The sequence below is a fragment of the Schistocerca nitens genome, chromosome 8, assembly GCF_023898315.1.
Source record: "Schistocerca nitens isolate TAMUIC-IGC-003100 chromosome 8, iqSchNite1.1, whole genome shotgun sequence".
Classification (NCBI taxonomy): Eukaryota; Metazoa; Arthropoda; class Insecta; order Orthoptera; family Acrididae; genus Schistocerca; species Schistocerca nitens.
Genome location: NC_064621.1, coordinates 8,228,729 through 8,517,086, shown reverse-complemented (window position 1 = coordinate 8,517,086; position 288,358 = coordinate 8,228,729).

The following is a 288,358-nucleotide window of genomic DNA, read 5'->3' as shown; positions in this document are numbered from 1 at the left end:
GTCGTTCTCCTGTGAGTCTAGATTTTCGAATCCGACGCAAAACTGACAGTTAATTGTAAAGTTCAAAGCCTCTTAATGACGATGGAACACACAAATTGCGTCGCGATTCAATACATCGTCCTCCGGCCGACCTGTCTCCAAGGGTCTATTGCTGCCTCGGGCACCTTATGGTCGATCTCCTGTGAGTCTAGATTTTCGAATCCGACGCAAAACTGACAGTTAATTGTAACGTTCAGAGCCTGTTAATGACGATGGAACACACAAATCCCGTCGCGATTCAATACATCGTCCTCCGGCCGACCTGTCTCCAAGGGTCTATTGCTGCCTCGGGCACCTTATGGTCGATCTCCTGTGTGTCTAGATTTTCGAATCCGACGCAAAACTGACAGTTAATTGTAACGTTCAGAGCCTGTTAATGACGATGGAACACACAAATCGCGTCGCGATTCAATACATCGTCCTCCGGCCGACCTGTCTCCAAGGGTCTATTGCTGCCTCGGGCACCTTATGGTCGATCTCCTGTGAGTCTAGATTTTCGAATCCGACGCAAAACTGACAGTTAATTGTAACGTTCAGAGCCTGTTAAGGACGATGGAACACACAAATTGCGTCGCGATTCAATACATCGTCCTCCGGCCGACCTGTCTCCAAGGGTCAATTGCTGCCTCGGGCACCTTATGGTCGATCTCCTGTGACTCTAGATTTTCGAATCCGACGCAAAACTGACAGTTAATTGTAACGTTCAGAGCCTGTTAATGACGATGGGACACACAAATTGCGTCGCGATTCAATACATCGTCCTCCAGCCGACTTGTCTCCAAGGGTCTAGTGCTGCCTCGGACACCTTATGGTCGTTCTCCTGTGAGTCTAGATTTTCGAATCCGACGCAAAACTGACAGTTAATTGTAACGTTCAGAGCCTCTTAATGACAATGGAACACACAAATCGCGTCGCGATTCAATACATCGTCCTCCGGCCGACCTGTCTCCAAGGGTCTATTGCTGCCTCGTGCACCTTATGGTCGATCTCCTGTGAGTCTAGATTTTCGAATCCGACGCAAAACTGACAGTTAATTGTAACGTTTAGAGCCTGTAAATGACGATGGAACACACAAATCCCGTCGCGATTCAATACATTGTCCTCCGGCCGACCTGTCTCCAAGGGTCTATTGCTGCCTCGGGCACCTTATGGTCGATCTCCTGTGAGTCTAGATTTTCGAACCCGACGCAAAACTGACAGTTAATTGTAACCTTCAGAGCCTGTTAAAGACGATGGAACACACAAATCGCGTCGCGATTCAATACATCGTCCTCCGGCCGGCCTGTCTCCAAGGGTCTATTGCTGCCTCGGGCACCTTATGGTCGATCTCCTGTGACTAGATTTTCGAATCCGACGCAAAACTGACGGTTAATTGTAAGGTTCAGCGCCTGTTAATGACGATGGAACACACAAATTGCGTCGCGATTCAATACATCGTCCTCCGGCCGACCTGTCTCCAAGGGTCTATTGCTCCCTCGGGCACCTTATGGTCGTTCTCCTGTGAGTCTAGATTTTCGAATCCGACGCAAAACTGACAGTTAATTGTAAGGTTCAGAGCCTCTTAATGACAATGGAACACACAAATTGCGTCGCGATTCAATACATCGTCCTCCGGCCGACCTGTCTCCAAGGGTCTATTACTGCCTCGGGCACCTTATGGTCGATCTCCAGTGAGTCTAGATTTTCGAATCCGACGCAAAACTGACAGTTAATTGTAACGTTCAGAGCCTGTTAATGACGATGGAACACACAAATCGCGTCGCGATTCAACACATCGTCCTCCAGCCCACTTGTCTCCACGGGTCTATAGCTGCCTCGGGCACCTTATGGTCGTTCTCCTGTGAGTCTAGATTTTCGAATCCGACGCAAAACTGACAGTTAATTGTAAAGTTCAGAGCCTCTTAATGACGATGGAATACACAAATTGCGTCGCGATTCAATACATCGTCCTCCGGCCGACCTGTCTCCAAGGGTCTATTGCTGCCTCGGGCACCTTATGGTCGATCTCCTGTGAGTCTAGATTTTCGAATCCGACGCAAAACTGACAGTTAATTGTAACGTTCAGAGCCTGTTAATGACGATGGAACACACAAATCCCGTCGCGATTCAATACATCGTCCTCCGGCCGACCTGTCTCCAAGGGTCTATTGCTGCCTCGGGCACCTTATGGTCGATCTCCTGTGTGTCTAGATTTTCGAATCCGACGCAAAACTGACAGTTAATTGTAACGTTCAGAGCCTGTTAATGACGATGGAACACACAAATCGCGTCGCGATTCAATACATCGTCCTCCGGCCGACCTGTCTCCAAGGGTCTATTGCTGCCTCGGGCACCTTATGGTCGATCTCCTGTGAGTCTAGATTTTCGAATCCGACGCAAAACTGACAGTTAATTGTAAGGTTCAGAGCCTGTTAATGACGATGGAACACACAAATTGCGTCGCGATTCAATACATCGTCCTCCGGCCGACCTGTCTCCAAGGGTCAATTGCTGCCTCGGGCACCTTATGGTCGATCTCCTGTGACTCTAGATTTTCGAATCCGACGCAAAACTGACAGTTAATTGTAACGTTCAGAGCCTGTTAATGACGATGGAACACACAAATCGCGTCGCGATTCAATACATCGTCCTCCGGCCGACCTGTCTCCAAGGGTCTATTGCTGCCTCGGCCACCTTATGGTCGTTCTCCTGTGAGTCTAGATTTTCGAATCCGACGCAAAACTGACAGTTAATTGTAACATTCAGAGCCTGTTAATGACGATGGGACACACAAATTGCGTCGCGATTCAATACATCGTCCTCCAGCCGACTTGTCTCCAAGGGTCTAGTGCTGCCTCGGACACCTTATGGTCGATATCCTGTGAGTCTAGATTTTCGAACCCGACGCAAAACTGACAGTTAATTGTAACCATCAGAGCCTGTTAAAGACGATGGAACACACAAATCGCGTCGCGATTCAATACATCGTCCTCCGGCCGGCCTGTCTCCAAGGGTCTATTGCTGCCTCGGGCACCTTATGGTCGATCTCCTGTGACTAGATTTTCGAATCCGACGCAAAACTGACGGTTAATTGTAAGGTTCAGAGCCTGTTAATGACGATGGAACACACAAATTGCGTCGCGATTCAATACATCGTCCTCCGGCCGACCTGTCTCCAAGGGTCTATTACTGCCTCGGGCACCTTATGGTCGATCTCCTGTGAGTCTAGATTTTCGAATCCGACGCAAAACTGACAGTTAATTGTAAAGTTCAGAGCCTCTTAATGACGATGGAACACACAAATTGCGTCGCGATTCAATACATCGTCCTCCGGCCGACCTGTCTCCAAGGGTCTATTGCTGCCTCGGGCACCTTATGGTCGATCTCCTGTGAGTCTAGATTTTCGAATCCGACGCAAAACCGACAGTTAATTGTAACGTTCAGAGCCTGTTAATGACGATGGAACACACAAATCCCGTCGCGATTCAATACATCGTCCTCCGGCCGACCTGTCTCCAAGGGTCTATTGCTGCCTCGGGCACCTTATGGTCGATCTCCTGTGTGTCTAGATTTTCGAATCCGACGCAAAACTGACAGTTAATTGTAACGTTCAGAGCCTGTTAATGACGATGGAACTCACAAATCGCGTCGCGATTCAATACATCGCCCTCCGGCCGACCTGTCTCCAAGGGTCTATTGCTGCCTCGGGCACCTTATGGTCGATCTCCTGTGACTAGAGTTTCGAATCCGACGCAAAACTGACGGTTAATTGTAACGTTCAGAGCCTGTTAATGACGATGGAACACACAAATCGCGTCGCGATTCAACACATCGTCCTCCAGCCCACTTGTCTCCACGGGTCTATAGCTGCCTCGGGCACCTTATGGTCGTTCTCCTGTGAGTCTAGATTTTCGAATCCGACGCAAAACTGACAGTTAATTGTAAAGTTCAGAGCCTCTTAATGACGATGGAACACACAAATTGCGTCGCGATTCAATACATCGTCCTCCGGCCGACCTGTCTCCAAGGGTCTATTGCTGCCTCGGGCACCTTATGGTCGATCTCCTGTGAGTCTAGATTTTCGAATCCGACGCAAAACTGACAGTTAATTGTAACGTTCAGAGCCTGTTAATGACGATGGAACACACAAATCCCGTCGCGATTCAATACATCGTCCTCCGGCCGACCTGTCTCCAAGGGTCTATTGCTGCCTCGGGCACCTTATGGTCGATCTCCTGTGTGTCTAGATTTTCGAATCCGACGCAAAACTGACAGTTAATTGTAACGTTCAGAGCCTGTTAATGACGATGGAACACACAAATCGCGTCGCGATTCAATACATCGTCCTCCGGCCGACCTGTCTCCAAGGGTCTATTGCTGCCTCGGGCACCTTATGGTCGATCTCCTGTGAGTCTAGATTTTCGAATCCGACGCAATACTGACAGTTAATTGTAAGGTTCAGAGCCTGTTAATGACGATGGAACACACAAATTGCGTCGCGATTCAATACATCGTCCTCCGGCCGACCTGTCTCCAAGGGTCAATTGCTGCCTCGGGCACCTTATGGTCGATCTCCTGTGACTCTAGATTTTCGAATCCGACGCAAAACTGACAGTTAATTGTAACGTTCAGAGCCTGTTAATGACGATGGGACACACAAATTGCGTCGCGATTCAATACATCGTCCTCCAGCCGACTTGTCTCCAAGGGTCTAGTGCTGCCTCGGACACCTTATGGTCGTTCTCCTGTGTGTCTAGATTTTCGAATCCGACGCAAAACTGACAGTTAATTGTAACGTTCAGATCCTCTTAATGACAATGGAACACACAAATCGCGTCGCGATTCAATACATCGTCCTCCGGCCGACCTGTCTCCAAGGGTCTATTGCTGCCTCGTGCACCTTATGGTCGATCTCCTGTGAGTCTAGATTTTCGAATCCGACGCAAAACTGACAGTTAATTGTAACGTTTAGAGCCTGTAAATGACGATGGAACACACAAATCCCGTCGCGATTCAATACATTGTCCTCCGGCCGACCTGTCTCCAAGGGTCTATTGCTGCCTCGGGCACCTTATGGTCGATCTCCTGTGAGTCTAGATTTTCAAACCCGACGCAAAACTGACAGTTAATTGTAACGTTCAGAGCCTGTTAATGACGATGGGACACACAAATTGCGTCGCGATTCAATACATCGTCCTCCAGCCGACTTGTCTCCAAGGGTCTAGTGCTGCCTCGGACACCTTATGGTCGTTCTCCTGTGAGTCTAGATTTTCGAATCCGACGCAAAACTGACAGTTAATTGTAACGTTCAGAGCCTCTTAATGACAATGGAACACACAAATCGCGTCGCGATTCAATACATCGTCCTCCGGCCGACCTGTCTCCAAGGGTCTATTGCTGCCTCGTGCACCTTATGGTCGATCTCCTGTGAGTCTAGATTTTCGAATCCGACGCAAAACTGACAGTTAATTGTAACGTTTAGAGCCTGTAAATGACGATGGAACACACAAATCCCGTCGCGATTCAATACATTGTCCTCCGGCCGACCTGTCTCCAAGGGTCTATTGCTGCCTCGGGCACCTTATGGTCGATCTCCTGTGAGTCTAGATTTTCGAACCCGACGCAAAACTGACAGTTAATTGTAACCTTCAGAGCCTGTTAAAGACGATGGAACACACAAATCGCGTCGCGATTCAATACATCGTCCTCCGGCCGGCCTGTCTCCAAGGGTCTATTGCTGCCTCGGGCACCTTATGGTCGTTCTCCTGTGAGTCTAGATTTTCGAATCCGACGCAAAACTGACAGTTAATTGTAAGGTTCAGAGCCTCTTAATGACAATGGAACACACAAATTGCGTCGCGATTCAATACATCGTCCTCCGGCCGACCTGTCTCCAAGGGTCTATTACCGCCTCGGGCACCTTATGGTCGATCTCCTGTGAGTCTAGATTTTCGAATCCGACGCAAAACTGACAGTTAATTGTAACGTTCAGAGCCTGTTAATGACGATGGAACACACAAATCGCGTCGCGATTCAACACATCGTCCTCCAGCCCACTTGTCTCCACGGGTCTAGTGCTGCCTCGGGCACCTTATGGTCGATCTCCTGTGAGTCTAGATTTTCGAATCCGACGCAAAACTGACAGGTAATTGTTACGTTCAGAGCCTGTTAATGACGATGGAACACACAAATTGCGTCGCGATTCAATACATCGTCCTCCGGCCGACCTGTCTCCAAGGGTCTATTGCTGCCTCGGGCACCTTATGGTCGTTCTCCTGTGAGTCTAGATTTTCGAATCCGACGCAAAACTGACAGTTGATTGTAACGTTCAGAGCCTGTTAATGACGATGGAACACACAAATCGCATCGCGATTCAATACATCGTCCTCCAGCCGACTTGTCTCCAAGGGTCTAGTGCTGCCTCGGCACCTTATGGTCGTTCCTCTGTGAGTCTAGATTTTCGAATCCGACGCAAAACTGACAGTTAATTGTAAGGTTCAGAGCCCCTTAATGACAATGGAACACACAAATTGCGTCGCGATTCAATACATCGTCTACCGGCCGACCTGTCTCCAAGGGTCTATTGCTGCCTCGGGCACCTTATGGTCGATCTCCTGTGAGTCTAGATTTTCGAATCCGACGCAAAACTGACAGTTAATTGTAACGTTCAGAGGCTGTTAATGACGATGGAACACACAAATCGCGTCGCGATTCAATACATCGTCCTCCAGCCGATTTGTCTCCAAGGGTCAATTGATTCCTCGGGCACCTTATGGTCGATCTCCTGTGAGTCTAGATTAACGAATCCGACGCAAAACTGACAGTTAATTGTAACGTTCAGAGCCTGTTAATGACGATGGAACACACAAATCCCGTCGCGATTCAATACATCGTCCTCCGGCCGACCTGTCTCCAAGGGTCTATTGCTGCCTCGGGCACCTTATGGTCGATCTCCTGTGAGTTTAGATTTTCGAATCCGACGCAAAACAGACAGTTAATTGTAACGTTCAGAGCCTGTTAATGACGATGGAACACACAAATTGCATCGCGATTCAATACATCGTCGTCCAGCCGATTTGTCACCAAGGGTCTAGTGCTGCCTCGGGCTCCTTATGGTCGATCTCCTGTGAGTCTAGATTTTCGAATCCGACGCAAAACTGACAGGTAATTGTTACGTTCAGAGCCTCTTAATGACAATGGAACACACAAATCGCGTCGCGATTCAATACATCGTCCTCCGGCCGACCTGTCTCCAAGGGTCTATATCTGCCTCGGGCACCTTATGGTCGATCTCCTGTGAGTCTAGATTTTCGAATCCGACGCAAAACTGACAGTTAATTGTAACGTTCAGAGCCTGTTAATGACGATGGAACACACAAACTGCGTCGCGATTCAATACATCGTCCTCCAGCCGACTTGTCTCCAAGGGTCTAGTGCTGCCTCGGACACCTTATGGTCGTTCTCCTGTGAGTCTAGATTTTCGAATCCGACGCAAAACTGACAGGTAATTGTTACGTTCAGAGCCTGTTAATGACGATGGAACACACAAATCCCGTCGCGATTCAATACATCGTCCTCCGGCCGACCTGTCTCCAAGGGTCTATTGCTGCCTCGGGCACCTTATGGTCGATCTCCTGTGAGTTTAGATTTTCGAATCCGACGCAAAACTGACAGTTAATTGTAACGTTCAGAGCCTGTTAATGTCGATGGAACACACAAATCGCGTCGCGATTCAATACATCGTCCTCCAGCCGACTTGTCTCCAAGGGTCTAGTGCTTCCTCGGGCACCTTATGGTCGTTCTTCTGTGAGTCTAGATTTTCGAATCCGACCTAAAACTGACAGTTAATTGTAACGTTCAGAGCCTGTTAATGACGATGGAACACACAAATTGCGTCGCGATTCAATACATCGTCGTCCAGCCGATTTGTCTCCAAGGGTCTAGTGCTGCCTCGGGCACCTTATGGTCGATCTCCTGTGAGTCTAGATTTTCGAATCCGACGCAAAACTGACAGGTAATTGTTACGTTCAGAGCCTCTTAATGACAATGGAACACACAAATCGCGTCGCGTTCAATACATCGTCCTCCGGCCGACCTGTCTCCAAGGGTCTATTTCTGCCTCGGGCACCTTATGGTCGATCTCCTGTGAGTCTAGATTTTCGAATCCGACGCAAAACTGACAGTTAATTGTAACGTTCAGAGCCTGTTAATGACGATGGAACACACAAACTGCGTCGCGATTCAATACATCGTCCTCCAGCCGACTTGTCTCCAAGGGTCTAGTGCTGCCTCGGACACCTTATGGTCGTTCTCCTGTGAGTATAGATTTTCGAATCCGACGCAAAACTGACAGTTAATTGTAAGGTTCAGAGCCTCTTAATGACAATGGAACACACAAATCGCGTCGCGATTCAATACATCGTCCTCCGGCCGACCTGCCTCCAAGGGTCTATTGCTGCCTCGGGCACCTTATGGTCGATCTCCTGTGAGTCTAGATTTTCGAATCCGACGCAAAACTGACAGTTAATTGTAACGTTCAGAGCCTGTTAATGACGATGGAACACACAAATCCCGTCGCGATTCAATACATCGTCCTCCGGCCGACCTGTCTCCAAGGGTCTATTGCTGCCTCGGGCACCTTATGGTCGATCTCCTGTGAGTCTAGATTTTCGAATCCGACGCAAAACTGACAGTTAATTGTAACGTTCAGAGCCTCTTAATGACAATGGAACACACAAATCGCGTCGCGATTCAATACATCGTCCTCCGGCCGACCTGTCTCCAAGGGTCTATTGCTGCCTCGTGCACCTAATGGTCAATCGCCTGTGAGTCTAGATTTTCGAATCCGACGCAAAACTGACAGTTAATTGTAACGTTTAGAGCCTGTAAATGACGATGGAACACACAAATCCCGTCGCGATTCAATACATTGTCCTCCGGCCGACCTGTCTCCAAGGGTCTATTGCTGCCTCGGGCACCTTATGGTCGATATCCTGTGAGTCTAGATTTTCGAACCCGACGCAAAACTGACAGTTAATTGTAACCATCAGAGCCTGTTAAAGACGATGGAACACACAAATCGCGTCGCGATTCAATACATCGTCCTCCAGCCGACCTGTCTCCAAGGGTCTATTGCTGCTTCGGGCACCTTATGGTCGACCTCCTGTGAGTCTAGATTTTCGAATCCGACGCCAAACTGACAGTTAATTGTAACGTTCAGAGCCTGTTAATGACGATGGAACACACAAATCCCGTCGCGATTCAATACATCGTCCTCCGGCCGACCTGTCTCCAAGGGTCTATTGCTGCCTCGGGCACCTTATGGTCGATCTCCTGTGAGTCTAGATTTTCGAATCCGACGCAAAACTGACAGTTAATTGTAACGTTCAGAGCCTGTTAATGACGATGGAACACACAAATCGCGTCGCGATTCAATACATCGTCCTCCGGCCGACCTGTCTCCAAGGGTCTATTGCTGCCTCGGGCACCTTATGGTCGATCTCCTGTGAGTCTAGATTTTCGAATCCGACGCAAAACTTACAGTTAATTGTAACGTTCAGAGCCTGTTAATGACGATGGAACACACAAATCGCGTCGCGATTCAATACATTGTCCTCCGGCCGACCTGTCTCCAAGGGTCTATTGCTGCCTCGGGCACCTTATGGTCGATCTCCTGTGAGTCTAGATTTTCGAATCCGACGCAAAACTGACAGTTAATTGTAAGGTTCAGAGCCTGTTAATGACGATGGAACACACTAATTGCGTCGCGATTCAATACATCGTCCTCCGGCCGACCTGTCTCCAAGGGTCTATTGCTGCCTCGGGCACCTTATGGTCGTTTTCCTGTGAGTCTAGATTTTCGAATCCGACGCAAAACTGACAGTTAATTGTAACGTTCAGAGCCTGTTAATGACGATGGAACACACAAATTGCGTCGCGATTCAATACATCGTCCTCCGGCCGACCTGTCTCCAAGGGTCTATTGCTGCCTCGGGCACCTTATTTTCGTTCTCCTGTGAGTCTAGATTTTCGAATCCGACGCAAAACTGACAGTTGATTGTAACGTTCAGAGCCTGTTAATGACGATGGAACACACAAATCGCGTCGCGATTCAATACATCGTCCTCCAGCCGACTTGTCTCCAAGGGTCTAGTGCTGCCTCGGGCACCTTATGGTCGTTCCTCTGTGAGTCTAGATTTTCGAATCCGACGCAAAACTGACAGTTAATTGTAACGTTCAGAGCCTGTTAATGACGATGGAACACACAAATTGCGTCGCGATTCAATACATCGTCGTCCAGCCGATTTGTCTCCAAGGGTCTAGTGCTGCCTCGGGCACCTTATGGTCGATCTCCTGTGAGTCTAGATTTTCGAATCCGACGCAAAACTGACAGTTAATTGTAACGTTCAGAGCCTGTTAATGACGATGGAACACACAAATCCCGTCGCGATTCAATACATCGTCCTCCGGCCGACCTGTCTCCAAGGGTCTATTGCTGCCTCGGGCACCTTATGGTCGATCTCCTGTGAGCCTAGATTTTCGAAACCGACGCAAAACTGACAGTTAATTGTAAGGTTCAGAGCCTGTTCATATCGATGGAACACACAAATTGCGTCGCGATTCAATACATCGTCCTCCGGCCGACCTGTCTCCAAGGGTCTATTGCTCCCTCGGGCACCTTATGGTCGTTCTCCTGTGAGTCGAGATTTTCGAATCCGACGCAAAACTGACAGTTAATTGTAACGTTCAGAGCCTGTTAATGACGATGGGACACACAAATCCCGTCGCGATTCAATACATTGTCCTCCGGCCGACCTGTCTCCAAGGGTCTATTGCTGCCTCGGGCACCTTATGGTCGATCTCCTGTGGGTCTAGATTTTCGAATTCGACGCAAAACTGACGGTTAATTGTAACGTTCAGAGCCTGTTAATGACGATGGAACACACAAATCGCGTCGCGATTCAATACATCGTCCTCCAGCCGACTTGTCTCCAAGGGTCTAGTGCTGCCTCGGGCACCTTATTGGTCGTTCCTCTGTGAGTCTAGATTTTCGAATCCGACGCAAAACTGACAGTTAATTGTAAGGTTCAGAGCCCCTTAATGACAATGGAACACACAAATTGCGTCGCGATTCAATACATCGTCTTCCGGCCGACCTGTCTCCAAGGGTCTATTGCTGCCTCGGGCACCTTATGGTCGTTTTCCTGTGAGTCTAGATTTTCGAATCCGACGCAAAACTGACAGTTAATTGTAACGTTTAGAGCCTGTAAATGACGATGGAACACACAAATCCCGTCGCGATTCAATACATTGTCCTCCGGCCGACCTGTCTCCAAGGGTCTATTGCTGCCTCGGGCACCTTATGGTCGATCTCCTGTGAGTCTAGATTTTCGAACCCGACGCAAACTGACAGTTAATTGTAACGTTCAGAGCCTGTTAATGACGATGGAACACACAAATCGCGTCGCGATTCAATACATCGTCCTCCGGCCGGCCTGTCTCCAAGGGTCTATTGCTGCCTCGGGCACCTTATGGTCGATCTCCTGTGAGTCTAGATTTTCGAATCCGACGCAAAACTGACGGTAAATTGTAAGGTTCAGAGCCTGTTCAAGACGATGGAACACACAAATTGCGTCGCGGTTCAATACATCGTCCTCCGGCCGACCTGTCTCCAAGGGTCTATTGCTCCCTCGGGCACCTTATGGTCGTTCTCCTGTGAGTCTAGATTTTCGAATCCGACGCAAAACTGACAGTTAATTGTAAGGTTCAGAGCCTCTTAATGACAATGGAACACACAAATTGCGTCGCGATTCAATACATCGTCCTCCGGCCGACCTGTCTCCAAGGGTCTATTACTGCCTCGGGCACCTTATGGTCGATCTCCTGTGAGTCTAGATTTTCGAATCCGACGCAAAACTGACAGTTAATTGTAACGTTCAGAGCCTGTTAATGACGATGGAACACACAAATCGCGTCGCGATTCAACACATCGTCCTCCAGCCCACTTGTCTCCATGGGTCTATAGCTGCCTCGGGCACCTTATGGTCGTTCTCCTGTGAGTCTAGATTTTCGAATCCGACGCAAAACTGACAGTTAATTGTAAAGTTCAAAGCCTCTTAATGACGATGGTACACACAAATTGCGTCGCGATTCAATACATCGTCCTCCGGCCGACCTGTCTCCAAGGGTCTATTGCTGCCTCGGGCACCTTATGGTCGATCTCCTGTGAGTCTAGATTTTCGAATCCGACGCAAAACTGACAGTTAATTGTAACGTTCAGAGCCTGTTAATGACGATGGAACACACAAATCCCGTCGCGATTCAATACATCGTCCTCCGGCCGACCTGTCTCCAAGGGTCTATTGCTGCCTCGGGCACCTTATGGTCGATCTCCTGTGTGTCTAGATTTTCGAATCCGACGCAAAACTGACAGTTAATTGTAACGTTCAGAGCCTGTTAATGACGATGGAACACACAAATCGCGTCGCGATTCAATACATCGTCCTCCGGCCGACCTGTCTCCAAGGGTCTATTGCTGCCTCGGGCACCTTATGGTCGATCTCCTGTGAGTCTAGATTTTCGAATCCGACGCAAAACTGACAGTTAATTGTAACGTTCAGAGCCTGTTAAGGACGATGGAACACACAAATTGCGTCGCGATTCAATACATCGTCCTCCGGCCGACCTGTCTCCAAGGGTCAATTGCTGCCTCGGGCACCTTATGGTCGATCTCCTGTGAGTCTAGATTTTCGAATCCGACGCAAAACTGACAGTTAATTGTAAGGTTCAGAGCCTGTTAATGACGATGGAACACACTAATTGCGTCGCGATTCAATACATCGTCCTCCGGCCGACCTGTCTCCAAGGGTCTATTGCTGCCTCGGGCACCTTATGGTCGTTTTCCTGTGAGTCTAGATTTTCGAATCCGACGCAAAACTGACAGTTAATTGTAACGTTCAGAGCCTGTTAATGACGATGGAACACACAAATTGCGTCGCGATTCAATACATCGTCCTCCGGCCGACCTGTCTCCAAGGGTCTATTGCTGCCTCGGGCACCTTATTTTCGTTCTCCTGTGAGTCTAGATTTTCGAATCCGACGCAAAACTGACAGTTGATTGTAACGTTCAGAGCCTGTTAATGACGATGGAACACACAAATCGCGTCGCGATTCAATACATCGTCCTCCAGCCGACTTGTCTCCAAGGGTCTAGTGCTGCCTCGGGCACCTTATGGTCGTTCCTCTGTGAGTCTAGATTTTCGAATCCGACGCAAAACTGACAGTTAATTGTAACGTTCAGAGCCTGTTAATGACGATGGAACACACAAATTGCGTCGCGATTCAATACATCGTCGTCCAGCCGATTTGTCTCCAAGGGTCTAGTGCTGCCTCGGGCACCTTATGGTCGATCTCCTGTGAGTCTAGATTTTCGAATCCGACGCAAAACTGACAGTTAATTGTAACGTTCAGAGCCTGTTAATGACGATGGAACACACAAATCCCGTCGCGATTCAATACATCGTCCTCCGGCCGACCTGTCTCCAAGGGTCTATTGCTGCCTCGGGCACCTTATGGTCGATCTCCTGTGAGCCTAGATTTTCGAAACCGACGCAAAACTGACAGTTAATTGTAAGGTTCAGAGCCTGTTCATATCGATGGAACACACAAATTGCGTCGCGATTCAATACATCGTCCTCCGGCCGACCTGTCTCCAAGGGTCTATTGCTCCCTCGGGCACCTTATGGTCGTTCTCCTGTGAGTCGAGATTTTCGAATCCGACGCAAAACTGACAGTTAATTGTAACGTTCAGAGCCTGTTAATGACGATGGGACACACAAATCCCGTCGCGATTCAATACATTGTCCTCCGGCCGACCTGTCTCCAAGGGTCTATTGCTGCCTCGGGCACCTTATGGTCGATCTCCTGTGGGTCTAGATTTTCGAATTCGACGCAAAACTGACGGTTAATTGTAACGTTCAGAGCCTGTTAATGACGATGGAACACACAAATCGCGTCGCGATTCAATACATCGTCCTCCAGCCGACTTGTCTCCAAGGGTCTAGTGCTGCCTCGGGCACCTTATTGGTCGTTCCTCTGTGAGTCTAGATTTTCGAATCCGACGCAAAACTGACAGTTAATTGTAAGGTTCAGAGCCCCTTAATGACAATGGAACACACAAATTGCGTCGCGATTCAATACATCGTCTTCCGGCCGACCTGTCTCCAAGGGTCTATTGCTGCCTCGGGCACCTTATGGTCGTTTTCCTGTGAGTCTAGATTTTCGAATCCGACGCAAAACTGACAGTTAATTGTAACGTTTAGAGCCTGTAAATGACGATGGAACACACAAATCCCGTCGCGATTCAATACATTGTCCTCCGGCCGACCTGTCTCCAAGGGTCTATTGCTGCCTCGGGCACCTTATGGTCGATCTCCTGTGAGTCTAGATTTTCGAACCCGACGCAAACTGACAGTTAATTGTAACGTTCAGAGCCTGTTAATGACGATGGAACACACAAATCGCGTCGCGATTCAATACATCGTCCTCCGGCCGGCCTGTCTCCAAGGGTCTATTGCTGCCTCGGGCACCTTATGGTCGATCTCCTGTGAGTCTAGATTTTCGAATCCGACGCAAAACTGACGGTAAATTGTAAGGTTCAGAGCCTGTTCAAGACGATGGAACACACAAATTGCGTCGCGGTTCAATACATCGTCCTCCGGCCGACCTGTCTCCAAGGGTCTATTGCTCCCTCGGGCACCTTATGGTCGTTCTCCTGTGAGTCTAGATTTTCGAATCCGACGCAAAACTGACAGTTAATTGTAAGGTTCAGAGCCTCTTAATGACAATGGAACACACAAATTGCGTCGCGATTCAATACATCGTCCTCCGGCCGACCTGTCTCCAAGGGTCTATTACTGCCTCGGGCACCTTATGGTCGATCTCCTGTGAGTCTAGATTTTCGAATCCGACGCAAAACTGACAGTTAATTGTAACGTTCAGAGCCTGTTAATGACGATGGAACACACAAATCGCGTCGCGATTCAACACATCGTCCTCCAGCCCACTTGTCTCCATGGGTCTATAGCTGCCTCGGGCACCTTATGGTCGTTCTCCTGTGAGTCTAGATTTTCGAATCCGACGCAAAACTGACAGTTAATTGTAAAGTTCAAAGCCTCTTAATGACGATGGTACACACAAATTGCGTCGCGATTCAATACATCGTCCTCCGGCCGACCTGTCTCCAAGGGTCTATTGCTGCCTCGGGCACCTTATGGTCGATCTCCTGTGAGTCTAGATTTTCGAATCCGACGCAAAACTGACAGTTAATTGTAACGTTCAGAGCCTGTTAATGACGATGGAACACACAAATCCCGTCGCGATTCAATACATCGTCCTCCGGCCGACCTGTCTCCAAGGGTCTATTGCTGCCTCGGGCACCTTATGGTCGATCTCCTGTGTGTCTAGATTTTCGAATCCGACGCAAAACTGACAGTTAATTGTAACGTTCAGAGCCTGTTAATGACGATGGAACACACAAATCGCGTCGCGATTCAATACATCGTCCTCCGGCCGACCTGTCTCCAAGGGTCTATTGCTGCCTCGGGCACCTTATGGTCGATCTCCTGTGAGTCTAGATTTTCGAATCCGACGCAAAACTGACAGTTAATTGTAACGTTCAGAGCCTGTTAAGGACGATGGAACACACAAATTGCGTCGCGATTCAATACATCGTCCTCCGGCCGACCTGTCTCCAAGGGTCAATTGCTGCCTCGGGCACCTTATGGTCGATCTCCTGTGACTCTAGATTTTCGAATCCGACGCAAAACTGACAGTTAATTGTAACGTTCAGAGCCTGTTAATGACGATGGGACACACAAATTGCGTCGCGATTCAATACATCGTCCTCCAGCCGACTTGTCTCCAAGGGTCTAGTGCTGCCTCGGACACCTTATGGTCGTTCTCCTGTGAGTCTAGATTTTCGAATCCGACGCAAAACTGACAGTTAATTGTAACGTTCAGAGCCTCTTAATGACAATGGAACACACAAATCGCGTCGCGATTCAATACATCGTCCTCCGGCCGACCTGTCTCCAAGGGTCTATTGCTGCCTCGTCGATCTCCTGTGAGTCTAGATTTTCGAATCCGACGCAAAACTGACAGTTAATTGTAACGTTTAGAGCCTGTAAATGACGATGGAACACACAAATCCCGTCGCGATTCAATACATTGTCCTCCGGCCGACCTGTCTCCAAGGGTCTATTGCTGCCTCGGGCACCTTATGGTCGATCTCCTGTGAGTCTAGATTTTCGAACCCGACGCAAAACTGACAGTTAATTGTAACCTTCAGAGCCTGTTAAAGACGATGGAACACACAAATCGCGTCGCGATTCAATACATCGTCCTCCGGCCGGCCTGTCTCCAAGGGTCTATTGCTGCCTCGGGCACCTTATGGTCGATCTCCTGTGACTAGATTTTCGAATCCGACGCAAAACTGACGGTTAATTGTAAGGTTCAGCGCCTGTTAATGACGATGGAACACACAAATTGCGTCGCGATTCAATACATCGTCCTCCGGCCGACCTGTCTCCAAGGGTCTATTGCTCCCTCGGGCACCTTATGGTCGTTCTCCTGTGAGTCTAGATTTTCGAATCCGACGCAAAACTGACAGTTAATTGTAAGGTTCAGAGCCTCTTAATGACAATGGAACACACAAATTGCGTCGCGATTCAATCCATCGTCCTCCGGCCGACCTGTCTCCAAGGGTCTATTACTGCCTCGGGCACCTTATGGTCGATCTCCAGTGAGTCTAGATTTTCGAATCCGACGCAAAACTGACAGTTAATTGTAACGTTCAGAGCCTGTTAATGACGATGGAACACACAAATCGCGTCGCGATTCAACACATCGTCCTCCAGCCCACTTGTCTCCACGGGTCTATAGCTGCCTCGGGCACCTTATGGTCGTTCTCCTGTGAGTCTAGATTTTCGAATCCGACGCAAAACTGACAGTTAATTGTAACGTTCAGAGCCTGTTAATGACGATGGAACACACAAATCCCGTCGCGATTCAATACATCGTCCTCCGGCCGACCTGTCTCCAAGGGTCTATTGCTGCCTCGGGCACCTTATGGTCGATCTCCTGTGAGCCTAGATTTTCGAAACCGACGCAAAACTGACAGTTAATTGTAAGGTTCAGAGCCTGTTCATGACGATGGAACACACAAATTGCGTCGCGATTCAATACATCGTCCTCCGGCCGACCTGTCTCCAAGGGTCTATTGCTCCCTCGGGCACCTTATGGTCGTTCTCCTGTGAGTCGAGATTTTCGAATCCGACGCAAAACTGACAGTTAATTGTAACGTTCAGAGCCTGTTAATGACGATGGGACACACAAATCCCGTCGCGATTCAATACATTGTCCTCCGGCCGACCTGTCTCCAAGGGTCTATTGCTGCCTCGGGCACCTTATGGTCGATCTCCTGTGGGTCTAGATTTTCGAATTCGACGCAAAACTGACGGTTAATTGTAACGTTCAGAGCCTGTTAATGACGATGGAACACACAAATCGCGTCGCGATTCAATACATCGTCCTCCAGCCGACTTGTCTCCAAGGGTCTAGTGCTGCCTCGGGCACCTTATTGGTCGTTCCTCTGTGAGTCTAGATTTTCGAATCCGACGCAAAACTGACAGTTAATTGTAAGGTTCAGAGCCCCTTAATGACAATGGAACACACAAATTGCGTCGCGATTCAATACATCGTCTTCCGGCCGACCTGTCTCCAAGGGTCTATTGCTGCCTCGGGCACCTTATGGTCGTTTTCCTGTGAGTCTAGATTTTCGAATCCGACGCAAAACTGACAGTTAATTGTAACGTTTAGAGCCTGTAAATGACGATGGAACACACAAATCCCGTCGCGATTCAATACATTGTCCTCCGGCCGACCTGTCTCCAAGGGTCTATTGCTGCCTCGGGCACCTTATGGTCGATCTCCTGTGAGTCTAGATTTTCGAACCCGACGCAAACTGACAGTTAATTGTAACGTTCAGAGCCTGTTAATGACGATGGAACACACAAATCGCGTCGCGATTCAATACATCGTCCTCCGGCCGGCCTGTCTCCAAGGGTCTATTGCTGCCTCGGGCACCTTATGGTCGATCTCCTGTGAGTCTAGATTTTCGAATCCGACGCAAAACTGACGGTAAATTGTAAGGTTCAGAGCCTGTTCAAGACGATGGAACACACAAATTGCGTCGCGGTTCAATACATCGTCCTCCGGCCGACCTGTCTCCAAGGGTCTATTGCTCCCTCGGGCACCTTATGGTCGTTCTCCTGTGAGTCTAGATTTTCGAATCCGACGCAAAACTGACAGTTAATTGTAAGGTTCAGAGCCTCTTAATGACAATGGAACACACAAATTGCGTCGCGATTCAATACATCGTCCTCCGGCCGACCTGTCTCCAAGGGTCTATTACTGCCTCGGGCACCTTATGGTCGATCTCCTGTGAGTCTAGATTTTCGAATCCGACGCAAAACTGACAGTTAATTGTAACGTTCAGAGCCTGTTAATGACGATGGAACACACAAATCGCGTCGCGATTCAACACATCGTCCTCCAGCCCACTTGTCTCCATGGGTCTATAGCTGCCTCGGGCACCTTATGGTCGTTCTCCTGTGAGTCTAGATTTTCGAATCCGACGCAAAACTGACAGTTAATTGTAAAGTTCAAAGCCTCTTAATGACGATGGTACACACAAATTGCGTCGCGATTCAATACATCGTCCTCCGGCCGACCTGTCTCCAAGGGTCTATTGCTGCCTCGGGCACCTTATGGTCGATCTCCTGTGAGTCTAGATTTTCGAATCCGACGCAAAACTGACAGTTAATTGTAACGTTCAGAGCCTGTTAATGACGATGGAACACACAAATCCCGTCGCGATTCAATACATCGTCCTCCGGCCGACCTGTCTCCAAGGGTCTATTGCTGCCTCGGGCACCTTATGGTCGATCTCCTGTGTGTCTAGATTTTCGAATCCGACGCAAAACTGACAGTTAATTGTAACGTTCAGAGCCTGTTAATGACGATGGAACACACAAATCGCGTCGCGATTCAATACATCGTCCTCCGGCCGACCTGTCTCCAAGGGTCTATTGCTGCCTCGGGCACCTTATGGTCGATCTCCTGTGAGTCTAGATTTTCGAATCCGACGCAAAACTGACAGTTAATTGTAACGTTCAGAGCCTGTTAAGGACGATGGAACACACAAATTGCGTCGCGATTCAATACATCGTCCTCCGGCCGACCTGTCTCCAAGGGTCAATTGCTGCCTCGGGCACCTTATGGTCGATCTCCTGTGACTCTAGATTTTCGAATCCGACGCAAAACTGACAGTTAATTGTAACGTTCAGAGCCTGTTAATGACGATGGGACACACAAATTGCGTCGCGATTCAATACATCGTCCTCCAGCCGACTTGTCTCCAAGGGTCTAGTGCTGCCTCGGACACCTTATGGTCGTTCTCCTGTGAGTCTAGATTTTCGAATCCGACGCAAAACTGACAGTTAATTGTAACGTTCAGAGCCTCTTAATGACAATGGAACACACAAATCGCGTCGCGATTCAATACATCGTCCTCCGGCCGACCTGTCTCCAAGGGTCTATTGCTGCCTCGTGCACCTTATGGTCGATCTCCTGTGAGTCTAGATTTTCGAATCCGACGCAAAACTGACAGTTAATTGTAACGTTTAGAGCCTGTAAATGACGATGGAACACACAAATCCCGTCGCGATTCAATACATTGTCCTCCGGCCGACCTGTCTCCAAGGGTCTATTGCTGCCTCGGGCACCTTATGGTCGATCTCCTGTGAGTCTAGATTTTCGAACCCGACGCAAAACTGACAGTTAATTGTAACCTTCAGAGCCTGTTAAAGACGATGGAACACACAAATCGCGTCGCGATTCAATACATCGTCCTCCGGCCGGCCTGTCTCCAAGGGTCTATTGCTGCCTCGGGCACCTTATGGTCGATCTCCTGTGACTAGATTTTCGAATCCGACGCAAAACTGACGGTTAATTGTAAGGTTCAGCGCCTGTTAATGACGATGGAACACACAAATTGCGTCGCGATTCAATACATCGTCCTCCGGCCGACCTGTCTCCAAGGGTCTATTGCTCCCTCGGGCACCTTATGGTCGTTCTCCTGTGAGTCTAGATTTTCGAATCCGACGCAAAACTGACAGTTAATTGTAAGGTTCAGAGCCTCTTAATGACAATGGAACACACAAATTGCGTCGCGATTCAATCCATCGTCCTCCGGCCGACCTGTCTCCAAGGGTCTATTACTGCCTCGGGCACCTTATGGTCGATCTCCAGTGAGTCTAGATTTTCGAATCCGACGCAAAACTGACAGTTAATTGTAACGTTCAGAGCCTGTTAATGACGATGGAACACACAAATCGCGTCGCGATTCAACACATCGTCCTCCAGCCCACTTGTCTCCACGGGTCTATAGCTGCCTCGGGCACCTTATGGTCGTTCTCCTGTGAGTCTAGATTTTCGAATCCGACGCAAAACTGACAGTTAATTGTAAAGTTCAGAGCCTCTTAATGACGATGGAATACACAAATTGCGTCGCGATTCAATACATCGTCCTCCGGCCGACCTGTCTCCAAGGGTCTATTGCTGCCTCGGGCACCTTATGGTCGATCTCCTGTGAGTCTAGATTTTCGAATCCGACGCAAAACTGACAGTTAATTGTAACGTTCAGAGCCTGTTAATGACGATGGAACACACAAATCCCGTCGCGATTCAATACATCGTCCTCCGGCCGACCTGTCTCCAAGGGTCTATTGCTGCCTCGGGCACCTTATGGTCGATCTCCTGTGTGTCTAGATTTTCGAATCCGACGCAAAACTGACAGTTAATTGTAACGTTCAGAGCCTGTTAATGACGATGGAACACACAAATCGCGTCGCGATTCAATACATCGTCCTCCGGCCGACCTGTCTCCAAGGGTCAATTGCTGCCTCGGGCACCTTATGGTCGATCTCCTGTGAGTCTAGATTTTCGAATCCGACGCAAAACTGACAGTTAATTGTAACGTTCAGAGCCTGTTAATGACGATGGAACACACAAATTGCGTCGCGATTCAATACATCGTCCTCCGGCCGACCTGTCTCCAAGGGTCAATTGCTGCCTCGGGCACCTTATGGTCGATCTCCTGTGACTCTAGATTTTCGAATCCGACGCAAAACTGACAGTTAATTGTAACGTTCAGAGCCTGTTAATGACGATGGAACACACAAATCGCGTCGCGATTCAATACATCGTCCTCCGGCCGACCTGTCTCCAAGGGTCTATTGCTGCCTCGGCCACCTTATGGTCGTTCTCCTGTGAGTCTAGATTTTCGAATCCGACGCAAAACTGACAGTTAATTGTAACATTCAGAGCCTGTTAATGACGATGGGACACACAAATTGCGTCGCGATTCAATACATCGTCCTCCAGCCGACTTGTCTCCAAGGGTCTAGTGCTGCCTCGGACACCTTATGGTCGATATCCTGTGAGTCTAGATTTTCGAACCCGACGCAAAACTGACAGTTAATTGTAACCATCAGAGCCTGTTAAAGACGATGGAACACACAAATCGCGTCGCGATTCAATACATCGTCCTCCGGCCGGCCTGTCTCCAAGGGTCTATTGCTGCCTCGGGCACCTTATGGTCGATCTCCTGTGACTAGATTTTCGAATCCGACGCAAAACTGACGGTTAATTGTAAGGTTCAGAGCCTGTTAATGACGATGGAACACACAAATTGCGTCGCGATTCAATACATCGTCCTCCGGCCGACCTGTCTCCAAGGGTCTATTGCTGCCTCGGGCACCTTATGGTCGTTCTCCTGTGAGTCTAGATTTTCGAATCCGACGCAAAACTGACAGTTAATTGTAAGGTTCAGAGCCTCTTAATGACAATGGAACACACAAATTGCGTCGCGATTCAATACATCGTCCTCCGGCCGACCTGTCTCCAAGGGTCTATTACTGCCTCGGGCACCTTATGGTCGATCTCCTGTGAGTCTAGATTTTCGAATCCGACGCAAAACTGACAGTTAATTGTAAAGTTCAGAGCCTCTTAATGACGATGGAACACACAAATTGCGTCGCGATTCAATACATCGTCCTCCGGCCGACCTGTCTCCAAGGGTCTATTGCTGCCTCGGGCACCTTATGGTCGATCTCCTGTGAGTCTAGATTTTCGAATCCGACGCAAAACCGACAGTTAATTGTAACGTTCAGAGCCTGTTAATGACGATGGAACACACAAATCCCGTCGCGATTCAATACATCGTCCTCCGGCCGACCTGTCTCCAAGGGTCTATTGCTGCCTCGGGCACCTTATGGTCGATCTCCTGTGTGTCTAGATTTTCGAATCCGACGCAAAACTGACAGTTAATTGTAACGTTCAGAGCCTGTTAATGACGATGGAACTCACAAATCGCGTCGCGATTCAATACATCGCCCTCCGGCCGACCTGTCTCCAAGGGTCTATTGCTGCCTCGGGCACCTTATGGTCGATCTCCTGTGACTAGAGTTTCGAATCCGACGCAAAACTGACGGTTAATTGTAACGTTCAGAGCCTGTTAATGACGATGGAACACACAAATCGCGTCGCGATTCAACACATCGTCCTCCAGCCCACTTGTCTCCACGGGTCTATAGCTGCCTCGGGCACCTTATGGTCGTTCTCCTGTGAGTCTAGATTTTCGAATCCGACGCAAAACTGACAGTTAATTGTAAAGTTCAGAGCCTCTTAATGACGATGGAACACACAAATTGCGTCGCGATTCAATACATCGTCCTCCGGCCGACCTGTCTCCAAGGGTCTATTGCTGCCTCGGGCACCTTATGGTCGATCTCCTGTGAGTCTAGATTTTCGAATCCGACGCAAAACTGACAGTTAATTGTAACGTTCAGAGCCTGTTAATGACGATGGAACACACAAATCCCGTCGCGATTCAATACATCGTCCTCCGGCCGACCTGTCTCCAAGGGTCTATTGCTGCCTCGGGCACCTTATGGTCGATCTCCTGTGTGTCTAGATTTTCGAATCCGACGCAAAACTGACAGTTAATTGTAACGTTCAGAGCCTGTTAATGACGATGGAACACACAAATCGCGTCGCGATTCAATACATCGTCCTCCGGCCGACCTGTCTCCAAGGGTCTATTGCTGCCTCGGGCACCTTATGGTCGATCTCCTGTGAGTCTAGATTTTCGAATCCGACGCAATACTGACAGTTAATTGTAAGGTTCAGAGCCTGTTAATGACGATGGAACACACAAATTGCGTCGCGATTCAATACATCGTCCTCCGGCCGACCTGTCTCCAAGGGTCAATTGCTGCCTCGGGCACCTTATGGTCGATCTCCTGTGACTCTAGATTTTCGAATCCGACGCAAAACTGACAGTTAATTGTAACGTTCAGAGCCTGTTAAAGACGATGGGACACACAAATTGCGTCGCGATTCAATACATCGTCCTCCAGCCGACTTGTCTCCAAGGGTCTAGTGCTGCCTCGGACACCTTATGGTCGTTCTCCTGTGTGTCTAGATTTTCGAATCCGACGCAAAACTGACAGTTAATTGTAACGTTCAGAGCCTCTTAATGACAATGGAACACACAAATCGCGTCGCGATTCAATACATCGTCCTCCGGCCGACCTGTCTCCAAGGGTCTATTGCTGCCTCGTGCACCTTATGGTCGATCTCCTGTGAGTCTAGATTTTCGAATCCGACGCAAAACTGACAGTTAATTGTAACGTTTAGAGCCTGTAAATGACGATGGAACACACAAATCCCGTCGCGATTCAATACATTGTCCTCCGGCCGACCTGTCTCCAAGGGTCTATTGCTGCCTCGGGCACCTTATGGTCGATCTCCTGTGAGTCTAGATTTTCAAACCCGACGCAAAACTGACAGTTAATTGTAACGTTCAGAGCCTGTTAATGACGATGGGACACACAAATTGCGTCGCGATTCAATACATCGTCCTCCAGCCGACTTGTCTCCAAGGGTCTAGTGCTGCCTCGGACACCTTATGGTCGTTCTCCTGTGAGTCTAGATTTTCGAATCCGACGCAAAACTGACAGTTAATTGTAACGTTCAGAGCCTCTTAATGACAATGGAACACACAAATCGCGTCGCGATTCAATACATCGTCCTCCGGCCGACCTGTCTCCAAGGGTCTATTGCTGCCTCGTGCACCTTATGGTCGATCTCCTGTGAGTCTAGATTTTCGAATCCGACGCAAAACTGACAGTTAATTGTAACGTTTAGAGCCTGTAAATGACGATGGAACACACAAATCCCGTCGCGATTCAATACATTGTCCTCCGGCCGACCTGTCTCCAAGGGTCTATTGCTGCCTCGGGCACCTTATGGTCGATCTCCTGTGAGTCTAGATTTTCGAACCCGACGCAAAACTGACAGTTAATTGTAACCTTCAGAGCCTGTTAAAGACGATGGAACACACAAATCGCGTCGCGATTCAATACATCGTCCTCCGGCCGGCCTGTCTCCAAGGGTCTATTGCTGCCTCGGGCACCTTATGGTCGTTCTCCTGTGAGTCTAGATTTTCGAATCCGACGCAAAACTGACAGTTAATTGTAAGGTTCAGAGCCTCTTAATGACAATGGAACACACAAATTGCGTCGCGATTCAATACATCGTCCTCCGGCCGACCTGTCTCCAAGGGTCTATTACCGCCTCGGGCACCTTATGGTCGATCTCCTGTGAGTCTAGATTTTCGAATCCGACGCAAAACTGACAGTTAATTGTAACGTTCAGAGCCTGTTAATGACGATGGAACACACAAATCGCGTCGCGATTCAACACATCGTCCTCCAGCCCACTTGTCTCCACGGGTCTAGTGCTGCCTCGGGCACCTTATGGTCGATCTCCTGTGAGTCTAGATTTTCGAATCCGACGCAAAACTGACAGGTAATTGTTACGTTCAGAGCCTGTTAATGACGATGGAACACACAAATTGCGTCGCGATTCAATACATCGTCCTCCGGCCGACCTGTCTCCAAGGGTCTATTGCTGCCTCGGGCACCTTATGGTCGTTCTCCTGTGAGTCTAGATTTTCGAATCCGACGCAAAACTGACAGTTGATTGTAACGTTCAGAGCCTGTTAATGACGATGGAACACACAAATCGCATCGCGATTCAATACATCGTCCTCCAGCCGACTTGTCTCCAAGGGTCTAGTGCTGCCTCGGCACCTTATGGTCGTTCCTCTGTGAGTCTAGATTTTCGAATCCGACGCAAAACTGACAGTTAATTGTAAGGTTCAGAGCCCCTTAATGACAATGGAACACACAAATTGCGTCGCGATTCAATACATCGTCTACCGGCCGACCTGTCTCCAAGGGTCTATTGCTGCCTCGGGCACCTTATGGTCGATCTCCTGTGAGTCTAGATTTTCGAATCCGACGCAAAACTGACAGTTAATTGTAACGTTCAGAGGCTGTTAATGACGATGGAACACACAAATCGCGTCGCGATTCAATACATCGTCCTCCAGCCGATTTGTCTCCAAGGGTCAATTGATTCCTCGGGCACCTTATGGTCGATCTCCTGTGAGTCTAGATTAACGAATCCGACGCAAAACTGACAGTTAATTGTAACGTTCAGAGCCTGTTAATGACGATGGAACACACAAATCCCGTCGCGATTCAATACATCGTCCTCCGGCCGACCTGTCTCCAAGGGTCTATTGCTGCCTCGGGCACCTTATGGTCGATCTCCTGTGAGTTTAGATTTTCGAATCCGACGCAAAACAGACAGTTAATTGTAACGTTCAGAGCCTGTTAATGACGATGGAACACACAAATTGCGTCGCGATTCAATACATCGTCGTCCAGCCGATTTGTCACCAAGGGTCTAGTGCTGCCTCGGGCTCCTTATGGTCGATCTCCTGTGAGTCTAGATTTTCGAATCCGACGCAAAACTGACAGGTAATTGTTACGTTCAGAGCCTCTTAATGACAATGGAACACACAAATCGCGTCGCGATTCAATACATCGTCCTCCGGCCGACCTGTCTCCAAGGGTCTATATCTGCCTCGGGCACCTTATGGTCGATCTCCTGTGAGTCTAGATTTTCGAATCCGACGCAAAACTGACAGTTAATTGTAACGTTCAGAGCCTGTTAATGACGATGGAACACACAAACTGCGTCGCGATTCAATACATCGTCCTCCAGCCGACTTGTCTCCAAGGGTCTAGTGCTGCCTCGGACACCTTATGGTCGTTCTCCTGTGAGTCTAGATTTTCGAATCCGACGCAAAACTGACAGTTAATTGTAAGGTTCAGAGCCTCTTAATGACAATGGAACACACAAATCGCGTCGCGATTCAATACATCGTCCTCCGGCCGACCTGCCTCCAAGGGTCTATTGCTGCCTCGGGCACCTTATGGTCGATCTCCTGTGAGTCTAGATTTTCGAATCCGACGCAAAACTGACAGTTAATTGTAACGTTCAGAGCCTGTTAATGACGATGGAACACACAAATCCCGTCGCGATTCAATACATCGTCCTCCGGCCGACCTGTCTCCAAGGGTCTATTGCTGCCTCGGGCACCTTATGGTCGATCTCCTGTGAGTCTAGATTTTCGAATCCGACGCAAAACTGACAGTTAATTGTAAGGTTCAGAGCCTGTTAATGATGATGGAACACACTAATTGCGTCCCGATTCAATACATTGTCCTCCGGCCGACCTGTCTCCAAGGGTCTATTGCTGCCTCGGGCACCTTATGGTCGATCTCCTGTGAGTTTAGATTTTCGAATCCGACGCAAAACAGACAGTTAATTGTAACGTTCAGAGCCTGTTAATGACGATGGAACACACAAATTGCGTCGCGATTCAATACATCGTCGTCCAGCCGATTTGTCTCCAAGGGTCTAGTGCTGCCTCGGGCACCTTATGGCCGATCTCCTGTGAGTCTAGATTTTCGAATCCGACGCAAAACTGACAGGTAATCGTTACGTTCAGAGCCTCTTAATGACAATGGAACACACAAATCGCGTCGCGATTCAATACATCGTCCTCCGGCCGACCTGTCTCCAAGGGTCTATTTCTGCCTCGGGCACCTTATGGTCGATGTCCTGTGAGTCTAGATTTTCGAATCCGACGCAAAACTGACAGTTAATTGTAACGTTCAGAGCCTGTTAATGACGATGGAACACACAAACTGCGTCGCGATTCAATACATCGTCCTCCAGCCGACTTGTCTCCAAGGGTCTAGTGCTGCCTCGGACACCTTATGGTCGTTCTCCTGTGAGTCTAGATTTTCGAATCCGACGCAAAACTGACAGTTAATTGTAAGGTTCAGAGCCTCTTAATGACAATGGAACACACAAATCGCGTCGCGATTCAATACATCGTCCTCCGGCCGACCTGCCTCCAAGGGTCTATTGCTGCCTCGGGCACCTTATGGTCGATCTCCTGTGAGTCTAGATTTTCGAATCCGACGCAAAACTGACAGTTAATTGTAACGTTCAGAGCCTGTTAATGACGATGGAACACACAAATCCCGTCGCGATTCAATACATCGTCCTCCGGCCGACCTGTCTCCAAGGGTCTATTGCTGCCTTATGGTCGATCTCCTGTGAGTCTAGATTTTCGAATCCGACGCAAAACTGACAGTTAATTGTAACGTTCAGAGCCTGTTAATGACGATGGAACACACTAATTGCGTCGCGATTCAATACATTGTCCTCCGGCCGACCTGTCTCCAAGGGTCTATTGCTGCCTCGGGCACCTTATGGTCGATCTCCTGTGAGTCTAGATTTTCGAATCCGACGCAAAACTGACAGTTAATTGTAAGGTTCAGAGCCTGTTAATGACGATGGAACACACTAATTGCGTCGCGATTCAATACATCGTCCTCCGGCCGACCTGTCTCCAAGGGTCTATTGCTGCCTCTGGCACCTTATGGTCGTTTTCCTGTGAGTCTAGATTTTCGAATCCGACGCAAAACTGACAGTTAATTGTAACGTTCAGAGGCTGTTAATGACGATGGAACACACAAATCGCGTCGCGATTCAATACATCGTCCTCCAGCCGATTTGTCTCCAAGGGTCTAGTGCTGCCTCGGGCACCTTATGGTCGATCTCCTGTGAGTCTAGATTTTCGAATCCGACGCAAAACTGACAGTTAATTGTAAGGTTCAGAGCCTCTTAATGACAATGGAACACACAAATCGCGTCGCGATTGAATACATCGTCCTCCGGCCGTCCTGTCTCCAAGGGTCTATTGCTGCCTCGGGCACCTTATGGTCGATCTCCTGTGAATCTAGATTATCGAATCCGACGCAAAACTGACAGTTAATTGTAACGTTCAGAGCCTGTTAATGACGATGGAACACACAAATCCCGTCGCGATTCAATACATCGTCCTCGGGCCGACCTGTCTCCAAGGGTCTATTGCTGCCTCGGGCACCTTATGGTCGATCTCCTGTGAGTTTAGATTTTCGAATCCGACGCAAAACAGACAGTTAATTGTAACGTTCAGAGCCTGTTAATGACGATGGAACACACAAATTGCGTCGCGATTCAATACATCGTCGTCCAGCCGATTTGTCTCCAAGGGTCTATTGCTGCCTCTGGCACCTTATGGTCGTTTTCCTGTGAGTCTAGATTTTCGAATCCGACGCAAAACTGACAGTTAATTGTAACGTTCAGAGGCTGTTAATGACGATGGAACACACAAATCGCGTCGCGATTCAATACATCGTCCTCCAGCCGATTTGTCTCCAAGGGTCTAGTGCTGCCTCGGGCACCTTATGGTCGATCTCCTGTGAGTCTAGATTTTCGAATCCGACGCAAAACTGACAGTTAATTGTAAGGTTCAGAGCCTCCTAATGACAATGGAACACACAAATCGCGTCGCGATTCAATATATCGTCCTCCGGCCGACCTGTCTCCAAAGGTCTATTGCTGCCTCGGGCACCTTATGGTCGATCTCCTGTGAGTCTAGATTATCGAATCCGACGCAAAACTGACAGTTAATTGTAACGTTCAGAAACTGTTAATGACGATGGAACACACAAATCCCGTCGCGATTCAATACATCGTCCTCCGGCCGACCTGTCTCCAAGGGTTTATTGCTGCCTCGGGCACCTTATGGTCGATCTCCTGTGAGTTTAGATTTTCGAATCCGACGCAAAACAGACAGTTAATTGTAACGTTCAGAGCCTGTTAATGACGATGGAACACACAAATTGCGTCGCGATTCAATACATCGTCGTCCAGCCGATTTGTCTCCAAGGGTCTAGTGCTGCCTCGGGCACCTTATGGTCGATCTCCTGTGAGTCTAGATTTTCGAATTCGACGCAAAACTGACAGGTAATTGTTACGTTCAGAGCCTGTTAATGACGATGGAACACACAAATCCCGTCGCGATTCAATACATCGTCCTCCGGCCGACCTGTCTCCAAGGGTCTATTGCTGCCTCGGGCACCTTATGGTCGATCTCCTGTGAGTTTAGATTTTCGAATCCGACGCAAAACTGACAGTTAATTGTAACGTTCAGAGCCTGTTAATGTCGATGGAACACACAAATCGCGTCGCGATTCAATACATCGTCCTCCAGCCGACTTGTCTCCAAGGGTCTAGTGCTTCCTCGGGCACCTTATGGTCGTTCTTCTGTGAGTCTAGATTTTCGAATCCGACCTAAAACTGACAGTTAATTGTAACGTTCAGAGCCTGTTAATGACGATGGAACACACAAATTGCGTCGCGATTCAATACATCGTCGTCCAGGCGATTTGTCTCCAAGGGTCTAGTGCTGCCTCGGGCACCTTATGGTCGATCTCCTGTGAGTCTAGATTTTCGAATCCGACGCAAAACTGACAGGTAATTGTTACGTTCAGAGCCTCTTAATGACAATGGAACACACAAATCGCGTCGCGATTCAATACATCGTCCTCCGGCCGACCTGTCTCCAAGGGTCTATTTCTGCCTCGGGCACCTTATGGTCGATCTCCTGTGAGTCTAGATTTTCGAATCCGACGCAAAACTGACAGTTAATTGTAACGTTCAGAGCCTGTTAATGACGATGGAACACACAAACTGCGTCGCGATTCAATACATCGTCCTCCAGCCGACTTGTCTCCAAGGGTCTAGTGCTGCCTCGGACACCTTATGGTCGTTCTCCTGTGAGTCTAGATTTTCGAATCCGACGCAAAACTGACAGTTAATTGTAAGGTTCAGAGCCTCTTAATGACAATGGAACACACAAATCGCGTCGCGATTCAATACATCGTCCTCCGGCCGACCTGCCTCCAAGGGTCTATTGCTGCCTCGGGCACCTTATGGTCGATCTCCTGTGAGTCTAGATTTTCGAATCCGACGCAAAACTGACAGTTAATTGTAACGTTCAGAGCCTGTTAATGACGATGGAACACACAAATCGCGTCGCGATTCAACACATCGTCCTCCAGCCCACTTGTCTCCACGGGTCTATAGCTGCCTCGGGCACCTTATGGTCGTTCTCCTGTGAGTCTAGATTTTCGAATCAGACGCAAAACTGACAGTTAATTGTAAAGTTCAGAGCCTCTTAATGACGATGGAATACACAAATTGCGTCGCGATTCAATACATCGTCCTCCGGCCGACCTGTCTCCAAGGGTCTATTGCTGCCTCGGGCACCTTATGGTCGATCTCCTGTGAGTCTAGATTTTCGAATCCGACGCAAAACTGACAGTTAATTGTAACGTTCAGAGCCTGTTAATGACGATGGAACACACAAATCCCGTCGCGATTCAATACATCGTCCTCCGGCCGACCTGTCTCCAAGGGTCTATTGCTGCCTCGGGCACCTTATGGTCGATCTCCTGTGTGTCTAGATTTTCGAATCCGACGCAAAACTGACAGTTAATTGTAACGTTCAGAGCCTGTTAATGACGATGGAACACACAAATCGCGTCGCGATTCAATACATCGTCCTCCGGCCGACCTGTCTCCAAGGGTCAATTGCTGCCTCGGGCACCTTATGGTCGATCTCCTGTGAGTCTAGATTTTCGAATCCGACGCAAAACTGACAGTTAATTGTAAGGTTCAGAGCCTGTTAATGACGATGGAACACACAAATTGCGTCGCGATTCAATACATCGTCCTCCGGCCGACCTGTCTCCAAGGGTCAATTGCTGCCTCGGGCACCTTATGGTCGATCTCCTGTGACTCTAGATTTTCGAATCCGACGCAAAACTGACAGTTAATTGTAACGTTCAGAGCCTGTTAATGACGATGGAACACACAAATCGCGTCGCGATTCAATACATCGTCCTCCGGCCGACCTGTCTCCAAGGGTCTATTGCTGCCTCGGCCACCTTATGGTCGTTCTCCTGTGAGTCTAGATTTTCGAATCCGACGCAAAACTGACAGTTAATTGTAACATTCAGAGCCTGTTAATGACGATGGGACACACAAATTGCGTCGCGATTCAATACATCGTCCTCCAGCCGACTTGTCTCCAAGGGTCTAGTGCTGCCTCGGACACCTTATGGTCGATATCCTGTGAGTCTAGATTTTCGAACCCGACGCAAAACTGACAGTTAATTGTAACCATCAGAGCCTGTTAAAGACGATGGAACACACAAATCGCGTCGCGATTCAATACATCGTCCTCCGGCCGGCCTGTCTCCAAGGGTCTATTGCTGCCTCGGGCACCTTATGGTCGATCTCCTGTGACTAGATTTTCGAATCCGACGCAAAACTGACGGTTAATTGTAAGGTTCAGAGCCTGTTAATGACGATGGAACACACAAATCCCGTCGCGATTCAATACATCGTCCTCCGGCCGACCTGTCTCCAAGGGTCTATTGCTGCCTCGGGCACCTTATGGTCGTTCTCCTGTGAGTCTAGATTTTCGAATCCGACGCAAAACTGACAGTTAATTGTAAGGTTCAGAGCCTCTTAATGACAATGGAACACACAAATTGCGTCGCGATTCAATACATCGTCCTCCGGCCGACCTGTCTCCAAGGGTCTATTACTGCCTCGGGCACCTTATGGTCGATCTCCTGTGAGTCTAGATTTTCGAATCCGACGCAAAACTGACAGTTAATTGTAAAGTTCAGAGCCTCTTAATGACGATGGAACACACAAATTGCGTCGCGATTCAATACATCGTCCTCCGGCCGACCTGTCTCCAAGGGTCTATTGCTGCCTCGGGCACCTTATGGTCGATCTCCTGTGAGTCTAGATTTTCGAATCCGACGCAAAACTGACAGTTAATTGTAACGTTCAGAGCCTGTTAATGACGATGGAACACACAAATCCCGTCGCGATTCAATACATCGTCCTCCGGCCGACCTGTCTCCAAGGGTCTATTGCTGCCTCGGGCACCTTATGGTCGATCTCCTGTGTGTCTAGATTTTCGAATCCGACGCAAAACTGACAGTTAATTGTAACGTTCAGAGCCTGTTAATGACGATGGAACACACAAATCGCGTCGCGATTCAATACATCGTCCTCCGGCCGACCTGTCTCCAAGGGTCTATTGCTGCCTCGGGCACCTTATGGTCGATCTCCTGTGAGTCTAGATTTTCGAATCCGACGCAATACTGACAGTTAATTGTAAGGTTCAGAGCCTGTTAATGACGATGGAACACACAAATTGCGTCGCGATTCAATACATCGTCCTCCGGCCGACCTGTCTCCAAGGGTCAATTGCTGCCTCGGGCACCTTATGGTCGATCTCCTGTGACTCTAGATTTTCGAATCCGACGCAAAACTGACAGTTAATTGTAACGTTCAGAGCCTGTTAATGACGATGGGACACACAAATTGCGTCGCGATTCAATACATCGTCCTCCAGCCGACTTGTCTCCAAGGGTCTAGTGCTGCCTCGGACACCTTATGGTCGTTCTCCTGTGTGTCTAGATTTTCGAATCCGACGCAAAACTGACAGTTAATTGTAACGTTCAGAGCCTCTTAATGACAATGGAACACACAAATCGCGTCGCGATTCAATACATCGTCCTCCGGCCGACCTGTCTCCAAGGGTCTATTGCTGCCTCGTGCACCTTATGGTCGATCTCCTGTGAGTCTAGATTTTCGAATCCGACGCAAAACTGACAGTTAATTGTAACGTTTAGAGCCTGTAAATGACGATGGAACACACAAATCCCGTCGCGATTCAATACATTGTCCTCCGGCCGACCTGTCTCCAAGGGTCTATTGCTGCCTCGGGCACCTTATGGTCGATCTCCTGTGAGTCTAGATTTTCAAACCCGACGCAAAACTGACAGTTAATTGTAACGTTCAGAGCCTGTTAATGACGATGGGACACACAAATTGCGTCGCGATTCAATACATCGTCCTCCAGCCGACTTGTCTCCAAGGGTCTAGTGCTGCCTCGGACACCTTATGGTCGTTCTCCTGTGAGTCTAGATTTTCGAATCCGACGCAAAACTGACAGTTAATTGTAACGTTCAGAGCCTCTTAATGACAATGGAACACACAAATCGCGTCGCGATTCAATACATCGTCCTCCGGCCGACCTGTCTCCAAGGGTCTATTGCTGCCTCGTGCACCTTATGGTCGATCTCCTGTGAGTCTAGATTTTCGAATCCGACGCAAAACTGACAGTTAATTGTAACGTTTAGAGCCTGTAAATGACGATGGAACACACAAATCCCGTCGCGATTCAATACATTGTCCTCCGGCCGACCTGTCTCCAAGGGTCTATTGCTGCCTCGGGCACCTTATGGTCGATCTCCTGTGAGTCTAGATTTTCGAACCCGACGCAAAACTGACAGTTAATTGTAACCTTCAGAGCCTGTTAAAGACGATGGAACACACAAATCGCGTCGCGATTCAATACATCGTCCTCCGGCCGGCCTGTCTCCAAGGGTCTATTGCTGCCTCGGGCACCTTATGGTCGTTCTCCTGTGAGTCTAGATTTTCGAATCCGACGCAAAACTGACAGTTAATTGTAAGGTTCAGAGCCTCTTAATGACAATGGAACACACAAATTGCGTCGCGATTCAATACATCGTCCTCCGGCCGACCTGTCTCCAAGGGTCTATTACCGCCTCGGGCACCTTATGGTCGATCTCCTGTGAGTCTAGATTTTCGAATCCGACGCAAAACTGACAGTTAATTGTAACGTTCAGAGCCTGTTAATGACGATGGAACACACAAATCGCGTCGCGATTCAACACATCGTCCTCCAGCCCACTTGTCTCCACGGGTCTAGTGCTGCCTCGGGCACCTTATGGTCGATCTCCTGTGAGTCTAGATTTTCGAATCCGACGCAAAACTGACAGGTAATTGTTACGTTCAGAGCCAGTTAATGACGATGGAACACACAAATTGCGTCGCGATTCAATACATCGTCCTCCGGCCGACCTGTCTCCAAGGGTCTATTGCTGCCTCGGGCACCTTATGGTCGTTCTCCTGTGAGTCTAGATTTTCGAATCCGACGCAAAACTGACAGTTGATTGTAACGTTCAGAGCCTGTTAATGACGATGGAACACACAAATCGCATCGCGATTCAATACATCGTCCTCCAGCCGACTTGTCTCCAAGGGTCTAGTGCTGCCTCGGCACCTTATGGTCGTTCCTCTGTGAGTCTAGATTTTCGAATCCGACGCAAAACTGACAGTTAATTGTAAGGTTCAGAGCCCCTTAATGACAATGGAACACACAAATTGCGTCGCGATTCAATACATCGTCTACCGGCCGACCTGTCTCCAAGGGTCTATTGCTGCCTCGGGCACCTTATGGTCGATCTCCTGTGAGTCTAGATTTTCGAATCCGACGCAAAACTGACAGTTAATTGTAACGTTCAGAGGCTGTTAATGACGATGGAACACACAAATCGCGTCGCGATTCAATACATCGTCCTCCAGCCGATTTGTCTCCAAGGGTCAATTGATTCCTCGGGCACCTTATGGTCGATCTCCTGTGAGTCTAGATTAACGAATCCGACGCAAAACTGACAGTTAATTGTAACGTTCAGAGCCTGTTAATGACGATGGAACACACAAATCCCGTCGCGATTCAATACATCGTCCTCCGGCCGACCTGTCTCCAAGGGTCTATTGCTGCCTCGGGCACCTTATGGTCGATCTCCTGTGAGTTTAGATTTTCGAATCCGACGCAAAACAGACAGTTAATTGTAACGTTCAGAGCCTGTTAATGACGATGGAACACACAAATTGCGTCGCGATTCAATACATCGTCGTCCAGCCGATTTGTCACCAAGGGTCTAGTGCTGCCTCGGGCTCCTTATGGTCGATCTCCTGTGAGTCTAGATTTTCGAATCCGACGCAAAACTGACAGGTAATTGTTACGTTCAGAGCCTCTTAATGACAATGGAACACACAAATCGCGTCGCGATTCAATACATCGTCCTCCGGCCGACCTGTCTCCAAGGGTCTATATCTGCCTCGGGCACCTTATGGTCGATCTCCTGTGAGTCTAGATTTTCGAATCCGACGCAAAACTGACAGTTAATTGTAACGTTCAGAGCCTGTTAATGACGATGGAACACACAAACTGCGTCGCGATTCAATACATCGTCCTCCAGCCGACTTGTCTCCAAGGGTCTAGTGCTGCCTCGGACACCTTATGGTCGTTCTCCTGTGAGTCTAGATTTTCGAATCCGACGCAAAACTGACAGTTAATTGTAAGGTTCAGAGCCTCTTAATGACAATGGAACACACAAATCGCGTCGCGATTCAATACATCGTCCTCCGGCCGACCTGCCTCCAAGGGTCTATTGCTGCCTCGGGCACCTTATGGTCGATCTCCTGTGAGTCTAGATTTTCGAATCCGACGCAAAACTGACAGTTAATTGTAACGTTCAGAGCCTGTTAATGACGATGGAACACACAAATCCCGTCGCGATTCAATACATCGTCCTCCGGCCGACCTGTCTCCAAGGGTCTATTGCTGCCTCGGGCACCTTATGGTCGATCTCCTGTGAGTCTAGATTTTCGAATCCGACGCAAAACTGACAGTTAATTGTAAGGTTCAGAGCCTGTTAATGATGATGGAACACACTAATTGCGTCCCGATTCAATACATTGTCCTCCGGCCGACCTGTCTCCAAGGGTCTATTGCTGCCTCGGGCACCTTATGGTCGATCTCCTGTGAGTTTAGATTTTCGAATCCGACGCAAAACAGACAGTTAATTGTAACGTTCAGAGCCTGTTAATGACGATGGAACACACAAATTGCGTCGCGATTCAATACATCGTCGTCCAGCCGATTTGTCTCCAAGGGTCTAGTGCTGCCTCGGGCACCTTATGGCCGATCTCCTGTGAGTCTAGATTTTCGAATCCGACGCAAAACTGACAGGTAATCGTTACGTTCAGAGCCTCTTAATGACAATGGAACACACAAATCGCGTCGCGATTCAATACATCGTCCTCCGGCCGACCTGTCTCCAAGGGTCTATTTCTGCCTCGGGCACCTTATGGTCGATGTCCTGTGAGTCTAGATTTTCGAATCCGACGCAAAACTGACAGTTAATTGTAACGTTCAGAGCCTGTTAATGACGATGGAACACACAAACTGCGTCGCGATTCAATACATCGTCCTCCAGCCGACTTGTCTCCAAGGGTCTAGTGCTGCCTCGGACACCTTATGGTCGTTCTCCTGTGAGTCTAGATTTTCGAATCCGACGCAAAACTGACAGTTAATTGTAAGGTTCAGAGCCTCTTAATGACAATGGAACACACAAATCGCGTCGCGATTCAATACATCGTCCTCCGGCCGACCTGCCTCCAAGGGTCTATTGCTGCCTCGGGCACCTTATGGTCGATCTCCTGTGAGTCTAGATTTTCGAATCCGACGCAAAACTGACAGTTAATTGTAACGTTCAGAGCCTGTTAATGACGATGGAACACACAAATCCCGTCGCGATTCAATACATCGTCCTCCGGCCGACCTGTCTCCAAGGGTCTATTGCTGCCTTATGGTCGATCTCCTGTGAGTCTAGATTTTCGAATCCGACGCAAAACTGACAGTTAATTGTAACGTTCAGAGCCTGTTAATGACGATGGAACACACTAATTGCGTCGCGATTCAATACATTGTCCTCCGGCCGACCTGTCTCCAAGGGTCTATTGCTGCCTCGGGCACCTTATGGTCGATCTCCTGTGAGTCTAGATTTTCGAATCCGACGCAAAACTGACAGTTAATTGTAAGGTTCAGAGCCTGTTAATGACGATGGAACACACTAATTGCGTCGCGATTCAATACATCGTCCTCCGGCCGACCTGTCTCCAAGGGTCTATTGCTGCCTCTGGCACCTTATGGTCGTTTTCCTGTGAGTCTAGATTTTCGAATCCGACGCAAAACTGACAGTTAATTGTAACGTTCAGAGGCTGTTAATGACGATGGAACACACAAATCGCGTCGCGATTCAATACATCGTCCTCCAGCCGATTTGTCTCCAAGGGTCTAGTGCTGCCTCGGGCACCTTATGGTCGATCTCCTGTGAGTCTAGATTTTCGAATCCGACGCAAAACTGACAGTTAATTGTAAGGTTCAGAGCCTCTTAATGACAATGGAACACACAAATCGCGTCGCGATTGAATACATCGTCCTCCGGCCGTCCTGTCTCCAAGGGTCTATTGCTGCCTCGGGCACCTTATGGTCGATCTCCTGTGAATCTAGATTATCGAATCCGACGCAAAACTGACAGTTAATTGTAACGTTCAGAGCCTGTTAATGACGATGGAACACACAAATCCCGTCGCGATTCAATACATCGTCCTCGGGCCGACCTGTCTCCAAGGGTCTATTGCTGCCTCGGGCACCTTATGGTCGATCTCCTGTGAGTTTAGATTTTCGAATCCGACGCAAAACAGACAGTTAATTGTAACGTTCAGAGCCTGTTAATGACGATGGAACACACAAATTGCGTCGCGATTCAATACATCGTCGTCCAGCCGATTTGTCTCCAAGGGTCTATTGCTGCCTCTGGCACCTTATGGTCGTTTTCCTGTGAGTCTAGATTTTCGAATCCGACGCAAAACTGACAGTTAATTGTAACGTTCAGAGGCTGTTAATGACGATGGAACACACAAATCGCGTCGCGATTCAATACATCGTCCTCCAGCCGATTTGTCTCCAAGGGTCTAGTGCTGCCTCGGGCACCTTATGGTCGATCTCCTGTGAGTCTAGATTTTCGAATCCGACGCAAAACTGACAGTTAATTGTAAGGTTCAGAGCCTCCTAATGACAATGGAACACACAAATCGCGTCGCGATTCAATATATCGTCCTCCGGCCGACCTGTCTCCAAAGGTCTATTGCTGCCTCGGGCACCTTATGGTCGATCTCCTGTGAGTCTAGATTATCGAATCCGACGCAAAACTGACAGTTAATTGTAACGTTCAGAAACTGTTAATGACGATGGAACACACAAATCCCGTCGCGATTCAATACATCGTCCTCCGGCCGACCTGTCTCCAAGGGTTTATTGCTGCCTCGGGCACCTTATGGTCGATCTCCTGTGAGTTTAGATTTTCGAATCCGACGCAAAACAGACAGTTAATTGTAACGTTCAGAGCCTGTTAATGACGATGGAACACACTAATTGCGTCGCGATTCAATACATCGTCGTCCAGCCGATTTGTCTCCAAGGGTCTAGTGCTGCCTCGGGCACCTTATGGTCGATCTCCTGTGAGTCTAGATTTTCGAATCCGACGCAAAACTGACAGGTAATTGTTACGTTCAGAGCCTGTTAATGACGATGGAACACACAAATCCCGTCGCGATTCAATACATCGTCCTCCGGCCGACCTGTCTCCAAGGGTCTATTGCTGCCTCGGGCACCTTATGGTCGATCTCCTGTGAGTTTAGATTTTCGAATCCGACGCAAAACTGACAGTTAATTGTAACGTTCAGAGCCTGTTAATGTCGATGGAACACACAAATCGCGTCGCGATTCAATACATCGTCCTCCAGCCGACTTGTCTCCAAGGGTCTAGTGCTTCCTCGGGCACCTTATGGTCGTTCTTCTGTGAGTCTAGATTTTCGAATCCGACCTAAAACTGACAGTTAATTGTAACGTTCAGAGCCTGTTAATGACGATGGAACACACAAATTGCGTCGCGATTCAATACATCGTCGTCCAGGCGATTTGTCTCCAAGGGTCTAGTGCTGCCTCGGGCACCTTATGGTCGATCTCCTGTGAGTCTAGATTTTCGAATCCGACGCAAAACTGACAGGTAATTGTTACGTTCAGAGCCTCTTAATGACAATGGAACACACAAATCGCGTCGCGATTCAATACATCGTCCTCCGGCCGACCTGTCTCCAAGGGTCTATTTCTGCCTCGGGCACCTTATGGTCGATCTCCTGTGAGTCTAGATTTTCGAATCCGACGCAAAACTGACAGTTAATTGTAACGTTCAGAGCCTGTTAATGACGATGGAACACACAAACTGCGTCGCGATTCAATACATCGTCCTCCAGCCGACTTGTCTCCAAGGGTCTAGTGCTGCCTCGGACACCTTATGGTCGTTCTCCTGTGAGTCTAGATTTTCGAATCCGACGCAAAACTGACAGTTAATTGTAAGGTTCAGAGCCTCTTAATGACAATGGAACACACAAATCGCGTCGCGATTCAATACATCGTCCTCCGGCCGACCTGCCTCCAAGGGTCTATTGCTGCCTCGGGCACCTTATGGTCGATCTCCTGTGAGTCTAGATTTTCGAATCCGACGCAAAACTGACAGTTAATTGTAACGTTCAGAGCCTGTTAATGACGATGGAACACACAAATCCCGTCGCGATTCAATACATCGTCCTCCGGCCGACCTGTCTCCAAGGGTCTATTGCTGCCTCGGGCACCTTATGGTCGATCTCCTGTGAGTCTAGATTTTCGAATCCGACGCAAAACTGACAGTTAATTGTAAGGTTCAGAGCCTCTTAATGACGATGGAACACACTAATTGCGTCGCGATTCAATACATTGTCCTCCGGCCGACCTGTCTCCAAGGGTCTATTGCTGCCTCGGGCACCTTATGGTCGATCTCCTGTGAGTTTAGATTTTCGAATCCGACGCAAAACAGACAGTTAATTGTAACGTTCAGAGCCTGTTAATGACGATGGAACACACAAATTGCGTCGCGATTCAATACATCGTCGTCCAGCCGATTTGTCTCCAAGGGTCTAGTGCTGCCTCGGGCACCTTATGGTCGATCTCCTGTGAGTCTAGATTTTCGAATCCGACGCAAAACTGACAGGTAATTGTTACGTTCAGAGCCTCTTAATGACAATGGAACACACAAATCGCGTCGCGATTCAATACATCGTCCTCCGGCCGACCTGTCTCCAAGGGTCTATTTCTGCCTCGGGCACCTTATGGTCGATCTCCTGTGAGTCTAGATTTTCGAATCCGACGCAAAACTGACAGTTAATTGTAACGTTCAGAGCCTGTTAATGACGATGGAACACACAAACTGCGTCGCGATTCAATACATCGTCCTCCAGCCGACTTGTCTCCAAGGGTCTAGTGCTGCCTCGGACACCTTATGGTCGTTCTCCTGTGAGTCTAGATTTTCGAATCCGACGCAAAACTGACAGTTAATTGTAAGGTTCATAGCCTCTTAATGACAATGGAACACACAAATCGCGTCGCGATTCAATACATCGTCCTCCGGCCGACCTGCCTCCAAGGGTCTATTGCTGCCTCGGGCACCTTATGGTCGATCTCCTGTGAGTCTAGATTTTCGAATCCGACGCAAAACTGACAGTTAATTGTAACGTTCAGAGCCTGTTAATAACGATGGAACACACAAATCCCGTCGCGATTCAATACATCGTCTTCCGGCCGACCTGTCTCCAAGGGTCTATTGCTGCCTCGGGCACCTTATGGTCGATCTCCTGTGAGTTTAGATTTTCGAATCCGACGCAAAACAGACAGTTAATTGTAACGTTCAGAGCCTGTTAATGACGATGGAACACACAAATTGCGTCGCGATTCAATACATCGTCGTCCAGCCGATTTGTCTCCAAAGGTCTATTGCTGCCTCTGGCACCTTATGGTCGTTTTCCTGTGAGTCTAGATTTTCGAATCCGACGCAAAACTGACAGTTAATTGTAACGTTCAGAGGCTGTTAATGACGATGGAACACACAAATCGCGTCGCGATTCAATACATCGTCCTCCAGCCGATTTGTCTCCAAGGGTCTAGTGCTGCCTCGGGCACCTTATGGTCGATCTCCTGTGAGTCTAGATTTTCGAATCCGACGCAAAACTGACAGTTAATTGTAAGGTTCAGAGCCTCTTAATGACAATGGAACACACAAATCGCGTCGCGATTCAATATATCGTCCTCCGGCCGACCTGTCTCCAAGGGTCTATTGCTGCCTCGGGCACCTTATGGTCGATCTCCTTTGAGTCTAGATTATCGAATCCGACGCATAACTGACAGTTAATTGTAACGTTCAGAAACTGTTAATGACGATGGAACACACAGATCCCGTCGCGATTCAATACATCGTCCTCCGGCCGACCTGTCTCCAAGGGTCTATTGCTGCCTCGGGCACCTTATGGTCGATCTCCTGTGAGTTTAGATTTTCGAATCCGACGCAAAACAGACAGTTAATTGTAACGTTCAGAGCCTGTTAATGACGATGGAACACACAAATTGCGTCGCGATTCAATACATCGTCGTCCAGCCGATTTGTCTCCAAGGGTCTAGTGCTGCCTCGGGCACCTTATGGTCGATCTCCTGTGAGTCTAGATTTTCGAATCCGACGCAAAACTGACAGGTAATTGTTACGTTCAGAGCCTCTTAATGACAATGGAACACACAAATCGCGTCGCGATTCAATACATCGTCCTCCGGCCGACCTGTCTCCAAGGGTCTATTTCTGCCTCGGGCACCTTATGGTCGATCTCCTGTGAGTCTAGATTTTCGAATCCGACGCAAAACTGACAGTTAATTGTAACGTTCAGAGCCTGTTAATGACGATGGAACACACAAACTGCGTCGCGATTCAATACATCGTCCTCCAGCCGACTTGTCTCCAAGGGTCTAGTGCTGCCTCGGACACCTTATGGTCGTTCTCCTGTGAGTCTAGATTTTCGAATCCGACGCAAAACTGACAGTTAATTGTAAGGTTCAGAGCCTCTTAATGACAATGGAACACACAAATCGCGTCGCGATTCAATACATCGTCCTCCGGCCGACCTGCCTCCAAGGGTCTATTGCTGCCTCGGGCACCTTATGGTCGATCTCCTGTGAGTCTAGATTTTCGAATCCGACGCAAAACTGACAGTTAATTGTAACGTTCAGAGCCTGTTAATGACGATGGAACACACAAATCCCGTCGCGATTCAATACATCGTCGTCCAGCCGATTTGTCTCCAAGGGTCTAGTGCTGCCTCGGGCACCTTATGGTCGATCTCCTGTGAGTCTAGATTTTCGAATCCGACGCAAAAGTGACAGGTAATTGTTACGTTCAGAGCCTCTTAATGACAATGGAACACACAAATCGCGTCGCGATTCAATACATCGTCCTCCGGCCGACCTGTCTCCAAGGGTCTATTTCTGCCTCGGGCACCTTATGGTCGATCTCCTGTGAGTCTAGATTTTCGAATCCGACGCAAAACTGACAGTTAATTGTAACGTTCAGAGCCTGTTAATGACGATGGAACACACAAACTGCGTCGCGATTCAATACATCGTCCTCCAGCCGACTTGTCTCCAAGGGTCTAGTGCTGCCTCGGACACCTTATGGTCGTTCTCCTGTGAGTCTAGATTTTCGAATCCGACGCAAAACTGACAGTTAATTGTAAGGTTCAGAGCCTCTTAATGACAATGGAACACACAAATCGCGTCGCGATTCAATACATCGTCCTCCGGCCGACCTGCCTCCAAGGGTCTATTGCTGCCTCGGGCACCTTATGGTCGATCTCCTGTGAGTCTAGATTTTCGAATCCGACGCAAAACTGACAGTTAATTGTAACGTTCAGAGCCTGTTAATGACGATGGAACACACAAATCCCGTCGCGATTCAATACATCGTCCTCCGGCCGACCTGTCTCCAAGGGTCTATTGCTGCCTCGGGCACCTTATGGTCGATCTCCTGTGAGTCTAGATTTTCGAATCCGACGCAAAACTGACAGTTAATTGTAAGGTTCAGAGCCTGTTAATGACGATGGAACACACTAATTGCGTCGCGATTCAATACATTGTCCTCCGGCCGACCTGTCTCCAAGGGTCTATTGCTGCCTCGGGCACCTTATGGTCGATCTCCTGTGAGTTTAGATTTTCGAATCCGACGCAAAACAGACAGTTAATTGTAACGTTCAGAGCCTGTTAATGACGATGGAACACACAAATTGCGTCGCGATTCAATACATCGTCGTCCAGCCGATTTGTCTCCAAGGGTCTAGTGCTGCCTCGGGCACCTTATGGTCGATCTCCTGTGAGTCTAGATTTTCGAATCCGACGCAAAACTGACAGGTAATTGTTACGTTCAGAGCCTCTTAATGACAATGGAACACACAAATCGCGTCGCGATTCAATACATCGTCCTCCGGCCGACCTGTCTCCAAGGGGCTATTTCTGCCTCGGGCACCTTATGGTCGATCTCCTGTGAGTCTAGATTTTCGAATCCGACGCAAAACTGACAGTTAATTGTAACGTTCAGAGCCTGTTAATGACGATGGAACACACAAACTGCGTCGCGATTCAATACATCGTCCTCCAGCCGACTTGTCTCCAAGGGTCTAGTGCTGCCTCGGACACCTTATGGTCGTTCTCCTGTGAGTCTAGATTTTCGAATCCGACGCAAAACTGACAGTTAATTGTAAGGTTCAGAGCCTCTTAATGACAATGGAACACACAAATCGCGTCGCGATTCAATACAAGGTCCTCCGGCCGACCTGCCTCCAAGGGTCTATTGCTGCCTCGGGCACCTTATGGTCGATCTCCTGTGAGTCTAGATTTTCGAATCCGACGCAAAACTGACAGTTAATTGTAAGGTTCAGAGCCTCTTAATGACAATGGAACACACAAATCGCGTCGCGATTCAATATATCGTCCTCCGGCCGACCTGTCTCCAAGGGTCTATTGCTGCCTCGGGCACCTTATGGTCGTTCTCCTGTGAGTCTAGATTATCGAATCCGACGCAAAACTGACAGTTAATTGTAACGTTCAGAAACTGTTAATGACGATGGAACACACAAATCCCGTCGCGATTCAATACATCGTCCTCCGGCCGACCTGTCTCCAAGGGTCTATTGCTGCCTCGGGCACCTTATGGTCGATCTCCTGTGAGTTTAGATTTTCGAATCCGACGCAAAACAGACAGTTAATTGTAACGTTCAGAGCCTGTTAATGACGATGGAACACATTAATTGCGTCGCGATTCAATACATCGTCGTCCAGCCGATTTGTCTCCAAGGGTCTAGTGCTGCCTCGGGCACCTTATGGTCGATCTCCTGTGAGTCTAGATTTTCGAATCCGACGCAAAACTGACAGGTAATTGTTACGTTCAGAGCCTGTTAATGACGATGGAACACACAAATCCCGTCGCGATTCAATACATCGTCCTCCGGCCGACCTGTCTCCAAGGGTCTATTGCTGCCTCGGGCACCTTATGGTCGATCTCCTGTGAGTTTAGATTTTCGAATCCGACGCAAAACTGACAGTTAATTGTAACGTTCAGAGCCTGTTAATGACGATGGAACACACAAATCGCGTCGCGATTCAATACATCGTCCTCCAGCCGACTTGTCTCCAAGGGTCTAGTGCTGCCTCGGGCACCTTATGGTCGTTCTTCTGTGAGTCTAGATTTTCGAATCCGACCTAAAACTGACAGTTAATTGTAACGTTCAGAGCCTGTTAATGACGATGGAACACACAAATTGCGTCGCGATTCAATACATCGTCGTCCAGCCGATTTGTCTCCAAGGGTCTAGTGCTGCCTCGGGCACCTTATGGTCGATCTCCTGTGAGTCTAGATTTTCGAATCCGACGCAAAACTGACAGGTAATTGTTACGTTCAGAGCCTCTTAATGACAATGGAACACACAAATCGCGTCGCGATTCAATACATCGTCCTCCGGCCGACCTGTCTCCAAGGGTCTATTTCTGCCTCGGGCACCTTATGGTCGATCTCCTGTGAGTCTAGATTTTCGAATCCGACGCAAAACTGACAGTTAATTGTAACGTTCAGAGCCTGTTAATGACGATGGAACACACTAATTGCGTCGCGATTCAATACATTGTCCTCCGGCCGACCTGTCTCCAAGGGTCTATTGCTGCCTCGGGCACCTTATGGTCGATCTCCTGTGAGTTTAGATTTTCGAATCCGACGCAAAACAGACAGTTAATTGTAACGTTCAGAGCCTGTTAATGACGATGGAACACACAAATTGCGTCGCGATTCAATACATCGTCGTCCAGCCGATTTGTCTCCAAGGGTCTAGTGCTGCCTCGGGCACCTTATGGTCGATCTCCTGTGAGTCTAGATTTTCGAATCCGACGCAAAACTGACAGGTAATTGTTACGTTCAGAGCCTCTTAATGACAATGGAACACACAAATCGCGTCGCGATTCAATACATCGTCCTCCGGCCGACCTGTCTCCAAGGGTCTATTTCTGCCTCGGGCACCTTATGGTCGATCTCCTGTGAGTCTAGATTTTCGAATCCGACGCAAAACTGACAGTTAATTGTAACGTTCAGAGCCTGTTAATGACGATGAAACACACAAACTGCGTCGCGATTCAATACATCGTCCTCCAGCCGACTTGTCTCCAAGGGTCTAGTGCTGCCTCGGACACCTTATGGTCGTTCTCCTGTGAGTCTAGATTTTCGAATCCGACGCAAAACTGACAGTTAATTGTAAGGTTCAGAGCCTCTTAATGACAATGGAACACACAAATCGCGTCGCGATTCAATACATCGTCCTCCGGCCGACCTGCCTCCAAGGGTCTATTGCTGCCTCGGGCACCTTATGGTCGATCTCCTGTGAGTCTAGATTTTCGAATCCGACGCAAAACTGACAGTTAATTGTAACGTTCAGAGCCTGTTAATGACGATGGAACACACAAATCCCGTCGCGATTCAATACATCGTCCTCCGGCCGACCTGTCTCCAAGGGTCTATTGCTGCCTCGGGCACCTTATGGTCGATCTCCTGTGAGTCTAGATTTTCGAATCCGACGCAAAACTGACAGTTAATTGTAAGGTTCAGAGCCTGTTAATGACGATGGAACACACAAATCCCTTCGCGATTCAATACATTGTCCTCCGGCCGACCTGTCTCCAAGGGTCTATTGCTCCCTCGGGCACCTTATGGTCGATCTCCTGTGAGTCTAGATTTTCGAATCCGACGCAAAACTGACAGTTAATTGTAAGGTTCAGAGCCTGTTAATGACGATGGAACACACTAATTGCGTCGCGATTCAATACATCGTCCTCCGGCCGACCTGTCTCCAAGGGTCTATTGCTGCCTCTGGCACCTTATGGTCGTTTTCCTGTGAGTCTAGGTTTTCGAATCCGACGCAAAACTGACAGTTAATTGTAACGTTCAGAGGCTGTTAATGACGATGGAACACACAAATCGCGTCGCGATTCAATACATCGTCCTCCAGCCGATTTGTCTCCAAGGGTCTAGTGCTGCCTCGGGCACCTTATGGTCGATCTCCTGTGAGTCTAGATTTTCGAATCCGACGCAAAACTGACAGTTAATTGTAAGGTTCATAATCTCTTAATGACAATGGAACACACAAATCGCGTCGCGATTGAATACATCGTCCTCCGGCCGTTCTGTCTCCAAGGGTCTATTGCTGCCTCGGGCACCTTATGGTCGATCTCCTGTGAGTCTAGATTATCGAATCCGACGCAAAACTGACAGTTAATTGTAACGTTCAGAGCCTGTTAATGACGATGGAACACACAAATCCCGTCGCGATTCAATACATCGTCCTCCGGCCGACCTGTCTCCAAGGGTCTATTGCTGCCTCGGGCACCTTATGGTCGATCTCCTGTGAGTTTAGATTTTCGAATCCGACGCAAAACAGACAGTTAATTGTAACGTTCAGAGCCTGTTAATGACGATGGAACACACAAATTGCGTCGCGATTCAATACATCGTCGTCCAGCCGATTTGTCTCCAAGGGTCTATTGCTGCCTCTGGCACCTTATGGTCGTTTTCCTGTGAGTCTAGATTTTCGAATCCGACGCAAAACTGACAGGTAATTGTTACGTTCAGAGCCTGTTAATGACGATGGAACACACAAATCCCGTCGCGATTCAATACATCGTCCTCCGGCCGACCTGTCTCCAAGGGTCTATTGCTGCCTCGGGCACCTTATGGTCGATCTCCTGTGAGTTTAGATTTTCGAATCCGACGCAAAACTGACAGTTAATTGTAACGTTCAGAGCCTGTTAATGACGATGGAACACACAAATCGCGTCGCGATTCAATACATCGTCCTCCAGCCGACTTGTCTCCAAGGGTCTAGTGCTGCCTCGGGCACCTTATGGTCGTTCTTCTGTGAGTCTAGATTTTCGAATCCGACCTAAAACTGACAGTTAATTGTAACGTTCGGAGCCTGTTAATGACGATGGAACACACAAATTGCGTCGCGATTCAATACATCGTCCTCCGGCCGACCTGTCTCCAAGGGTCTATTGCTGCCTCGGGCACCTTATGGTCGATCTCCTGTGAGTCTAGATTTTCGAATCCGACGCAAAACTGACAGTTAATTGTAACGTTCAGAGCCTGTTAATGACGATGGAACACACAAACTGCGTCGCGATTCAATACATCGTCCTCCAGCCGACTTGTCTCCAAGGGTCTAGTGCTGCCTCGGACACCTTATGGTCGTTCTCCTGTGAGTCTAGATTTTCGAATCCGACGCAAAACTGACAGTTAATTGTAAGGTTCAGAGCCTCTTAATGACAATGGAACACACAAATCGCGTCGCGATTCAATACATCGTCCTCCGGCCGACCTGCCTCCAAGGGTCTATTGCTGCCTCGGGCACCTTATGGTCGATCTCCTGTGAGTCTAGATTTTCGAATCGGACGCAAAACTGACAGTTAATTGTAACGTTCAGAGCCTGTTAACGACGATGGAACACGCAAATCCCGTCGCGATTCAATACATCGTCCTCCGGCCGACCTGTCTCCAAGGGTCTATTGCTGCCTCGGGCACCTTATGGTCGATCTCCTGTGAGTCTAGATTTTCGAATCCGACGCAAAACTGACAGTTAATTGTAACGTTCAGAGCCTGTTAATGACGATGGAACACACAAATCGCGTCGCGATTCAATACATCGTCCTCCGGCCGACCTGTCTCCAAGGGTCTATTGCTGCCTCGGGCACCTTATGGTCGATCTCCTGTGAGTCTAGATTTTCGAATCCGACGCAAAACTATCAGTTAATTCTAAGGTTCAGAGCCTGTTCATGACGATGGAACACACAAATTGCGTCGCGATTCAATACATCGTCCTCCGGCCGACCTGTCTCCAAGGGTCTATTGCTCCCTCGGGCACCTTATGGTCGTTCTCCTGTGAGTCTAGATTTTCGAATCCGACGCAAAACTGACAGTTAATTGTAAGGTTCAGAGCCTCTTAATGACAATGGAACACACAAATCGCGTCGCGATTCAATACATCGTCCTCCGGCCGACCTGCCTCCAAGGGTCTATTGCTGCCTCGGGCACCTTATGGTCGATCTCCTGTGAGTCTAGATTTTCGAATCGGACGCAAAACTGACAGTTAATTGTAACGTTCAGAGCCTGTTAACGACGATGGAACACGCAAATCCCGTCGCGATTCAATACATCGTCCTCCGGCCGACCTGTCTCCAAGGGTCTATTGCTGCCTCGGGCACCTTATGGTCGATCTCCTGTGAGTCTAGATTTTCGAATCCGACGCAAAACTGACAGTTAATTGTAACGTTCAGAGCCTGTTAATGACGATGGAACACACAAATCGCGTCGCGATTCAATACATCGTCCTCCGGCCGACCTGTCTCCAAGGGTCTATTGCTGCCTCGGGCACCTTATGGTCGATCTCCTGTGAGTCTAGATTTTCGAATCCGACGCAAAACTGACAGTTAATTCTAAGGTTCAGAGCCTGTTCATGACGATGGAACACACAAATTGCGTCGCGATTCAATACATCGTCCTCCGGCCGACCTGTCTCCAAGGGTCTATTGCTCCCTCGGGCACCTTATGGTCGTTCTCCTGTGAGTCTAGATTTTCGAATCCGACGCAAAACTGACAGTTAATTGTAACGTTCAGAGCCTGTTAATGACGATGGAACACACAAATTGCGTCGCGATTCAATACATCGTCCTCCGGCCGACCTGTCTCCAAGGGTCTATTGCTGCCTCGGGCACCTTATGGTCGTTCTCCTGTGAGTCTAGATTATCGAATCCGACGCAAAACTGACAGTTGATTGTAACGTTCAGAGCTTGTTAATGACGATGGAACACACAAATCGCGTCGCGATTCAATACATCGTCCTCCAGCCGACCTGTCTCCAAGGGTCTATTGCTGCTTCGGGCACCTTATGGTCGACCTCCTGTGAGTCTAGATTTTCGAATCCGACGCCAAACTGACAGTTAATTGTAACGTTCAGAGCCTGTTAATGACGATGGAACACACAAATTGCGTCGCGATTCAATACATCGTCGTCCAGGCGATTTGTCTCCAAGGGTCTAGTGCTGCCTCGGGCACCTTATGGTCGATCTCCTGTGAGTCTAGATTTTCGAATCCGACGCAAAACTGACAGTTAATTGTAAGGTTCAGAGCCTGTTAATGACGATGGAACACACAAATCCCTTCGCGATTCAATACATTGTCCTCCGGCCGACCTGTCTCCAAGGGTCTATTGCTCCCTCGGGCACCTTATGGTCGATCTCCTGTGAGTCTAGATTTTCGAATCCGACGCAAAACTGACAGTTAATTGTAAGGTTCAGAGCCTGTTAATGACGATGGAACACACTAATTGCGTCGCGATTCAATACATCGTCCTCCGGCCGACCTGTCTCCAAGGGTCTATTGCTGCCTGTGGCACCTTATGGTCGTTTTCCTGTGAGTCTAGGTTTTCGAATCCGACGCAAAACTGACAGTTAATTGTAACGTTCAGAGGCTGTTAATGACGATGGAACACACAAATCGCGTCGCGATTCAATACATCGTCCTCCAGCCGATTTGTCTCCAAGGGTCTAGTGCTGCCTCGGGCACCTTATGGTCGATCTCCTGTGAGTCTAGATTTTCGAATCCGACGCAAAACTGACAGTTAATTGTAAGGTTCAGAATCTCTTAATGACAATGGAACACACAAATCGCGTCGCGATTGAATACATCGTCCTCCGGCCGTTCTGTCTCCAAGGGTCTATTGCTGCCTCGGGCACCTTATGGTCGATCTCCTGTGAGTCTAGATTATCGAATCCGACGCAAAACTGACAGTTAATTGTAACGTTCAGAGCCTGTTAATGACGATGGAACACACAAATCCCGTCGCGATTCAATACATCGTCCTCCGGCCGACCTGTCTCCAAGGGTCTATTGCTGCCTCGGGCACCTTATGGTCGATCTCCTGTGAGTTTAGATTTTCGAATCCGACGCAAAACAGACAGTTAATTGTAACGTTCAGAGCCTGTTAATGACGATGGAACACACAAATTGCGTCGCGATTCAATACATCGTCGTCCAGCCGATTTGTCTCCAAGGGTCTATTGCTGCCTCTGGCACCTTATGGTCGTTTTCCTGTGAGTCTAGATTTTCGAATCCGACGCAAAACTGACAGGTAATTGTTACGTTCAGAGCCTGTTAATGACGATGGAACACACAAATCCCGTCGCGATTCAATACATCGTCCTCCGGCCGACCTGTCTCCAAGGGTCTATTGCTGCCTCGGGCACCTTATGGTCGATCTCCTGTGAGTTTAGATTTTCGAATCCGACGCAAAACTGACAGTTAATTGTAACGTTCAGAGCCTGTTAATGACGATGGAACACACAAATCGCGTCGCGATTCAATACATCGTCCTCCAGCCGACTTGTCTCCAAGGGTCTAGTGCTGCCTCGGGCACCTTATGGTCGTTCTTCTGTGAGTCTAGATTTTCGAATCCGACCTAAAACTGACAGTTAATTGTAACGTTCGGAGCCTGTTAATGACGATGGAACACACAAATTGCGTCGCGATTCAATACATCGTCCTCCGGCCGACCTGTCTCCAAGGGTCTATTGCTGCCTCGGGCACCTTATGGTCGATCTCCTGTGAGTCTAGATTTTCGAATCCGACGCAAAACTGACAGTTAATTGTAACGTTCAGAGCCTGTTAATGACGATGGAACACACAAACTGCGTCGCGATTCAATACATCGTCCTCCAGCCGACTTGTCTCCAAGGGTCTAGTGCTGCCTCGGACACCTTATGGTCGTTCTCCTGTGAGTCTAGATTTTCGAATCCGACGCAAAACTGACAGTTAATTGTAAGGTTCAGAGCCTCTTAATGACAATGGAACACACAAATCGCGTCGCGATTCAATACATCGTCCTCCGGCCGACCTGCCTCCAAGGGTCTATTGCTGCCTCGGGCACCTTATGGTCGATCTCCTGTGAGTCTAGATTTTCGAATCGGACGCAAAACTGACAGTTAATTGTAACGTTCAGAGCCTGTTAACGACGATGGAACACGCAAATCCCGTCGCGATTCAATACATCGTCCTCCGGCCGACCTGTCTCCAAGGGTCTATTGCTGCCTCGGGCACCTTATGGTCGATCTCCTGTGAGTCTAGATTTTCGAATCCGACGCAAAACTGACAGTTAATTGTAACGTTCAGAGCCTGTTAATGACGATGGAACACACAAATCGCGTCGCGATTCAATACATCGTCCTCCGGCCGACCTGTCTCCAAGGGTCTATTGCTGCCTCGGGCACCTTATGGTCGATCTCCTGTGAGTCTAGATTTTCGAATCCGACGCAAAACTGACAGTTAATTCTAAGGTTCAGAGCCTGTTCATGACGATGGAACACACAAATTGCGTCGCGATTCAATACATCGTCCTCCGGCCGACTTGTCTCCAAGGGTCTATTGCTCCCTCGGGCACCTTATGGTCGTTCTCCTGTGAGTCTAGATTTTCGAATCCGACGCAAAACTGACAGTTAATTGTAACGTTCAGAGCCTGTTAATGACGATGGAACACACAAATTGCGTCGCGATTCAATACATCGTCCTCCGGCCGACCTGTCTCCAAGGGTCTATTGCTGCCTCGGGCACCTTATGGTCGTTCTCCTGTGAGTCTAGATTTTCGAATCCGACGCAAAACTGACAGTTGATTGTAACGTTCAGAGCTTGTTAATGACGATGGAACACACAAATCGCGTCGCGATTCAATACATCGTCCTCCAGCCGACCTGTCTCCAAGGGTCTATTGCTGCTTCGGGCACCTTATGGTCGACCTCCTGTGAGTCTAGATTTTCGAATCCGACGCCAAACTGACAGTTAATTGTAACGTTCAGAGCCTGTTAATGACGATGGAACACACAAATTGCGTCGCGATTCAATACATCGTCCTCCGGCCGACCTGTCTCCAAGGGTCTATTGCTGCCTCGGGCACCTTATGGTCGATCTCCTGTGAGTCTAGATTTTCGAATCCGACGCAAAACTGACAGTTAATTGTAACGTTCAGAGCCTGTTAATGACGATGGAACACACAAATCGCGTCGCGATTCAATACATCGTCCTCCGGCCGACCTGTCTCCAAGGGTCTATTGCTGCCTCGGGCACCTTATGGTCGATCTCCTGTGAGTCTAGATTTTCGAATCCGACGCAAAACTGACAGTTAATTGTAAGGTTGAGAGCCTGTTCATGACGATGGAACACACAAATTGCGTCGCGATTCAATACATCGTCCTCCGGCCGACCTGTCTCCAAGGGGCTATTGCTGCCTCGGGCACCTTATGGTAGACCTCCTGTGAGTCTAGATATTCGAATTCGACGCAAAACTGACGGTTAATTGTAACGTTCAGAGCCTGTTAATGACGATGGAACACACAAATCGCGTCGCGATTCAATACATCGTCCTCCGGCCGACCTGCCTCCAAGTGTCTATTGCTGCCTCGGGCACCTTATGGTCGATCTCCTGTGAGTCTAGATTTTCGAATCCGACGCAAAACTGACAGTTAATTGTAACGTTCAGAGCATGTTAATGACGATGGAACACACAAATCGCGTCGCGATTCAATACATCGTCCTCCGGCCGACCTGTCTCCAAGGGTCTATTGCTGCCTCGGGCACCTTATGGTCGATCTCCTGTGAGTCTAGATTTTCGAATCCGACGCAAAACTGACAGTTAATTGTAACGTTCAGAGCCTGTTAATGACGATGGAACACACAAATCGCGTCGCGATTCAATACATTGTCCTCCGGCCGACCTGTCTCCAAGGGTCTATTGCTGCCTCGGGCACCTTATGGTCGATCTCCTGTGAGTCTAGATTTTCGAATCCGACGCAAAACTGACAGTTAATTGTAAGGTTCAGAGCCTGTTAATGACGATGGAACACACTAATTGCGTCGCGATTCAATACATCGTCCTCCGGCCGACCTGTCTCCAAGGGTGTATTGCTGCCTCGGGCACCTTATGGTCGTTTTCCTGTGAGTCTAGATTTTCGAATCCGACGCAAAACTGACAGTTAATTGTAACGTTCAGAGCCTGTTAATGACGATGGAACACACAAATTGCGTCGCGATTCAATACATCGTCCTCCGGCCGACCTGTCTCCAAGGGTCTATTGCTGCCTCGGGCACCTTATTTTCGTTCTCCTGTGAGTCTAGATTTTCGAATCCGACGCAAAACTGACAGTTGATTGTAACGTTCAGAGCCTGTTAATGACGATGGAACACACAAATCGCGTCGCGATTCAATACATCGTCCTCCAGCCGACTTGTCTCCAAGGGTCTAGTGCTGCCTCGGGCACCTTATGGTCGTTCCTCTGTGAGTCTAGATTTTCGAATCCGACGCAAAACTGACAGTTAATTGTAACGTTCAGAGCCTGTTAATGACGATGGAACACACAAATTGCGTCGCGATTCAATACATCGTCGTCCAGCCGATTTGTCTCCAAGGGTCTAGTGCTGCCTCGGGCACCTTATGGTCGATCTCCTGTGAGTCTAGATTTTCGAATCCGACGCAAAACTGACAGTTAATTGTAACGTTCAGAGCCTGTTAATGACGATGGAACACACAAATTGCGTCGCGATTCAATACATCGTCCTCCGGCCGACCTGTCTCCAAGGGTCTATTGCTGCCTCGGGCACCTTATGGTCGATCTCCTGTGAGCCTAGATTTTCGAATCCGACGCAAAACTGACAGTTAATTGTAAGGTTCAGAGCCTGTTCATGACGATGGAACACACAAATTGCGTCGCGATTCAATACATCGTCCTCCGGCCGACCTGTCTCCAAGGGTCTATTGCTCCCTCGGGCACCTTATGGTCATTCTCCTGTGAGTCGAGATTTTCGAATCCGACGCAAAACTGACAGTTAATTGTAACGTTCAGAGCCTGTTAATGACGATGGAACACAGAAATTGCGTCGCGATTCAATACATCGTCCTCCGGCCGACCTGTCTCCAAGGGTCTATTGCTGCCTCGAGCACCTTATGTCGTTCTCCTGTGAGTCTAGATTTTCGAATCCGACGCAAAACTGACAGTTGATTGTAACGTTCTGAGCCTGTTAATGACGATGGAACACACAAATCGCGTCGCGATTCAATACATCGTCCTCCAGCCGACTTGTCTCCAAGGGTCTAGTGCTGCCTCGAGCACCTTATGGTCGTTCTTCTGCGAGTCTAGATTTTCGAATCCGACGCAAAACTGACAGTTAATTGTAACGTTCAGAGCCCCTTAATGACAATGGAACACACAAATTGCGTCGCGATTCAATACATCGTCTTCCGGCCGACCTGTCTCCAAGTGTCTATTGCTGCCTCGGGCACCTTATGGTCGATCTCCTGTGAGTCTAGATTTTCGAATCCGACGCAAAACTGACAGTTAATTGTAACGTTCAGAGCCTGTTAATGACGATGGAACACACAAATTGCGTCGCGATTCAATACATCGTCCTCCGGCCGACCGGTCTCCAAGGGTCTATTGCTGCCTCGGGCACCTTATGGTCGATCTCCTGTGAGCCTAGATTTTCGAATCCGACGCAAAACTGACAGTTAATTGTAAGGTTCAGAGCCTGTTCATGACGATGGAACACACAAATTGCGTCGCGATTCAATACATCGTCCTCCGGCCGACCTGTCTCCAAGGGTCTATTGCTCCCTCGGGCACCTTATGGTCATTCTCCTGTGAGTCGAGATTTTCGAATCCGACGCAAAACTGACAGTTAATTGTAACGTTCAGAGCCTGTTAATGACGATGGAACACAGAAATTGCGTCGCGATTCAATACATCGTCCTCCGGCCGACCTGTCTCCAAGGGTCTATTGCTGCCTCGAGCACCTTATGTCGTTCTCCTGTGAGTCTAGATTTTCGAATCCGACGCAAAACTGACAGTTGATTGTAACGTTCAGAGCCTGTTAATGACGATGGAACACACAAATCGCGTCGCGATTCAATACATCGTCCTCCAGCCGACTTGTCTCCAAGGGTCTAGTGCTGCCTCGGGCACCTTATGGTCGTTCTTCTGTGAGTCTAGATTTTCGAATCCGACGCAAAACTGACAGTTAATTGTAACGTTCAGAGCCCCTTAATGACAATGGAACACACAAATTGCGTCGCGATTCAATACATCGTCTTCCGGCCGACCTGTCTCCAAGTGTCTATTGCTGCCTCGGGCACCTTATGGTCGATCTCCTGTGAGTCTAGATTTTCGAATCCGACGCAAAACTGACAGTTAATTGTAACGTTCAGAGCCTGTTAATGACGATGGAACACACAAATTGCGTCGCGATTCAATACATCGTCCTCCGGCCGACCTGTCTCCAAGGGTCTATTGCTGCCTCGGGCACCTTATTTTCGTTCTCCTGTGAGTCTAGATTTTCGAATCCGACGCAAAACTGACAGTTGATTGTAACGTTCAGAGCCTGTTAATGACGATGGAACACACAAATCGCGTCGCGATTCAATACATCGTACTCCAGCCGACTTGTCTCCAAGGGTCTAGTGCTGCCTCGGGCACCTTATGGTCGTTTCTCTGTGAGTCTAGATTTTCGAATCCGACGAAAACTGACAGTTAATTGTAAGGTTCAGAGCCCCTTAATGACAATGGAACACACAAATTGCGTCGCGATTCAATACATCGTCTTCCGGCCGACCTGTCTCCAAGTGTCTATTGCTGCCTCGGGCACCTTATGGTCGATCTCCTGTGAGTCTAGATTTTCGAATCCGACGCAAAACTGAGAGTTAATTGTAACGTTCAGAGCCTGTTAATGACGATGGAACACACAGATTGCGTCGCGATTCAATACATCGTCCTCCGGCCGACCTGTCTCCAAGGGTCTATTGCTGCCTCGGGCACCTTATTTTCGTTCTCCTGTGAGTCTAGATTTTCGAATCCGACGCAAAACTGACAGTTGATTGTAACGTTCAGAGCCTGTTAATGACGATGGAACACACAAATCGCGTCGCGATTCAATACATCGTCCTCCAGCCGACTTGTCTCCAAGGGTCTAGTGCTGCCTCGGGCACCTTATGGTCGTTCCTCTGTGAGTCTAGATTTTCGAATCCGACGCAAAACTGACAGTTAATTGTAAGGTTCAGAGCCCCTTAATGGCAATGGAACACACAAATTGCGTCGCGATTCAATACATCGTCTTCCGGCCGACCTGTCTCCAAGGGTCTATTGCTGCCTCGGGCACCTTATGGTCGATCTCCTGTGAGTCTAGATTTTCGAATTCGACGCAAAACTGACGGTTAATTGTAACGTTCAGAGCCTGTTAATGACGATGGAACACACAAATCGCGTCGCGATTCAATACATCGGCTTCCGGCCGACCTGCCTCCAAGTGTCTATTGCTGCCTCGGGCACCTTATGGTCGATCTCCTGTGAGTCTAGATTTTCGAATCCGACGCAAAACTGACAGTTAATTGTAACGTTCAGAGCCTGTTAATGACGATGGAACACACAAATCGCGTCGCGATTCAATACATCGTCCTCCGGCCGACCTGTCTCCAAGGGTCTATTGCTGCCTCGGGCACCTTATGGTCGATCTCCTGTGAGTCTAGATTTTCGAATCCGACGCAAAACTGACAGTTAATTGTAACGTTCAGAGCCTGTTAATGACGATGGAACACAGAAATTGCGTCGCGATTCAATACATCGTCCTCCGGCCGACTTGTCTCCAAGGGTCTAGTGCTGCCTCGGGCACCTTATGGTCGTTCTCCTGTGAGTCTAGATTTTCGAATCCGACGCAAAACTGACAGTTAATTGTAACGTTCAGAGCCTGTTAATGACGATGGAACACACAAATTGCGTCGCGATTCAATACATCGTCCTCCGGCCGACCTGTCTCCAAGGGTCTATTGCTGCCTCGGGCACCTTATTTTCTTTCTCCTGTGAGTCTAGATTTTCGAATCCGACGCAAAACTGACAGTTGATTGTAACGTTCAGAGCCTGTTAATGACGATGGAACACACAAATCGCGTCGCGATTCAATACATCGGCTTCCGGCCGACCTGCCTCCAAGTGTCTATTGCTGCCTCGGGCACCTTATGGTCGATCTCCTGTGAGTCTAGATTTTCGAATTCGACGCAAAACTGACGGTTAATTGTAACGTTCAGAGCCTGTTAATGACGATGGAACACACAAATCGCGTCGCGATTCAATACATCGGCTTCCGGCCGACCTGCCTCCAAGTGTCTATTGCTGCCTCCGGCACCTTATGGTCGATCTCCTGTGAGTCTAGATTTTCGAATCCGACGCAAAACTGACAGTTAATTGTAACGTTCAGAGCCTGTTAATGACGATGGAACACACAAATCGCGTCGCGATTCAATACATCGTCCTCCGGCCGACCTGTCTCCAAGGGTCTATTGCTGCCTCGGGCACCTTATGATCGTTCTCCTGTGAGTCTAGATTTTCGAATCCGACGCAAAACTGACAGTTGATTGTAACGTTCAGAGCCTGTTAATGACGATGGAACACACAAATCGCGTCGCGATTCAATACATCGTCCTCCAGCCGACTTGTCTCCAAGGGTCTAGTGCTGCCTCGGGCACCTTATGGTCGTTCCTCTGTGAGTCTAGATTTTCGAATCCGACGCAAAACTGACAGTTAATTGTAAGGTTCAGAGCCCCTTAATGACAATGGAACACACAAATTGCGTCGCGATTCAATACATCGGCTTCCGGCCGACCTGTCTCCAAGGGTCTATTGCTGCCTCGGGCACCTTATGGTCGATCTCCTGTGAGTCTAGATTTTCGAATCCGACGCAAAACTGACGGTTAATTGTAACGTTCAGAGCCTGTTAATGACGATGGAACACACAAATCGCGTCGCGATTCAATACATCGTCCTCCGGCCGACCTGCCTCCAAGTGTCTATTGCTGCCTCGGGCACCTTATGGTCGATCTCCTGTGAGTCTAGATTTTCGAATCCGACGCAAAACTGACAGTTAATTGTAACGTTCAGAGCCTGTTAATGACGATGGAACACACAAATCCCGTTGCGATTCAATACATCGTCCTCCGGCCGACCTGTCTCCAAGGGTCTATTGCTGCTTCGGGCACCTTATGGTCGATCTCCTGTGAGTCTAGATTTTCGAATCCGACGCCAAACTGACAGTTAATTGTAACGTTCAGAGCCTGTTAATGACGATGGAACACACAAATCCCGTCGCGATTCAATACATCGTCCTCCGGGGGACCTGTCTCCAAGGGTCTATTGCTGCCTCGGGCACCTTATGGTCGATCTCCTGTGAGTCTAGATTTTCGAATCCGACGCAAAACTGACAGTTAATTGTAACGTTCAGAGCCTGTTAATGACGATGGAACACACAAATCGCGTCGCGATTCAATACATCGTCCTCCGGCCGACCTGTCTCCAAGGGTCTATTGCTGCCTAGGGCACCTTATGGTCGATCTCCTGTGAGTCTAGATTTTCGAATCCGACGCAAAACTGACAGTTAATTGTAAGGTTCAGAGCCTGTTCATGACGATGGAACACACAAATTGCGTCGCGATTCAATACATCGTCCTCCGGCCGACCTGTCTCCAAGGGTCTATTGCTCCCTCGGGCACCTTATGGTCGTTCTCCTGTGAGTCGAGATTTTCGAATCCGACGCAAAACTGACAGTTAATTGTAACGTTCAGAGCCTGTTAATGACGATGGAACACACAAATTGCGTCGCGATTCAATACATCGTCCTCCGGCCGACCTGTCTCCAAGGGTCTATTGCTGCCTCGAGCACCTTATGTCGTTCTCCTGTGATTCTAGATTTTCGAATCCGACGCAAAACTGACAGTTGATTGTAACGTTCAGAGCCTGTTAATGACGATGGAACACACAAATCGCGTCGCGATTCAATACATCGTCCTCCAGCCGACTTGTCTCCAAGGGTCTAGTGCTCCCTCGGGCACCTTATGGTCGATCTCCTGTGAGTCTAGATTTTCGAATCCGACGCAAAACTGACAGTTAATTGTAACGTTCAGAGCCTGTTAATGACGATGGAACACACAAATCCCGTCGCGATTCAATACATCGTCCTCCGGCCGACCTGTCTCCAAGGGTCTATTGCTGCCTCGGGCACCTTATGGTCGATCTCCTGTGAGTCTAGATTTTCGAATCCGACGCAAAACTGACAGTTAATTGTAACGTTCAGAGCCTGATAATGACGATGGAACACACAAATCGCGTCTCGATTCAATACATCGTCCTCCGGCCGACCTGTCTCCAAGGGTCTATTGCTGCCTCGGGCACCTTATGGTCGATCTCCTGTGAGTCTAGATTTTCGAATTCGACGCAAAACTGACAGTTAATTGTAAGGTTCAGAGCCTGTTCATGACGATGGAACACACAAATTGCGTCGCGATTCAATACATCGTCCTCCGGCCGACTTGTCTCCAAGGGTCTAGTGCTGCCTCGGGCACCTTATGGTCGTTTTCCTGTGAGTCTAGATTTTCGAATCCGACGCAAAACTGACAGTTAATTGTAACGTTCAGAGCCTGTTAATGACGATGGAACACACAAATTGCGTCGCGATTCAATACATCGTCCTCCGGCCGACCTGTCTCCAAGGGTCTGTTGCTGCCTCGGGCACCGTATGGTCGATCTCCTGTGAGTCTAGATTTTCGAATCCGACGCAAAACTGACAGTTAATTGTAAGGTTCAGAGCCTGTTCATGACGATGGAACACACAAATTGCGTCGCGATTCAATACATCGTCCTCCGGCCGACCTGTCTCCAAGGGTCTATTGCTCCCTCGGGCACCTTATGGTCGTTCTCCTGTGAGTCGAGATTTTCGAATCCGACTCAAAACTGACAGTTAATTGTAACGTTCAGAGCCTGTTAATGACGATGGAACACACAAATTGCGTCGCGATTCAATACATCGTCCTCCGGCCGACCTGTCTCCAAGGGTCTATTGCTGCCTCGAGCACCTTATGTCGTTCTCCTGTGAGTCTAGATTTTCGAATCCGACGCAAAACTGACAGTTGATTGTAACGTTCAGAGCCTGTTAATGACGATGGAACACACAAATCGCGTCGCGATTCAATACATCGTCCTCCAGCCGACTTGTCTCCAAGGGTCTAGTGCTGCCTCGGGCACCTTATGGTCGTTCCTCTGTGAGTCTAGATTTTCGAATCCGACGCAAAACTGACAGTTAATTGTAAGGTTCAGAGCCCCTTAATGACAATGGAACACACAAATTGCGTCGCGATTCAATACATCGTCTTCCGGCCGACCTGTCTCCAAGTGTCTATTGCTGCCTCGGGCACCTTATGGTCGATCTCCTGTGAGTCTAGATTTTCGAATCCGACGCAAAACTGACAGTTAATTGTAACGTTCAGAGCCTGTTAATGACGATGGAACACACAAATTGCATCGCGATTCAATACATCGTCCTCCGGCCGACCTGTCTCCAAGGGTCTATTGCTGCCACGGGCACCTTATTTTCGTTCTCCTGTGAGTCTAGATCTTCGAATCCGACGCAAAACTGACAGTTGATTGTAACGTTCAGAGCCTGTTAATGACGATGGAACACACAAATCGCGTCGCGATTCAATACATCGTCCTCCAGCCGACTTGTCTCCAAGGGTCTAGTGCTGCCTCGGACACCTTATGGTCGTTCTCCTGTGAGTCTATATTTTCGAATCCGACGCAAAACTGACAGTTAATTGTAAGGTTCAGAGCCTGTTCATGACGATGGAACACACAAATTGCGTCGCGATTCAATACATCGTCCTCCGGCCGACTTGTCTCCAAGGGTCTAGTGCTGCCTCGGGCACCTTATGGTCGTTTTCCTGTGACTCTAGATTTTCGAATCCGACGCAAAACTGACAGTTAATTGTAACGTTCAGAGCCTGTTAATGACGATGGAACACACAAATTGCGTCGCGATTCAATACATCGTCCTCCGGCCGACCTGTCTCCAAGGGTCTATTGCTGCCTCGGGCACCTTATGGTCGATCTCCTGTGAGTCTAGATTGTCGAATCCGACGCAAAACTGACAGTTAATTGTAAGGTTCAGAGCCTGTTCATGACTATGGAACACACAAATTGCGTCGCGATTCAATACATCGTCCTCCGGCCGACCTGTCTCCAAGGGTCTATTGCTGCCTCGGGCACCTTATGGTCGTTCTCCTGTGAGTCGAGATTTTCGAATCCGACGCAAAACTGACAGTTAATTGTAACGTTCAGAGCCTGTTAATGACGATGGAACACACAAATTGCGTCGCGAATCAATACATCGTCCTCCGGCCGACCTGTCTCCAAGGGTCTATTGCTGCCTCGAGCACCTTATGTCGTTCTCCTGTGAGTCTAGATTTTCGAATCCGACGCAAAACTGACAGTTGATTGTAACGTTCAGAGCCTGTTAATGACGATGGAACACACAAATCGCGTCGCGATTCAATACATCGTCCTCCAGCCGACTTGTCTCCAAGGGTCTAGTGCTGCCTCGGGCACCTTATGGTCGTTCCTCTGTGAGTCTGGATTTTCGAATCCGACGCAAAACTGACAGTTAATTGTAAGGTTCAGAGCCCCTTAATGACAATGGAACACACAAATTGCGTCGCGATTCAATACATCGTCTTCCGGGCGACCTGTCTCCAAATGTCTATTGCTGCCTCGGGCACCTTATGGTCGATCTCCTGTGAGTCTAGATTTTCGAATCCGACGCAAAACTGACAGTTAATTGTAACGTTCAGAGCCTGTTAATGACGATGGAACACACAAATTGCGTCGCGATTCAATACATCGTCCTCCGGCCGACCTGTCCCCAAGGGTCTATTGCTGCCTCAGGCACCTTATTTTCGTTCTCCTGTGAGTCTAGATTTTCGAATCCGACGCAAAACTGACAGTTAATTGTAACGTTCAGAGCCTGTTAATGACGATGGAACACACAAATTGCGTCGCGATTCAATACATCGTCGTCCAGCCGATTTGTCTCCAAGGGTCTAGTGCTGCCTCGGACACCTTATGGTCGATCTCCTGTGAGTCTAGATTTTCGAATCCGACGCAAAACTGACAGTTAATTGTAACGTTCAGAGCCTGTTAATGACGATGGAACACACAAATCCCGTCGCGATTCAATACATCGTCCTCCGGCCGACCTGTCTCCAAGGGTCTATTGCTGCCTCGGGCACCTAATGGTCGATCCCCTGTGAGTCTAGATTTTCGAATCCGACGCAAAACTGACAGTTAATTGTAACGTTCAGAGCCTGATAATGACGATGGAACACACAAATCGCGTCTCGATTCAATACATCGTCCTCCGGCCGACCTGTCTCCAAGGGTCTATTGCTGCCTCGGGCACCTTATGGTCGATCTCCTGTGAGTCTAGATTTTCGAATCCGACGCAAAACTGACAGTTAATTGTAAGGTTCAGAGCCTGTTCATGACGATGGAACACACAAATTGCGTCGCGATTCAATACATCGTCCTCCGGCCGACTTGTCTCCAAGGGTCTAGTGCTGCCTCGGGCTCCTTATGGTCGTTTTCCTGTGAGTCTAGATTTTCGAATCCGACGCAAAACTGACAGTTAATTGTAACGTTCAGAGCCTGTTAATGACGATGGAACACACAAATCCCGTCGCGATTCAATACATCGTCCTCCGGCCGACCTGTCTCCAAGGGTCTATTGCTGCCTCGGGCACCTTATGGTCGATCTCCTGTGAGTCTAGATTTTCGAATCCGACGCAAAACTGACAGTTAATTGTAAGGTTCAGAGCCTGTTAATGACGATGGAACACACAAATCGCGTCGCGATTCAATACATCGTCCTACGGCCGACCTGTCTCCAAGGGTCTATTGCTCCCTCGGGCACCTTATGGTCGTTCTCCTGTGAGTCGAGATTTTCGAATCCGACGCAAAACTGACAGTTAATTGTAACGTTCAGAGCCTGTTAATGACGATGGAACACACAAATTGCGTCGCGATTCAATACATCGTCCTCCGGCCGACCTGTCTCCAAGGGTCTATTGCTGCCTCGAGCACCTTATGTCGTTCTCCTGTGAGTCAATATTTTCGAATCCGACGCAAAACTGACAGTTGATTGTAACGTTCAGAGCCTGTTAATGACGATGGAACACACAAATCGCGTCGCGATTCAATACATCGTCCTCCAGCCGACTTGTCTCCAAGGGTCTAGTGCTGCCTCGGGCACCTTATGGTCGTTCCTCTGTGAGTCTAGATTTTCGAATCCGACGCAAAACTGACAGTTAATTGTAAGGTTCAGAGCCCCTTAATGACAATGGAACACACAAATTGCGTCGCGATTCAATACATCGTCTTCCGGCCGACCTGTCTCCAAGTGTCTATTGCTGCCTCGGGCACCTTATGGTCGATCTCCTGTGAGTCTAGATTTTTGAATCCGACGCAAAACTGACAGTTAATTGTAACGTTCAGAGCCTGTTAATGACGATGGAACACACAAATTGCGTCGCGATTCAATACATCGTCCTCCGGCCGACCTGTCTCCAAGGGTCTATTGCTGCCTCGGGCACCTTATTTTCGTTCTCCTGTGAGTCTAGATTTTCGAATCCGACGCAAAACTGACAGTTGATTGTAACGTTCAGAGCCTGTTAATGACGATGGAACACACAAATCGCGTCGCGATTCAATACATCGTCCTCCAGCCGACTTGTCTCCAAGGGTCTAGTGCTGCCTCGGGCACCTTATGGTCTTTCCTCTGTGAGTCTAGATTTTCGAATCCGACGCAAAACTGACAGTTAATTGTAACGTTCAGAGCCTGTTAATGACGATGGAACACACAAATTGCGTCGCGATTCAATACATCGTCGTCCAGCCGATTTGTCTCCAAGGGTCTAGTGCTGCCTCGGGCACCTTATGGTCGATCTCCTGTGAGTCTAGATTTTCGAATCCGACGCAAAACTGACAGTTAATTGTAACGTTCAGAGCCTGTTAATGACGATGGAACACACAAATCCCGTCGCGATTCAATACATCGTCCTCCGGCCGACCTGTCTCCAAGGGTCTATTGCTGCCTCGGGCACCTTATGGTCGATCTCCTGTGAGTCTAGATTTTCGAATCCGACGCAAAACTGACAGTTAATTGTAACGTTCAGAGCCTGATAATGACGCTGGAACACACAAATCCCGTCGCGATTCAATACATCGTCCTCCGGCCGACCTGTCTCCAAGGGTCTATTGCTGCCTCGGGCACCTTATGGTCGATCTCCTGTGAGTATAGATTTTCGAATCCGACGCAAAACTGACAGTTAATTGTAAGGTTCAGAGCCTGTTCATGACGATGGAACACACAAATTGCGTCGCGATTCAATACATCGTCCTCCGGCCGACTTGTCTCCAAGGGTCTAGTGCTGCCTCGGGCACCTTATGGTCGTTCTCCTGTGAGTCTAGATTTTCGAATCCGACGCAAAACTGACAGTTAATTGTAACGTTCAGAGCCTGTTAATGACGATGGAACACACAAATTGCGTCGCGATTCAATACATCGTCCTCCGGCCGACCTGTCTCCAAGGGTCTATTGCTGCCTCGGGCACCTTATGGTCGATCTCCTGTGAGTCTAGATTTTCGAATCCGACGCAAAACTGACAGTTGATTGTAACGTTCAGAGCCTGTTAATGACGATGGAACACACAAATCGCGTCGCGATTCAATACATCGTCCTCCGGCCGACCTGTCTCCAAGGGTCTATTGCTCCCTCGGGCACCTTATGGTCGTTCTCCTGTGAGTCGAGATTTTCGAATCCGACGCAAAACTGACAGTTAATTGTAAGGTTCAGAGCCTGTTCATGACGATGGAACACACAAATTGCGTCGCGATTCAATACATCGTCCTCCGGCCGACTTGTCTCCAAGGGTCTAGTGCTGCCTCGGGCACCTTATGGTCGTTTTCCTGTGAGTCTAGATTTTCGAATCCGACGCAAAACTGACAGTTAATTGTAAGGTTCAGAGCCTGTTCATGACGATGGAACACACAAATTGCGTCGCGATTCAATACATCGTCCTCCGGCCGACCTGTCTCCAAGGGTCTATTGCTCCCTCGAGCACCTTATGTCGTTCTCCTGTGAGTCAAGATTTTCGAATCCGACGCAAAACTGACAGTTGATTGTAACGTTCAGAGCCTGTTAATGACGATGGAACACACAAATCGCGTCGCGATTCAATACATCGTCCTCCAGCCGACTTGTCTCCAAGGGTCTAGTGCTGCCTCGGGCACCTTATGGTCGTTACTCTGTGAGTCTAGATTTGCGAATCCGACGCAAAACTGACAGTTAATTGTAAGGTTCAGAGCCCCTTAATGACAATGGAACACACAAATTGCGTCGCGATTCAATACATCGTCTTCCGGCCGACCTGTCTCCAAGTGTCTATTGCTGCCTCGGGCACCTTATGGTCGATCTCCTGTGAGTCTAGATTTTCGAATCCGACGCAAAACTGAGAGTTAATTGTAACGTTCAGAGCCCGTTAATGACGATGGAACACACAAATTGCGTCGCGATTCAATACATCGTACTCCGGCCGACCTGTCTCCAAGGGTCTATTGCTGCCTCGGGCACCTTATTTTCGTTCTCCTGTGAGTCTAGATTTTCGAATCCGACGCAAAACTGACAGTTGATTGTAACGTTCAGAGCCTGTTAATGACGATGGAACACACAAATCGCGTCGCGATTCAATACATCGTCCTCCAGCCGACTTGTCTCCAAGGGTCTAGTGCTGCCTCGGGCACCTTATGGTCGTTCCTCTGTGAGTCTAGATTTTCGAATCCGACGCAAAACTGACAGTTAATTGTAAGGTTCAGAGCCCCTTAATGGCAATGGAACACACAAATTGCGTCGCGATTCATTACATCGTCTTCCGGCCGACCTGTCTCCAAGGGTCTATTGCTGCCTCGGGCACCTTATGGTCGATCTCCTGTGAGTCTAGATTTTCGAATTCGACGCAAAACTGACGGTTAATTGTAACGTTCAGAGCCTGTTAATGACGATGGAACACACAAATCGCGTCGCGATTCAATACATCGGCTTCCGGCCGACCTGCCTCCAAGTGTCTATTGCTGCCTCGGGCACCTTATGGTCGATCTCCTGTGAGTCTAGATTTTCGAATCCGACGCAAAACTGACAGTTAATTGTAACGTTCAGAGCCTGTTAATGACGATGGAACACACAAATCGCGTCGCGATTCAATACATCGTCCTCCGGCCGACCTGTCTCCAAGGGTCTATTGCTGCCTCGGGCACCTTATGGTCGATCTCCTGTGAGTCTAGATTTTCGAATCCGACGCAAAACTGACAGTTAATTGTAACGTTCAGAGCCTGTTAATGACGATGGAACACAGAAATTGCGTCGCGATTCAATACATCGTCCTCCGGCCGACTTGTCTCCAAGGGTCTAGTGCTGCCTCGGGCACCTTATGGTCGTTCTCCTGTGAGTCTAGATTTTCGAATCCGACGCAAAACTGACAGTTAATTGTAACGTTCAGAGCCTGTTAATGACGATGGAACACACAAATTGCGTCGCGATTCAATACATCGTCCTCCAGCCGACCTGTCTCCAAGGGTCTATTGCTGCCTCGGGCACCTTATGGTCGTTCTCCTGTGAGTCTAGATTTTCGAATCCGACGCAAAACTGACAGTTGATTGTAACGTTCAGAGCCTGTTAATGACGATGGAACACACAAATTGCGTCGCGATTCAATACATCGTCCTCCAGCCGACTTGTCTCCAAGGGTCTAGTGCTGCCTCGGGCACCTTATGGTCGTTCCTCTGTGAGTCTAGATTTTCGAATCCGACGCAAAACTGACAGTTAATTGTAAGGTTCAGAGCCCCTTAATGACAATGGAACACACAAATTGCGTCGCGATTCAATACATCGGCTTCCGGCCGACCTGTCTCCAAGGGTCTATTGCTGCCTCGGGCACCTTATGGTCGATCTCCTGTGAGTCTAGATTTTCGAATCCGACGCAAAACTGACGGTTAATTGTAACGTTCAGAGCCTGTTAATGACGATGGAACACACAAATCGCGTCGCGATTCAATACATCGTCCTCCGGCCGACCTGCCTCCAAGTGTCTATTGCTGCCTCGGGCACCTTATGGTCGATCTCCTGTGAGTCTAGATTTTCGAATCCGACGCAAAACTGACAGTTAATTGTAACGTTCAGAGCCTGTTAATGACGATGGAACACACAAATCCCGTTGCGATTCAATACATCGTCCTCCGGCCGACCTGTCTCCAAGGGTCTATTGCTGCTTCGGGCACCTTATGGTCGATCTCCTGTGAGTCTAGATTTTCGAATCCGACGCCAAACTGACAGTTAATTGTAACGTTCAGAGCCTGTTAATGACGATGGAACACACAAATCCCGTCGCGATTCAATACATCGTCCTCCGGCCGACCTGTCTCCAAGGGTCTATTGCTGCCTCGGGCACCTTATGGTCGATCTCCTGTGAGTCTAGATTTTCGAATCCGACGCAAAACTGACAGTTAATTGTAACGTTCAGAGCCTGTTAATGACGATGGAACACACAAATCGCGTCGCGATTCAATACATCGTCCTCCGGCCGACCTGTCTCCAAGGGTCTATTGCTGCCTCGGGCACCTTATGGTCGATCTCCTGTGAGTATAGATTTTCGAATCCGACGCAAAACTGACAGTTAATTGTAAGGTTCAGAGCCTGTTAATGACGATGGAACACACAAATTGCGTCGCGATTCAATACATCGTCCTCCGGCCGACTTGTCTCCAAGGGTCTAGTGCTGCCTCGGGCACCTTATGGTCGTTCTCCTGTGAGTCTAGATTTTCGAATCCGACGCAAAACTGACAGTTAATTGTAACGTTCAGAGCCTGTTAATGACGATGGAACACACAAATTGCGTCGCGATTCAATACATCGTCCTCCGGCCGACCTGTCTCCAAGGGTCTATTGCTGCCTCGGGCACCTTATGGTCGATCTCCTGTGAGTCTAGATTTTCGAATCCGACGCAAAACTGACAGTTGATTGTAACGTTCAGAGCCTGTTAATGACGATGGAACACACAAATCGCGTCGCGATTCAATACATCGTCCTCCGGCCGACCTGTCTCCAAGGGTCTATTGCTCCCTCGGGCACCTTATGGTCGTTCTCCTGTGAGTCGAGATTTTCGAATCCGACGCAAAACTGACAGTTAATTGTAAGGTTCAGAGCCTGTTCATGACGATGGAACACACAAATTGCGTCGCGATTCAATACATCGTCCTCCGGCCGACTTGTCTCCAAGGGTCTAGTGCTGCCTCGGGCACCTTATGGTCGTTTTCCTGTGAGTCTAGATTTTCGAATCCGACGCAAAACTGACAGTTAATTGTAACGTTCAGAGCCTGTTAATGACGATGGAACACACAAATTGCGTCGCGATTCAATACATCGTCCTCCGGCCGACCTGTCTCCAAGGGTCTATTGCTGCCTCGGGCACCTTATGGTCGATCTCCTGTGAGTCTAGATTTTCGAATCCGACGCAAAACTGACAGTTAATTGTAAGGTTCAGAGCCTGTTCATGACGATGGAACACACAAATTGCGTCGCGATTCAATACATCGTCCTCCGGCCGACCTGTCTCCAAGGGTCTATTGCTCCCTCGAGCACCTTATGTCGTTCTCCTGTGAGTCAAGATTTTCGAATCCGACGCAAAACTGACAGTTGATTGTAACGTTCAGAGCCTGTTAATGACGATGGAACACACAAATCGCGTCGCGATTCAATACATCGTCCTCCAGCCGACTTGTCTCCAAGGGTCTAGTGCTGCCTCGGGCACCTTATGGTCGTTACTCTGTGAGTCTAGATTTGCGAATCCGACGCAAAACTGACAGTTAATTGTAAGGTTCAGAGCCCCTTAATGACAATGGAACACACAAATTGCGTCGCGATTCAATACATCGTCTTCCGGCCGACCTGTCTCCAAGTGTCTATTGCTGCCTCGGGCACCTTATGGTCGATCTCCTGTGAGTCTAGATTTTCGAATCCGACGCAAAACTGAGAGTTAATTGTAACGTTCAGAGCCTGTTAATGACGATGGAACACACAAATTGCGTCGCGATTCAATACATCGTACTCCGGCCGACCTGTCTCCAAGGGTCTATTGCTGCCTCGGGCACCTTATTTTCGTTCTCCTGTGAGTCTAGATTTTCGAATCCGACGCAAAACTGACAGTTGATTGTAACGTTCAGAGCCTGTTAATGACGATGGAACACACAAATCGCGTCGCGATTCAATACATCGTCCTCCAGCCGACTTGTCTCCAAGGGTCTAGTGCTGCCTCGGGCACCTTATGGTCGTTCCTCTGTGAGTCTAGATTTTCGAATCCGACGCAAAACTGACAGTTAATTGTAAGGTTCAGAGCCCCTTAATGGCAATGGAACACACAAATTGCGTCGCGATTCATTACATCGTCTTCCGGCCGACCTGTCTCCAAGGGTCTATTGCTGCCTCGGGCACCTTATGGTCGATCTCCTGTGAGTCTAGATTTTCGAATTCGACGCAAAACTGACGGTTAATTGTAACGTTCAGAGCCTGTTAATGACGATGGAACACACAAATCGCGTCGCGATTCAATACATCGGCTTCCGGCCGACCTGCCTCCAAGTGTCTATTGCTGCCTCGGGCACCTTATGGTCGATCTCCTGTGAGTCTAGATTTTCGAATCCGACGCAAAACTGACAGTTAATTGTAACGTTCAGAGCCTGTTAATGACGATGGAACACACAAATCGCGTCGCGATTCAATACATCGTCCTCCGGCCGACCTGTCTCCAAGGGTCTATTGCTGCCTCGGGCACCTTATGGTCGATCTCCTGTGAGTCTAGATTTTCGAATCCGACGCAAAACTGACAGTTAATTGTAACGTTCAGAGCCTGTTAATGACGATGGAACACAGAAATTGCGTCGCGATTCAATACATCGTCCTCCGGCCGACTTGTCTCCAAGGGTCTAGTGCTGCCTCGGGCACCTTATGGTCGTTCTCCTGTGAGTCTAGATTTTCGAATCCGACGCAAAACTGACAGTTAATTGTAACGTTCAGAGCCTGTTAATGACGATGGAACACACAAATTGCGTCGCGATTCAATACATCGTCCTCCAGCCGACCTGTCTCCAAGGGTCTATTGCTGCCTCGGGCACCTTATGGTCGTTCTCCTGTGAGTCTAGATTTTCGAATCCGACGCAAAACTGACAGTTGATTGTAACGTTCAGAGCCTGTTAATGACGATGGAACACACAAATTGCGTCGCGATTCAATACATCGTCCTCCAGCCGACTTGTCTCCAAGGGTCTAGTGCTGCCTCGGGCACCTTATGGTCGTTCCTCTGTGAGTCTAGATTTTCGAATCCGACGCAAAACTGACAGTTAATTGTAAGGTTCAGAGCCCCTTAATGACAATGGAACACACAAATTGCGTCGCGATTCAATACATCGGCTTCCGGCCGACCTGTCTCCAAGGGTCTATTGCTGCCTCGGGCACCTTATGGTCGATCTCCTGTGAGTCTAGATTTTCGAATCCGACGCAAAACTGACGGTTAATTGTAACGTTCAGAGCCTGTTAATGACGATGGAACACACAAATCGCGTCGCGATTCAATACATCGTCCTCCGGCCGACCTGCCTCCAAGTGTCTATTGCTGCCTCGGGCACCTTATGGTCGATCTCCTGTGAGTCTAGATTTTCGAATCCGACGCAAAACTGACAGTTAATTGTAACGTTCAGAGCCTGTTAATGACGATGGAACACACAAATCCCGTTGCGATTCAATACATCGTCCTCCGGCCGACCTGTCTCCAAGGGTCTATTGCTGCTTCGGGCACCTTATGGTCGATCTCCTGTGAGTCTAGATTTTCGAATCCGACGCCAAACTGACAGTTAATTGTAACGTTCAGAGCCTGTTAATGACGATGGAACACACAAATCCCGTCGCGATTCAATACATCGTCCTCCGGCCGACCTGTCTCCAAGGGTCTATTGCTGCCTCGGGCACCTTATGGTCGATCTCCTGTGAGTCTAGATTTTCGAATCCGACGCAAAACTGACAGTTAATTGTAACGTTCAGAGCCTGTTAATGACGATGGAACACACAAATCGCGTCGCGATTCAATACATCGTCCTCCGGCCGACCTGTCTCCAAGGGTCTATTGCTGCCTCGGGCACCTTATGGTGGATCTCCTGTGAGTCTAGATTTTCGAATCCGACGCAAAACTGACAGTTAATTGTAAGGTTCAGAGCCTGTTCATGACGATGGAACACACAAATTGCGTCGCGATTCAATACATCGTCCTCCGGCCGACCTGTCTCCAAGGGTCTATTGCTCCCTCGGGCACCTTATGGTCGTTTTCCTGTGAGTCGAGATTTTCGAATCCGACGCAAAACTGACAGTTAATTGTAACGTTCAGAGCCTGTTAATGACGATGGAACACACAAATTGCGTCGCGATTCAATACATCGTCCTCCGGCCGACCTGTCTCCAAGGGTCTATTGCTGCCTCGAGCACCTTATGTCGTTCTCCTGTGAGTCTAGATTTTCGAATCCGACGCAAAACTGACAGTTGATTGTAACGTTCAGAGCCTGTTAATGACGATGGAACACACAAATCGCGTCGCGATTCAATACATCGTCCTCCAGCCGACTTGTCTCCAAGGGTCTAGTGCTGCCTCGGGCACCTTATGGTCGATCTCCTGTGAGTCTAGATTTTCGAATCCGACGCAAAACTGACAGTTAATTGTAACGTTCAGAGCCTGTTAATGACGATGGAACACACAAATCCCGTCGCGATTCAATACATCGTCCTCCGGCCGACCTGTCTCCAAGGGTCTATTGCTGCCTCGGGCACCTTATGGTCGATCTCCTGTGAGTCTAGATTTTCGAATCCGACGCAAAACTGACAGTTAATTGTAACGTTCAGAGCCTGTTAATGACGATGGAACACACAAATTGCGTCGCGATTCAATGCATCGTCCTCAGGCCGACCTGTCTCCAAGGGTCTATTGCTGCCTCGGGCACCTTATGGTCGTTCTCCTGTGAGTCTAGATTTTCGAATCCGACGCAAAACTGACAGTTAATTGTAACGTTCAGAGCCTGTTAATGACGATGGAACACACAAATCGCGTCGCGATTCAATACATCGTCCTCCAGCCGATTTGTCTCCAAGGGTCTAGTGCTGCCTCGGGCACCTTATGGTCGTTCTCCTGTGAGTCTAGATTTTCGAATCCGACGCAAAACTGACAGTTAATTGTAAGGTTCAGAGCCTCTTAATGACAATGGAACACACAAATTGCGTCGCGATTCAATACATCGTCCTCCGGCCGACCTGTCTCCAAGGGTCTATTGCTGCCTCGGGCACCTTATGGTCGATCTCCTGTGAGTCTAGATTTTCGAATCCGACGCAAACCTGACAGTTAATTGTAACGTTCAGAGCCTGTAAATGACGATGGAACACACAAATCGCGTCGCGATTCAATACATCGTCCTCCAGACGACTTGTCTCCAAGGGTCTAGTGCTGCCTCGGGCACCTTATTGTCGTTCTCCTGTGAGTCTAGATTTTCGAATGCGACGCAAAACTGACAGTTAATCGTAAGGTTCAGAGCCTCTTAATGACAATGGAACACACAAATTGCGTCGCGATTCAATACATCGTCCTCCGGCCGACCTGTCTCCAAGGGTCTATTGCTGCCTCGGGCACCTTATGGTCGTTCTCCTGTGAGTCTAGATTTTCGAATCCGACGCAAAACTGACAGTTAATTGTAACGTTCAGAGCCTGTTAATGACGATGGAACACACAAATTGCGTCGCGATTCAATACATCGTCCTCCAGCCGACTTGTCTCCAAGGGTCTAGTGCTGCCTCGGACACCTTATGGTCGTTCTCCTGTGAGTCTAGATCTTCAAATCCGACGCAAAACTGACAGTTAATTGTAACGTTCAGAGCCTCTTAATGACAATGGAACACACAAATTGCGTCGCGATTCAATACATCGTCCTCCGGCCGACCTGTCTCCAAGGGTCTATTGCTGCCTCGGGCACCTTATGGTCGTTCTATGTGAGTCTAGATTTTCGAATCCGACGCAAAACTGACAGTTGATTGTAACGTTCAGAGCCTGTTAATGACGATGGAACACACAAATCGCGTCGCGATTCAATACATCGTCCTCCAGCCGACTTGTCTCCAAGGGTCTAGTGCTGCCTCGGGCACCTTATGGTCGTTCCTCTGTGAGTCTAGATTTTCGAATCCGACGCAAAACTGACAGTTAATTGTAAGGTTCAGAGCCCCTTAATGACAATGGAACACACAAATTGCGTCGCGATTCAATACATCGTCTTCCTGCCGACCTGTCTCCAAGGGTCTATTGCTGCCTCGGGCACCTTATGGTCGATCTCCTGTGAGTCTAGATTTTCGAATTCGACGCAAAACTGACGGTTAATTGTAACGTTCAGAGCCTGTTAATGACGATGGAACACACAAATCGCGTCGCGATTCAATACATCGTCCTCCGGCCGACCTGCCTCCAAGTGTCTACTGCTGCCTCGGGCACCTTATGGTCGATCTCCTGTGAGTCTAGATTTTCGAATCCGACGGAAAAGTGACAGTTAATTGTAACGTTCAGAGCCTGTTAATGACGATGGAACACACAAATCCCGTCGCGATTCAATACATCGTCCTCCGGCCGACCTGTCTCCAAGGGTCTATTGCTGCCTCGGGCACCTTATGGTCGATCTCCTGTGAGTCTAGATTTTCGAATCCGACGCAAAACTGACAGTTAATTGTAACGTTTAGAGCCTGTAAATGACGATGGAACACACAAATCCCGTCGCGATTCAATACATTGTCCTCCGGCCGACCTGTCTCCAAGGGTCTATTGCTGCCTCGGGCACCTTATGGTCGATCTCCTGTGAGTCTAGATTTTCGAATCCGACGCAAAACTGACAGTTAATTATAACGTTTAGAGCCTCTTAATGACAATGGAACACACAAATCGCGTCGCGATTCAATACATCGCACTCCGGCCGGCCTGTCTCGAAGGGTCTATTGCTGCCTCGGGCACCTTATGGTCGATCTCCTGTGACTCTAGATTTTCGAATCCGACGCAAAACTGACGGTTAATTGTAAGGTTCAGAGCCTGTTCATGACGATGGAACACACAAATTGCGTCGCGATTCAATACATCGTCCTCCGGCCGACCTGTCTCCAAGGGTCTATTGGTCCCTCGGGCACCTTATGGTCGTTCTCCTGTGAGTCTAGATTTTCGAATCCGACGCAAAACTGACAGTTAATTGTAACGTTCAGAGCCTGTTAATGACGATGGAACACACAAATTGCGTCGCGATTCAATACATCGTCCTCCGGCCGACTTGTCTCCAGGGGTCTATTGCTGCCTCGGGCACCTTATGGTCGTTCTCCTGTGAGTCTAGATTTTCGAATCCGACGCAAAACTGACAGTTGATTGTAACGTTCAGAGCCTGTTAATGACGATGGAACACACAAATCGCGTCGCGATTCAATACATCGTCCTCCAGCCGACTTGTCTCCAAGGGTCTAGTGCTGCCTCGGGCACCTTATGGTCGTTCCTCTGTGAGTCTAGATTTTCGAATCCGACGCAAAACTGACAGTTAATTGTAAGGTTCAGAGCCTCTTAATGACAATGGAACACACAAATTGCGTCGCGATTCAATACATCGTCCTCCGGCCGACCTGTCTCCAAGGGTCTATTTCTGCCTCGGGCACCTTATGGTCGATCTCCTGTGAGTCTAGATTTTCGAATCCGACGCAAAACTGACAGTTAATTGTAACGTTCAGAGCCTGTTAATGACGATGGAACACACAAATCGCGTCGCGATTCAACACATCGTCCTCCAGCCCACTTGTCTCCATGGGTCTATAGCTGCCTCGGGCACCTTATGGTCGTTCTCCTGTGAGTCTAGATTTTCGAATCCGACGCAAAACTGACAGTTAATTGTAACGTTCAGAGCCTCTTAATGACGATGGAACACACAAATTGCGTCGCGATTCAATACATCGTCCTCCGGCCGACCTGTCTCCAAGGGTCTATTGCTGCCTCGGGCACCTTATGGTCGATCTCCTGTGAGTCTAGATTTTCGAATCCGACGCAAAACTGACAGTTAATTGTAACGTTCAGAGCCTGTTAATGACGATGGAACACACAAATCCCGTCGCGATTCAATACATCGTCCTCCGGCCGACCTGTCTCCAAGGGTCTATTGCTGCCTCGGGCACCTTATGGTCGATCTCCTGTGAGTCTAGATTTTCGAATCCGACGCAAAACTGACAGTTAATTGTAACGTTCAGAGCCTGTTAATGACGATGGAACACACAAATCGCATCGCGATTCAATACATCGTCCTCCGGCCGACCTGTCTCCAAGGGTCTATTGCTGCCTCGGGCACCTTATGGTCGATCTCCTGTGAGTCTAGATTTTCGAATCCGACGCAAAACTGACAGTTAATTGTAACGTTCAGAGCCTGCTAATGACGATGGAACACACTAATTGCGTCGCGATTCAATACATCGTCCCCCGGCCGACCTGTCTCCAAGGGTCTATTGCTGCCTCCGGCACCTTATGGTCGTTTTCCTGTGAGTCTAGATTTTCGAATCCGACGCAAAACTGACAGTTAATTGTAACGTTCAGAGCCTCTTAATGACGATGGAACACACAAATTGCGTCGCGATTCAATACATCGTCCTCCGGGGGACCTGTCTCCAAGGGTCTAGTGCTGCCTCGGGCACCTTATTGTCGTTCTCCTGTGAGTCTAGATTTTCGAATGCGACGCAAAACTGACAGTTAATTGTAACGTTCAGAGCCTCTTAATGACGATGGAACACACAAATTGCGTCGCGATTCAATACATCGTCCTCCGGCCGACCTGTCTCCAAGGGTCTATTGCTGCCTCGGGCACCTTATGGTCGATCTCCTGTGAGTCTAGATTTTCGAATCCGACGCAAAACTGACAGTTAATTGTAACGTTCAGAGCCTGTTAATGACGATGGAACACACAAATCCCGTCGCGATTCAATACATCGTCCTCCGGCCGACCTGTCTCCAAGGGTCTATTGCTGCCTCGGGCACCTTATGGTCGATCTCCTGTGAGTCTAGATTTTCGAATCCGACGCAAAACTGACAGTTAATTGTAACGTTCAGAGCCTGTTAATGACGATGGAACACACAAATCGCATCGCGATTCAATACATCGTCCTCCGGCCGACCTGTCTCCAAGGGTCTATTGCTGCCTCGGGCACCTTATGGTCGATCTCCTGTGAGTCTAGATTTTCGAATCCGACGCAAAACTGACAGTTAATTGTAACGTTCAGAGCCTGCTAATGACGATGGAACACACTAATTGCGTCGCGATTCAATACATCGTCCCCCGGCCGACCTGTCTCCAAGGGTCTATTGCTGCCTCCGGCACCTTATGGTCGTTTTCCTGTGAGTCTAGATTTTCGAATCCGACGCAAAACTGACAGTTAATTGTAACGTTCAGAGCCTGTTAATGACGATGGAATACACAAATTGCGTCGCGATTCAATACATCGTCCTCCGGCCGACCTGTCTCAAAGGGTCTATTGCTGCCTCGGGCACCTTATGGTCGATCTCCTGTGAGTCTAGATTTTCGAATCCGACGCAAAACTGACAGTTAATTGTAACGTTCAGAGCCTGTTAATGACGATGGAACACACAAACTGCGTCGCGATTCAATACATCGTCCTCCAGCCGACTTGTCTCCAAGGGTCTATTGCTGCCTCGGACACCTTATGGTCGTTCTCCTGTGAGTCTAGATTTTCGAATCCGACGCAAAACTGACAGTTAATTGTAAGGTTCAGAGCCTCTTAATGACAATGGAACACACAAATCGCGTCGCGATTCAATACATCGTCCTCCGGCCGACCTGCCTCCAAGGGTCTATTGCTGCCTCGGGCACCTTATGGTCGATGTCCTGTGAGTCTAGATTTTCGAATCCGACGCAAAACTGACAGTTAATTGTAACGTTCAGAGCCTGTTAATGACGATGGAACACACAAATCCCGTCGCGATTCAATACATCGTCCTCCAGCCGACCTGTCTCCAAGGGTCTATTGCTGCCTCGGGCACCTTATGGTCGATCTCCTGTGAGTCTAGATTTTCGAATCCGACGCAAAACTGACAGTTAATTGTAACGTTCAGAGCCTGTTAATGACGATGGAACACACAAATTGCGTCGTGATTCAATGCATCGTCCTCAGGCCGACCTGTCTCCAAGGGTCTATTGCTGCCTCGGGCACCTTATGGTCGTTCTCCTGTGAGTCTAGATTTTCGAATCCGACGCAAAACTGACAGTTAATTGTAACGTTCAGAGCCTGTTAATGACGATGGAACACACAAATCGCGTCGCGATTCAATACATCGTCCTCCAGCCGATTTGTCTCCAAGGGTCTAGTGCTGCCTCGGGCACCTTATGGTCGTTCTCCTGTGAGCCTAGATTTTCGAATCCGACGCAAAACTGACAGTTAATTGTAAGGTTCAGAGCCTCTTAATGACAATGGAACACACAAATTGCGTCGCGATTCAATACATCGTCCTCCGGCCGACCTGTCTCCAAGGGTCTATTGCTGCCTCGGGCACCTTATGGTCGATCTCCTGTGAGTCTAGATTTTCGAATCCGACGCAAACCTGACAGTTAATTGTAACGTTCAGAGCCTGTAAATGACGATGGAACACACAAATCGCGTCGCGATTCAATACATCGTCCTCCAGACGACTTGTCTCCAAGGGTCTAGTGCTGCCTCGGGCACCTTATTGTCGTTCTCCTGTGAGTCTAGATTTTCGAATGCGACGCAAAACTGACAGTTAATCGTAAGGTTCAGAGCCTCTTAATGACAATGGAACACACAAATTGCGTCGCGATTCAATACATCATCCTCCGGCCGACCTGTCTGCAAGGGTCTATTGCTGCCTCGGGCACCTTATGGTCGTTCTCCTGTGAGTCTAGATTTTCGAATCCGACGCAAAACTGACAGTTAATTGTAACGTTCAGAGCCTGTTAATGACGATGGAACACACAAATTGCGTCGCGATTCAATACATCGTCCTCCAGCCGACTTGTCTCCAAGGGTCTAGTGCTGCCTCGGACACCTTATGGTCGTTCTCCTGTGAGTCTAGATCTTCAAATCCGACGCAAAACTGACAGTTAATTGTAACGTTCAGAGCCTCTTAATGACAATGGAACACACAAATTGCGTCGCGATTCAATACATCGTCCTCCGGCCGACCTGCTCCAAGGGTCTATTGCTGCCTCGGGCACCTTATGGTCGTTCTCTGTGAGTCTAGATTTTCGAATCCGACGCAAAACTGACAGTTGATTGTAACGTTCAGAGCCTGTTAATGACGATGGAACACACAAATCGCGTCGCGATTCAATACATCGTCCTCCAGCCGACCTGCCTCCAAGTGTCTACTGCTGCCTCGGGCACCTTATGGTCGATCTCCTGTGAGTCTAGATTTTCGAATCCGACGCAAAACTGACAGTTAATTGTAACGTTCAGAGCCTGTTAATGACGATGGAACACACAAATCCCGTCGCGATTCAATACATCGTCCTCCGGCCGACCTGTCTCCAAGGGTCTATTGCTGCCTCGGGCACCTTATGGTCGATCTCCTGTGAGTCTAGATTTTCGAATCCGACGCAAAACTGACAGTTAATTGTAACGTTTAGAGCCTGTAAATGACGATGGAACACACAAATCCCGTCGCGATTCAATACATTGTCCTCCGGCCGACCTGTCTCCAAGGGTCTATTGCTGCCTCGGGCACCTTATGGTCGATCTCCTGTGAGTCTAGATTTTCGAATCCGACGCAAAACTGACAGTTAATTATAACGTTTAGAGCCTCTTAATGACAATGGAACACACAAATCGCGTCGCGATTCAATACATCGCACTCCGGCCGGCCTGTCTCCAAGGGTCTATTGCTGCCTCGGGCACCATATGTTCGATCTCCTGTGACCCTAGATTTTCGAATCCGACGCAAAACTGACGGTTAATTGTAAGGTTCAGAGCCTGTTCATGACGATGGAACACACAAATTGCGTCGCGATTCAATACATCGTCCTCCGGCCGACCTGTCTCCAAGGGTCTATTGCTCCCTCGGGCACCTTATGGTCGTTCTCCTGTGAGTCTAGATTTTCGAATCCGACGCAAAACTGACAGTTAATTGTAACGTTCAGAGCCTGTTAATGACGATGGAACACACAAATTGCGTCGCGATTCAATACATCGTCCTCCGGCCGACTTGTCTCCAGGGGTCTATTGCTGCCTCGGGCACCTTATGGTCGTTCTCCTGTGAGTCTAGATTTTCGAATCCGACGCAAAACTGACAGTTGATTGTAACGTTCAGAGCCTGTTAATGACGATGGAACACACAAATCGCGTCGCGATTCAATACATCGTCCTCCAGCCGACTTGTCTCCAAGGGTCTAGTGCTGCCTCGGGCACCTTATGGTCGTTCCTCTGTGAGTCTAGATTTTCGAATCCGACGCAAAACTGACAGTTAATTGTAAGGTTCAGAGCCTCTTAATGACAATGGAACACACAAATTGCGTCGCGATTCAATACATCGTCCTCCGGCCGACCTGTCTCCAAGGGTCTATTTCTGCCTCGGGCACCTTATGGTTGATCTCCTGTGAGTCTAGATTTTCGAATCCGACGCAAAACTGACAGTTAATTGTAACGTTCAGAGCCTGTTAATGACGATGGAACACACAAATCGCGTCGCGATTCAACACATCGTCCTCCAGCCCACATGTCTCCATGGGTCTATAGCTGCCTCGGGCACCTTATGGTCGTTCTCCTGTGAGTCTAGATTTTCGAATCCGACGCAAAACTGACAGTTAATTGTAACGTTCAGAGCCTCTTAATGACGATGGAACACACAAATTGCGTCGCGATTCAATACATCGTCCTCCGGCCGACCTGTCTCCAAGGGTCTATTGCTGCCTCGGGCACCTTATGGTCGATCTCCTGTGAGTCTAGATTTTCGAATCCGACGCAAAACTGACAGTTAATTGTAACGTTCAGAGCCTGTTAATGACGATGGAACACACAAATCCCGTCGCGATTCAATACATCGTCCTCCGGCCGACCTGTCTCCAAGGGTCTATTGCTGCCTCGGGCACCTTATGGTCGATCTCCTGTGAGTCTAGATTTTCGAATCCGACGCAAAACTGACAGTTAATTGTAACGTTCAGAGCCTGTTAATGACGATGGAACACACAAATCGCATCGCGATTCAATACATCGTCCTCCGGCCGACCTGTCTCCAAGGGTCTATTGCTGCCTCGGGCACCTTATGGTCGATCTCCTGTGAGTCTAGATTTTCGAATCCGACGCAAAACTGACAGTTAATTGTAACGTTCAGAGCCTGCTAATGACGATGGAACCCACTAATTGCGTCGCGATTCAATACATCGTCCCCCGGCCGACCTGTCTCCAAGGGTCTATTGCTGCCTCCGGCACCTTATGGTCGTTTTCCTGTGAGTCTAGATTTTCGAATCCGACGCAAAACTGACATTTAATTGTAACGTTCAGAGCCTCTTAATGACGATGGAACACACAAATTGCGTCGCGATTCAATACATCGTCCTCCGGGGGACCTGTCTCCAAGGGTCTAGTGCTGCCTCGGGCACCTTATTGTCGTTCTCCTGTGAGTCTAGATTTTCGAATGCGACGCAAAACTGACAGTTAATCGTAAGGTTCAGAGCCTCTTAATGACAATGGAACACACAAATTGCGTCGCGATTCAATACATCGTCCTCCGGCCGACCTGTCTCCAAGGGTCTATTGCTGCCTCGGGCACCTTATGGTCGTTCTCCTGTGAGTCTAGATTTTCGAATCCGACGCAAAACTGACAGTTAATTGTAACGTTCAGAGCCTGTTAATGACGATGGAACACACAAATTGCGTCGCGATTCAATACATCGTCCTCCAGCCGACTTGTCTCCAAGGGTCTAGTGCTGCCTCGGACACCTTATGGTCGTTCTCCTGTGAGTCTAGATCTTCAAATCCGACGCAAAACTGACAGTTAATTGTAACGTTCAGAGCCTCTTAATGACAATGGAACACACAAATTGCGTCGCGATTCAATACATCGTCCTCCGGCCGACCTGTCTCCAAGGGTCTATTGCTGCCTCGGGCACCTTATGGTCGTTCTCTGTGAGTCTAGATTTTCGAATCCGACGCAAAACTGACAGTTGATTGTAACGTTCAGAGCCTGTTAATGACGATGGAACACACAAATCGCGTCGCGATTCAATACATCGTCCTCCAGACGACTTGTCTCCAAGGGTCTAGTGCTGCCTCGGACACCTTATGGTCGTTCTCCTGTGAGTCTAGATCTTCAAATCCGACGCAAAACTGACAGTTAATTGTAACGTTCAGAGCCTCTTAATGACAATGGAACACACAAATTGCGTCGCGATTCAATACATCGTCCTCCGGCCGACCTGTCTCCAAGGGTCTATTGCTGCCTCGGGCACCTTATGGTCGTTCTCTGTGAGTCTAGATTTTCGAATCCGACGCAAAACTGACAGTTGATTGTAACGTTCAGAGCCTGTTAATGACGATGGAACACACAATTCGCGTCGCGATTCAATACATCGTCCTCCAGCCGACTTGTCTCCAAGGGTCTAGTGCTGCCTCGGGCACCTTATGGTCGTTCCTCTGTGAGTCTAGATTTTCGAATCCGACGCAAAACTGACAGTTAATTGTAAGGTTCAGAGCCCCTTAATGACAATGGAACACACAAATTGCGTCGCGATTCAATACATCGTCTTCCTGCCGACCTGTCTCCAAGGGTCTATTGCTGCCTCGGGCACCTTATGGTCGATCTCCTGTGAGTCTAGATTTTCGAATTCGACGCAAAACTGACGGTTAATTGTAACGTTCAGAGCCTGTTAATGACGATGGAACACACAAATCGCGTCGCGATTCAATACATCGTCCTCCGGCCGACCTGCCTCCAAGTCTCTACTGCTGCCTCGGGCACCTTATGGTCGATCTCCTGTGAGTCTAGATTTTCGAATCCGACGCAAAACTGACAGTTAATTGTAACGTTCAGAGCCTGTTAATGACGATGGAACACACAAATCCCGTCGCGATTCAATACATCGTCCTCCGGCCGACCTGTCTCCAAGGGTCTATTGCTGCCTCGGGCACCTTATGGTCGATCTCCTGTGAGTCTAGATTTTCGAATCCGACGCAAAACTGACAGTTAATTGTAACGTTTAGAGCCTGTAAATGACGATGGAACACACAAATCCCCTCGCGATTCAATACATTGTCCTCCGGCCGACCTGTCTCCAAGGGTCTATTGCTGCCTCGGGCACCTTATGGTCGATCTCCTGTGAGTCTAGATTTTCGAATCCGACGCAAAACTGACAGTTAATTATAACGTTTAGAGCCTCTTAATGACAATGGAACACACAAATCGCGTCGCGATTCAATACATCGCACTCCGGCCGGCCTGTCTCCAAGGGTCTATTGCTGCCTCGGGCACCTTATGGTCGATCTCCTGTGACTCTAGATTTTCGAATCCGACGCAAACCTGACAGTTAATTGTAACGTTCAGAGCCTGTAAATGACGATGGAACACACAAATCGCGTCGCGATTCAATACATCGCCCTCCAGACGACTTGTCTCCAAGGGTCTAGTGCTGCCTCGGGCACCTTATTGTCGTTCTCCTGTGAGTCTAGATTTTCGAATGCGACGCAAAACTGACAGTTAATCGTAAGGTTCAGAGCCTCTTAATGACAATGGAACACACAAATTGCGTCGCGATTCAATACATCGTCCTCCGGCCGACCTGTCTGCAAGGGTCTATTGCTGCCTCGGGCACCTTATGGTCGTTCTCCTGTGAGTCTAGATTTTCGAATCCGACGCAAAACTGACAGTTAATTGTAACGTTCAGAGCCTGTTAATGACGATGGAACACACAAATTGCGTCGCGATTCAATACATCGTCCTCCAGCCGACTTGTCTCCAAGGGTCTAGTGCTGCCTCGGGCACCTTATGGTCGTTCCTCTGTGAGTCTAGATTTTCGAATCCGACGCAAAACTGACAGTTAATTGTAAGGTTCAGAGCCCCTTAATGACAATGGAACACACAAATTGCGTCGCGATTCAATACATCGTCTTCCTGCCGACCTGTCTCCAAGGGTCTATTGCTGCCTCGGGCACCTTATGGTCGATCTCCTGTGAGTCTAGATTTTCGAATTCGACGCAAAACTGACGGTTAATTGTAACGTTCAGAGCCTGTTAATGACGATGGAACACACAAATCGCGTCGCGATTCAATACATCGTCCTCCGGCCGACCTGCCTCCAAGTCTCTACTGCTGCCTCGGGCACCTTATGGTCGATCTCCTGTGAGTCTAGATTTTCGAATCCGACGCAAAACTGACAGTTAATTGTAACGTTCAGAGCCTGTTAATGACGATGGAACACACAAATCCCGTCGCGATTCAATACATCGTCCTCCGGCCGACCTGTCTCCAAGGGTCTATTGCTGCCTCGGGCACCTTATGGTCGATCTCCTGTGAGTCTAGATTTTCGAATCCGACGCAAAACTGACAGTTAATTGTAACGTTTAGAGCCTGTAAATGACGATGGAACACACAAATCCCCTCGCGATTCAATACATTGTCCTCCGGCCGACCTGTCTCCAAGGGTCTATTGCTGCCTCGGGCACCTTATGGTCGATCTCCTGTGAGTCTAGATTTTCGAATCCGACGCAAAACTGACAGTTAATTATAACGTTTAGAGCCTCTTAATGACAATGGAACACACAAATCGCGTCGCGATTCAATACATCGCACTCCGGCCGGCCTGTCTCCAAGGGTCTATTGCTGCCTCGGGCACCTTATGGTCGATCTCCTGTGACTCTAGATTTTCGAATCCGACGCAAACCTGACAGTTAATTGTAACGTTCAGAGCCTGTAAATGACGATGGAACACACAAATCGCGTCGCGATTCAATACATCGTCCTCCAGACGACTTGTCTCCAAGGGTCTAGTGCTGCCTCGGGCACCTTATTGTCGTTCTCCTGTGAGTCTAGATTTTCGAATGCGACGCAAAACTGACAGTTAATCGTAAGGTTCAGAGCCTCTTAATGACAATGGAACACACAAATTGCGTCGCGATTCAATACATCGTCCTCCGGCCGACCTGTCTGCAAGGGTCTATTGCTGCCTCGGGCACCTTATGGTCGTTCTCCTGTGAGTCTAGATTTTCGAATCCGACGCAAAACTGACAGTTAATTGTAACGTTCAGAGCCTGTTAATGACGATGGAACACACAAATTGCGTCGCGATTCAATACATCGTCCTCCAGCCGACTTGTCTCCAAGGGTCTAGTGCTGCCTCGGACACCTTATGGTCGTTCTCCTGTGAGTCTAGATCTTCAAATCCGACGCAAAACTGACAGTTATTTGTAACGTTCAGAGCCTCTTAATGACAATGGAACACACAAATTGCGTCGCGATTCAATACATCGTCCTCCGGCCGACCTGTCTCCAAGGGTCTATTGCTGCCTCGGGCACCTTATGGTCGTTCTCTGTGAGTCTAGATTTTCGAATCCGACGCAAAACTGACAGTTGATTGTAACGTTCAGAGCCTGTTAATGACGATGGAACACACAAATCGCGTCGCGATTCAATACATCGTCCTCCAGCCGACTTGTCTCCAAGGGTCTAGTGCTGCCTCGGGCACCTTATGGTCGTTCTCCTGTGAGTCTAGATTTTCGAATCCGACGCAAAACTGACAGTTAATTGTAACGTTCAGAGCCTCTTAATGACGATGGAACACACAAATTGCGTCGCGATTCAATACATCGTCCTCCGGCCGACCTGTCTCCAAGGGTCTATTGCTGCCTCGGGCACCTTATGGTCGATCTCCTGTGAGTCTAGATTTTCGAATCCGACGCAAAACTGACAGTTAATTGTAACGTTCAGAGCCTGTTAATGACGATGGAACACACAAATCCCGTCGCGATTCAATACATCGTCCTCCGGCCGACCTGTCTCCAAGGGTCTATTGCTGCCTCGGGCACCTTATGGTCGATCTCCTGTGAGTCTAGATTTTCGAATCCGACGCAAAACTGACAGTTAATTGTAACGTTCAGAGCCTGTTAATGACGATGGAACACACAAATCGCATCGCGATTCAATACATCGTCCTCCGGCCGACCTGTCTCCAAGGGTCTATTGCTGCCTCGGGCACCTTATGGTCGATCTCCTGTGAGTCTAGATTTTCGAATCCGACGCAAAACTGACAGTTAATTGTAACGTTCAGAGCCTGCTAATGACGATGGAACCCACTAATTGCGTCGCGATTCAATACATCGTCCCCCGGCCGACCTGTCTCCAAGGGTCTATTGCTGCCTCCGGCACCTTATGGTCGTTTTCCTGTGAGTCTAGATTTTCGAATCCGACGCAAAACTGACATTTAATTGTAACGTTCAGAGCCTCTTAATGACGATGGAACACACAAATTGCGTCGCGATTCAATACATCGTCCTCCGGGGGACCTGTCTCCAAGGGTCTAGTGCTGCCTCGGGCACCTTATTGTCGTTCTCCTGTGAGTCTAGATTTTCGAATGCGACGCAAAACTGACAGTTAATCGTAAGGTTCAGAGCCTCTTAATGACAATGGAACACACAAATTGCGTCGCGATTCAATACATCGTCCTCCGGCCGACCTGTCTCCAAGGGTCTATTGCTGCCTCGGGCACCTTATGGTCGTTCTCCTGTGAGTCTAGATTTTCGAATCCGACGCAAAACTGACAGTTAATTGTAACGTTCAGAGCCTGTTAATGACGATGGAACACACAAATTGCGTCGCGATTCAATACATCGTCCTCCAGCCGACTTGTCTCCAAGGGTCTAGTGCTGCCTCGGACACCTTATGGTCGTTCTCCTGTGAGTCTAGATCTTCAAATCCGACGCAAAACTGACAGTTAATTGTAACGTTCAGAGCCTCTTAATGACAATGGAACACACAAATTGCGTCGCGATTCAATACATCGTCCTCCGGCCGACCTGTCTCCAAGGGTCTATTGCTGCCTCGGGCACCTTATGGTCGTTCTCTGTGAGTCTAGATTTTCGAATCCGACGCAAAACTGACAGTTGATTGTAACGTTCAGAGCCTGTTAATGACGATGGAACACACAAATCGCGTCGCGATTCAATACATCGTCCTCCAGACGACTTGTCTCCAAGGGTCTAGTGCTGCCTCGGACACCTTATGGTCGTTCTCCTGTGAGTCTAGATCTTCAAATCCGACGCAAAACTGACAGTTAATTGTAACGTTCAGAGCCTCTTAATGACAATGGAACACACAAATTGCGTCGCGATTCAATACATCGTCCTCCGGCCGACCTGTCTCCAAGGGTCTATTGCTGCCTCGGGCACCTTATGGTCGTTCTCTGTGAGTCTAGATTTTCGAATCCGACGCAAAACTGACAGTTGATTGTAACGTTCAGAGCCTGTTAATGACGATGGAACACACAATTCGCGTCGCGATTCAATACATCGTCCTCCAGCCGACTTGTCTCCAAGGGTCTAGTGCTGCCTCGGGCACCTTATGGTCGTTCCTCTGTGAGTCTAGATTTTCGAATCCGACGCAAAACTGACAGTTAATTGTAAGGTTCAGAGCCCCTTAATGACAATGGAACACACAAATTGCGTCGCGATTCAATACATCGTCTTCCTGCCGACCTGTCTCCAAGGGTCTATTGCTGCCTCGGGCACCTTATGGTCGATCTCCTGTGAGTCTAGATTTTCGAATTCGACGCAAAACTGACGGTTAATTGTAACGTTCAGAGCCTGTTAATGACGATGGAACACACAAATCGCGTCGCGATTCAATACATCGTCCTCCGGCCGACCTGCCTCCAAGTCTCTACTGCTGCCTCGGGCACCTTATGGTCGATCTCCTGTGAGTCTAGATTTTCGAATCCGACGCAAAACTGACAGTTAATTGTAACGTTCAGAGCCTGTTAATGACGATGGAACACACAAATCCCGTCGCGATTCAATACATCGTCCTCCGGCCGACCTGTCTCCAAGGGTCTATTGCTGCCTCGGGCACCTTATGGTCGATCTCCTGTGAGTCTAGATTTTCGAATCCGACGCAAAACTGACAGTTAATTGTAACGTTTAGAGCCTGTAAATGACGATGGAACACACAAATCCCCTCGCGATTCAATACATTGTCCTCCGGCCGACCTGTCTCCAAGGGTCTATTGCTGCCTCGGGCACCTTATGGTCGATCTCCTGTGAGTCTAGATTTTCGAATCCGACGCAAAACTGACAGTTAATTATAACGTTTAGAGCCTCTTAATGACAATGGAACACACAAATCGCGTCGCGATTCAATACATCGCACTCCGGCGGGCCTGTCTCCAAGGGTCTATTGCTGCCTCGGGCACCTTATGGTCGATCTCCTGTGACTCTAGATTTTCGAATCCGACGCAAACCTGACAGTTAATTGTAACGTTCAGAGCCTGTAAATGACGATGGAACACACAAATCGCGTCGCGATTCAATACATCGTCCTCCAGACGACTTGTCTCCAAGGGTCTAGTGCTGCCTCGGGCACCTTATTGTCGTTCTCCTGTGAGTCTAGATTTTCGAATGCGACGCAAAACTGACAGTTAATCGTAAGGTTCAGAGCCTCTTAATGACAATGGAACACACAAATTGCGTCGCGATTCAATACATCGTCCTCCGGCCGACCTGTCTGCAAGGGTCTATTGCTGCCTCGGGCACCTTATGGTCGTTCTCCTGTGAGTCTAGATTTTCGAATCCGACGCAAAACTGACAGTTAATTGTAACGTTCAGAGCCTGTTAATGACGATGGAACACACAAATTGCGTCGCGATTCAATACATCGTCCTCCAGCCGACTTGTCTCCAAGGGTCTAGTGCTGCCTCGGACACCTTATGGTCGTTCTCCTGTGAGTCTAGATCTTCAAATCCGACGCAAAACTGATAGTTAATTGTAACGTTCAGAGCCTCTTAATGACAATGGAACACACAAATTGCGTCGCGATTCAATACATCGTCCTCCGGCCGACCTGTCTCCAAGGGTCTATTGCTGCCTCGGGCACCTTATGGTCGTTCTCTGTGAGTCTAGATTTTCGAATCCGACGCAAAACTGACAGTTGATTGTAACGTTCAGAGCCTGTTAATGACGATGGAACACACAAATCGCGTCGCGATTCAATACATCGTCCTCCAGCCGACTTGTCTCCAAGGGTCTAGTGCTGCCTCGGGCACCTTATGGTCATTCCTCTGTGAGTCTAGATTTTCGAATCCGACGCAAAACTGACAGTTAATTGTAAGGTTCAGAGCCACTTAATGACAATGGAACACACAAATTGCGTCGCGATTCAATACATCGTCTTCCTGCCGACCTGTCTCCAAGGGTCTATTGCTGCCTCGGGCACCTTATGGTCGATCTCCTGTGAGTCTAGATTTTCGAATTCGACGCAAAACTGACGGTTAATTGTAACGTTCAGAGCCTGTTAATGACGATGGAACACACAAATCGCGTCGCGATTCAATACATCGTCCTCCGGCCGACCTGCCTCCAAGTGTCTACTGCTGCCTCGGGCACCTTATGGTCGATCTCCTGTGAGTCTAGATTTTCGAATCCGACGCAAAACTGACAGTTAATTGTAACGTTCAGAGCCTGTTAATGACGATGGAACACACAAATCCCGTCGCGATTCAATACATCGTCCTCCGGCCGACCTGTCTCCAAGGGTCTATTGCTGCCTCGGGCACCTTATGGTCGATCTCCTGTGAGTCTAGATTTTCGAATCCGACGCAAAACTGACAGTTAATTGTAACGTTCAGAGCCTGCTAATGACGATGGAACCCACTAATTGCGTCGCGATTCAATACATCGTCCCCCGGCCGACCTGTCTCCAAGGGTCTATTGCTGCCTCCGGCACCTTATGGTCGTTTTCCTGTGAGTCTAGATTTTCGAATCCGACGCAAAACTGACATTTAATTGTAACGTTCAGAGCCTCTTAATGACGATGGAACACACAAATTGCGTCGCGATTCAATACATCGTCCTCCGGGGGACCTGTCTCCAAGGGTCTAGTGCTGCCTCGGGCACCTTATTGTCGTTCTCCTGTGAGTCTAGATTTTCGAATGCGACGCAAAACTGACAGTTAATCGTAAGGTTCAGAGCCTCTTAATGACAATGGAACACACAAATTGCGTCGCGATTCAATACATCGTCCTCCGGCCGACCTGTCTCCAAGGGTCTATTGCTGCCTCGGGCACCTTATGGTCGTTCTCCTGTGAGTCTAGATTTTCGAATCCGACGCAAAACTGACAGTTAATTGTAACGTTCAGAGCCTGTTAATGACGATGGAACACACAAATTGCGTCGCGATTCAATACATCGTCCTCCAGCCGACTTGTCTCCAAGGGTCTAGTGCTGCCTCGGACACCTTATGGTCGTTCTCCTGTGAGTCTAGATCTTCAAATCCGACGCAAAACTGACAGTTAATTGTAACGTTCAGAGCCTCTTAATGACAATGGAACACACAAATTGCGTCGCGATTCAATACATCGTCCTCCGGCCGACCTGTCTCCAAGGGTCTATTGCTGCCTCGGGCACCTTATGGTCGTTCTCTGTGAGTCTAGATTTTCGAATCCGACGCAAAACTGACAGTTGATTGTAACGTTCAGAGCCTGTTAATGACGATGGAACACACAAATCGCGTCGCGATTCAATACATCGTCCTCCAGACGACTTGTCTCCAAGGGTCTAGTGCTGCCTCGGACACCTTATGGTCGTTCTCCTGTGAGTCTAGATCTTCAAATCCGACGCAAAACTGACAGTTAATTGTAACGTTCAGAGCCTCTTAATGACAATGGAACACACAAATTGCGTCGCGATTCAATACATCGTCCTCCGGCCGACCTGTCTCCAAGGGTCTATTGCTGCCTCGGGCACCTTATGGTCGTTCTCTGTGAGTCTAGATTTTCGAATCCGACGCAAAACTGACAGTTGATTGTAACGTTCAGAGCCTGTTAATGACGATGGAACACACAATTCGCGTCGCGATTCAATACATCGTCCTCCAGCCGACTTGTCTCCAAGGGTCTAGTGCTGCCTCGGGCACCTTATGGTCGTTCCTCTGTGAGTCTAGATTTTCGAATCCGACGCAAAACTGACAGTTAATTGTAAGGTTCAGAGCCCCTTAATGACAATGGAACACACAAATTGCGTCGCGATTCAATACATCGTCTTCCTGCCGACCTGTCTCCAAGGGTCTATTGCTGCCTCGGGCACCTTATGGTCGATCTCCTGTGAGTCTAGATTTTCGAATTCGACGCAAAACTGACGGTTAATTGTAACGTTCAGAGCCTGTTAATGACGATGGAACACACAAATCGCGTCGCGATTCAATACATCGTCCTCCGGCCGACCTGCCTCCAAGTCTCTACTGCTGCCTCGGGCACCTTATGGTCGATCTCCTGTGAGTCTAGATTTTCGAATCCGACGCAAAACTGACAGTTAATTGTAACGTTCAGAGCCTGTTAATGACGATGGAACACACAAATCCCGTCGCGATTCAATACATCGTCCTCCGGCCGACCTGTCTCCAAGGGTCTATTGCTGCCTCGGGCACCTTATGGTCGATCTCCTGTGAGTCTAGATTTTCGAATCCGACGCAAAACTGACAGTTAATTGTAACGTTTAGAGCCTGTAAATGACGATGGAACACACAAATCCCCTCGCGATTCAATACATTGTCCTCCGGCCGACCTGTCTCCAAGGGTCTATTGCTGCCTCGGGCACCTTATGGTCGATCTCCTGTGAGTCTAGATTTTCGAATCCGACGCAAAACTGACAGTTAATTATAACGTTTAGAGCCTCTTAATGACAATGGAACACACAAATCGCGTCGCGATTCAATACATCGCACTCCGGCCGGCCTGTCTCCAAGGGTCTATTGCTGCCTCGGGCACCTTATGGTCGATCTCCTGTGACTCTAGATTTTCGAATCCGACGCAAACCTGACAGTTAATTGTAACGTTCAGAGCCTGTAAATGACGATGGAACACACAAATCGCGTCGCGATTCAATACATCGTCCTCCAGACGACTTGTCTCCAAGGGTCTAGTGCTGCCTCGGGCACCTTATTGTCGTTCTCCTGTGAGTCTAGATTTTCGAATGCGACGCAAAACTGACAGTTAATCGTAAGGTTCAGAGCCTCTTAATGACAATGGAACACACAAATTGCGTCGCGATTCAATACATCGTCCTCCGGCCGACCTGTCTGCAAGGGTCTATTGCTGCCTCGGGCACCTTATGGTCGTTCTCCTGTGAGTCTAGATTTTCGAATCCGACGCAAAACTGACAGTTAATTGTAACGTTCAGAGCCTGTTAATGACGATGGAACACACAAATTGCGTCGCGATTCAATACATCGTCCTCCAGCCGACTTGTCTCCAAGGGTCTAGTGCTGCCTCGGACACCTTATGGTCGTTCTCCTGTGAGTCTAGATCTTCAAATCCGACGCAAAACTGACAGTTAATTGTAACGTTCAGAGCCTCTTAATGACAATGGAACACACAAATTGCGTCGCGATTCAATACATCGTCCTCCGGCCGACCTGTCTCCAAGGGTCTATTGCTGCCTCGGGCACCTTATGGTCGTTCTCTGTGAGTCTAGATTTTCGAATCCGACGCAAAACTGACAGTTGATTGTAACGTTCAGAGCCTGTTAATGACGATGGAACACACAAATCGCGTCGCGATTCAATACATCGTCCTCCAGCCGACTTGTCTCCAAGGGTCTAGTGCTGCCTCGGGCACCTTATGGTCATTCCTCTGTGAGTCTAGATTTTCGAATCCGACGCAAAACTGACAGTTAATTGTAAGGTTCAGAGCCACTTAATGACAATGGAACACACAAATTGCGTCGCGATTCAATACATCGTCTTCCTGCCGACCTGTCTCCAAGGGTCTATTGCTGCCTCGGGCACCTTATGGTCGATCTCCTGTGAGTCTAGATTTTCGAATTCGACGCAAAACTGACGGTTAATTGTAACGTTCAGAGCCTGTTAATGACGATGGAACACACAAATCGCGTCGCGATTCAATACATCGTCCTCCGGCCGACCTGCCTCCAAGTGTCTACTGCTGCCTCGGGCACCTTATGGTCGATCTCCTGTGAGTCTAGATTTTCGAATCCGACGCAAAACTGACAGTTAATTGTAACGTTCAGAGCCTGTTAATGACGATGGAACACACAAATCCCGTCGCGATTCAATACATCGTCCTCCGGCCGACCTGTCTCCAAGGGTCTATTGCTGCCTCGGGCACCTTATGGTCGATCTCCTGTGAGTCTAGATTTTCGAATCCGACGCAAAACTGACAGTTAATTGTAACGTTTAGAGCCTGTAAATGACGATGGAACACACAAATCCCGTCGCGATTCAATACATTGTCCTCCGGCCGACCTGTCTCCAAGGGTCTATTGCTGCCTCGGGCACCTTATGGTCGATCTCCTGTGAGTCTAGATTTTCGAATCCGACGCAAAACTGACAGTTAATTATAACGTTTAGAGCCTCTTAATGACAATGGAACACACAAATCGCGTCGCGATTCAATACATCGCACTCCGGCCGGCCTGTCTCCAAGGGTCTATTGCTGCCTCGGGCACCATATGGTCGATCTCCTGTGACTCTAGATTTTCGAATCCGACGCAAAACTGACGGTTAATTGTAAGGTTCAGAGCCTGTTCATGACGATGGAACACACAAATTGCGTCGCGATTCAATACATCGTCCTCCGGCCGACCTGTCTCCAAGGGTCTATTGCTCCCTCGGGCACCTTATGGTCGTTCTCCTGTGAGTCTAGATTTTCGAATCCGACGCAAAACTGACAGTTAATTGTAACGTTCAGAGCCTGTTAATGACGATGGAACACACAAATTGCGTCGCGATTCAATACATCGTCCTCCGGCCGACTTGTCTCCAGGGGTCTATTGCTGCCTCGGGCACCTTATGGTCGTTCTCCTGTGAGTCTAGATTTTCGAATCCGACGCAAAACTGACAGTTGATTGTAACGTTCAGAGCCTGTTAATGACGATGGAACACACAAATCGCGTCGCGATTCAATACATCGTCCTCCAGCCGACTTGTCTCCAAGGGTCTAGTGCTGCCTCGGTCACCTTATGGTCGTTCCTCTGTGAGTCTAGATTTTCGAATCCGACGCAAAACTGACAGTTAATTGTAAGGTTCAGAGCCTCTTAATGACAATGGAACACACAAATTGCGTCGCGATTCAATACATCGTCCTCCGGCCGACCTGTCTCCAAGGGTCTATTTCTGCCTCGGGCACCTTATGGTCGATCTCCTGTGAGTCTAGATTTTCGAATCCGACGCAAAACTGACAGTTAATTGTAACGTTCAGAGCCTGTTAATGACGATGGAACACACAAATCGCGTCGCGATTCAACACATCGTCCTCCAGCCCACTTGTCTCCATGGGTCTATAGCTGCCTCGGGCACCTTATGGTCGTTCTCCTGTGAGTCTAGATTTTCGAATCCGACGCAAAACTGACAGTTAATTGTAACGTTCAGAGCCTCTTAATGACGATGGAACACACAAATTGCGTCGCGATTCAATACATCGTCCTCCGGCCGACCTGTCTCCAAGGGTCTATTGCTGCCTCGGGCACCTTATGGTCGATCTCCTGTGAGTCTAGATTTTCGAATCCGACGCAAAACTGACAGTTAATTGTAACGTTCAGAGCCTGTTAATGACGATGGAACACACAAATCCCGTCGCGATTCAATACATCGTCCTCCGGCCGACCTGTCTCCAAGGGTCTATTGCTGCCTCGGGCACCTTATGGTCGATCTCCTGTGAGTCTAGATTTTCGAATCCGACGCAAAACTGACAGTTAATTGTAACGTTCAGAGCCTGTTAATGACGATGGAACACACAAATCGCATCGCGATTCAATACATCGTCCTCCGGCCGACCTGTCTCCAAGGGTCTATTGCTGCCTCGGGCACCTTATGGTCGATCTCCTGTGAGTCTAGATTTTCGAATCCGACGCAAAACTGACAGTTAATTGTAACGTTCAGAGCCTGCTAATGACGATGGAACACACTAATTGCGTCGCGATTCAATACATCGTCCCCCGGCCGACCTGTCTCCAAGGGTCTATTGCTGCCTCCGGCACCTTATGGTCGTTTTCCTGTGAGTCTAGATTTTCGAATCCGACGCAAAACTGACAGTTAATTGTAACGTTCAGAGCCTCTTAATGACGATGGAACACACAAATTGCGTCGCGATTCAATACATCGTCCACCGGGGGACCTGTCTCCAAGGGTCTAGTGCTGCCTCGGGCACCTTATTGTCGTTCTCCTGTGAGTCTAGATTTTCGAATGCGACGCAAAACTGACAGTTAATCGTAAGGTTCAGAGCCTCTTAATGACAATGGAACACACAAATTGCGTCGCGATTCAATACATCGTCCTCCGGCCGACCTGTCTCCAAGGGTCTATTGCTGCCTCGGGCACCTTATGGTCGTTCTCCTGTGAGTCTAGATTTTCGAATCCGACGCAAAACTGACAGTTAATTGTAACGTTCAGAGCCTGTTAATGACGATGGAACACACAAATTGCGTCGCGATTCAATACATCGTCCTCCAGCCGACTTGTCTCCAAGGGTCTAGTGCTGCCTCGGACACCTTATGGTCGTTCTCCTGTGAGTCTAGATCTTCAAATCCGACGCAAAACTGACAGTTAATTGTAACGTTCAGAGCCTCTTAATGACAATGGAACACACAAATTGCGTCGCGATTCAATACATCGTCCTCCGGCCGACCTGTCTCCAAGGGTCTATTGCTGCCTCGGGCACCTTATGGTCGTTCTCTGTGAGTCTAGATTTTCGAATCCGACGCAAAACTGACAGTTGATTGTAACGTTCAGAGCCTGTTAATGACGATGGAACACACAAATCGCGTCGCGATTCAATACATCGTCCTCCAGCCGACTTGTCTCCAAGGGTCTAGTGCTGCCTCGGGCACCTTATGGTCGTTCCTCTGTGAGTCTAGATTTTCGAATCCGACGCAAAAGTGACAGTTAATTGTAAGGTTCAGAGCCCCTTAATGACAATGGAACACACAAATTGCGTCGCGATTCAATACATCGTCTTCCTGCCGACCTGTCTCCAAGGGTCTATTGCTGCCTCGGGCACCTTATGGTCGATCTCCTGTGAGTCTAGATTTTCGAATTCGACGCAAAACTGACGGTTAATTGTAACGTTCAGAGCCTGTTAATGACGATGGAACACACAAATCGCGTCGCGATTCAATACATCGTCCTCCAGACGACTTGTCTCCAAGGGTCTAGTGCTGCCTTGGACACCTTATGGTCGTTCTCCTGTGAGTCTAGATCTTCAAATCCGACGCAAAACTGACAGTTAATTGTAACGTTCAGAGCCTCTTAATGACAATGGAACACACAAATTGCGTCGCGATTCAATACATCGTCCTCCGGCCGACCTGTCTCCAAGGGTCTATTGCTGCCTCGGGCACCTTATGGTCGTTCTCTGTGAGTCTAGATTTTCGAATCCGACGCAAAACTGACAGTTGATTGTAACGTTCAGAGCCTGTTAATGACGATGGAACACACAATTCGCGTCGCGATTCAATACATCGTCCTCCAGCCGACTTGTCTCCAAGGGTCTAGTGCTGCCTCGGGCACCTTATGGTCGTTCCTCTGTGAGTCTAGATTTTCGAATCCGACGCAAAACTGACAGTTAATTGTAAGGTTCAGAGCCCCTTAATGACAATGGAACACACAAATTGCGTCGCGATTCAATACATCGTCTTCCTGCCGACCTGTCTCCAAGGGTCTATTGCTGCCTCGGGCACCTTATGGTCGATCTCCTGTGAGTCTAGATTTTCGAATTCGACGCAAAACTGACGGTTAATTGTAACGTTCAGAGCCTGTTAATGACGATGGAACACACAAATCGCGTCGCGATTCAATACATCGTCCTCCGGCCGACCTGCCTCCAAGTGTCTACTGCTGCCTCGGGCACCTTATGGTCGATCTCCTGTGAGTCTAGATTTTCGAATCCGACGCAAAACTGACAGTTAATTGTAACGTTCAGAGCCTGTTAATGACGATGGAACACACAAATCCCGTCGCGATTCAATACATCGTCCTCCGGCCGACCTGTCTCCAAGGGTCTATTGCTGCCTCGGGCACCTTATGGTCGATCTCCTGTGAGTCTAGATTTTCGAATCCGACGCAAAACTGACAGTTAATTGTAACGTTTAGAGCCTGTAAATGACGAAGGAACACACAAATCCCGTCGCGATTCAATACATTGTCCTCCGGCCGACCTGTCTCCAAGGGTCTATTGCTGCCTCGGGCACCTTATGGTCGATCTCCTGTGAGTCTAGATTTTCGAATCCGACGCAAAACTGACAGTTAATTATAACGTTTAGAGCCTCTTAATGACAATGGAACACACAAATCGCGTCGCGATTCAATACATCGCACTCCGGCCGGCCTGTCTCCAAGGGTCTATTGCTGCCTCGGGCACCTTATGGTCGATCTCCTGTGACTCTAGATTTTCGAATCCGACGCAAAACTGACGGTTAATTGTAAGGTTCAGAGCCTGTTCATGACGATGGAACACACAAATTGCGTCGCGATTCAATACATCGTCCTCCGGCCGACCTGTCTCCAAGGGTCTATTGCTCCCTCGGGCACCTTATGGTCGTTCTCCTGTGAGTCTAGATTTTCGAATCCGACGCAAAACTGACAGTTAATTGTAACGTTCAGAGCCTGTTAATGACGATGGAACACACAAATTGCGTCGCGATTCAATACATCGTCCTCCGGCCGCCTTGTCTCCAGGGGTCTATTGCTGCCTCGGGCACCTTATGGTCGTTCTCCTGTGAGTCTAGATTTTCGAATCCGACGCAAAACTGACAGTTGATTGTAACGTTCAGAGCCTGTTAATGACGATGGAACACACAAATCGCGTCGCGATTCAATACATCGTCCTCCAGCCGACTTGTCTCCAAGGGTCTAGTGCTGCCTCGGGCACCTTATGGTCGTTCCTCTGTGAGTCTAGATTTTCGAATCCGACGCAAAACTGACAGTTAATTGTAAGGTTCAGAGCCTCTTAATGACAATGGAACACACAAATTGCGTCGCGATTCAATACATCGTCCTCCGGCCGACCTGTCTCCAAGGGTCTATTTCTGCCTCGGGCACCTTATGGTCGATCTCCTGTGAGTCTAGATTTTCGAATCCGACGCAAAACTGACAGTTAATTGTAACGTTCAGAGCCTGTTAATGACGATGGAACACACAAATCGCGTCGCGATTCAACACATCGTCCTCCAGCCCACTTGTCTCCATGGGTCTATAGCTGCCTCGGGCACCTTATGGTCGTTCTCCTGTGAGTCTAGATTTTCGAATCCGACGCAAAACTGACAGTTAATTGTAACGTTCAGAGCCTCTTAATGACGATGGAACACACAAATTGCGTCGCGATTCAATACATCGTTCTCCGGCCGACCTGTCTCCAAGGGTCTATTGCTGCCTCGGGCACCTTATGGTCGATCTCCTGTGAGTCTAGATTTTCGAATCCGACGCAAAACTGACAGTTAATTGTAACGTTCAGAGCCTGTTAATGACGATGGAACACACAAATCCCGTCGCGATTCAATACATCGTCCTCCGGCCGACCTGTCTCCAAGGGTCTATTGCTGCCTCGGGCACCTTATGGTCGATCTCCTGTGAGTCTAGATTTTCGAATCCGACGCAAAACTGACAGTTAATTGTAACGTTCAGAGCCTGTTAATGACGATGGAACACACAAATCGCATCGCGATTCAATACATCGTCCTCCGGCCGACCTGTCTCCAAGGGTCTATTGCTGCCTCGGGCACCTTATGGTCGATCTCCTGTGAGTCTAGATTTTCGAATCCGACGCAAAACTGACAGTTAATTGTAACGTTCAGAGCCTGCTAATGACGATGGAACACACTAATTGCGTCGCGATTCAATACATCGTCCCCCGGCCGACCTGTCTCCAAGGGTCTATTGCTGCCTCCGGCACCTTATGGTCGTTTTCCTGTGAGTCTAGATTTTCGAATCCGACGCAAAACTGACAGTTAATTGTAACGTTCAGAGCCTCTTAATGACGATGGAACACACAAATTGCGTCGCGATTCAATACATCGTCCTCCGGGGGACCTGTCTCCAAGGGTCTAGTGCTGCCTCGGGCACTTTATTGTCGTTCTCCTGTGAGTCTAGATTTTCGAATGCGACGCAAAACTGACAGTTAATCGTAAGGTTCAGAGCCTCTTAATGACAATGGAACACACAAATTGCGTCGCGATTCAATACATCGTCCTCCGGCCGACCTGTCTCCAAGGGTCTATTGCTGCCTCGGGCACCTTATGGTCGTTCTCCTGTGAGTCTAGATTTTCGAATCCGACGCAAAACTGACAGTTAATTGTAACGTTCAGAGCCTGTTAATGACGATGGAACACACAAATTGCGTCGCGATTCAATACATCGTCCTCCAGCCGACTTGTCTCCAAGGGTCTAGTGCTGCCTCGGACACCTTATGGTCGTTCTCCTGTGAGTCTAGATCTTCAAATCCGACGCAAAACTGACAGTTAATTGTAACGTTCAGAGCCTCTTAATGACAATGGAACACACAAATTGCGTCGCGATTCAATACATCGTCCTCCGGCCGACCTGTCTCCAAGGGTCTATTGCTGCCTCGGGCACCTTATGGTCGTTCTCTGTGAGTCTAGATTTTCGAATCCGACGCAAAACTGACAGTTGATTGTAACGTTCAGAGCCTGTTAATGACGATGGAACACACAAATCGCGTCGCGATTCAATACATCGTCCTCCAGCCGACTTGTCTCCAAGGGTCTAGTGCTGCCTCGGGCACCTTATGGTCGTTCCTCTGTGAGTCTAGATTTTCGAATCCGACGCAAAACTGACAGTTAATTGTAAGGTTCAGAGCCCCTTAATGACAATGGAACACACAAATTGCGTCGCGATTCAATACATCGTCTTCCTGCCGACCTGTGTCCAAGGGTCTATTGCTGCCTCGGGCACCTTATGGTCGATCTCCTGTGAGTCTAGATTTTCGAATTCGACGCAAAACTGACGGTTAATTGTAACGTTCAGAGCCTGTTAATGACGATGGAACACACAAATCGCGTCGCGATTCAATACATCGTCCTCCAGACGACTTGTCTCCAAGGGTCTAGTGCTGCCTCGGGCACCTTATTGTCGTTCTCCTGTGACTCTAGATTTTCGAATCCGACGCAAAACTGACGGTTAATTGTAAGGTTCAGAGCCTGTTCATGACGATGGAACACACAAATTGCGTCGCGATTCAATACATCGTCCTCCGGCCGACCTGTCTCCAAGGGTCTATTGCTGCCTCGGGCACCTTATGGTCGTTCTCCTGTGAGTCTAGATTTTCGAATCCGACGCAAAACTGACAGTTAATTGTAACGTTCAGAGCCTGTTAATGACGATGGAACACACAAATTGCGTCGCGATTCAATACATCGTCCTCCAGCCGACTTGTCTCCAAGGGTCTAGTGCTGCCTCGGACACCTTATGGTCGTTCTCCTGTGAGTCTAGATCTTCAAATCCGACGCAAAACTGACAGTTAATTGTAACGTTCAGAGCCTCTTAATGACAATGGAACACACAAATTGCGTCGCGATTCAATACATCGTCCTCCGGCCGACCTGTCTCCAAGGGTCTATTGCTGCCTCGGGCACCTTATGGTCGTTCTCTGTGAGTCTAGATTTTCGAATCCGACGCAAAACTGACAGTTGATTGTAACGTTCAGAGCCTGTTAATGACGATGGAACACACAATTCGCGTCGCGATTCAATACATCGTCCTCCAGGCGACTTGTCTCCAAGGGTCTAGTGCTGCCTCGGGCACCTTATGGTCGTTCCTCTGTGAGTCTAGATTTTCGAATCCGACGCAAAACTGACAGTTAATTGTAAGGTTCAGAGCCCCTTAATGACAATGGAACACACAAATTGCGTCGCGATTCAATACATCGTCTTCCTGCCGACCTGTCTCCAAGGGTCTATTGCTGCCTCGGGCACCTTATGGTCGATCTCCTGTGAGTCTAGATTTTCGAATTCGACGCAAAACTGACGGTTAATTGTAACGTTCAGAGCCTGTTAATGACGATGGAACACACAAATCGCGTCGCGATTCAATACATCGTCCTCCGGCCGACCTGCCTCCAAGTGTCTACTGCTGCCTCGGGCACCTTATGGTCGATCTCCTGTGAGTCTAGATTTTCGAATCCGACGCAAAACTGACAGTTAATTGTAACGTTCAGAGCCTGTTAATGACGATGGAACACACAAATCCCGTCGCGATTCAATACATCGTCCTCCGGCCGACCTGTCTCCAAGGGTCTATTGCTGCCTCGGGCACCTTATGGTCGATCTCCTGTGAGTCTAGATTTTCGAATCCGACGCAAAACTGACAGTTAATTGTAACGTTTAGAGCCTGTAAATGACGATGGAACACACAAATCCCGTCGCGATTCAATACATTGTCCTCCGGCCGACCTGTCTCCAAGGGTCTATTGCTGCCTCGGGCACCTTATGGTCGATCTCCTGTGAGTCTAGATTTTCGAATCCGACGCAAAACTGACAGTTAATTATAACGTTTAGAGCCTCTTAATGACAATGGAACACACAAATCGCGTCGCGATTCAATACATCGCACTCCGGCCGGCCTGTCTCCAAGGGTCTATTGCTGCCTCGGGCACCTTATGGTCGATCTCCTGTGACTCTAGATTTTCGAATCCGACGCAAAACTGACGGTTAATTGTAAGGTTCAGAGCCTGTTCATGACGATGGAACACACAAATTGCGTCGCGATTCAATACATCGTCCTCCGGCCGACCTGTCTCCAAGGGTCTATTGCTCCCTCGGGCACCTTATGGTCGTTCTCCTGTGAGTCTAGATTTTCGAATCCGACGCAAAACTGACAGTTAATTGTAACGTTCAGAGCCTGTTAATGACGATGGAACACACAAATTGCGTCGCGATTCAATACATCGTCCTCCGGCCGCCTTGTCTCCAGGGGTCTATTGCTGCCTCGGGCACCTTATGGTCGTTCTCCTGTGAGTCTAGATTTTCGAATCCGACGCAAAACTGACAGTTGATTGTAACGTTCAGAGCCTGTTAATGACGATGGAACACACAAATCGCGTCGCGATTCAATACATCGTCCTCCAGCCGACTTGTCTCCAAGGGTCTAGTGCTGCCTCGGGCACCTTATGGTCGTTCCTCTGTGAGTCTAGATTTTCGAATCCGACGCAAAACTGACAGTTAATTGTAAGGTTCAGAGCCTCTTAATGACAATGGAACACACAAATTGCGTCGCGATTCAATACATCGTCCTCCGGCCGACCTGTCTCCAAGGGTCTATTTCTGCCTCGGGCACCTTATGGTCGATCTCCTGTGAGTCTAGATTTTCGAATCCGACGCAAAACTGACAGTTAATTGTAACGTTCAGAGCCTGTTAATGACGATGGAACACACAAATCGCGTCGCGATTCAACACATCGTCCTCCAGCCCACTTGTCTCCATGGGTCTATAGCTGCCTCGGGCACCTTATGGTCGTTCTCCTGTGAGTCTAGATTTTCGAATCCGACGCAAAACTGACAGTTAATTGTAACGTTCAGAGCCTCTTAATGACGATGGAACACACAAATTGCGTCGCGATTCAATACATCGTCCTCCGGCCGACCTGTCTCCAAGGGTCTATTGCTGCCTCGGGCACCTTATGGTCGATCTCCTGTGAGTCTAGATTTTCGAATCCGACGCAAAACTGACAGTTAATTGTAACGTTCAGAGCCTGTTAATGACGATGGAACACACAAATCCCGTCGCGATTCAATACATCGTCCTCCGGCCGACCTGTCTCCAAGGGTCTATTGCTGCCTCGGGCACCTTATGGTCGATCTCCTGTGAGTCTAGATTTTCGAATCCGACGCAAAACTGACAGTTAATTGTAACGTTCAGAGCCTGTTAATGACGATGGAACACACAAATCGCATCGCGATTCAATACATCGTCCTCCGGCCGACCTGTCTCCAAGGGTCTATTGCTGCCTCGGGCACCTTATGGTCGATCTCCTGTGAGTCTAGATTTTCGAATCCGACGCAAAACTGACAGTTAATTGTAACGTTCAGAGCCTGCTAATGACGATGGAACACACTAATTGCGTCGCGATTCAATACATCGTCCCCCGGCCGACCTGTCTCCAAGGGTCTATTGCTGCCTCCGGCACCTTATGGTCGTTTTCCTGTGAGTCTAGATTTTCGAATCCGACGCAAAACTGACAGTTAATTGTAACGTTCAGAGCCTCTTAATGACGATGGAACACACAAATTGCGTCGCGATTCAATACATCGTCCTCCGGGGGACCTGTCTCCAAGGGTCTAGTGCTGCCTCGGGCACCTTATTGTCGTTCTCCTGTGAGTCTAGATTTTCGAATGCGACGCAAAACTGACAGTTAATCGTAAGGTTCAGAGCCTCTTAATGACAATGGAACACACAAATTGCGTCGCGATTCAATACATCGTCCTCCGGCCGACCTGTCTCCAAGGGTCTATTGCTGCCTCGGGCACCTTATGGTCGTTCTCCTGTGAGTCTAGATTTTCGAATCCGACGCAAAACTGACAGTTAATTGTAACGTTCAGAGCCTGTTAATGACGATGGAACACACAAATTGCGTCGCGATTCAATACATCGTCCTCCAGCCGACTTGTCTCCAAGGGTCTAGTGCTGCCTCGGACACCTTATGGTCGTTCTCCTGTGAGTCTAGATCTTCAAATCCGACGCAAAACTGACAGTTAATTGTAACGTTCAGAGCCTCTTAATGACAATGGAACACACAAATTGCGTCGCGATTCAATACATCGTCCTCCGGCCGACCTGTCTCCAAGGGTCTATTGCTGCCTCGGGCACCTTATGGTCGTTCTCTGTGAGTCTAGATTTTCGAATCCGACGCAAAACTGACAGTTGATTGTAACGTTCAGAGCCTGTTAATGACGATGGAACACACAAATCGCGTCGCGATTCAATACATCGTCCTCCAGCCGACTTGTCTCCAAGGGTCTAGTGCTGCCTCGGGCACCTTATGGTCGTTCCTCTGTGAGTCTAGATTTTCGAATCCGACGCAAAACTGACAGTTAATTGTAAGGTTCAGAGCCCCTTAATGACAATGGAACACACAAATTGCGTCGCGATTCAATACATCGTCTTCCTGCCGACCTGTGTCCAAGGGTCTATTGCTGCCTCGGGCACCTTATGGTCGATCTCCTGTGAGTCTAGATTTTCGAATTCGACGCAAAACTGACGGTTAATTGTAACGTTCAGAGCCTGTTAATGACGATGGAACACACAAATCGCGTCGCGATTCAATACATCGTCCTCCAGACGACTTGTCTCCAAGGGTCTAGTGCTGCCTCGGGCACCTTATTGTCGTTCTCCTGTTACTCTAGATTTTCGAATCCGACGCAAAACTGACGGTTAATTGTAAGGTTCAGAGCCTGTTCATGACGATGGAACACACAAATTGCGTCGCGATTCAATACATCGTCCTCCGGCCGACCTGTCTCCAAGGGTCTATTGCTGCCTCGGGCACCTTATGGTCGTTCTCCTGTGAGTCTAGATTTTCGAATCCGACGCAAAACTGACAGTTAATTGTAACGTTCAGAGCCTGTTAATGACGATGGAACACACAAATTGCGTCGCGATTCAATACATCGTCCTCCAGCCGACTTGTCTCCAAGGGTCTAGTGCTGCCTCGGACACCTTATGGTCGTTCTCCTGTGAGTCTAGATCTTCAAATCCGACGCAAAACTGACAGTTAATTGTAACGTTCAGAGCCTCTTAATGACAATGGAACACACAAATTGCGTCGCGATTCAATACATCGTCCTCCGGCCGACCTGTCTCCAAGGGTCTATTGCTGCCTCGGGCACCTTATGGTCGTTCTCTGTGAGTCTAGATTTTCGAATCCGACGCAAAACTGACAGTTGATTGTAACGTTCAGAGCCTGTTAATGACGATGGAACACACAATTCGCGTCGCGATTCAATACATCGTCCTCCAGGCGGCTTGTCTCCAAGGGTCTAGTGCTGCCTCGGGCACCTTATGGTCGTTCCTCTGTGAGTCTAGATTTTCGAATCCGACGCAAAACTGACAGTTAATTGTAAGGTTCAGAGCCCCTTAATGACAATGGAACACACAAATTGCGTCGCGATTCAATACATCGTCTTCCTGCCGACCTGTCTCCAAGGGTCTATTGCTGCCTCGGGCACCTTATGGTCGATCTCCTGTGAGTCTAGATTTTCGAATTCGACGCAAAACTGACGGTTAATTGTAACGTTCAGAGCCTGTTAATGACGATGGAACACACAAATCGCGTCGCGATTCAATACATCGTCCTCCGGCCGACCTGCCTCCAAGTGTCTACTGCTGCCTCGGGCACCTTATGGTCGATCTCCTGTGAGTCTAGATTTTCGAATCCGACGCAAAACTGACAGTTAATTGTAACGTTCAGAGCCTGTTAATGACGATGGAACACACAAATCCCGTCGCGATTCAATACATCGTCCTCCGGCCGACCTGTCTCCAAGGGTCTATTGCTGCCTCGGGCACCTTATGGTCGATCTCCTGTGAGTCTAGATTTTCGAATCCGACGCAAAACTGACAGTTAATTGTAACGTTTAGAGCCTGTAAATGACGATGGAACACACAAATCCCGTCGCGATTCAATACATTGTCCTCCGGCCGACCTGTCTCCAAGGGTCTATTGCTGCCTCGGGCACCTTATGGTCGATCTCCTGTGAGTCTAGATTTTCGAATCCGACGCAAAACTGACAGTTAATTATAACGTTTAGAGCCTCTTAATGACAATGGAACACACAAATCGCGTCGCGATTCAATACATCGCACTCCGGCCGGCCTGTCTCCAAGGGTCTATTGCTGCCTCGGGCACCTTATGGTCGATCTCCTGTGACTCTAGATTTTCGAATCCGACGCAAAACTGACGGTTAATTGTAAGGTTCAGAGCCTGTTCATGACGATGGAACACACAAATTGCGTCGCGATTCAATACATCGTTCTCCGGCCGACCTGTCTCCAAGGGTCTATTGCTCCCTCGGGCACCTTATGGTCGTTCTCCTGTGAGTCTAGATTTTCGAATCCGACGCAAAACTGACAGTTAATTGTAACGTTCAGAGCCTGTTAATGACGATGGAACACACAAATTGCGTCGCGATTCAATACATCGTCCTCCGGCCGCCTTGTCTCCAGGGGTCTATTGCTGCCTCGGGCACCTTATGGTCGTTCTCCTGCGAGTCTAGATTTTCGAATCCGACGCAAAACTGACAGTTGATTGTAACGTTCAGAGCCTGTTAATGACGATGGAACACACAAATCGCGTCGCGATTCAATACATCGTCCTCCAGCCGACTTGTCTCCAAGGGTCTAGTGCTGCCTCGGGCACCTTATGGTCGTTCCTCTGTGAGTCTAGATTTTCGAATCCGACGCAAAACTGACAGTTAATTGTAAGGTTCAGAGCCTCTTAATGACAATGGAACACACAAATTGCGTCGCGATTCAATACATCGTCCTCCGGCCGACCTGTCTCCAAGGGTCTATTTCTGCCTCGGGCACCTTATGGTCGATCTCCTGTGAGTCTAGATTTTCGAATCCGACGCAAAACTGACAGTTAATTGTAACGTTCAGAGCCTGTTAATGACGATGGAACACACAAATCGCGTCGCGATTCAACACATCGTCCTCCAGCCCACTTGTCTCCATGGGTCTATAGCTGCCTCGGGCACCTTATGGTCGTTCTCCTGTGAGTCTAGATTTTCGAATCCGACGCAAAACTGACAGTTAATTGTAACGTTCAGAGCCTCTTAATGACGATGGAACACACAAATTGCGTCGCGATTCAATACATCGTCCTCCGGCCGACCTGTCTCCAAGGGTCTATTGCTGCCTCGGGCACCTTATGGTCGATCTCCTGTGAGTCTAGATTTTCGAATCCGACGCAAAACTGACAGTTAATTGTAACGTTCAGAGCCTGTTAATGACGATGGAACACACAAATCCCGTCGCGATTCAATACATCGTCCTCCGGCCGACCTGTCTCCAAGGGTCTATTGCTGCCTCGGGCACCTTATGGTCGATCTCCTGTGAGTCTAGATTTTCGAATCCGACGCAAAACTGACAGTTAATTGTAACGTTCAGAGCCTGTTAATGACGATGGAACACACAAATCGCATCGCGATTCAATACATCGTCCTCCGGCCGACCTGTCTCCAAGGGTCTATTGCTGCCTCGGGCACCTTATGGTCGATCTCCTGTGAGTCTAGATTTTCGAATCCGACGCAAAACTGACAGTTAATTGTAACGTTCAGAGCCTGCTAATGACGATGGAACACACTAATTGCGTCGCGATTCAATACATCGTCCCCCGGCCGACCTGTCTCCAAGGGTCTATTGCTGCCTCCGGCACCTTATGGTCGTTTTCCTGTGAGTCTAGATTTTCGAATCCGACGCAAAACTGACAGTTAATTGTAACGTTCAGAGCCTCTTAATGACGATGGAACACACAAATTGCGTCGCGATTCAATACATCGTCCTCCGGGGGACCTGTCTCCAAGGGTCTAGTGCTGCCTCGGGCACCTTATTGTCGTTCTCCTGTGAGTCTAGATTTTCGAATGCGACGCAAAACTGACAGTTAATCGTAAGGTTCAGAGCCTCTTAATGACAATGGAACACACAAATTGCGTCGCGATTCAATACATCGTCCTCCGGCCGACCTGTCTCCAAGGGTCTATTGCTGCCTCGGGCACCTTATGGTCGTTCTCCTGTGAGTCTAGATTTTCGAATCCGACGCAAAACTGACAGTTAATTGTAACGTTCAGAGCCTGTTAATGACGATGGAACACACAAATTGCGTCGCGATTCAATACATCGTCCTCCAGCCGACTTGTCTCCAAGGGTCTAGTGCTGCCTCGGACACCTTATGGTCGTTCTCCTGTGAGTCTAGATCTTCAAATCCGACGCAAAACTGACAGTTAATTGTAACGTTCAGAGCCTCTTAATGACAATGGAACACACAAATTGCGTCGCGATTCAATACATCGTCCTCCGGCCGACCAGTCTCCAAGGGTCTATTGCTGCCTCGGGCACCTTATGGTCGTTCTCTGTGAGTCTAGATTTTCGAATCCGACGCAAAACTGACAGTTGATTGTAACGTTCAGAGCCTGTTAATGACGATGGAACACACAAATCGCGTCGCGATTCAATACATCGTCCTCCAGCCGACTTGTCTCCAAGGGTCTAGTGCTGCCTCGGGCACCTTATGGTCGTTCCTCTGTGAGTCTAGATTTTCGAATCCGACGCAAAACTGACAGTTAATTGTAAGGTTCAGAGCCCCTTAGTGACAATGGAACACACAAATTGCGTCGCGATTCAATACATCGTCTTCCTGCCGACCTGTGTCCAAGGGTCTATTGCTGCCTCGGGCACCTTATGGTCGATCTCCTGTGAGTCTAGATTTTCGAATTCGACGCAAAACTGACGGTTAATTGTAACGTTCAGAGCCTGTTAATGACGATGGAACACACAAATCGCGTCGCGATTCAATACATCGTCCTCCAGACGACTTGTCTCCAAGGGTCTAGTGCTGCCTCGGGCACCTTATTGTCGTTCTCCTGTGACTCTAGATTTTCGAATCCGACGCAAAACTGACGGTTAATTGTAAGGTTCAGAGCCTGTTCATGACGATGGAACACACAAATTGCGTCGCGATTCAATACATCGTCCTCCGGCCGACCTGTCTCCAAGGGTCTATTGCTGCCTCGGGCACCTTATGGTCGTTCTCCTGTGAGTCTAGATTTTCGAATCCGACGCAAAACTGACAGTTAATTGTAACGTTCAGAGCCTGTTAATGACGATGGAACACACAAATTGCGTCGCGATTCAATACATCGTCCTCCAGCCGACTTGTCTCCAAGGGTCTAGTGCTGCCTCGGACACCTTATGGTCGTTCTCCTGTGAGTCTAGATCTTCAAATCCGACGCAAAACTGACAGTTAATTGTAACGTTCAGAGCCTCTTAATGACAATGGAACACACAAATTGCGTCGCGATTCAATACATCGTCCTCCGGCCGACCTGTCTCCAAGGGTCTATTGCTGCCTCGGGCACCTTATGGTCGTTCTCTGTGAGTCTAGATTTTCGAATCCGACGCAAAACTGACAGTTGATTGTAACGTTCAGAGCCTGTTAATGACGATGGAACACACAATTCGCGTCGCGATTCAATACATCGTCCTCCAGCCGACTTGTCTCCAAGGGTCTAGTGCTGCCTCGGGCACCTTATGGTCGTTCCTCTGTGAGTCTAGATTTTCGAATCCGACGCAAAACTGACAGTTAATTGTAAGGTTCAGAGCCCCTTAATGACAATGGAACACACAAATTGCGTCGCGATTCAATACATCGTCTTCCTGCCGACCTGTCTCCAAGGGTCTATTGCTGCCTCGGGCACCTTATGGTCGATCTCCTGTGAGTCTAGATTTTCGAATTCGACGCAAAACTGACGGTTAATTGTAACGTTCAGAGCCTGTTAATGACGATGGAACACACAAATCGCGTCGCGATTCAATACATCGTCCTCCGGCCGACCTGCCTCCAAGTCTCTACTGCTGCCTCGGGCACCTTATGGTCGATCTCCTGTGAGTCTAGATTTTCGAATCCGACGCAAAACTGACAGTTAATTGTAACGTTCAGAGCCTGTTAATGACGATGGAACACACAAATCCCGTCGCGATTCAATACATCGTCCTCCGGCCGACCTGTCTCCAAGGGTCTATTGCTGCCTCGGGCACCTTATGGTCGATCTCCTGTGAGTCTAGATTTTCGAATCCGACGCAAAACTGACAGTTAATTGTAACGTTTAGAGCCTGTAAATGACGATGGAACACACAAATCCCGTCGCGATTCAATACATTGTCCTCCGGCCGACCTGTCTCCAAGGGTCTATTGCTGCCTCGGGCACCTTATGGTCGATCTCCTGTGACTCTAGATTTTCGAATCCGACGCAAAACTGACGGTTAATTGTAAGGTTCAGAGCCTGTTCATGACGATGGAACACACAAATTGCGTCGCGATTCAATACATCGTTCTCCGGCCGACCTGTCTCCAAGGGTCTATTGCTCCCTCGGGCACCTTATGGTCGTTCTCCTGTGAGTCTAGATTTTCGAATCCGACGCAAAACTGACAGTTAATTGTAACGTTCAGAGCCTGTTAATGACGATGGAACACACAAATTGCGTCGCGATTCAATACATCGTCCTCCGGCCGACTTGTCTCCAGGGGTCTATTGCTGCCTCGGGCACCTTATGGTCGTTCTCCTGTGAGTCTAGATTTTCGAATCCGACGCAAAACTGACAGTTGATTGTAACGTTCAGAGCCTGTTAATGACGATGGAACACACAAATCGCGTCGCGATTCAATACATCGTCCTCCAGCCGACTTGTCTCCAAGGGTCTAGTGCTGCCTCGGGCACCTTATGGTCGTTCCTCTGTGAGTCTAGATTTTCGAATCCGACGCAAAACTGACAGTTAATTGTAAGGTTCAGAGCCTCTTAATGACAATGGAACACACAAATTGCGTCGCGATTCAATACATCGTCCCCCGGCCGACCTGTCTCCAAGGGTCTATTTCTGCCTCGGGCACCTTATGGTCGATCTCCTGTGAGTCTAGATTTTCGAATCCGACGCAAAACTGACAGTTAATTGTAACGTTCAGAGCCTGTTAATGACGATGGAACACACAAATCGCGTCGCGATTCAACACATCGTCCTCCAGCCCACTTGTCTCCATGGGTCTATAGCTGCCTCGGGCACCTTATGGTCGTTCTCCTGTGAGTCTAGATTTTCGAATCCGACGCAAAACTGACAGTTAATTGTAACGTTCAGAGCCTCTTAATGACGATGGAACACACAAATTGCGTCGCGATTCAATACATCGTCCTCCGGCCGACCTGTCTCCAAGGGTCTATTGCTGCCTCGGGCACCTTATGGTCGATCTCCTGTGAGTCTAGATTTTCGAATCCGACGCAAAACTGACAGTTAATTGTAACGTTCAGAGCCTGTTAATGACGATGGAACACACAAATTGCGTCGCGATTCAATACATCGTCCTCCGGCCGACCTGTCTCCAAGGGTCTATTGCTGCCTCGGGCACCTTATGGTCGATCTCCTGTGAGTCTAGATTTTCGAATCCGACGCAAAACTGACAGTTAATTGTAACGTTCAGAGCCTGTTAATGACGATGGAACACACAAATCGCATCGCGATTCAATGCATCGTCCTCCGGCCGACCTGTCTCCAAGGGTCTATTGCTGCCTCGGGCACCTTATGGTCGATCTCCTGTGAGTCTAGATTTTCGAATCCGACGCAAAACTGACAGTTAATTGTAACGTTCAGAGCCTGCTAATGACGATGGAACACACTAATTGCGTCGCGATTCAATACATCGTCCCCCGGCCGACCTGTCTCCAAGGGTCTATTGCTGCCTCGGGCACCTTATGGTCGTTTTCCCGTGAGTCTAGATTTTCGAATCCGACGCAAAACTGACAGTTAATTGTAACGTTCAGAGCCTCTTAATGACAATGGAACACACAAATCGCATCGCGATTCAATACATCGTCCTCCGGGGGACCTGTCTCCAAGGGTCTATTGCTGCCTCGGGCACCTTATGGTCGATCTCCTGTGAGTCTAGATTTTCGAATCCGACGCAAAACTGACAGTTAATTGTAACGTTCAGAGCCTCTTAATGACGATGGAACACACAAATTGCGTCGCGATTCAATACATCGTCCTCCGGCCGACCTGTCTCCAAGGGTCTTATTGCTGCCTCGGGCACCTTATGGTCGATCTCCTGTGAGTTTAGATTTTCGAATCCGACGCAAAACTGACAGTTAATTGTAACGTTCAGAACCTGTTAATGACGATGGAACACACAAATTGCGTCGCGATTCAATACGTCGTCGTCCAGCCGATTTGTCTCCAAGGGTCTAGTGCTGCCTCGGACACCTTATGGTCGTTCTCCTGTGAGTCTAGATCTTCAAATCCGACGCAAAACTGACAGTTAATTGTAACGTTCAGAGCCTCTTAATGACAATGGAACACACAAATTGCGTCGCGATTCAATACATCGTCCTCCGGCCGACCTGTCTCCAAGGGTCTATTGCTGCCTCGGGCACCTTATGGTCGTTCTCTGTGAGTCTAGATTTTCGAATCCGACGCAAAACTGACAGTTGATTGTAACGTTCAGAGCCTGTTAATGACGATGGAACACACAAATCGCGTCGCGATTCAATACATCGTCCTCCAGCCGACTTGTCTCCAAGGGTCTAGTGCTGCCTCGGGCACCTTATGGTCGTTCCTCTGTGAGTCTAGATTTTCGAATCCGACGCAAAACTGACAGTTAATTGTAAGGTTCAGAGCCCCTTAATGACAATGGAACACACAAATTGCGTCGCGATTCAATACATCGTCTTCCTGCCGACCTGTCTCCAAGGGTCTATTGCTGCCTCGGGCACCTTATGGTCGATCTCCTGTGAGTCTAGATTTTCGAATTCGACGCAAAACTGACGGTTAATTGTAACGTTCAGAGCCTGTTAATGACGATGGAACACACAAATCGCGTCGCGATTCAATACATCGTCCTCCGGCCGACCTGCCTCCAAGTGTCTATTGCTGCCTCGGGCCCCTTATGGTCGATCTCCTGTGAGTCTAGATTTTCGAATCCGACGCCAAACTGACAGTTAATTGTAACGTTCAGAGCCTGTTAATGACGATGGAACACACAAATCCCGTCGCGATTCAATACATCGTCCTCCGGCCGACCTGTCTCCAAGGGTTTATTGCTGCCTCGGGCACCTTATGGTCGATCTCCTGTGAGTCTAGATTTTCGAATCCGACGCAAAACTGACAGTTAATTGTAACGTTCAGAGCCTGTTAATGACGATGGAACACACAAATCGCGTCGCGATTCAATACATCGTCCTCCGTCCGACCTGTCTCCAAGGGTCTATTGCTGCCTCGGGCACCTTATGGTCGTTCTCCTGTGAGTCTAGATTTTCGAATCCGACGCAAAACTGACAGTTGATTGTAACGTTCAGAGCCTGTTAATGACGATGGAACACACAAATCGCGTCGCGATTCAACACATCGTCCTCCAGCCGACTTGTCTCCAAGGGTCTAGTGCTGCCTCGGGCACCTTATGGTCGTTCCTCTGTGAGTCTAGATTTTCGAATCCGACGCAAAACTGACAGTTAATTGTAACGTTCAGAGCCTGTTAATGACGATGGAACACACAAATCGCATCGCGATTCAATACATCGTCCTCCGGCCGACCTGTCTCCAAGGGTCTATTGCTGCCTCGGGCACCTTATGGTCGATCTCCTGTGAGTCTAGATTTTCGAATCCGACGCAAAACTGACAGTTAATTGTAACGTTCAGAGCCTGCTAATGACGATGGAACACACAAATCGCGTCCCGATTCAATACATCGTCCCCCGGCCGACCTGTCTCCAAGGGTCTATTGCTGCCTCCGGCACCTTATGGTCGTTTTCCTGTGAGTCTAGATTTTCGAATCCGACGCAAAACTGACAGTTAATTGTAACGTTCAGAGCCTCTTAATGACGATGGAACACACAAATTGCGTCGCGATTCAATACATCGTCCTCCGGGGGACCTGTCTCCAAGGGTCTAGTGCTGCCTCGGGCACCTTATTGTCGTTCTCCTGTGAGTCTAGATTTTCGAATGCGACGCAAAACTGACAGTTAATTGTAACGTTCAGAGCCTCTTAATGACGATGGAACACACAAATTGCGTCGCGATTCAATACATCGTCCTCCGGCCGACCTGTCTCCAAGGGTCTATTGCTGCCTCGGGCACCTTATGGTCGATCTCCTGTGAGTCTAGATTTTCGAATCCGACGCAAAACTGACAGTTAATTGTAACGTTCAGAGCCTGTTAATGACGATGGAACACACAAATCGCATCGCGATTCAATACATCGTCCTCCGGCCGACCTGTCTCCAAGGGTCTATTGCTGCCTCGGGCACCTTATGGTCGATCTCCTGTGAGTCTAGATTTTCGAATCCGACGCAAAACTGACAGTTAATTGTAACGTTCAGAGCCTCTTAATGACAATGGAACACACAAATTGCGTCGCGATTCAATACATCGTCCTCCGGCCGACCTGTCTCCAAGGGTCTATTGCTGCCTCGGGCACCTTATGGTCGTTCTCTGTGAGTCTAGATTTTCGAATCCGACGCAAAACTGACAGTTGATTGTAACGTTCAGAGCCTCTTAATGACGATGGAACACACAAATCGCGTCGCGATTCAATACATCGTCCTCCAGCCGACTTGTCTCCAAGGGTCTAGTGCTGCCTCGGGCACCTTATGGTCGTTCCTCTGTGAGTCTAGATTTTCGAATCCGACGCAAAACTGACAGTTAATTGTAAGGTTCAGAGCCCCTTAATGACAATGGAACACACAAATTGCGTCGCGATTCAATACATCGTCTTCCGGCCGACCTGTCTCCAAGGGTCTATTGCTGCCTCGGGCACCTTATGGTCGATCTCCTGTGAGTCTAGATTTTCGAATTCGACGCAAAACTGACGGTTAATTGTAACGTTCAGAGCCTGTTAATGACGATGGAACACACAAATCGCGTCGCGATTCAATACATCGTCCTCCGGCCGACCTGCCTCCAAGTGTCTATTGCTGCCTCGGGCCCCTTATGGTCGATCTCCTGTGAGTCTAGATTTTCGAATCCGACGCCAAACTGACAGTTAATTGTAACGTTCAGAGCCTGTTAATGACGATGGAACACACAAATTGCGTCGCGATTCAATACATCGTCCTCCGGCCGACCTGTCTCCAAGGGTCTATTGCTGCCTCGGGCACCTTATTGTCGTTCTCCTGTGAGTCTAGATTTTCGAATGCGACGCAAAACTGACAGTTGATTGTAACGTTCAGAGCCTGTTAATGACGATGGAACACTCAAATCGCGTCGCGATTCAATACATCGTCCTCCAGCCGACTTGTCTCCAAGGGTCTAGTGCTGCCTCGGGCACCTTATGGTCGTTCCTCTGTGAGTCTAGATTTTCGAATCCGACGCAAAACTGACAGTTAATTGTAAGGTTCAGAGCCCCTTAATGACAATGGAACACACAAATTGCGTCGCAATTCAATACATCGTCTTCCGGCCGACCTGTCTCCAAGGGTCTATTGCTGCCTCGGGCACCTTATGGTCGATCTCCTGTGAGTCTAGATTTTCGAATCCGACGCAAAACTGACGGTTAATTGTAACGTTCAGAGCCTGTTAATGACGATGGAACACACAAATCGCATCGCGATTCAATACATCGTCCTCCGGCCGACCTGTCTCCAAGGGTCTATTGCTGCCTCGGGCACCTTATGGTCGATCTCCTGTGAGTCTAGATTTTCGAATCCGACGCAAAACTGACAGTTAATTGTAACGTTCAGAGCCTGCTAATGACGATGGAACACACTAATTGCGTCGCGATTCAATACATCGTCCCCCGGCCGACCTGTCTCCAAGGGTCTATTGCTGCCTCCGGCACCTTATGGTCGTTTTCCTGTGAGTCTAGATTTTCGAATCCGACGCAAAACTGACAGTTAATTGTAACGTTCAGAGCCTCTTAATGACGATGGAACACACAAATTGCGTCGCGATTCAATACATCGTCCTCCGGGGGACCTGTCTCCAAGGGTCTAGTGCTGCCTCGGGCACCTTATTGTCGTTCTCCTGTGAGTCTAGATTTTCGAATGCGACGCAAAACTGACAGTTAATCGTAAGGTTCAGAGCCTCTTAATGACAATGGAACACACAAATTGCGTCGCGATTCAATACATCGTCCTCCGGCCGACCTGTCTCCAAGGGTCTATTGCTGCCTCGGGCACCTTATGGTCGTTCTCCTGTGAGTCTAGATTTTCGAATCCGACGCAAAACTGACAGTTAATTGTAACGTTCAGAGCCTGTTAATGACGATGGAACACACAAATTGCGTCGCGATTCAATACATCGTCCTCCAGCCGACTTGTCTCCAAGGGTCTAGTGCTGCCTCGGACACCTTATGGTCGTTCTCCTGTGAGTCTAGATCTTCAAATCCGACGCAAAACTGACAGTTAATTGTAACGTTCAGAGCCTCTTAATGACAATGGAACACACAAATTGCGTCGCGATTCAATACATCGTCCTCCGGCCGACCTGTCTCCAAGGGTCTATTGCTGCCTCGGGCACCTTATGGTCGTTCTCTGTGAGTCTAGATTTTCGAATCCGACGCAAAACTGACAGTTGATTGTAACGTTCAGAGCCTGTTAATGACGATGGAACACACAAATCGCGTCGCGATTCAATACATCGTCCTCCAGCCGACTTGTCTCCAAGGGTCTAGTGCTGCCTCGGGCACCTTATGGTCGTTCCTCTGTGAGTCTAGATTTTCGAATCCGACGCAAAAGTGACAGTTAATTGTAAGGTTCAGAGCCCCTTAATGACAATGGAACACACAAATTGCGTCGCGATTCAATACATCGTCTTCCTGCCGACCTGTCTCCAAGGGTCTATTGCTGCCTCGGGCACCTTATGGTCGATCTCCTGTGAGTCTAGATTTTCGAATTCGACGGAAAACTGACGGTTAATTGTAACGTTCAGAGCCTGTTAATGACGATGGAACACACAAATCGCGTCGCGATTCAATACATCGTCCTCCAGACGACTTGTCTCCAAGGGTCTAGTGCTGCCTCGGGCACCTTATTGTCGTTCTCCTGTGACTCTAGATTTTCGAATCCGACGCAAAACTGACGGTTAATTGTAAGGTTCAGAGCCTGTTCATGACGATGGAACACACAAATTGCGTCGCGATTCAATACATCGTCCTCCGGCCGACTTGTCTCCAGGGGTCTATTGCTGCCTCGGGCACCTTATGGTCGTTCTCCTGTGAGTCTAGATTTTCGAATCCGACGCAAAACTGACAGTTGATTGTAACGTTCAGAGCCTGTTAATGACGATGGAACACACAAATCGCGTCGCGATTCAATACATCGTCCTCCGGCCGACCTGCCTCCAAGTCTCTACTGCTGCCTCGGGCACCTTATGGTCGATCTCCTGTGAGTCTAGATTTTCGAATCCGACGCAAAACTGACAGTTAATTGTAACGTTCAGAGCCTGTTAATGACGATGGAACACACAAATCCCGTCGCGATTCAATACATCGTCCTCCGGCCGACCTGTCTCCAAGGGTCTATTGCTGCCTCGGGCACCTTATGGTCGATCTCCTGTGAGTCTAGATTTTCGAATCCGACGCAAAACTGACAGTTAATTGTAACGTTTAGAGCCTGTAAATGACGATGGGACACACAAATCCCGTCGCGATTCAATACATTGTCCTCCGGCCGACCTGTCTCCAAGGGTCTATTGCTGCCTCGGGCACCTTATGGTCGATCTCCTGTGAGTCTAGATTTTCGAATCCGACGCAAAACTGACAGTTAATTATAACGTTTAGAGCCTCTTAATGACAATGGAACACACAAATCGCGTCGCGATTCAATACATCGCACTCCGGCCGGCCTGTCTCCAAGGGTCTATTGCTGCCTCGGGCACCTTATGGTCGATCTCCTGTGACTCTAGATTTTCGAATCCGACGCAAAACTGACGGTTAATTGTAAGGTTCAGAGCCTGTTCATGACGATGGAACACACAAATTGCGTCGCGATTCAATACATCGTTCTCCGGCCGACCTGTCTCCAAGGGTCTATTGCTCCCTCGGGCACCTTATGGTCGTTCTCCTGTGAGTCTAGATTTTCGAATCCGACGCAAAACTGACAGTTAATTGTAACGTTCAGAGCCTGTTAATGACGATGGAACACACAAATTTCGTCGCGATTCAATACATCGTCCTCCGGCCGACTTGTCTCCAGGGGTCTATTGCTGCCACGGGCACCTTATGGTCGTTCTCCTGTGAGTCTAGATTTTCGAATCCGACGCAAAACTGACAGTTGATTGTAACGTTCAGAGCCTGTTAATGACGATGGAACACACAAATCGCGTCGCGATTCAATACATCGTCCTCCAGCCGACTTGTCTCCAAGGGTCTAGTGCTGCCTCGGGCACCTTATGGTCGTTCCTCTGTGAGTCTAGATTTTCGAATCCGACGCAAAACTGACAGTTAATTGTAAGGTTCAGAGCCTCTTAATGACAATGGAACACACAAATTGCGTCGCGATTCAATACATCGTCCTCCGGCCGACCTGTCTCCAAGGGTCTATTTCTGCCTCGGGCACCTTATGGTCGATCTCCTGTGAGTCTAGATTTTCGAATCCGACGCAAAACTGACAGTTAATTGTAACGTTCAGAGCCTGTTAATGACGATGGAACACACAAATCGCGTCGCGATTCAACACATCGTCCTCCAGCCCACTTGTCTCCATGGGTCTATAGCTGCCTCGGGCACCTTATGGTCGTTCTCCTGTGAGTCTAGATTTTCGAATCCGACGCAAAACTGACAGTTAATTGTAACGTTCAGAGCCTCTTAATGACGATGGAACACACAAATTGCGTCGCGATTCAATACATCATCCTCCGGCCGACCTGTCTCCAAGGGTCTATTGCTGCCTCGGGCACCTTATGGTCGATCTCCTGTGAGTCTAGATTTTCGAATCCGACGCAAAACTGACAGTTAATTGTAACGTTCAGAGCCTGTTAATGACGATGGAACACACAAATTGCGTCGCGATTCAATACATCGTCCTCCGGCCGACCTGTCTCCAAGGGTCTATTGCTGCCTCGGGCACCTTATGGTCGATCTCCTGTGAGTCTAGATTTTCGAATCCGACGCAAAACTGACAGTTAATTGTAACGTTCAGAGCCTGTTAATGACGATGGAACACACAAATCGCATCGCGATTCAATACATCGTCCTCCGGCCGACCTGTCTCCAAGGGTCTATTGCTGCCTCGGGCACCTTATGGTCGATCTCCTGTGAGTCTAGATTTTCGAATCCGACGCAAAACTGACAGTTAATTGTAACGTTCAGAGCCTGCTAATGACGATGGAACACACTAATTGCGTCGCGATTCAATACATCGTCCCCCGGCCGACCTGTCTCCAAGGGTCTATTGCTGCCTCGGGCACCTTATGGTCGTTTTCCCGTGAGTCTAGATTTTCGAATCCGACGCAAAACTGACAGTTAATTGTAACGTTCAGAGCCTCTTAATGACAATGGAACACACAAATCGCATCGCGATTCAATACATCGTCCTCCGGGGGACCTGTCTCCAAGGGTCTATTGCTGCCTCGGGCACCTTATGGTCGATCTCCTGTGAGTCTAGATTTTCGAATCCGACGCAAAACTGACAGTTAATTGTAACGTTCAGAGCCTCTTAATGACGATGGAACACACAAATTGCGTCGCGATTCAATACATCGTCCTCCGGCCGACCTGTCTCCAAGGGTCTTATTGCTGCCTCGGGCACCTTATGGTCGATCTCCTGTGAGTTTAGATTTTCGAATCCGACGCAAAACTGACAGTTAATTGTAACGTTCAGAACCTGTTAATGACGATGGAACACACAAATTGCGTCGCGATTCAATACGTCGTCGTCCAGCCGATTTGTCTCCAAGGGTCTAGTGCTGCCTCGGACACCTTATGGTCGTTCTCCTGTGAGTCTAGATCTTCAAATCCGACGCAAAACTGACAGTTAATTGTAACGTTCAGAGCCTCTTAATGACAATGGAACACACAAATTGCGTCGCGATTCAATACATCGTCCTCCGGCCGACCTGTCTCCAAGGGTCTATTGCTGCCTCGGGCACCTTATGGTCGTTCTCTGTGAGTCTAGATTTTCGAATCCGACGCAAAACTGACAGTTGATTGTAACGTTCAGAGCCTGTTAATGACGATGGAACACACAAATCGCGTCGCGATTCAATACATCGTCCTCCAGCCGACTTGTCTCCAAGGGTCTAGTGCTGCCTCGGGCACCTTATGGTCGTTCCTCTGTGAGTCTAGATTTTCGAATCCGACGCAAAACTGACAGTTAATTGTAAGGTTCAGAGCCCCTTAATGACAATGGAACACACAAATTGCGTCGCGATTCAATACATCGTCTTCCTGCCGACCTGTCTCCAAGGGTCTATTGCTGCCTCGGGCACCTTATGGTCGATCTCCTGTGAGTCTAGATTTTCGAATTCGACGCAAAACTGACGGTTAATTGTAACGTTCAGAGCCTGTTAATGACGATGGAACACACAAATCGCGTCGCGATTCAATACATCGTCCTCCGGCCGACCTGCCTCCAAGTGTCTATTGCTGCCTCGGGCCCCTTATGGTCGATCTCCTGTGAGTCTAGATTTTCGAATCCGACGCCAAACTGACAGTTAATTGTAACGTTCAGAGCCTGTTAATGACGATGGAACACACAAATCCCGTCGCGATTCAATACATCGTCCTCCGGCCGACCTGTCTCCAAGGGTCTATTGCTGCCTCGGGCACCTTATGGTCGATCTCCTGTGAGTCTAGATTTTCGAATCCGACGCAAAACTGACAGTTAATTGTAACGTTCAGAGCCTGTTAATGACGATGGAACACACAAATCGCGTCGCGATTCAATACATCGTCCTCCGTCCGACCTGTCTCCAAGGGTCTATTGCTGCCTCGGGCACCTTATGGTCGTTCTCCTGTGAGTCTAGATTTTCGAATCCGACGCAAAACTGACAGTTGATTGTAACGTTCAGAGCCTGTTAATGACGATGGAACACACAAATCGCGTCGCGATTCAATACATCGTCCTCCAGCCGACTTGTCTCCAAGGGTCTAGTGCTGCCTCGGGCACCTTATGGTCGTTCCTCTGTGAGTCTAGATTTTCGAATCCGACGCAAAACTGACAGTTAATTGTAACGTTCAGAGCCTGTTAATGACGATGGAACACACAAATCGCATCGCGATTCAATACATCGTCCTCCGGCCGACCTGTCTCCAAGGGTCTATTGCTGCCTCGGGCACCTTATGGTCGATCTCCTGTGAGTCTAGATTTTCGAATCCGACGCAAAACTGACAGTTAATTGTAACGTTCAGAGCCTGCTAATGACGATGGAACACACTAATTGCGTCGCGATTCAATACATCGTCCCCCGGCCGACCTGTCTCCAAGGGTCTATTGCTGCCTCCGGCACCTTATGGTCGTTTTCCTGTGAGTCTAGATTTTCGAATCCGACGCAAAACTGACAGTTAATTGTAACGTTCAGAGCCTCTTAATGACGATGGAACACACAAATTGCGTCGCGATTCAATACATCGTCCTCCGGGGGACCTGTCTCCAAGGGTCTAGTGCTGCCTCGGGCACCTTATTGTCGTTCTCCTGTGAGTCTAGATTTTCGAATGCGACGCAAAACTGACAGTTAATTGTAACGTTCAGAGCCTCTTAATGACGATGGAACACACAAATTGCGTCGCGATTCAATACATCGTCCTCCGGCCGACCTGTCTCCAAGGGTCTATTGCTGCCTCGGGCACCTTATGGTCGATCTCCTGTGAGTCTAGATTTTCGAATCCGACGCAAAACTGACAGTTAATTGTAACGTTCAGAGCCTGTTAATGACGATGGAACACACAAATCGCATCGCGATTCAATACATCGTCCTCCGGCCGACCTGTCTCCAAGGGTCTATTGCTGCCTCGGGCACCTTATGGTCGATCTCCTGTGAGTCTAGATTTTCGAATCCGACGCAAAACTGACAGTTAATTGTAACGTTCAGAGCCTGCTAATGACGATGGAACACACTAATTGCGTCGCGATTCAATACATCGTCCCCCGGCCGACCTGTCTCCAAGGGTCTATTGCTGCCTCGGGCACCTTATGGTCGTTTTCCCGTGAGTCTAGATTTTCGAATCCGACGCAAAACTGACAGTTAATTGTAACGTTCAGAGCCTCTTAATGACAATGGAACACACAAATCGCGTCGCGATTCAATACATCGTCCTCCGGGGGACCTGTCTCCAAGGGTCTATTGCTGCCTCGGGCACCTTATGGTCGATCTCCTGTGAGTCTAGATTTTCGAATCCGACGCAAAACTGACAGTTAATTGTAACGTTCAGAGCCTCTTAATGACGATGGAACACACAAATTGCGTCGCGATTCAATACATCGGTTCCGGCCGACCTGTCTCCAAGGGTCTTATTGCTGCCTCGGGCACCTTATGGTCGATCTCCTGTGAGTTTAGATTTTCGAATCCGACGCAAAACTGACAGTTAATTGTAACGTTCAGAGCCTGTTAATGACGATGGAACACACAAATTGCGTCGCGATTCAATACGTCGTCGTCCAGCCGATTTGTCTCCAAGGGACTAGTGCTGCCTCGGACACCTTATGGTCGTTCTCCTGTGAGTCTAGATCTTCAAATCCGACGCAAAACTGACAGTTAATTGTAACGTTCAGAGCCTCTTAATGACAATGGAACACACAAATTGCGTCGCGATTCAATACATCGTCCTCCGGCCGACCTGTCTCCAAGGGTCTATTGCTGCCTCGGGCACCTTATGGTCGTTCTCTGTGAGTCTAGATTTTCGAATCCGACGCAAAACTGACAGTTGATTGTAACGTTCAGAGCCTGTTAATGACGATGGAACACACAAATCGCGTCGCGATTCAATACATCGTCCTCCAGCCGACTTGTCTCCAAGGGTCTAGTGCTGCCTCGGGCACCTTATGGTCGTTCCTCTGTGAGTCTAGATTTTCGAATCCGACGCAAAACTGACAGTTAATTGTAAGGTTCAGAGCCCCTTAATGACAATGGAACACACAAATTGCGTCGCGATTCAATACATCGTCTTCCGGCCGACCTGTCTCCAAGGGTCTATTGCTGCCTCGGGCACCTTATGGTCGATCTCCTGTGAGTCTAGATTTTCGAATTCGACGCAAAACTGACGGTTAATTGTAACGTTCAGAGCCTGTTAATGACGATGGAACACACAAATCGCGTCGCGATTCAATACATCGTCCTCCGGCCGACCTGCCTCCAAGTGTCTATTGCTGCCTCGGGCCCCTTATGGTCGATCTCCTGTGAGTCTAGATTTTCGAATCCGACGCCAAACTGACAGTTAATTGTAACGTTCAGAGCCTGTTAATGACGATGGAACACACAAATTGCGTCGCGATTCAATACATCGTCCTCCGGCCGACCTGTCTCCAAGGGTCTATTGCTGCCTCGGGCACCTTATTGTCGTTCTCCTGTGAGTCTAGATTTTCGAATGCGACGCAAAACTGACAGTTGATTGTAACGTTCAGAGCCTGTTAATGACGATGGAACACTCAAATCGCGTCGCGATTCAATACATCGTCCTCCAGCCGACTTGTCTCCAAGGGTCTAGTGCTGCCTCGGGCACCTTATGGTCGTTCCTCTGTGAGTCTAGATTTTCGAATCCGACGCAAAACTGACAGTTAATTGTAAGGTTCAGAGCCCCTTAATGACAATGGAACACACAAATTGCGTCGCAATTCAATACATCGTCTTCCGGCCGACCTGTCTCCAAGGGTCTATTGCTGCCTCGGGCACCTTATGGTCGATCTCCTGTGAGTCTAGATTTTCGAATCCGACGCAAAACTGACAGTTAATTGTAACGTTCAGAGCCTCTTAATGACGATGGAACACACAAATTGCGTCGCGATTCAATACATCGTCCTCCGGCCGACCTGTCTCCAAGGGTCTTATTGCTGCCTCGGGCACCTTATGGTCGATCTCCTGTGAGTTTAGATTTTCGAATCCGACGCAAAACTGACAGTTAATTGTAACGTTCAGAGCCTGTTAATGACGATGGAACACACAAATTGCGTCGCGATTCAATACGTCGTCGTCCAGCCGATTTGTCTCCAAGGGTCTAGTGCTGCCTCGGACACCTTATGGTCGTTCTCCTGTGAGTCTAGATCTTCAAATCCGACGCAAAACTGACAGTTAATTGTAACGTTCAGAGCCTCTTAATGACAATGGAACACACAAATTGCGTCGCGATTCAATACATCGTCCTCCGGCCGACCTGTCTCCAAGGGTCTATTGCTGCCTCGGGCACCTTATGGTCGTTCTCTGTGAGTCTAGATTTTCGAATCCGACGCAAAACTGACAGTTGATTGTAACGTTCAGAGCCTGTTAATGACGATGGAACACACAAATCGCGTCGAGATTCAATACATCGTCCTCCAGCCGACTTGTCTCCAAGGGTCTAGTGCTGCCTCGGGCACCTTATGGTCGTTCCTCTGTGAGTCTAGATTTTCGAATCCGACGCAAAACTGACAGTTAATTGTAAGGTTCAGAGCCCCTTAATGACAATGGAACACACAAATTGCGTCGCGATTCAATACATCGTCTTCCTGCCGACCTGTCTCCAAGGGTCTATTGCTGCCTCGGGCACCTTATGGTCGATCTCCTGTGAGTCTAGATTTTCGAATTCGACGCAAAACTGACGGTTAATTGTAACGTTCAGAGCCTGTTAATGACGATGGAACACACAAATCGCGTCGCAATTCAATACTTCGTCCTCCGGCCGACCTGCCTCCAAGTGTCTATTGCTGCCTCGGGCCCCTTATGGTCGATCTCCTGTGAGTCTAGATTTTCGAATCCGACGCCAAACTGACAGTTAATTGTAACGTTCAGAGCCTGTTAATGACAATGGAACACACAAATTGCGTCGCGATTCAATACATCGTCCTCCGGCCGACCTGTCTCCAAGGGTCTATTGCTGCCTCGGGCACCTTATTGTCGTTCTCCTGTGAGTCTAGATTTTCGAATGCGACGCAAAACTGACAGTTGATTGTAACGTTCAGAGCCTGTTAATGACGATGGAACACTCAAATCGCGTCGCGATTCAATACATCGTCCTCCAGCCGACTTGTCTCCAAGGGTCTAGTGCTGCCTCGGGCACCTTATGGTCGTTCCTCTGTGAGTCTAGATTTTCGAATCCGACGCAAAACTGACAGTTAATTGTAAGGTTCAGAGCCCCTTAATGACAATGGAACACACAAATTGCGTCGCAATTCAATACATCGTCTTCCGGCCGACCTGTCTCCAAGGGTCTATTGCTGCCTCGGGCACCTTATGGTCGATCTCCTGTGAGTCTAGATTTTCGAATCCGACGCAAAACTGACAGTTAATTGTAACGTTCAGAGCCTGTTAATGACGATGGAACACACAAATCCCGTCGCGATTCAATACATCGTCCTCCGGCCGACCTGTCTCCAAGGGTCTATTGCTGCCTCGGGCACCTTATGGTCGATCTCCTGTGAGTTTAGATTTTCGAATCCGACGCAAAACTGACAGTTAATTGTAACGTTCAGAGCCTGTTAATGACGATGCAACACAGAAATTGCGTCGCGACTCAATACATCGTCGTCCAGCCGATTTGTCTCCAAGGGTCTAGTGCTGCCTCGGGCACCTTATGGTCGTTCTCCTGTGAGTCTAGATTTTCGAATCCGACGCAAAACTGACAGTTAATTGTAACGTTCAGAGCCTCTTAATGACAATGGAACACACAAATCGCGTCGCGATTCAATACATCGTCCTCCGGCCGACCTGTCTCCAAGGGTCTATTGCTGCCTCAGGCACCTTATGGTCGATCTCCTGTGAGTCTAGATTTTCGAATCCGACGCAAAACTGACAGTTAATTGTAACGTTCAGAGCCTCTTAATGACAATGGAACACACAAATTGCGTCGCGATTCAATACATCGTCCTCCGGCCGACCTGTCTCCAAGGGTCTATTGCTGCCTCGGGCACCTTATGGTCGTTCTCCTGTGAGTCTAGATTTTCGAATCCGACGCAAAACTGACAGTTAATTGTAACGTTCAGAGCCTGTTAATGACGATGGAACACACAAATTGCGTCGCGATTCAATACATCGTCCTCCAGCCGACTTGTCTCCAAGGGTCTAGTGCTGCCTCGGACACCTTATGGTCGTTCTCCTGTGAGTCTAGATCTTCAAATCCGACGCAAAACTGACAGTTAATTGTAACGTTCAGAGCCTCTTAATGACAATGGAACACACAAATTGCGTCGCGATTCAATACATCGTCCTCCGGCCGACCTGTCTCCAAGGGTCTAGTGCTGCCTCGGGCACCTTATGGTCGTTCCTCTGTGAGTCTAGATTTTCGAATCCGACGCAAAACTGACAGTTAATTGTAAGGTTCAGAGCCTCTTAATGACAATGGAACACACAAATTGCGTCGCGATTCAATACATCGTCCTCCGGCCGACCTGTCTCCAAGGGTCTATTTCTGCCTCGGGCACCTTATGGTCGATCTCCTGTGAGTCTAGATTTTCGAATCCGACGCAAAACTGACAGTTTTTCGAATGTAACGTTCAGAGCCTGCTAATGACGATGGAACACACTAATTGCGTCGCGATTCAATACATCGTCCCCCGGCCGACCTGTCTCCAAGGGTCTATTGCTGCCTCCGGCACCTTATGGTCGTTTTCCTGTGAGTCTAGATTTTCGAATCCGACGCAAAACTGACAGTTAATTGTAACGTTCAGAGCCTCTTAATGACGATGGAACACACAAATTGCGTCGCGATTCAATACATCGTCCTCCGGGGGACCTGTCTCCAAGGGTCTAGTGCTGCCTCGGGCACCTTATTGTCGTTCTCCTGTGAGTCTAGATTTTCGAATGCGACGCAAAACTGACAGTTAATCGTAAGGTTCAGAGCCTCTTAATGACAATGGAACACACAAATTGCGTCGCGATTCAATACATCGTCCTCCGGCCGACCTGTCTCCAAGGGTCTATTGCTGCCTCGGGCACCTTATGGTCGTTCTCCTGTGAGTCTAGATTTTCGAATCCGACGCAAAACTGACAGTTAATTGTAACGTTCAGAGCCTGTTAATGACGATGGAACACACAAATTGCGTCGCGATTCAATACATCGTCCTCCAGCCGACTTGTCTCCAAGGGTCTAGTGCTGCCTCGGACACCTTATGGTCGCTCTCCCGTGAGATAGATTTTCGAATCCGACGCAAAACTGACAGTTAATTGTAACGTTCAGAGCCTCTTAATGACGATGGAACACACAAATTGCGTCGCGATGCAATACATCGTCCTCCGGCCGACCTGTCTCCAAGGGTCTATTGCTGCCTCGGCACCTTATGGTCGTTCTCTGTGAGTCTAGTGCTGCCTCGGGCACCTTATTGTCGTTCTCCTGTGAGTCTAGATTTTCGAATGCGACGCAAAACTGACAGTTAATTGTAACGTTCAGAGCCTCTTAATGACGATGGAACACACAAATTGCGTCGCGATTCAATACATCGTCCTCCGGCCGACCTGTCTCCAAGGGTCTATTGCTGCCTCGGGCACCTTATGGTCGATCTCCTGTGAGTCTAGATTTTCGAATCCGACGCAAAACTGACAGTTAATTGTAACGTTCAGAGCCTGTTAATGACGATGGAACACACAAATCCCGTCGCGATTCAATACATCGTCCTCCGGCCGACCTGTCTCCAAGGGTCTATTGCTGCCTCGGGCACCTTATGGTCGATCTCCTGTGAGTCTATATTTTCGAATCCGACGCAAAACTGACAGTTAATTGTAACGTTCAGAGCCTGCTAATGACGATGGAACACACTAATTGCGTCGCGATTCAATACATCGTCCCCCGGCCGACCTGTCTCCAAGGGTCTATTGCTGCCTCCGGCACCTTATGGTCGTTTTCCTGTGAGTCTAGTTTTTCGAATCCGACGCAAAACTGACAGTTAATTGTAACGTTCAGAGCCTGTTAATGACGATGGAACACACAAATTGCGTCGCGATTCAATACATCGTCCTCCGGCCGACCTGTCTCAAAGGGTCTATTGCTGCCTCGGGCACCTTATGGTCGTTCTCCTGTGAGTCTAGATTTTCGAATCCGACGCAAAACTGACAGTTAATTGTAACGTTCAGAGCCTGTTAATGACGATGGAACACACAAATCGCGTCGCGATTCAATACATCTTCCTCCAGCCGATTTGTCTCCAAGGGTCTAGTGCTGCCTCGGGCACCTTATGGTCGTTCTCCTGTGAGTCTAGATTTTCGAATCCGACGCAAAACTGACAGTTAATTGTAAGGTTCAGAGCCTCTTAATGACAATGGAACACACAAATTGCGTCGCGATTCAATACATCGTCCTCCGGCCGACCTGTCTCCAAGGGTCTATTGCTGCCTCGGGCACCTTATGGTCGATCTCCTGTGAGTCTAGATTTTCGAATCCGACGCAAACCTGACAGTTAATTGTAACGTTCAGAGCCTGTAAATGACGATGGAACACACAAATCGCGTCGCGATTCAATACATCGTCCTCCAGCCGACTTGTCTCCAAGGGTCTAGTGCTGCCTCGGACACCTTATGGTCGTTCTCCTGTGAGTCTAGATCTTCAAATCCGACGCAAAACTGACAGTTAATTGTAACGTTCAGAGCCTCTTAATGACAATGGAACACACAAATTGCGTCGCGATTCAATACATCGTCCTCCGGCCGACCTGTCTCCAAGGGTCTATTGCTGCCTCGGGCACCTTATGGTCGTTCTCTGTGAGTCTAGATTTTCGAATCCGACGCAAAACTGACAGTTGATTGTAACGTTCAGAGCCTGTTAATGACGATGGAACACACAAATCGCGTCGCGATTCAATACATCGTCCTCCAGCCGACTTGTCTCCAAGGGTCTAGTGCTGCCTCGGGCACCTTATGGTCATTCCTCTGTGAGTCTAGATTTTCGAATCCGACGCAAAACTGACAGTTAATTGTAAGGTTCAGAGCCCCTTAATGACAATGGAACACACAAATTGCGTCGCGATCAATACATCGTCTTCCTGCCGACCTGTCTCCAAGGGTCTATTGCTGCCTCGGGCACCTTATGGTCGATCTCCTGTGAGTCTAGATTTTCGAATTCGACGCAAAACTGACGGTTAATTGTAACGTTCAGAGCCTGTTAATGACGATGGAACACACAAATCGCGTCGCGATTCAATACATCGTCCTCCGGCCGACCTGCCTCCAAGTGTCTACTGCTGCCTCGGGCACCTTATGGTCGATCTCCTGTGAGTCTAGATTTTCGAATCCGACGCAAAACTGACAGTTAATTGTAACGTTCAGAGCCTGTTAATGACGATGGAACACACAAATCCCGTCGCGATTCAATACATCGTCCTCCGGCCGACCTGTCTCCAAGGGTCTATTGCTGCCTCGGGCACCTTATGGTCGATCTCCTGTGAGTCTAGATTTTCGAATCCGACGCAAAACTGACAGTTAGTTGTAACGTTTAGAGCCTGTAAATGACGATGGAACACACAAATCCCGTCGCGATTCAATACATTGTCCTCCGGCCGACCTGTCTCCAAGGGTCTATTGCTGCCTCGGGCACCTTATGGTCGATCTCCTGTGAGTCTAGATTTTCGAATCCGACGCAAAACTGACAGTTAATTATAACGTTTAGAGCCTCTTAATGACAATGGAACACACAAATCCCGTCGCGATTCAATACATCGTCCTCCGGCCGACCTGTCTCCAAGGGTCTATTGCTGCCTCGGGCACCTTATGGTCGATCTCCTGTGAGTCTAGATTTTCGAATCCGACGCAAAACTGACAGTTAATTGTAACGTTCAGAGCCTGTTAATGACGATGGAACACACAAATCGCATCGCGATTCAATACATCGTCCTCCGGCCGACCTGTCTCCAAGGGTCTATTGCTGCCTCGGGCACCTTATGGTCGATCTCCTGTGAGTCTAGATTTTCGAATCCGACGCAAAACTGACAGTTAATTGTAACGTTCAGAGCCTGCTAATGACGATGGAACACACTAATTGCGTCGCGATTCAATACATCGTCCCCCGGCCGACCTGTCTCCAAGGGTCTATTGCTGCCTCCGGCACCTTATGGTCGTTTTCCTGTGAGTCTAGATTTTCGAATCCGACGCAAAACTGACAGTTAATTGTAACGTTCAGAGCCTCTTAATGACGATGGAACACACAAATTGCGTCGCGATTCAATACATCGTCCTCCGGGGGACCTGTCTCCAAGGGTCTAGTGCTGCCTCGGGCACCTTATTGTCGTTCTCCTGTGAGTCTACATTTTCGAATGCGACGCAAAACTGACAGTTAATCGTAAGGTTCAGAGCCTCTTAATGACAATGGAACACACAAATTGCGTCGCGATTCAATACATCGTCCTCCGGCCGACCTGTCTCCAAGGGTCTATTGCTGCCTCGGGCACCTTATGGTCGTTCTCCTGTGAGTCTAGATTTTCGAATCCGACGCAAAACTGACAGTTAATTGTAACGTTCAGAGCCTGTTAATGACGATGGAACACACAAATTGCGTCGCGATTCAATACATCGTCCTCCAGCCGACTTGTCTCCAAGGGTCTAGTGCTGCCTCGGACACCTTATGGTCGTTCTCCTGTGAGTCTAGATCTTCAAATCCGACGCAAAACTGACAGTTAATTGTAACGTTCAGAGCCTCTTAATGACAATGGAACACACAAATTGCGTCGCGATTCAATACATCGTCCTCCGGCCGACCTGTCTCCAAGGGTCTATTGCTGCCTCGGGCACCTTATGGTCGTTCTCTGTGAGTCTAGATTTTCGAATCCGACGCAAAACTGACAGTTGATTGTAACGTTCAGAGCCTGTTAATGACGATGGAACACACAAATCGCGTCGCGATTCAATACATCGTCCTCCAGCCGACTTGTCTCCAAGGGTCTAGTGCTGCCTCGGGCACCTTATTGTCGTTCTCCTGTGAGTCTAGATTTTCGAATGCGAAGCAAAACTGACAGTTAATTGTAACGTTCAGAGCCTCTTAATGACGATGGAACACACAAATTGCGTCGCGATTCAATACATCGTCCTCCGGCCGACCTGTCTCCAAGGGTCTATTGCTGCCTCGGGCACCTTATGGTCGATCTCCTGTGAGTCTAGATTTTCGAATCCGACGCAAAACTGACAGTTAATTGTAACGTTCAGAGCCTGTTAATGACGATGGAACACACAAATCCCGTCGCGATTCAATACATCGTCCTCCGGCCGACCTGTCTCTAAGGGTCTATTGCTGCCTCGGGCACCTTATGGTCGATCTCCTGTGAGTCTAGATTTTCGAATCCGACGCAAAACTGACAGTTAATTGTAACGTTCAGAGCCTGCTAATGACGATGGAACACACTAATTGCGTCGCGATTCAATACATCGTCCCCCGGCCGACCTGTCTCCAAGGGTCTATTGCTGCCTCCGGCACCTTATGGTCGTTTTCCTGTGAGTCTAGTTTTTCGAATCCGACGCAAAACTGACAGTTAATTGTAACGTTCAGAGCCTGTTAATGACGATGGAACACACAAATTGCGTCGCGATTCAATACATCGTCCTCCGGCCGACCTGTCTCAAAGGGTCTATTGCTGCCTCGGGCACCTTATGGTCGATCTCCTGTGAGTCTAGATTTTCGAATCCGACGCAAAACTGACAGTTAATTGTAACGTTCAGAGCCTGTTAATGACGATGGAACACACAAACTGCGTCGCGATTCAATACATCGTCCTCCAGCCGACTTGTCTCCAAGGGTCTATTGCTGCCTCGGACACCTTATGGTCGTTCTCCTGTGAGTCTAGATTTTCGAATCCGACGCAAAACTGACAGTTAATTGTAAGGTTCAGAGCCTCTTAATGACAATGGAACACACAAATCGCGTCGCGATTCAATACATCGTCCTCCGGCCGACCTGCCTCCAAGGGTCTATTGCTGCCTCGGGCACCTTATGGTCGATGTCCTGTGAGTCTAGATTTTCGAATCCGACGCAAAACTGACAGTTAATTGTAACGTTCAGAGCCTGTTAATGACGATGGAACACACAAATCCCGTCGCGATTCAATACATCGTCCTCCAGCCGACCTGTCTCCAAGGGTCTATTGCTGCCTCGGGCACCTTATGGTCGATCTCCTGTGAGTCTAGATTTTCGAATCCGACGCAAAACTGACAGTTAATTGTAACGTTCAGAGCCTGTTAATGACGATGGAACACACAAATTGCGTCGCGATTCAATGCATCGTCCTCAGGCCGACCTGTCTCCAAGGGTCTATTGCTGCCTCGGGCACCTTATGGTCGTTCTCCTGTGAGTCTAGATTTTCGAATCCGACGCAAAACTGACAGTTAATTGTAACGTTCAGAGCCTGTTAATGACGATGGAACACACAAATCGCGTCGCGATTCAATACATCGTCCTCCAGCCGATTTGTCTCCAAGGGTCTAGTGCTGCCTCGGGCACCTTATGGTCTTTCTCCTGTGAGTCTAGATTTTCGAATCCGACGCAAAACTGACAGTTAATTGTAAGGTTCAGAGCCTCTTAATGACAATGGAACACACAAATTGCGTCGCGATTCAATACATCGTCCTCCGGCCGACCTGTCTCCAAGGGTCTATTGCTGCCTCGGGCACCTTATGGTCGATCTCCTGTGAGTCTAGATTTTCGAATCCGACGCAAACCTGACAGTTAATTGTAACGTTCAGAGCCTGTAAATGACGATGGAACACACAAATCGCGTCGCGATTCAATACATCGTCCTCCAGACGACTTGTCTCCAAGGGTCTAGTGCTGCCTCGGACACCTTATGGTCGTTCTCCTGTGAGTCTAGATCTTCAAATCCGACGCAAAACTGACAGTTAATTGTAACGTTCAGAGCCTCTTAATGACAATGGAACACACAAATTGCGTCGCGATTCAATACATCGTCCTCCGGCCGACCTGTCTCCAAGGGTCTATTGCTGCCTCGGGCACCTTATGGTCGTTCTCTGTGAGTCTAGATTTTCGAATCCGACGCAAAACTGACAGTTGATTGTAACGTTCAGAGCCTGTTAATGACGATGGAACACACAAATCGCGTCGCGATTCAATACATCGTCCTCCAGCCGACTTGTCTCCAAGGGTCTAGTGCTGCCTCGGGCACCTTATGGTCATTCCTCTGTGAGTCTAGATTTTCGAATCCGACGCAAAACTGACAGTTAATTGTAAGGTTCAGAGCCCCTTAATGACAATGGAACACACAAATTGCGTCGCGATTCAATACATCGTCTTCCTGCCGACCTGTCTCCAAGGGTCTATTGCTGCCTCGGGCACCTTATGGTCGATCTCCTGTGAGTCTAGATTTTCGAATTCGACGCAAAACTGACGGTTAATTGTAACGTTCAGAGCCTGTTAATGACGATGGAACACACAAATCGCGTCGCGATTCAATACATCGTCCTCCGGCCGACCTGCCTCCAAGTGTCTACTGCTGCCTCGGGCACCTTATAGTCGATCTCCTGTGAGTCTAGATTTTCGAATCCGACGCAAAACTGACAGTTAGTTGTAACGTTTAGAGCCTGTAAATGACGATGGAACACACAAATCCCGTCGCGATTCAATACATTGTCCTCCGGCCGACCTGTCTCCAAGGGTCTATTGCTGCCTCGGGCACCTTATGGTCGATCTCCTGTGAGTCTAGATTTTCGAATCCGACGCAAAACTGACAGTTAATTATAACGTTTAGAGCCTCTTAATGACAATGGAACACACAAATCGCGTCGCGATTCAATACATCGCACTCCGGCCGGCCTGTCTCCAAGGGTCTATTGCTGCCTCGGGCACCTTATGGTCGATCTCCTGTGACTCTAGATTTTCGAATCCGACGCAAAACTGACGGTTAATTGTAAGGTTCAGAGCCTGTTCATGACGATGGAACACACAAATTGCGTCGCGATTCAATACATCGTCCTCCGGCCGACCTGTCTCCAAGGGTCTATTGCTCCCTCGGGCACCTTATGGTCGTTCTCCTGTGAGTCTAGATTTTCGAATCCGACGGAAAACTGACAGTTGATTGTAACGTTCAGAGCCTGTTAATGACGATGGAACACACAAATCGCGTCGCGATTCAATACATCGTCCTCCAGCCGACTTGTCTCCAAGGGTCTAGTGCTGCCTCGGGCACCTTATGGTCGTTCCTCTGTGAGTCTAGATTTTCGAATCCGACGCAAAACTGCCAGTTAATTGTAAGGTTCAGAGCCTCTTAATGACAATGGAACACACAAATTGCGTCGCGATTCAATACATCGTCCTCCGGCCGACCTGTCTCCAAGGGTCTATTTCTGCCTCGGGCACCTTATGGTCGATCTCCTGTGAGTCTAGATTTTCGAATCCGACGCAAAACTGACAGTTAATTGTAACGTTCAGAGCCTGTTAATGACGATGGAACACACAAATCGCGTCGCGATTCAACACATCGTTCTCCAGCCCACTTGTCTCCATGGGTCTATAGCTGCCTCGGGCACCTTATGGTCGTTCTCCTGTGAGTCTAGATTTTCGAATCCGACGCAAAACTGACAGTTAATTGTAACGTTCAGAGCCTCTTAATGACGATGGAACACACAAATTGCGTCGCGATTCAATACATCGTCCTCCGGCCGACCTGTCTCCAAGGGTCTATTGCTGCCTCGGGCACCTTATGGTCGATCTCCTGTGAGTCTAGATTTTCGAATCCGACGCAAAACTGACAGTTAATTGTAACGTTCAGAGCCTGTTAATGACGATGGAACACACAAATCCCGTCGCGATTCAATACATCGTCCTCCGGCCGACCTGTCTCCAAGGGTCTATTGCTGCCTCGGGCACCTTATGGTCGATCTCCTGTGAGTCTAGATTTTCGAATCCGACGCAAAACTGACAGTTAATTGTAACGTTCAGAGCCTGTTAATGACGATGGAACACACAAATCGCATCGCGATTCAATACATCGTCCTCCGGCCGACCTGTCTCCAAGGGTCTATTGCTGCCTCGGGCACCTTATGGTCGATCTCCTGTGAGTCTAGATTTTCGAATCCGACGCAAAACTGACAGTTAATTGTAACGTTCAGAGCCTGCTAATGACGATGGAACACACTAATTGCGTCGCGATTCAATACATCGTCCCCCGGCCGACCTGTCTCCAAGGGTCTATTGCTGCCTCCGGCACCTTATGGTCGTTTTCCTGTGAGTCTAGATTTTCGAATCCGACGCAAAACTGACAGTTAATTGTAACGTTCAGAGCCTCTTAATGACGATGGAACACACAAATTGCGTCGCGATTCAATACATCGTCCTCCGGGGGACCTGTCTCCAAGGGTCTAGTGCTGCCTCGGGCACCTTATGGTCGATCTCCTGTGAGTCTAGATTTTCGAATCCGACGCAAAACTGACAGTTAATTATAACGTTTAGAGCCTCTTAATGACAATGGAACACACAAATCCCGTCGCGATTCAATACATCGTCCTCCGGCCGACTTGTCTCCAAGGGTCTAGTGCTGCCTCGGACACCTTATGGTCGTTCTCCTGTGAGTCTAGATCTTCAAATCCGACGCAAAACTGACAGTTAATTGTAACGTTCAGAGCCTCTTAATGACAATGGAACACACAAATTGCGTCGCGATTCAATACATCGTCCTCCGGCCGACCTGTCTCCAAGGGTCTATTGCTGCCTCGGGCACCTTATGGTCGTTCTCTGTGAGTCTAGATTTTCGAATCCGACGCAAAACTGACAGTTGATTGTAACGTTCAGAGCCTGTTAATGACGATGGAACACACAAATCGCGTCGCGATTCAATACATCGTCCTCCAGCCGACTTGTCTCCAAGGGTCTAGTGCTGCCTCGGGCACCTTATGGTCGTTCCTCTGTGAGTCTAGATTTTCGAATCCGACGCAAAACTGACAGTTAATTGTAAGGTTCAGAGCCCCTTAATGACAATGGAACACACAAATTGCGTCGCGATTCAATACATCGTCTTCCTGCCGACCTGTCTCCAAGGGTCTATTGCTGCCTCGGGCACCTTATGGTCGATCTCCTGTGAGTCTAGATTTTCGAATTCGACGCAAAACTGACGGTTAATTGTAACGTTCAGAGCCTGTTAATGACGATGGAACACACAAATCGCGTCGCGATTCAATACATCGTCCTCCAGACGACTTGTCTCCAAGGGTCTAGTGCTGCCTCGGGCACCTTATTGTCGTTCTCCTGTGACTCTAGAATTTCGAATCCGACGCAAAACTGACGGTTAATTGTAAGGTTCAGAGCCTGTTCATGACGATGGAACACACAAATTGCGTCGCGATTCAATACATCGTCCTCCGGCCGACCTGTCTCCAAGGGTCTATTGCTCCCTCGGGCACCTTATGGTCGTTCTCCTGTGAGTCTAGATTTTCGAATCCGACGCAAAACTGACAGTTAATTGTAACGTTCAGAGCCGGTTAATGACGATGGAACACACAAATTGCGTCGCGATTCAATACATCGTCCTCCAGCCGACTTGTCTCCAAGGGTCTAGTGCTGCCTCGGACACCTTATGGTCGTTCTCCTGTGAGTCTAGATCTTCAAATCCGACGCAAAACTGACAGTTAATTGTAACGTTCAGAGCCTCTTAATGACAATGGAACACACAAATTGCGTCGCGATTCAATACATCGTCCTCCGGCCGACCTGTCTCCAAGGGTCTATTGCTGCCTCGGGCACCTTATGGTCGTTCTCTGTGAGTCTAGATTTTCGAATCCGACGCAAAACTGACAGTTGATTGTAACGTTCAGAGCCTGTTAATGACGATGGAACACACAAATCGCGTCGCGATTCAATACATCGTCCTCCAGCCGACTTGTCTCCAAGGGTCTAGTGCTGCCTCGGGCACCTTATTGTCGTTCTCCTGTGAGTCTAGATTTTCGAATGCGACGCAAAACTGACAGTTAATTGTAACGTTCAGAGCCTCTTAATGACGATGGAACACACAAATTGCGTCGCGATTCAATACATCGTCCTCCGGCCGACCTGTCTCCAAGGGTCTATTGCTGCCTCGGGCACCTTATGGTCGATCTCCTGTGAGTCTAGATTTTCGAATCCGACGCAAAACTGACAGTTAATTGTAACGTTCAGAGCCTGTTAATGACGATGGAACACACAAATCCCGTCGCGATTCAATACATCGTCCTCCGGCCGACCTGTCTCCAAGGGTCTATTGCTGCCTCGGGCACCTTATGGTCGATCTCCTGTGAGTCTAGATTTTCGAATCCGACGCAAAACTGACAGTTAATTGTAACGTTCAGAGCCTGCTAATGACGATGGAACACACTAATTGCGTCGCGATTCAATACATCGTCCCCCGGCCGACCTGTCTCCAAGGGTCTATTGCTGCCTCCGGCACCTTATGGTCGTTTTCCTGTGAGTCTAGTTTTTCGAATCCGACGCAAAACTGACAGTTAATTGTAACGTTCAGAGCCTGTTAATGACGATGGAACACACAAATTGCGTCGCGATTCAATACATCGTCCTCCGGCCGACCTGTCTCAAAGGGTCTATTGCTGCCTCGGGCACCTTATGGTCGATCTCCTGTGAGTCTAGATTTTCGAATCCGACGCAAAACTGACAGTTAATTGTAACGTTCAGAGCCTGTTAATGACGATGGAACACACAAACTGCGTCGCGATTCAATACATCGTCCTCCAGCCGACTTGTCTCCAAGGGTCTATTGCTGCCTCGGACACCTTATGGTCGTTCTCCTGTGAGTCTAGATTTTCGAATCCGACGCAAAACTGACAGTTAATTGTAAGGTTCAGAGCCTCTTAATGACAATGGAACACACAAATCGCGTCGCGATTCAATACATCGTCCTCCGGCCGACCTGCCTCCAAGGGTCTATTGCTGCCTCGGGCACCTTATGGTCGATGTCCTGTGAGTCTAGATTTTCGAATCCGACGCAAAACTGACAGTTAATTGTAACGTTCAGAGCCTGTTAATGACGATGGAACACACAAATCCCGTCGCGATTCAATACATCGTCCTCCAGCCGACCTGTCTCCAAGGGTCTATTGCTGCCTCGGGCACCTTATGGTCGATCTCCTGTGAGTCTAGATTTTCGAATCCGACGCAAAACTGACAGTTAATTGTAACGTTCAGAGCCTGTTAATGACGATGGAACACACAAATTGCGTCGCGATTCAATGCATCGTCCTCAGGCCGACCTGTCTCCAAGGGTCTATTGCTGCCTCGGGCACCTTATGGTCGTTCTCCTGTGAGTCTAGATTTTCGAATCCGACGCAAAACTGACAGTTAATTGTAACGTTCAGAGCCTGTTAATGACGATGGAACACACAAATCGCGTCGCGATTCAATACATCGTCCTCCAGCCGATTTGTCTCCAAGGGTCTAGTGCTGCCTCGGGCACCTTATGGTCGTTCTCCTGTGAGTCTAGATTTTCGAATCCGACGCAAAACTGACAGTTAATTGTAAGGTTCAGAGCCTCTTAATGACAATGGAACACACAAATTGCGTCGCGATTCAATACATCGTCCTCCGGCCGACCTGTCTCCAAGGGTCTATTGCTGCCTCGGGCACCTTATGGTCGATCTCCTGTGAGTCTAGATTTTCGAATCCGACGCAAACCTGACAGTTAATTGTAACGTTCAGAGCCTGTAAATGACGATGGAACACACAAATCGCGTCGCGATTCAATACATCGTCCTCCAGACGACTTGTCTCCAAGGGTCTATTGCTGCCTCGGGCACCTTATGGTCGTTCTCCTGTGAGTCTAGATTTTCGAATCCGACGCAAAACTTACAGTTAATTGTAACGTTCAGAGCCTGTTAATGACGATGGAACACACAAATTGCGTCGCGATTCAATACATCGTCCTCCAGCCGACTTGTCTCCAAGGGTCTAGTGCTGCCTCGGACACCTTATGGTCGTTCTCCTGTGAGTCTAGATCTTCAAATCCGACGCAAAACTGACAGTTAATTGTAACGTTCAGAGCCTCTTAATGACAATGGAACACACAAATTGCGTCGCGATTCAATACATCGTCCTCCGGCCGACCTGTCTCCAAGGGTCTATTGCTGCCTCGGGCACCTTATGGTCGTTCTCTGTGAGTCTAGATTTTCGAATCCGACGCAAAACTGACAGTTGATTGTAACGTTCAGAGCCTGTTAATGACGATGGAACACACAAATCGCGTCGCGATTCAATACATCGTCCTCCAGCCGACTTGTCTCCAAGGGTCTAGTGCTGCCTCGGGCACCTTATGGTCATTCCTCTGTGAGTCTAGATTTTCGAATCCGACGCAAAACTGACAGTTAATTGTAAGGTTCAGAGCCCCTTAATGACAATGGAACACACAAATTGCGTCGCGATTCAATACATCGTCTTCCTGCCGACCTGTCTCCAAGGGTCTATTGCTGCCTCGGGCACCTTATGGTCGATCTCCTGTGAGTCTAGATTTTCGAATTCGACGCAAAACTGACGGTTAATTGTAACGTTCAGAGCCTGTTAATGACGATGGAACACACAAATCGCGTCGCGATTCAATACATCGTCCTCCGGCCGACCTGCCTCCAAGTGTCTACTGCTGCCTCGGGCACCTTATAGTCGATCTCCTGTGAGTCTAGATTTTCGAATCCGACGCAAAACTGACAGTTAATTGTAACGTTCAGAGCCTGTTAATGACGATGGAACACACAAATCCCGTCGCGATTCAATACATCGTCCTCCGGCCGACCTGTCTCCAAGGGTCTATTGCTGCCTCGGGCACCTTATGGTCGATCTCCTGTGAGTCTAGATTTTCGAATCCGACGCAAAACTGACAGTTAGTTGTAACGTTTAGAGCCTGTAAATGACGATGGAACACACAAATCCCGTCGCGATTCAATACATTGTCCTCCGGCCGACCTGTCTCCAAGGGTCTATTGCTGCCTCGGGCACCTTATGGTCGATCTCCTGTGAGTCTAGATTTTCGAATCCGACGCAAAACTGACAGTTAATTATAACGTTTAGAGCCTCTTAATGACAATGGAACACACAAATCGCGTCGCGATTCAATACATCGCACTCCGGCCGGCCTGTCTCCAAGGGTCTATTGCTGCCTCGGGCACCTTATGGTCGATCTCCTGTGACTCTAGATTTTCGAATCCGACGCAAAACTGACGGTTAATTGTAAGGTTCAGAGCCTGTTCATGACGATGGAACACACAAATTGCGTCGCGATTCAATACATCGTCCTCCGGCCGACCTGTCTCCAAGGGTCTATTGCTCCCTCGGGCACCTTATGGTCGTTCTCCTGTGAGTCTAGATTTTCGAATCCGACGCAAAACTGACAGTTGATTGTAACGTTCAGAGCCTGTTAATGACGATGGAACACACAAATCGCGTCGCGATTCAATACATCGTCCTCCAGCCGACTTGTCTCCAAGGGTCTAGTGCTGCCTCGGGCACCTTATGGTCGTTCCTCTGTGAGTCTAGATTTTCGAATCCGACGCAAAACTGCCAGTTAATTGTAAGGTTCAGAGCCTCTTAATGACAATGGAACACACAAATTGCGTCGCGATTCAATACATCGTCCTCCGGCCGACCTGTCTCCAAGGGTCTATTTCTGCCTCGGGCACCTTATGGTCGATCTCCTGTGAGTCTAGATTTTCGAATCCGACGCAAAACTGACAGTTAATTGTAACGTTCAGAGCCTGTTAATGACGATGGAACACACAAATCGCGTCGCGATTCAACACATCGTTCTCCAGCCCACTTGTCTCCATGGGTCTATAGCTGCCTCGGGCACCTTATGGTCGTTCTCCTGTGAGTCTAGATTTTCGAATCCGACGCAAAACTGACAGTTAATTGTAACGTTCAGAGCCTCTTAATGACGATGGAACACACAAATTGCGTCGCGATTCAATACATCGTCCTCCGGCCGACCTGTCTCCAAGGGTCTATTGCTGCCTCGGGCACCTTATGGTCGATCTCCTGTGAGTCTAGATTTTCGAATCCGACGCAAAACTGACAGTTAATTGTAACGTTCAGAGCCTGTTAATGACGATGGAACACACAAATCCCGTCGCGATTCAATACATCGTCCTCCGGCCGACCTGTCTCCAAGGGTCTATTGCTGCCTCGGGCACCTTATGGTCGATCTCCTGTGAGTCTAGATTTTCGAATCCGACGCAAAACTGACAGTTAATTGTAACGTTCAGAGCCTGTTAATGACGATGGAACACACAAATCGCATCGCGATTCAATACATCGTCCTCCGGCCGACCTGTCTCCAAGGGTCTATTGCTGCCTCGGGCACCTTATGGTCGATCTCCTGTGAGTCTAGATTTTCGAATCCGACGCAAAACTGACAGTTAATTGTAACGTTCAGAGCCTGCTAATGACGATGGAACACACTAATTGCGTCGCGATTCAATACATCGTCCCCCGGCCGACCTGTCTCCAAGGGTCTATTGCTGCCTCCGGCACCTTATGGTCGTTTTCCTGTGAGTCTAGATTTTCGAATCCGACGCAAAACTGACAGTTAATTGTAACGTTCAGAGCCTCTTAATGACGATGGAACACACAAATTGCGTCGCGATTCAATACATCGTCCTCCGGGGGACCTGTCTCCAAGGGTCTAGTGCTGCCTCGGGCACCTTATTGTCGTTCTCCTGTGAGTCTACATTTTCGAATGCGACGCAAAACTGACAGTTAATCGTAAGGTTCAGAGCCTCTTAATGACAATGGAACACACAAATTGCGTCGCGATTCAATACATCGTCCTCCGGCCGACCTGTCTCCAAGGGTCTATTGCTGCCTCGGGCACCTTATGGTCGTTCTCCTGTGAGTCTAGATTTTCGAATCCGACGCAAAACTGACAGTTAATTGTAACGTTCAGAGCCTGTTAATGACGATGGAACACACAAATTGCGTCGCGATTCAATACATCGTCCTCCAGCCGACTTGTCTCCAAGGGTCTAGTGCTGCCTCGGACACCTTATGGTCGTTCTCCTGTGAGTCTAGATCTTCAAATCCGACGCAAAACTGACAGTTAATTGTAACGTTCAGAGCCTCTTAATGACAATGGAACACACAAATTGCGTCGCGATTCAATACATCGTCCTCCGGCCGACCTGTCTCCAAGGGTCTATTGCTGCCTCGGGCACCTTATGGTCGTTCTCTGTGAGTCTAGATTTTCGAATCCGACGCAAAACTGACAGTTGATTGTAACGTTCAGAGCCTGTTAATGACGATGGAACACACAAATCGCGTCGCGATTCAATACATCGTCCTCCAGCCGACTTGTCTCCAAGGGTCTAGTGCTGCCTCGGGCACCTTATGGTCGTTCCTCTGTGAGTCTAGATTTTCGAATCCGACGCAAAACTGACAGTTAATTGTAAGGTTCAGAGCCCCTTAATGACAATGGAACACACAAATTGCGTCGCGATTCAATACATCGTCTTCCTGCCGACCTGTCTCCAAGGGTCTATTGCTGCCTCGGGCACCTTATGGTCGATCTCCTGTGAGTCTAGATTTTCGAATTCGACGCAAAACTGACGGTTAATTGTAACGTTCAGAGCCTGTTAATGACGATGGAACACACAAATCGCGTCGCGATTCAATACATCGTCCTCCAGACGACTTGTCTCCAAGGGTCTAGTGCTGCCTCGGGCACCTTATTGTCGTTCTCCTGTGACTCTAGATTTTCGAATCCGACGCAAAACTGACGGTTAATTGTAAGGTTCAGAGCCTGTTCATGACGATGGAACACACAAATTGCGTCGCGATTCAATACATCGTCCTCCGGCCGACCTGTCTCCAAGGGTCTATTGCTCCCTCGGGCACCTTATGGTCGTTCTCCTGTGAGTCTAGATTTTCGAATCCGACGCAAAACTGACAGTTAATTGTAACGTTCAGAGCCGGTTAATGACGATGGAACACACAAATTGCGTCGCGATTCAATACATCGTCCTCCGGCCGACTTGTCTCCAGGGGTCTATTGCTGCCTCGGGCACCTTATGGTCGTTCTCCTGTGAGTCTAGATTTTCGAATCCGACGCAAAACTGACAGTTGATTGTAACGTTCAGAGCCTCTTAATGACGATGGAACACACAAATCGCGTCGCGATTCAATACATCGTCCTCCAGACGACTTGTCTCCAAGGGTCTAGTGCTGCCTCGGGCACCTTATTGTTGTTCTCCTGTGAGTCTAGATTTTCGAATGCGACGCAAAACTGACAGTTAATCGTAAGGTTCAGAGCCTCTTAATGACAATGGAACACACAAATTGCGTCGCGATTCAATACATCGTCCTCCGGCCGACCTGTCTCCAAGGGTCTATTGCTGCCTCGGGCACCTTATGGTCGTTCTCCTGTGAGTCTAGATTTTCGAATCCGACGCAAAACTGACAGTTAATTGTAACGTTCAGAACCTGTTAATGACGATGGAACACACAAATTGCGTCATGATTCAATACATCGTCCTCCAGCCGACTTGTCTCCAAGGGTCTAGTGCTGCCTCGGACACCTTATGGTCGTTCTCCTGTGAGTCTAGATCTTCAAATCCGACGCAAAACTGACAGTTAATTGTAACGTTCAGAGCCTGTTAATGACGATGGAACACACAATTCGCGTCGCGATTCAATACATCGTCCTCCAGCCGACTTGTCTCCAAGGGTCTAGTGCTGCCTCGGGCACCTTATGGTCGTTCCTCTGTGAGTCTAGATTTTCGAATCCGACGCAAAACTGACAGTTAATTGTAAGGTTCAGAGCCCCTTAATGACAATGGAACACACAAATTGCGTCGCGATTCAATACATCGTCTTCCTGCCGACCTGTCTCCAAGGGTCTATTGCTGCCTCGGGCACCTTATGGTCGATCTCCTGTGAGTCTAGATTTTCGAATTCGACGCAAAACTGACGGTTAATTGTAACGTTCAGAGCCTGTTAATGACGATGGAACACACAAATCGCGTCGCGATTCAATACATCGCCCTCCGGAAGACCTGCCTCCAAGTGTCTACTGCTGCCTCGGGCACCTTATGGTCGATCTCCTGTGAGTCTAGATTTTCGAATCCGACGCAAAACTGACAGTTAATTGTAACGTTCAGAGCCTGTTAATGACGATGGAACACACAAATCCCGTCGCGATTCAATACATCGTCCTCCGGCCGACCTGTCTCCAAGGGTCTATTGCTGCCTCGGGCACCTTATGGTCGATCTCCTGTGAGTCTAGATTTTCGAATCCGACGCAAAACTGACAGTTAATTGTAACGTTTAGAGCCTGTAAATGACGATGGAACACACAAATCCCGTCGCGATTCAATACATTGTCCTCCGGCCGACCTGTCTCCAAGGGTCTATTGCTGCCTCGGGCACCTTATGGTCGATCTCCTGTGAGTCTAGATTTTCGAATCCGACGTAAAACTGACAGTTAATTATAACGTTTAGAGCCTCTTAATGACAATGGAACACACAAATCGCGTCGCGATTCAATACATCGCACTCCGGCCGGCCTGTCTCCAAGGGTCTATTGCTGCCTCGGGCACCTTATGGTCGATCTCCTGTGACTCTAGATTTTCGAATCCGACGCAAAACTGACGGTTAATTGTAAGGTTCAGAGCCTGTTCATGACGATGGAACACACAAATTGCGTCGCGATTCAATACATCGTCCTCCGGCCGACCTGTCTCCAAGGGTCTATTGCTCCCTCGGGCACCTTATGGTCGTTCTCCTGTGAGTCTAGATTTTCGAATGCGACCCAAAACTGACAGTTAATTGTAACGTTCAGAGCCTGTTAATGACGATGGAACACACAAATTGCGTCGCGATTCAATACATCGTCCTCCGGCCGACTTGTCTCCAGGGGTCTATTGCTGCCTCGGGCACCTTATGGTCGTTCTCCTGTGAGTCTAGATTTTCGAATCCGACGCAAAACTGACAGTTGATTGTAACGTTCAGAGCTTGTTAATGACGATGGAACACACAAATCGCGTCGCGATTCAATACATCGTCCTCCAGCCGACTTGTCTCCAAGGGTCTAGTGCTGCCTCGGGCACCTTATGGTCGTTCCTCTGTGAGTCTAGATTTTCGAATCCGACGCAAAATTGTAACGTTCAGAGCCTGTTAATGACGATGGAACACACAAATCCCGTCGCGATTCAATACATCGTCCTCCAGCCGACCTGTCTCCAAGGGTCTATTGCTGCCTCGGGCACCTTATGGTCGATCTCCTGTGAGTCTAGATTTTCGAATCCGACGCAAAACTGACAGTTAATTGTAACGTTCAGAGCCTGTTAATGACGATGGAACACACAAATTGCGTCGCGATTCAATGCATCGTCCTCAGGCCGACCTGTCTCCAAGGGTCTATTGCTGCCTCGGGCACCTTATGGTCGTTCTCCTGTGAGTCTAGATTTTCGAATCCGACGCAAAACTGACAGTTAATTGTAACGTTCAGAGCCTCTTAATGACGATGGAACACACAAATTGCGTCGCGATTCAATACATCGTCCTCCGGCCGACCTGTCTCCAAGGGTCTATTGCTGCCTCGGGCACCTTATGGTCGATCTCCTGTGAGTCTAGATTTTCGAATCCGACGCAAAACTGACAGTTAATTGTAACGTTCAGAGCCTGTTAATGACGATGGAACACACAAATTGCGTCGCGATTCAATACATCGTCCTCCGGCCGACCTGTCTCCAAGGGTCTATTGCTGCCTCGGGCACCTTATGGTCGATCTCCTGTGAGTCTAGATTTTCGAATCCGACGCAAAACTGACAGTTAATTGTAACGTTCAGAGCCTGTTAATGACGATGGAACACACAAATCGCATCGCGATTCAATACATCGTCCTCCGGCCGACCTGTCTCCAAGGGTCTATTGCTGCCTCGGGCACCTTATGGTCGATCTCCTGTGAGTCTAGATTTTCGAATCCGACGCAAAACTGACAGTTAATTGTAACGTTCAGAGCCTGCTAATGACGATGGAACACACTAATTGCGTCGCGATTCAATACATCGTCCCCCGGCCGACCTGTCTCCAAGGGTCTATTGCTGCCTCGGGCACCTTATGGTCGTTTTCCCGTGAGTCTAGATTTTCGAATCCGACGCAAAACTGACAGTTAATTGTAACGTTCAGAGCCTCTTAATGACAATGGAACACACAAATCGCGTCGCGATTCAATACATCGTCCTCCGGGGGACCTGTCTCCAAGGGTCTATTGCTGCCTCGGGCACCTTATGGTCGATCTCCTGTGAGTCTAGATTTTCGAATCCGACGCAAAACTGACAGTTAATTGTAACGTTCAGAGCCTCTTAATGACGATGGAACACACAAATTGCGTCGCGATTCAATACATCGTCCTCCGGCCGACCTGTCTCCAAGGGTCTTATTGCTGCCTCGGGCACCTTATGGTCGATCTCCTGTGAGTTTAGATTTTCGAATCCGACGCAAAACTGACAGTTAATTGTAACGTTCAGAGCCTGTTAATGACGATGGAACACACAAATTGCGTCGCGATTCAATACGTCGTCGTCCAGCCGATTTGTCTCCAAGGGTCTAGTGCTGCCTCGACACCTTATGGTCGTTCTCCTGTGAGTCTAGATCTTCAAATCCGACGCAAAACTGACAGTTAATTGTAACGTTCAGAGCCTCTTAATGACAATGGAACACACAAATAGCGTCGCGATTCAATACATCGTCCTCCGGCCGACCTGTCTCCAAGGGTCTATTGCTGCCTCGGGCACCTTATGGTCGTTCTCTGTGAGTCTAGATTTTCGAATCCGACGCAAAACTGACAGTTGATTGTAACGTTCAGAGCCTGTTAATGACGATGCAACACACAAATCGCGTCGCGATTCAATACATCGTCCTCCAGCCGACTTGTCTCCAAGGGTCTAGTGCTGCCTCGGGCACCTTATGGTCGTTCCTCTGTGAGTCTAGATATTCGAATCCGACGCAAAACTGACAGTTAATTGTAAGGTTCAGAGCCCCTTAATGACAATGGAACACACAAATTGCGTCGCGATTCAATACATCGTCTTCCTGCCGACCTGTCTCCAAGGGTCTATTGCTGCCTCGGGCACCTTATGGTCGATCTCCTGTGAGTCTAGATTTTCGAATTCGACGCAAAACTGACGGTTAATTGTAACGTTCAGAGCCTGTTAATGACGATGGAACACACAAATCGCGTCGCGATTCAATACATCGTCCTCCGGCCGACCTGTCTCCAAGGGTCTATTGCTGCCTCGGGCACCTTATGGTCGATCTCCTGTGAGTCTAGATTTTCGAATCCGACGCAAAACTGACAGTTAATTGTAACGTTCAGAGCCTGTTAATGACGATGGAACACACAAATCGCGTCGCGATTCAATACATCGTCCTCCGTCCGACCTGTCTCCAAGGGTCTATTGCTGCCTCGGGCACCTTATGGTCGATCTCCTGTGAGTCTAGATTTTCGAATCCGACGCAAAACTGACAGTTAATTGTAAGGTTCAGAGCCTGTTCATGACGATGGAACACACAAATTGCGTCGCGATTCAATACATCGTCCTCCGGCCGACCTGTCTTCAAGGGTCTAGTGCTGCCTCGGGCACCTTATGGTCGTTCCTCTGTGAGTCTAGATTTTCGAATCCGACGCAAAACTGACAGTTAATTGTAAGGTTCAGAGCCCCTTAATGACAATGGAACACACAAATTGCGTCGCGATTCAATACATCGTCTTCCGGCCGACCTGTCTCCAAGGGTCTATTGCTGCCTCGGGCACCTTATGGTCGATCTCCTGTGAGTCTAGATTTTCGAATTCGACGCAAAACTGACGGTTAATTGTAACGTTCAGAGCTTGTTAATGACGATGGAACACACAAATCGCGTCGCGATTCAATACATCGTCCTCCGGCCGACCTGCCTCCAAGTGTCTATTGCTCCCTCGGGCACCTTATGGTCGTTCTCCTGTGAGTCTAGATTTTCGAATCCGACGCAAAACTGACAGTTAATTGTAACGTTCAGAGCCTGTTAATGACGATGGAACACACAATTTGCGTCGCGATTCAATACATCGTCCTCCGGCCGACTTGTCTCCAGGGGTCTATTGCTGCCTCGGGCACCTTATGGTCGTTCTCCTGTGAGTCTAGATTTTCGAATCCGACGCAAAACTGACAGTTGATTGTAACGTTCAGAGCCTGTTAATGACGATGGAACACACAAATCGCGTCGCGATTCAATACATCGTCCTCCAGCCGACTTGTCTCCAAGGGTCTAGTGCTGCCTCGGGCACCTTATGGTCGTTCCTCTGTGAGTCTAGATTTTCGAATCCGACGCAAAACTGACAGTTAATTGTAAGGTTCAGAGCCTCTTAATGACAATGGAACACACAAATTGCGTCGCGATTCAATACATCGTCCTCCGGCCGACCTGTCTCCAAGGGTCTATTGCTGCCTCGGGCACCTTATGGTCGATCTCCTGTGAGTCTAGATTTTCGAATTCGACGCAAAACTGACGGTTAATTGTAACGTTCAGAGCCTGTTAATGACGATGGAACACACAAATCGCGTCGCGATACAATACATCGTCCTCCGGCCGACCTGCCTCCAAGTGTCTATTGCTGCCTCGGGCCCCTTATGGTCGATCTCCTGTGAGTCTAGATTTTCGAATCCGACGCCAAACTGACAGTTAATTGTAACGTTCAGAGCCTGTTAATGACGATGGAACACACAAATTGCGTCGCGATTCAATACATCGTCCTCCGGCCGACCTGTCTCCAAGGGTCTATTGCTGCCTCGGGCACCTTATTGTCGTTCTCCTGTGAGTCTAGATTTTCGAATGCGACGCAAAACTGACAGTTGATTGTAACGTTCAGAGCCTGTTAATGACGATGGAACACTCAAATCGCGTCGCGATTCAATACATCGTCCTCCAGCCGACTTGTCTCCAAGGGTCTAGTGCTGCCTCGGGCACCTTATGGTCGTTCCTCTGTGAGTCTAGATTTTCGAATCCGACGCAAAACTGACAGTTAATTGTAAGGTTCAGAGCCCCTTAATGACAATGGAACACACAAATTGCGTCGCAATTCAATACATCGTCTTCCGGCCGACCTGTCTCCAACGGTCTATTGCTGCCTCGGGCACCTTATGGTCGATCTCCTGTGAGTCTAGATTTTCGAATCCGACGCAAAACTGACAGTTAATTGTAACGTTCAGAGCCTGTTAATGACGATGGAACACACAAATCCCGTCGCGATTCAATACATCGTCCTCCGGCCGACCTGTCTCCAAGGGTCTATTGCTGCCTCGGGCACCTTATGGTCGATCTCCTGTGAGTTTAGATTTTCGAATCCGACGCAAAACTGACAGTTAATTGTAACGTTCAGAGCCTGTTAATGACGATCCAACACACAAATTGCGTCGCGACTCAATACATCGTCGTCCAGCCGATTTGTCTCCAAGGGTCTAGTGCTGCCTCGGGCACCTTATGGTCGATCTCCTGTGAGTCTAGATTTTCGAATTCGACGCAAAACTGACGGTTAATTGTAACGTTCAGAGCCTGTTAATGACGATGGAACACACAAATCGCGTCGCGATTCAATACATCGTCCTCCGGCCGACCTGCCTCCAAGTGTCTACTGCTGCCTCGGGCACCTTATGGTCGATCTCCTGTGAGTCTAGATTTTCGAATCCGACGCAAAACTGACAGTTAATTGTAACGTTCAGAGCCTGTTAATGACGATGGAACACACAGATCCCGTCGCGATTCAATACATCGTCCTCCGGCCGACCTGTCTCCAAGGGTCTATTGCTGCCTCGGGCACCTTATGGTCGATCTCCTGTGAGTCTAGATTTTCGAATCCGACGCAAAACTGACAGTTAATTGTAACGTTTAGAGCCTGTAAATGACGATGGAACACACAAATCCCGTCGCGATTCAATACATTGTCCTCCGGCCGACCTGTCTCCAAGGGTCTATTGCTGCCTCGGGCACCTTATGGTCGATCTCCTGTGAGTCTAGATTTTCGAATCCGACGCAAAACTGACAGTTAATTATAACGTTTAGAGCCTCTTAATGACAATGGAACACACAAATCGCGTCGCGATTCAATACATCGCACTCCGGCCGGCCTGTCTCCAAGGGTCTATTGCTGCCTCGGGCACCTTATGGTCGATCTCCTGTGACTCTAGATTTTCGAATCCGACGCAAAACTGACGGTTAATTGTAAGGTTCAGAGCCTGTTCATGACGATGGAACACACAAATTGCGTCGCGATTCAATACATCGTCCTCCGGCCGACCTGTCTCCAAGGGTCTATTGCTCCCTCGGGCACCTTATGGTCGTTCTCCTGTGAGTCTAGATTTTCGAATCCGACGCAAAACTGACAGTTAATTGTAACGTTCAGGGCCTGTTAATGACGATGGAACACACAAATTGCGTCGCGATTCAATACATCGTCCTCCGGCCGACTTGTCTCCAGGGGTCTATTGCTGCCTCGGGCACCTTATGGTCGTTCTCCTGTGAGTCTAGATTTTCGAATCCGATGCAAAACTGACAGTTGATTGTAACGTTCAAAGCCTGTTAATGACGATGGAACACACAAATCGCGTCGCGATTCAATACATCGTCCTCCAGCCGACTTGTCTCCAAGGGTCTAGTGCTGCCTCGGGCACCTTATGGTCGTTCCTCTGTGAGTCTAGATTTTCGAATCCGACGCAAAACTGACAGTTAATTGTAAGGTTCAGAGCCTCTTAATGACAATGGAACACACAAATTGCGTCGCGATTCAATACATCGTCCTCCGGCCGACCTGTCTCCAAGGGTCTATTTCTGCCTCGGGCACCTTATGGTCGATCTCTTGTGAGTCTAGATTTTCGAATCCGACGCCAAACTGACAGTTAATTGTAACGTTCAGAGCCTGTTAATGACGATGCAACACACAAATCGCGTCGCGATTCAACACATCGTCCTCCAGCCCACTTGTCTCCATGGGTCTATAGCTGCCTCGGGCACCTTATGGTCGTTCTCCTGTGAGTCTAGATTTTCGAATCCGACGCAAAACTGACAGTTAATTGTAACGTTCAGAGCCTCTTAATGACGATGGAACACACAAATTGCGTCGCGATTCAATACATCGTCCTCCGGCCGACCTGTCTCCAAGGGTCTATTGCTGCCTCGGGCACCTTATGGTCGATCTCCTGTGAGTCTAGATTTTCGAATCCGACGCAAAACTGACAGTTAATTGTAACGTTCAGAGCCTGTTAATGACGATGGAACACACAAATTGCGTCGCGATTCAATACATCGTCCTCCGGCCGACCTGTCTCCAAGGGTCTATTGCTGCCTCGGGCACCTTATGGTCGATCTCCTGTGAGTCTAGATTTTCGAATCCGACGCAAAACTGACAGTTAATTGTAACGTTCAGAGCCTGTTAATGACGATGGAACACACAAATCGCATCGCGATTCAATACATCGTCCTCCGGCCGACCTGTCTCCAAGGGTCTATTGCTGCCTCGGGCACCTTATGGTCGATCTCCTGTGAGTCTAGATTTTCGAATCCGACGCAAAACTGACAGTTAATTGTAACGTTCAGAGCCTGCTAATGACGATGGAACACACTAATTGCGTCGCGATTCAATACATCGTCCCCCGGCCGACCTGTCTCCAAGGGTCTATTGCTGCCTCGGGCACCTTATGGTCGTTTTCCCGTGAGTCTAGATTTTCGAATCCGACGCAAAACTGACAGTTAATTGTAACGTTCAGAGCCTCTTAATGACAATGGAACACACAAATCGCGTCGCGATTCAATACATCGTCCTCCGGGGGACCTGTCTCCAAGGGTCTATTGCTGCCTCGGGCACCTTATGGTCGATCTCCTGTGAGTCTAGATTTTCGAATCCGACGCAAAACTGACAGTTAATTGTAACGTTCAGAGCCTCTTAATGACGATGGAACACACAAATTGCGTCGCGATTCAATACATCGTCCTCCGGCCGACCTGTCTCCAAGGGTCTTATTGCTGCCTCGGGCACCTTATGGTCGATCTCCTGTGAGTTTAGATTTTCGAATCCGACGCAAAACTGACAGTTAATTGTAACGTTCAGAGCCTGTTAATGATGATGGAACACACAAATTGCGTCGCGATTCAATACGTCGTCGTCCAGCCGATTTGTCTCCAAGGGTCTAGTGCTGCCTCGACACCTTATGGTCGTTCTCCTGTGAGTCTAGATCTTCAAATCCGACGCAAAACTGACAGTTAATTGTAACGTTCAGAGCCTCTTAATGACAATGGAACACACAAATTGCGTCGCGATTCAATACATCGTCCTCCGGCCGACCTGTCTCCAAGGGTCTATTGCTGCCTCGGGCACCTTATGGTCGTTCTCTGTGAGTCTAGATTTTCGAATCCGACGCAAAACTGACAGTTGATTGTAACGTTCAGAGCCTGTTAATGACGATGGAACACACAAATCGCGTCGCGATTCAATACATCGTCCTCCAGCCGACTTGTCTCCAAGGGTCTAGTGCTGCCTCGGGCACCTTATGGTCGTTCCTCTGTGAGTCTAGATTTTCGAATCCGACGCAAAACTGACAGTTAATTGTAAGGTTCAGAGCCCCTTAATGACAATGGAACACACAAATTGCGTCGCGATTCAATACATCGTCTTCCTGCCGACCTGTCTCCAAGGGTCTATTGCTGCCTCGGGAACCTTATGGTCGATCTCCTGTGAGTCTAGATTTTCGAATTCGACGCAAAACTGACGGTTAATTGTAACGTTCAGAGCCTGTTAATGACGATGGAACACACAAATCGCGTCGCGATTCAATACATCGTCCTCCGGCCGACCTGCCTCCAAGTGTCTATTGCTGCCTCGGGCCCCTTATGGTCGATCTCCTGTGAGTCTAGATTTTCGAATCCGACGCCAAACTGACAGTTAATTGTAACGTTCAGAGCCTGTTAATGACGATGGAACACACAAATCCCGTCGCGATTCAATACATCGTCCTCCGGCCGACCTGTCTCCAAGGGTCTATTGCTGCCTCGGGCACCTTATGGTCGATCTCCTGTGAGTCTAGATTTTCGAATCCGAAGCAAAACTGACAGTTAATTGTAACGTTCAGAGCCTGTTAATGACGATGGAACACACAAATCGCGTCGCGATTCAATACATCGTCCTCCGTCCGACCTGTCTCCAAGGGTCTATTGCTGCCTCGGGCACCTTATGGTCGATCTCCTGTGAGTCTAGATTTTCGAATCCGACGCAAAACTGACAGTTAATTGTAAGGTTCAGAGCCTGTTCATGACGATGGAACACACAAATTGCGTCGCGATTCAATACATCGTCCTCCGGCCGACCTGTCTTCAAGGGTCTAGTGCTGCCTCGGGCACCTTATGGTCGTTCCTCTGTGAGTCTAGATTTTCGAATCCGACGCAAAACTGACAGTTAATTGTAAGGTTCAGAGCCCCTTAATGACAATGGAACACACAAATTGCGTCGCGATTCAATACATCGTCCTCCAGCCGACTTGTCTCCAAGGGTCTAGTGCTGCCTCGGGCACCTTATGGTCGTTCCTCTGTGAGTCTAGATTTTCGAATCCGACGCAAAACTGACAGTTAATTGTAAGGTTCAGAGCCTGTTCATGACGATGGAACACACAAATTGCGTCGCGATTCAATACATCGTCCTCCGGCCGACCTGCCTCCAAGTGTCTACTGCTGCCTCGGGCACCTTATTGTCGTTCTCCTGTGAGTCTAGATTTTCGAATCCGACGCAAAACTGACAGTTGATTGTAACGTTCAGAGCCTGTTAATGACGATGGAACACACAAATCGCGTCGAGATTCAATACATCGTCCTCCAGCCGACTTGTCTCCAAGGGTCTAGTGCTGCCTCGGGCACCTTATGGTCGTTCCTCTGTGAGTCTAGATTTTCGAATCCGACGCAAAACTGACAATTAATTGTAAGGTTCAGAGCCTCTTAATGACAATGGAACACACAAATTGCGTCGCGATTCAATACATCGTCCTCCGGCCGACCTGTCTCCAAGGGTCTATTGCTGCCTCGGGCACCTTATGGTCGATCTCCTGTGAGTCTAGATTTTCGAATTCGACGCAAAACTGACGGTTAATTGTAACGTTCAGAGCCTGTTAATGACGATGGAACACACAAATCGCGTCGCGATTCAATACATCGTCCTCCGGCCGACCTGCCTCCAAGTGTCTATTGCTGCCTCGGGCCCCTTATGGTCGATCTCCTGTGAGTCTAGATTTTCGAATCCGACGCCAAACTGAAAGTTAATTGTAACGTTCAGAGCCTGTTAATGACGATGGAACACACAAATTGCGTCGCGATTCAATACATCGTCCTCCGGCCGACCTGTCTCCAAGGGTCTATTGCTGCCTCGGGCACCTTATTGTCGTTCTCCTGTGAGTCTAGATTTTCGAATGCGACGCAAAACTGACAGTTGATTGTAACGTTCAGAGCCTGTTAATGACGATGGAACACTCAAATCGCGTCGCGATTCAATACATCGTCCTCCAGCCGACTTGTCTCCAAGGGTCTAGTGCTGCCTCGGGCACCTTATGGTCGTTCCTCTGTGAGTCTAGATTTTCGAATCCGACGCAAAACTGACAGTTAATTGTAAGGTTCAGAGCCCCTTAATGACAATGGAACACACAAATTGCGTCGCAATTCAATACATCGTCTTCCGGCCGACCTGTCTCCAAGGGTCTATTGCTGCCTCGGGCACCTTATGGTCGATCTCCTGTGAGTCTAGATTTTCGAATCCGACGCAAAACTGACAGTTAATTGTAACGTTCAGAGCCTGTTAATGACGATGGAACACACAAATCCCGTCGCGATTCAATACATCGTCCTCCGGCCGACCTGTCTCCAAGGGTCTATTGCTGCCTCGGGCACCTTATGGTCGATCTCCTGTGAGTTTAGATTTTCGAATCCGACGCAAAACTGACAGTTAATTGTAACGTTCAGAGCCTGTTAATGACGATCCAACACACAAATTGCGTCGCGACTCAATACATCGTCGTCCAGCCGATTTGTCTCCAAGGGTCTAGTGCTGCCTCGGGCACCTTATGGTCGTTCCTCTGTGAGTCTAGATTTTCGAATCCGACGCAAAACTGACAGTTAATTGTAAGGTTCAGAGCCTCTTAATGACAATGGAACACACAAATTGCGTCGCGATTCAATACATCGTCCTCCGGCCGACCTGTCTCCAAGGGTCTATTTCTGCCTCGGGCACCTTATGGTCGATCTCCTGTGAGTCTAGATTTTCGAATCCGACGCAAAACTGACAGTTAATTGTAACGTTCAGAGCCTGTTAATGACGATGGAACACACAAATCGCGTCGCGATTCAACACATCGTCCTCCAGCCCACTTGTCTCCATGGGTCTATAGCTGCCTCGGGCACCTTATGGTCGTTCTCCTGTGAGTCTAGATTTTCGAATCCGACGCAAAACTGACAGTTAATTGTAACGTTCAGAGCCTCTTAATGACGATGGAACACACAAATTGCGTCGCGATTCAATACATCGTCCTCCGGCCGACCTGTCTCCAAGGGTCTATTGCTGCCTCGGGCACCTTATGGTCGATCTCCTGTGAGTCTAGATTTTCGAATCCGACGCAAAACTGACAGTTAATTGTAACGTTCAGAGCCTGTTAATGACGATGGAACACACAAATTGCGTCGCGATTCAATACATCGTCCTCCGGCCGACCTGTCTCCAAGGGTCTATTGCTGCCTCGGGCACCTTATGGTCGATCTCCTGTGAGTCTAGATTTTCGAATCCGACGCAAAACTGACAGTTAATTGTAACGTTCAGAGCCTGTTAATGACGATGGAACACACAAATCGCATCGCGATTCAATACATCGTCCTCCGGCCGACCTGTCTCCAAGGGTCTATTGCTGCCTCGGGCACCTTATGGTCGATCTCCTGTGAGTCTAGATTTTCGAATCCGACGCAAAACTGACAGTTAATTGTAACGTTCAGAGCCTGCTAATGACGATGGAACACACTAATTGCGTCGCGATTCAATACATCGTCCCCCGGCCGACCTGTCTCCAAGGGTCTATTGCTGCCTCGGGCACCTTATGGTCGTTTTCCCGTGAGTCTAGATTTTCGAATCCGACGCAAAACTGACAGTTAATTGTAACGTTCAGAGCCTCTTAATGACAATGGAACACACAAATCGCGTCGCGATTCAATACATCGTCCTCCGGGGGACCTGTGTCCAAGGGTCTATTGCTGCCTCGGGCACCTTATGGTCGATCTCCTGTGAGTCTAGATTTTCGAATCCGACGCAAAACTGACAGTTAATTGTAACGTTCAGAGCCTCTTAATGACGATGGAACACACAAATTGCGTCGCGATTCAATACATCGTCCTCCGGCCGACCTGTCTCCAAGGGTCTTATTGCTGCCTCGGGCACCTTATGGTCGATCTCCTGTGAGTTTAGATTTTCGAATCCGACGCAAAACTGACAGTTAATTGTAACGTTCAGAGCCTGTTAATGACGATGGAACACACAAATTGCGTCGCGATTCAATACGTCGTCGTCCAGCCGATTTGTCTCCAAGGGTCTAGTGCTGCCTCGACACCTTATGGTCGTTCTCCTGTGAGTCTAGATCTTCAAATCCGACGCAAAACTGACAGTTAATTGTAACGTTCAGAGCCTCTTAATGACAATGGAACACACAAATTGCGTCGCGATTCAATACATCGTCCTCCGGCCAACCTGTCTCCAAGGGTCTATTGCTGCCTCGGGCACCTTATGGTCGTTCTCTGTGAGTCTAGATTTTCGAATCCGACGCAAAACTGACAGTTGATTGTAACGTTCAGAGCCTGTTAATGACGATGGAACACACAAATCGCGTCGCGATTCAATACATCGTCCTCCAGCCGACTTGTCTCCAAGGGTCTAGTGCTGCCTCGGGCACCTTATGGTCGTTCCTCTGTGAGTCTAGATTTTCGAATCCGACGCAAAACTGACAGTTAATTGTAAGGTTCAGAGCCCCTTAATGACAATGGAACACACAAATTGCGTCGCGATTCAATACATCGTCTTCCTGCCGACCTGTCTCCAAGGGTCTATTGCTGCCTCGGGCACCTTATGGTCGATCTCCTGTGAGTCTAGATTTTCGAATTCGACGCAAAACTGACGGTTAATTGTAACGTTCAGAGCCTGTTAATGACGATGGAACACACAAATCGCGTCGCGATTCAATACATCGTCCTCCGGCCGACCTGCCTCCAAGTGTCTATTGCTGCCTCGGGCCCCTTATGGTCGATCTCCTGTGAGTCTAGATTTTCGAATCCGACGCCAAACTGACAGTTAATTGTAACGTTCAGAGCCTGTTAATGACGATGGAACACACAAATCCCGTCGCGATTCAATACATCGTCCTCCGGCCGACCTGTCTCCAAGGGTCTATTGCTGCCTCGGGCACCTTATGGTCGATCTCCTGTGAGTCTAGATTTTCGAATCCGACGCAAAACTGACAGTTAATTGTAACGTTCAGAGCCTGTTAATGACGATGGAACACACAAATCGCGTCGCGATTCAATACATCGTCCTCCGTCCGACCTGTCTCCAAGGGTCTATTGCTGCCTCGGGCACCTTATGGTCGATCTCCTGTGAGTCTAGATTTTCGAATCCGACGCAAAACTGACAGTTAATTGTAACGTTCAGAGCCTGTTCATGACGATGGAACACACAAATTGCGTCGCGATTCAATACATCGTCCTCCGGCCGACCTGTCTTCAAGGGTCTAGTGCTGCCTCGAGCACCTTATGGTCGTTCCTCTGTGAGTCTAGATTTTCGAATCCGACGCAAAACTGACAGTTAATTGTAAGGTTCAGAGCCCCTTAATGACAATGGAACACACAAATTGCGTCGCGATTCAATACATCGTCTTCCGGCCGACCTGTCTCCAAGTGTCTATTGCTGCCTCGGGCACCTTATGGTCGATCTCCTGTGAGTCTAGATTTTCGAATTCGACGCAAAACTGACGGTTAATTGTAACGTTCAGAGCTTGTTAATGACGATGGAACACACAAATCGCGTCGCGATTCAATACATCGTCCTCCGGCCGACCTGCCTCCAAGTGTCTATTGCTCCCTCGGGCACCTTATGGTCGTTCTCCTGTGAGTCTAGATTTTCGAATCCGACGCAAAACTGACAGTTAATTGTAACGTTCAGAGCCTGTTAATGACGATGGAACACACAATTTGCGTCGCGATTCAATACATCGTCCTCCGGCCGACTTGTCTCCAGGGGTCTATTGCTGCCTCGGGCACCTTATGGTCGTTCTCCTGTGAGTCTAGATTTTCGAATCCGACGCAAAACTGACAGTTGATTGTAACGTTCAGAGCCTGTTAATGACGATGGAACACACAAATCGCGTCGCGATTCAATACATCGTCCTCCAGCCGACTTGTCTCCAAGGGTCTAGGCACCTTATGGTCGTTCCTCTGTGAGTCTAGATTTTCGAATCCGACGCAAAACTGACAGTTAATTGTAAGGTTCAGAGCCTCTTAATGACAATGGAACACACAAATTGCGTCGCGATTCAATACATCGTCCTCCGGCCGACCTGTCTCCAAGGGTCTATTGCTGCCTCGGGCACCTTATGGTCGATCTCCTGTGAGTCTAGATTTTCGAATTCGACGCAAAACTGACGGTTAATTGTAACGTTCAGAGCCTGTTAATGACGATTGGAACACACAAATCGCGTCGCGATTCAATACATCGTCCTCCGGCCGACCTGCCTCCAAGTGTTTATTGCTGCCTCGGGCCCCTTATGGTCGATCTCCTGTGAGTCTAGATTTTCGAATCCGACGCCAAACTGACAGTTAATTGTAACGTTCAGAGCCTGTTAATGACGATGGAACACACAAATTGCGTCGCGATTCAATACATCGTCCTCCGGCCGACCTGTCTCCAAGTGTCTACTGCTGCCTCGGGCACCTTATTGTCGTTCTCCTGTGAGTCTAGATTTTCGAATCCGACGCAAAACTGACAGTTGATTGTAACGTTCAGAGCCTGTTAATGACGATGGAACACACAAATCGCGTCGCGATTCAATACATCGTCCTCCAGCCGACTTGTCTCCAAGGGTCTAGTGCTGCCTCGGGCACCTTATGGTCGTTCCTCTGTGAGTCTAGATTTTCGAATCCGACGCAAAACTGACAGTTAATTGTAAGGTTCAGAGCCTCTTAATGACAATGGAACACACAAATTGCGTCGCGATTCAATACATCGTCCTCCGGCCGACCTGTCTCCAAGGGTCTATTGCTGCCTCGGGCACCTTATGGTCGATCTCCTGTGAGTCTAGATTTTCGAATTCGACGCAAAACTGACGGTTAATTGTAACGTTCAGAGCCTGTTAATGACGATGGAACACACAAATCGCGTCGCGATTCAATACATCGTCCTCCGGCCGACCTGCCTCCAAGGGTCTAGTGCTGCCTCGGGCCCCTTATGGTCGATCTCCTGTGAGTCTAGATTTTCGAATCCGACGCCAAACTGAAAGTTAATTGTAACGTTCAGAGCCTGTTAATGACGATGGAACACACAAATTGCGTCGCGATTCAATACATCGTCCTCCGGCCGACCTGTCTCCAAGGGTCTATTGCTGCCTCGGGCACCTTATTGTCGTTCTCCTGTGAGTCTAGATTTTCGAATGCGACGCAAAACTGACAGTTGATTGTAACGTTCAGAGCCTGTTAATGACGATGGAACACTCAAATCGCGTCGCGATTCAATACATCGTCCTCCAGCCGACTTGTCTCCAAGGGTCTAGTGCTGCCTCGGGCACCTTATGGTCGTTCCTCTGTGAGTCTAGATTTTCGAATCCGACGCAAAACTGACAGTTAATTGTAAGGTTCAGAGCCCCTTAATGACAATGGAACACACAAATTGCGTCGCAATTCAATACATCGTCTTCCGGCCGACCTGTCTCCAAGGGTCTATTGCTGCCTCGGGCACCTTATGGTCGATCTCCTGTGAGTCTAGATTTTCGAATCCGACGCAAAACTGACAGTTAATTGTAACGTTCAGAGCCTGTTAATGACGATGGAACACACAAATCCCGTCGCGATTCAATACATCGTCCTCCGGCCGACCTGTCTCCAAGGGTCTATTGCTGCCTCGGGCACCTTATGGTCGATCTCCTGTGAGTTTAGATTTTCGAATCCGACGCAAAACTGACAGTTAATTGTAACGTTCAGAGCCTGTTAATGACGATCCAACACACAAATTGCGTCGCGACTCAATACATCGTCGTCCAGCCGATTTGTCTCCAAGGGTCTAGTGCTGCCTCGGGCACCTTATGGTCGATCTCCTGTGAGTAGATTTTCGAATCCGACGCAAAACTGACAGTTAATTGTAACGTTCAGAGCCTCTTAATGACAATGGAACACACAAATCGCGTCGCGATTCAATACATCGTCCTCCGGCCGACCTGTCTCCAAGGGTCTATTGCTGCCTCAGGCACCTTATGGTCGATCTCCTGTGAGTCTAGATTTTCGAATCCGACGCAAAACTGACAGTTAATTGTAACGTTCAGAGCCTGTTAATGACGATGGAACACACAAATCGCGTCGCGATTCAATACATCGTCCTCCGGCCGACCTGCCTCCAAGGGTCTATTGCTGCCTCGGGCACCTTATGGTCGATCTCCTGTGAGTCTAGATTTTCGAATTCGACGCAAAACTGACGGTTAATTGTAACGTTCAGAGCCTGTTAATGACGATGGAACACACAAATCGCGTCGCGATTCAATACATCGTCCTCCGGCCGACCTGCCTCCAAGTGTCTACTGCTGCCTCGGGCACCTTATGGTCGATCTCCTGTGAGCCTAGATTTTCGAATCCGACGCAAAACTGACAGTTAATTGTAACGTTCAGAGCCTGTTAATGACGATGGAACACACAAATCCCGTCGCGATTCAATACATCGTCCTCCGGCCGACCTGTCTCCAAGGGTCTATTGCTGTCTCGGGCACCTTATGGTCGATCTCCTGTGAGTCTAGATTTTCGAATCCGACGCAAAACTGACAGTTAATTGTAACGTTTAGAGCCTGTAAATGACGATGGAACACACAAATCCCGTCGCGATTCAATACATTGTCCTCCGGCCGACCTGTCTCCAAGGGTCTATTGCTGCCTCGGGCACCTTATGGTCGATCTCCTGTGAGTCTAGATTTTCGAATCCGACGCAAAACTGACAGTTAATTATAACGTTTAGAGCCTCTTAATGACAATGGAACACACAAATCGCGTCGCGATTCAATACATCGCACTCCGGCCGGCCTGTCTCCAAGGGTCTATTGCTGCCTCGGGCACCTTATGGTCGATCTCCTGTGACTCTAGATTTTCGAATCCGACGCAAAACTGACGGTTAATTGTAAGGTTCAGAGCCTGTTCATGACGATGGAACACACAAATTGCGTCGCGATTCAATACATCGTCCTCCGGCCGACCTGTCTCCAAGGGTCTATTGCTCCCTCGGGCACCTTATGGTCGTTCTCCTGTGAGTCTAGATTTTCGAATCCGACGCAAAACTGACAGTTAATTGTAACGTTCAGAGCCTGTTAATGACGATGGAACACACAAATTGCGTCGCGATTCAATACATCGTCCTCCGGCCGACTTGTCTCCAGGGGTCTATTGCTGCCTCGGGCACCTTATGGTCGTTCTCCTGTGAGTCTAGATTTTCGAATCCGACGCAAAAGTGACAGTTGATTGTAACGTTCAGAGCCTGTTAATGACGATGGAACACACAAATCGCGTCGCGATTCAATACATCGTCCTCCAGCCGACTTGTCTCCAAGGGTCTAGTGCTGCCTCGTGCACCTTATGGTCGTTCCTCTGTGAGTCTAGATTTTCGAATCCGACGCAAAACTGACAGTTAATTGTAAGGTTCAGAGCCTCTTAATGACAATGGAACACACAAATTGCGTCGCGATTCAATACATCGTCCTCCGGCCGACCTGTCTCCAAGGGTCTATTTCTGCCTCGGGCACCTTATGGTCGATCTCCTGTGAGTCTAGATTTTCGAATCCGACGCAAAACTGACAGTTAATTGTAACGTTCAGAGCCTGTTAATGACGATGGAACACACAAATCGCGTCGCGATTCAACACATCGTCCTCCAGCCCACTTGTCTCCATGGGTCTATAGCTGCCTCGGGCACCTTATGGTCGTTCTCCTGTGAGTCTAGATTTTCGAATCCGACGCAAAACTGACAGTTAATTGTAACGTTCAGAGCCTCTTAATGACGATGGAACACACAAATTGCGTCGCGATTCAATACATCGTCCTCCGGCCGACCTGTCTCCAAGGGTCTATTGCTGCCTCGGGCACCTTATGGTCGATCTCCTGTGAGTCTAGATTTTCGAATCCGACGCAAAACTGACAGTTAATTGTAACGTTCAGAGCCTGTTAATGACGATGGAACACACAAATTGCGTCGCGATTCAATACATCGTCCTCCGGCCGACCTGTCTTCAAGGGTCTATTGCTGCCTCGGGCACCTTATGGTCGATCTCCTGTGAGTCTAGATTTTCGAATCCGACGCAAAACTGACAGTTAATTGTAACGTTCAGAGCCTGTTAATGACGATGGAACACACAAATCGCATCGCGATTCAATACATCGTCCTCCGGCCGACCTGTCTCCAAGGGTCTATTGCTGCCTCGGGCACCTTATGGTCGATCTCCTGTGAGTCTAGATTTTCGAATCCGACGCAAAACTGACAGTTAATTGTAACGTTCAGAGCCTGCTAATGACGATGGAACACACTAATTGCGTCGCGATTCAATACATCGTCCCCCGGCCGACCTGTCTCCAAGGGTCTATTGCTGCCTCGGGCACCTTATGGTCGTTTTCCCGTGAGTCTAGATTTTCGAATCCGACGCAAAACTGACAGTTAATTGTAACGTTCAGAGCCTCTTAATGACAATGGAACACACAAATCGCGTCGCGATTCAATACATCGTCCTCCGGGGGACCTGTCTCCAAGGGTCTATTGCTGCCTCGGGCACCTTATGGTCGATCTCCTGTGAGTCTAGATTTTCGAATCCGACGCAAAACTGACAGTTAATTGTAACGTTCAGAGCCTCTTAATGACGATGGAACACACAAATTGCGTCGCGATTCAATACATCGTCCTCCGGCCGACCTGTCTCCAAGGGTCTTATTGCTGCCTCGGGCACCTTATGGTCGATCTCCTGTGAGTTTAGATTTTCGAATCCGACGCAAAACTGACAGTTAATTGTAACGTTCAGAGCCTGTTAATGACGATGGAACACACAAATTGCGTCGCGATTCAATACGTCGTCGTCCAGCCGATATGTCTCCAAGGGTCTAGTGCTGCCTCGACACCTTATGGTCGTTCTCCTGTGAGTCTAGATCTTCAAATCCGACGCAAAACTGACAGTTAATTGTAACGTTCAGAGCCTCTTAATGACAATGGAACACACAAATTGCGTCGCGATTCAATACATCGTCCTCCGGCCAACCTGTCTCCAAGGGTCTATTGCTGCCTCGGGCACCTTATGGTCGTTCTCTGTGAGTCTAGATTTTCGAATCCGACGCAAAACTGACAGTTGATTGTAACGTTCAGAGCCTGTTAATGACGATGGAACACACAAATCGCGTCGCGATTCAATACATCGTCCTCCAGCCGACTTGTCTCCAAGGGTCTAGTGCTGCCTCGGGCACCTTATGGTCGTTCCTCTGTGAGTCTAGATTTTCGAATCCGACGCAAAACTGACAGTTAATTGTAAGGTTCAGAGCCCCTTAATGACAATGGAACACACAAATTGCGTCGCGATTCAATACATCGTCTTCCTGCCGACCTGTCTCCAAGGGTCTATTGCTGCCTCGGGCACCTTATGGCGATCTCCTGTGAGTCTAGATTTTCGAATTCGACGCAAAACTGACGGTTAATTGTAACGTTCAGAGCCTGTTAATGACGATGGAACACACAAATCGCGTCGCGATTCAATACATCGTCCTCCGGCCGACCTGCCTCCAAGTGTCTATTGCTGCCTCGGGCCCCTTATGGTCGATCTCCTGTGAGTCTAGATTTTCGAATCCGACGCCAAACTGACAGTTAATTGTAACGTTCAGAGCCTGTTAATGACGATGGAACACACAAATCCCGTCGCGATTCAATACATCGTCCTCCGGCCGACCTGTCTCCAAGGGTCTATTGCTGCCTCGGGCACCTTATGGTCGATCTCCTGTGAGTCTAGATTTTCGAATCCGACGCAAAACTGACAGTTAATTGTAACGTTCAGAGCCTGTTAATGACGATGGAACACACAAATCGCGTCGCGATTCAATACATCGTCCTCCGTCCGACCTGTCTCCAAGGGTCTATTGCTGCCTCGGGCACCTTATGGTCGATCTCCTGTGAGTCTAGATTTTCGAATCCGACGCAAAACTGACAGTTAATTGTAACGTTCAGAGCCTGTTCATGACGATGGAACACACAAATTGCGTCGCGATTCAATACATCGTCCTCCGGCCGACCTGTCTTCAAGGGTCTAGTGCTGCCTCGGGCACCTTATGGTCGTTCCTCTGTGAGTCTAGATTTTCGAATCCGACGCAAAACTGACAGTTAATTGTAAGGTTCAGAGCCCCTTAATGACAATGGAACACACAAATTGCGTCGCGATTCAATACATCGTCTTCCGGCCGACCTGTCTCCAAGGGTCTATTGCTGCCTCGGGCACCTTATGGTCGATCTCCTGTGAGTCTAGATTTTCGAATTCGACGCAAAACTGACGGTTAATTGTAACGTTCAGAGCTTGTTAATGACGATGGAACACACAAATCGCGTCGCGATTCAATACATCGTCCTCCGGCCGACCTGCCTCCAAGTGTCTATTGCTCCCTCGGGCACCTTATGGTCGTTCTCCTGTGAGTCTAGATTTTCGAATCCGACGCAAAACTGACAGTTAATTGTAACGTTCAGAGCCTGTTAATGACGATGGAACACACAATTTGCGTCGCGATTCAATACATCGTCCTCCGGCCGACTTGTCTCCAGGGGTCTATTGCTGCCTCGGGCACCTTATGGTCGTTCTCCTGTGAGTCTAGATTTTCGAATCCGACGCAAAACTGACAGTTGATTGTAACGTTCAGAGCCTGTTAATGACGATGGAACACACAAATCGCGTCGCGATTCAATACATCGTCCTCCAGCCGACTTGTCTCCAAGGGTCTAGGCACCTTATGGTCGTTCCTCTGTGAGTCTAGATTTTCGAATCCGACGCAAAACTGACAGTTAATTGTAAGGTTCAGAGCCTCTTAATGACAATGGAACACACAAATTGCGTCGCGATTCAATACATCGTCCTCCGGCCGACCTGTCTCCAAGGGTCTATTGCTGCCTCGGGCACCTTATGGTCGATCTCCTGTGAGTCTAGATTTTCGAATTCGACGCAAAACTGACGGTTAATTGTAACGTTCAGAGCCTGTTAATGACGATTGGAACACACAAATCGCGTCGCGATTCAATACATCGTCCTCCGGCCGACCTGCCTCCAAGTGTCTATTGCTGCCTCGGGCCCCTTATGGTCGATCTCCTGTGAGTCTAGATTTTCGAATCCGACGCCAAACTGACAGTTAATTGTAACGTTCAGAGCCTGTTAATGACGATGGAACACACAAATTGCGTCGCGATTCAATACATCGTCCTCCGGCCGACCTGTCTCCAAGGGTCTATTGCTGCCTCGGGCACCTTATTGTCGTTCTCCTGTGAGTCTAGATTTTCGAATGCGACGCAAAACTGACAGTTGATTGTAACGTTCAGAGCCTGTTAATGACGATGGAACACTCAAATCGCGTCGCGATTCAATACATCGTCCTCCAGCCGACTTGTCTCCAAGGGTCTAGTGCTGCCTCGGGCACCTTATGGTCGTTCCTCTGTGAGTCTAGATTTTCGAATCCGACGCAAAACTGACAGTTAATTGTAAGGTTCAGAGCCCCTTAATGACAATGGAACACACAAATTGCGTCGCAATTCAATACATCGTCTTCCGGCCGACCTGTCTCCAAGGGTCTATTGCTGCCTCGGGCACCTTATGGTCGATCTCCTGTGAGTCTAGATTTTCGAATCCGACGCAAAACTGACAGTTAATTGTAACGTTCAGAGCCTGTTAATGACGATGGAACACACAAGTCCCGTCGCGATTCAATACATCGTCCTCCGGCCGACCTGTCTCCAAGGGTCTATTGCTGCCTCGGGCACCTTATGGTCGATCTCCTGTGAGTTTAGATTTTCGAATCCGACGCAAAACTGACAGTTAATTGTAACGTTCAGAGCCTGTTAATGACGATCCAACACACAAATTGCGTCGCGACTCAATACATCGTCGTCCAGCCGATTTGTCTCCAAGGGTCTAGTGCTGCCTCGGGCACCTTATGGTCGATCTCCTGTGAGTCTAGATTTTCGAATCCGACGCAAAACTGACAGTTAATTGTAACGTTCAGAGCCTCTTAATGACAATGGAACACACAAATCGCGTCGCGATTCAATACATCGTCCTCCGGCCGACCTGTCTCCAAGGGTCTATTGCTGCCTCGGGCACCTTATGGTCGTTCTCCTGTGAGTCTAGATTTTCGAATCCGACGCAAAACTGACAGTTAATTGTAAGGTTCAGAGCCTCTTAATGACAATGGAACACACAAATTGCGACGCGATTCAATACATCGTCCTCCGGCCGACCTGTCTCCAAGGGTCTATTGCTGCCTCGGGCACCTTATGGTCGATCTCCTGTGAGTCTAGATTTTCGAATCCGACGCAAACCTGACAGTTAATTGTAACGTTCAGAGCCTGTAAATGACGATGGAACACACAAATCGCGTCGCGATTCAATACATCGTCCTCCAGACGACTTGTCTCCAAGGGTCTAGTGCTGCCGCGGGCACCTTATTGTCGTTCTCCTGTGAGTCTAGATTTTCGAATGCGACGCAAAACTGACAGTTAATCGTAAGGTTCAGAGCCTCTTAATGACAATGGAACACACAAATTGCGTCGCGATTCAATACATCGTCCTCCGGCCGACCTGTCTCCAAGGGTCTATTGCTGCCTCGGGCACCTTATGGTCGTTCTCCTGTGAGTCTAGATTTTCGAATCCGACGCAAAACTGACAGTTAATTGTAACGTTCAGAGCCTGTTAATGACGATGGAACACACAAATTGCGTCGCGATTCAATACATCGTCCTCCAGCCGACTTGTCTCCAAGGGTCTAGTGCTGCCTCGGACACCTTATGGTCGTTCTCCTGTGAGTCTAGATCTTCAAATCCGACGCAAAACTGACAGTTAATTGTAACGTTCAGAGCCTCTTAATGACAATGGAACACACAAATTGCGTCGCGATTCAATACATCGTCCTCCGGCCGACCTGTCTCCAAGGGTCTATTGCTGCCTCGGGCACCTTATGGTCGTTCTCTGTGAGTCTAGATTTTCGAATCCGACGCAAAACTGACAGTTGATTGTAACGTTCAGAGCCTGTTAATGACGATGGAACACACAAATCGCGTCGCGATTCAATACATCGTCCTCCAGCCGATTTGTCTCCAAGGGTCTAGTGCTGCCTCGGGCACCTTATGGTCGTTCCTCTGTGAGTCTAGATTTTCGAATCCGACGCAAAACTGACAGTTAATTGTAAGGTTCTGAACCCCTTAATGACAATGGAACACACAAATTGCGTCGCGATTCAATACATCGTCTTCCGGCCGACCTGTCTCCAAGGGTCTATTGCTGCCTCGGGCACCTTATGGTCGATCTCCTGTGAGTCTAGATTTTCGAATCCGACGCAAAACTGACAGTTAATTGTAACGTTCAGAGCCTGTTAATGACGATGGAACACACAAATCCCGTCGCGATTCAATACATCGTCCTCCGGCCGACCTGTCTCCAAGGGTCTATTGCTGCCTCGGGCACCTTATGGTCGATCTCCTGTGAGTTTAGATTTTCGAATCCGACGCAAAACTGACAGTTAATTGTAACGTTCAGAGCCTGTTAATGACGATGGAACACACAAATTGCGTCGCGACTCAATACATCGTCGTCCAGCCGATTTGTCTCCAAGGGTCTAGTGCTGCCTCGGGCACCTTATGGTCGATCTCCTGTGAGTCTAGATTTTCGAATCCGACGCAAAACTGACAGTTAATTGTAACGTTCAGAGCCTCTTAATGACAATGGAACACACAAATCGCGTCGCGATTCAATACATCGTCCTCCGGCCGACCTGTCTCCAAGGGTCTATTGCTGCCTCAGGCACCTTATAGTCGATCTCCTGTGAGTCTAGATTTTCGAATCCGACGCAAAACTGACAGTTAATTGTAACGTTCAGAGCCTGTTAATGACGATGGAACACACAAATCGCGTCGCGATTCAATACATCGTCCTCCGGCCGACCTGCCTCCAAGGGTCTATTGCTGCCTCGGGCACCTTATGGTGGATGTCCTGTGAGTCTAGATTTTCGAATCCGACGCAAAACTGACAGTTAATTGTAACGTTCAGAGCCTGTAAATGACGATGGAACACACAAATCCCGTCGCGATTCAATACATCGTCCTCCGGCCGACCTGTCTCCAAGGGTCTATTGCTGCCTCGGGCACCTTATGGTCGTGCTCTGTGAGTCTAGATTTTCGAATCCGACGCAAAACTGACAGTTGATTGTAACGTTCAGAGCCTGTTAATGACGATGGAACACACAAATCGCGTCGCGATTCAATACATCGTCCTCCAGCCGACTTGTCTCCAAGGGTCTAGTGCTGCCTCGGACACCTTATGGTCGTTCTCCTGTGAGTCTAGATCTTCAAATCCGACGCAAAACTGACAGTTAATTGTAACGTTCAGATCCTCTTAATGACAATGGAACACACAATTTGCGTCGCGATTCAATACATCGTCCTCCGGCCGACCTGTCTCCAAGGGTCTATTGCTGCCTCGGGCACCTTATGGTCGTTCTCTGTGAGTCTAGATTTTCGAATCCGACGCAAAACTGACAGTTGATTGTAACGTTCAGAGCCTGTTAATGACGATGGAACACACAAATCGCGTCGCGATTCAATACATCGTCCTCCAGCCGACTTGTCTCCAAGGGTCTAGTGCTGCCTCGGGCACCTTATGGTCGTTCCTCTGTGAGTCTAGATTTTCGAATCCGACGCAAAACTGACAGTTAATTGTAAGGTTCTGAACCCCTTAATGACAATGGAACACACAAATTGCGTCGCGATTCAATACATCGTCTTCCTGCCGACCTGTCTCCAAGGGTCTATTGCTGCCTCGGGCACCTTATGGTCGATCTCCTGTGAGTCTAGATTTTCGAATTCGACGCAAAACTGACGGTTAATTGTAACGTTCAGAGCCTGTTAATGACGATGGAACACACAAATCGCGTCGCGATTCAATACATCGTCCTCCGGCCGACCTGCCTCCAAGTGTCTATTGCTGCCTCGGGCACCTTATGGTCGATCTCCTGTGAGTCTAGATTTTCGAATCCGACGCCAAACTGACAGTTAATTGTAACGTTCAGAGCCTGTTAATGACGATGGAACACACAAATAGCGTCGCGATTCAATACATCGTCCTCCGGCCGACCTGTCTCCAAGGGTCTATTGCTGCCTCGGGCACCTTATTGTCGTTCTCCTGTGAGTCTAGATTTTCGAATGCGACGCAAAACTGACAGTTGATTGTAACGTTCAGAGCCTGTTAATGACGATGGAACACTCAAATCGCGTCGCGATTCAATACATCGTCCTCCAGCCGACTTGTCTCCAAGGGTCTAGTGCTGCCTCGGGCACCTTATGGTCGTTCCTCTGTGAAACTAGATTTTCGAATCCGACGCAAAACTGACAGTTAATTGTAAGGTTCAGAGCCCCTTAATGACAATGGAACACACAAATTGCGTCGCGATTCAATACATCGTCTTCCGGCCGACCTGTCTCCAAGGGTCTATTGCTGCCTCGGGCACCTTATGGTCGATGTCCTGTGAGTCTAGATTTTCGAATCCGACGCAAAACTGACAGTTAATTGTAACGTTCAGAGCCTGTAAATGACGATGGAACACACAAATCCCGTCGCGATTCAATACATCGTCCTCCGGCCGACCTGTCTCCAAGGGTCTATTGCTGCCTCGGGCACCTTATGGTCGTTCTCCTGTGTATCTAGATTTTCGAATCCGATGCAAAACTGACAGTTAATTGTAACGTTCAGAGCCTGTTAATGACGATCGAACACACAAATCGCGTCGCGATTCAATACATCGTCCTCCAGCCGATTTGTCTCCAAGGGTCTAGTGCTGCCTCGGGCACCTTATGGTCGTTCTCCTGTGAGTCTAGATTTTCGAATCCGACGCAAAACTGACAGTTAATTGTAAGGTTCAGAGCCTCTTAATGACAATGGAACACACAAATTGCGTCGCGATTCAATACATCGTCCTCCGGCCGACCTGTCTCCAAGGGTCTATTGCTGCCTCGGGCACCTTATGGTCGATCTCCTGTGAGTCTAGATTTTCGAATCCGACGCAAACCTGACAGTTAATTGTAACGTTCAGAGCCTGTAAATGACGATGGAACACACAAATCGCGTCGCGATTCAATACATCGTCCTCCAGACGACTTGTCTCCAAGGGTCTAGTGCTGCCGCGGGCACCTTATTGTCGTTCTCCTGTGAGTCTAGATTTTCGAATGCGACGCAAAACTGACAGTTAATCGTAAGGTTCAGAGCCTCTTAATGACAATGGAACACACAAATTGCGTCGCGATTCAATACATCGTCCTCCGGCCGACCTGTCTCCAAGGGTCTATTGCTGCCTCGGGCACCTTATGGTCGTTCTCCTGTGAGTCTAGATTTTCGAATCCGACGCAAAACTGACAGTTAATTGTAACGTTCAGAGCCTCTTAATGACGATGGAACACACAAATTGCGTCGCGATTCAATACATCGTCCTCCAGCCGACTTGTCTCCAAGGGTCTAGTGCTGCCTCGGACACCTTATGGTCGTTCTCCTGTGAGTCTAGATCTTCAAATCCGACGCAAAACTGACAGTTAATTGTAACGTTCAGAGCCTCTTAATGACAATGGAACACACAAATTGCGTCGCGATTCAATACATCGTCCTCCGGCCGACCTGTCTCCAAGGGTCTATTGCTGCCTCGGGCACCTTATGGTCGTTCTCTGTGAGTCTAGATTTTCGAATCCGACGCAAAACTGACAGTTGATTGTAACGTTCAGAGCCTGTTAATGACGATGGAACACACAAATCGCGTCGCGATTCAATACATCGTCCTCCAGCCGACTTGTCTCCAAGGGTCTAGTGCTGCCTCGGGCACCTTATGGTCGTTCCTCTGTGAGTCTAGATTTTCGAATCCGACGCAAAACTGACAGTTAATTGTAAGGTTCAGAGCCTGTTCATGACGATGGAACACACAAATTGCGTCGCGATTCAATACATCGTCCTCCGGCCGACCTGTCTTCAAGGGTCTAGTGCTGCCTCGGGCACCTTATGGTCGTTCCTCTGTGAGTCTAGATTTTCGAATCCGACGCAAAACTGACAGTTAATTGTAAGGTTCAGAGCCCCTTAATGACAATGGAACACACAAATTGCGTCGCGATTCAATACATCGTCCTCCAGCCGACTTGTCTCCAAGGGTCTAGTGCTGCCTCGGGCACCTTATGGTCGTTCCTCTGTGAGTCTAGATTTTCGAATCCGACGCAAAACTGACAGTTAATTGTAAGGTTCAGAGCCTGTTCATGACGATGGAACACACAAATTGCGTCGCGATTCAATACCTCGTCCTCCGGCCGACCTGCCTCCAAGTGTCTACTGCTGCCTCGGGCACCTTATGGTCGTTCTCCTGTGAGTCTAGATTTTCGAATCCGACGCAAAACTGACAGTTGATTGTAACGTTCAGAGCCTGTTAATGACGATGGAACACACAAATCGCGTCGCGATTCAATACATCGTCCTCCAGCCGACTTGTCTCCAAGGGTCTAGTGCTGCCTCGGGCACCTTATGGTCGTTCCTCTGTGAGTCTAGATTTTCGAATCCGACGCAAAACTGACAGTTAATTGTAACGTTCAGAGCCTGTTAATGACGATGGAACACACAAATCGCGTCGCGATTCAATACATCGTCCTCCGGCCGACCTGCCTCCAAGGGTCTATTGCTGCCTCGGGCACCTTATGGTCGATGTCCTGTGAGTCTAGATTTTCGAATCCGACGCAAAACTGACAGTTAATTGTAACGTTCAGAGCCTGTAAATGACGATGGAACACACAAATCCCGTCGCGATTCAATACATCGTCCTCCGGCCGACCTGCCTCCAAGGGTCTATTGCTGCCTCGGGCACCTTATGGTCGTGCTCTGTGAGTCTAGATTTTCGAATCCGACGCAAAACTGATAGTTGATTGTAACGTTCAGAGCCTGTTAATGACGATGGAACACACAAATCGCGTCGCGATTCAATACATCGTCCTCCAGCCGACTTGTCTCCAAGGGTCTAGTGCTGCCTCGGACACCTTATGGTCGTTCTCCTGTGAGTCTAGATCTTCAAATCCGACGCAAAACTGACAGTTAATTGTAACGTTCAGATCCTCTTAATGACAATGGAACACACAAATTGCGTCGCGATTCAATACATCGTCCTCCGGCCGACCTGTCTCCAAGGGTCTATTGCTGCCTCGGGCACCTTATGGTCGTTCTCTGTGAGTCTAGATTTTCGAATCCGACGCAAAACTGACAGTTGATTGTAACGTTCAGAGCCTGTTAATGACGATGGAACACACAAATCGCGTCGCGATTCAATACATCGTCCTCCAGCCGACTTGTCTCCAAGGGTCTAGTGCTGCCTCGGGCACCTTATGGTCGTTCCTCTGTGAGTCTAGATTTTCGAATCCGACGCAAAACTGACAGTTAATTGTAAGGTTCTGAACCCCTTAATGACAATGGAACACACAAATTGCGTCGCGATTCAATACATCGTCTTCCTGCCGACCTGTCTCCAAGGGTCTATTGCTGCCTCGGGCACCTTATGGTCGTTCTCCTGTGAGTCTAGATTTTCGAATTCGACGCAAAACTGACGGTTAATTGTAACGTTCAGAGCCTGTTAATGACGATGGAACACACAAATCGCGTCGCGATTCAATACATCGTCCTGCGGCCGACCTGCCTCCAAGTGTCTATTGCTGCCTCGGGCACCTTATGGTCGATCTCCTGTGAGTCTAGATTTTCGAATCCGACGCCAAACTGACAGTTAATTGTAACGTTCAGAGCCTGTTAATGACGATGGAACACACAAATAGCGTCGCGATTCAATACATCGTCCTCCGGCCGACCTGTCTCCAAGGGTCTATTGCTGCCTCGGGCACCTTATTGTCGTTCTCCTGTGAGTCTAGATTTTCGAATGCGACGCAAAACTGTCAGTTGATTGTAACGTTCAGAGCCTGTTAATGACGATGGAACACTCAAATCGCGTCGCGATTCAATACATCGTCCTCCGGCCGACCTGTCTCCAAGGGTCTATTGCTGCCTCGGGCACCTTATGGTCGTTCTCCTGTGAGTCTAGATTTTCGAATCCGACGCAAAACTGACAGTTGATTGTAACGTTCAGAGCCTGTTAATGACGATGGAACACACAAATCGCGTCGCGATTCAATACATCGTCCTCCAGCCGACTTGTCTCCAAGGGTCTAGTGCTGCCTCGGGCACCTTATGGTCGTTCCTCTGTGAGTCCAGATTTTCGAATCCGACGCAAAACTGACAGTTAATTGTAAGGTTCAGAGCCCCTTAATGACAATGTAACACACAAATTGCGTCACGATTCAATACATCGTCTTCCTGCCGACCTGTCTCCAAGGGTCTATTGCTGCCTCGGGCACCTTATGGTCGATCTCCTGTGAGTCTAGATTTTCGAATTCGACGCAAAACTGACGGTTAATTGTAACGTTCAGAGCCTGTTAATGACGATAGAACACACAAATCGCGTCGCGATTCAATACATCGTCCTCCGGCCGACCTGCCTCCAAGTGTCTATTGCTGCCTCGGGCCCCTTATGGTCGATCTCCTGTGAGTCTAGATTTTCGAATCCGACGCCAATCTGACAGTTAATTGTAACGTTCAGAGCCTGTTAATGACGATGGAACACACAAATCCCGTCGCGATTCAATACATCGTCCTCCGGCCGACCTGTCTCCAAGGGTCTATTGCTGCCTCGGGCACCTTATGGTCGTTCTCTGTGAGTCTAGATTTTCGAATCCGACGCAAAACTGACAGTTGATTGTAACGTTCAGAGCCTGTTAATGACGATGGAACACACAAATCGCGTCGCGATTCAATACATCGTCCTCCAGCCGACTTGTCTCCAAGGGTCTAGTGCTGCCTCGGGCACCTTATGGTCGTTCCTCTGTGAGTCTAGATTTTCGAATCCGACGCAAAACTGACAGTTAATTGTAAGGTTCTGAACCCCTTAATGACAATGGAACACACAAATTGCGTCGCGATTCAATACATCGTCTTCCGGCCGACCTGTCTCCAAGGGTCTATTGCTGCCTCGGGCACCTTATGGTCGATCTCCTGTGAGTCTAGATTTTCGAATCCGACGCAAAACTGACAGTTAATTGTAACGTTCAGAGCCTGTTAATGACGATGGAACACACAAATCCCGTCGCGATTCAATACATCGTCCTCCGGCCGACCTGTCTCCAAGGGTCTATTGCTGCCTCGGGCACCTTATGGTCGATCTCCTGTGAGTTTAGATTTTCGAATCCGACGCAAAACTGACAGTTAATTGTAACGTTCAGAGCCTGTTAATGACGATGGAACACACAAATTGCGTCGCGACTCAATACATCGTCGTCCAGCCGATTTGCCTCCAAGGGTCTAGTGCTGCCTCGGGCACCTTATGGTCGATCTCCTGTGAGTCTAGATTTTCGAATCCGACGCAAAACTGACAGTTAATTGTAACGTTCAGAGCCTCTTAATGACAATGGAACACACAAATCGCGTCGCGATTCAATACATCGTCCTCCGGCCGACCTGTCTCCAAGGGTCTATTGCTGCCTCAGGCACCTTATAGTCGATCTCCTGTGAGTCTAGATTTTCGAATCCGACGCAAAACTGACAGTTAATTGTAACGTTCAGAGCCTGTTAATGACGATGGAACACACAAATCGCGTCGCGATTCAATACATCGTCCTCCGGCCGACCTGCCTCCTAGGGTCTATTGCTGCCTCGGGCACCTTATGGTCGATGTCCTGTGAGTCTAGATTTTCGAATCCGACGCAAAACTGACAGTTAATTGTAACGTTCAGAGCCTGTAAATGACGATGGAACACACAAATCCCGTCGCGATTCAATACATCGTCCTCCGGCCGACCTGTCTCCAAGGGTCTATTGCTGCCTCGGGCACCTTATGGTCGTGCTCTGTGAGTCTAGATTTTCGAATCCGACGCAAAACTGACAGTTGATTGTAACGTTCAGAGCCTGTTAATGACGATGGAACACACAAATCGCGTCGCGATTCAATACATCGTCCTCCAGCCGACTTGTCTCCAAGGGTCTAGTGCTGCCTCGGACACCTTATGGTCGTTCTCCTGTGAGTCTAGATCTTCAAATCCGACGCAAAACTGACAGTTAATTGTAACGTTCAGATCCTCTTAATGACAATGGAACACACAATTTGCGTCGCGATTCAATACATCGTCCTCCGGCCGACCTGTCTCCAAGGGTCTATTGCTGCCTCGGGCACCTTATGGTCGTTCTCTGTGAGTCTAGATTTTCGAATCCGACGCAAAACTGACAGTTGATTGTAACGTTCAGAGCCTGTTAATGACGATGGAACACACAAATCGCGTCGCGATTCAATACATCGTCCTCCAGCCGACTTGTCTCCAAGGGTCTAGTGCTGCCTCGGGCACCTTATGGTCGTTCCTCTGTCAGTCTAGATTTTCGAATCCGACGCAAAACTGACAGTTAATTGTAAGGTTCTGAACCCCTTAATGACAATGGAACACACAAATTGCGTCGCGATTCAATACATCGTCTTCCTGCCGACCTGTCTCCAAGGGTCTATTGCTGCCTCGGGCACCTTATGGTCGATCTCCTGTGAGTCTAGATTTTCGAATTCGACGCAAAACTGACGGTTAATTGTAACGTTCAGAGCCTGTTAATGACGATGGAACACACAAATCGCGTCGCGATTCAATACATCGTCCTCCGGCCGACCTGCCTCCAAGTGTCTATTGCTGCCTCGGGCACCTTATGGTCGATCTCCTGTGAGTCTAGATTTTCGAATCCGACGCCAAACTGACAGTTAATTGTAACGTTCAGAGCCTGTTAATGACGATGGAACACACAAATAGCGTCGCGATTCAATACATCGTCCTCCGGCCGACCTGTCTCCAAGGGTCTATTGCTGCCTCGGGCACCTTATTGTCGTTCTCCTGTGAGTCTAGATTTTCGAATGCGACGCAAAACTGACAGTTGATTGTAACGTTCAGAGCCTGTTAATGACGATGGAACACTCAAATCGCGTCGCGATTCAATACATCGTCCTCCAGCCGACTTGTCTCCAAGGGTCTAGTGCTGCCTCGGGCACCCTATGGTCGTTCCTCTGTGAAACTAGATTTTCGAATCCGACGCAAAACTGACAGTTAATTGTAAGGTTCAGAGCCCCTTAATGACAATGGAACACACAAATTGCGTCGCGATTCAATACATCGTCTTCCGGCCGACCTGTCTCCAAGGGTCTATTGCTGCCTCGGGCACCTTATGGTCGATGTCCTGTGAGTCTAGATTTTCGAATCCGACGCAAAACTGACAGTTAATTGTAACGTTCAGAGCCTGTAAATGACGATGGAACACACAAATCCCGTCGCGATTCAATACATCGTCCTCCGGCCGACCTGTCTCCAAGGGTCTATTGCTGCCTCGGGCACCTTATGGTCGTTCTCCTGTGTATCTAGATTTTCGAATCCGATGCAAAACTGACAGTTAATTGTAACGTTCAGAGCCTGTTAATGACGATCGAACACACAAATCGCGTCGCGATTCAATACATCGTCCTCCAGCCGATTTGTCTCCAAGGGTCTAGTGCTGCCTCGGGCACCTTATGGTCGTTCTCCTGTGAGTCTAGATTTTCGAATCCGACGCAAAACTGACAGTTAATTGTAAGGTTCAGAGCCTCTTAATGACAATGGAACACACAAATTGCGTCGCGATTCAATACATCGTCCTCCGGCCGACCTGTCTCCAAGGGTCTATTGCTGCCTCGGGCACCTTATGGTCGATCTCCTGTGAGTCTAGATTTTCGAATCCGACGCAAACCTGACAGTTAATTGTAACGTTCAGAGCCTGTAAATGACGATGGAACACACAAATTGCGTCGCGACTCAATACATCGTCGTCCAGCCGATTTGTCTCCAAGGGTCTAGTGCTGCCTCGGGCACCTTATGGTCGATCTCCTGTGAGTCTAGATTTTCGAATCCGACGCAAAACTGACAGTTAATTGTAACGTTCAGAGCCTCTTAATGACAATGGAACACACAAATCGCGTCGCGATTCAATACATCGTCCTCCGGCCGACCTGTCTCCAAGGGTCTATTGCTGCCTCAGGCACCTTATAGTCGATCTCCTGTGAGTCTAGATTTTCGAATCCGACGCAAAACTGACAGTTAATTGTAACGTTCAGAGCCTGTAAATGACGATGGAACACACAAATCCCGTCGCGATTCAATACATCGTCCTCCGGCCGACCTGTCTCCAAGGGTCTATTGCTGCCTCGGGCACCTTATGGTCGTGCTCTGTGAGTCTAGATTTTCGAATCCGACGCAAAACTGACAGTTGATTGTAACGTTCAGAGCCTGTTAATGACGATGGAACACACAAATCGCGTCGCGATTCAATACATCGTCCTCCAGCCGACTTGTCTCCAAGGGTCTAGTGCTGCCTCGGACACCTTATGGTCGTTCTCCTGTGAGTCTAGATCTTCAAATCCGACGCAAAACTGACAGTTAATTGTAACGTTCAGATCCTCTTAATGACAATGGAACACACAATTTGCGTCGCGATTCAATACATCGTCCTCCGGCCGACCTGTCTCCAAGGGTCTATTGCTGCCTCGGGCACCTTATGGTCGTTCTCTGTGAGTCTAGATTTTCGAATCCGACGCAAAACTGACAGTTGATTGTAACGTTCAGAGCCTGTTAATGACGATGGAACACACAAATCGCGTCGCGATTCAATACATCGTCCTCCAGCCGACTTGTCTCCAAGGGTCTAGTGCTGCCTCGGGCACCTTATGGTCGTTCCTCTGTGAGTCTAGATTTTCGAATCCGACGCAAAACTGACAGTTAATTGTAAGGTTCTGAACCCCTTAATGACAATGGAACACACAAATTGCGTCGCGATTCAATACATCGTCTTCCTGCCGACCTGTCTCCAAGGGTCTATTGCTGCCTCGGGCACCTTATGGTCGATCTCCTGTGAGTCTAGATTTTCGAATTCGACGCAAAACTGACGGTTAATTGTAACGTTCAGAGCCTGTTAATGACGATGGAACACACAAATCGCGTCGCGATTCAATACATCGTCCTCCGGCCGACCTGCCTCCAAGTGTCTATTGCTACCTCGGGCACCTTATGGTCGATCTCCTGTGAGTCTAGATTTTCGAATCCGACGCCAAACTGACAGTTAATTGTAACGTTCAGAGCCTGTTAATGACGATGGAACACACAAATAGCGTCGCGATTCAATACATCGTCCTCCGGCCGACCTGTCTCCAAGGGTCTATTGCTGCCTCGGGCACCTTATTGTCGTTCTCCTGTGAGTCTAGATTTTCGAATGCGACGCAAAACTGACAGTTGATTGTAACGTTCAGAGCCTGTTAATGACGATGGAACACTCAAATCGCGTCGCGATTCAATACATCGTCCTCCAGCCGACTTGTCTCCAAGGGTCTAGTGCTGCCTCGGGCACCTTATGGTCGTTCCTCTGTGAAACTAGATTTTCGAATCCGACGCAAAACTGACAGTTAATTGTAAGGTTCAGAGCCCCTTAATGACAATGGAACACACAAATTGCGTCGCGATTCAATACATCGTCTTCCGGCCGACCTGTCTCCAAGGGTCTATTGCTGCCTCGGGCACCTTATGGTCGATGTCCTGTGAGTCTAGATTTTCGAATCCGACGCAAAACTGACAGTTAATTGTAACGTTCAGAGCCTGTAAATGACGATGGAACACACAAATCCCGTCGCGATTCAATACATCGTCCTCCGGCCGACCTGTCTCCAAGGGTCTATTGCTGCCTCGGGCACCTTATGGTCGTTCTCCTGTGTATCTAGATTTTCGAATCCGATGCAAAACTGACAGTTAATTGTAACGTTCAGAGCCTGTTAATGACGATCGAACACACAAATCGCGTCGCGATTCAATACATCGTCCTCCAGCCGATTTGTCTCCAAGGGTCTAGTGCTGCCTCGGGCACCTTATGGTCGTTCTCCTGTGAGTCTAGATTTTCGAATCCGACGCAAAACTGACAGTTAATTGTAAGGTTCAGAGCCTCTTAATGACAATGGAACACACAAATTGCGTCGCGATTCAATACATCGTCCTCCGGCCGACCTGTCTCCAAGGGTCTATTGCTGCCTCGGGCACCTTATGGTCGATCTCCTGTGAGTCTAGATTTTCGAATCCGACGCAAACCTGACAGTTAATTGTAACGTTCAGAGCCTGTAAATGACGATGGAACACACAAATCGCGTCGCGATTCAATACATCGTCCTCCAGACGACTTGTCTCCAAGGGTCTAGTGCTACCGCGGGCACCTTATTGTCGTTCTCCTGTGAGTCTAGATTTTCGAATGCGACGCAAAACTGACAGTTAATCGTAAGGTTCAGAGCCTCTTAATGACAATGGAACACACAAATTGCGTCGCGATTCAATACATCGTCCTCCGGCCGACCTGTCTCCAAGGGTCTATTGCTGCCTCGGGCACCTTATGGTCGTTCTCCTGTGAGTCTAGATTTTCGAATCCGACGCAAAACTGACAGTTAATTGTAACGTTCAGAGCCTCTTAATGACGATGGAACACACAAATTGCGTCGCGATTCAATACATCGTCCTCCAGCCGACTTGTCTCCAAGGGTCTAGTGCTGCCTCGGACACCTTATGGTCGTTCTCCTGTGAGTCTAGATCTTCAAATCCGACGCAAAACTGACAGTTAATTGTAACGTTCAGAGCCTCTTAATGACAATGGAACACACAAATTGCGTCGCGATTCAATACATCGTCCTCCGGCCGACCTGTCTCCAAGGGTCTATTGCTGCCTCGGGCACCTTATGGTCGTTCTCTGTGAGTCTAGATTTTCGAATCCGACGCAAAACTGACAGTTGATTGTAACGTTCAGAGCCTGTTAATGACGATGGAACACACAAATCGCGTCGCGATTCAATACATCGTCCTCCAGCCGACTTGTCTCCAAGGGTCTAGTGCTGCCTCGGGCACCTTATGGTCGTTCCTCTGTGAGTCTAGATTTTCGAATCCGACGCAAAACTGACAGTTAATTGTAAGGTTCAGAGCCTGTTCATGACGATGGAACACACAAATTGCGTCGCGATTCAATACATCGTCCTCCGGCCGACCTGTCTTCAAGGGTCTAGTGCTGCCTCGGGCACCTTATGGTCGTTCCTCTGTGAGTCTAGATTTTCGAATCCGACGCAAAACTGACAGTTAATTGTAAGGTTCAGAGCCCCTTAATGACAATGGAACACACAAATTGCGTCGCGATTCAATACATCGTCCTCCAGCCGACTTGTCTCCAAGGGTCTAGTGCTGCCTCGGGCACCTTATGGTCGTTCCTCTGTGAGTCTAGATTTTTCGAATCCGACGCAAAACTGACAGTTAATTGTAAGGTTCAGAGCCTGTTCATGACGATGGAACACACAAATTGCGTCGCGATTCAATACCTCGTCCTCCGGCCGACCTGCCTCCAAGTGTCTACTGCTGCCTCGGGCACCTTATGGTCGTTCTCCTGTGAGTCTAGATTTTCGAATCCGACGCAAAACTGACAGTTGATTGTAACGTTCAGAGCCTGTTAATGACGATGGAACACACAAATCGCGTCGCGATTCAATACATCGTCCTCCAGCCGACTTGTCTCCAAGGGTCTAGTGCTGCCTCGGGCACCTTATGGTCGTTCCTCTGTGAGTCTAGATTTTCGAATCCGACGCAAAACTGACAGTTAATTGTAACGTTCAGAGCCTGTTAATGACGATGGAACACACAAATCGCGTCGCGATTCAATACATCGTCCTCCGGCCGACCTGCCTCCAAGGGTCTATTGCTGCCTCGGGCACCTTATGGTCGATGTCCTGTGAGTCTAGATTTTCGAATCCGACGCAAAACTGACAGTTAATTGTAACGTTCAGAGCCTGTAAATGACGATGGAACACACAAATCCCGTCGCGATTCAATACATCGTCCTCCGGCCGACCTGTCTCCAAGGGTCTATTGCTGCCTCGGGCACCTTATGGTCGTGCTCTGTGAGTCTAGATTTTCGAATCCGACGCAAAACTGACAGTTGATTGTAACGTTCAGAGCCTGTTAATGACGATGGAACACACAAATCGCGTCGCGATTCAATACATCGTCCTCCAGCCGACTTGTCTCCAAGGGTCTAGTGCTGCCTCGGACACCTTATGGTCGTTCTCCTGTGAGTCTAGATCTTCAAATCCGACGCAAAACTGACAGTTAATTGTAACGTTCAGATCCTCTTAATGACAATGGAACACACAAATTGCGTCGCGATTCAATACATCTTCCTCCGGCCGACCTGTCTCCAAGGGTCTATTGCTACCTCGGGCACCTTATGGTCGTTCTCTGTGAGTCTAGATTTTCGAATCCGACGCAAAACTGACAGTTGATTGTAACGTTCAGAGCCTGTTAATGACGATGGAACACACAAATCGCGTCGCGATTCAATACATCGTCCTCCAGCCGATTTGTCTCCAAGGGTCTAGTGCTGCCTCGGGCACCTTATGGTCGTTCTCCTGTGAGTCTAGATTTTCGAATCCGACGCAAAACTGACAGTTAATTGTAAGGTTCAGAGCCTCTTAATGACAATGGAACACACAAATTGCGTCGCGATTCAATACATCGTCCTCCGGCCGACCTGTCTCCAAGGGTCTATTGCTGCCTCGGGCACCTTATGGTCGATCTCCTGTGAGTCTAGATTTTCGAATCCGACGCAAACCTGACAGTTAATTGTAACGTTCAGAGCCTGTAAATGACGATGGAACACACAAATCGCGTCGCGATTCAATACATCGTCCTCCAGATGACTTGTCTCCAAGGGTCTAGTGCTGCCGCGGGCACCTTATTGTCGTTCTCCTGTGAGTCTAGATTTTCGAATGCGACGCAAAACTGACAGTTAATCGTAAGGTTCAGAGCCTCTTAATGACGATGGAACACACAAATCGCGTCGCGATTCAATACATCGTCCTCCGGCCGACCTGTCTCCAAGGGTCTATTGCTGCCTCGGGCACCTTATGGTCGATCTCCTGTGAGTTTAGATTTTCGAATCCGACGCAAAACTGACAGTTAATTGTAACGTTCAGAGCCTGTTAATGACGATGGAACACACAAATTGCGTCGCGACTCAATACATCGTCGTCCAGCCGATTTGTCTCCAAGGGTCTAGTGCTGCCTCGGGCACCTTATGGTCGATCTCCTGTGAGTCTAGATTTTCGAATCCGACGCAAAACTGACAGTTAATTGTAACGTTCAGAGCCTCTTAATGACAATGGAACACACAAATCGCGTCGCGATTCAATACATCGTCCTCCGGCCGACCTGTCTCCAAGGGTCTATTGCTGCCTCAGGCACCTTATAGTCGATCTCCTGTGAGTCTAGATTTTCGAATCCGACGCAAAACTGACAGTTAATTGTAACGTTCAGAGCCTGTAAATGACGATGGAACACACAAATCCCGTCGCGATTCAATACATCGTCCTCCGGCCGACCTGTCTCCAAGGGTCTATTGCTGCCTCGGGCACCTTATGGTCGTGCTCTGTGAGTCTAGATTTTCGAATCCGACGCAAAACTGACAGTTGATTGTAACGTTCAGAGCCTGTTAATGACGATGGAACACACAAATCGCGTCGCGATTCAATACATCGTCCTCCAGCCGACTTGTCTCCAAGGGTCTAGTGCTGCCTCGGACACCTTATGGTCGTTCTCCTGTGAGTCTAGATCTTCAAATCCGACGCAAAACTGACAGTTAATTGTAACGTTCAGATCCTCTTAATGACAATGGAACACACAATTTGCGTCGCGATTCAATACATCGTCCTCCGGCCGACCTGTCTCCAAGGGTCTATTGCTGCCTCGGGCACCTTATGGTCGTTCTCTGTGAGTCTAGATTTTCGAATCCGACGCAAAACTGACAGTTGATTGTAACGTTCAGAGCCTGTTAATGACGATGGAACACACAAATCGCGTCGCGATTCAATACATCGTCCTCCAGCCGACTTGTCTCCAAGGGTCTAGTGCTGCCTCGGGCACCTTATGGTCGTTCCTCTGTGAGTCTAGATTTTCGAATCCGACGCAAAACTGACAGTTAATTGTAAGGTTCTGAACCCCTTAATGACAATGGAACACACAAATTGCGTCGCGATTCAATACATCGTCTTCCTGCCGACCTGTCTCCAAGGGTCTATTGCTGCCTCGGGCACCTTATGGTCGATCTCCTGTGAGTCTAGATTTTCGAATTCGACGCAAAACTGACGGTTAATTGTAACGTTCAGAGCCTGTTAATGACGATGGAACACACAAATCGCGTCGCGATTCAATACATCGTCCTCCGGCCGACCTGCCTCCAAGTGTCTATTGCTGCCTCGGGCACCTTATGGTCGATCTCCTGTGAGTCTAGATTTTCGAATCCGACGCCAAACTGACAGTTAATTGTAACGTTCAGAGCCTGTTAATGACGATGGAACACACAAATAGCGTCGCGATTCAATACATCGTCCTCCGGCCGACCTGTCTCCAAGGGTCTATTGCTGCCTCGGGCACCTTATTGTCGTTCTCCTGTGAGTCTAGATTTTCGAATGCGACGCAAAACTGACAGTTGATTGTAACGTTCAGAGCCTGTTAATGACGATGGAACACTCAAATCGCGTCGCGATTCAATACATCGTCCTCCAGCCGACTTGTCTCCAAGGGTCTAGTGCTGCCTCGGGCACCTTATGGTCGTTCCTCTGTGAAACTAGATTTTCGAATCCGACGCAAAACTGACAGTTAATTGTAAGGTTCAGAGCCCCTTAATGACAATGGAACACACAAATTGCGTCGCGATTCAATACATCGTCTTCCGGCCGACCTGTCTCCAAGGGTCTATTGCTGCCTCGGGCACCTTATGGTCGATGTCCTGTGAGTCTAGATTTTCGAATCCGACGCAAAACTGACAGTTAATTGTAACGTTCAGAGCCTGTAAATGACGATGGAACACACAAATCCCGTCGCGATTCAATACATCGTCCTCCGGCCGACCTGTCTCCAAGGGTCTATTGCTGCCTCGGGCACCTTATGGTCGTTTTCCTGTGTATCTAGATTTTCGAATCCGATGCAAAACTGACAGTTAATTGTAACGTTCAGAGCCTGTTAATGACGATCGAACACACAAATCGCGTCGCGATTCAATACATCGTCCTCCAGCCGATTTGTCTCCAAGGGTCTAGTGCTGCCTCGGGCACCTTATGGTCGTTCTCCTGTGAGTCTAGATTTTCGAATCCGACGCAAAACTGACAGTTAATTGTAAGGTTCAGAGCCTCTTAATGACAATGGAACACACAAATTGCGTCGCGATTCAATACATCGTCCTCCGGCCGACCTGTCTCCAAGGGTCTATTGCTGCCTCGGGCACCTTATGGTCGATCTCCTGTGAGTCTAGATTTTCGAATCCGACGCAAACCTGACAGTTAATTGTAACGTTCAGAGCCTGTAAATGACGATGGAACACACAAATCGCGTCGCGATTCAATACATCGTCCTCCAGACGACTTGTCTCCAAGGGTCTAGTGCTGCCGCGGGCACCTTATTGTCGTTCTCCTGTGAGTCTAGATTTTCGAATGCGACGCAAAACTGACAGTTAATCGTAAGGTTCAGAGCCTCTTAATGACAATGGAACACACAAATTGCGTCGCGATTCAATACATCGTCCTCCGGCCGACCTGTCTCCAAGGGTCTATTGCTGCCTCGGGCACCTTATGGTCGTTCTCCTGTGAGTCTAGATTTTCGAATCCGACGCAAAACTGACAGTTAATTGTAACGTTCAGAGCCTCTTAATGACGATGGAACACACAAATTGCGTCGCGATTCAATACATCGTCCTCCAGCCGACTTGTCTCCAAGGGTCTAGTGCTGCCTCGGACACCTTATGGTCGTTCTCCTGTGAGTCTAGATCTTCAAATCCGACGCAAAACTGACAGTTAATTGTAACGTTCAGAGCCTCTTAATGACAATGGAACACACAAATTGCGTCGCGATTCAATACATCGTCCTCCGGCCGACCTGTCTCCAAGGGTCTATTGCTGCCTCGGGCACCTTATGGTCGTTCTCTGTGAGTCTAGATTTTCGAATCCGACGCAAAACTGACAGTTGATTGTAACGTTCAGAGCTTGTTAATGACGATGGAACACACAAATCGCGTCGCGATTCAATACATCGTCCTCCAGCCGACTTGTCTCCAAGGGTCTAGTGCTGCCTCGGGCACCTTATGGTCGTTCCTCTGTGAGTCTAGATTTTCGAATCCGACGCAAAACTGACAGTTAATTGTAAGGTTCAGAGCCTGTTCATGACGATGGAACACACAAATTGCGTCGCGATTCAATACATCGTCCTCCGGCCGACCTGTCTTCAAGGGTCTAGTGCTGCCTCGGGCACCTTATGGTCGTTCCTCTGTGAGTCTAGATTTTCGAATCCGACGCAAAACTGACAGTTAATTGTAAGGTTCAGAGCCCCTTAATGACAATGGAACACACAAATTGCGTCGCGATTCAATACATCGTCCTCCAGCCGACTTCTCTCCAAGGGTCTAGTGCTGCCTCGGGCACCTTATGGTCGTTCCTCTGTGAGTCTAGATTTTCGAATCCGACGCAAAACTGACAGTTAATTGTAAGGTTCAGAGCCTGTTAATGACGATGGAACACACAAATCGCGTCGCGATTCAATACATCGTCCTCCAGCCGACTTGTCTCCAAGGGTCTAGTGCTGCCTCGGACACCTTATGGTCGTTCTCCTGTGAGTCTAGATCTTCAAATCCGACGCAAAACTGACAGTTAATTGTAACGTTCAGATCCTCTTAATGACAATGGAACACACAATTTGCGTCGCGATTCAATACATCGTCCTCCGGCCGACCTGTCTCCAAGGGTCTATTGCTGCCTCGGGCACCTTATGGTCGTTCTCTGTGAGTCTAGATTTTCGAATCCGACGCAAAACTGACAGTTGATTGTAACGTTCAGAGCCTGTTAATGACGATGGAACACACAAATCGCGTCGCGATTCAATACATCGTCCTCCAGCCGACTTGTCTCCAAGGGTCTAGTGCTGCCTCGGGCACCTTATGGTCGTTCCTCTGTGAGTCTAGATTTTCGAATCCGACGCAAAACTGACAGTTAATTGTAAGGTTCTGAACCCCTTAATGACAATGGAACACACAAATTGCGTCGCGATTCAATACATCGTCTTCCTGCCGACCTGTCTCCAAGGGTCTATTGCTGCCTCGGGCACCTTATGGTCGATCTCCTGTGAGTCTAGATTTTCGAATTCGACGCAAAACTGACGGTTAATTGTAACGTTCAGAGCCTGTTAATGACGATGGAACACACAAATCGCGTCGCGATTCAATACATCGTCCTCCGGCCGACCTGCCTCCAAGTGTCTATTGCTGCCTCGGGCACCTTATGGTCGATCTCCTGTGAGTCTAGATTTTCGAATCCGACGCCAAACTGACAGTTAATTGTAACGTTCAGAGCCTGTTAATGACGATGGAACACACAAATAGCGTCGCGATTCAATACATCGTCCTCCGGCCGACCTGTCTCCAAGGGTCTATTGCTGCCTCGGGCACCTTATTGTCGTTCTCCTGTGAGTCTAGATTTTCGAATGCGACGCAAAACTGACAGTTGATTGTAACGTTCAGAGCCTGTTAATGACGATGGAACACTCAAATCGCGTCGCGATTCAATACATCGTCCTCCAGCCGACTTGTCTCCAAGGGTCTAGTGCTGCCTCGGGCACCTTATGGTCGTTCCTCTGTGAAACTAGATTTTCGAATCCGACGCAAAACTGACAGTTAATTGTAAGGTTCAGAGCCCCTTAATGACAATGGAACACACAAATTGCGTCGCGATTCAATACATCGTCTTCCGGCCGACCTGTCTCCAAGGGTCTATTGCTGCCTCGGGCACCTTATGGTCGATGTCCTGTGAGTCTAGATTTTCGAATCCGACGCAAAACTGACAGTTAATTGTAACGTTCAGAGCCTGTAAATGACGATGGAACACACAAATCCCGTCGCGATTCAATACATCGTCCTCCGGCCGACCTGTCTCCAAGGGTCTATTGCTGCCTCGGGCACCTTATGGTTGTTTTCCTGTGTATCTAGATTTTCGAATCCGATGCAAAACTGACAGTTAATTGTAACGTTCAGAGCCTGTTAATGACGATCGAAAACACAAATCGCGTCGCGATTCAATACATCGTCCTCCAGCCGATTTGTCTCCAAGGGTCTAGTGCTGCCTCGGGCACCTTATGGTCGTTCTCCTGTGAGTCTAGATTTTCGAATCCGACGCAAAACTGACAGTTAATTGTAAGGTTCAGAGCCTCTTAATGACAATGGAACACACAAATTGCGTCGCGATTCAATACATCGTCCTCCGGCCGACCTGTCTCCAAGGGTCTATTGCTGCCTCGGGCACCTTATGGTCGATCTCCTGTGAGTCTAGATTTTCGAATCCGACGCAAACCTGACAGTTAATTGTAACGTTCAGAGCCTGTAAATGACGATGGAACACACAAATCGCGTCGCGATTCAATACATCGTCCTCCAGACGACTTGTCTCCAAGGGTCTAGTGCTGCCGCGGGCACCTTATTGTCGTTCTCCTGTGAGTCTAGATTTTCGAATGCGACGCAAAACTGACAGTTAATCGTAAGGTTCAGAGCCTCTTAATGACAATGGAACACACAAATTGCGTCGCGATTCAATACATCGTCCTCCGGCCGACCTGTCTCCAAGGGTCTATTGCTGCCTCGGGCACCTTATGGTCGTTCTCCTGTGAGTCTAGATTTTCGAATCCGACGCAAAACTGACAGTTAATTGTAACGTTCAGAGCCTCTTAATGACGATGGAACACACAAATTGCGTCGCGATTCAATACATCGTCCTCCAGCCGACTTGTCTCCAAGGGTCTAGTGCTGCCTCGGACACCTTATGGTCGTTCTCCTGTGAGTCTAGATCTTCAAATCCGACGCAAAACTGACAGTTAATTGTAACGTTCAGAGCCTCTTAATGACAATGGAACACACAAATTGCGTCGCGATTCAATACATCGTCCTCCGGCCGACCTGTCTCCAAGGGTCTATTGCTGCCTCGGGCACCTTATGGTCGTTCTCTGTGAGTAGATTTTCGAATCCGACGCAAAACTGACAGTTGATTGTAACGTTCAGAGCTTGTTAATGACGATGGAACACACAAATCGCGTCGCGATTCAATACATCGTCCTCCAGCCGACTTGTCTCCAAGGGTCTAGTGCTGCCTCGGGCACCTTATGGTCGTTCCTCTGTGAGTCTAGATTTTCGAATCCGACGCAAAACTGACAGTTAATTGTAAGGTTCAGAGCCTGTTCATGACGATGGAACACACAAATTGCGTCGCGATTCAATACATCGTCCTCCGGCCGACCTGTCTTCAAGGGTCTAGTGCTGCCTCGGGCACCTTATGGTCGTTCCTCTGTGAGTCTAGATTTTCGAATCCGACGCAAAACTGACAGTTAATTGTAAGGTTCAGAGCCCCTTAATGACAATGGAACACACAAATTGCGTCGCGATTCAATACATCGTCCTCCAGCCGACTTGTCTCCAAGGGTCTAGTGCTGCCTCGGGCACCTTATGGTCGTTCCTCTGTGAGTCTAGATTTTCGAATCCGACGCAAAACTGACAGTTAATTGTAAGGTTCAGAGCCTGTTCATGACGATGGAACACACAAATTGCGTCGCGATTCAATACCTCGTCCTCCGGCCGACCTGCCTCCAAGTGTCTACTGCTGCCTCGGGCACCTTATGGTCGTTCTCCTGTGAGTCTAGATTTTCGAATCCGACGCAAAACTGACAGTTGATTGTAACGTTCAGAGCCTGTTAATGACGATGGAACACACAAATCGCGTCGCGATTCAATACATCGTCCTCCAGCCGACTTGTCTCCAAGGGTCTAGTGCTGCCTCGGGCACCTTATGGTCGTTCCTCTGTGAGTCTAGATTTTCGAATCCGACGCAAAACTGACAGTTAATTGTAACGTTCAGAGCCTGTTAATGACGATGGAACACACAAATCGCGTCGCGATTCAATACATCGTCCTCCGGCCGACCTGCCTCCAAGGGTCTATTGCTGCCTCGGGCACCTTATGGTCGATGTCCTGTGAGTCTAGATTTTCGAATCCGACGCAAAACTGACAGTTAATTGTAACGTTCAGAGCCTGTAAATGACGATGGAACACACAAATCCCGTCGCGATTCAATACATCGTCCTCCGGCCGACCTGTCTCCAAGGGTCTATTGCTGCCTCGGGCACCTTATGGTCGTGCTCTGTGAGTCTAGATTTTCGAATCCGACGCAAAACTGACAGTTGATTGTAACGTTCAGAGCCTGTTAATGACGATGGAACACACAAATCGCGTCGCGATTCAATACATCGTCCTCCAGCCGACTTGTCTCCAAGGGTCTAGTGCTGCCTCGGACACCTTATGGTCGTTCTCCTGTGAGTCTAGATCTTCAAATCCGACGCAAAACTGACAGTTAATTGTAACGTTCAGATCCTCTTAATGACAATGGAACACACAAATTGCGTCGCGATTCAATACATCGTCCTCCGGCCGACCTGTCTCCAAGGGTCTATTGCTGCCTCGGGCACCTTATGGTCGTTCTCTGTGAGTCTAGATTTTCGAATCCGACGCAAAACTGACAGTTGATTGTAACGTTCAGAGCCTGTTAATGACGATGGAACACACAAATCGCGTCGCGATTCAATACATCGTCCTCCAGCCGACTTGTCTCCAAGGGTCTAGTGCTGCCTCGGGCACCTTATGGTCGTTCCTCTGTGAGTCTAGATTTTCGAATCCGACGCAAAACTGACAGTTAATTGTAAGGTTCTGAACCCCTTAATGACAATGGAACACACAAATTGCGTCGCGATTCAATACATCGTCTTCCTGCCGACCTGTCTCCAAGGGTCTATTGCTGCCTCGGGCACCTTATGGTCGATCTCCTGTGAGTCTAGATTTTCGAATTCGACGCAAAACTGACGGTTAATTGTAACGTTCAGAGCCTGTTAATGACGATGGAACACACAAATCGCGTCGCGATTCAATACATCGTCCTCCGGCCGACCTGTCTCCAAGGGTCTATTGCTGCCTCGGGCACCTTATGGTCGATCTCCTGTGAGTCTAGATTTTCGAATCCGACGCAAAACTGACAGTTAATTGTAAGGTTCTGAACCCCTTAATGACAATGGAACACACAAATTGCGTCGCGATTCAATACATCGTCTTCCTGCCGACCTGTCTCCAAGGGTCTATTGCTGCCTCGGGCACCTTATGGTCGATCTCCTGTGAGTCTAGATTTTCGAATTCGACGCAAAACTGACGGTTAATTGTAACGTTCAGAGCCTGTTAATGACGATGGAACACACAAATCGCGTCGCGATTCAATACATCGTCCTCCGGCCGACCTGCCTCCAAGTGTCTATTGCTGCCTCGGGCACCTTATGGTCGATCTCCTGTGAGTCTAGATTTTCGAATCCGACGCCAAACTGACAGTTAATTGTAACGTTCAGAGCCTGTTAATGACGATGGAACACACAAATAGCGTCGCGATTCAATACATCGTCCTCCGGCCGACCTGTCTCCAAGGGTCTATTGCTGCCTCGGGCACCTTATTGTCGTTCTCCTGTGAGTCTAGATTTTCGAATGCGACGCAAAACTGTCAGTTGATTGTAACGTTCAGAGCCTGTTAATGACGATGGAACACTCAAATCGCGTCGCGATTCAATACATCGTCCTCCGGCCGACCTGTCTCCAAGGGTCTATTGCTGCCTCGGGCACCTTATGGTCGTTCTCCTGTGAGTCTAGATTTTCGAATCCGACGCAAAACTGACAGTTGATTGTAACGTTCAGAGCCTGTTAATGACGATGGAACACACAAATCGCGTCGCGATTCAATACATCGTCCTCCAGCCGACTTGTCTCCAAGGGTCTAGTGCTGCCTCGGGCACCATATGGTCGATCCTCTGTGAGTCCAGATTTTCGAATCCGACGCAAAACTGACAGTTAATTGTAAGGTTCAGAGCCCCTTAATGACAATGGAACACACAAATTGCGTCGCGATTCAATACATCGTCTTCCTGCCGACCTGTCTCCAAGGGTCTATTGCTGCCTCGGGCACCTTATGGTCGATCTCCTGTGAGTCTAGATTTTCGAATTCGACGCAAAACTGACGGTTAATTGTAACGTTCAGAGCCTGTTAATGACGATAGAACACACAAATCGCGTCGCGATTCAATACATCGTCCTCCGGCCGACCTGCCTCCAAGTGTCTATTGCTGCCTCGGGCCCCCTATGGTCGATCTCCTGTGAGTCTAGATTTTCGAATCCGACGCCAAACTGACAGTTAATTGTAACGTTCAGAGCCTGTTAATGACGATGGAACACACAAATCCCGTCGCGATTCAATACATCGTCCTCCGGCCGACCTGTCTCCAAGGGTCTATTGCTGCCTCGGGCACCTTATGGTCGATCTCCTGTGAGTCTAGATTTTCGAATCCGACGCAAAACTGACAGTTAATTGTAACGTTCAGAGCCTGTTAATGACGATGGAACACACAAATCGCGTCGCGATTCAATACATCGTCCTCCGTCCGACCTGTCTCCAAGGGTCTATTGCTGCCTCGGGCACCTTATGGTCGATCTCCTGTGAGTCTAGATTTTCGAATCCGACGCAAAACTGACAGTTAATTGTAAGGTTCAGAGCCTGTTCATGACGATGGAACACACAAATTGCGTCGCGATTCAATACATCGTCCTCCGGCCGACCTGTCTTCAAGGGTCTAGTGCTGCCTCGGGCACCTTATGGTCGTTCCTCTGTGAGTCTAGATTTTCGAATCCGACGCAAAACTGACAGTTAATTGTAAGGTTCAGAGCCCCTTAATGACAATGGAACACACAAATTGCGTCGCGATTCAATACATCGTCTTCCGGCCGACCTGTCTCCAAGGGTCTATTGCTGCCTCGGGCACCTTATGGTCGATCTCCTGTGAGTCTAGATTTTCGAATTCGACGCAAAACTGACGGTTAATTGTAACGTTCAGAGCTTGTTAATGACGATGGAACACACAAATCGCGTCGCGATTCAATACATCGTCCTCCGGCCGACCTGCCTCCAAGTGTCTATTGCTCCCTCGGGCACCTTATGGTCGTTCTCGTGTGAGTCTAGATTTTCGAATCCGACGCAAAACTGACAGTTAATTGTAACGTTCAGAGCCTGTTAATGACGATGGAACACACAATTTGCGTCGCGATTCAATACATCGTCCTCCGGCCGACTTGTCTCCAGGGGTCTATTGCTGCCTCGGGCACCTTATGGTCGTTCTCCTGTGAGTCTAGATTTTCGAATCCGACGCAAAACTGACAGTTGATTGTAACGTTCAGAGCCTGTTAATGACGATGGAACACACAAATCGCGTCGCGATTCAATACATCGTCCTCCAGCCGACTTGTCTCCAAGGGTCTAGTGCTGCCTCGGGCACCTTATGGTCGTTCCTCTGTGAGTCTAGATTTTCGAATCCGACGCAAAACTGACAGTTAATTGTAAGGTTCAGAGCTCTTAATGACAATGGAACACACAAATTGCGTCGCGATTCAATACATCGTCCTCCGGCCGACCTGTCTCCAAGGGTCTATTGCTGCCTCGGGCACCTTATGGTCGATCTCCTGTGAGTCTAGATTTTCGAATTCGACGCAAAACTGACAGTTAATTGTAACGTTCAGAGCCTGTTAATGACGATGGAACACACAAATCGCGTCGCGATTCAATACATCGTCCTCCGGCCGACCTGCCTCCAAGTGTCTATTGCTGCCTCGGGCCCCTTATGGTCGATCTCCTGTGAGTCTAGATTTTCGAATCCGACGCCAAACTGACAGTTAATTGTAACGTTCAGAGCCTGTTAATGACGATGGAACACACAAATTGCGTCGCGATTCAATACATCGTCCTCCGGCCGACCTGTCTCCAAGGGTCTATTGCTGCCTCGGGCACCTTATTGTCGTTCTCCTGTGAGTCTAGATTTTCGAATGCGACGCAAAACTGACAGTTGATTGTAACGTTCAGAGCCTGTTAATGACGATGGAACACTCAAATCGCGTCGCGATTCAATACATCGTCCTCCAGCCGACTTGTCTCCAAGGGTCTAGTGCTGCCTCGGGCACCTTATGGTCGATCTCCTGTGAGTCTAGATTTTCGAATCCGACGCAAAACTGACAGTTAATTGTAAGGTTCAGAGCCTGTTCATGACGATGGAACACACAAATTGCGTCGCGATTCAATACATCGTCCTCCGGCCGACCTGTCTTCAAGGGTCTAGTGCTGCCTCGGGCACCTTATGGTCGTTCCTCTGTGAGTCTAGATTTTCGAATCCGACGCAAAACTGACAGTTAATTGTAAGGTTCAGAGCCCCTTAATGACAATGGAACACACAAATTGCGTCGCGATTCAATACATCGTCTTCCGGCCGACCTGTCTCCAAGGGTCTATTGCTGCCTCGGGCACCTTATGGTCGATCTCCTGTGAGTCTAGATTTTCGAATTCGACGCAAAACTGACGGTTAATTGTAACGTTCAGAGCTTGTTAATGACGATGGAACACACAAATCGCGTCGCGATTCAATACATCGTCCTCCGGCCGACCTGCCTCCAAGTGTCTATTGCTCCCTCGGGCACCTTATGGTCGTTCTCCTGTGAGTCTAGATTTTCGAATCCGACGCAAAACTGATAGTTAATTGTAACGTTCAGAGCCTGTTAATGACGATGGAACACACAATTTGCGTCGCGATTCAATACATCGTCCTCCGGCCGACCTGTCTCCAAGGGTCTATTGCTGCCTCGGGCACCTTATTGTCGTTCTCCTGTGAGTCTAGATTTTCGAATGCGACGCAAAACTGACAGTTGATTGTAACGTTCAGAGCCTGTTAATGACGATGGAACACTCAAATCGCGTCGCGATTCAATACATCGTCCTCCAGCCGACTTGTCTCCAAGGGTCTAGTGCTGCCTCGGGCACCTTATGGTCGTTCCTCTGTGAAACTAGATTTTCGAATCCGACGCAAAACTGACAGTTAATTGTAAGGTTCAGAGCCCCTTAATGACAATGGAACACACAAATTGCGTCGCGATTCAATACATCGTCTTCCGGCCGACCTGTCTCCAAGGGTCTATTGCTGCCTCGGGCACCTTATGGTCGATGTCCTGTGAGTCTAGATTTTCGAATCCGACGCAAAACTGACAGTTAATTGTAACGTTCAGAGCCTGTAAATGACGATGGAACACACAAATCCCGTCGCGATTCAATACATCGTCCTCCGGCCGACCTGTCTCCAAGGGTCTATTGCTGCCTCGGGCACCTTATGGTCGTTCTCCTGTGTATCTAGATTTTCGAATCCGATGCAAAACTGACAGTTAATTGTAACGTTCAGAGCCTGTTAATGACGATCGAACACACAAATCGCGTCGCGATTCAATACATCGTCCTCCAGCCGATTTGTCTCCAAGGGTCTAGTGCTGCCTCGGGCACCTTATGGTCGTTCTCCTGTGAGTCTAGATTTTCGAATCCGACGCAAAACTGACAGTTAATTGTAAGGTTCAGAGCCTCTTAATGACAATGGAACACACAAATTGCGTCGCGATTCAATACATCGTCCTCCGGCCGACCTGTCTCCAAGGGTCTATTGCTGCCTCGGGCACCTTATGGTCGATCTCCTGTGAGTCTAGATTTTCGAATCCGACGCAAACCTGACAGTTAATTGTAACGTTCAGAGCCTGTAAATGACGATGGAACACACAAATCGCGTCGCGATTCAATACATCGTCCTCCAGACGACTTGTCTCCAAGGGTCTAGTGCTGCCGCGGGCACCTTATTGTCGTTCTCCTGTGAGTCTAGATTTTCGAATGCGACGCAAAACTGACAGTTAATCGTAAGGTTCAGAGCCTCTTAATGACAATGGAACACACAAATTGCGTCGCGATTCAATACATCGTCCTCCGGCCGACCTGTCTCCAAGGGTCTATTGCTGCCTCGGGCACCTTATGGTCGTTCTCCTGTGAGTCTAGATTTTCGAATCCGACGCAAAACTGACAGTTAATTGTAACGTTCAGAGCCTCTTAATGACGATGGAACACACAAATTGCGTCGCGATTCAATACATCGTCCTCCAGCCGACTTGTCTCCAAGGGTCTAGTGCTGCCTCGGACACCTTATGGTCGTTCTCCTGTGAGTCTAGATCTTCAAATCCGACGCAAAACTGACAGTTAATTGTAACGTTCAGAGCCTCTTAATGACAATGGAACACACAAATTGCGTCGCGATTCAATACATCGTCCTCCGGCCGACCTGTCTCCAAGGGTCTATTGCTGCCTCGGGCACCTTATGGTCGTTCTCTGTGAGTCTAGATTTTCGAATCCGACGCAAAACTGACAGTTGATTGTAACGTTCAGAGCCTGTTAATGACGATGGAACACACAAATCGCGTCGCGATTCAATACATCGTCTTCCAGCCGACTTGTCTCCAAGGGTCTAGTGCTGCCTCGGGCACCTTATGGTCGTTCCTCTGTGAGTCTAGATTTTCGAATCCGACGCAAAACTGACAGTTAATTGTAAGGTTCAGAGCCTGTTCATGACGATGGAACACACAAATTGCGTCGCGATTCAATACATCGTCCTCCGGCCGACCTGTCTTCAAGGGTCTAGTGCTGCCTCGGGCACCTTATGGTCGTTCCTCTGTGAGTCTAGATTTTCGAATCCGACGCAAAACTGACAGTTAATTGTAAGGTTCAGAGCCCCTTAATGACAATGGAACACACAAATTGCGTCGCGATTCAATACATCGTCCTCCAGCCGACTTGTCTCCAAGGGTCTAGTGCTGCCTCGGGCACCTTATGGTCGTTCCTCTGTGAGTCTAGATTTTCGAATCCGACGCAAAACTGACAGTTAATTGTAAGGTTCAGAGCCTGTTCATGACGATGGAACACACAAATTGCGTCGCGATTCAATACCTCGTCCTCCGGCCGACCTGCCTCCAAGTGTCTACTGCTGCCTCGGGCACCTTATGGTCGTTCTCCTGTGAGTCTAGATTTTCGAATCCGACGCAAAACTGACAGTTGATTGTAACGTTCAGAGCCTGTTAATGACGATGGAACACACAAATCGCGTCGCGATTCAATACATCGTCCTCCAGCCGACTTGTCTCCAAGGGTCTAGTGCTGCCTCGGGCACCTTATGGTCGTTCCTCTGTGAGTCTAGATTTTCGAATCCGACGCAAAACTGACAGTTAATTGTAACGTTCAGAGCCTGTTAATGACGATGGAACACACAAATCGCGTCGCGATTCAATACATCGTCCTCCGGCCGACCTGCGTCCAAGGGTCTATTGCTGCCTCGGGCACCTTATGGTCGATGTCCTGTGAGTCTAGATTTTCGAATCCGACGCAAAACTGACAGTTAATTGTAACGTTCAGAGCCTGTAAATGACGATGGAACACACAAATCCCGTCGCGATTCAATACATCGTCCTCCGGCCGACCTGTCTCCAAGGGTCTATTGCTGCCTCGGGCACCTTATGGTCGTGCTCTGTGAGTCTAGATTTTCGAATCCGACGCAAAACTGACAGTTGATTGTAACGTTCAGAGCCTGTTAATGACGATGGAACACACAAATCGCGTCGCGATTCAATACATCGTCCTCCAGCCGACTTGTCTCCAAGGGTCTAGTGCTGCCTCGGACACCTTATGGTCGTTCTCCTGTGAGTCTAGATCTTCAAATCCGACGCAAAACTGACAGTTAATTGTAACGTTCAGATCCTCTTAATGACAATGGAACACACAAATTGCGTCGCGATTCAATACATCGTCCTCCGGCCGACCTGTCTCCAAGGGTCTATTGCTGCCTCGGGCACCTTATGGTCGTTCTCTGTGAGTCTAGATTTTCGAATCCGACGCAAAACTGACAGTTGATTGTAACGTTCAGAGCCTGTTAATGACGATGGAACACACAAATCGCGTCGCGATTCAATACATCGTCCTCCAGCCGACTTGTCTCCAAGGGTCTAGTGCTGCCTCGGGCACCTTATGGTCGTTCCTCTGTGAGTCTAGATTTTCGAATCCGACGCAAAACTGACAGTTAATTGTAAGGTTCTGAACCCCTTAATGACAATGGAACACACAAATTGCGTCGCGATTCAATACATCGTCTTCCTGCCGACCTGTCTCCAAGGGTCTATTGCTGCCTCGGGCACCTTATGGTCGATCTCCTGTGAGTCTAGATTTTCGAATTCGACGCAAAACTGACGGTTAATTGTAACGTTCAGAGCCTGTTAATGACGATGGAACACACAAATCGCGTCGCGATTCAATACATCGTCCTCCGGCCGACCTGCCTCCAAGTGTCTATTGCTGCCTCGGGCACCTTATGGTCGATCTCCTGTGAGTCTAGATTTTCGAATCCGACGCCAAACTGACAGTTAATTGTAACGTTCAGAGCCTGTTAATGACGATGGAACACACAAATAGCGTCGCGATTCAATACATCGTCCTCCGGCCGACCTGTCTCCAAGGGTCTATTGCTGCCTCGGGCACCTTATTGTCGTTCTCCTGTGAGTCTAGATTTTCGAATGCGACGCAAAACTGACAGTTGATTGTAACGTTCAGAGCCTGTTAATGACGATGGAACACTCAAATCGCGTCGCGATTCAATACATCGTCCTCCAGCCGACTTGTCTCCAAGGGTCTAGTGCTGCCTCGGGCACCTTATGGTCGATCTCCTGTGAGTTTAGATTTTCGAATCCGACGCAAAACTGACAGTTAATTGTAACGTTCAGAGCCTGTTAATGACGATGGAACACACAAATTGCGTCGCGACTCAATACATCGTCGTCCAGCCGATTTGTCTCCAAGGGTCTAGTGCTGCCTCGGGCACCTTATGGTCGATCTCCTGTTAGTCTAGATTTTCGAATCCGACGCAAAACTGACAGTTAATTGTAACGTTCAGAGCCTCTTAATGACAATGGAACACACAAATCGCGTCGCGATTCAATACATCGTCCTCCGGCCGACCTGTCTCCAAGGGTCTATTGCTGCCTCAGGCACCTTATGGTCGATCTCCTGTGAGTCTAGATTTTCGAATCCGACGCAAAACTGACAGTTAATTGTAACGTTCAGAGCCTCTTAATGACGATGGAACACACAAATCGCGTCGCGATTCAATACATGGTCCTCCGGCCGACCTGCCTCCAAGGGTCTATTGCTGCCTCGGGCACCTTATGGTCGATGTCCTGTGAGTCTAGATTTTCGAATCCGACGCAAAACTGACAGTTAATTGTAACGTTCAGAGCCTGTTAATGACGATGGAACACACAAATCCCGTCGCGATTCAATACATCGTCCTCCGGCCGACCTGTCTCCAAGGGTCTATTGCTGCCTCGGGCACCTTATGGTCGTTCTCCTGTGAGTCTAGATTTTCGAATCCGACGCAAAACTGACAGTTGATTGTAACGTTCAGAGCCTGTTAATGACGATGGAACACACAAATCGCGTCGCGATTCAATACATCGTCCTCCAGCCGACTTGTCTCCAAGGGTCTAGTGCTGCCTCGGGCACCTTATGGTCGTTCCTCTGTGAGTCCAGATTTTCGAATCCGACGCAAAACTGACAGTTAATTGTAAGGTTCAGAGCCCCTTAATGACAATGGAACACACAAATTGCGTCGCGATTCAATACATCGTCTTCCCGCCGACCTGTCTCCAAGGGTCTATTGCTGCCTCGGGCACCTTATGGTCGATCTCCTGTGAGTCTAGATTTTCGAATTCGACGCAAAACTGACGGTTAATTGTAACGTTCAGAGCCTGTTAATGACGATAGAACACACAAATCGCGTCGCGATTCAATACATCGTCCTCCGGCCGACCTGCCTCCAAGTGTCTATTGCTGCCTCGGGCCCCTTATGGTCGATCTCCTGTGAGTCTAGATTTTCGAATCCGACGCCAAACTGACAGTTAATTGTAACGTTCAGAGCCTGTTAATGACGATGGAACACACAAATCCCGTCGCGATTCAATACATCGTCCTCCGGCCGACCTGTCTCCAAGGGTCTATTGCTGCCTCGGGCACCTTATGGTCGTTCTCCTGTGAGTCTAGATTTTCGAATCCGACGCAAAACTGACAGTTAATTGTAACGTTCAGAGCCTCTTAATGACGATGGAACACACAAATTGCGTCGCGATTCAATACATCGTCCTCCAGCCGACTTGTCTCCAAGGGTCTAGTGCTGCCTCGGACACCTTATGGTCGTTCTCCTGTGAGTCTAGATCTTCAAATCCGACGCAAAACTGACAGTTAATTGTAACGTTCAGAGCCTCTTAATGACAATGGAACACACAAATTGCGTCGCGATTCAATACATCGTCCTCCGGCCGACCTGTCTCCAAGGGTCTATTGCTGCCTCGGGCACCTTATGGTCGTTCTCTGTGAGTCTAGATTTTCGAATCCGACGCAAAACTGACAGTTGATTGTAACGTTCAGAGCCTGTTAATGACGATGGAACACACAAATCGCGTCGCGATTCAATACATCGTCCTCCAGCCGACTTGTCTCCAAGGGTCTAGTGCTGCCTCGGGCACCTTATGGTCGTTCCTCTGTGAGTCTAGATTTTCGAATCCGACGCAAAACTGACAGTTAATTGTAAGGTTCAGAGCCTGTTCATGACGATGGAACACATAAATTGCGTCGCGATTCAATACATCGTCCTCCGGCCGACCTGTCTTCAAGGGTCTAGTGCTGCCTCGGGCACCTTATGGTCGTTCCTCTGTGAGTCTAGATTTTCGAATCCGACGCAAAACTGACAGTTAATTGTAAGGTTCATAGCCCCTTAATGACAATGGAACACACAAATTGCGTCGCGATTCAATACATCGTCCTCCAGCCGACTTGTCTCCAAGGGTCTAGTGCTGCCTCGGGCACCTTATGGTCGTTCCTCTGTGAGTCTAGATTTTCGAATCCGACGCAAAACTGACAGTTAATTGTAAGGTTCAGAGCCTGTTCATGACGATGGAACACACAAATTGCGTCGCGATTCAATACCTCGTCCTCCGGCCGACCTGCCTCCAAGTGTCTACTGCTGCCTCGGGCACCTTATGGTCGTTCTCCTGTGAGTCTAGATTTTCGAATCCGACGCAAAACTGACAGTTGATTGTAACGTTCAGAGCCTGTTAATGACGATGGAACACACAAATCGCGTCGCGATTCAATACATCGTCCTCCAGCCGACTTGTCTCCAAGGGTCTAGTGCTGCCTCGGGCACCTTATGGTCGTTCCTCTGTGAGTCTAGATTTTCGAATCCGACGCAAAACTGACAGTTAATTGTAACGTTCAGAGCCTGTTAATGACGATGGAACACACAAATCGCGTCGCGATTCAATACATCGTCCTCCGGCCGACCTGCCTCCAAGGGTCTATTGCTGCCTCGGGCACCTTATGGTCGATGTCCTGTGAGTCTAGATTTTCGAATCCGACGCAAAACTGACAGTTAATTGTAACGTTCAGAGCCTGTAAATGACGATGGAACACACAAATCCCGTCGCGATTCAATACATCGTCCTCCGGCCGACCTGTCTCCAAGGGTCTATTGCTGCCTCGGGCACCTTATGGTCGTGCTCTGTGAGTCTAGATTTTCGAATCCGACGCAAAACTGACAGTTGATTGTAACGTTCAGAGCCTGTTAATGACGATGGAACACACAAATCGCGTCGCGATTCAATACATCGTCCTCCAGCCGACTTGTCTCCAAGGGTCTAGTGCTGCCTCGGACACCTTATGGTCGTTCTCCTGTGAGTCTAGATCTTCAAATACGACGCAAAACTGACAGTTAATTGTAACGTTCAGATCCTCTTAATGACAATGGAACACACAAATTGCGTCGCGATTCAATACATCGTCCTCCGGCCGACCTGTCTCCAAGGGTCTATTGCTGCCTCGGGCACCTTATGGTCGTTCTCTGTGAGTCTAGATTTTCGAATCCGACGCAAAACTGACAGTTGATTGTAACGTTCAGAGCCTGTTAATGACGATGGAACACACAAATCGCGTCGCGATTCAATACATCGTCCTCCGGCCGACCTGCCTCCAAGTGTCTATTGCTGCCTCGGGCACCTTATGGTCGATCTCCTGTGAGTCTAGATTTTCGAATCCGACGCAAAACTGACAGTTAATTGTAACGTTCAGAGCCTGTTAATGACGATGGAACACAAAAATCGCGTCGCGATTCAATACATCGTCCTCCGGCCGACCTGTCTCCAAGGGTCTATTGCTGCCTCAGGCACCTTATGGTCGATCTCCTGTGAGTCTAGATTTTCGAATCCGACGCAAAACTGACAGTTAATTGTAACGTTCAGAGCCTCTTAATGACGATGGAACACACAAATCGCGTCGCGATTCAATACATCGTCCTCCGGCCGACCTGCCTCCAAGGGTCTATTGCTGCCTCGGGCACCTTATGGTCGATGTCCTGTGAGTCTAGATTTTCGAATCCGACGCAAAACTGACAGTTAATTGTAACGTTCAGAGCCTGTTAATGACGATGGAACACACAAATCCCGTCGCGATTCAATACATCGTCCTCCGGCCGACCTGTCTCCAAGGGTCTATTGCTGCCTCGGGCACCTTATGGTCGTTCTCCTGTGAGTCTAGATTTTCGAATCCGACGCAAAACTGACAGTTGATTGTAACGTTCAGAGCCTGTTAATGACGATGGAACACACAAATCGCGTCGCGATTCAATACATCGTCCTCCAGCCGACTTGTCTCCAAGGGTCTAGTACTGCCTCGGGCACCTTATGGTCGTTCCTCTGTGAGTCCAGATTTTCGAATCCGACCCAAAACTGACAGTTAATTGTAAGGTTCAGAGCCCCTTAATGACAATGGAACACACAAATTGCGTCGCGATTCAATACATGGTCTTCCTGCCGACCTGTCTCCAAGGGTCTATTGCTGCCTCGGGCACCTTATGGTCGATCTCCTGTGAGTCTAGATTTTCGAATTCGACGCAAAACTGACGGTTAATTGTAACGTTCAGAGCCTGTTAATGACGATAGAACACACAAATCGCGTCGCGATTCAATACATCGTCCTCCGGCCGACCTGCCTCCAAGTGTCTATTGCTGCCTCGGGCCCCTTATGGTCGATCTCCTGTGAGTCTAGATTTTCGAAACCGACGCCAAACTGACAGTTAATTGTAACGTTCAGAGCCTGTTAATGACGATGGAACACACAAATCCCGTCGCGATTCAATACATCGTCCTCCGGCCGACCTGTCTCCAAGGGTCTATTGCTGCCTCGGGCACCTTATGGTCGATCTCCTGTGAGTCTAGATTTTCGAATCCGACGCCAAACTGACAGTTAATTGTAACGTTCAGAGCCTGTTAATGACGATGGAACACACAAATAGCGTCGCGATTCAATACATCGTCCTCCGGCCGACCTGTCTCCAAGGGTCTATTGCTGCCTCGGGCACCTTATTGTCGTTCTCCTGTGAGTCTAGATTTTCGAATGCGACGCAAAACTGACAGTTGATTGTAACGTTCAGAGCCTGTTAATGACGATGGAACACTCAAATCGCGTCGCGATTCAATACATCGTCCTCCAGCCGACTTGTCTCCAAGGGTCTAGTGCTGCCTCGGGCACCTTATGGTCGATCTCCTGTGAGTTTAGATTTTCGAATCCGACGCAAAACTGACAGTTAATTGTAACGTTCAGAGCCTGTTAATGACGATGGAACACACAAATTGCGTCGCGACTCAATACATCGTCGTCCAGCCGATTTGTCTCCAAGGGTCTAGTGCTGCCTCGGGCACCTTATGGTCGATCTCCTGTTAGTCTAGATTTTCGAATCCGACGCAAAACTGACAGTTAATTGTATCGTTCAGAGCCTCTTAATGACAATGGAACACACAAATCGCGTCGCGATTCAATACATCGTCCTCCGGCCGACCTGTCTCCAAGGGTCTATTGCTGCCTCGGACACCTTATGGTCGTTCTCCTGTGAGTCTAGATCTTCAAATCCGACGCAAAACTGACAGTTAATTGTAACGTTCAGAGCCTCTTAATGACAATGGAACACACAAATTGCGTCGCGATTCAATACATCGTCCTCCGGCCGACCTGTCTCCAAGGGTCTATTGCTGCCTCGGGCACCTTATGGTCGTTCTCTGTGAGTCTAGATTTTCGAATCCGACGCAAAACTGACAGTTGATTGTAACGTTCAGAGCCTGTTAATGACGATGGAACACACAAATCGCGTCGCGATTCAATACATCGTCCTCCAGCCGACTTGTCTCCAAGGGTCTAGTGCTGCCTCGGGCACCTTATGGTCGTTCCTCTGTGAGTCTAGATTTTCGAATCCGACGCAAAACTGACAGTTAATTGTAAGGTTCAGAGCCTGTTCATGACGATGGAACACACAAATTGCGTCGCGATTCAATACATCGTCCTCCGGCCGACCTGTCTTCAAGGGTCTAGTGCTGCCTCGGGCACCTTATGGTCGTTCCTCTGTGAGTCTAGATTTTCGAATCCGACGCAAAACTGACAGTTAATTGTAAGGTTCAGAGCCCCTTAATGACAATGGAACACACAAATTGCGTCGCGATTCAATACATCGTCCTCCAGCCGACTTGTCTCCAAGGGTCTAGTGCTGCCTCGGGCACCTTATGGTCGTTCCTCTGTGAGTCTAGATTTTCGAATCCGACGCAAAACTGACAGTTAATTGTAAGGTTCAGAGCCTGTTCATGACGATGGAACACACAAATTGCGTCGCGATTCAATACCTCGTCCTCCGGCCGACCTGCCTCCAAGTGTCTACTGCTGCCTCGGGCACCTTATGGTCGTTCTCCTGTGAGTCTAGATTTTCGAATCCGACGCAAAACTGACAGTTGATTGTAACGTTCAGAGCCTGTTAATGACGATGGAACACACAAATCGCGTCGCGATTCAATACATCGTCCTCCAGCCGACTTGTCTCCAAGGGTCTAGTGCTGCCTCGGGCTATGGTCGTTCCTCTGTGAGTCTAGATTTTCGAATCCGACGCAAAACTGACAGTTAATTGTAACGTTCAGAGCCTGTTAATGACGATGGAACACACAAATCGCGTCGCGATTCAATACATCGTCCTCCGGCCGACCTGCCTCCAAGGGTCTATTGCTGCCTCGGGCACCTTATGGTCGATGTCCTGTGAGTCTAGATTTTCGAATCCGACGCAAAACTGACAGTTAATTGTAACGTTCAGAGCCTGTAAATGACGATGGAACACACAAATCCCGTCGCGATTCAATACATCGTCCTCCGGCCGACCTGTCTCCAAGGGTCTATTGCTGCCTCGGGCACCTTATGGTCGTGCTCTGTGAGTCTAGATTTTCGAATCCGACGCAAAACTGACAGTTGATTGTAACGTTCAGAGCCTGTTAATGACGATGGAACACACAAATCGCGTCGCGATTCAATACATCGTCCTCCAGCCGACTTGTCTCCAAGGGTCTAGTGCTGCCTCGGACACCTTATGGTCGTTCTCCTGTGAGTCTAGATCTTCAAATCCGACGCAAAACTGACAGTTAATTGTAACGTTCAGATCCTCTTAATGACAATGGAACACACAAATTGCGTCGCGATTCAATACATCGTCCTCCGGCCGACCTGTCTCCAAGGGTCTATTGCTGCCTCGGGCACCTTATGGTCGTTCTCTGTGAGTCTAGATTTTCGAATCCGACGCAAAACTGACAGTTGATTGTAACGTTCAGAGCCTGTTAATGACGATGGAACACACAAATCGCGTCGCGATTCAATACATCGTCCTCCAGCCGACTTGTCTCCAAGGGTCTAGTGCTGCCTCGGGCACCTTATGGTCGTTCCTCTGTGAGTCTAGATTTTCGAATCCGACGCAAAACTGACAGTTAATTGTAAGGTTCTGAACCCCTTAATGACAATGGAGCACACAAATTGCGTCGCGATTCAATACATCGTCTTCCTGCCGACCTGTCTCCAAGGGTCTATTGCTGCTTCGGGCACCTTATGGTCGATCTCCTGTGAGTCTAGATTTTCGAATTCGACGCAAAACTGACGGTTAATTGTAACGTTCAGAGCCTGTTAATGACGATGGAACACACAAATCGCGTCGCGATTCAATACATCGTCCTCCGGCCGACCTGCCTCCAAGTGTCTATTGCTGCCTCGGGCACCTTATGGTCGATCTCCTGTGAGTCTAGATTTTCGAATCCGACGCCAAACTGACAGTTAATTGTAACGTTCAGAGCCTGTTAATGACGATGGAACACACAAATAGCGTCGCGATTCAATACATCGTCCTCCGGCCGACCTGTCTCCAAGGGTCTATTGCTGCCTCGGGCACCTTATTGTCGTTCTCCTGTGAGTCTAGATTTTCGAATGCGACGCAAAACTGACAGTTGATTGTAACGTTCAGAGCCTGTTAATGACGATGGAACACTCAAATCGCGTCGCGATTCAATACATCGTCCTCCAGCCGACTTGTCTCCAAGGGTCTAGTGCTGCCTCGGGCACCTTATGGTCGATCTCCTGTGAGTTTAGATTTTCGAATCCGACGCAAAACTGACAGTTAATTGTAACGTTCAGAGCCTGTTAATGACGATGGAACACACAAATTGCGTCGCGACTCAATACATCGTCGTCCAGCCGATTTGTCTCCAAGGGTCTAGTGCTGCCTCGGGCACCTTATGGTCGATCTCCTGTTAGTCTAGATTTTCGAATCCGACGCAAAACTGACAGTTAATTGTAACGTTCAGAGCCTCTTAATGACAATGGAACACACAAATCGCGTCGCGATTCAATACATCGTCCTCCGGCCGACCTGTCTCCAAGGGTCTATTGCTGCCTCAGGCACCTTATGGTCGATCTCCTGTGAGTCTAGATTTTCGAATCCGACGCAAAACTGACAGTTAATTGTAACGTTCAGAGCCTCTTAATGACGATGGAACACACAAATCGCGTCGCGATTCAATACATCGTCCTCCGGCCGACCTGCCTCCAAGGGTCTATTGCTGCCTCGGGCACCTTATGGTCGATGTCCTGTGAGTCTAGATTTTCGAATCCGACGCAAAACTGACAGTTAATTGTAACGTTCAGAGCCTGTTAATGACGATGGAACACACAAATCCCGTCGCGATTCAATACATCGTCCTCCGGCCGACCTGTCTCCAAGGGTCTATTGCTGCCTCGGGCACCTTATGGTCGTTCTCCTGTGAGTCTAGATTTTCGAATCCGACGCAAAACTGACAGTTGATTGTAACGTTCAGAGCCTGTTAATGACGATGGAACACACAAATCGCGTCGCGATTCAATACATCGTCCTCCAGCCGACTTGTCTCCAAGGGTCTAGTGCTGCCTCGGGCACCTTATGGTCGTTCCTCTGTGAGTCCAGATTTTCGAATCCGACGCAAAACTGACAGTTAATTGTAAGGTTCAGAGCCCCTTAATGACAATGGAACACACAAATTGCGTCGCGATTCAATAAATCGTCTTCCTGCCGACCTGTCTCCAAGGGTCTATTGCTGCCTCGGGCACCTTATGGTCGATCTCCTGTGAGTCTAGATTTTCGAATTCGACGCAAAACTGACGGTTAATTGTAACGTTCAGAGCCTGTTAATGACGATAGAACACACAAATCGCGTCGCGATTCAATACATCGTCCTCCGGCCGACCTGACTCCAAGTGTCTATTGCTGCCTCGGGCCCCTTATGGTCGATCTCCTGTGAGTCTAGATTTTCGAATCCGACGCCAAACTGACAGTTAATTGTAACGTTCAGAGCCTGTTAATGACGATGGAACACACAAATCCCGTCGCGATTCAATACATCGTCCTCCGGCCGACCTGTCTCCAAGGGTCTATTGCTGCCTCGGGCACCTTATGGTCGATCTCCTGTGAGTCTAGATTTTCGAATCCGACGCCAAACTGACAGTTAATTGTAACGTTCAGAGCCTGTTAATGACGATGGAACACACAAATAGCGTCGCGATTCAATACATCGTCCTCCGGCCGACCTGTCTCCAAGGGTCTATTGCTGCCTCGGGCACCTTATTGTCGTTCTCCTGTGAGTCTAGATTTTCGAATGCGACGCAAAACTGACAGTTGATTGTAACGTTCAGAGCCTGTTAATGACGATGGAACACTCAAATCGCGTCGCGATTCAATACATCGTCCTCCAGCCGACTTGTCTCCAAGGGTCTAGTGCTGCCTCGGGCACCTTATGGTCGATCTCCTGTGAGTTTAGATTTTCGAATCCGACGCAAAACTGACAGTTAATTGTAACGTTCAGAGCCTGTTAATGACGATGGAACACACAAATTGCGTCGCGACACAATACATCGTCGTCCAGCCGATTTGTCTCCAAGGGTCTAGTGCTGCCTCGGGCACCTTATGGTCGATCTCCTGTTAGTCTAGATTTTCGAATCCGACGCAAAACTGACAGTTAATTGTAACGTTCAGAGCCTCTTAATGACAATGGAACACACAAATCGCGTCGCGATTCAATACATCGTTCTCCGGCCGACCTGTCTCCAAGGGTCTATTGCTGCCTCAGGCACCTTATGGTCGATCTCCTGTGAGTCTAGATTTTCGAATCCGACGCAAAACTGACAGTTAATTGTAAGGTTCAGAGCCTGTTCATGACGATGGAACACACAAATTGCGTCGCGATTCAATACCTCGTCCTCCGGCCGACCTGCCTCCAAGTGTCTACTGCTGCCTCGGGCACCTTTTGGTCGTTCTCCTGTGAGTCTAGATTTTCGAATCCGACGCAAAACTGACAGTTGATTGTAACGTTCAGAGCCTGTTAATGACGATGGAACACACAAATCGCGTCGCGATTCAATACATCGTCCTCCAGCCGACTTGTCTCCAAGGGTCTATTGCTGCTTCGGGCACCTTATGGTCGATCTCCTGTGAGTCTAGATTTTCGAATTCGACGCAAAACTGACGGTTAATTGTAACGTTCAGAGCCTGTTAATGACGATGGAACACACAAATCGCGTCGCGATTCAATACATCGTCCTCCGGCCGACCTGCCTCCAAGTGTCTATTGCTGCCTCGGGCACCTTATGGTCGATCTCCTGTGAGTCTAGATTTTCGAATCCGACGCCAAACTGACAGTTAATTGTAACGTTCAGAGCCTGTTAATGACGATGGAACACACAAATAGCGTCGCGATTCAATACATCGTCCTCCGGCCGACCTGTCTCCAAGGGTCTATTGCTGCCTCGGGCACCTTATTGTCGTTCTCCTGTGAGTCTAGATTTTCGAATGCGACGCAAAACTGACAGTTGATTGTAACGTTCAGAGCCTGTTAATGACGATGGAACACTCAAATCGCGTCGCGATTCAATACATCGTCCTCCAGCCGACTTGTCTCCAAGGGTCTAGTGCTGCCTCGGGCACCTTATGGTCGATCTCCTGTGAGTTTAGATTTTCGAATCCGACGCAAAACTGACAGTTAATTGTAACGTTCAGAGCCTGTTAATGACGATGGAACACAGAAATTGCGTCGCGACTCAATACATCGTCGTCCAGCCGATTTGTCTCCAAGGGTCTAGTGCTGCCTCGGGCACCTTATGGTCGATCTCCTGTTAGTCTAGATTTTCGAATCCGACGCAAAACTGACAGTTAATTGTAACGTTCAGAGCCTCTTAATGACAATGGAACACACAAATCGCGTCGCGATTCAATACATCGTCCTCCGGCCGACCTGTCTCCAAGGGTCTATTGCTGCCTCAGGCACCTTATGGTCATTCTCCTGTGAGTCTAGATTTTCGAATCCGACGCAAAACTGACAGTTAATTGTAACGTTCAGAGCCTCTTAATGACGATGGAACACACAAATCGCGTCGCGATTCAATACATCGTCCTCCGGCCGACCTGCCTCCAAGGGTCTATTGCTGCCTCGGGCACCTTATGGTCGATGTCCTGTGAGTCTAGATTTTCGAATCCGACGCAAAACTGACAGTTAATTGTAACGTTCAGAGCCTGTTAATGACGATGGAACACACAAATCCCGTCGCGATTCAATACATCGTCCTCCGGCCGACCTGTCTCCAAGGGTCTATTGCTGCCTCGGGCACCTTATGGTCGTTCTCCTGTGAGTCTAGATTTTCGAATCCGACGCAAAACTGACAGTTGATTGTAACGTTCAGAGCCTGTTAATGACGATGGAACACACAAATCGCGTCGCGATTCAATACATCGTCCTCCAGCCGACTTGTCTCCAAGGGTCTAGTGCTGCCTCGGGCACCTTATGGTCGTTCCTCTGTGAGTCCAGATTTTCGAATCCGACGCAAAACTGACAGTTAATTGTAAGGTTCAGAGCCCCTTAATGACAATGGAACACACAAATTGCGTCGCGATTCAATACATCGTCTTCCTGCCGACCTGTCTCCAAGGGTCTATTGCTGCCTCGGGCACCTTATGGTCGATCTCCTGTGAGTCTAGATTTTCGAATTCGACGCAAAACTGACGGTTAATTGTAACGTTCAGAGCCTGTTAATGACGATAGAACACACAAATCGCGTCGCGATTCAATACATCGTCCTCCGGCCGACCTGCTTCCAAGTGTCTATTGCTGCCTCGGGCCCCTTATGGTCGATCTCCTGTGAGTCTAGATTTTCGAATCCGACGCCAAACTGACAGTTAATTGTAACGTTCAGAGCCTGTTAATGACGATGGAACACACAAATCCCGTCGCGATTCAATACATCGTCCTCCGGCCGACCTGTCTCCAAGGGTCTATTGCTGCCTCGGGCACCTTATGGTCGATCTCCTGTGAGTCTAGATTTTCGAATCCGACGCCAAACTGACAGTTAATTGTAACGTTCAGAGCCTGTTAATGACGATGGAACACACAAATAGCGTCGCGATTCAATACATCGTCCTCCGGCCGACCTGTCTCCAAGGGTCTATTGCTGCCTCGGGCACCTTATTGTCGTTCTCCTGTGAGTCTAGATTTTCGAATGCGACGCAAAACTGACAGTTGATTGTAACGTTCAGAGCCTGTTAATGACGATGGAACACTCAAATCGCGTCGCGATTCAATACATCGTCCTCCAGCCGACTTGTCTCCAAGGGTCTAGTGCTGCCTCGGGCACCTTATGGTCGATCTCCTGTGAGTTTAGATTTTCGAATCCGACGCAAAACTGACAGTTAATTGTAACGTTCAGAGCCTGTTAATGACGATGGAACACACAAATTGCGTCGCGACACAATACATCGTCGTCCAGCCGATTTGTCTCCAAGGGTCTAGTGCTGCCTCGGGCACCTTATGGTCGATCTCCTGTTAGTCTAGATTTTCGAATCCGACGCAAAACTGACAGTTAATTGTAACGTTCAGAGCCTCTTAATGACAATGGAACACACAAATCGCGTCGCGATTCAATACATCGTCCTCCGGCCGACCTGTCTCCAAGGGTCTATTGCTGCCTCAGGCACCTTATGGTCGATCTCCTGTGAGTCTAGATTTTCGAATCCGACGCAAAACTGAGAGTTAATTGTAACGTTCAGAGCCTCTTAATGACGATGGAACACACAAATCGCGTCGCGATTCAATACATCGTCCTCCGGCCGACCTGCCTCCAAGGGTCTATTGCTGCCTCGGGCACCTTATGGTCGATGTCCTGTGAGTCTAGATTTTCGAATCCGACGCAAAACTGACAGTTAATTGTAACGTTCAGAGCCTGTTAATGACGATGGAACACACAAATCCCGTCGCGATTCAATACATCGTCCTCCGGCCGACCTGTCTCCAAGGGTCTATTGCTGCCTCGGGCACCTTATGGTCGTTCTCCTGTGAGTCTAGATTTTCGAATCCGACGCAAAACTGACAGTTGATTGTAACGTTCAGAGCCTGTTAATGACGATGGAACACACAAATCGCGTCGCGATTCAATACATCGTCCTCCGGCCGACCTGTCTCCAAGGGTCTATTGCTGCCTCGGGCACCTTATGGTCGATCTCCTGTGAGTCTAGATTTTCGAATCCGACGCAAAACTGACAGTTAATTGTAACGTTCAGAGCCTGTTAATGACGATGGAACACACAAATCGCGTCGCGATTCAATACATCGTCCTCCGTCCGACCTGTCTCCAAGGGTCTATTGCTGCCTCGGGCACCTTATGGTCGATCTCCTGTGAGTCTAGATTTTCGAATCCGACGCAAAACTGACAGTTAATTGTAAGGTTCAGAGCCTGTTCATGACGATGGAACACACAAATTGCGTCGCGATTCAATACATCGTCCTCCGGCCGACCTGTCTTCAAGGGTCTAGTGCTGCCTCGGGCACCTTATGGTCGTTCCTCTGTGAGTCTAGATTTTCGAATCCGACGCAAAACTGACAGTTAATTGTAAGGTTCAGAGCCCCTTAATGACAATGGAACACACAAATTGCGTCGCGATTCAATACATCGTCTTCCGGCCGACCTGTCTCCAAGGGTCTATTGCTGCCTCGGGCACCTTATGGTCGATCTCCTGTGAGTCTAGATTTTCGAATTCGACGCAAAACTGACGGTTAATTGTAACGTTCAGAGCTTGTTAATGACGATGGAACACACAAATCGCGTCGCGATTCAATACATCGTCCTCCGGCCGACCTGCCTCCAAGTGTCTATTGCTCCCTCGGGCACCTTATGGTCGTTCTCCTGTGAGTCTAGATTTTCGAATCCGACGCAAAACTGACAGTTAATTGTAACGTTCAGAGCCTGTTAATGACGATGGAACACACAATTTGCGTCGCGATTCAATACATCGTCCTCCGGCCGACTTGTCTCCAGGGGTCTATTGCTGCCTCGGGCACCTTATGGTCGTTCTCCTGTGAGTCTAGATTTTCGAATCCGACGCAAAACTGACAGTTGATTGTAACGTTCAGAGCCTGTTAATGACGATGGAACACACAAATCGCGTCGCGATTCAATACATCGTCCTCCAGCCGACTTGTCTCCAAGGGTCTAGTGCTGCCTCGGGCACCTTATGGTCGTTCCTCTGTGAGTCTAGATTTTCGAATCCGACGCAAAACTGACAGTTAATTGTAAGGTTCAGAGCCTCTTAATGACAATGGAACACACAAATTGCGTCGCGATTCAATACATCGTCCTCCGGCCGACCTGTCTCCAAGGGTCTATTGCTGCCTCGGGCACCTTATGGTCGATCTCCTGTGAGTCTAGATTTTCGAATTCGACGCAAAACTGACAGTTAATTGTAACGTTCAGAGCCTGTTAATGACGATGGAACACACAAATCGCGTAGCGATTCAATACATCGTCCTCCGGCCGACCTGCCTCCAAGTGTCTATTGCTGCCTCGGGCCCCTTATGGTCGATCTCCTGTGAGTCTAGATTTTCGAATCCGACGCCAAACTGACAGTTAATTGTAACGTTCAGAGCCTGTTAATGACGATGGAACACACAAATTGCGTCGCGATTCAATACATCGTCCTCCGGCCGACCTGTCTCCAAGGGTCTATTGCTGCCTCGGGCACCTTATTGTCGTTCTCCTGTGAGTCTAGATTTTCGAATGCGACGCAAAACTGACAGTTGATTGTAACGTTCAGAGCCTGTTAATGACGATGGAACACTCAAATCGCGTCGCGATTCAATACATCGTCCTCCAGCCGACTTGTCTCCAAGGGTCTAGTGCTGCCTCGGGCACCTTATGGTCGATCTCCTGTGAGTCTAGATTTTCGAATCCGACGCAAAACTGACAGTTAATTGTAAGGTTCAGAGCCTGTTCATGACGATGGAACACACAAATTGCGTCGCGATTCAATACATCGTCCTCCGGCCGACCTGTCTTCAAGGGTCTAGTGCTGCCTCGGGCACCTTATGGTCGTTCCTCTGTGAGTCTAGATTTTCGAATCCGACGCAAAACTGACAGTTAATTGTAAGGTTCAGAGCCCCTTAATGACAATGGAACACACAAATTGCGTCGCGATTCAATACATCGTCTTCCGGCCGACCTGTCTCCAAGGGTCTATTGCTGCCTCGGGCACCTTATGGTCGATCTCCTGTGAGTCTAGATTTTCGAATTCGACGCAAAACTGACTGTTAATTGTAACGTTCAGAGCTTGTTAATGACGATGGAACACACAAATCGCGTCGCGATTCAATACATCGTCCTCCGGCCGACCTGCCTCCAAGTGTCTATTGCTCCCTCGGGCACCTTATGGTCGTCTCCTGTGAGTCTAGATTTTCGAATCCGACGCAAAACTGACAGTTAATTGTAACGTTCAGAGCCTGTTAATGACGATGGAACACACAATTTGCGTCGCGATTCAATACATCGTCCTCCGGCCGACTTGTCTCCAGGGGTCTATTGCTGCCTCGGGCACCTTATGGTCGTTCTCCTGTGAGTCTAGATTTTCGAATCCGACGCAAAACTGACAGTTGATTGTAACGTTCAGAGCCTGTTAATGACGATGGAACACACAAATCGCGTCGCGATTCAATACATCGTCCTCCAGCCGACTTGTCTCCAAGGGTCTAGTGCTGCCTCGGGCACCTTATGGTCGTTCCTCTGTGAGTCTAGATTTTCGAATCCGACGCAAAACTGACAGTTAATTGTAAGGTTCAGAGCCTCTTAATGACAATGGAACACACAAATTGCGTCGCGATTCAATACATCGTCCTCCGGCCGACCTGTCTCCAAGGGTCTATTGCTGCCTCGGGCACCTTATGGTCGATCTCCTGTGAGTCTAGATTTTCGAATTCGACGCAAAACTGACGGTTAATTGTAACGTTCAGAGCCTGTTAATGACGATGGAACACACAAATCGCGTCGCGATTCAATACATCGTCCTCCGGCCGACCTGCCTCCAAGTGTCTATTGCTGCCTCGGGCCCCTTATGGTCGATCTCCTGTGAGTCTAGATTTTCGAATCCGACGCCAAACTGACAGTTAATTGTAACGTTCAGAGCCTGTTAATGACGATGGAACACACAAATTGCGTCGCGATTCAATACATCGTCCTCCGGCCGACCTGTCTCCAAGGGTCTATTGCTGCCTCGGGCACCTTATTGTCGTTCTCCTGTGAGTCTAGATTTTCGAATGCGACGCAAAACTGACAGTTGATTGTAACGTTCAGAGCCTGTGAATGACGATGGAACACTCAAATCGCGTCGCGATTCAATACATCGTCCTCCAGCCGACTTGTCTCCAAGGGTCTAGTGCTGCCTCGGGCACCTTATGGTCGTTCCTCTGTGAGTCTAGATTTTCGAATCCGACGCAAAACTGACAGTTAATTGTAAGGTTCAGAGCCCCTTAATGACAATGGAACACACAAATTGCGTCGCAATTCAATACATCGTCTTCCGGCCGACCTGTCTCCAAGGGTCTATTGCTGCCTCGGGCACCTTATGGTCGATCTCCTGTGAGTCTAGATTTTCGAATCCGACGCAAAACTGACAGTTAATTGTAACGTTCAGAGCCTGTTAATGACGATGGAACACACAAATCCCGTCGCGATTCAATACATCGTCCTCCGGCCGACCTGTCTCCAAGGGTCTATTGCTGCCTCGGGCACCTTATGGTCGATCTCCTGTGAGTTTAGATTTTCGAATCCGACGCAAAACTGACAGTTAATTGTAACGTTCAGAGCCTGTTAATGACGATCCAACACACAAATTGCGTCGCGACTCAATACATCGTCGTCCAGCCGATTTGTCTCCAAGGGTCTAGTGCTGCCTCGGGCACCTTATGGTCGATCTCCTGTGAGTCTAGATTTTCGAATCCGACGCAAAACTGACAGTTAATTGTAACGTTCAGAGCCTCTTAATGACAATGGAACACACAAATCGCGTCGCGATTCAATACATCGTCCTCCGGCCGACCTGTCTCCAAGGGTCTATTGCTGCCTCAGGCACCTTATGGTCGATCTCCTGTGAGTCTAGATTTTCGAATCCGACGCAAAACTGACAGTTAATTGTAACGTTCAGAGCCTGTTAATGACGATGGAACACACAAATCGCGTCGCGATTCAATACATCGTCCTCCGGCCGACCTGCCTCGAAGGGTCTATTGCTGTCTCGGGCACCTTATGTTCGATGTCCTGTGAGTCTAGATTTTCGAATCCGACGCAAAACTGACAGTTAATTGTAACGTTCAGAGCCTGTAAATGACGATGGAACACACAAATCCCGTCGCGATTCAATACATCGTCCTCCGGCCGACCTGTCTCCAAGGGTCTATTGCTGCCTCGGGCACCTTATGGTCGTTCTCCTGTGTGTCTAGATTTTCGAATCCGACGCAAAACTGACAGTTAATTGTAACGTTCAGAGCCTGTTAATGACGATGGAACAAACAAATCGCGTCGCGATTCAATACATCGTCCTCCAGCCGATTTGTCTCCAAGGGTCTAGTGCTGCCTCGGGCACCTTATGGTCGTTCTCCTGTGAGTCTAGATTTTCGAATCCGACGCAAAACTGACAGTTAATTGTAAGGTTCAGAGCCTCTTAATGACAATGGAACACACAAATTGCGTCGCGATTCAATACATCGTCCTCCGGCCGACCTGTCTCCAAGGGTCTATTGCTGCCTCGGGCACCTTATGGTCGATCTCCTGTGAGTCTAGATTTTCGAATCCGACGCAAACCTGACAGTTAATTGTAACGTTCAGAGCCTGTAAATGACGATGGAACACACAAATCGCGTCGCGATTCAATACATCGTCCTCCAGACGACTTGTCTCCAAGGGTCTAGTGCTGCCGCGGGCACCTTATTGTCGTTCTCCTGTGAGTCTAGATTTTCGAATGCGACGCAAAACTGACAGTTAATCGTAAGGTTCAGAGCCTCTTAATGACAATGGAACACACAAATTGCGTCGCGATTCAATACATCGTCCTCCGGCCGACCTGTCTCCAAGGGTCTATTGCTGCCTCGGGCACCTTATGGTCGTTCTCCTGTGAGTCTAGATTTTCGAATCCGACGCAAAACTGACAGTTAATTGTAACGTTCTGAGCCTGTTAATGACGATGGAACACACAAATTGCGTCGCGATTCAATACATCGTCCTCCAGCCGACTTGTCTCCAAGGGTCTAGTGCTGCCTCGGACACCTTATGGTCGTTCTCCTGTGAGTCTAGATCTTCAAATCCGACGCAAAACTGACAGTTAATTGTAACGTTCAGAGCCTGTTAATGACGATGGAACACACAAATCGCGTCGCGATTCAATACATCGTCCTCCGGCCGACCTGCCTCCAAGTGTCTATTGCTCCCTCGGGCACCTTATGGTCGTTCTCCTGTGAGTCTAGATTTTCGAATCCGACGCAAAACTGACAGTTAATTGTAACGTTCAGAGCCTGTTAATGACGATGGAACACACAATTTGCGTCGCGATTCAATACATCGTCCTCCGGCCGACTTGTCTCCAGGGGTCTATTGCTGCCTCGGGCACCTTATGGTCGTTCTCCTGTGAGTCTAGATTTTCGAATCCGACGCAAAACTGACAGTTGATTGTAACGTTCAGAGCCTGTTAATGACGATGGAACACACAAATCGCGTCGCGATTCAATACATCGTCCTCCAGCCGACTTGTCTCCAAGGGTCTAGTGCTGCCTCGGGCACCTTATGGTCGTTCCTCTGTGAGTCTAGATTTTCGAATCCGACGCAAAACTGACAGTTAATTGTAAGGTTCAGAGCCTCTTAATGACAATGGAACACACAAATTGCGTCGCGATTCAATACATCGTCCTCCGGCCGACCTGTCTCCAAGGGTCTATTGCTGCCTCGGGCACCTTATGGTCGATCTCCTGTGAGTCTAGATTTTCGAATTCGACGCAAAACTGACAGTTAATTGTAACGTTCAGAGCCTGTTAATGACGATGGAACACACAAATCGCGTAGCGATTCAATACATCGTCCTCCGGCCGACCTGCCTCCAAGTGTCTATTGCTGCCTCGGGCCCCTTATGGTCGATCTCCTGTGAGTCTAGATTTTCGAATCCGACGCCAAACTGACAGTTAATTGTAACGTTCAGAGCCTGTTAATGACGATGGAACACACAAATTGCGTCGCGATTCAATACATCGTCCTCCGGCCGACCTGTCTCCAAGGGTCTATTGCTGCCTCGGGCACCTTATTGTCGTTCTCCTGTGAGTCTAGATTTTCGAATGCGACGCAAAACTGACAGTTGATTGTAACGTTCAGAGCCTGTTAATGACGATGGAACACTCAAATCGCGTCGCGATTCAATACATCGTCCTCCAGCCGACTTGTCTCCAAGGGTCTAGTGCTGCCTCGGGCACCTTATGGTCGATCTCCTGTGAGTCTAGATTTTCGAATCCGACGCAAAACTGACAGTTAATTGTAAGGTTCAGAGCCTGTTCATGACGATGGAACACACAAATTGCGTCGCGATTCAATACATCGTCCTCCGGCCGACCTGTCTTCAAGGGTCTAGTGCTGCCTCGGGCACCTTATGGTCGTTCCTCTGTGAGTCTAGATTTTCGAATCCGACGCAAAACTGACAGTTAATTGTAAGGTTCAGAGCCCCTTAATGACAATGGAACACACAAATTGCGTCGCGATTCAATACATCGTCTTCCGGCCGACCTGTCTCCAAGGGTCTATTGCTGCCTCGGGCACCTTATGGTCGATCTCCTGTGAGTCTAGATTTTCGAATTCGACGCAAAACTGACGGTTAATTGTAACGTTCAGAGCTTGTTAATGACGATGGAACACACAAATCGCGTCGCGATTCAATACATCGTCCTCCGGCCGACCTGCCTCCAAGTGTCTATTGCTCCCTCGGGCACCTTATGGTCGTCTCCTGTGAGTCTAGATTTTCGAATCCGACGCAAAACTGACAGTTAATTGTAACGTTCAGAGCCTGTTAATGACGATGGAACACACAATTTGCGTCGCGATTCAATACATCGTCCTCCGGCCGACTTGTCTCCAGGGGTCTATTGCTGCCTCGGGCACCTTATGGTCGTTCTCCTGTGAGTCTAGATTTTCGAATCCGACGCAAAACTGACAGTTGATTGTAACGTTCAGAGCCTGTTAATGACGATGGAACACACAAATCGCGTCGCGATTCAATACATCGTCCTCCAGCCGACTTGTCTCCAAGGGTCTAGTGCTGCCTCGGGCACCTTATGGTCGTTCCTCTGTGAGTCTAGATTTTCGAATCCGACGCAAAACTGACAGTTAATTGTAAGGTTCAGAGCCTCTTAATGACAATGGAACACACAAATTGCGTCGCGATTCAATACATCGTCCTCCGGCCGACCTGTCTCCAAGGGTCTATTGCTGCCTCGGGCACCTTATGGTCGATCTCCTGTGAGTCTAGATTTTCGAATTCGACGCAAAACTGACGGTTAATTGTAACGTTCAGAGCCTGTTAATGACGATGGAACACACAAATCGCGTCGCGATTCAATACATCGTCCTCCGGCCGACCTGCCTCCAAGTGTCTATTGCTGCCTCGGGCCCCTTATGGTCGATCTCCTGTGAGTCTAGATTTTCGAATCCGACGCCAAACTGACAGTTAATTGTAACGTTCAGAGCCTGTTAATGACGATGGAACACACAAATTGCGTCGCGATTCAATACATCGTCCTCCGGCCGACCTGTCTCCAAGGGTCTATTGCTGCCTCGGGCACCTTATTGTCGTTCTCCTGTGAGTCTAGATTTTCGAATGCGACGCAAAACTGACAGTTGATTGTAACGTTCAGAGCCTGTGAATGACGATGGAACACTCAAATCGCGTCGCGATTCAATACATCGTCCTCCAGCCGACTTGTCTCCAAGGGTCTAGTGCTGCCTCGGGCACCTTATGGTCGTTCCTCTGTGAGTCTAGATTTTCGAATCCGACGCAAAACTGACAGTTAATTGTAAGGTTCAGAGCCCCTTAATGACAATGGAACACACAAATTGCGTCGCAATTCAATACATCGTCTTCCGGCCGACCTGTCTCCAAGGGTCTATTGCTGCCTCGGGCACCTTATGGTCGATCTCCTGTGAGTCTAGATTTTCGAATCCGACGCAAAACTGACAGTTAATTGTAACGTTCAGAGCCTGTTAATGACGATGGAACACACAAATCCCGTCGCGATTCAATACATCGTCCTCCGGCCGACCTGTCTCCAAGGGTCTATTGCTGCCTCGGGCACCTTATGGTCGATCTCCTGTGAGTTTAGATTTTCGAATCCGACGCAAAACTGACAGTTAATTGTAACGTTCAGAGCCTGTTAATGACGATCCAACACACAAATTGCGTCGCGACTCAATACATCGTCGTCCAGCCGATTTGTCTCCAAGGGTCTAGTGCTGCCTCGGGCACCTTATGGTCGATCTCCTGTGAGTCTAGATTTTCGAATCCGACGCAAAACTGACAGTTAATTGTAACGTTCAGAGCCTCTTAATGACAATGGAACACACAAATCGCGTCGCGATTCAATACATCGTCCTCCGGCCGACCTGTCTCCAAGGGTCTATTGCTGCCTCAGGCACCTTATGGTCGATCTCCTGTGAGTCTAGATTTTCGAATCCGACGCAAAACTGACAGTTAATTGTAACGTTCAGAGCCTGTTAATGACGATGGAACACACAAATCGCGTCGCGATTCAATACATCGTCCTCCGGCCGACCTGCCTCGAAGGGTCTATTGCTGTCTCGGGCACCTTATGTTCGATGTCCTGTGAGTCTAGATTTTCGAATCCGACGCAAAACTGACAGTTAATTGTAACGTTCAGAGCCTGTAAATGACGATGGAACACACAAATCCCGTCGCGATTCAATACATCGTCCTCCGGCCGACCTGTCTCCAAGGGTCTATTGCTGCCTCGGGCACCTTATGGTCGTTCTCCTGTGTGTCTAGATTTTCGAATCCGACGCAAAACTGACAGTTAATTGTAACGTTCAGAGCCTGTTAATGACGATGGAACAAACAAATCGCGTCGCGATTCAATACATCGTCCTCCAGCCGATTTGTCTCCAAGGGTCTAGTGCTGCCTCGGGCACCTTATGGTCGTTCTCCTGTGAGTCTAGATTTTCGAATCCGACGCAAAACTGACAGTTAATTGTAAGGTTCAGAGCCTCTTAATGACAATGGAACACACAAATTGCGTCGCGATTCAATACATCGTCCTCCGGCCGACCTGTCTCCAAGGGTCTATTGCTGCCTCGGGCACCTTATGGTCGATCTCCTGTGAGTCTAGATTTTCGAATCCGACGCAAACCTGACAGTTAATTGTAACGTTCAGAGCCTGTAAATGACGATGGAACACACAAATCGCGTCGCGATTCAATACATCGTCCTCCAGACGACTTGTCTCCAAGGGTCTAGTGCTGCCGCGGGCACCTTATTGTCGTTCTCCTGTGAGTCTAGATTTTCGAATGCGACGCAAAACTGACAGTTAATCGTAAGGTTCAGAGCCTCTTAATGACAATGGAACACACAAATTGCGTCGCGATTCAATACATCGTCCTCCGGCCGACCTGTCTCCAAGGGTCTATTGCTGCCTCGGGCACCTTATGGTCGTTCTCCTGTGAGTCTAGATTTTCGAATCCGACGCAAAACTGACAGTTAATTGTAACGTTCTGAGCCTGTTAATGACGATGGAACACACAAATTGCGTCGCGATTCAATACATCGTCCTCCAGCCGACTTGTCTCCAAGGGTCTAGTGCTGCCTCGGACACCTTATGGTCGTTCTCCTGTGAGTCTAGATCTTCAAATCCGACGCAAAACTGACAGTTAATTGTAACGTTCAGAGCCTCTTAATGACAATGGAACACACAAATTGCGTCGCGATTCAATACATCGTCCTCCGGCCGACCTGTCTCCAAGGGTCTATTGCTGCCTCGGGCACCTTATGGTCGTTCTCTGTGAGTCTGGATTTTCGAATCCGACGCAAAACTGACAGTTGATTGTAACGTTCAGAGCCTGTTAATGGCGATGGAACACACAAATCGCGTCGCGATTCAATACATCGTCCTCCAGCCGACTTGTCTCCAAGGGTCTAGTGCTGCCTCGGGCACCTTATGGTCGTTCCTCTGTGAGTCTAGATTTTCGAATCCGACGCAAAACTGACAGTTAATTGTAAGGTTCTGAACCCCTTAATGACAATGGAACACACAAATTGCGTCGCGATTCAATACATCGTCTTCCGGCCGACCTGTCTCCAAGGGTCTATTGCTGCCTCGGGCACCTTATGGTCGATCTCCTGTGAGTCTAGATTTTCGAATCCGACGCAAAACTGACAGTTAATTGTAACGTTCAGAGCCTGTTAATGACGATGGAACACACAAATCCCGTCGCGATTCAATACATCGTCCTCCGGCCGACCTGTCTCCAAGGGTCTATTGCTGCCTCGCGCACCTTATGGTCGATCTCCTGTGAATTTAGATTTTCGAATCCGACGCAAAACTGACAGTTAATTGTAACGTTCAGAGCCTCTTAATGACGATGGAACACACAAATTGCGTCGCGACTCAATACATCGTCGTCCAGCCGATTTGTCTCCAAGGGTCTAGTGCTGCCTCGGGCACCTTATGGTCGATCTCCTGTGAGTCTAGATTTTCGAATCCGACGCAAAACTGACAGTTAATTGTAACGTTCAGAGCCTCTTAATGACAATGGAACACACAAATCGCGTCGCGATTCAATACATCGTCCTCCGGCCGACCTGTCTCCAAGGGTCTATTGCTGCCTCAGGCACCTTATAGTCGATCTCCTGTGAGTCTAGATTTTCGAATCCGACGCAAAACTGACAGTTAATTGTAACGTTCAGAGCCTGTTAATGACGATGGAACACACAAATCGCGTCGCGATTCAATACATCGTCCTCCGGCCGACCTGCCTCCAAGGGTCTATTGCTGCCTCGGGCACCTTATGGTCGATGTCCTGTGAGTCTAGATTTTCGAATCCGACGCAAAACTGACAGTTAATTGTAACGTTCAGAGCCTGTAAATGACGATGGAACACACAAATCCCGTCGCGATTCAATACATCGTCCTCCGGCCGACCTGTCTCCAAGGGTCTATCGCTGCCTCGGGCACCTTATGGTCGTGCTCTGTGAGTCTAGATTTTCGAATCCGACGCAAAACTGACAGTTGATTGTAACGTTCAGAGCCTGTTAATGACGATGGAACACACAAATCGCGTCGCGATTCAATACATCGTCCTCCAGCCGACTTGTCTCCAAGGGTCTAGTGCTGCCTCGGGCACCTTATGGTCGTTCCTCTGTGAGTCTAGATTTTCGAATCCGACGCAAAACTGACAGTTAATTGTAAGGTTCTGAACCCCTTAATGACAATGGAACACACAAATTGCGTCGCGATTCAATACATCGTCTTCCGGCCGACCTGTCTCCAAGGGTCTATTGCTGCCTCGGGCACCTTATGGTCGATCTCCTGTGAGTCTAGATTTTCGAATTCGACGCAAAACTGACGGTTAATTGTAACGTTCAGAGCCTGTTAATGACGATGGAACACACAAATCGCGTCGCGATTCAATACATCGTCCTCCGGCCGACCTGCCTCCAAGTGTCTATTGCTGCCTCGGGCACCTTATGGTCGATCTCCTGTGAGTCTAGATTTTCGAATCCGACGCCAAACTGACAGTTAATTGTAACGTTCAGAGCCTGTTAATGACGATGGAACACACAAATAGCGTCGCGATTCAATACATCGTCCTCCGGCCGACCTGTCTCCAAGGGTCTATTGCTGCCTCGGGCACCTTATTGTCGTTCTCCTGTGAGTCTAGATTTTCGAATGCGACGCAAAACTGACAGTTGATTGTAACGTTCAGAGCCTGTTAATGACGATGGAACACTCAAATCGCGTCGCGATTCAATACATCGTCCTCCAGCCGACTTGTCTCCAAGGGTCTAGTGCTGCCTCGGGCACCTTATGGTCGTTCCTCTGTGAGTCTAGATTTTCGAATCCGACGCAAAACTGACAGTTAATTGTAAGGTTCAGAGCCCCTTAATGACAATGGAACACACAAATTGCGTCGCGATTCAATACATCGTCTTCCGGCCGACCTGTCTCCAAGGGTCTATTGCTGCCTCGGGCACCTTATGGTCGATGTCCTGTGAGTCTAGATTTTCGAATCCGACGCAAAACTGACAGTTAATTGTAACGTTCAGAGCCTGTAAATGACGATGGAACACACAAATCCCGTCGCGATTCAATACATCGTCCTCCGGCCGACCTGTCTCCAAGGGTCTATTGCTGCCTCGGGCACCTTATGGTCGTTCTCCTGTGTGTCTAGATTTTCGAATCCGACGCAAAACTGACAGTTAATTGTAACGTTCAGAGCCTGTTAATGACGATGGAACACACAAATCGCGTCGCGATTCAATACATCGTCCTCCAGCCGATTTGTCTCCAAGGGTCTAGTGCTGCCTCGGGCACCTTATGGTCGTTCTCCTGTGAGTCTAGATTTTCGAATCCGACGCAAAACTGACAGTTAATTGTAAGGTTCAGAGCCTCTTAATGACAATGGAACACACAAATTGCGTCGCGATTCAATACATCGTCCTCCGGCCGACCTGTCTCCAAGGGTCTATTGCTGCCTCGGGCACCTTATGGTCGATCTCCTGTGAGTCTAGATTTTCGAATCCGACGCAAACCTGACAGTTAATTGTAACGTTCAGAGCCTGTAAATGACGATGGAACACACAAATCGCGTCGCGATTCAATACATCGTCCTCCAGACGACTTGTCTCCAAGGGTCTAGTGCTGCCGCGGGCACCTTATTGTCGTTCTCCTGTGAGTCTAGATTTTCGAATGCGACGCAAAACTGACAGTTAATCGTAAGGTTCAGAGCCTCTTAATGACAATGGAACACACAAATTGCGTCGCGATTCAATACATCGTCCTCCGGCCGACCTGTCTCCAAGGGTCTATTGCTGCCTCGGGCACCTTATGGTCGTTCTCCTGTGAGTCTAGATTTTCGAATCCGACGCAAAACTGACAGTTAATTGTAACGTTCAGAGCCTCTTAATGACGATGGAACACACAAATTGCGTCGCGATTCAATACATCGTCCTCCAGCCGACTTGTCTCCAAGGGTCTAGTGCTGCCTCGGGCACCTTATGGTCGTTCTCTGTGAGTCTAGATTTTCGAATCCGACGCAAAACTGACAGTTGATTGTAACGTTCAGAGCCTGTTAATGACGATGGAACACACAAATCGCGTCGCGATTCAATACATCGTCCTCCAGCCGACTTGTCTCCAAGGGTCTAGTGCTGCCTCGGGCACCTTATGGTCGTTCCTCTGTGAGTCTAGATTTTCGAATCCGACGCAAAACTGACAGTTAATTGTAAGGTTCTGAACCCCTTAATGACAATGGAGCACACAAATTGCGTCGCGATTCAATACATCGTCTTCCTGCCGACCTGTCTCCAAGGGTCTATTGCTGCTTCGGGCACCTTATGGTCGATCTCCTGTGAGTCTAGATTTTCGAATTCGACGCAAAACTGACGGTTAATTGTAACGTTCAGAGCCTGTTAATGACGATGGAACACACAAATCGCGTCGCGATTCAATACATCGTCCTCCGGCCGACCTGCCTCCAAGTGTCTATTGCTGCCTCGGGCACCTTATGGTCGATCTCCTGTGAGTCTAGATTTTCGAATCCGACGCCAAACTGACAGTTAATTGTAACGTTCAGAGCCTGTTAATGACGATGGAACACACAAATAGCGTCGCGATTCAATACATCGTCCTCCGGCCGACCTGTCTCCAAGGGTCTATTGCTGCCTCGGGCACCTTATTGTCGTTCTCCTGTGAGTCTAGATTTTCGAATGCGACGCAAAACTGACAGTTGATTGTAACGTTCAGAGCCTGTTAATGACGATGGAACACTCAAATCGCGTCGCGATTCAATACATCGTCCTCCAGCCGACTTGTCTCCAAGGGTCTAGTGCTGCCTCGGGCACCTTATGGTCGATCTCCTGTGAGTTTAGATTTTCGAATCCGACGCAAAACTGACAGTTAATTGTAACGTTCAGAGCCTGTTAATGACGATGGAACACACAAATTGCGTCGCGACTCAATACATCGTCGTCCAGCCGATTTGTCTCCAAGGGTCTAGTGCTGCCTCGGGCACCTTATGGTGGATCTCCTGTTAGTCTAGATTTTCGAATCCGACGCAAAACTGACAGTTAATTGTAACGTTCAGAGCCTCTTAATGACAATGGAACACACAAATCGCGTCGCGATTCAATACATCGTCCTCCGGCCGACCTGTCTCCAAGGGTCTATTGCTGCCTCAGGCACCTTATGGTCGATCTCCTGTGAGTCTAGATTTTCGAATCCGACGCAAAACTGACAGTTAATTGTAACGTTCAGAGCCTCTTAATGACGATGGAACACACAAATCGCGTCGCGATTCAATACATCGTCCTCCGGCCGACCTGCCTCCAAGGGTCTATTGCTGCCTCGGGCACCTTATGGTCGATGTCCTGTGAGTCTAGATTTTCGAATCCGACGCAAAACTGACAGTTAATTGTAACGTTCAGAGCCTGTTAATGACGATGGAACACACAAATCCCGTCGCGATTCAATACATCGTCCTCCTGCCGACCTGTCTCCAAGGGTCTATTGCTGCCTCGGGCACCTTATGGTCGTTCTCCTGTGAGTCTAGATTTTCGAATCCGACGCAAAACTGACAGTTGATTGTAACGTTCAGAGCCTGTTAATGACGATGGAACACACAAATCGCGTCGCGATTCAATACATCGTCCTCCAGCCGACTTGTCTCCAAGGGTCTAGTGCTGCCTCGGGCACCTTATGGTCGTTCCTCTGTGAGTCCAGATTTTCGAATCCGACGCAAAACTGACAGTTAATTGTAAGGTTCAGAGCCCCTTAATGACAATGGAACACACAAATTGCGTCGCGATTCAATACATCGTCTTCCTGCCGACCTGTCTCCAAGGGTCTATTGCTGCCTCGGGCACCTTATGGTCGATCTCCTGTGAGTCTAGATTTTCGAATTCGACGCAAAACTGACGGTTAATTGTAACGTTCAGAGCCTGTTAATGACGATAGAACACACAAATCGCGTCGCGATTCAATACATCGTCCTCCGGCCGACCTGACTCCAAGTGTCTATTGCTGCCTCGGGCCCCTTATGGTCGATCTCCTGTGAGTCTAGATTTTCGAATCCGACGCCAAACTGACAGTTAATTGTAACGTTCAGAGCCTGTTAATGACGATGGAACACACAAATCCCGTCGCGATTCAATACGTCGTCCTCCGGCCGACCTGTCTCCAAGGGTCTATTGCTGCCTCGGGCACCTTATGGTCGATCTCCTGTGAGTCTAGATTTTCGAATCCGACGCCAAACTGACAGTTAATTGTAACGTTCAGAGCCTGTTAATGACGATGGAACACACAAATAGCGTCGCGATTCAATACATCGTCCTCCGGCCGACCTGTCTCCAAGGGTCTATTGCTGCCTCGGGCACCTTATTGTCGTTCTCCTGTGAGTCTAGATTTTCGAATGCGACGCAAAACTGACAGTTGATTGTAACGTTCAGAGCCTGTTAATGACGATGGAACACTCAAATCGCGTCGCGATTCAATACATCGTCCTCCAGCCGACTTGTCTCCAATGGTCTAGTGCTGCCTCGGGCACCTTATGGTCGATCTCCTGTGAGTTTAGATTTTCGAATCCGACGCAAAACTGACAGTTAATTGTAACGTTCAGAGCCTGTTAATGACGATGGAACACACAAATTGCGTCGCGACACAATACATCGTCGTCCAGCCGATTTGTCTCCAAGGGTCTAGTGCTGCCTCGGGCACCTTATGGTCGATCTCCTGTTAGTCTAGATTTTCGAATCCGACGCAAAACTGACAGTTAATTGTAACGTTCAGAGCCTCTTAATGACAATGGAACACACAAATCGCGTCGCGATTCAATACATCGTCCTCCGGCCGACCTGTCTCCAAGGGTCTATTGCTGCCTCAGGCACCTTATGGTCGATCTCCTGTGAGTCTAGATTTTCGAATCCGACGCAAAACTGACAGTTAATTGTAACGTTCAGAGCCTCTTAATGACGATGGAACACACAAATCGCGTCGCGATTCAATACATCGTCCTCCGGCCGACCTGCCTCCAAGGGTCTATTGCTGCCTCGGGCACCTTATGGTCGATGTCCTGTGAGTCTAGATTTTCGAATCCGACGCAAAACTGACAGTTAATTGTAACGTTCAGAGCCTGTTAATGACGATGGAACACACAAATCCCGTCGCGATTCAATACATCGTCCTCCGGCCGACCTGTCTCCAAGGGTCTATTGCTGCCTCGGGCACCTTATGGTCGTTCTCCTGTGAGTCTAGATTTTCGAATCCGACGCAAAACTGACAGTTGATTGTAACGTTCAGAGCCTGTTAATGACGATGGAACACACAAATCGCGTCGCGATTCAATACATCGTCCTCCGGCCGACCTGTCTCCAAGGGTCTATTGCTGCCTCGGGCACCTTATGGTCGATCTCCTGTGAGTCTAGATTTTCGAATCCGACGCAAAACTGACAGTTAATTGTAACGTTCAGAGCCTGTTAATGACGATGGAACACACAAATCGCGTCGCGATTCAATACATCGTCCTCCGTCCGACCTGTCTCCAAGGGTCTATTGCTGCCTCGGGCACCTTATGGTCGATCTCCTGTGAGTCTAGATTTTCGAATCCGACGCAAAACTGACAGTTAATTGTAAGGTTCAGAGCCTGTTCATGACGATGGAACACACAAATTGCGTCGCGATTCAATACCTCGTCCTCCGGCCGACCTGCCTCCAAGTGTCTACTGCTGCCTCGGGCACCTTTTGGTCGTTCTCCTGTGAGTCTAGATTTTCGAATCCGACGCAAAACTGACAGTTGATTGTAACGTTCAGAGCCTGTTAATGACGATGGAACACACAAATCGCGTCGCGATTCAATACATCGTCCTCCAGCCGACTTGTCTCCAAGGGTCTAGTGCTGCTTCGGGCACCTTATGGTCGTTCCTCTGTGAGTCTAGATTTTCGAATCCGACGCAAAACTGACAGTTAATTGTAACGTTCAGAGCCTGTTAATGACGATGGAACACACAAATCGCGTCGCGATTCAATACATCGTCCTCCGGCCGATCTGCCTCCAAGGGTCTATTGCTGCCTCGGGCACCTTATGGTCGATGTCCTGTGAGTCTAGATTTTCGAATCCGACGCAAAACTGACAGTTAATTGTAACGTTCAGAGCCTGTAAATGACGATGGAACACACAAATCCCGTCGCGATTCAATACATCGTCCTCCGGCCGACCGGTCTCCAAGGGTCTATTGCTGCCTCGGGCACCTTATGGTCGTGCTCTGTGAGTCTAGATTTTCGAATCCGACGCAAAACTGACAGTTGATTGTAACGTTCAGAGCCTGTTAATGACGATGGAACACACAAATCGCGTCGCGATTCAATACATCGTCCTCCAGCCGACTTGTCTCCAAGGGTCTAGTGCTGCCTCGGACACCTTATGGTCGTTCTCCTGTGAGTCTAGATCTTCAAATCCGACGCAAAACTGACAGTTAATTGTAACGTTCAGATCCTCTTAATGACAATGGAACACACAAATTGCGTCGCGATTCAATACATCGTCCTCCGGCCGACCTGTCTCCAAGGGTCTATTGCTGCCTCGGGCACCTTATGGTCGTTCTCTGTGAGTCTAGATTTTCGAATCCGACGCAAAACTGACAGTTGATTGTAACGTTCAGAGCCTGTTAATGACGATGGAACACACAAATCGCGTCGCGATTCAATACATCGTCCTCCAGCCGACTTGTCTCCAAGGGTCTAGTGCTGCCTCGGGCACCTTATGGTCGTTCCTCTGTGAGTCTAGATTTTCGAATCCGACGCAAAACTGACAGTTAATTGTAAGGTTCTGAACCCCTTAATGACAATGGAACACACAAATTGCGTCGCGATTCAATACATCGTCTTCCTGCCGACCTGTCTCCAAGGGTCTATTGCTGCTTCGGGCACCTTATGGTCGATCTCCTGTGAGTCTAGATTTTCGAATTCGACGCAAAACTGACGGTTAATTGTAACGTTCAGAGCCTGTTAATGACGATGGAACACACAAATCGCGTCGCGATTCAATACATCGTCCTCCGGCCGACCTGCCTCCAAGTGTCTATTGCTGCCTCGGGCACCTTATGGTCGATCTCCTGTGAGTCTAGATTTTCGAATCCGACGCAAAACTGACAGTTAATTGTAACGTTCAGAGCCTGTTAATGACGATGGAACACACAAATAGCGTCGCGATTCAATACATCGTCCTCCGGCCGACCTGTCTCCAAGGGTCTATTGCTGCCTCGGGCACCTTATTGTCGTTCTCCTGTGAGTCTAGATTTTCGAATGCGACGCAAAACTGACAGTTGATTGTAACGTTCAGAGCCTGTTAATGACGATGGAACACTCAAATCGCGTCGCGATTCAATACATCGTCCTCCAGCCGACTTGTCTCCAAGGGTCTAGTGCTGCCTCGGGCACCTTATGGTCGATCTCCTGTGAGTTTAGATTTTCGAATCCGACGCAAAACTGACAGTTAATTGTAACGTTCAGAGCCTGTTAATGACGATGGAACACACAAATTGCGTCGCGACTCAATACATCGTCGTCCAGCCGATTTGTCTCCAAGGGTCTAGTGCTGCCTCGGGCACCTTATGGTCGATCTCCTGTTAGTCTAGATTTTCGAATCCGACGCAAAACTGACAGTTAATTGTAACGTTCAGAGCCTCTTAATGACAATGGAACACACAAATCGCGTCGCGATTCAATACATCGTCCTCCGGCCGACCTGTCTCCAAGGGTCTATTGCTGCCTCAGGCACCTTATGGTCGATCTCCTGTGAGTCTAGATTTTCGAATCCGACGCAAAACTGACAGTTAATTGTAACGTTCAGAGCCTCTTAATGACGATGGAACACACAAATCGCGTCGCGATTCAATACATCGTCCTCCGGCCGACCTGCCTCCAAGGGTCTATTGCTGCCTCGGGCACCTTATGGTCGATGTCCTGTGAGTCTAGATTTTCGAATCCGACGCAAAACTGACAGTTAATTGTAACGTTCAGAGCCTGTTAATGACGATGGAACACACAAATCCCGTCGCGATTCAATACATCGTCCTCCGGCCGACCTGTCTCCAAGGGTCTATTGCTGCCTCGGGCACCTTATGGTCGTTCTCCTGTGAGTCTAGATTTTCGAATCCGACGCAAAACTGACAGTTGATTGTAACGTTCAGAGCCTGTTAATGACGATGGAACACACAAATCGCGTCGCGATTCAATACATCGTCCTCCAGCCGACTTGTCTCCAAGGGTCTAGTGCTGCCTCGGGCACCTTATGGTCGTTCCTCTGTGAGTCCAGATTTTCGAATCCGACGCAAAACTGACAGTTAATTGTAAGGTTCAGAGCCCCTTAATGACAATGGAACACACAAATTGCGTCGCGATTCAATACATCGTCTTCCTGCCGACCTGTCTCCAAGGGTCTATTGCTGCCTCGGGCACCTTATGGTCGATCTCCTGTGAGTCTAGATTTTCGAATTCGACGCAAAACTGACGGTTAATTGTAACGTTCAGAGCCTGTTAATGACGATAGAACACACAAATCGCGTCGCGATTCAATACATCGTCCTCCGGCCGACCTGCTTCCAAGTGTCTATTGCTGCCTCGGGCACCTTATGGTCGATCTCCTGTGAGTCTAGATTTTCGAATCCGACGCCAAACTGACAGTTAATTGTAACGTTCAGAGCCTGTTAATGACGATGGAACACACAAATCCCGTCGCGATTCAATACATCGTCCTCCGGCCGACCTGTCTCCAAGGGTCTATTGCTGCCTCGGGCACCTTATGGTCGATCTCCTGTGAGTCTAGATTTTCGAATCCGACGCAAAACTGACAGTTAATTGTAACGTTCAGAGCCTGTTAATGACGATGGAACACACAAATAGCGTCGCGATTCAATACATCGTCCTCCGGCCGACCTGTCTCCAAGGGTCTATTGCTGCCTCGGGCACCTTATTGTCGTTCTCCTGTGAGTCTAGATTTTCGAATGCGACGCAAAACTGACAGTTGATTGTAACGTTCAGAGCCTGTTAATGACGATGGAACACTCAAATCGCGTCGCGATTCAATACATCGTCCTCCAGCCGACTTGTCTCCAAGGGTCTAGTGCTGCCTCGGGCACCTTATGGTCGATCTCCTGTGAGTTTAGATTTTCGAATCCGACGCAAAACTGACAGTTAATTGTAACGTTCAGAGCCTGTTAATGACGATGGAACACACAAATTGCGTCGCGACACAATACATCGTCGTCCAGCCGATTTGTCTCCAAGGGTCTAGTGCTGCCTCGGGCACCTTATGGTCGATCTCCTGCTAGTCTAGATTTTCGAATCCGACGCAAAACTGACAGTTAATTGTAACGTTCAGAGCCTCTTAATGACAATGGAACACACAAATCGCGTCGCGATTCAATACATCGTCCTCCGGCCGACCTGTCTCCAAGGGTCTATTGCTGCCTCAGGCACCTTATGGTCGATCTCCTGTGAGTCTAGATTTTCGAATCCGACGCAAAACTGACAGTTAATTGTAACGTTCAGAGCCTCTTAATGACGATGGAACACACAAATCGCGTCGCGATTCAATACATCGTCCTCCGGCCGACCTGCCTCCAAGGGTCTATTGCTGCCTCGGGCACCTTATGGTCGATGTCCTGTGAGTCTAGATTTTCGAATCCGACGCAAAACTGACAGTTAATTGTAACGTTCAGAGCCTGTTAATGACGATGGAACACACAAATCCCGTCGCGATTCAATACATCGTCCTCCGGCCGACCTGTCTCCAAGGGTCTATTGCTGCCTCGGGCACCTTATGGTCGTTCTCCTGTGAGTCTAGATTTTCGAATCCGACGCAAAACTGACAGTTGATTGTAACGTTCAGAGCCTGTTAATGACGATGGAACACACAAATCGCGTCGCGATTCAATACATCGTCCTCCGGCCGACCTGTCTCCAAGGGTCTATTGCTGCCTCGGGCACCTTATGGTCGATCTCCTGTGAGTCTAGATTTTCGAATCCGACGCAAAACTGACAGTTAATTGTAACGTTCAGAGCCTGTTAATGACGATGGAACACACAAATCGCGTCGCGATTCAATACATCGTCCTCCGTCCGACCTGTCTCCAAGGGTCTATTGCTGCCTCGGGCACCTTATGGTCGATCTCCTGTGAGTCTAGATTTTCGAATCCGACGCAAAACTGACAGTTAATTGTAAGGTTCAGAGCCTGTTCATGACGATGGAACACACAAATTGCGTCGCGATTCAATACATCGTCCTCCGGCCGACCTGTCTTCAACGGTCTAGTGCTGCCTCGGGCACCTTATGGTCGTTCCTCTGTGAGTCTAGATTTTCGAATCCGACGCAAAACTGACAGTTAATTGTAAGGTTCAGAGCCCCTTAATGACAATGGAACACACAAATTGCGTCGCGATTCAATACATCGTCTTCCGGCCGACCTGTCTCCAAGGGTCTATTGCTGCCTCGGGCACCTTATGGTCGATCTCCTGTGAGTCTAGATTTTCGAATTCGACGCAAAACTGACGGTTAATTGTAACGTTCAGAGCTTGTTAATGACGATGGAACACACAAATCGCGTCGCGATTCAATACATCGTCCTCCGGCCGACCTGCCTCCAAGTGTCTATTGCTCCCTCGGGCACCTTATGGTCGTTCTCCTGTGAGTCTAGATTTTCGAATCCGACGCAAAACTGACAGTTAATTGTAACGTTCAGAGCCTGTTAATGACGATGGAACACACAATTTGCGTCGCGATTCAATACATCGTCCTCCGGCCGACTTGTCTCCAGGGGTCTATTGCTGCCTCGGGCACCTTATGGTCGTTCTCCTGTGAGTCTAGATTTTCGAATCCGACGCAAAACTGACAGTTGATTGTAACGTTCAGAGCCTGTTAATGACGATGGAACACACAAATCGCGTCGCGATTCAATACATCGTCCTCCAGCCGACTTGTCTCCAAGGGTCTAGTGCTGCCTCGGGCACCTTATGGTCGTTCCTCTGTGAGTCTAGATTTTCGAATCCGACGCAAAACTGACAGTTAATTGTAAGGTTCAGAGCCTCTTAATGACAATGGAACACACAAATTGCGTCGCGATTCAATACATCGTCCTCCGGCCGACCTGTCTCCAAGGGTCTATTGCTGCCTCGGGCACCTTATGGTCGATCTCCTGTGAGTCTAGATTTTCGAATTCGACGCAAAACTGACAGTTAATTGTAACGTTCAGAGCCTGTTAATGACGATGGAACACACAAATCGCGTCGCGATTCAATACATCGTCCTCCGGCCGACCTGCCTCCAAGTGTCTATTGCTGCCTCGGGCCCCTTATGGTCGATCTCCTGTGAGTCTAGATTTTCGAATCCGACGCCAAACTGACAGTTAATTGTAACGTTCAGAGCCTGTTAATGACGATGGAACACACAAATTGCGTCGCGATTCAATACATTGTCCTCCGGCCGACCTGTCTCCAAGGGTCTATTGCTGCCTCGGGCACCTTATTGTCGTTCTCCTGTGAGTCTAGATTTTCGAATGCGACGCAAAACTGACAGTTGATTGTAACGTTCAGAGCCTGTTAATGACGATGGAACACTCAAATCGCGTCGCGATTCAATACATCGTCCTCCAGCCGACTTGTCTCCAAGGGTCTAGTGCTGCCTCGGGCACCTTATGGTCGATCTCCTGTGAGTCTAGATTTTCGAATCCGACGCAAAACTGACAGTTAATTGTAAGGTTCAGAGCCTGTTCATGACGATGGAACACACAAATTGCGTCGCGATTCAATACATCGTCCTCCGGCCGACCTGTCTTCAAGGGTCTAGTGCTGCCTCGGGCACCTTATGGTCGTTCCTCTGTGAGTCTAGATTTTCGAATCCGACGCAAAACTGACAGTTAATTGTAAGGTTCAGAGCCCCTTAATGACAATGGAACACACAAATTGCGTCGCGATTCAATACATCGTCTTCCGGCCGACCTGTCTCCAAGGGTCTATTGCTGCCTCGGGCACCTTATGGTCGATCTCCTGTGAGTCTAGATTTTCGAATTCGACGCAAAACTGACGGTTAATTGTAACGTTCAGAGCCTGTTAATGACGATGGAACACACAAATTGCGTCGCGATTCAATACATCGTCCTCCGGCCGACCTGTCTCCAAGGGTCTATTGCTGCCTCGGGCACCTTATTGTCGTTCTCCTGTGAGTCTAGATTTTCGAATGCGACGCAAAACTGACAGTTGATTGTAACGTTCAGAGCCTGTTAATGACGATGGAACACACAAATTGCGTCGCGACTCAATACATCGTCGTCCAGCCGATTTGTCTCCAAGGGTCTAGTGCTGCCTCGGGCACCTTATGGTCGATCTCCTGTTAGTCTAGATTTTCGAATCCGACGCAAAACTGACAGTTAATTGTAACGTTTAGAGCCTCTTAATGACAATGGAACACACAAATCGCGTCGCGATTCAATACATCGTCCTCCGGCCGACCTGTCTCCAAGGGTCTATTGCTGCCTCAGGCACCTTATGGTCGATCTCCTGTGAGTCTAGATTTTCGAATCCGACGCAAAACTGACAGTTAATTGTAACGTTCAGAGCCTCTTAATGACGATGGAACACACAAATCGCGTCGCGATTCAATACATCGTCCTCCGGCCGACCTGCCTCCAAGGGTCTATTGCTGCCTCGGGCACCTTATGGTCGATGTCCTGTGAGTCTAGATTTTCGAATCCGACGCAAAACTGACAGTTAATTGTAACGTTCAGAGCCTGTTAATGACGATGGAACACACAAATCCCGTCGCGATTCAATACATCGTCCTCCGGCCGACCTGTCTCCAAGGGTCTATTGCTGCCTCGGGCACCTTATGGTCGTTCTCCTGTGAGTCTAGATTTTCGAATCCGACGCAAAACTGACAGTTGATTGTAACGTTCAGAGCCTGTTAATGACGATGGAACACACAAATCGCGTCGCGATTCAATACATCGTCCTCCAGCCGACTTGTCTCCATGGGTCTAGTGCTGCCTCGGGCACCTTATGGTCGTTCCTCTGTGAGTCCAGATTTTCGAATCCGACGCAAAACTGACAGTTAATTGTAAGGTTCAGAGCCCCTTAATGACAATGGAACACACAAATTGCGTCGCGATTCAATACATCGTCTTCCTGCCGACCTGTCTCCAAGGGTCTATTGCTGCCTCGGGCACCTTATGGTCGATCTCCTGTGAGTCTAGATTTTCGAATTCGACGCAAAACTGACGGTTAATTGTAACGTTCAGAGCCTGTTAATGACGATAGAACACACAAATCGCGTCGCGATTCAATACATCGTCCTCCGGCCGACCTGACTCCAAGTGTCTATTGCTGCCTCGGGCCCCTTATGGTCGATCTCCTGTGAGTCTAGATTTTCGAATCCGACGCCAAACTGACAGTCAATTGTAACGTTCAGAGCCTGTTAATGACGATGGAACACACAAATTGCGTCGCGACACAATACATCGTCGTCCAGCCGATTTGTCTCCAAGGGTCTAGTGCTGCCTCGGGCACCTTATGGTCGATCTCCTGTTAGTCTAGATTTTCGAATCCGACGCAAAACTGACAGTTAATTGTAACGTTCAGAGCCTCTTAATGACAATGGAACACACAAATCGCGTCGCGATTCAATACATCGTCCTCCGGCCGACCTGTCTCCAAGGGTCTATTGCTGCCTCAGGCACCTTATGGTCGATCTCCTGTGAGTCTAGATTTTCGAATCCGACGCAAAACTGACAGTTAATTGTAACGTTCAGAGCCTCTTAATGACGATGGAACACACAAATCGCGTCGCGATTCAATACATCGTCCTCCGGCCGACCTGCCTCCAAGGGTCTATTGCTGCCTCGGGCACCTTATGGTCGATGTCCTGTGAGTCTAGATTTTCGAATCCGACGCAAAACTGACAGTTAATTGTAACGTTCAGAGCCTGTTAATGACGATGGAACACACAAATCCCGTCGCGATTCAATACATCGTCCTCCGGCCGACCTGTCTCCAAGGGTCTATTGCTGCCTCGGGCACCTTATGGTCGTTCTCCTGTGAGTCTAGATTTTCGAATCCGACGCAAAACTGACAGTTGATTGTAACGTTCAGAGCCTGTTAATGACGATGGAACACACAAATCGCGTCGCGATTCAATACATCGTCCTCCGGCCGACCTGTCTCCAAGGGTCTATTGCTGCCTCGGGCACCTTATGGTCGATCTCCTGTGAGTCTAGATTTTCGAATCCGACGCAAAACTGACAGTTAATTGTAACGTTCAGAGCCTGTTAATGACGATGGAACACACAAATCGCGTCGCGATTCAATACATCGTCCTCCGTCCGACCTGTCTCCAAGGGTCTATTGCTGCCTCGGGCACCTTATGGTCGATCTCCTGTGAGTCTAGATTTTCGAATCCGACGCAAAACTGACAGTTAATTGTAAGGTTCAGAGCCTGTTCATGACGATGGAACACACAAATTGCGTCGCGATTCAATACCTCGTCCTCCGGCCGACCTGCCTCCAAGTGTCTACTGCTGCCTCGGGCACCTTTTGGTCGTTCTCCTGTGAGTCTAGATTTTCGAATCCGACGCAAAACTGACAGTTGATTGTAACGTTCAGAGCCTGTTAATGACGATGGAACACACAAATCGCGTCGCGATTCAATACATCGTCCTCCAGCCGACTTGTCTCCAAGGGTCTAGTGCTGCCTCGGGCACCTTATGGTCGTTCCTCTGTGAGTCTAGATTTTCGAATCCGACGCAAAACTGACAGTTAATTGTAACGTTCAGAGCCTGTTAATGACGATGGAACACACAAATCGCGTCGCGATTCAATACATCGTCCTCCGGCCGATCTGCCTCCAAGGGTCTATTGCTGCCTCGGGCACCTTATGGTCGATGTCCTGTGAGTCTAGATTTTCGAATCCGACGCAAAACTGACAGTTAATTGTAACGTTCAGAGCCTGTAAATGACGATGGAACACACAAATCCCGTCGCGATTCAATACATCGTCCTCCGGCCGACCGGTCTCCAAGGGTCTATTGCTGCCTCGGGCACCTTATGGTCGTGCTCTGTGAGTCTAGATTTTCGAATCCGACGCAAAACTGACAGTTGATTGTAACGTTCAGAGCCTGTTAATGACGATGGAACACACAAATCGCGTCGCGATTCAATACATCGTCCTCCAGCCGACTTGTCTCCAAGGGTCTAGTGCTGCCTCGGACACCTTATGGTCGTTCTCCTGTGAGTCTAGATCTTCAAATCCGACGCAAAACTGACAGTTAATTGTAACGTTCAGATCCTCTTAATGACAATGGAACACACAAATTGCGTCGCGATTCAATACATCGTCCTCCGGCCGACCTGTCTCCAAGGGTCTATTGCTGCCTCGGGCACCTTATGGTCGTTCTCTGTGAGTCTAGATTTTCGAATCCGACGCAAAACTGACAGTTGATTGTAACGTTCAGAGCCTGTTAATGACGATGGAACACACAAATCGCGTCGCGATTCAATACATCGTCCTCCAGCCGACTTGTCTCCAAGGGTCTAGTGCTGCCTCGGGCACCTTATGGTCGTTCCTCTGTGAGTCTAGATTTTCGAATCCGACGCAAAACTGACAGTTAATTGTAAGGTTCTGAACCCCTTAATGACAATGGAACACACAAATTGCGTCGCGATTCAATACATCGTCTTCCTGCCGACCTGTCTCCAAGGGTCTATTGCTGCTTCGGGCACCTTATGGTCGATCTCCTGTGAGTCTAGATTTTCGAATTCGACGCAAAACTGACGGTTAATTGTAACGTTCAGAGCCTGTTAATGACGATGGAACACACAAATCGCGTCGCGATTCAATACATCGTCCTCCGGCCGACCTGCCTCCAAGTGTCTATTGCTGCCTCGGGCACCTTATGGTCGATCTCCTGTGAGTCTAGATTTTCGAATCCGACGCCAAACTGACAGTTAATTGTAACGTTCAGAGCCTGTTAATGACGATGGAACACACAAATAGCGTCGCGATTCAATACATCGTCCTCCGGCCGACCTGTCTCCAAGGGTCTATTGCTGCCTCGGGCACCTTATTGTCGTTCTCCTGTGAGTCTAGATTTTCGAATGCGACGCAAAACTGACAGTTGATTGTAACGTTCAGAGCCTGTTAATGACGATGGAACACTCAAATCGCGTCGCGATTCAATACATCGTCCTCCAGCCGACTTGTCTCCAAGGGTCTAGTGCTGCCTCGGGCACCTTATGGTCGATCTCCTGTGAGTTTAGATTTTCGAATCCGACGCAAAACTGACAGTTAATTGTAACGTTCAGAGCCTGTTAATGACGATGGAACACAGAAATTGCGTCGCGACTCAATACATCGTCGTCCAGCCGATTTGTCTCCAAGGGTCTAGTGCTGCCTCGGGCACCTTATGGTCGATCTCCTGTTAGTCTAGATTTTCGAATCCGACGCAAAACTGACAGTTAATTGTAACGTTCAGAGCCTCTTAATGACAATGGAACACACAAATCGCGTCGCGATTCAATACATCGTCCTCCGGCCGACCTGTCTCCAAGGGTCTATTGCTGCCTCAGGCACCTTATGGTCGATCTCCTGTGAGTCTAGATTTTCGAATCCGACGCAAAACTGACAGTTAATTGTAACGTTCAGAGCCTCTTAATGACGATGGAACACACAAATCGCGTCGCGATTCAATACATCGTCCTCCGGCCGACCTGCCTCCAAGGGTCTATTGCTGCCTCGGGCACCTTATGGTCGATGTCCTGTGAGTCTAGATTTTCGAATCCGACGCAAAACTGACAGTTAATTGTAACGTTCAGAGCCTGTTAATGACGATGGAACACACAAATCCCGTCGCGATTCAATACATCGTCCTCCGGCCGACCTGTCTCCAAGGGTCTATTGCTGCCTCGGGCACCTTATGGTCGTTCTCCTGTGAGTCTAGATTTTCGAATCCGACGCAAAACTGACAGTTGATTGTAACGTTCAGAGCCTGTTAATGACGATGGAACACACAAATCGCGTCGCGATTCAATACATCGTCCTCCAGCCGACTTGTCTCCAAGGGTCTAGTGCTGCCTCGGGCACCTTATGGTCGTTCCTCTGTGAGTCCAGATTTTCGAATCCGACGCAAAACTGACAGTTAATTGTAAGGTTCAGAGCCCCTTAATGACAATGGAACACACAAATTGCGTCGCGATTCAATACATCGTCTTCCTGCCGACCTGTCTCCAAGGGTCTATTGCTGCCTCGGGCACCTTATGGTCGATCTCCTGTGAGTCTAGATTTTCGAATTCGACGCAAAACTGACGGTTAATTGTAACGTTCAGAGCCTGTTAATGACGATAGAACACACAAATCGCGTCGCGATTCAATACATCGTCCTCCGGCCGACCTGCTTCCAAGTGTCTATTGCTGCCTCGGGCCCCTTATGGTCGATCTCCTGTGAGTCTAGATTTTCGAATCCGACGCCAAACTGACAGTTAATTGTAACGTTCAGAGCCTGTTAATGACGATGGAACACACAAATCCCGTCGCGATTCAATACATCGTCCTCCGGCCGACCTGTCTCCAAGGGTCTATTGCTGCCTCGGGCACCTTATGGTCGATCTCCTGTGAGTCTAGATTTTCGAATCCGACGCCAAACTGACAGTTAATTGTAACGTTCAGAGCCTGTTAATGACGATGGAACACACAAATAGCGTCGCGATTCAATACATCGTCCTCCGGCCGACCTGTCTCCAAGGGTCTATTGCTGCCTCGGGCACCTTATTGTCGTTCTCCTGTGAGTCTAGATTTTCGAATGCGACGCAAAACTGACAGTTGATTGTAACGTTCAGAGCCTGTTAATGACGATGGAACACTCAAATCGCGTCGCGATTAAATACATCGTCCTCCAGCCGACTTGTCTCCAAGGGTCTAGTGCTGCCTCGGGCACCTTATGGTCGATCTCCTGTGAGTTTAGATTTTCGAATCCGACGCAAAACTGACAGTTAATTGTAACGTTCAGAGCCTGTTAATGACGATGGAACACACAAATTGCGTCGCGACACAATACATCGTCGTCCAGCCGATTTGTCTCCAAGGGTCTAGTGCTGCCTCGGGCACCTTATGGTCGATCTCCTGTTAGTCTAGATTTTCGAATCCGACGCAAAACTGACAGTTAATTGTAACGTTCAGAGCCTCTTAATGACAATGGAACACACAAATCGCGTCGCGATTCAATACATCGTCCTCCGGCCGACCTGTCTCCAAGGGTCTATTGCTGCCTCAGGCACCTTATGGTCGATCTCCTGTGAGTCTAGATTTTCGAATCCGACGCAAAACTGACAGTTAATTGTAACGTTCAGAGCCTCTTAATGACGATGGAACACACAAATCGCGTCGCGATTCAATACATCGTCCTCCGGCCGACCTGCCTCCAAGGGTCTATTGCTGCCTCGGGCACCTTATGGTCGATGTCCTGTGAGTCTAGATTTTCGAATCCGACGCAAAACTGACAGTTAATTGTAACGTTCAGAGCCTGTTAATGACGATGGAACACACAAATCCCGTCGCGATTCAATACATCGTCCTCCGGCCGACCTGTCTCCAAGGGTCTATTGCTGCCTCGGGCACCTTATGGTCGTTCTCCTGTGAGTCTAGATTTTCGAATCCGACGCAAAACTGACAGTTGATTGTAACGTTCAGAGCCTGTTAATGACGATGGAACACACAAATCGCGTCGCGATTCAATACATCGTCCTCCGGCCGACCTGTCTCCAAGGGTCTATTGCTGCCTCGGGCACCTTATGGTCGATCTCCTGTGAGTCTAGATTTTCGAATCCGACGCAAAACTGACAGTTAATTGTAACGTTCAGAGCCTGTTAATGACGATGGAACACACAAATCGCGTCGCGATTCAATACATCGTCCTCCGTCCGACCTGTCTCCAAGGGTCTATTGCTGCCTCGGGCACCTTATGCTCGATCTCCTGTGAGTCTAGATTTTCGAATCCGACGCAAAACTGACAGTTAATTGTAAGGTTCAGAGCCTGTTCATGACGATGGAACACACAAATTGCGTCGCGATTCAATACATCGTCCTCCGGCCGACCTGTCTTCAAGGGTCTAGTGCTGCCTCGGGCACCTTATGGTCGTTCCTCTGTGAGTCTAGATTTTCGAATCCGACGCAAAACTGACAGTTAATTGTAAGGTTCAGAGCCCCTTAATCACAATGGAACACACAAATTGCGTCGCGATTCAATACATCGTCTTCCGGCCGACCTGTCTCCAAGGGTCTATTGCTGCCTCGGGCACCTTATGGTCGATCTCCTGTGAGTCTAGATTTTCGAATTCGACATAAACTGACGGTTAATTGTAACGTTCAGAGCTTGTTAATGACGATGGAACACACAAATCGCGTCGCGATTCAATACATCGTCCTCCGGCCGACCTGCCTCCAAGTGTCTATTGCTCCCTCGGGCACCTTATGGTCGTTCTCCTGTGAGTCTAGATTTTCGAATCCGACGCAAAACTGACAGTTAATTGTAACGTTCAGAGCCTGTTAATGACGATGGAACACACAATTTGCGTCGCGATTCAATACATCGTCCTCCGGCCGACTTGTCTCCAGGGGTCTATTGCTGCCTCGGGCACCTTATGGTCGTTCTCCTGTGAGTCTAGATTTTCGAATCCGACGCAAAACTGACAGTTGATTGTAACGTTCAGAGCCTGTTAATGACGATGGAACACACAAATCGCGTCGCGATTCAATACATCGTCCTCCAGCCGACTTGTCTCCAAGGGTCTAGTGCTGCCTCGGGCACCTTATGGTCGTTCCTCTGTGAGTCTAGATTTTCGAATCCGACGCAAAACTGACAGTTAATTGTAAGGTTCAGAGCCTCTTAATGACAATGGAACACACAAATTGCGTCGCGATTCAATACATCGTCCTCCGGCCGACCTGTCTCCAAGGGTCTATTGCTGCCTCGGGCACCTTATGGTCGATCTCCTGTGAGTCTAGATTTTCGAATTCGACGCAAAACTGACAGTTAATTGTAACGTTCAGAGCCTGTTAATGACGATGGAACACACAAATCGCGTCGCGATTCAATACATCGTCCTCCGGCCGACCTGCCTCCAAGTGTCTATTGCTGCCTCGGGCCCCTTATGGTCGATCTCCTGTGAGTCTAGATTTTCGAATCCGACGCCAAACTGACAGTTAATTGTAACGTTCAGAGCCTGTTAATGACGATGGAACACACAAATTGCGTCGCGATTCAATACATCGTCCTCCGGCCGACCTGTCTCCAAGGGTCTATTGCTGCCTCGGGCACCTTATTGTCGTTCTCCTGTGAGTCTAGATTTTCGAATGCGACGCAAAACTGACAGTTGATTGTAACGTTCAGAGCCTGTTAATGACGATGGAACACTCAAATCGCGTCGCGATTCAATACATCGTCCTCCAGCCGACTTGTCTCCAAGGGTCTAGTGCTGCCTCGGGCACCTTATGGTCGATCTCCTGTGAGTCTAGATTTTCGAATCCGACGCAAAACTGACAGTTAATTGTAAGGTTCAGAGCCTGTTCATGACGATGGAACACACAAATTGCGTCGCGATTCAATACATCGTCCTCCGGCCGACCTGTCTTCAAGGGTCTAGTGCTGCCTCGGGCACCTTATGGTCGTTCCTCTGTGAGTCTAGATTTTCGAATCCGACGCAAAACTGACAGTTAATTGTAAGGTTCAGAGCCCCTTAATGACAATGGAACACACAAATTGCGTCGCGATTCAATACATCGTCTTCCGGCCGACCTGTCTCCAAGGGTCTATTGCTGCCTCGGGCACCTTATGGTCGATCTCCTGTGAGTCTAGATTTTCGAATTCGACGCAAAACTGACGGTTAATTGTAACGTTCAGAGCTTGTTAATGACGATGGAACACACAAATCGCGTCGCGATTCAATACATCGTCCTCCGGCCGACCTGCCTCCAAGTGTCTATTGCTCCCTCGGGCACCTTATGGTCGTCTCCTGTGAGTCTAGATTTTCGAATCCGACGCAAAACTGACAGTTAATTGTAACGTTCAGAGCCTGTTAATGACGATGGAACACACAATTTGCGTCGCGATTCAATACATCGTCCTCCGGCCGACTTGTCTCCAGGGGTCTATTGCTGCCTCGGGCACCTTATGGTCGTTCTCCTGTGAGTCTAGATTTTCGAATCCGACGCAAAACTGACAGTTGATTGTAACGTTCAGAGCCTGTTAATGACGATGGAACACACAAATCGCGTCGCGATTCAATACATCGTCCTCCAGCCGACTTGTCTCCAAGGGTCTAGTGCTGCCTCGGGCACCTTATGGTCGTTCCTCTGTGAGTCTAGATTTTCGAATCCGACGCAAAACTGACAGTTAATTGTAAGGTTCAGAGCCTCTTAATGACAATGGAACACACAAATTGCGTCGCGATTCAATACATCGTCCTCCGGCCGACCTGTCTCCAAGGGTCTATTGCTGCCTCGGGCACCTTATGGTCGATCTCCTGTGAGTCTAGATTTTCGAATTCGACGCAAAACTGACGGTTAATTGTAACGTTCAGAGCCTGTTAATGACGATGGAACACACAAATCGCGTCGCGATTCAATACATCGTCCTCCGGCCGACCTGCCTCCAAGTGTCTATTGCTGCCTCGGGCCCCTTATGGTCGATCTCCTGTGAGTCTAGATTTTCGAATCCGACGCCAAACTGACAGTTAATTGTAACGTTCAGAGCCTGTTAATGACGATGGAACACACAAATTGCGTCGCGATTCAATACATCGTCCTCCGGCCGACCTGTCTCCAAGGGTCTATTGCTGCCTCGGGCACCTTATTGTCGTTCTCCTGTGAGTCTAGATTTTCGAATGCGACGCAAAACTGACAGTTGATTGTAACGTTCAGAGCCTGTTAATGACGATGGAACACTCAAATCGCGTCGCGATTCAATACATCGTCCTCCAGCCGACTTGTCTCCAAGGGTCTAGTGCTGCCTCGGGCACCTTATGGTCGTTCCTCTGTGAGTCTAGATTTTCGAATCCGACGCAAAACTGACAGTTAATTGTAAGGTTCAGAGCCCCTTAATGACAATGGAACACACAAATTGCGTCGCAATTCAATACATCGTCTTCCGGCCGACCTGTCTCCAAGGGTCTATTGCTGCCTCGGGCACCTTATGGTCGATCTCCTGTGAGTCTAGATTTTCGAATCCGACGCAAAACTGACAGTTAATTGTAACGTTCAGAGCCTGTTAATGACGATGGAACACACAAATCCCGTCGCGATTCAATACATCGTCCTCCGGCCGACCTGTCTCCAAGGGTCTATTGCTGCCTCGGGCACCTTATGGTCGATCTCCTGTGAGTTTAGATTTTCGAATCCGACGCAAAACTGACAGTTAATTGTAACGTTCAGAGCCTGTTAATGACGATCCAACACACAAATTGCGTCGCGACTCAATACATCGTCGTCCAGCCGATTTGTCTCCAAGGGTCTAGTGCTGCCTCGGGCACCTTATGGTCGATCTCCTGTGAGTCTAGATTTTCGAATCCGACGCAAAACTGACAGTTAATTGTAACGTTCAGAGCCTCTTAATGACAATGGAACACACAAATCGCGTCGCGATTCAATACATCGTCCTCCGGCCGACCTGTCTCCAAGGGTCTATTGCTGCCTCAGGCACCTTATGGTCGATCTCCTGTGAGTCTAGATTTTCGAATCCGACGCAAAACTGACAGTTAATTGTAACGTTCAGAGCCTGTTAATGACGATGGAACACACAAATCGCGTCGCGATTCAATACATCGTCCTCCGGCCGACCTGCCTCGAAGGGTCTATTGCTGCCTCGGGCACCTTATGGTCGATGTCCTGTGAGTCTAGATTTTCGAATCCGACGCAAAACTGACAGTTAATTGTAACGTTCAGAGCCTGTAAATGACGATGGAACACACAAATCCCGTCGCGATTCAATACATCGTCCTCCGGCCGACCTGTCTCCAAGGGTCTATTGCTGCCTCGGGCACCTTATGGTCGTTCTCCTGTGTGTCTAGATTTTCGAATCCGACGCAAAACTGACAGTTAATTGTAACGTTCAGAGCCTGTTAATGACGATGGAACAAACAAATCGCGTCGCGATTCAATACATCGTCCTCCAGCCGATTTGTCTCCAAGGGTCTAGTGCTGCCTCGGGCACCTTATGGTCGTTCTCCTGTGAGTCTAGATTTTCGAATCCGACGCAAAACTGACAGTTAATTGTAAGGTTCAGAGCCTCTTAATGACAATGGAACACACAAATTGCGTCGCGATTCAATACATCGTCCTCCGGCCGACCTGTCTCCAAGGGTCTATTGCTGCCTCGGGCACCTTATGGTCGATCTCCTGTGAGTCTAGATTTTCGAATCCGACGCAAACCTGACAGTTAATTGTAACGTTCAGAGCCTGTAAATGACGATGGAACACACAAATCGCGTCGCGATTCAATACATCGTCCTCCAGACGACTTGTCTCCAAGGGTCTAGTGCTGCCGCGGGCACCTTATTGTCGTTCTCCTGTGAGTCTAGATTTTCGAATGCGACGCAAAACTGACAGTTAATCGTAAGGTTCAGAGCCTCTTAATGACAATGGAACACACAAATTGCGTCGCGATTCAATACATCGTCCTCCGGCCGACCTGTCTCCAAGGGTCTATTGCTGCCTCGGGCACCTTATGGTCGTTCTCCTGTGAGTCTAGATTTTCGAATCCGACGCAAAACTGACAGTTAATTGTAACGTTCAGAGCCTGTTAATGACGATGGAACACACAAATTGCGTCGCGATTCAATACATCGTCCTCCAGCCGACTTGTCTCCAAGGGTCTAGTGCTGCCTCGGACACCTTATGGTCGTTCTCCTGTGAGTCTAGATCTTCAAATCCGACGCAAAACTGACAGTTAATTGTAACGTTCAGAGCCTCTTAATGACAATGGAACACACAAATTGCGTCGCGATTCAATACATCGTCCTCCGGCCGACCTGTCTCCAAGGGTCTATTGCTGCCTCGGGCACCTTATGGTCGTTCTCTGTGAGTCTGGATTTTCGAATCCGACGCAAAACTGACAGTTGATTGTAACGTTCAGAGCCTGTTAATGGCGATGGAACACACAAATCGCGTCGCGATTCAATACATCGTCCTCCAGCCGACTTGTCTCCAAGGGTCTAGTGCTGCCTCGGGCACCTTATGGTCGTTCCTCTGTGAGTCTAGATTTTCGAATCCGACGCAAAACTGACAGTTAATTGTAAGGTTCTGAACCCCTTAATGACAATGGAACACACAAATTGCGTCGCGATTCAATACATCGTCTTCCGGCCGACCTGTCTCCAAGGGTCTATTGCTGCCTCGGGCACCTTATGGTCGATCTCCTGTGAGTCTAGATTTTCGAATCCGACGCAAAACTGACAGTTAATTGTAACGTTCAGAGCCTGTTAATGACGATGGAACACACAAATCCCGTCGCGATTCAATACATCGTCCTCCGGCCGACCTGTCTCCAAGGGTCTATTGCTGCCTCGCGCACCTTATGGTCGATCTCCTGTGAGTTTAGATTTTCGAATCCGACGCAAAACTGACAGTTAATTGTAACGTTCAGAGCCTCTTAATGACGATGGAACACACAAATTGCGTCGCGACTCAATACATCGTCGTCCAGCCGATTTGTCTCCAAGGGTCTAGTGCTGCCTCGGGCACCTTATGGTCGATCTCCTGTGAGTCTAGATTTTCGAATCCGACGCAAAACTGACAGTTAATTGTAACGTTCAGAGCCTCTTAATGACAATGGAACACACAAATCGCGTCGCGATTCAATACATCGTCCTCCGGCCGACCTGTCTCCAAGGGTCTATTGCTGCCTCAGGCACCTTATAGTCGATCTCCTGTGAGTCTAGATTTTCGAATCCGACGCAAAACTGACAGTTAATTGTAACGTTCAGAGCCTGTTAATGACGATGGAACACACAAATCGCGTCGCGATTCAATACATCGTCCTCCGGCCGACCTGCCTCCAAGGGTCTATTGCTGCCTCGGGCACCTTATGGTCGATGTCCTGTGAGTCTAGATTTTCGAATCCGACGCAAAACTGACAGTTAATTGTAACGTTCAGAGCCTGTAAATGACGATGGAACACACAAATCCCGTCGCGATTCAATACATCGTCCTCCGGCCGACCTGTCTCCAAGGGTCTATCGCTGCCTCGGGCACCTTATGGTCGTGCTCTGTGAGTCTAGATTTTCGAATCCGACGCAAAACTGACAGTTGATTGTAACGTTCAGAGCCTGTTAATGACGATGGAACACACAAATCGCGTCGCGATTCAATACATCGTCCTCCAGCCGACTTGTCTCCAAGGGTCTAGTGCTGCCTCGGGCACCTTATGGTCGTTCCTCTGTGAGTCTAGATTTTCGAATCCGACGCAAAACTGACAGTTAATTGTAAGGTTCTGAACCCCTTAATGACAATGGAACACACAAATTGCGTCGCGATTCAATACATCGTCTTCCGGCCGACCTGTCTCCAAGGGTCTATTGCTGCCTCGGGCACCTTATGGTCGATCTCCTGTGAGTCTAGATTTTCGAATTCGACGCAAAACTGACGGTTAATTGTAACGTTCAGAGCCTGTTAATGACGATGGAACACACAAATCGCGTCGCGATTCAATACATCGTCCTCCGGCCGACCTGCCTCCAAGTGTCTATTGCTGCCTCGGGCACCTTATGGTCGATCTCCTGTGAGTCTAGATTTTCGAATCCGACGCCAAACTGACAGTTAATTGTAACGTTCAGAGCCTGTTAATGACGATGGAACACACAAATAGCGTCGCGATTCAATACATCGTCCTCCGGCCGACCTGTCTCCAAGGGTCTATTGCTGCCTCGGGCACCTTATTGTCGTTCTCCTGTGAGTCTAGATTTTCGAATGCGACGCAAAACTGACAGTTGATTGTAACGTTCAGAGCCTGTTAATGACGATGGAACACTCAAATCGCGTCGCGATTCAATACATCGTCCTCCAGCCGACTTGTCTCCAAGGGTCTAGTGCTGCCTCGGGCACCTTATGGTCGTTCCTCTGTGAGTCTAGATTTTCGAATCCGACGCAAAACTGACAGTTAATTGTAAGGTTCAGAGCCCCTTAATGACAATGGAACACACAAATTGCGTCGCGATTCAATACATCGTCTTCCGGCCGACCTGTCTCCAAGGGTCTATTGCTGCCTCGGGCACCTTATGGTCGATGTCCTGTGAGTCTAGATTTTCGAATCCGACGCAAAACTGACAGTTAATTGTAACGTTCAGAGCCTGTAAATGACGATGGAACACACAAATCCCGTCGCGATTCAATACATCGTCCTCCGGCCGACCTGTCTCCAAGGGTCTATTGCTGCCTCGGGCACCTTATGGTCGTTCTCCTGTGTGTCTAGATTTTCGAATCCGACGCAAAACTGACAGTTAATTGTAACGTTCAGAGCCTGTTAATGACGATGGAACACACAAATCGCGTCGCGATTCAATACATCGTCCTCCAGCCGATTTGTCTCCAAGGGTCTAGTGCTGCCTCGGGCACCTTATGGTCGTTCTCCTGTGAGTCTAGATTTTCGAATCCGACGCAAAACTGACAGTTAATTGTAAGGTTCAGAGCCTCTTAATGACAATGGAACACACAAATTGCGTCGCGATTCAATACATCGTCCTCCGGCCGACCTGTCTCCAAGGGTCTATTGCTGCCTCGGGCACCTTATGGTCGATCTCCTGTGAGTCTAGATTTTCGAATCCGACGCAAACCTGACAGTTAATTGTAACGTTCAGAGCCTGTAAATGACGATGGAACACACAAATCGCGTCGCGATTCAATACATCGTCCTCCAGACGACTTGTCTCCAAGGGTCTAGTGCTGCCGCGGGCACCTTATTGTCGTTCTCCTGTGAGTCTAGATTTTCGAATGCGACGCAAAACTGACAGTTAATCGTAAGGTTCAGAGCCTCTTAATGACAATGGAACACACAAATTGCGTCGCGATTCAATACATCGTCCTCCGGCCGACCTGTCTCCAAGGGTCTATTGCTGCCTCGGGCACCTTATGGTCGTTCTCCTGTGAGTCTAGATTTTCGAATCCGACGCAAAACTGACAGTTAATTGTAACGTTCAGAGCCTCTTAATGACGATGGAACACACAAATTGCGTCGCGATTCAATACATCGTCCTCCAGCCGACTTGTCTCCAAGGGTCTAGTGCTGCCTCGGGCACCTTATGGTCGTTCTCTGTGAGTCTAGATTTTCGAATCCGACGCAAAACTGACAGTTGATTGTAACGTTCAGAGCCTGTTAATGACGATGGAACACACAAATCGCGTCGCGATTCAATACATCGTCCTCCAGCCGACTTGTCTCCAAGGGTCTAGTGCTGCCTCGGGCACCTTATGGTCGTTCCTCTGTGAGTCTAGATTTTCGAATCCGACGCAAAACTGACAGTTAATTGTAAGGTTCTGAACCCCTTAATGACAATGGAGCACACAAATTGCGTCGCGATTCAATACATCGTCTTCCTGCCGACCTGTCTCCAAGGGTCTATTGCTGCTTCGGGCACCTTATGGTCGATCTCCTGTGAGTCTAGATTTTCGAATTCGACGCAAAACTGACGGTTAATTGTAACGTTCAGAGCCTGTTAATGACGATGGAACACACAAATCGCGTCGCGATTCAATACATCGTCCTCCGGCCGACCTGCCTCCAAGTGTCTATTGCTGCCTCGGGCACCTTATGGTCGATCTCCTGTGAGTCTAGATTTTCGAATCCGACGCCAAACTGACAGTTAATTGTAACGTTCAGAGCCTGTTAATGACGATGGAACACACAAATAGCGTCGCGATTCAATACATCGTCCTCCGGCCGACCTGTCTCCAAGGGTCTATTGCTGCCTCGGGCACCTTATTGTCGTTCTCCTGTGAGTCTAGATTTTCGAATGCGACGCAAAACTGACAGTTGATTGTAACGTTCAGAGCCTGTTAATGACGATGGAACACTCAAATCGCGTCGCGATTCAATACATCGTCCTCCAGCCGACTTGTCTCCAAGGGTCTAGTGCTGCCTCGGGCACCTTATGGTCGATCTCCTGTGAGTTTAGATTTTCGAATCCGACGCAAAACTGACAGTTAATTGTAACGTTCAGAGCCTGTTAATGACGATGGAACACACAAATTGCGTCGCGACTCAGTACATCGTCGTCCAGCCGATTTGTCTCCAAGGGTCTAGTGCTGCCTCGGGCACCTTATGGTCGATCTCCTGTTAGTCTAGATTTTCGAATCCGACGCAAAACTGACAGTTAATTGTAACGTTCAGAGCCTCTTAATGACAATGGAACACACAAATCGCGTCGCGATTCAATACATCGTCCTCCGGCCGACCTGTCTCCAAGGGTCTATTGCTGCCTCAGGCACCTTATGGTCGATCTCCTGTGAGTCTAGATTTTCGAATCCGACGCAAAACTGACAGTTAATTGTAACGTTCAGAGCCTCTTAATGACGATGGAACACACAAATCGCGTCGCGATTCAATACATCGTCCTCCGGCCGACCTGCCTCCAAGGGTCTATTGCTGCCTCGGGCACCTTATGGTCGATGTCCTGTGAGTCTAGATTTTCGAATCCGACGCAAAACTGACAGTTAATTGTAACGTTCAGAGCCTGTTAATGACGATGGAACACACAAATCCCGTCGCGATTCAATACATCGTCCTCCGGCCGACCTGTCTCCAAGGGTCTATTGCTGCCTCGGGCACCTTATGGTCGTTCTCCTGTGAGTCTAGATTTTCGAATCCGACGCAAAACTGACAGTTGATTGTAACGTTCAGGGCCTGTTAATGACGATGGAACACACAAATCGCGTCGCGATTCAATACATCGTCCTCCAGCCGACTTGTCTCCAAGGGTCTAGTGCTGCCTCGGGCACCTTATGGTCGTTCCTCTGTGAGTCCAGATTTTCGAATCCGACGCAAAACTGACAGTTAATTGTAAGGTTCAGAGCCCCTTAATGACAATGGAACACACAAATTGCGTCGCGATTCAATACATCGTCTTCCTGCCGACCTGTCTCCAAGGGTCTATTGCTGCCTCGGGCACCTTATGGTCGATCTCCTGTGAGTCTAGATTTTCGAATTCGACGCAAAACTGACGGTTAATTGTAACGTTCAGAGCCTGTTAATGACGATAGAACACACAAATCGCGTCGCGATTCAATACATCGTCCTCCGGCCGACCTGACTCCAAGTGTCTATTGCTGCCTCGGGCCCCTTATGGTCGATCTCCTGTGAGTCTAGATTTTCGAATCCGACGCCAAACTGACAGTTAATTGTAACGTTCAGAGCCTGTTAATGACGATGGAACACACAAATCCCGTCGCGATTCAATACATCGTCCTCCGGCCGACCTGTCTCCAAGGGTCTATTGCTGCCTCGGGCACCTTATGGTCGATCTCCTGTGAGTCTAGATTTTCGAATCCGACGCCAAACTGACAGTTAATTGTAACGTTCAGAGCCTGTTAATGACGATGGAACACACAAATAGCGTCGCGATTCAATACATCGTCCTCCGGCCGACCTGTCTCCAAGGGTCTATTGCTGCCTCGGGCACCTTATTGTCGTTCTCCTGTGAGTCTAGATTTTCGAATGCGACGCAAAACTGACAGTTGATTGTAACGTTCAGAGCCTGTTAATGACGATGGAACACTCAAATCGCGTCGCGATTCAATACATCGTCCTCCAGCCGACTTGTCTCCAAGGGTCTAGTGCTGCCTCGGGCACCTTATGGTCGATCTCCTGTGAGTTTAGATTTTCGAATCCGACGCAAAACTGACAGTTAATTGTAACGTTCAGAGCCTGTTAATGACGATGGAACACACAAATTGCGTCGCGACACAATACATCGTCGTCCAGCCGATTTGTCTCCAAGGGTCTAGTGCTGCCTCGGGCACCTTATGGTCGATCTCCTGTTAGTCTAGATTTTCGAATCCGACGCAAAACTGACAGTTAATTGTAACGTTCAGAGCCTCTTAATGACAATGGAACACACAAATCGCGTCGCGATTCAATACATCGTCCTCCGGCCGACCTGTCTCCAAGGGTCTATTGCTGCCTCAGGCACCTTATGGTCGATCTCCTGTGAGTCTAGATTTTCGAATCCGACGCAAAACTGACAGTTAATTGTAACGTTCAGAGCCTCTTAATGACGATGGAACACACAAATCGCGTCGCGATTCAATACATCGTCCTCCGGCCGACCTGCCTCCAAGGGTCTATTGCTGCCTCGGGCACCTTATGGTCGATGTCCTGTGAGTCTAGATTTTCGAATCCGACGCAAAACTGACAGTTAATTGTAACGTTCAGAGCCTGTTAATGACGATGGAACACACAAATCCCGTCGCGATTCAATACATCGTCCTCCGGCCGACCTGTCTCCAAGGGTCTATTGCTGCCTCGGGCACCTTATGGTCGTTCTCCTGTGAGTCTAGATTTTCGAATCCGACGCAAAACTGACAGTTGATTGTAACGTTCAGAGCCTGTTAATGACGATGGAACACACAAATCGCGTCGCGATTCAATACATCGTCCTCCGGCCGACCTGTCTCCAAGGGTCTATTGCTGCCTCGGGCACCTTATGGTCGATCTCCTGTGAGTCTAGATTTTCGAATCCGACGCAAAACTGACAGTTAATTGTAACGTTCAGAGCCTGTTAATGACGATGGAACACACAAATCGCGTCGCGATTCAATACATCGTCCTCCGTCCGACCTGTCTCCAAGGGTCTATTGCTGCCTCGGGCACCTTATGGTCGATCTCCTGTGAGTCTAGATTTTCGAATCCGACGCAAAACTGACAGTTAATTGTAAGGTTCAGAGCCTGTTCATGACGATGGAACACACAAATTGCGTCGCGATTCAATACCTCGTCCTCCGGCCGACCTGCCTCCAAGTGTCTACTGCTGCCTCGGGCACCTTTTGGTCGTTCTCCTGTGAGTCTAGATTTTCGAATCCGACGCAAAACTGACAGTTGATTGTAACGTTCAGAGCCTGTTAATGACGATGGAACACACAAATCGCGTCGCGATTCAATACATCGTCCTCCAGCCGACTTGTCTCCAAGGGTCTAGTGCTGCCTCGGGCACCTTATGGTCGTTCCTCTGTGAGTCTAGATTTTCGAATCCGACGCAAAACTGACAGTTAATTGTAACGTTCAGAGCCTGTTAATGACGATGGAACACACAAATCGCGTTGCGATTCAATACATCGTCCTCCGGCCGATCTGCCTCCAAGGGTCTATTGCTGCCTCGGGCACCTTATGGTCGATGTCCTGTGAGTCTAGATTTTCGAATCCGACGCAAAACTGACAGTTAATTGTAACGTTCAGAGCCTGTAAATGACGATGGAACACACAAATCCCGTCGCGATTCAATACATCGTCCTCCGGCCGACCGGTCTCCAAGGGTCTATTGCTGCCTCGGGCACCTTATGGTCGTGCTCTGTGAGTCTAGATTTTCGAATCCGACGCAAAACTGACAGTTGATTGTAACGTTCAGAGCCTGTTAATGACGATGGAACACACAAATCGCGTCGCGATTCAATACATCGTCCTCCAGCCGACTTGTCTCCAAGGGTCTAGTGCTGCCTCGGACACCTTATGGTCGTTCTCCTGTGAGTCTAGATCTTCAAATCCGACGCAAAACTGACAGTTAATTGTAACGTTCAGATCCTCTTAATGACAATGGAACACACAAATTGCCTCGCGATTCAATACATCGTCCTCCGGCCGACCTGTCTCCAAGGGTCTATTGCTGCCTCGGGCACCTTATGGTCGTTCTCTGTGAGTCTAGATTTTCGAATCCGACGCAAAACTGACAGTTGATTGTAACGTTCAGAGCCTGTTAATGACGATGGAACACACAAATCGCGTCGCGATTCAATACATCGTCCTCCAGCCGACTTGTCTCCAAGGGTCTAGTGCTGCCTCGGGCACCTTATGGTCGTTCCTCTGTGAGTCTAGATTTTCGAATCCGACGCAAAACTGACAGTTAATTGTAAGGTTCTGAACCCCTTAATGACAATGGAACACACAAATTGCGTCGCGATTCAATACATCGTCTTCCTGCCGACCTGTCTCCAAGGGTCTATTGCTGCTTCGGGCACCTTATGGTCGATCTCCTGTGAGTCTAGATTTTCGAATTCGACGCAAAACTGACGGTTAATTGTAACGTTCAGAGCCTGTTAATGACGATGGAACACACAAATCGCGTCGCGATTCAATACATCGTCCTCCGGCCGACCTGCCTCCAAGTGTCTATTGCTGCCTCGGGCACCTTATGGTCGATCTCCTGTGAGTCTAGATTTTCGAATCCGACGCCAAACTGACAGTTAATTGTAACGTTCAGAGCCTGTTAATGACGATGGAACACACAAATAGCGTCGCGATTCAATACATCGTCCTCCGGCCGACCTGTCTCCAAGGGTCTATTGCTGCCTCGGGCACCTTATTGTCGTTCTCCTGTGAGTCTAGATTTTCGAATGCGACGCAAAACTGACAGTTGATTGTAACGTTCAGAGCCTGTTAATGACGATGGAACACTCAAATCGCGTCGCGATTCAATACATCGTCCTCCAGCCGACTTGTCTCCAAGGGTCTAGTGCTGCCTCGGGCACCTTATGGTCGATCTCCTGTGAGTTTAGATTTTCGAATCCGACGCAAAACTGACAGTTAATTGTAACGTTCAGAGCCTGTTAATGACGATGGAACACAGAAATTGCGTCGCGACTCAATACATCGTCGTCCAGCCGATTTGTCTCCAAGGGTCTAGTGCTGCCTCGGGCACCTTATGGTCGATCTCCTGTTAGTCTAGATTTTCGAATCCGACGCAAAACTGACAGTTAATTGTAACGTTCAGAGCCTCTTAATGACAATGGAACACACAAATCGCGTCGCGATTCAATACATCGTCCTCCGGCCGACCTGTCTCCAAGGGTCTATTGCTGCCTCAGGCACCTTATGGTCGATCTCCTGTGAGTCTAGATTTTCGAATCCGACGCAAAACTGACAGTTAATTGTAACGTTCAGAGCCTCTTAATGACGATGGAACACACAAATCGCGTCGCGATTCAATACATCGTCCTCCGGCCGACCTGCCTCCAAGGGTCTATTGCTGCCTCGGGCACCTTATGGTCGATGTCCTGTGAGTCTAGATTTTCGAATCCGACGCAAAACTGACAGTTAATTGTAACGTTCAGAGCCTGTTAATGACGATGGAACACACAAATCCCGTCGCGATTCAATACATCGTCCTCCGGCCGACCTGTCTCCAAGGGTCTATTGCTGCCTCGGGCACCTTATGGTCGTTCTCCTGTGAGTCTAGATTTTCGAATCCGACGCAAAACTGACAGTTGATTGTAACGTTCAGAGCCTGTTAATGACGATGGAACACACAAATCGCGTCGCGATTCAATACATCGTCCTCCAGCCGACTTGTCTCCAAGGGTCTAGTGCTGCCTCGGGCACCTTATGGTCGTTCCTCTGTGAGTCCAGATTTTCGAATCCGACGCAAAACTGACAGTTAATTGTAAGGTTCAGAGCCCCTTAATGACAATGGAACACACAAATTGCGTCGCGATTCAATACATCGTCTTCCTGCCGACCTGTCTCCAAGGGTCTATTGCTGCCTCGGGCACCTTATGGTCGATCTCCTGTGAGTCTAGATTTTCGAATTCGACGCAAAACTGACGGTTAATTGTAACGTTCAGAGCCTGTTAATGACGATAGAACACACAAATCGCGTCGCGATTCAATACATCGTCCTCCGGCCGACCTGCTTCCAAGTGTCTATTGCTGCCTCGGGCCCCTTATGGTCGATCTCCTGTGAGTCTAGATTTTCGAATCCGACGCCAAACTGACAGTTAATTGTAACGTTCAGAGCCTGTTAATGACGATGGAACACACAAATCCCGTCGCGATTCAATACATCGTCCTCCGGCCGACCTGTCTCCAAGGGTCTATTGCTGCCTCGGGCACCTTATGGTCGATCTCCTGTGAGTCTAGATTTTCGAATCCGACGCCAAACTGACAGTTAATTGTAACGTTCAGAGCCTGTTAATGACGATGGAACACACAAATAGCGTCGCGATTCAATACATCGTCCTCCGGCCGACCTGTCTCCAAGGGTCTATTGCTGCCTCGGGCACCTTATTGTCGTTCTCCTGTGAGTCTAGATTTTCGAATGCGACGCAAAACTGACAGTTGATTGTAACGTTCAGAGCCTGTTAATGACGATGGAACACTCAAATCGCGTCGCGATTCAATACATCGTCCTCCAGCCGACTTGTCTCCAAGGGTCTAGTGCTGCCTCGGGCACCTTATGGTCGATCTCCTGTGAGTTTAGATTTTCGAATCCGACGCAAAACTGACAGTTAATTGTAACGTTCAGAGCCTGTTAATGACGATGGAACACACAAATTGCGTCGCGACACAATACATCGTCGTCCAGCCGATTTGTCTCCAAGGGTCTAGTGCTGCCTCGGGCACCTTATGGTCGATCTCCTGTTAGTCTAGATTTTCGAATCCGACGCAAAACTGACAGTTAATTGTAACGTTCAGAGCCTCTTAATGACAATGGAACACACAAATCGCGTCGCGATTCAATACATCGTCCTCCGGCCGACCTGTCTCCAAGGGTCTATTGCTGCCTCAGGCACCTTATGGTCGATCTCCTGTGAGTCTAGATTTTCGAATCCGACGCAAAACTGACAGTTAATTGTAACGTTCAGAGCCTCTTAATGACGATGGAACACACAAATCGCGTCGCGATTCAATACATCGTCCTCCGGCCGACCTGCCTCCAAGGGTCTATTGCTGCCTCGGGCACCTTATGGTCGATGTCCTGTGAGTCTAGATTTTCGAATCCGACGCAAAACTGACAGTTAATTGTAACGTTCAGAGCCTGTTAATGACGATGGAACACACAAATCCCGTCGCGATTCAATACATCGTCCTCCGGCCGACCTGTCTCCAAGGGTCTATTGCTGCCTCGGGCACCTTATGGTCGTTCTCCTGTGAGTCTAGATTTTCGAATCCGACGCAAAACTGACAGTTGATTGTAACGTTCAGAGCCTGTTAATGACGATGGAACACACAAATCGCGTCGCGATTCAATACATCGTCCTCCGGCCGACCTGTCTCCAAGGGTCTATTGCTGCCTCGGGCACCTTATGGTCGATCTCCTGTGAGTCTAGATTTTCGAATCCGACGCAAAACTGACAGTTAATTGTAACGTTCAGAGCCTGTTAATGACGATGGAACACACAAATCGCGTCGCGATTCAATACATCGTCCTCCGTCCGACCTGTCTCCAAGGGTCTATTGCTGCCTCGGGCACCTTATGGTCGATCTCCTGTGAGTCTAGATTTTCGAATCCGACGCAAAACTGACAGTTAATTGTAAGGTTCAGAGCCTGTTCATGACGATGGAACACACAAATTGCGTCGCGATTCAATACATCGTCCTCCGGCCGACCTGTCTTCAAGGGTCTAGTGCTGCCTCGGGCACCTTATGGTCGTTCCTCTGTGAGTCTAGATTTTCGAATCCGACGCAAAACTGACAGTTAATTGTAAGGTTCAGAGCCCCTTAATGACAATGGAACACACAAATTGCGTCGCGATTCAATACATCGTCTTCCGGCCGACCTGTCTCCAAGGGTCTATTGCTGCCTCGGGCACCTTATGGTCGATCTCCTGTGAGTCTAGATTTTCGAATTCGACGCAAAACTGACGGTTAATTGTAACGTTCAGAGCTTGTTAATGACGATGGAACACACAAATCGCGTCGCGATTCAATACATCGTCCTCCGGCCGACCTGCCTCCAAGTGTCTATTGCTCCCTCGGGCACCTTATGGTCGTTCTCCTGTGAGTCTAGATTTTCGAATCCGACGCAAAACTGACAGTTAATTGTAACGTTCAGAGCCTGTTAATGACGATGGAACACACAATTTGCGTCGCGATTCAATACATCGTCCTCCGGCCGACTTGTCTCCAGGGGTCTATTGCTGCCTCGGGCACCTTATGGTCGTTCTCCTGTGAGTCTAGATTTTCGAATCCGACGCAAAACTGACAGTTGATTGTAACGTTCAGAGCCTGTTAATGACGATGGAACACACAAATCGCGTCGCGATTCAATACATCGTCCTCCAGCCGACTTGTCTCCAAGGGTCTAGTGCTGCCTCGGGCACCTTATGGTCGTTCCTCTGTGAGTCTAGATTTTCGAATCCGACGCAAAACTGACAGTTAATTGTAAGGTTCAGAGCCTCTTAATGACAATGGAACACACAAATTGCGTCGCGATTCAATACATCGTCCTCCGGCCGACCTGTCTCCAAGGGTCTATTGCTGCCTCGGGCACCTTATGGTCGATCTCCTGTGAGTCTAGATTTTCGAATTCGACGCAAAACTGACAGTTAATTGTAACGTTCAGAGCCTGTTAATGACGATGGAACACACAAATCGCGTCGCGATTCAATACATCGTCCTCCGGCCGACCTGCCTCCAAGTGTCTATTGCTGCCTCGGGCCCCTTATGGTCGATCTCCTGTGAGTCTAGATTTTCGAATCCGACGCCAAACTGACAGTTAATTGTAACGTTCAGAGCCTGTTAATGACGATGGAACACACAAATTGCGTCGCGATTCAATACATCGTCCTCCGGCCGACCTGTCTCCAAGGGTCTATTGCTGCCTCGGGCACCTTATTGTCGTTCTCCTGTGAGTCTAGATTTTCGAATGCGACGCAAAACTGACAGTTGATTGTAACGTTCAGAGCCTGTTAATGACGATGGAACACTCAAATCGCGTCGCGATTCAATACATCGTCCTCCAGCCGACTTGTCTCCAAGGGTCTAGTGCTGCCTCGGGCACCTTATGGTCGATCTCCTGTGAGTCTAGATTTTCGAATCCGACGCAAAACTGACAGTTAATTGTAAGGTTCAGAGCCTGTTCATGACGATGGAACACACAAATTGCGTCGCGATTCAATACATCGTCCTCCAGCCGACCTGTCTTCAAGGGTCTAGTGCTGCCTCGGGCACCTTATGGTCGTTCCTCTGTGAGTCTAGATTTTCGAATCCGACGCAAAACTGACAGTTAATTGTAAGGTTCAGAGCCCCTTAATGACAATGGAACACACAAATTGCGTCGCGATTCAATACATCGTCTTCCGGCCGACCTGTCTCCAAGGGTCTATTGCTGCCTCGGGCACCTTATGGTCGATCTCCTGTGAGTCTAGATTTTCGAATTCGACGCAAAACTGACGGTTAATTGTAACGTTCAGAGCTTGTTAATGACGATGGAACACACAAATCGCGTCGCGATTCAATACATCGTCCTCCGGCCGACCTGCCTCCAAGTGTCTATTGCTCCCTCGGGCACCTTATGGTCGTCTCCTGTGAGTCTAGATTTTCGAATCCGACGCAAAACTGACAGTTAATTGTAACGTTCAGAGCCTGTTAATGACGATGGAACACACAATTTGCGTCGCGATTCAATACATCGTCCTCCGGCCGACTTGTCTCCAGGGGTCTATTGCTGCCTCGGGCACCTTATGGTCGTTCTCCTGTGAGTCTAGATTTTCGAATCCGACGCAAAACTGACAGTTGATTGTAACGTTCAGAGCCTGTTAATGACGATGGAACACACAAATCGCGTCGCGATTCAATACATCGTCCTCCAGCCGACTTGTCTCCAAGGGTCTAGTGCTGCCTCGGGCACCTTATGGTCGTTCCTCTGTGAGTCTAGTTTTCGAATCCGACGCAAAACTGACAGTTAATTGTAAGGTTCAGAGCCTCTTAATGACAATGGAACACACAAATTGCGTCGCGATTCAATACATCGTCCTCCGGCCGACCTGTCTCCAAGGGTCTATTGCTGCCTCGGGCACCTTATGGTCGATCTCCTGTGAGTCTAGATTTTCGAATTCGACGCAAAACTGACGGTTAATTGTAACGTTCAGAGCCTGTTAATGACGATGGAACACACAAATCGCGTCGCGATTCAATACATCGTCCTCCGGCCGACCTGCCTCCAAGTGTCTATTGCTGCCTCGGGCCCCTTATGGTCGATCTCCTGTGAGTCTAGATTTTCGAATCCGACGCCAAACTGACAGTTAATTGTAACGTTCAGAGCCTGTTAATGACGATGGAACACACAAATTGCGTCGCGATTCAATACATCGTCCTCCGGCCGACCTGTCTCCAAGGGTCTATTGCTGCCTCGGGCACCTTATTGTCGTTCTCCTGTGAGTCTAGATTTTCGAATGCGACGCAAAACTGACAGTTGATTGTAACGTTCAGAGCCTGTTAATGACGATGGAACACTCAAATCGCGTCGCGATTCAATACATCGTCCTCCAGCCGACTTGTCTCCAAGGGTCTAGTGCTGCCTCGGGCACCTTATGGTCGTTCCTCTGTGAGTCTAGATTTTCGAATCCGACGCAAAACTGACAGTTAATTGTAAGGTTCAGAGCCCCTTAATGACAATGGAACACACAAATTGCGTCGCAATTCAATACATCGTCTTCCGGCCGACCTGTCTCCAAGGGTCTATTGCTGCCTCGGGCACCTTATGGTCGATCTCCTGTGAGTCTAGATTTTCGAATCCGACGCAAAACTGACAGTTAATTGTAACGTTCAGAGCCTGTTAATGACGATGGAACACACAAATCCCGTCGCGATTCAATACATCGTCCTCCGGCCGACCTGTCTCCAAGGGTCTATTGCTGCCTCGGGCACCTTATGGTCGATCTCCTGTGAGTTTAGATTTTCGAATCCGACGCAAAACTGACAGTTAATTGTAACGTTCAGAGCCTGTTAATGACGATGGAACACACAAATTGCGTCGCGATTCAATACATCGTCCTCCGGCCGACCTGTCTCCAAGGGTCTATTGCTGCCTCGGGCACCTTATTGTCGTTCTCCTGTGAGTCTAGATTTTCGAATGCGACGCAAAACTGACAGTTGATTGTAACGTTCAGAGCCTGTTAATGACGATGGAACACTCAAATCGCGTCGCGATTCAATACATCGTCCTCCAGCCGACTTGTCTCCAAGGGTCTAGTGCTGCCTCGGGCACCTTATGGTCGATCTCCTGTGAGTCTAGATTTTCGAATCCGACGCAAAACTGACAGTTAATTGTAAGGTTCAGAGCCTGTTCATGACGATGGAACACACAAATTGCGTCGCGATTCAATACATCGTCCTCCGGCCGACCTGTCTTCAAGGGTCTAGTGCTGCCTCGGGCACCTTATGGTCGTTCCTCTGTGAGTCTAGATTTTCGAATCCGACGCAAAACTGACAGTTAATTGTAAGGTTCAGAGCCCCTTAATGACAATGGAACACACAAATTGCGTCGCGATTCAATACATCGTCTTCCGGCCGACCTGTCTCCAAGGGTCTATTGCTGCCTCGGGCACCTTATGGTCGATCTCCTGTGAGTCTAGATTTTCGAATTCGACGCAAAACTGACGGTTAATTGTAACGTTCAGAGCTTGTTAATGACGATGGAACACACAAATCGCGTCGCGATTCAATACATCGTCCTCCGGCCGACCTGCCTCCAAGTGTCTATTGCTCCCTCGGGCACCTTATGGTCGTCTCCTGTGAGTCTAGATTTTCGAATCCGACGCAAAACTGACAGTTAATTGTAACGTTCAGAGCCTGTTAATGACGATGGAACACACAATTTGCGTCGCGATTCAATACATCGTCCTCCGGCCGACTTGTCTCCAGGGGTCTATTGCTGCCTCGGGCACCTTATGGTCGTTCTCCTGTGAGTCTAGATTTTCGAATCCGACGCAAAACTGACAGTTGATTGTAACGTTCAGAGCCTGTTAATGACGATGGAACACACAAATCGCGTCGCGATTCAATACATCGTCCTCCAGCCGACTTGTCTCCAAGGGTCTAGTGCTGCCTCGGGCACCTTATGGTCGTTCCTCTGTGAGTCTAGTTTTCGAATCCGACGCAAAACTGACAGTTAATTGTTAGGTTCAGAGCCTCTTAATGACAATGGAACACACAAATTGCGTCGCGATTCAATACATCGTCCTCCGGCCGACCTGTCTCCAAGGGTCTATTGCTGCCTCGGGCACCTTATGGTCGATCTCCTGTGAGTCTAGATTTTCGAATTCGACGCAAAACTGACGGTTAATTGTAACGTTCAGAGCCTGTTAATGACGATGGAACACACAAATCGCGTCGCGATTCAATACATCGTCCTCCGGCCGACCTGCCTCCAAGTGTCTATTGCTGCCTCGGGCCCCTTATGGTCGATCTCCTGTGAGTCTAGATTTTCGAATCCGACGCCAAACTGACAGTTAATTGTAACGTTCAGAGCCTGTTAATGACGATGGAACACACAAATTGCGTCGCGATTCAATACATCGTCCTCCGGCCGACCTGTCTCCAAGGGTCTATTGCTGCCTCGGGCACCTTATTGTCGTTCTCCTGTGAGTCTAGATTTTCGAATGCGACGCAAAACTGACAGTTGATTGTAACGTTCAGAGCCTGTTAATGACGATGGAACACTCAAATCGCGTCGCGATTCAATACATCGTCCTCCAGCCGACTTGTCTCCAAGGGTCTAGTGCTGCCTCGGGCACCTTATGGTCGTTCCTCTGTGAGTCTAGATTTTCGAATCCGACGCAAAACTGACAGTTAATTGTAAGGTTCAGAGCCCCTTAATGACAATGGAACACACAAATTGCGTCGCAATTCAATACATCGTCTTCCGGCCGACCTGTCTCCAAGGGTCTATTGCTGCCTCGGGCACCTTATGGTCGATCTCCTGTGAGTCTAGATTTTCGAATCCGACGCAAAACTGACAGTTAATTGTAACGTTCAGAGCCTGTTAATGACGATGGAACACACAAATCCCGTCGCGATTCAATACATCGTCCTCCGGCCGACCTGTCTCCAAGGGTCTATTGCTGCCTCGGGCACCTTATGGTCGATCTCCTGTGAGTTTAGATTTTCGAATCCGACGCAAAACTGACAGTTAATTGTAACGTTCAGAGCCTGTTAATGACGATCCAACACACAAATTGCGTCGCGACTCAATACATCGTCGTCCAGCCGATTTGTCTCCAAGGGTCTAGTGCTGCCTCGGGCACCTTATGGTCGATCTCCTGTGAGTCTAGATTTTCGAATCCGACGCAAAACTGACAGTTAATTGTAACGTTCAGAGCCTCTTAATGACAATGGAACACACAAATCGCGTCGCGATTCAATACATCGTCCTCCGGCCGACCTGTCTCCAAGGGTCTATTGCTGCCTCAGGCACCTTATGGTCGATCTCCTGTGAGTCTAGATTTTCGAATCCGACGCAAAACTGACAGTTAATTGTAACGTTCAGAGCCTGTTAATGACGATGGAACACACAAATCGCGTCGCGATTCAATACATCGTCCTCCGGCCGACCTGCCTCGAAGGGTCTATTGCTGCCTCGGGCACCTTATGGTCGATGTCCTGTGAGTCTAGATTTTCGAATCCGACGCAAAACTGACAGTTAATTGTAACGTTCAGAGCCTGTAAATGACGATGGAACACACAAATCCCGTCGCGATTCAATACATCGTCCTCCGGCCGACCTGTCTCCAAGGGTCTATTGCTGCCTCGGGCACCATATGGTCGTTCTCCTGTGTGTCTAGATTTTCGAATCCGACGCAAAACTGACAGTTAATTGTAACGTTCAGAGCCTGTTAATGACGATGGAACAAACAAATCGCGTCGCGATTCAATACATCGTCCTCCAGCCGATTTGTCTCCAAGGGTCTAGTGCTGCCTCGGGCACCTTATGGTCGTTCTCCTGTGAGTCTAGATTTTCGAATCCGACGCAAAACTGACAGTTAATTGTAAGGTTCAGAGCCTCTTAATGACAATGGAACACACAAATTGCGTCGCGATTCAATACATCGTCCTCCGGCCGACCTGTCTCCAAGGGTCTATTGCTGCCTCGGGCACCTTATGGTCGATCTCCTGTGAGTCTAGATTTTCGAATCCGACGCAAACCTGACAGTTAATTGTAACGTTCAGAGCCTGTAAATGACGATGGAACACACAAATCGCGTCGCGATTCAATACATCGTCCTCCAGACGACTTGTCTCCAAGGGTCTAGTGCTGCCGCGGGCACCTTATTGTCGTTCTCCTGTGAGTCTAGATTTTCGAATGCGACGCAAAACTGACAGTTAATCGTAAGGTTCAGAGCCTCTTAATGACAATGGAACACACAAATTGCGTCGCGATTCAATACATCGTCCTCCGGCCGACCTGTCTCCAAGGGTCTATTGCTGCCTCGGGCACCTTATGGTCGTTCTCCTGTGAGTCTAGATTTTCGAATCCGACGCAAAACTGACAGTTAATTGTAACGTTCAGAGCCTGTTAATGACGATGGAACACACAAATTGCGTCGCGATTCAATACATCGTCCTCCAGCCGACTTGTCTCCAAGGGTCTAGTGCTGCCTCGGACACCTTATGGTCGTTCTCCTGTGAGTCTAGATCTTCAAATCCGACGCAAAACTGACAGTTAATTGTAACGTTCAGAGCCTCTTAATGACAATGGAACACACAAATTGCGTCGCGATTCAATACATCGTCCTCCGGCCGACCTGTCTCCAAGGGTCTATTGCTGCCTCGGGCACCTTATGGTCGTTCTCTGTGAGTCTGGATTTTCGAATCCGACGCAAAACTGACAGTTGATTGTAACGTTCAGAGCCTGTTAATGGCGATGGAACACACAAATCGCGTCGCGATTCAATACATCGTCCTCCAGCCGACTTGTCTCCAAGGGTCTAGTGCTGCCTCGGGCACCTTATGGTCGTTCCTCTGTGAGTCTAGATTTTCGAATCCGACGCAAAACTGACAGTTAATTGTAAGGTTCTGAACCCCTTAATGACAATGGAACACACAAATTGCGTCGCGATTCAATACATCGTCTTCCGGCCGACCTGTCTCCAAGGGTCTATTGCTGCCTCGGGCACCTTATGGTCGATCTCCTGTGAGTCTAGATTTTCGAATCCGACGCAAAACTGACAGTTAATTGTAACGTTCAGAGCCTGTTAATGACGATGGAACACACAAATCCCGTCGCGATTCAATACATCGTCCTCCGGCCGACCTGTCTCCAAGGGTCTATTGCTGCCTCGCGCACCTTATGGTCGATCTCCTGTGAGTTTAGATTTTCGAATCCGACGCAAAACTGACAGTTAATTGTAACGTTCAGAGCCTCTTAATGACGATGGAACACACAAATTGCGTCGCGACTCAATACATCGTCGTCCAGCCGATTTGTCTCCAAGGGTCTAGTGCTGCCTCGGGCACCTTATGGTCGATCTCCTGTGAGTCTAGATTTTCGAATCCGACGCAAAACTGACAGTTAATTGTAACGTTCAGAGCCTCTTAATGACAATGGAACACACAAATCGCGTCGCGATTCAATACATCGTCCTCCGGCCGACCTGTCTCCAAGGGTCTATTGCTGCCTCAGGCACCTTATGGTCGATCTCCTGTGAGTCTAGATTTTCGAATCCGACGCAAAACTGACAGTTAATTGTAACGTTCAGAGCCTGTTAATGACGATGGAACACACAAATCGCGTCGCGATTCAATACATCGTCCTCCGGCCGACCTGCCTCGAAGGGTCTATTGCTGCCTCGGGCACCTTATGGTCGATGTCCTGTGAGTCTAGATTTTCGAATCCGACGCAAAACTGACAGTTAATTGTAACGTTCAGAGCCTGTAAATGACGATGGAACACACAAATCCCGTCGCGATTCAATACATCGTCCTCCGGCCGACCTGTCTCCAAGGGTCTATTGCTGCCTCGGGCACCTTATGGTCGTTCTCCTGTGTGTCTAGATTTTCGAATCCGACGCAAAACTGACAGTTAATTGTAACGTTCAGAGCCTGTTAATGACGATGGAACAAACAAATCGCGTCGCGATTCAATACATCGTCCTCCAGCCGATTTGTCTCCAAGGGTCTAGTGCTGCCTCGGGCACCTTATGGTCGTTCTCCTGTGAGTCTAGATTTTCGAATCCGACGCAAAACTGACAGTTAATTGTAAGGTTCAGAGCCTCTTAATGACAATGGAACACACAAATTGCGTCGCGATTCAATACATCGTCCTCCGGCCGACCTGTCTCCAAGGGTCTATTGCTGCCTCGGGCACCTTATGGTCGATCTCCTGTGAGTCTAGATTTTCGAATCCGACGCAAACCTGACAGTTAATTGTAACGTTCAGAGCCTGTAAATGACGATGGAACACACAAATCGCGTCGCGATTCAATACATCGTCCTCCAGACGACTTGTCTCCAAGGGTCTAGTGCTGCCGCGGGCACCTTATTGTCGTTCTCCTGTGAGTCTAGATTTTCGAATGCGACGCAAAACTGACAGTTAATCGTAAGGTTCAGAGCCTCTTAATGACAATGGAACACACAAATTGCGTCGCGATTCAATACATCGTCCTCCGGCCGACCTGTCTCCAAGGGTCTATTGCTGCCTCGGGCACCTTATGGTCGTTCTCCTGTGAGTCTAGATTTTCGAATCCGACGCAAAACTGACAGTTAATTGTAACGTTCAGAGCCTGTTAATGACGATGGAACACACAAATTGCGTCGCGATTCAATACATCGTCCTCCAGCCGACTTGTCTCCAAGGGTCTAGTGCTGCCTCGGACACCTTATGGTCGTTCTCCTGTGAGTCTAGATCTTCAAATCCGACGCAAAACTGACAGTTAATTGTAACGTTCAGAGCCTCTTAATGACAATGGAACACACAAATTGCGTCGCGATTCAATACATCGTCCTCCGGCCGACCTGTCTCCAAGGGTCTATTGCTGCCTCGGGCACCTTATGGTCGTTCTCTGTGAGTCTGGATTTTCGAATCCGACGCAAAACTGACAGTTGATTGTAACGTTCAGAGCCTGTTAATGGCGATGGAACACACAAATCGCGTCGCGATTCAATACATCGTCCTCCAGCCGACTTGTCTCCAAGGGTCTAGTGCTGCCTCGGGCACCTTATGGTCGTTCCTCTGTGAGTCTAGATTTTCGAATCCGACGCAAAACTGACAGTTAATTGTAAGGTTCTGAACCCCTTAATGACAATGGAACACACAAATTGCGTCGCGATTCAATACATCGTCTTCCGGCCGACCTGTCTCCAAGGGTCTATTGCTGCCTCGGGCACCTTATGGTCGATCTCCTGTGAGTCTAGATTTTCGAATCCGACGCAAAACTGACAGTTAATTGTAACGTTCAGAGCCTGTTAATGACGATGGAACACAAAAATCCCGTCGCGATTCAATACATCGTCCTCCGGCCGACCTGTCTCCAAGGGTCTATTGCTGCCTCGCGCACCTTATGGTCGATCTCCTGTGAGTTTAGATTTTCGAATCCGACGCAAAACTGACAGTTAATTGTAACGTTCAGAGCCTGTTAATGACGATGGAACACACAAATTGCGTCGCGACTCAATACATCGTCGTCCAGCCGATTTGTCTCCAAGGGTCTAGTGCTGCCTCGGGCACCTTATGGTCGATCTCCTGTGAGTCTAGATTTTCGAATCCGACGCAAAACTGACAGTTAATTGTAACGTTCAGAGCCTCTTAATGACAATGGAACACACAAATCGCGTCGCGATTCAATACATCGTCCTCCGGCCGACCTGTCTCCAAGGGTCTATTGCTGCCTCAGGCACCTTATAGTCGATCTCCTGTGAGTCTAGATTTTCGAATCCGACGCAAAACTGACAGTTAATTGTAACGTTCAGAGCCTGTTAATGACGATGGAACACACAAATCGCGTCGCGATTCAATACATCGTCCTCCGGCCGACCTGCCTCCAAGGGTCTATTGCTGCCTCGGGCACCTTATGGTCGATGTCCTGTGAGTCTAGATTTTCGAATCCGACGCAAAACTGACAGTTAATTGTAACGTTCAGAGCCTGTAAATGACGATGGAACACACAAATCCCGTCGCGATTCAATACATCGTCCTCCGGCCGACCTGTCTCCAAGGGTCTATCGCTGCCTCGGGCACCTTATGGTCGTGCTCTGTGAGTCTAGATTTTCGAATCCGACGCAAAACTGACAGTTGATTGTAACGTTCAGAGCCTGTTAATGACGATGGAACACACAAATCGCGTCGCGATTCAATACATCGTCCTCCAGCCGACTTGTCTCCAAGGGTCTAGTGCTGCCTCGGGCACCTTATGGTCGTTCCTCTGTGAGTCTAGATTTTCGAATCCGACGCAAAACTGACAGTTAATTGTAAGGTTCTGAACCCCTTAATGACAATGGAACACACAAATTGCGTCGCGATTCAATACATCGTCTTCCGGCCGACCTGTCTCCAAGGGTCTATTGCTGCCTCGGGCACCTTATGGTCGATCTCCTGTGAGTCTAGATTTTCGAATTCGACGCAAAACTGACGGTTAATTGTAACGTTCAGAGCCTGTTAATGACGATGGAACACACAAATCGCGTCGCGATTCAATACATCGTCCTCCGGCCGACCTGCCTCCAAGTGTCTATTGCTGCCTCGGGCACCTTATGGTCGATCTCCTGTGAGTCTAGATTTTCGAATCCGACGCCAAACTGACAGTTAATTGTAACGTTCAGAGCCTGTTAATGACGATGGAACACACAAATAGCGTCGCGATTCAATACATCGTCCTCCGGCCGACCTGTCTCCAAGGGTCTATTGCTGCCTCGGGCACCTTATTGTCGTTCTCCTGTGAGTCTAGATTTTCGAATGCGACGCAAAACTGACAGTTGATTGTAACGTTCAGAGCCTGTTAATGACGATGGAACACTCAAATCGCGTCGCGATTCAATACATCGTCCTCCAGCCGACTTGTCTCCAAGGGTCTAGTGCTGCCTCGGGCACCTTATGGTCGTTCCTCTGTGAGTCTAGATTTTCGAATCCGACGCAAAACTGACAGTTAATTGTAAGGTTCAGAGCCCCTTAATGACAATGGAACACACAAATTGCGTCGCGATTCAATACATCGTCTTCCGGCCGACCTGTCTCCAAGGGTCTATTGCTGCCTCGGGCACCTTATGGTCGATGTCCTGTGAGTCTAGATTTTCGAATCCGACGCAAAACTGACAGTTAATTGTAACGTTCAGAGCCTGTAAATGACGATGGAACACACAAATCCCGTCGCGATTCAATACATCGTCCTCCGGCCGACCTGTCTCCAAGGGTCTATTGCTGCCTCGGGCACCTTATGGTCGTTCTCCTGTGTGTCTAGATTTTCGAATCCGACGCAAAACTGACAGTTAATTGTAACGTTCAGAGCCTGTTAATGACGATGGAACACACAAATCGCGTCGCGATTCAATACATCGTCCTCCAGCCGATTTGTCTCCAAGGGTCTAGTGCTGCCTCGGGCACCTTATGGTCGTTCTCCTGTGAGTCTAGATTTTCGAATCCGACGCAAAACTGACAGTTAATTGTAAGGTTCAGAGCCTCTTAATGACAATGGAACACACAAATTGCGTCGCGATTCAATACATCGTCCTCCGGCCGACCTGTCTCCAAGGGTCTATTGCTGCCTCGGGCACCTTATGGTCGATCTCCTGTGAGTCTAGATTTTCGAATCCGACGCAAACCTGACAGTTAATTGTAACGTTCAGAGCCTGTAAATGACGATGGAACACACAAATCGCGTCGCGATTCAATACATCGTCCTCCAGACGACTTGTCTCCAAGGGTCTAGTGCTGCCGCGGGCACCTTATTGTCGTTCTCCTGTGAGTCTAGATTTTCGAATGCGACGCAAAACTGACAGTTAATCGTAAGGTTCAGAGCCTCTTAATGACAATGGAACACACAAATTGCGTCGCGATTCAATACATCGTCCTCCGGCCGACCTGTCTCCAAGGGTCTATTGCTGCCTCGGGCACCTTATGGTCGTTCTCCTGTGAGTCTAGATTTTCGAATCCGACGCAAAACTGACAGTTAATTGTAACGTTCAGAGCCTCTTAATGACGATGGAACACACAAATTGCGTCGCGATTCAATACATCGTCCTCCAGCCGACTTGTCTCCAAGGGTCTAGTGCTGCCTCGGGCACCTTATGGTCGTTCTCTGTGAGTCTAGATTTTCGAATCCGACGCAAAACTGACAGTTGATTGTAACGTTCAGAGCCTGTTAATGACGATGGAACACACAAATCGCGTCGCGATTCAATACATCGTCCTCCAGCCGACTTGTCTCCAAGGGTCTAGTGCTGCCTCGGGCACCTTATGGTCGTTCCTCTGTGAGTCTAGATTTTCGAATCCGACGCAAAACTGACAGTTAATTGTAAGGTTCTGAACCCCTTAATGACAATGGAACACACAAATTGCGTCGCGATTCAATACATCGTCTTCCGGCCGACCTGTCTCCAAGGGTCTATTGCTGCCTCGGGCACCTTATGGTCGATCTCCTGTGAGTCTAGATTTTCGAATCCGACGCAAAACTGACAGTTAATTGTAACGTTCAGAGCCTGTTAATGACGATGGAACACACAAATCCCGTCGCGATTCAATACATCGTCCTCCGGCCGACCTGTCTCCAAGGGTCTATTGCTGCCTCGGGCACCTTATGGTCGATCTCCTGTGAGTTTAGATTTTCGAATCCGACGCAAAACTGACAGTTAATTGTAAGGTTCAGAGCCTGTTAATGACGATGGAACACACAAATTGCGTCGCGACTCAATACATCGTCGTCCAGCCGATTTGTCTCCAAGGGTCTAGTGCTGCCTCGGGCACCTTATGGTCGATCTCCTGTGAGTCTAGATTTTCGAATCCGACGCAAAACTGACAGTTAATTGTAACGTTCAGAGCCTCTTAATGACAATGGAACACACAAATCGCGTCGCGATTCAATACATCGTCCTCCGGCCGACCTGTCTCCAAGGGTCTATTGCTGCCTCAGGCACCTTATAGTCGATCTCCTGTGAGTCTAGATTTTCGAATCCGACGCAAAACTGACAGTTAATTGTAACGTTCAGAGCCTGTTAATGACGATGGAACACACAAATCGCGTCGCGATTCAATACATCGTCCTCCGGCCGACCTGCCTCCAAGGGTCTATTGCTGCCTCGGGCACCTTATGGTCGATGTCCTGTGAGTCTAGATTTTCGAATCCGACGCAAAACTGACAGTTAATTGTAACGTTCAGAGCCTGTAAATGACGATGGAACACACAAATCCCGTCGCGATTCAATACATCGTCCTCCGGCCGACCTGTCTCCAAGGGTCTATTGCTGCCTCGGGCACCTTATGGTCGTGCTCTGTGAGTCTAGATTTTCGAATCCGACGCAAAACTGACAGTTGATTGTAACGTTCAGAGCCTGTTAATGACGATGGAACACACAAATCGCGTCGCGATTCAATACATCGTCCTCCAGCCGACTTGTCTCCAAGGGTCTAGTGCTGCCTCGGACACCTTATGGTCGTTCTCCTGTGAGTCTAGATCTTCAAATCCGACGCAAAACTGACAGTTAATTGTAACGTTCAGATCCTCTTAATGACAATGGAACACACAAATTGCGTCGCGATTCAATACATCGTCCTCCGGCCGACCTGTCTCCAAGGGTCTATTGCTGCCTCGGGCACCTTATGGTCGTTCTCTGTGAGTCTAGATTTTCGAATCCGACGCAAAACTGACAGTTGATTGTAACGTTCAGAGCCTGTTAATGACGATGGAACACACAAATCGCGTCGCGATTCAAAATACATCGTCCTCCAGCCGACTTGTCTCCAAGGGTCTATTGCTGCCTCGGGCACCTTATGGTCGATCTCCTGTGAGTCTAGATTTTCGAATTCGACGCAAAACTGACGGTTAATTGTAACGTTCAGACGATGGAACACACAAATCGCGTCGCGATTCAATACATCGTCCTCCGGCCGACCTGCCTCCAAGTGTCTATTGCTGCCTCGGGCACCTTATGCTCGATCTCCTGAGAGTCTAGATTTTCGAATCCGACGCCAAACTGACAGTTAATTGTAACGTTCAGAGCCTGTTAATGACGATGGAACACACAAATAGCGTCGCGATTCAATACATCGTCCTCCGGCCGACCTGTCTCCAAGGGTCTATTGCTGCCTCGGGCACCTTATTGTCGTTCTCCTGTGAGTCTAGATTTTCGAATGCGACGCAAAACTGACAGTTGATTGTAACGTTCAGAGCCTGTTAATGACGATGGAACACTCAAATCGCGTCGCGATTCAATACATCGTCCTCCAGCCGACTTGTCTCCAAGGGTCTAGTGCTGCCTCGGGCACCTTATGGTCGTTCCTCTGTGAGTCTAGATTTTCGAATCCGACGCAAAACTGACAGTTAATTGTAAGGTTCAGAGCCCCTTAATGACAATGGAACACACAAATTGCGTCGCGATTCAATACATCGTCTTCCGGCCGACCTGTCTCCAAGGGTCTATTGCTGCCTCGGGCACCTTATGGCCGATCTCCTGTGAGTCTAGATTTTCGAATCCGACGCAAAACTGACAGTTAATTGTAACGTTCAGAGCCTGTTAATGACGATGGAACACACAAATCCCGTCGCGATTCAATACATCGTCCTCCGGCCGACCTGTCTCCAAGGGTCTATTGCTGCCTCGGGCACCTTATGGTCGATCTCCTGTGAGTTTAGATTTTCGAATCCGACGCAAAACTGACAGTTAATTGTAACGTTCAGAGCCTGTTAATGACGATGGAACACACAAATTGCGTCGCGACTCAATACATCGTCGTCCAGCCGATTTGTCTCCAAGGGTCTAGTGCTGCCTCGGGCACCTTATGGTCGATCTCCTGTTAGTCTAGATTTTCGAATCCGACGCAAAACTGACAGTTAATTGTAACGTTCAGAGCCTCTTAATGACAATGGAACACACAAATCGCGTCGCGATTCAATACATCGTCCTCCGGCCGACCTGTCTCCAAGGGTCTATTGCTGCCTCAGGCACCTTATGGTCGATCTCCTGTGAGTCTAGATTTTCGAATCCGACGCAAAACTGACAGTTAATTGTAACGTTCAGAGCCTGTTAATGACGATGGAACACACAAATCGCGTCGCGATTCAATACATCGTCCTCCGGCCGACCTGCCTCCAAGGGTCTATTGCTGCCTCGGGCACCTTATGGTCGATGTCCTGTGAGTCTAGATTTTCGAATCCGACGCAAAACTGACAGTTAATTGTAACGTTCAGAGCCTGTTAATGACGATGGAACACACAAATCCCGTCGCGATTCAATACATCGTCCTCCGGCCGACCTGTCTCCAAGGTTCTATTGCTGCCTCGGGCACCTTATGGTCGATCTCCTGTGAGTCTAGATTTTCGAATCCGACGCAAAACTGACAGTTAATTGTAACGTTCAGAGCCTGTTAATGACGATGGAACACACAAATTGCGTCGCGATTCAATGCATCGTCCTCAGGCCGACCTGTCTCCAAGGGTCTATTGCTGCCTCGGGCACCTTATGGTCGTTCTCCTGTGAGTCTAGATTTTCGAATCCGACGCAAAACTGACAGTTAATTGTAACGTTCAGAGCCTGTTAATGACGATGGAACACACAAATCGCGTCGCGATTCAATACATCGTCCTCCAGCCGATTTGTCTCCAAGGGTCTAGTGCTGCCTCGGGCACCTTATGGTCGTTCTCCTGTGAGTCTAGATTTTCGAATCCGACGCAAAACTGACAGTTAATTGTAAGGTTCAGAGCCTCTTAATGACAATGGAACACACAAATTGCGTCGCGATTCAATACATCGTCCTCCGGCCGACCTGTCTCCAAGGGTCTATTGCTGCCTCGGGCACCTTATGGTCGATCTCCTGTGAGTCTAGATTTTCGAATCCGACGCAAACCTGACAGTTAATTGTAACGTTCAGAGCCTGTTAATGACGATGGAACACACAAATCGCGTCGCGATTCAATACATCGTCCTCCAGACGACTTGTCTCCAAGGGTCTAGTGCTCCCGCGGGCACCTTATTGTCGTTCTCCTGTGAGTCTAGATTTTCGAATGCGACGCAAAACTGACAGTTAATCGTAAGGTTCAGAGCCTCTTAATGACAATGGAACACACAAATTGCGTCGCGATTCAATACATCGTCCTCCGGCCGACCTGTCTCCAAGGGTCTATTGCTGCCTCGGGCACCTTATGGTCGTTCTCCTGTGAGTCTAGATTTTCGAATCCGACGCAAAACTGACAGTTAATTGTAACGTTCAGAGCCTGTTAATGACGATGGAACACACAAATTGCGTCGCGATTCAATACATCGTCCTCCAGCCGACTTGTCTCCAAGGGGCTAGTGCTGCCTCGGACACCTTATGGTCGTTCTCCTGTGAGTCTAGATCTTCAAATCCGACGCAAAACTGACAGTTAATTGTAACGTTCAGAGCCTCTTATGACAATGGAACACACAAATTGCGTCGCGATTCAATACATCGTCCTCCGGCCGACCTGTCTCCAAGGGTCTATTGCTGCCTCGGGCACCTTATGGTCGTTCTCTGTGAGTCTAGATTTTCGAATCCGACGCAAAACTGACAGTTGATTGTAACGTTCAGAGCCTGTTAATGACGATGGAACACACAAATCGCGTCGCGATTCAATACATCGTCCTCCAGCCGACTTGTCTCCAAGGGTCTAGTGCTGCCTCGGGCACCTTATGGTCGTTCCTCTGTGAGTCTAGATTTTCGAATCCGACGCAAAACTGACAGTTAATTGTAAGGTTCTGAACCCCTTAATGACAATGGAACACACAAATTGCGTCGCGATTCAATACATCGTCTTCCTGCCGACCTGTCTCCAAGGGTCTATTGCTGCCTCGGGCACCTTATGGTCGATCTCCTGTGAGTCTAGATTTTCGAATTCGACGCAAAACTGACGGTTAATTGTAACGTTCAGAGCCTGTTAATGACGATGGAACACACAAATCGCGTCGCGATTCAATACATCGTCCTCCGGCCGACCTGCCTCCAAGTGTCTATTGCTGCCTCGGGCACCTTATGGTCGATCTCCTGTGAGCCTAGATTTTCGAATCCGACGCCAAACTGACAGTTAATTGTAACGTTCAGAGCCTGTTAATGACGATGGAACACACAAATCCCGTCGCGATTCAATACATCGTCCTCCGGCCGACCTGTCTCCAAGGGTCTATTGCTGCTTCGGGCACCTTATGGTCGATCTCCTGTGAGTGTAGATTTTCGAATCCGACGCAAAACTGACAGTTAATTGTAACGTTTAGAGCCTCTTAATGAGAATGGGACACACAAATCGCGTCGCGATTCAATACATCGCACTCCGGCCGGCCTGTTTCCAAGGGTCTATTGCTGCCTCGGGCACCTTATGGTCGATCTCCTGTGAGTCTAGATTTTCGAATCCGACGCAAAACTGACGGTTAATCGTAACGTTCAGAGCCTGTTAATGACGATGGAACACACAAATCGCGTCGCGATTCAATACATCGTCCTCCAGCCGATTTGTCTCCAAGGGTCTAGTGCTGCCTCGGGCACCTTATGGTCGTTCTCCTGTGAGTCTAGATTTTCGAATCCGACGCAAAACTGCCAGTTAATTGTAAGGTTCAGAGCCTCTTAATGACAATGGAACACACAAATTGCGTCGCGATTCAATACATCGTCCTCCGGCCGACCTGTCTCCAAGGGTCTATTGCTGCCTCGGGCACCTTATGGTCGATCTCCTGTGAGTCTAGATTTTCGAATCCGACGCAAACCTGACAGTTAATTGTAACGTTCAGAGCCTGTTAATGACGATGGAACACACAAATCGCGTCGCGATTCAATACATCGTCCTCCAGACGACTTGTCTCCAAGGGTCTAGTGCTACCGCGGGCACCTTATTGTCGTTCTCCTGTGAGTCTAGATTTTCGAATGCGACGCAAAACTGACAGTTAATCGTAAGGTTCAGAGCCTCTTAATGACAATGGAACACACAAATTGCGTCGCGATTCAATACATCGTCCTCCGGCCGACCTGTCTCCAAGGGTTTATTGCTGCCTCGGGCACCTTATGGTCGTTCTCCTGTGAGTCTAGATTTTCGAATCCCACGCAAAACTGACAGTTAATTGTAACGTTCAGAGCCTGTTAATGACGATGGAACACACAAATTGCGTCGCGATTCAATACATCGTCCTCCAGCCGACTTGTCTCCAAGGGTCTAGTGCTGCCTCGGACACCTTATGGTCGTTCTCCTGTGAGTCTAGATCTTCAAATCCGACTCAAAACTGACAGTTAATTGTAACGTTCAGAGCCTCTTAATGACAATGGAACACACAAATTGCGTCGCGATTCAATACATCGTCCTCCGGCCGACCTGTCTCCAAGGGTCTATTGCTGCCTCGGGTACCTTATGGTCGTTCTCTGTGAGTCTAGATTTTCGAATCCGACGCAAAACTGACAGTTGATTGTAACGTTCAGAGCCTGTTAATGACGATGGAACACACAAATCGCGTCGCGATTCAATACATCGTCCTCCAGCCGACTTGTCTCCAAGGGTCTAGTGCTGCCTCGGGCACCTTATGGTCGTTCCTCTGTGAGTCTAGATTTTCGAATCCGACGCAAAACTGACAGTTAATTGTAAGGTTCTGAACCCCTTAATGACAATGGAACACACAAATTGCGTCGCGATTCAATACATCGTCTTCCTGCCGACCTGTCTCCAAGGGTCTATTGCTGCCTCGGGCACCTTATGGTCGATCTCCTGTGAGTCTAGATTTCCGAATTCGACGCAAAACTGACGGTTAATTGTAACGTTCAGAGCCTGTTAATGACGATGGAACACACAAATCGCGTCGCGATTCAATACATCGTCCTCCGGCCGACCTGCCTCCAAGTGTCTATTGCTGCCTCGGGCACCTTATGGTCGATCTCCTGTGAGTCTAGATTTTCGAATCCGACGCCAAACTGACAGTTAATTGTAACGTTCAGAGCCTGTTAATGACGATGGAACACACAAATTGCGTCGCGATTCAATACATCGTCCTCCGGCCGACCTGTCTCCAAGGGTCTATTGCTGCTTCGGGCACCTTATGGTCGATCTCCTGTGAGTGTAGATTTTCGAATCCGACGCAAAACTGACAGTTAATTGTAACGTTTAGAGCCTCTTAATGACAATGGAACACACAAATCGCGTCGCGATTCAATACATCGCACTCCGGCCGGCCTGTTTCCAAGGGTCTATTGCTGCCTCGGGCACCTTATGGTCGATCTCCTGTGACTCTAGATTTTCGAATCCGACGCAAAACTGACGGTTAATTGTAAGGTTCAGAGCCTGTTCATGACGATGGAACACACAAATTGCGTCGCGATTCAATACATCGTCCTCCGGCCGACCTGTCTCCAAGGGTCTATTGCTCCCTCGGGCACCTTATGGTCGTTCTCCTGTGAGTCTAGATTTTCGAATCCAACGCAAAACTGACAGTTAATTGTAACGTTCAGAGCCTGTTAATGACGATGGAACACACAAATCCCGTCGCGATTCAATACATCGTCCTCCGGCCGACTTGTCTCCAAGGGTCTATTGCTGCCTCGGGCACCTTATGGTCGATCTCCTGTGAGTCTAGATTTTCGAATCCGACGCAAAACTGACAGTTGATTGTAACGTTCAGAGCCTGTTAATGACGATGGAACACACAAATCGCGTCGCGATTCAATACATCGTCCTCCAGCCGACTTGTCTCCAAGGGTCTAGTGCTGCCTCGGGCACCTTATGGTCGTTCCTCTGTGAGTCTAGATTTTCGAATCCGACGCAAAACTGACAGTTAATTGTAAGGTTCAGAGCCTCTTAATGACAATGGAACACACAAATTGCGTCGCGATTCAATACATCGTCCTCCGGCCGACCTGTCTCCAAGGGTCTATTGCTGCCTCGGGCACCTTATGGTCGATCTCCTGTGAGTCTAGATTTTCGAATCCGACGCAAAACTGACAGTTAATTGTAACGTTCAGAGCCTGTTAATGACGATGGAACACACAAATCGCGTCGCGATTCAACACATCGTCCTCCAGCCCACTTGTCTCCATGGGTCTATAGCTGCCTCGGGCACCTTATGGTCGTTCTCCTGTGAGTCTAGATTTTCGAATCCGACGCAAAACTGACAGTTAATTGTAACGTTCAGAGCCTCTTAATGACAATGGAACACACAAACCGCGTCGCGATTCAATACATCGTCCTCCAGGGGACCCGTCTCCAAGGGTCTATTGCTGCCTCGGGCACCTTATGGTCGATCTCCTGTGAGTCTAGATTTTCGAATCCGACGCAAAACTGACAGTTAATTGTAACGTTCAGAGCCTGTTAATGATGATGGAACACACAAATCCCGTCGCGATTCAATACATCGTCCTCCGGCCGACCTGTCTCCAAGGGTCTATTGCTGCCTCGTGCACCTTATGGTCGATCTCCTGTGAGTCTAGATTTTCGAATCCGACGCAAAACTGACAGTTAATTGTAACGTTCAGAGCCTGTTAATGACGATGGAACACACAAATCGCATCGCGATTCAATACATCGTCCTCCGGCCTACCTGTCTCCAAGGGTCTATTGCTGCCTCGGGCACCTTATGGTCGATCTCCTGTGAGTCTAGATTTTCGAATCCGACGCAAAACTGACAGTTAATTGTAACGTTCAGAGCCTGCTAATGACGATGGAACACACTAATTGCGTCGCGATTCAATACATCGTCCCCCGGTCGTCCTGTCTCCAAGGGTCTATTGCTGCCTCGGGCACCTTATGGTCGTTTTCCTGTGAGTCTAGATTTTCGAATCCGACGCAAAACTGACAGTTAATTGTAACGTTCAGAGCCTCTTAATGACAATGGAACACACAAATCGCGTCGCGATTCAATACATCGTCCTCCGGGGTTACCCGTCTCCAAGGGTCTATTGCTGGCTCGGGCACCTTATGGTCGATCTCCTGTGAGTCTAGATTTTCGAATCCGACGCAAAACTGACAGTTAATTGTAACGTTCAGAGCCTCTTAATGACGATGGAACACACAAATTGCGTCGCGATTCAATACATCGTCCTCCGGCCGACCTGTCTCCAAGGGTCTATTGCTCCCTCGGGCACCTTATGGTCGTTCTCCTGTGAGTCTAGATTTTCGAATCCAACGCAAAACTGACAGTTAATTGTAACGTTCAGAGCCTGTTAATGACGATGGAACACACAAATCGCGTCGCGATTCAATACATCGTCCTCCAGCCGACTTGTCTCCAAGGGTCTAGTGCTGCCTCGGGCACCTTATGGTCGTTCCTCTGTGAGTCTAGATTTTCGAATCCGACGCAAAACTGACAGTTAATTGTAAGGTTCAGAGCCTCTTAATGACAATGGAACACACAAATTGCGTCGCGATTCAATACATCGTCCTCCGGCCGACCTGTCTCCAAGGGTCTATTGCTGCCTCGGGCACCTTATGGTCGATCTCCTGTGAGTCTAGATTTTCGAATCCGACGCAAAACTGACAGTTAATTGTAACGTTCAGAGCCTGTTAATGACGATGGAACACACAAATCGCGTCGCGATTCAACACATCGTCCTCCAGCCCACTTGTCTCCATGGGTCTATAGCTGCCTCGGGCACCTTATGGTCGTTCTCCTGTGAGTCTAGATTTTCGAATCCGACGCAAAACTGACAGTTAATTGTAACGTTCAGAGCCTCTTAATGACAATGGAACACACAAACCGCGTCGCGATTCAATACATCGTCCTCCAGGGGACCCGTCTCCAAGGGTCTATTGCTGCCTCGGGCACCTTATGGTCGATCTCCTGTGAGTCTAGATTTTCGAATCCGACGCAAAACTGACAGTTAATTGTAACGTTCAGAGCCTGTTAATGATGATGGAACACACAAATCCCGTCGCGATTCAATACATCGTCCTCCGGCCGACCTGTCTCCAAGGGTCTATTGCTGCCTCGTGCACCTTATGGTCGATCTCCTGTGAGTCTAGATTTTCGAATCCGACGCAAAACTGACAGTTAATTGTAACGTTCAGAGCCTGTTAATGACGATGGAACACACAAATCGCATCGCGATTCAATACATCGTCCTCCGGCCTACCTGTCTCCAAGGGTCTATTGCTGCCTCGGGCACCTTATGGTCGATCTCCTGTGAGTCTAGATTTTCGAATCCGACGCAAAACTGACAGTTAATTGTAACGTTCAGAGCCTGCTAATGACGATGGAACACACTAATTGCGTCGCGATTCAATACATCGTCCCCCGGTCGTCCTGTCTCCAAGGGTCTATTGCTGCCTCGGGCACCTTATGGTCGTTTTCCTGTGAGTCTAGATTTTCGAATCCGACGCAAAACTGACAGTTAATTGTAACGTTCAGAGCCTCTTAATGACAATGGAACACACAAATCGCGTCGCGATTCAATACATCGTCCTCCGGGGTTACCCGTCTCCAAGGGTCTATTGCTGGCTCGGGCACCTTATGGTCGATCTCCTGTGAGTCTAGATTTTCGAATCCGACGCAAAACTGACAGTTAATTGTAACGTTCAGAGCCTCTTAATGACGATGGAACACACAAATTGCGTCGCGATTCAATACATCGTCCTCCGGCCGACCTGTCTCCAAGGGTCTATTGCTCCCTCGGGCACCTTATGGTCGTTCTCCTGTGAGTCTAGATTTTCGAATCCAACGCAAAACTGACAGTTAATTGTAACGTTCAGAGCCTGTTAATGACGATGGAACACACAAATCCCGTCGCGATTCAATACATCGTCCTCCGGCCGACTTGTCTCCAAGGGTCTATTGCTGCCTCGGGCACCTTATGGTCGATCTCCTGTGAGTCTAGATTTTCGAATCCGACGCAAAACTGACAGTTGATTGTAACGTTCAGAGCCTGTTAATGACGATGGAACACACAAATCGCGTCGCGATTCAATACATCGTCCTCCAGCCGACTTGTCTCCAAGGGTCTAGTGCTGCCTCGGGCACCTTATGGTCGTTCCTCTGTGAGTCTAGATTTTCGAATCCGACGCAAAACTGACAGTTAATTGTAAGGTTCAGAGCCTCTTAATGACAATGGAACACACAAATTGCGTCGCGATTCAATACATCGTCCTCCGGCCGACCTGTCTCCAAGGGTCTATTGCTGCCTCGGGCACCTTATGGTCGATCTCCTGTGAGTCTAGATTTTCGAATCCGACGCAAAACTGACAGTTAATTGTAACGTTCAGAGCCTGTTAATGACGATGGAACACACAAATCGCGTCGCGATTCAACACATCGTCCTCCAGCCCACTTGTCTCCATGGGTCTATAGCTGCCTCGGGCACCTTATGGTCGTTCTCCTGTGAGTCTAGATTTTCGAATCCGACGCAAAACTGACAGTTAATTGTAACGTTCAGAGCCTCTTAATGACAATGGAACACACAAACCGCGTCGCGATTCAATACATCGTCCTCCGGGGGACCCGTCTCCAAGGGTCTATTGCTGCCTCGGGCACCTTATGGTCGATCTCCTGTGAGTCTAGATTTTCGAATCCGACGCAAAACTGACAGTTAATTGTAACGTTCAGAGCCTGTTAATGATGATGGAACACACAAATCCCGTCGCGATTCAATACATCGTCCTCCGGCCGACCTGTCTCCAAGGGTCTATTGCTGCCTCGGGCACCTTATGGTCGATCTCCTGTGAGTCTAGATTTTCGAATCCGACGCAAAACTGACAGTTAATTGTAACGTTCAGAGCCTGTTAATGACGATGGAACACACAAATCGCATCGCGATTCAATACATCGTCCTCCGGCCTACCTGTCTCCAAGGGTCTATTGCTGCCTCGGGCACCTTATGGTCGATCTCCTGTGAGTCTAGATTTTCGAATCCGACGCAAAACTGACAGTTAATTGTAACGTTCAGAGCCTGCTAATGACGATGGAACACACTAATTGCGTCGCGATTCAATACATCGTCCCCCGGTCGTCCTGTCTCCAAGGGTCTATTGCTGCCTCGGGCACCTTATGGTCGATCTCCTGTGAGTCTAGATTTTCGAATCCGACGCAAAACTGACAGTTAATTGTAACGTTCAGAGCCTCTTAATGACAATGGAACACACAAATCGCGTCGCGATTCAATACATCGTCCTCCGGGGTTACCCGTCTCCAAGGGTCTATTGCTGGCTCGGGCACCTTATGGTCGATCTCCTGTGAGTCTAGATTTTCGAATCCGACGCAAAACTGACAGTTAATTGTAACGTTCAGAGCCTCTTAATGACGATGGAACACACAAATTGCGTCGCGATTCAATACATCGTCCTCCGGCCGACCTGTCTCCAAGGGTCTTATTGCTGCCTCGGGCACCTTATGGTCGATCTCCTGTGAGTTTAGATTTTCGAATCCGACGCAAAACTGACAGTTAATTGTAACGTTCAGAGCCTGTTAATGACGATGGAACACACAAATTGCGTCGCGATTCAATACGTCGTCGTCCAGCCGATTTGTCTCCAAGGGTCTAGTGCTGCCTCGGACACCTTATGGTCGTTCTCCTGTGAGTCTAGATCTTCAAATCCGACGCAAAACTGACAGTTAATTGTAACGTTCAGAGCCTCTTAATGACAATGGAACACACAAATTGCGTCGCGATTCAATACATCGTCCTCCGGCCAACCTGTCTCCAGGGGTCTATTGCTCCCTCGGGCACCTTATGGTCGTTCTCCTGTGAGTCTAGATTTTCGAATCCGACGCAAAACTGACAGTTAATTGTAACGTTCAGAGCCTGTTAATGACGATGGAACACACAAATTGCGTCGCGATTCAATACATCGTCCTCCGGCCGACTTGTCTCCAGGGGTCTATTGCTGCCTCGGGCACCTTATGGTCGTTCTCCTGTGAGTCTAGATTTTCGAATCCGACGCAAAACTGACAGTTGATTGTAACGTTCAGAGCCTGTTAATGACGATGGAACACACAAATCGCGTCGCGATTCAATACATCGTCCTCCAGCCGACTTGTCTCCAAGGGTCTAGTGCTGCCTCGGGCACCTTATGGTCGTTCCTCTGTGAGTCTAGATTTTCGAATCCGACGCAAAACTGACAGTTAATTGTAAGGTTCAGAGCCTCTTAATGACAATGGAACACACAAATTGCGTCGCGATTCAATACATCGTCCTCCGGCCGACCTGTCTCCAAGGGTCTATTGCTGCCTCGGGCACCTTATGGTCGATCTCCTGTGAGTCTAGATTTTCGAATCCGACGCAAAACTGACAGTTAATTGTAACGTTCAGAGCCTCTTAATGACGATGGAACACACAAATTGCGTCGCGATTCAATACATCGTCCTCCGGCCGACCTGTCTCCAAGGGTCTATTGCTGCCTCGGGCACCTTATGGTCGATCTCCTGTGAGTCTAGATTTTCGAATCCGACGCCAAACTGACAGTTAATTGTAACGTTCAGAGCCTGTTAATGACGATGGAACACACAAATCCCGTCGCGATTCAATACATCGTCCTCCGGCCGACCTGTCTCCAAGGGTCTATTGCTGCCTCGGGCATCTTATGGTCGATCTCCTGTGAGTCTAGATTTTCGAATCCGACGCAAAACTGACAGTTAATTGTAACGTTCAGAGCCTGTTAATGACGATGGAACACACAAATCGCATCGCGATTCAATACATCGTCCTCCGGCCTACCTGTCTCCAAGGGTCTATTGCTGCCTCGGGCACCTTATGGTCGATCTCCTGTGAGTCTAGATTTTCGAATCCGACGCAAAACTGACAGTTAATTGTAACGTTCAGAGCCTGCTAATGACGATGGAACACACTAATTGCGTCGCGATTCAATACATCGTCCTCCGGCCTACCTGTCTCCAAGGGTCTATTGCTGCCTCGGGCACCTTATGGTCGTTTTCCTGTGAGTCTAGATTTTCGAATCCGACGCAAAACTGACAGTTAATTGTAACGTTCAGAGCCTCTTAATGACAATGGAACACACAAATCGCGTCGCGATTCAATACATCGTCCTCCGGGGGACCTGTCTCCAAGGGTCTATTGCTGCCTCGGGCACCTTATGGTCGATCTCCTGTGAGTCTAGATTTTCGAATCCGACGCAAAACTGACAGTTAATTGTAACGTTCAGAGCCTGCTAATGACGATGGAACACACTAATTGCGTCGCGATTCAATACATCGTCCTCCGGCCGACCTGTCTCCAAGGGTCTATTGCTGCCTCGGGCACCTTATGGTCGTTTTCCTGTGAGTCTAGATTTTCGAATCCGACGCAAAACTGACAGTTAATTGTAACGTTCAGAGCCTCTTAATGACAATGGAACACACAAATCGCGTCGCGATTCAATACATCGTCCTCCGGGGGACCTGTCTCGAAGGGTCTATTGCTGCCTAGGGCACCTTATGGTCGTTTTCCTGTGAGTCTAGATTTTCGAATCCGACGCAAAACTGACAGTTAATTGTAACGTTCAGAGCCTCTTAATGACAATGGAACACACAAATCCCGTCGCGATTCAATACATCGTCCTCCGGCCGACTTGTCTCCAGGGGTCTATTGCTGCCTCGGGCACCTTATGGTCGTTCTCCTGTGAGTCTAGATTTTCGAATCCGACGCAAAACTGACAGTTGATTGTAACGTTCAGAGCCAGTTAATGACGATGGAACACACAAATCGCGTCGCGATTCAATACATCGTCCTCCAGCCGACTTGTCTCCAAGGGTCTAGTGCTGCCTCGGGCACCTTATGGTCGTATCCTCTGTGAGCCTAGATTTTCGAATCCGACGCAAAACTGACAGTTAATTGTAAGGTTCAGAGCCCCTTAATGACAATGGAACACACAAATTGCGTCGCGATTCAATACATCGTCTTCCTGCCGACCTGTCTCCAAGGGTCTATTGCTGCCTCGGGCACCTTATGGTCGATCTCCTGTGAGTCTAGATTTTCGAATTCGACGCAAAACTGACGGTTAATTGTAACGTTCAGAGCCTGTTAATGACGATGGAACACACAAATCGCGTCGCGATTCAATACATCGTCCTCCGGCCGACCTGCCTCCAAGTGTCTATTGCTGCCTCGCTCCCCTTATGGTCGATCTCCTGTGAGTCTAGATTTTCGAATCCGACGCCAAACTGACAGTTAATTGTAACGTTCAGAGCCTGTTAATGACGATGGAACACACAAATCCCGTCGCGATTCAATACATCGTCCTCCGGCCGACCTGTCTCCAAGGGTCTATTGCTGCCTCGGGCCCCTTATGGTCGATCTCCTGTGAGTCTAGATTTTCGAATCCGACGCAAAACTGACAGTTAATTGTAACGTTCAGAGCCTGTTAATGACGATGGAACACACAAATCGCGTCGCGATTCAATACATCGTCCTCCGGCCGACCTGTCTCCAAGGGTCTATTGCTGCCTCGGGCACCTTATGGTCGATCTCCTGTGAGTCTAGATTTTCGAATCCGACGCAAAACTGACAGTTGATTGTAACGTTCAGAGCCTGTTAATGACGATGGAACACACAAATCGCGTCGCGATTCAATACATCGTCCTCCAGCCGACTTGTCTCCAAGGGTCTAGTGCTGCCTCGGGCACCTTATGGTCGATCTCCTGTGAGTCTAGATTTTCGAATCCGACGCAAAACGGACAGTTAATTGTAAGGTTCAGAGCCTCTTAATGACAATGGAACACACAAATTGCGTCGCGATTCAATACATCGTCCTCCGGCCGACCTGTCTCCAAGGGTCTATTGCTGCCTCGGGCACCTTATGGTCGATCTCCTGTGAGTCTAGATTTTCGAATCCGACGCAAAACTGACAGTTAATTGTAACGTTCAGAGCCTGTTAATGACGATGGAACACACAAATCGCGTCGCGATTCAACACATCGTCCTCCAGCCCACTTGTCTCCATGGGTCTATAGCTGCCTCGGGCACCTTATGGTCGTTCTCCTGTGAGTCTAGATTTTTGAATCCGACGCAAAACTGACAGTTAATTGTAACGTTCAGAGCCTCTTAATGACGATGGAACACACAAATTGCGTCGCGATTCAATACATCGTCCTCCGGCCGACCTGTCTCCAAGGGTCTATTGCTGCCTCGGGCACCTTATGGTCGATCTCCTGTGAGTCTAGATTTTCGAATCCGACGCAAAACTGACAGTTAATTGTAACGTTCAGAGCCTGTTAATGATGATGGAACACACAAATCCCGTCGCGATTCAATACATCGTCCTCCGGCCGACCTGTCTCCAAGGGTCTATTGCTGCCTCGGGCACCTTATGGTCGATCTCCTGTGAGTCTAGATTTTCGAATCCGACGCAAAACTGACAGTTAATTGTAACGTTCAGAGCCTCTTAATGACGATGGAACACACAAATCGCATCGCGATTCAATACATCGTCCTCCGGCCTACCTGTCTCCAAGGGTCTATTGCTGCCTCGGGCACCTTATGGTCGATCTCCTGTGAGTCTAGATTTTCGAATCCGACGCAAAACTGACAGTTAATTGTAACGTTCAGAGCCTGCTAATGACGATGGAACACACTAATTGCGTCGCGATTCAATACATCTTCCCCCGGCCGACCTGTCTCCAAGGGTCTATTGCTGCCTCGGGCACCTTATGGTCGTTTTCCTGTGAGTCTAGATTTTCGAATCCGACGCAAAACTGACAGTTAATTGTAACGTTCAGAGCCTCTTAATGACGATGGAACACACAAATTGCGTCGCGATTCAATACATCGTCCTCCGGCCGACCTGTCTCCAAGGGTCTTATTGCTGCCTCGGGCACCTTATGGTCGATCTCCTGTGAGTTTAGATTTTCGAATCCGACGCAAAACTGACAGTTAATTGTAACGTTCAGAGCCTGTTAATGACGATGGAACACACAAATTGCGTCGCGATTCAATACGTCGTCGTCCAGCCGATTTGTCTCCAAGGGTCTAGTGCTGCCTCGGACACCTTATGGTCGTTCTCCTGTGAGTCTAGATCTTCAAATCCGACGCAAAACTGACAGTTAATTGTAACGTTCAGAGCCTCTTAATGACAATGGAACACACAAATTGCGTCGCGATTCAATACATCGTCCTCCGGCCGACCTGTCTCCAGGGGTCTATTGCTCCCTCGGGCACCTTATGGTCGTTCTCCTGTGAGTCTAGATTTTCGAATCCGACGCAAAACTGACAGTTAATTGTAACGTTCAGAGCCTGTTAATGACGATGGAACACACAAATTGCGTCGCGATTCAATACATCGTCCTCCGGCCGACTTGTCTCCAGGGGTCTATTGCTGCCTCGGGCACCTTATGGTCGTTCTCCTGTGAGTCTAGATTTTCGAATCCGACGCAAAACTGACAGTTGATTGTAACGTTCAGAGCCTGTTAATGACGATGGAACACACAAATCGCGTCGCGATTCAATACATCGTCCTCCAGCCGACTTGTCTCCAAGGGTCTAGTGCTGCCTCGGGCACCTTATGGTCGTTCCTCTGTGAGTCTAGATTTTCGAATCCGACGCAAAACTGACAGTTAATTGTAAGGTTCAGAGCCTCTTAATGACAATGGAACACACAAATTGCGTCGCGATTCAATACATCGTCCTCCGGCCGACCTGTCTCCAAGGGTCTATTGCTGCCTCGGGCACCTTATGGTCGATCTCCTGTGAGTCTAGATTTTCGAATCCGACGCAAAACTGACAGTTAATTGTAACGTTCAGAGCCTCTTAATGACGATGGAACACACAAATTGCGTGGCGATTCAATACATCGTCCTCCGGCCGACCCGTCTCCAAGGGTCTATTGCTGCCTCGGGCACCTTATGGTCGATCTCCTGTGAGTCTAGAT